The sequence below is a fragment of the Mauremys reevesii genome, linkage group 26 (genome assembly GCF_016161935.1).
Source record: "Mauremys reevesii isolate NIE-2019 linkage group 26, ASM1616193v1, whole genome shotgun sequence".
Classification (NCBI taxonomy): domain Eukaryota; kingdom Metazoa; phylum Chordata; order Testudines; family Geoemydidae; genus Mauremys; species Mauremys reevesii.
In genome coordinates this window covers 1,579,151-1,854,113 of record NC_052648.1, presented here as the reverse complement: position 1 = coordinate 1,854,113, position 274,963 = coordinate 1,579,151, and the positions used below count along the sequence as shown (strand labels likewise).

The following is a 274,963-nucleotide window of genomic DNA, read 5'->3' as shown; positions in this document are numbered from 1 at the left end:
TGGACAAAGCCAGTTACTCCAAAGGCCATTAAACATGTGAAGGAAGCAAAGGTAACCTTGAATAGGCAGGTCAGCTGACAAAGTGTGTGTGATCAAATCAGTTCTCACAACCCCTGCTCGGCTGGAAAGAGAGACAGACAGATGGAAAGGGCCAGATGTCGGTCATGCTCACCCTGTTGCAAACCCTGCACTTGATGGAGGCAGTTGAATTGACACTGACCCAGGTAGTTCCTTGCAAGGCTGTTGTCTCTGACTTGCTGGAAAGGGCCCTCTCCCTTAGAAATCAACGAGAGACAGAGATGCATAGATTTAAAGGGAGGTGGGCAGGTAGGCTTGTTTTTCTAGTCTACCAGTTGTGCTGATGAGTCACTTGTGTTTTCTATTCTACTGCGGCTAACAGGCCCCACCTACTGGTCTGGAATTTCTTTCCAACCTGTGCCTGGATGTGTAGGGGCTGTTTAGGCTTGTGTGGGCGTAGAGGAGCACAGATGCTGCTTTCTGCTGCAGGAGATCACTTACGGGGGGAACAACCCACCATATAATCAGCTGCAGTTGGGGCAGGGAGGGATGCGATTCCATTGCAGGTTGATTTTCAGATTTCTCTTTTCTTCGCAGATGGGGTCACACACGGAGATTTTTGTCTTTTCTGTAATAAACAAAATGGGGGGGGGAATCCAAAGGAAAATGGATTGGTTGCCTGCTGGGGGGAGTGGAACAGGTTAATTTCATGCATCTCCTACTAGTTAGAGCTGGGATCCTCTTCACCTGCTCTTGGAGGCTGTTTCATGAACCTAGAGCCAGCAAAGAGGAATTTGACTTTCACAGCCCCAGTGAGAAACAAGGTGTCAGGCCTGAGCAGGGGATTCGCGCTGGGGCCAGGGGATGATGCAGGGTGAGGGTCAGAATTCACCAGGACTTTAATGCAGCTGCTGGCACAGGGTGAATTTTTCCCTGTACATGAGCCGTCTGGGCTTACATGGGACTGAAGAGGTGCCTAGGCCTCATACAGGGCCTCTGCCCTGGGGTGAATCCCACCGAGAGGGCTGTACAGCTGTTCTCCACTCCAGGCAGCCCAAGCACTTTGCCCAGCAGCGACTCCCCGTCGATAAGAATTGTGCACTAGGAGGGCCCTGGGCACTGGAGCTGGCCTATGGAGGCTCTCACCTCTGCATCCCTGTCTGAGTTGATCTCAGGCCACTGGGAGCCGCTGCCACTCCCGCTAGCTGCCAGGCGGCCTGCGGGATGCCAGCTGGCTGGGCTCAGTCAGTCTCCAGTGGCACAGGGGTCCACAGCACACTTAGCACCAGCACAAAGGCCAAGGTTTCCTGGAGCCCGAGCCCCTTCTCAAAGAGAACTGGCCTGTCCCACACTGGTGGGCACGGAGCCTCTGCGTGGCCCAACAGGGGTCTTGCTTCCCAGGGGAGCCCTGTGACGGGCCATGTGCCTTTAGGCCTCGCACAGGCTTCCCTACCCCTAACCCAGCCCATCACTGGGCCATTCTCCCCCCAGAGCCGCTGCTGAGCCTGCTCTATAACAGGGACCTGGAAGCAAAGGCGCAAGTGACAGCAGCTGCTCAGCCTGGGAGTCCGGCCCCTAGGACTAGGCCATCGCTCAGCGGCGTTGGTGGCTTCCTCCCCCCTCCCGGTGTCGCTTTCCCGGCCCCCCGGGGCTCCCGTGAACTGAGCTCCCTACCGAGAAATGGGCCAGTGTAACCACAGAACATGGGTTGCCTTGGAAACGTGACGGCTGTGCTACCTGTGGGTCGCGCAGTGTCAGGGCCACTCCACACGCCCTTCATGCAGCCAGAGAATTAGGCTGAAGGACTCTTGAAACTAAGAAGAGGCAGCGGCCGGCCGTGGGGGGATGGATCAGTAGCAACCAAGCAAGCTCAGTATAGCCACCCCCTCAGCAGGGGAGGGGCTCAGTCGGGGGTGCTCTCTCCTCTGAGTCAGGACTGGCCCCAATGCCACAGCATGGAGCTGGGGGCATGGTGCTGTGGGGGAGCTAATGGGGGGTCTCCCTTTGCAGTACATGCTGGCCCCAATTCCCCAGCATGGCACTGCGGGGCCATGGAGACCCAAGAGCCCTTGCCAGGCTCCCTCCAGAGTGTCACACTCTGCGTGCGACACTCTCCGTCCCCCTGTCCTGTGGGAACCACGGCCCCACATCCCGGCTTGGAGTCTACTCACCCAAAGCATCTCTGGGCTTTGCTGGGAGATCTGCCCGAGCGAGGGTATCAGGCTGAGGCTCTGGGTGCAGAGATCCTGCCACTTCCCAGGGCTCTGCCTGTCACCACGTGCCCTGGGCACAGCAACGAGCTCCAGGCTGCTGGGACACCAAGTGCGGCGGCCAGCTCCAGGGAGGGTTCCCTGGAGCGACAGGCTCACAGTGAAGGGAGCCGTAGCCACTGCAGGAATTTCCCTTTCGCTCTGTGTGGAGAACGTGTTTGTCCAGTGTGTGCATGGGGGGAGGGTGAGGGGAAGATATGTCTCGGGGGGGGGAGAAGCATGCATGCGTGTAATGTCTGTGTGTGAAACATTTGTGTCAGAGTGTGTGTGTGTACAGCATTGTGACGGGGTGCTGTTAGCAGCCATAAACAGAGTCTTTGCAAGCACCCTCCTGGTTCCTTAGCGCACCGGGGGTGTAGGAGGCACTCGGCAGTTGGGGTTTGGAAGGGTAGCCAGGATCACTTGCGCTGCAGGGAGCCTGCTGAGCTAACAAGGTTATTAGCTGGCTAGCGCTGGGAAGCCAGGCTGAGCCAGGAGCAGGAAGGGGGCAACACCTGCTGCCATGTTGTGCTGCATCTGGAGGATAAACAGCAATAAAGACACGTGGGGCAGGTACCGGCTGGGCTGCGCATGCTGCTGGATTCACCGAGGGCCTCTCAGACGTGGTTTCCAGGAGCTGATGGGGGAGCCCATTCACAGAGCCAGGGAGGCTCGAGAGGTGGCCCGTGGGAGGACAGGCTGGACCTGGGAACCATGGAGGAGCCGATGCAGTGGCTGGGAGAGCAGCGGAAGGTGATGCAGTGGATGCTGGAGGCGTTCCAGCAACCAGAGACAAGCCCTGCTTGGGTGGCAGGTGGCGCAACCGCCAACGTTTCAGGAGTTTGTAAAGGAACAGGCCCAGGGAGAGCAGCCGTTAATACAGAAAGTGACCAGCCCTGCCCTGGGGAATGGGAGTTGTGGGGGCTGGGACTCTGTAAAGTGGGCCTGGGGATGCATTGGGACTGACAGATTGCACCTAGCGGGGCTGGGATCAAGGCTCAGGGGCGCTCTGGTTAGCCCCTAGCTGGTGGGGGATGTTCAAGCTGCTTACGCAGTGTTGAGCCAAGAGCAGGCTGAGAACTACGGCGTGGTAAAGCTGCTGCGCTGGATTGGCTAGGCTTGTCAGCCGAAAGCCACCCAGAGAAATTTAGGGCAGCCAGGTGGACTTATGGGGTAAGAGCCAGCGCATTTGTGCAGCAGTTGACTGATTGGGCCACCGGCCGGCTGAGGTTATTGGACGCGGTCATGGATGCCATGGCATTAGAGCAATTTGTGCAGCGCCTCCCAGATACCACTAAGGTTTGGGTGAGGAGACACCAGCCAGAGGCGACGGAGGCAGCGGTAAAGTTGGCCGAGGAGTGTGTCCAGGCGGATTTCCCAAGGAAAGCGGCTTGTCAGGATAGGGGGGAAAAGGTGAGATTCCCTCAGTAGTGAGACCTGCGGGTGCAAGGCAGGGAGAAAATAAGGTCACTTTGATCAGCCGGCTGCCCGTGCAGGGGAGAGGCCCCATTCTGTGGAGCTGCTGGCCCGTGGAATGCACACTGCCGGAATACAGCAGCTGGACTGGGGTGAGGGGAAGCTCTCCGAAGGAGTAAAAGCAATCCCTGTAAGGGGGTGGGGGCTGAAGACTGGAGGTGGGGGTTAGTGATTCAGTGGCCGGGGGGTGCGTGTTTGTGCAGAGCAGGCTGGTGTGGTTTCGGGAGGGGACACTCTTGGCATAACGTGCAAACACGGGGAGAAAAGACACGTCTCCGGTGGCAGTAGCGCATTGGCGGGATGGGGGGTTTCCAATGGAAAAGCGTCGGGTAGCGGGAACTTTGCCCCATCCTGTGGTCTTAGGGGCTGACTGGACTCCACTCCCTTCAAGTGGGTGAGGGAGGTCCAGCGGACGGAACCTCACTGGAGGGTAGAAAAGAGGAGGACTGGGGTCGAGCATGGTGCCCAGAGCCCAGCCGGGGGAGATGAGTAACCCCGGGACAAGGAAGTGGGGCCGATGAAGGACATGTGGGGCAGAAGAGACGCCGGAGAAGGGGGTGAAGAAGGAAGGGGTTCCTGTACAAGGACAACCCAGAGTCAGTGGCAAACCCCCCATACCCAGTGAGCAGGCCCAGAGGAGACAGAGCTGCCCAAAGGCTGAACACCTAAGGGGGCACAGAATCCACCAGACTGCGAGGAGCAGGCCGGGGAGGATGGCCTAGCAGGCCCTACCAGGGATGGGATAGACACCGGGCAAAAGTCTGTGGGGTGTCCCTGGGGTGGTGGCCTGTGGGTGGAAATGGAGTTGCCCCCACCGAAGGAACACTGCTTCTGGGGGTGGACAGTGGGAAACCCTCCCAGATGGAAAGTCAAATGAAGGGAACTCCAGGGGCGGAGGAGGATTGCTTCCCCCATAAGCCAGGCCAGGGAGAAAACTGAGCCCCAGTGGAAAAGGGGGGCCCTCTGCGAGCTGAGAAGCCTGAAGGGGGACAGTGCTGAGGCGCAAGCAGTAAGAATGGCTGAGCCAGGAGCCGGAACGGGGCTTCACAGACCTGCGGCCACGCTGAGATGCACCGGGAGGATAAACAGCAGTAACGACCAGGGGCGGCTCTAGACATTTCACCGTCCCAAGCATGGCGGCATGCTGCGGGGGGCGCTCTGCCGGTCCCGCGGCTCCAGTGGACCTCCCACAGATGTGCCTGCGGAGGGTCCGCTGGTCCCACGGCTTTGGTGGATCTCCCGCAGGCGTGCCTGCGGAGGGTCCGCTGGTCCCACGGCTTTGGTGGATCTCCCGCAGGCGTGCCTGTGGAGGGTCCGCTGGTCCCACGGCTTTGGTGGATCTCCCGCAGGCGTGCCTGCGGAGGGTCCGCTGGTCCCACGGCTTTGGTGGATCTCCCGCAGGCGTGCCTGCGGAGGGTCTGCTGGTCCCACGGCTTTGGTGGATCTTCCGCAGGCGTGCCTGTGGAGGGTCTGCTGGTCCCGCGGCTCCACCGAAGCCGCGGGACCAGCCGACCCTCCGCAGGCATGCGACCGAAAGCACCCTGCCTGCCGCACCCCCGGCGACCGGCAGAGCGCCCCCTGCAGCATGCTGCCCCAAGCATGCAGTTGGTGTGCTGGGGTCTAGAGCCGCCCCTGGTAACGACACGTGGGGCAGGTACTGGCTGGGCTATGCATGCTGCTGGATTCACTGAGGGCCTCCCAGCCGGGGTTCCCAGGAGCTGACAGGGGCCCCCGTTCCCAGGGGGTGAACATGTGGGGAAGGGAGCCTGTGGGCATGTGGACAAGCGTGTGTGCACACACCATGGGGGGGTGAGGAGTGTGTCTGTAGAACGTGTGTGCCTGGATTCCCTTTCCTCTGGACAGCCCAGCAGACAGGGCAGCCGTTTTCCCCAGACAGCCCACAACAATTATGTATCTTTCCACGGCCTCCTGCCCACCCGCCGACCCACGCACTTGTGCAATCACACACCATCCTCCCAGCCAGGCGCTGTCTTCCACTCCCTCCTTGGACCGGCCTGTGCACCCTGGGAGGTGGCAGTCCCGCAGCCCTCGCCGGCCCCACTGCTTGGGAGGGAAATGCCCTTAGTCTGGAGTAAGTGTAGGGTAAAGTCCCATTGTGGAGGAGCTCTGAGCCCCCTCAGCCCTGCGTCCTGCTGGATGCAGGCAGCTGTTTCCTCTTGTAAGAGAGGATTCCCTAGGGGAGAATCGCTCAGTGGGGGAGTTTTCGTGCTGCATGTGAATTCCGTCCCCCCCAGCAGCCGGGCTCTCCGTCCGGGACACTCGCGGCTGCCTGTCTTAGAGACGGCCGGGAAGGCTCTGACGTGAGACCCAGCCCTTCACACAGATTTCCACCCCAGCATTTGCTGGCTGACTTGGAATGAGTCCGCACTGTCGCCATAACAACCCCCAAATCACACAGACACAGCATGCATTCCACTCCTGAAATCCACTTCACGGCGCCCGCCCAGGCCCCACTGCTTGCGCGGCAAGGGGGGTGGCTTTCATCTTGTCCCAGGAACGGTACCTCTCCTTTCTCGCTAAGTCGGTGACAAATGGTGTTTGTTCCATGCAGATCTTTGGTCCCCCTTTTGTGCCTTTCGAGTGCCTGGCTCCAGGGGCCTCGTCTCCAGGGAAGGGATGAAGCTGTGTCCTCGGCTGACCTGGCAGGAGTCTTGAATGGGAGCATCCTCCCTCTAACCACTGGTGGGAGCTGCACACAGCTGGCCTCAGCTGGTAGCCCCGCCTTGCTAACAGAGAGAGCAAGAGCCTCAGAGAGAAGCAGCATCAGTCCGAAGCCAGGCGGAGAAGGGCTCTTGGAGCTTGGGACAGCGGAGCTGGAGAATCGAGCTGCCCCTGGCACGGGGGTGAGAGGCCACGCTGGGCCAGGCAGCACACTGAGCTCTGACCATTCCTGCTGGCAAAGCACCAGCTGCAGAGTAAAATGAGGCAGCTGCTCCCACGAAGGGCAGGCAGGGGAACACGGTGCATCGAGGACCTGGGCCCATAAACCCCTGCCACCCCGTGCCTGAGTAGGGGTTGCTTCTTGTTGGGTTTGGGGGTGGGGGCAGATCCCTACCAAGAAAATATCTGTTTGTGCTCTGCGGAGACGTCCCCTGTCTGTGGGGCGGGGGGTGGGGTACAGAAGAGTTTAGCTGGTTCACTGCATGCCCCGTGGGTGTGCACCAACATGGAGAGCCGCTGCCCCCTTCCCCACGGTGACCCCAATAAAGCCACAGGCCCTGCTGATTCTTTTACAAACCTTTATTTCCATTTCTCCCCACCCCTCCCAGCCTGCTCAACGCTCCTGTCACAGCTTTTTTTAGATAAAAACAACAAACCAGCTCTCTCCAACAATTCCGGACACACACGGATCCCCGGACGACTCTCCAGTCCCCCCCGCCCCATTTCAACCCAGCTTCCCTTGGAGCCGCAGCTGCGAGGGGCTTCCCGCTCTGGGATCGTTAATGGCTGACTCGAAAGGCAGAGAGGCCCAGCTGGCTCGAACACACCTGCCAGGACAATACTACAAACGTCACCTCACTGAGCTGATCTGCCGAAAAGCTATCATGAAAAATAGTGGGATGGATCCCAGCACGTACACAAAATATCCCCGCCCCCTCCCCAAATTGCCCTCCCCCCTCTCCAAAAAACAGATATGTTGCACACATTAAAGTGATACAGAACGATACAGAACTTAGAAGGGGGGGAAGGATGAAAGAGTCTCTTTGCAATAACAACCTACGGGATCCAGTGAAACCGAGGCAGCGTCAAAGTAAAGGGTCAATAGAGATACAGCTTTCAAACCCGAGGGTAGGGAGTCCTAGGTAATAAGTTAATCTATACAGACAGCGTTAGGCGAATGGACAGATGAGCGGATTTCCCTCCGCTGCAGAAGGGTGTTCTCAGCGCGAGTGCCCATGCAGAGTGCCCGGGGACAGCGGCCCACGCCAGCACGACAAAACCGCAAGGGAATGAGACGTGAAGTCAAGGGATATGGAACGTCCGTGAGACGGGCTCCCCACCCCACGCCTGGCCACAGGAGCACAATCACCAACAGCAAAAGGAGGTGAATTGGGAGGTCTTGTCTGGGCACCCTGGGGTGTGGCTCAGGAATTGCCCTGACGCTCTATGGGAGCTGGTGCTAGAGGGCCGGGGATGGGGCGAGGTGCCAAGCTGGGAAACGGCTTGAGTTGGCTCCAACGCCGGCACAGGGGCCTGCCACCCGGCCCTTCCACAGCAGCGGCATCCCCACTGGGGAACCTGGAGATCTGGCGTGAACGGGCTGCAGGGCGTTCCAAATTGCTCCCCACGGGGGTCCCCCCCCACCGCTATTAGAGCAGCCCCAAAGGGAACTTCCTCGGCATCTGGCCCAGAGCCAGGCTCCTCCTTGCACCGAGCACGGGGTGGCCAGGACCAGACAGAAACCACGTCCGTGGTGTCAGCCTTGGGCCTTGTCTACCTGCCGGATTTACCCTAATTGACAGAGCAGAGCTGCAGCAGCGCAAACCCTTCACACGGGGGCAGCGCGTCGCATCCGGGGTCCGCCCGAGCCTCAGTGCCAATCTCCTCCCCGCAGGGCGCATCCAACGCGCAGCCTCCAGGGAAAGTGAACCGAGAGCTGGAGCCACCCCACGGCCACATCCTCTCCCCGTGGAGCCCCCATCCGCTTCCTGCCCATTTCCACCACTGCAAAACCAGCTGCCCTGAGGCCTGCCAGCTGAGGGCTCTGCCGTGAACCCCGAGGGGTCCCCCACCACATGCAGCTCCCTGTTCCAGACAGGCGCTGCCACACCAACTCCCCACCCCCCACGGCAGGGCGCACTCTGTCCCGGCCCCCCCCCCCCCCCCGTGCTCCCCTCTTTGCTCCCACCAGTCATCTGACTCCAGGCAACCAAGCTCACAGACCGTGTTGTTCTCATCAAAGCTCCCACCTGGAGCACCGGAGACACAAGGCAAGAACCACCCCCCCCACCGACCAGATCCCTCTCAGTACCGCTCCCTGCTGGGGCTGGGATTGTGACCAGGGGGAGGAAAACAATTCCCCCTCCCACGCACAAGGACAATGGGTGGAGGTGGGGCCGGGAGTGGATGCCCCCCTCCCCCCACGGCCCAGGATGGTTATCTTCAAACACAGTGCAGGGAGGGGTTTAAAACAGCAGAAAGTGGGAAGGCAGATCAAAGCAAAGGGGGGGGTGCATTAAAATGTTCACAGGAAATAAGACATGGAGATGACAGGCGGGTGGGGGAGGGGCTCTAGAGCACGGTTTTGTCCAGATCCACCTTGACCGGCAGCGGCCCCGCCTCCTCGTTGTCGTCCGCTGGGCAGATGGTGACAGCGATCACGGGGTGCAGAGAAAAGGGGGTCGAGCCATCCAGGTCCTCCAGGTCCTCCTTATCGCCGTTAATGCTCAGCGGCTGGAAGAGAGCCAGAGCCAGACACCAGGTGACAGGGCGTGGCCGGGGACGAGGGGGCTGTGGCAGCAGAGAGGGGGGGACGTATCACGGCAGGGGGCTGGTTTGCACCCATCGGGGACCCAGCTCAGAGTCTGTTATCACCACGGCTCCCCGAGTTCCTAGGATTCATTTCCCACCTGGCGCCACGATTTAACCCCTCGAAATACACCAGTCTCGGGCACTGCTTGGCTCGCGTCAGGCTGTGACGTGCCAGACCCTGGTGTACTGGGGGCATGTGGGAGGACGGGTTATTTGTTAGTGCTTTCCAGGCTCTCCTCCCCACTCAGTGTCACCACCAGCAGACAGAGCCACGCAGGCCCAGGGTATGAACTGCCCCCAGCCCACGCGGACACCCCCCCGCAGGCTGCGGCTGGGCTCAGCGCACGGTCCCGGCTCAGTGGCATCTGCACCTGAGTTTGCCCTAGGATGCCGGCTGGCTCCGTACCTGGGTCTTGACGTGCTGGTCCGGGGCCGTCACCAGGCTGGCGCAGCTCAGCCACAGCATCACCATGATGGAGAGGAAGAGGCAGGCAGCCAGGATCCAGCGAGGAAGGCCTGAGCGCCTGTAGCACCCCACCACCCCCCGCCAAAGAGAGAGTTCAAGTTTATGGCTGGGCATCAGGGTGGAGGGGGCACAGACAGGACTCAGAGCGGGCCAACAAGGGAAGGATTTCCCCTGGCTACCACCAGCCTGCCTCCTCCAGGGAGCATCCCCTTTGCAGTCTCACCCCTGTCCAAATAACCCCACCCCTCACCCAGATAGCCCCGGCCCTGTCCAAATAACCCCACCCCTCACCCAGATAGTCCCGCCCCTGGACCAAATAACCCCACCCCTCACCCAGATAGCCCCGCCCCTGGACCAACTAACCCCACCCCTCACCCAGATAGCCCCGCCCCTGGACCAAATAACCCGACCCCTCACCCAGATAGCCCCGCCCCTGGACCAAATAACCCCACCCCTCACCCAGATAGCCCCGCCCCTGGACCAAATAACCCCACCCCTCACCCAGATAGCCCCGCCCTGGACCAAATAACCCCACCCTCACCCAGATAGCCCCGCCCTGGACCAAATAACCCCACCCCTCACCCAGATAGCCCCGCCCCTGGACCAAATAACCCCACCCCTTGCTAGTAACATTTTGCAAGAGTGGTTTATTCTGCAATGGAAATCCCTATCCCCACCTCACTATCCCCCCATCCCCTTTCTAGCCCCCTGTCCCCTTTCCTCCCCCTCACATACCCCTCCCCCAGTTTGCCAGGGCTTTTCATTCTGCCTCTCCCTCTGCCCCCCTCACCCCTGCGGGGCCAGGCCTGCACCTACTTGGACATGCAGCCCAGGAAGTCGTGCTCTGGTTGTTGGGTCTCCAGGTGCTGGAGCTTCGTTTTGCTCTTTGGCTCTTTCAGGGGGGGTTTCTCCAGCTTTTCCTGGGGGCCTGGCAGGACGACACCCAGACCCAAGTGACTCCCCTGCCACAGCAGGCTGGGCACAACCACCCACCCAGGCCCCCAGTGAAGCTGGGGCAGCTGCTCGCGTGCCAAGGCCAGGAAGGGGAGGGTAGAAAACGGGGCAAAGAGGACTGCAAGGTCTCGACCTGGCTTACTTGATAGCAGCCTGGAACGAGACCATCCCCCAGGAGGCTGGGCACAGACCACCCAGCCCGCCCCCCGGAACGCCGCGACGGAGCAGTGGCTGGTCAGGAGCCCGTGCGCAGTGAGTTTGGTGCCTTCTCGGTTTGGTTCCCAGCAGCCAGGTGTCCACGGCTCAAACCCACCCCACACGCCTCGTGCTGGCAGCCTCGGCAGAGGCTGGAGAGGGGAGGGGACAGGCACCTGAGCTGCCTGATGCCCCAGCCCCGGTCAGGACGAAGCCTCAGGACTGTGTGTGGAAGCTTGGTCCCAGCTCAGTGGAGGAGGGGCATGGGGCGGGATGGGCGATCTGCCCCTCGGGGAGAAGCCCGGCAGAGGCACACACCAGGCCTGCACTAGGATTCAGCCCAGCGTGTGTGCATGTACCGGGGGGCTAATCAGAGGCCACAGGCTCTAGAGAAACCGGCACAGAGCTGGAAGCACCTTTCCAGCAGCTCCCAGCCCCCTCGCCCCACCTGGCCCAAGCACTGCCCCTGGCTCACCTGTGTGGGGCTTCAGGGTGTTAGGACTGGACGCAGGCCAGGACTTCTCCATCAGATCCAACTTGGGCGCTGGCGCCTCGGGCACCGGGTACTCGATCTCTGGCTGGGACTGAGGGGCCCGTGTTCAAAAAGAAACAAAAAGGACCAAAACGCAGTTAGTGACTGAGCCCCAAAACCTCCTGTGGGGGCAGGACTGGCCCATGGGGGGGAAGCACGCGGGATAGTGAGGGCCAGATCCCTCCTGCTGCATTAACTGCCAGAGGCAGCCTCTCAGAGGCAGCACCTGGCCCAATCTCAGTGCCCATCCTCGGCCGCACCAGATACAAACAATAGAGTTATTATTGTAGGGACGCAGGACTTGCCACAAAGGCTCGGACACTGGTTTGTCAGTCGGCCTGTCTGTCTGTCGTCCGTTGTACTTCTCGGGCGCCTGTCACCTCGGCAGCGTCTGAGTGCTGGATGGTACAATCTAGTCTAGCACCAGACCCTGACTCCATCGGTAGCCCAGTATCCTACCTCCCTGCTGTACCAGACCACTGGCCCATCTAATGCAGTGTCCCATTCCTGGTTCTGACCAATACCTGATGCTTTGCAGGAAGGCAAATATACCTGGTCACGGTGAAATGCTCGGCACGGGTGGGATAAGAGGGAACCTGCAGCATTAGCTTCTGCCCTGAAGCATGGGGTTCCATGCCCTGCTCCCACAGCCACGCAGGGCCGCTGATGACCTCAGCAGCGTGATCCTGCCCTACCTGGAACACCACCACTTTGCCATCATCGGCCTGCAGGTAGAAGGTCCAGGTGGAGGAGATGAAGCTCTGGGCAGAGCTGACGATGTCGTTGCAAAAGCTGGAGACCAAGTCAAACATGGAGAAGGACACGGGCTGCAGCTCCAGACTCTGTAAATCAGCAAAGAGAAGAGCACCAGCTCGCTGTGCTAGGAACCTCCGCGTCATCCTGCCTCATCCCAGCCCCGGCTCTCTAGCGCACAGGAGAGGCAGTTCAGGGCTCAAGGCTCTGCTCAAGGGCTCTAAAGCAGGTCTATTGACCAGATAATGCTGAATGACCCACCGCAGTGCTCTTGGCCTTCATGAGCTATGAACCCTCCTGAGAGTGACAGGATGGCCTAGTGGTTAGAGCACTAGCCTAGCCCTTGGGAGACCTGGCCTCAATTCCCAGCTCTGCCACAGAGTCTCTCTGTGACCTAGGGCAAGTCCCTTAGCCGCTCTGTGCCTCAGTTTCCCCACCTGTGCAATGGGGATTACAAGGATTAATCCATTGACGACATGGAGACTCTCAGATATTGCAGTGAGGGGGACAGAAGACAGCTAACCTCCGTATTGCCCAGAGCAGTGGCTGGCATGAAATGTGTTGGTAGGACTCAGCCTAGGGCCCTTGCACAAGCACCCGTCAGCCTCAGCACAAAGGCCCCAAGCTGAGCGGGCCACGGAGCTCAGAGTCGATACACCCTGGCAGGAGGCACTGGGGATAAACAGGGGGCTGCGTGGCTGCCAGCCCAGCTCCTTCAACCAGCACTAAATCCCCATGACAATGTTTTAAAGAGGAGCTGAGATGCTGAGGGTGTTTCTCTCCTGGCAGCTGAGCCATGCCCCGATTCTGGGCTCTTTGCAAGGTTTGTTATGTTTTAAAGCATCCCTGCTGGAATCTGCTTGGCTGCTCCTTGCCATGGATGTAGAACATTTTCCAAGGCTGGGAATGCCAGAGCTCCTCATACGGTCAGATGAGCAAACAGGAAAGAAATAGGTCAGGTTCTGTAGCTGATTATTGTGCTAAATCTGCTTTGCTTGCTTGCCCAGGAATCCAAAGGAAACAGGCTTTGGGTGGAAGGAATGGAATCAGGGAATGTTTGGAACGCTATCGCCAGGGAGCAATCTTGTTTGGGACCTGGCCTTTCACAGAGTTTCATCCACCCAGTCTTTCAGGGGAAGCAGGGACAGATGCTTGTCCCCTTTACAGGGACAGCTGCCACTCCGATACAGCCAAGGAACTGAGGCGTCTTTCTCACAAAGAGAAACACCGACCTCTGCCACTGATTCTGTGTTCAACCTTGGGCATGTCACTGGACCGTTCCACGCCTAAGTTTCCCCATATTTAATGCTTGTTACCAGCCTCCCAGGGGTTCATTAATTAATTAGTAGAAAGCACTTTGAGCTCCTGGGCTGAGAAGCTATAGAGGCAGCACCGTATTCCCATGCCTGATCCTTGCTCCTTACTGCAGAAAGCCATCCTGCAAACATGAAAGCCTCTACCCAGGGCCAAAGGCTAACACAGTTATTTGGGCAAAAGCTGAATCAGTTAAATGAAGGAGGAAAAGAGGCAGAGAAAGGGAGTCAAATCCCAGGGAGCCTGGAATAATCACAGGTAGGAACCTTCCATCTTGGGAAATCAACAGCATCCCCCAGCTTAGCCCAAATCAACGGCGGGCCTAGCGCAATGCAATGAACCTGCCGCTTATGATTTGATTTAAACACCACAACAGCCGTGCACTGGGTGGTTCTGCTTCCAACACAGCCCAGACCAATCCACTCCCTGGGCAATGTTATCAGAAGGTTCCCTGGAAGCACTGACGCCATTCACCTGTCTCCTGCATCCCAGGTACCTGGTGACCATCAAACGCCCCCAAGGTGGGCCATTCTCAGAGGAGGAATGACAAGGACAGGAAATAAGCAAAGACCCCTTTGCTAATGGGGAACTTTACTGCTGCATGAGGGGCTGCAAAGACCTGATTGCAGGAATTCAAAATGCCCGGCTGCAGAGCGCAGAGCCAGGACAGCGTTCGTCCAAAGGGCTGCAGCTATTGGTGCAATGACACTGCGATGTGGGGGGACGGCACACAGCTGCTGCCATCTAGTGGCAAGGTGGACGTGGGGCAATTGAATAAAGGGGGACAGCTGACCAGATGTCTGTGCTTCAGACAGGCGGCCTACGAGGAGTTATCACAGCCGCCTCCATCTTCAGCCAGCTGATCTGCTGAGTGTGCGTTGGGGGGTGAAGAGAGAGACGTCGGGAAGGGGAAATGGCAACCGGGCTCTACAGTTTTCCTGTTTCAATACAGTTTGCAAAGCATGCTGGGACCTTTGGGGGGCTGGGAAGCATATAGCAGTCCTTCCCAACGGGCAGGGTGCACCCCAGTAGAGGGCTTGATGGAGTAGCTGGGGGCATGGACAGACCTCTCTCCTCTTCTCAGCTTTCATTTTACAAAGGAAGTCAGCCTCTAGCTGCTACGGCTGGAACGAAAACCTTCCAAAGGTGACGTGAGCGTACAGGGTGGAGTGACGCCTGCCTGAGTCTGCAGAGAGCCTGAAACAATAGCTCCAAGATGGTCACTGCCCCGTCCATTTCAACCGGTGCTAGCTCAGATCCAACCTCCCTGCTCATCGCAACATGTGAGAAAGGAGAGGACGGGTCAGACTGCACAGATCTGCACCAGTATTTCCCAAAATGCGAGCGGGAGGATGACTGGCAGGGAGCTGGCATGGTGGAAGATGAATCCATTCCAGTGAAAGAGCCTTTAATCCCACATGGCGGGACTGCAGGGAGAGAGCGACTGACCTCGTCTTCCTGACGGGCAGGCTGAGACACGTTAGACATGGCTCCACCTAGGCGTCAACGCTGCACCCTGCCCACTAGCTCTCACTGCCTCTGCTGTCCACACAGGGGCAGGTCAGCTGGGATCGGAACACGCAGCGCTCCCTCCTCCGGGGGTTTCTGAGACAGAAGTTGTCTCCCAGTCCCTTTAAAATCATCTCTGCCCCTGGCCCCGTCACCGGAACAAGCCCCAGGGTATCACCCCCCTGGCGTGCGGCTGGGCTCTGTGTAGAGAGGCAGCAGCTGTACTGGACACCAGACCCACCCGCAAGCTTTAAACCCCAGGTTTGGCCAGGAGCGACACTCCCTCCCTGCTGCCAGGCACAGCCAGTCACTCCTCCGAGCCTGCCTGCCGTGGCCCTGGCAGCTGTCAGCACAGATACGTCTGCCGCAGCGACTCCAGGCTGCCCTGCCCACGCAGCTCTCGCGCCCACGTGTCTGCATGCCCTGGCCCCCAGACCAGGCCCATCAATAGCCCCTGTGAGACGGCTGCAGAGCAGGATCCACTGCCCCAGCCACTGGAGGGCGAGTACGGATCCTCCTGCACCCAGGCCCGGAGCACGGCTCCCAGGGGAGCAGCCACATGTCTGCTTGGAGCAGCATGGGGGCCCCGTGTCCCGGGGAGCAGGTACTGACCACACGCCACACCCTGCAATCTGCAATCCCAGACCAGGCCACCTCCTCCTGCCAATCCCAGTGCTGCCAAAGGAGACAAAAGCTCCCCACAATGCATCTGGGCAGAGATGCAGGGTGCTGTACATGGGGCCAAGGAGCGGATTTGCTCCCAGCCCCCGCTGCTCCAGGCAGTCTCCTCACGCTCTGCTGCAGGAGGGTCTGATCATTGCAGCTTTGCCGTGCAACCGTGAAACCGAACGTCCAGGGGCCCAGTCTCAGGCGGCCTCTCCCAGCCCCACAGGGCATGCGGAGGCTGGGGTATCCCAGGGCCAAATCCGCCCCAGTGCTCTCAGTGCAACACCTCATGCTGGGGCTGAATGAAATCCAACCCCTCCCCGCTGAAAAGAATAAAAGCGGCGTCTGGGTAGCAACGCCCCCTCACCACATGCCCCGGGGCTCTGCCAGGCTCACGCCTCACACACTCCCCAGGGGTGCGAGAGTCGCGGTGGGGGCTTGCAATCAGTCTGGGGCGGGGGCTCTGGCCCTAGACTGGCCGCACGGTGCCAGACCATCAGTACTGAGGGGCTCTGAGGCAGAGGCGGGAGGAGAGCACATTGTATGGAGTGTCTGCGTGGCTGGACCAGGGACTGTATGTGCGCCACCGAAGGGGGGGTTACCACAGCCCCTCCAGGAAGGGAAAACAGCCGGGGGTGATGAAGGCAAATCACTCAGCTTACAGGCTTCTGGTCCAGCCTGGCTTCTCCAGAGCCGAGCAGACAGAGAGAGGAGATCTGGCCTGGACAGCCTGAGCTGGGACTGACCCAGGGCTTCATTCTGGTTCCTGATCTCCAGACCGATATGAACTTGTAACCAGTTGTGGGTTTGAAGGACAGACCAGTACCAGGGCCCCGGGCCGGAGTCGGAGTGACCCCTCGGTAGAAGGCAGGTAGAGCCTTTTATTGGGTTTAGAGGCTTTCTCTGTAACGCTTTTACCCTCCAGGATAAATGCGCTTGCTGACAGGAGCTGGGGGGTAACTGGTAACGTGCTGGTCTCAGCCCTCGGAGAGGGAGCAAAGCACCAGCGCTGGCTGTTTAGGCTGCCTGGCCCGCTGGGGATATCGCCGCGGGGAGCTGGGCAGTGACAGGGGAGTGAGACACGAGGCTCCACCCAGGAGAGATGGCGGCTGAGAGCTGAATGACGCTCCCTGACACAGCCGTGAGGGAGCACGTAGAGGGAAATACACCTGCCGTTCCCCTGAATCTCTCACTCCTGCACTCTAATCACTAGACACATACCAATCCCCTCCAAGAGGCAGGAATGGAACCCCGGAGTCCTGCCTCCCAGCCCCCACTGCTCCACTCGCTGGACACTTCCAGAGCCAGGAGTCCTGCCTCCCAGCCCCCACTGCTCCGCTCGCTGGACACTTCCAGAGCCAGGAGTCCTGCCTCCCAGCCCCCACTGCTCCGCTCGCTGGACACTTCCAGAGCCAGGAGTCCTGTCTCCCAGCCCCCACTGCTCCGCTCGCTGGACACTTCCAGAGCCAGGAGTCCTGCCTCCCAGCCCCCACTGCTCCGCTCGCTGGACACTTCCAGAGCCAGGAGTCCTGTCTCCCAGTGTCTTGCTTGGCTCACTCGCTAGCAATCCCCTCCAAAGACGGGCAGAGAACCCAGGTGTCCTGCCTCCCTGTTCTCTGCTCTAACTGCCGGATGGCACTGCCTGACTGGCTCTGAGGACACGGCAGCCCAGATGCCTGCTTCCTCTGGAACAGATGCACCGTGACTCACTCACATGGGGATGTTCCCAGCCCCTGCCTTCCCCGCCTTCTGCCCACAAGCACTTTGGAGAAGGAGCCAATGCACAAGCCTCGGCCTCCTGGGACGGACAGACCACGGAGCTCTAATCCGATTAGAGCCGGTTTCCAGAAACTGTGCCCTTGTGCTGCTTCCCGCTCCCAGCTCTGGAAATGGCGAATCTGGTTCCCCCCCCCGAGGGCACTGGCACCAACGCTGCACCGTGGACAGGTGCCAGGAGGGGCCGGAGCCCTGCATCGCCTGCCCAAAAAGTGCAGAGCTCCCCTGGGGGACTGTGCTCGACCACCACCAGAAAGGGGGGGAACAAGCTCAAATGCTCCCACAAGTGCAGCCGGATCCACCCGCTGCGTTTCCGGGGGGGGGCCGGCTGTGGCCCTTTGAACACAGCTGGGTTGGGTCCCTTTTCCCGTTGCACCTTTAGCCAGCACGAACCATGCCGAGGGAAGAAGGGGAAAGGAAGAGAGGAGAACGTGCTGCCGGACAAGGGGGTTCCACGCGTTCCTGCCAGGCCGAATCAATGCAAGGTCCATGCGCCCTTCCTCTGCTCCACTCACCTCCGGGATGCAGAGTCTAGACAGAGGGGGCAGGGCAAACTCGCCCTCTATCCTTCAATCAGACAGTGAATTCCTCTGCATCCGCAGATCCCGCCAGCCCTGCACTCGTCTCCCCAGCTGCCCAGCGGATCGTCTTCCTCCAGGACACCCTGTCGGCTCCATACGTCCACGGCACCCTGAGCCGACAGGTGCTGGTGGCAGAGTCTCTGGGCTTTGCCCCCGAGAGATAACAAGGGCATGAGGAGGAAGGGAATGGCCCTGTACCCAACTCGCCCTCCCCTGTTCCTCGCCGTGAACTGCTGCCTGCGCCATCCCACGGGGATCCCCCAGAGCTGGGCTGAGGACAGCAACTGCCCAGCCAGATTTCCTCATGCCACAGCCATTGAATGGGACCTTTGGTTACTGCCCCTCAATCCCTCTGACCCTGGAACGGGCAGGGCTCTGTCTGCGGGAGGGGGCCTCCATTCCAGGTGCAATCAAGCCAGGTTTTCCTCCCAGCTGTCCCAGGCAAGAGGCCGAGCTCACCCAATCTGCGGGCCAGATGGTCAGCTCAGCACTGCAGAGAGATGAGCACTAGCTGGCTTCCATCCCCCGCCTGGAATGGACCCTGGCTCTAATCCTGCTCCCAGGAGCCTTGGGCCATGGTGGGAGCTCCCTGTGTGGGAGAATGAAACTCCTTCAGCTCCTTGGCTTCCCTGCCAGCGCGGCAGAGCCGGAGACGGGAGGGGCCTTCTGCTGGTGCTCATCTCCCACTATGATCCACAGGTGCTGGAACTAGAGGTGCTGGGGGGCCTGCTGCCCCCCCAGCTTGAAGTGGCTCCCATCATACCCAGGGGTTACAGTTCGGTTCAATGGCTCCCAGCCCCGGCACTGTACACACTGTTCCAGCCCCCCTGCTATGATCTGTTCTTTTCAGGCCCATCACCCAGGCAGCAGAGCCCCTTGGCACTAGGGAAAGAGGAGGCTGAAACCTTGTCTTTCCGGCTCTGCGTCTCGGGCAGCTGCTTCCTGCATCCAGTCGTGCAGCCGAACTGCTCCTCGGCGCTGCCATAGGCTTCGATACAAGCTGCAAGACAGGAGGGGAAGGGAACGGTCAGGACCCGGGCACCCTGCAGCCGTCGGACACGAGCGAATTCAGAGCTCAGGACAACAAGGGGCTGGCAGCCCGGCCTGGAGCCAGGCAGAGCGCAGCAGGGGTGTTCATCCAGCCCACGCTGCTCTGCCCTGCCTGGGCACCCACAGCCCCCTGCAATGCCAGCCCAGGCTCCCACGGGCAGCTGTCAGCGTTCCTCAGCCCTGACTGCTATTCCAGGGCTGGACTTCTGCACAGAGAGAGGCAGGTCACAGTCCAAGTCCTGTGATGTTGACAAACACCCCCCGGACTAGGATGAGACCCCCCCACAGCTCTGAGTCAAACACCCAGCTCCAGGGTGTGTCCCCCAGCCCATCGGAGTCACTCAGAGAGCGCCCCGCCCAGAGCCCCCCCAGGGCTGAGCTGGGCACACACGGGGCTGCCTGACAGGCTCCATGCCCTAGTTCAGTTCTGCCCAAAGACTAATCAATCATGGCAATCAGCACAACGTTCCCAGACAGGTCTCAGCTTCCAGCAGGAAACACCCGGATTTCCCATAAGCAGAGCGTTAGCCCATGTTCCAAGCAGCTCTCCTGAGATCCCAGCGGCATGGCATGGGGGGGTCGTCTCCCCTACGATACCTGAGACACTGAGGCCTTGTCTCCTCTGCAGGGACACTAAAGCCCCCAGAGCACTTTTCACAAGAGTAGGGGGGTTGCCCAAATAGCCTCGGCTGAAAAGTCCTGGTGCTGAATACTGGCTGCTCCGCCCTGCCCCAGAGGGGGCTGCAGTTCAGTGAGGCTGCAAGTGTTCTGGGATCCCTTGTGATGAGAGGCACCAGGGGGTCAGCACAGCGTCCCTGGGCCAGGGAGGAAGCCCGGTTTGCTCACATGGCACCGGGAACTTGCTGGGCAGCGTTCGGCCTGGCGGGGGGATTCAGTCGCTGCTGCCTGGCGGTGAGGCTAGAGCTGCAGGGGGGTTGGCTTCAGCAGAGGATCCTTCCCTGTCTTCTCCTACCCCTTTGAGAGGTTGAACTCACGGTCGGAACATTATTAATCCCCTTGGTATTTGCTGTGGCCACGGCCCTAATGGATTCATGTGGGGCCTTGCATCCACGTGACCCTCCATCTTCCAGGATTTGCACCAGAGAGCGAGCGGAGTTGGCCCAGATTTGCACCAGGGAGCGAGCAGAGCCAGCCCGGATTTACCCCAGGGAGCGAGCGGAGCCGGCCAGGATTTGCACCAGGGAGCGAGCAGAGTTGGCCCGGATTTGCACCAGGGAGTGAGCGGAGCTGGCCAGGATTTGCACCAGGGAGGGAGCGGAGCTGGCCAGGATTTACCCCAGGGAGTGAGCGGAGCTGGCCAGGATTTGCACCAGGGAGCGAGCGGAGCTGGCCAGGATTTACCCCAGGGAGCGAGCGGAGCTGGCCAGGATTTGCACCAGGGAGCGAGCGGAGCTGGCCAGGATTTGCACCAGGGAGCGAGCGGAGCTGGCCAGGATTTGCATCAGGGAGTGAGCAGAGCCAGCCCGGATTTGCCCCAGGGAGCGAGTGGAGCTGGCCAGGATTTGCCCCAGGGAGCTAGTGGAGCTGGCCAGGATTTGCCCCAGGGAGCGAGTGGAGCTGGCCAGGATTTGCCCCAGGCTGCTAGTGGAGCTGGCCAGGATTTGCCCCAGGCTGCTAGTGGAGCTGGCCAGGATTTGCCCCAGGGAGCTAGTGGAGCTGGCCAGGATTTGCCCCAGGGAGCTAGTGGAGCTGGCCAGGATTTGCCCCAGGGAGCTAGTGGAGCTGGCCAGGATTTGCACCAGGGAGCGAGCAGAGCCGGCCCAGATTTGCACCAGGGAGTGAGCAGAGCCAGCCTGGATTTGCACTGCCGGTGCATCACAGCCATGGAACTTTGTCTGGACAGCATGGGAGCGCAGAAGGAGCAGAAGCAACCTCTGTCCTGACAGGAATAAGTGGAGAAGCCACTTCTGGACAATGTAACTGAGGGGGCCGTGGGAGAAGAGGAGAGGGAAAGTTAATTGGCTGCGCTGTTCTTTACCTGATTCACATTCGGCTCTGGTTGTGTTCAGCTCGGCGCTTGCATCCACAAAGTGACAGATGGAGAACAGCCGGCATCCTCGGTAACAGGCGTTGAGCACAGCATCCTGGAGAGAGGAAGAGGAGAGCTAGGAGCCGGTACAACGCACAGCGCAGTGGCTGCACCCCAGCGCCCTGCAAATACCCGAATGCCCCTGGGGACCCAGCTGTGCTCTGGGACTGGGGCAGCAGGGAAGGGGCAGGGCGGGAGGGCGCCATCCACTGCATGGGACCAGGACACCAGCTCCAGATCCTTCCTCCCTGTCAATAGAACACGAGCCCCAAGACCTAGCACTACGTCTAGGCGCTGGCACCGTCCCCCAGGAGGGGTGGTGGAACCCCAGTGCGCTGGGCATTTACAGCAAGGCTGGACATGGCCATGCAGAATATACGGTGGGAAAGGAACGGGGATAGGGCTCCCAGGGGAACGGGCTAGATCAGTGGTTTACAACCTGTGGACCATGGACCCCTGGGGGTCCGCAGACTATGTCTAAGATTTCCAAAGGGGTCCGCACCTCCATTCGAATTTCTGTAGGGATCCGCAAATGACAAAAGGTTGAAAACCCCCTGGACTAGAGGAGACCGAGCTGGCCTTCTGCATCTCTAACTGGTCCTTCATGGCACTGGGCAGCCTGCAGCGCCGCATGTTTCTCTGAAAAACTCAGCGTGATGTTGGAAACCTCTGGCTGCCCGAGAACTATGGGCCTGGCGAGCCAACAGGATGTGCGTTTCTCACAGACAGACTCCGTGGGCCCATGCACGTGGGGGAGTCTGCGTGTAGCTGTGCACGCACATGTTCGCTGAGGGGGCACAGTTCTGAAGGCACCTTCACCCCCATCCCAGAATCCTGACTGGCCTGAGAGAAACGGCTCCTACCATGGGGCCGGGCCCCAGCGAGAGCTGCTCCGGCCTCAGCAAACACAGCAACTTCAGCAAAAGAACCGAGGTGCCATTTGCTGCACTCTTCTCCTGGGTGCTGTGCCCAGCAACCTGCACCCGTATCGTCACTGACCAGCAGTGGGGGAGTTCAGGGCAGGACACACGGCCCCCTCCCCCCTGCCTAGCTGTCTTTGCCAGGGCCCGATTCTGCCAGGCAATCACGCAGAGCAGCCCTGTGAAGCGAGCCCAACGCTGAGCCCTCTCACCTGGGCTCACCTCTGCCCCACACGACCACTGAGGAGGCTGCTTGGAAACCAGCTACGTGACGCTTCCACCTGCAGCAGCCGTCCAGCTGAGTCTCTGTGGCAGCACAGCTCAGGCCCTGCACTTGGCACGGGTGTGAAGTACTGATCCCTCCCCAGTATTAGTATCACCAATATTGTGTGTACTGGGATCATGCCTGGCTGGGATCAAGGCCCATTATGCTTGGTGCCGGACACATGCGTAACAAAAGGATAGTCCCTGTCCCACGGTAAAGTAGCTACACCACTACCTAGCTCTTTGCATGAGTAGATTTGAAATCATTACCCCCATTTTACAGATGGGGAAACTGAGGCACAGAGCAAGGAAGTGACTTGCCCAAGGTCATCTAACAGGCCAGTGGCAGAGCCAGGAATAGAACCCAGATCTCCTGAGTCTCAGGCCAGTGTTCTAGCCAAGAGACAGCAAACAGACCCAACAAAGACCAGGCAGGAGCCCCCAGGCAGGAGATATTCCCATCAGGCTGACAAGCACCTGACCCAGTCACCGCCAAGCACTCTGCAGGGAGGGTGAAAGAGGTGAGTTTTAAGGCAAACTTGGCAGGAAGTCAGAGTGGCCCTGGACCAGCGATTGTAAGCAGGGCTGCGGTTCCTCTTCTCTCCCTGCGTGGCGATCACACTGCATGAGACTAAATGCCAGAAAACCTAGAACTAACACAAGGGCAAGAAAGGAAAATGCCTAGGAATAACTGAGCACTGGCTGGCAAATGGAGCCCACAGAACTGCACCGTTAGTTTTCTGAGACCACGAGTGATTTATTCTAAAAGGGGGCAAGGAAATCTCCCATCTCTACCAGCCTGTCTTTTGGCTCGACATGTTCAGCAACCTCCCAGCCCGGGAGTGTATTTCTCTCCGTGTGTATTTTTCTATGGTCGCGTTTGAAGACAGACAGACAGACAAAGACACACTATTTAGCTAAGTCTACAGCTTCATAACCTCTGCTTTGCACAGAACACCAGGGCTGAATCCCAAACGTCTCCGTGCCAGGCAATGGGAGCGCAGCCCTGCATTTCTCACGCTCAAATGCCGGGCGGAGAACAGAGACGCCGTTGGATGCCCTTCGGCATGAGCCTTTAGAAGGATCCAGTTTACACTTCCTCTTCGAGGCGCCATGTATCAGGCAACTGGCCTGCACACTGAGGGACGCCCTAGGGCATGGAAGCGGGGCAGGATCATCCTTGCTAAGAAAGGGAGACGCACCTAACACCACACTGTCCAGGGTCACTAAAACAAACAACCTTTATCGCCACAACCAAACAGCCACTTGCAAGGGGATGCACCAGAGGAGCCCAGGTTGCCCAGTTTACACTTTAAGATGGTAGCTCTTCCCCTGAAATCACTGCTTTATGCACATCCTGGCTCAGAGGAGTTATTCCAGCAGGAAGGAGATGCTGGCATCCAGAGGACTGCAGCAGCATCCAGTCCCCTCCATTCTCTGCTACATCACGGGCAGCCAAAGCCTTGTGCAAAAGCAACCCCGGGAATTCTACAGCCCAGCCCAAAGCTGCCCTGATTTTTTTAAACATGGAGGTGTAGTGGACAGAGGCGATAGATCCCAGCATGCCGTGTTCCAGCAAAGGCACTCAGCTCTCCATAGAACGTTGCATGTTGGGACCTGTAGTCTCCACAAGCCGCAGCGAGGTGGCTGCAACCAGCTGAACACCATACAAGCCAGGTTCTGCCCTCACACGCTTGGGCTAGGTGCTAAGGCCAGCTGTTGGCTTTTCCTTTTTGCAGCCTGTGTCATGTACTTCAAGCGGGTTTCACCTTTTAAGCATGTCTTTGCGAGAGATAAAGTTACAGACCCCCCCAAATCTTTTCAATTCGCACCCAGCTCCTGTGGCTGAACCCACAGGGACTCCACACTTTCACCTCCAAAGCTAACCAGAAAGCAGCCCAAATGGTTTGGAAATCAGCCTTCCCATTCCAGAATAACACAAGTTCTCACATGCACAAAAACCTACTCAGAACAGCCCCAGTCCCGCCCGCTCCGCCTTCCTGTTCGTTTGAGAAAATCCTTCCCCCGAAGCATTATTTATTGCAAACGAACAATCCAGAAAACAAAAGCTAAAATGGACACGACCAGGACATGGAAAACTCTTGGGCTTGGCGTTTTTAAAGTATTTTTATTGTTGCTGCACAAACAAAAGTCGGTCCCATTTCTGGCTGAAAGGGGACGACACCAAGTGCAGATAATCCTGTTCCAAAGGATCCGTTACCAAGTCTGGGAGGACAAAGACCGGATTCTTCTTTTCTGATGAATGACCAGAGTGGATACCATGAATGGGGGTGGGGAGTATTTCAATTACTTTTTAACTAAACTATTATTATTGGTGTATTATGGATGGCAAGTGTCTGATGACACCATGCATTTCCCCCCCTCCCTTGAGCTGATTTTAACAGCAGAAAATGTGACTGGTTTTAAAACAATCCCCTGCTGTGTTTGGATATGTCACATGGATCTTCGATGGCCTTTTCTACCTGCCCATGTACAGCCTCAGTACGTTTATTACAGCAAGGCTAGGCAGACTCTGATCCAGGCCTTAGTTTGAAGTTATTAGTCTAGAAGCCAGAACTGGGGTTTTTTCAATGATTATTGTTTGTATGGTTCTTGTCACTGCAGCTCTTACGAAAGATACTCAAGCGATTTCCTGAGAGCACTATTGGCTCCAGCACTAACACAGCTTCATCCAATGCCGTGTGTGAGGAGTTTGACAGTTCTCAGTCTCCCACACGTCCCTCCCCGCTTGCGGAGGATGCATGCTGGAAGGAGAAGGTGCCCCAGGGATTCAGTGCTTTTCTCTCACTCCTGGGTTTTCTGGGGAATGGCTGTGGCGGGGAGGGGACTACACAGGCATCTCTCAGCTGAGGGGGGAGCCGTGGGAAAGAAAGCAGGTGTCCGGCTGCATAACACAACCAGATCCAGTCACTGGCTCCTGCTCTTTAACTGGACACCTGGTGCCTTGCAGAATAAAATGGATGAACAGCAATTTTATCAACACGGTCCGTCATCGCCCGCCCCTGGGCAGCAGCCTCCGCCCGGGCACCTTCCACTCCTCAGAGAGCATCTCCCTGATGAATGCCCTTATTTTTAGTAAGAAGCTCACACACACCGGCTCAGGTTTTTTAAAGGACCCCCCGCCCCCCCAGCACCAGGCGAGGTCAGGAATCCCTGGGCAAGGCTTTCCAAGGGGAGCCTGGCACGTCCCTAGGCCCCGAAGCCCCGCATAAGCAGAAAGAGGCAGAGGGGGGGGGGGGGAGCGTGCACATGACAAACCTTCTCCCTGCTGCAAAAAAATAACGAGACCCATCAGCCCCCTTCCTCCTTGCAAAACAAATCAATGCCCCCCCCCGCCCCGAAAGCGTCCTGGGCACGATGCAGAGACACTGGAAGATGGACGCCTCCCCCGCCCCTCCCCCGGTGTTTTGCTCACAGGTTCCTCTCCCCCCCCCGATAAATCTGTCCCCCCCCAGGCGGGCAGAGACCGAGCAGAGCAGCCCCGGCTCGGGTCCGCCGCACTCACCCGGGCTGCGCCTGGGGGCTGGCCGCAGCGCTGCTGGCAGGCGCTGATGTCCCCCAGCGGCGCGGGGAAGGGAGCCCCGGGGCCCGCGGCGGATGCCAGCGCCAGGCAGAGGGCGAGCAGCGGCCCCGCCATCCCGGGCCTTCGCATGGCTCCCCCCGGCCGCTCGCAGTGCGGGGCTGCAGCCCGGGGAGCGGGAGCGCGGTGCCAATCTCCCCGTGACGCGCTTTGCACAGAGCGAGGGAGCCTGGGAGAGAGACGGGGGGAGGCGGGATGGAGCCGAGCCACATGCCTGCCTGCTGCAGGGGCTGCCGGCTGGCCAAGCAGCGAGCCGGAGCTCAGCGGGGCTGTAACAAGGCCACAGGGACCCCAGGGGACGGGGGGGGGGCAGTACAAATTACCAGGGCCCGGCGGGCCGGCTTCGTGGGCTAGGGTGACCAGACGGCAAGTGTGAAAAATCGGGACCGGGCGTGGAGGGTAATAGGAGCCTATATAAGAAAAAACCCTAAATATCCGGACTGCCCCTATAAAATCGGGACATCTGGTCACCCTATGGTGGGCCCTGTTTAGCCGGTCGGCCCTTGCTGGGGGGCCCGAACCCGCTATCGGTGGCCCCGCCCTTCCTGCACTGGGGCTGGCCAGGCTGGGATCACGAATTCTCACCTCAGCTCACTTGCTGCGGGGAGAGGACTGGAGCAGGGTGGGCCGGAGGCGGGAAGGAGGCAATGGAAAGTGGAGGGGGCAGGTTAGCGTGGGGTCTGCCGAGCAGTGGGATACGGTGGCTAAACCAAGAGAAGGGCGGAGAACTGGCTGTCCCCTGCCAGTGCCTTTCTGTAAGCCAAGTGCATCATCTAGGTACTAGGCAATCGGCACATCCGAAACATGGACAGACGGAGTCTCCCAAAGGAAGTGGTGGAAGCCCCGTGACTTGAGTCATTCAGAACAGGACAAGGGAAAGCCATGGAGAGTAGATCCTCTGGACAAATCCTGCCTGGGGCCCAGGCCAGGGGCTCCATGGTACCAAAGAGCTCTGTCACGCGGCCTCCAGGGGAGTGTTGTATTTCCCGGCTTGGCGTGCAGAGGCAGAGAAGATGTCAGGGCCACCTGCCCATCTCGTGTCTTGGAGTCTCCTAGTTAGCGGAGATGCTCTGTTATGGGGCAGTCCTCTTGCAAGAGGGCCCGGGCGGGGCTCTGGAGGGTCACCAGCTGATGCATGATAGGAGGGTTTGGGTGAAGGCACTTTCCTGGGCTCTTGGGTGGAGAGGAAATCCCAGCATGCTCCCAGGTACGGGCCCGACACTCTCATATTAGCAGAGTACGACATCCTCTGCGCTGACTGGTCACGCCAGCCAAACCAAGGGTGCACGGTGGCCTTCAAGGGATGCACCTTTGCAGCTGGGCGGCACCGGTCGCGCAGCAGGGGAAGCAGGGAGTGAGGGAGCTCGGCATCTCGTATCCAGGCCTCTCAGATGCAGCTCTCTGCTGCAAAGGGCACCTGAACGGCTGGCCAGCTGCTGCCTTCCTCTGCTAAACGGTTCTGATCTTCCCGCTCCAGCCAGGGCCCAAGCATGTTAGGAGGGAGCACAAAGTACTGAGCATTGGTGCATGAGTCAGGCGTTTAGTGCGTTCCTTTGGATTAGATGATTATTGATTCCGGTGATTAACTCTTAAGGCCCCAGGCATTTCCTAGCATGCTAGTGAGATAGATGAGACGGAGAACAGCAGTGCACACCCCTGCACGTGCCTAGTGAACTAACAAGGGCATCAGTGAAATGACAGGTGGAGGAGCACCCTGGATTCACAGCAGCTGGGTGAGCAGTACCCAAGGGAGATGCTGGGAGCAACCAAGAATAAAGCAATAATCATGGCCTATTCCATTCCACTAGGGCCCTAAGTCATCCCACTCTGCCTCCCCCCCCCCCGCAAATGCAATTGCCAACAATAGTCTCTCTCACTTCCTGTCCTAAAACTGTTGTGTGGTGTTGTTGTGAGCTGTTCAACAGGTGCCATGTTCTACCCCAGAGCTGGCTGCATTTCAGTGGCAGGTGAAATTATCACAGCCAGGGTTGCGTTAATTAATGAAGGGATGAGACCCTTGGGTGGGCAAGCCCCAGGGAAGTGCAACAGGCCTGGTTCCATTTCCCAGGCTGAGCCAAATTTCTGGTGAACCAGCTGGGGGGGAGGGGGATGGGGAGGACGGGAGCTAGTGGGGACTAGTTTAGTACCAGTGAGTTGATTTACAGTCATTGCCTTCCCAGCGGCAGCTTCCTCTCTCCCTCAGACAGAGCAACAGCCTAGTCCGGACAGACAGACAGACAGACCATGCACTGTTCCGTTATAGTGAATGGCTTTTACTCAGCTTCACCTCAAAAGTAACGGAGCCGCCATTAAAGGGACGGAAAGCAGCTATTGACTCTTGGGAGCAGAGTGTGAATCAGGCGACACCGCAGTGACCCTGTTGTTGGAACCTGCTGAATCACAAGGGCTCGATCCTGCAAGATGCTGGCTGGGATTGATGGGAGCTGAGGGCAGGTCTGGGGAGGAAAGGAACCTGGCAGCAGCCGCTGGTGCAGGATGCCAGGCATGTGGCCTGAGTGCTACCACTGCTGAGAGGCCAGCCTGGTAGGGACCAGCTGTGTCAGGTGAGAGGAGAGGCTCAGAGGCATAGACAGAACGAGCCACATGGAGCTGGGCTGGGATGAGTCACCTCCAGGCTGGTGGCAGGCTGGGCTGGAGTTGGTCTGTACCCAGCTGGCGGTACCTGCGCCACCCATACCCCAGGGTTTGTGTGGATTGGTGCCGAGTCGAAGCCCCTGGCACTGCTCGCTCCATGCAGGCCCTAGGAGCACAGGTGGGTCGCCCAGCCTCTGCAGCCCATCCAGCGCTTTGCCTCGTGTTGGGGGGCCGTGGAGGGGGCCGGTCAGTGCCCATTGTGGGTGATTTGTGCGACATGGGCACTGGTCTCCGGCCGCCAAGGAGACAGGGATGGGACGGGTTGCACTGGCGGAGGGCCTGGCCCGTGATGTGTCCCTCCCTCTCTAGACATTCTCGGGCTCTGTGGGCCCCGGAGGGGGGCGGTGGCTCCTGACCCAGACTCAGTGACCTGACATGGGAGCCTGTTGGGCTTCTCTGACTGGCCCAGCCAGCCTGAAAGTGCATCTCCCTTCTGCACGCGGGCCCTGGCGGACTCACTCCCTGATGAAAGCTGTCTATGCAGGCTCCAGAGCCATGCAGGGCAGGTCCACACCCTGCAGCACCCAGCCCGGTGGCCGGAGGCCTCTGCAGACAGACTGGATGACCAAAGCGCACGAGGACTGGCGCAGAGACGAGCCAGGCCCAGGCAGCTTCAGAGAGCCGGCCACATTCCCAGCATTAAAGCGGAGGCCGGGCGACCGGCTGCTTCTTATCCGTGGTGTGAGAAGCAGCAGCTAATTGAGCAAGTGTGTGTTGGATCGGGGAGAGCCCCATGGGGCCGTGCATTCCCGGGCAATTATACTCTATGCGTCGGGCAGGGCCGCAGGCCAACGTGCTTTCACCGCCCAAGAAGAGCAGCTAATCACGGGGAGCGTCTGAGGCCTGGCACGAGATGGAATCTGCAAAGGGGAAAGACACCAGATGCAGGCGTTTCCTGGGCATTAGCGGCGTGGCTGTGACATCACTGGCGGCCAGTCCGAAAGCACCGCTGGTGTCTGCCATGCCTCAAGCCTGAGATATTTCCCTAGTGACTTTAGCAGCCTGGAGAGTGGACCTGCCTCAGGGATTATGCTGCCCCAGGAACACCAGTGCAGCTGCACCCCATTAATTGAGCATGGGGGGCCCTTTAACCGATCATTCTCCTCCTGTATGTGAGAATTTCAGTTCATCCTCAGCTCGTGGTTCCAGCAGCAGGACTCCTGGGTTCCATTCTCATCTCTGCCACCGTCTCACTGCATGACCTTGTGCCCCACTCCTACTCTAATGGTCAGAGCCAGGGACTCCTGGGTTCCACAACAAGCGCTAATCCGAACTCCCTTTGTGACTTTGGGCCTAGACCTGGGCGCTGATTCTGGGCTCCTTTCTTACCTCTCCCACTACCTCCTGGCTCCCGACACTCGGAGAAGCCGTAAAGGGCTCGGCAGGTCTGAGGCTGGGCCCAGCTTTTGAGATCTTGTCAGGTTTCCAGAAATCCTTCTTGCTGCCCTCTGGAATGGTCACCACCTACAACCCAGCGCCCAGGCCCTGCTGGAACGCGGGCTGCAGGTCGTGCCCTTCCCGGCTCGCTGCATAGAGGGCAAGGCTGGTGAAGTGGGAGCGCCGGGTTTCCGTCTAGCTGCCATGGCCCCTAATGATCCTGAGGGTGGAGCTGGCCATCGGGAGGGCGGCAGTTCGGGTCTGAGGTGGGCATATTTCATTACATCCCTGTGTACACGGAGCAGCCCCCGAGCCAGGCCAGTTCCTAGGCGAGGGACGTTACCAAACAAAGATACACATTGTTGGGCCTTTCCTGACACACTAGATTTATAACTTTTATTTCACAGGGTTTTTTTTTTAAGGCAGGAGGAAAAATGCCCGCAAGCCCCCCACCTGCGCCTCATTCCCGCCCCCACCTCCCCGTCTTTACCATGTCAATCTCGTGCTGGGAGAGCAATATTTCCTCGGGGGCTGTCACTGCTCCGTTCATTATGGTTATTTATCACAGTCCCCCAAAGCGTGCTTGGAGCTGCTGCCGGGCTTTGATAACCTCACACCCCTAATGGGGAACACATGGGGCAGGATCCTCAGCTGGCGTAGAGCAGCATCGCCAGCAGTGAGTGTAGAGCAGCGCGGAAGCGGGGCAGCCCTCTCCCTGGACCCACCCATGGGGGGTGGGAGTGCTGCTTACCCAAGCCAGGGAGCAGAGGGGGAAGGGAGTCCTGCTCTCCCCATCCTCCCTGTGCTTCTCCGCCTGCTCCCCCAAGTTGGTGGCATGGCCCGGATTTGCACTGGAGGAGGATCCGGGCCATGTGGAGGGAGAAGGCGAAGGGGTGGGTGGCTCACACTGACATGTCCTGCCAGCTTATTCCGCTCAATAAAACGGGGCCGGGGTGAAAAGCTGCTCGTGAGGTTGCCAGTTTGGTTTTAGTTCTTCCCCCACTCCGCCCTCTCCGTCCCCCCCGCTGGATCTGATCCAGGCTCCGAGTCCTGCATCAGTGAGTAATGGTGAAGTAAATTGAATAGATTGGGAGCCGTCACAGTAAATCATGCTGGGAGCGGAGTCACATGCTTGACAGATAGGGTTTCCAGAGCCCTGCGGCCAGCAGAATCCCTCTGCCCCAGCGCTCCCTCCCGGCTGCACAGAAAAAGCCAGAGCTGCTCGCTTGCGCTGATCTCACTGGCAAAGCGTGCAGATTCACAGGAGCCGGCCAAGGCACAGCCCTGCCTTTGTTAAGCACACTCCTCCGCGAGCATGCCAAGCCCCTGGCACTGGGGGTGGGGGAGCGGGACACTGTGCACTTTGCAGCAAGAACGCTGTGTCCCGGGCTTGCTTCGTCCACTTGTTCAGGGCGGTAATTGGGAAGCACCCGCCCACTCCCGTGAGCATGCCCAGAGCTAGCTGCGCTGCACGGATGCTTCTCAGCCACTCCAGTTTAGTTAAGGCCTTGATATCCACGTGCCTGGTGATTGCCCGGGGGTGTCAGCAAACCCGTGGGCCAGGGCCTGCACCGTTCCTGTAGCTTCATTAGAGCTACGATTGCACCAGCTGGGGATCTGCGCCTGTGTCTTGAACTACCGACGCTCAGGACACTGAGCTGCCCAGGGAAGGGGGCTGCAGGAAGCTCTGGCCTGGCGTCAAGGGCCCTGCGCATGGGGAGCCCCGGCTGCGGCACTGTGGGCCCGCAGAGATGCAGTCTGGGGAGCAGCAGGTGCTCGCCTCCTTTGCCGATCAGACTCTAAGGGTCTCGAGTTGAGCACCCAGAAGTGGAGGATGCTTCTGAAAGTTTGGGGCTTAAACCCTAAACGAATCTGGCTTGGGTTTCGCAGGACCCTGCTACTCTGCTCTTCTTGCAAACTCTCCAGTAAGGGTCATGCTCTGCATCTACCTTTAATCCCTCAATTGCAAAGTACAAAGGTGGCATCATTATCCCCACTGAGCAGCTGGGGCCTGCCCCAGGGCACGCAGCAGAGCAATGGCAGTGAGGGGTGCAAAGCCCAGGTGCCAGGCCAGTACCCTGTACCAGGGAATGTTCCTGCCCCAGCACTGTGCCAAGGCTCCTGGGAAGGGATCACTTGCATGGTCTTTTTGGATCTTAAGGGCTCAGGGGCTGGAGAGGCCACAGTACCATTTTCAGCCTCGGGTGGGGGGGGGGGATGGGTGCGGGTGGCGCGACTCCCCGGGTAGGGTGATGCCATCACCATTCAGTTAGGAGCCCCCACTCTGAGACACGGGGTTGTGGTTAAAAGAGAAAAATGCTCAGTTCAGCCTGGTTTGCTGCCCATCCCAAATACATCCATGCAGCTTTCAGCCTGCTCAGGAGAAAGCCAGGCCTGGAATAGCAGGGTGGGCTGCCGGGCGGGACTGAGTCGCTGTCTGGGATGCCCCGCACTAGAGCAGCAGGGGAGCTGGAGGTAAGGCTTACGGGGACTGCACGAACAGTGTGCTGGAGGGAGCCCAAGCAGGGGGTGAGGGACGCTGGCAGAGCTGTGTGGGGCCCAGGACTGGGCTAGCAGGGGGGCTGCAGGTCAGGACTGAAGTGCACTGGCAGAGCTGTGTGTGGGAAAAGCTACACAGCACCTGCCTGCAAGATGCCTGGCTCAAGCCTGCGCTGTCAGCTCCTCCACTTCATAAGCACTAAATTCACTCACATTTCAATGGAAAAAACCTTCCTGTGCAATCCTATTCCAGTTGGCAAATATTTACACCTGATCATCAACCTCCCTCCCACGTGCCCCTCCCTCGCCCTGCCGCTCCCCCCTTTTCAATACAAACACTTACTGCCTTTTGCATTTCTCAGAAATGACCCCTGCTTCCTACTGGCGCCTCAAGCCGATCGCTGAAGAGGCAGGGGCACATGGGCCAGGCCCTTCCAACTGGGTTGGCCGGTTCGTTGCTAGGGCCACACCCTTGGGGCACATGGTTACCTGAATACCTCATCCAGGTGAGCCCCAATGCACAACAGGTAACGACTCGCGGCCCCGGGTCCCAGATCCCAGTGAACACACCTGAGTTAACGAGGGCTTTGGTTTTTTGGTCTGTGGCGAAAATCCACCTTTCCACCAAAACTGCACTTGTCCCATGCGGTGAGACACCTCTCCCCTCCCCTGGCTGGACCCTCCCTGGCCCTTGGAGTGACCCCCAGAGAACCAGCCACTCAGACTCAAGCACCATGCTCAACATTTGTCACATTTTTCCCCCTCCTTAGAGATTAGCAAACCAATCCAGCCGCACTCTCTGGAATTATTTGTGCTGTCTCAATGCAAACACTAGCCAAAAGGCGGGGCTGGCTTTTTTCAAAGAGGGCTATTGCACAAAGGAGAGCAGATTTGTGTCAGTAGTGCGGAAGGGGTTAAATGGGTTGTAAATTACCCATTAATGTGGAAATGTTCCTGAGAAGAATATAAGGAAAAGCCTGACTGCTGGATTCTTTGCATTTCTAGCTCCTTTATTTTTCCCCCAGGTCACTTTAAAAGGATGCAGAAAGTAATATGCAAAGATCTGCTGCGGGCTTGGTTGGGGATTTCTTCTGGGGTTTTTTACACCGTAGCTTTGGAGCCAGATACTCTCGCTATCCAAGGACTTTATGGAGTAAGCCCCTGGCTGGGAAATGAAGTAATTAGATTAACTCAAGAGCTATCTGCGGTGATGATACACAAGGTCCCATGAGGGCAGGACGATGAGGGTCCACTGGCCAATCAAACCGGCCGCACCAAGGAGCACTGAACCTGAGCCAAGTGCGAAGGGGAACCAGTCTCCAGTTCGGCTCCACCGGCCCTGGGTTCAGGCACCTGAGCCACTTTCAGGGGCTGTCGCTGACCCGCTTACAACACGGCCCCCGTTCCACACGTGTGCGATTCATCAGGGTTGCGCCAGCCCAGCTCTGAGCCCCCTCGTCCCAGGGGCTGCACAGGCCCAGAGGGAGAGACAGGCGGAGCCAGCAAGGCAGACACAGGGCAGGAGGGGAGGCTGGTACAGGTGGTTTCCTACCCAGGGGGGACAGTCCTGTCTGCCCTACAGAGTCGATTGTGCCAGGGGGACCCAGCTGGGTCACAGGCTTCTTCCCCACACGGTTCCATGGAGCTGTGAGTTCTGTTTGTGCAGCGCCTCGCCCAGCGGGGGGGAGGGGGTGTCCCCAGGCACTTCCACAGCACACACAAGAAGGGGGTCCCCTCTGGCGCTGGACTTGGGGGGTGGCAGGACCCCGCAGCCTAGGAAGTGGTTTCTAGGGATGGTTGTGGCTGGTCCCCAGTGGGCAGGACACGCTCTGTGCAAAGCGGCTCAGCCAGTCCCCAGTTTAAATCATGCTGCACGTTGCGGCACGTTACCCCGCCACGAAAGGCTACGGCCACTGCTCCGTGTGGCTCCTTTTCTTCACTCAGTGGCGCCTGGTGAGCCACGGGTGACTGTCAGTCCGTGGGCAGGACGGCACGGCCACAGAGCCAGCTCTTTAAAGGTCACTGTCAAAGGGCGAAACGAAGCACATCTGGTTTGTGGTGGAAGCGCTGACTCAGAGCAAGTGGGGAAAGGAGCTCTCTCCGCTCTGCCTTTGTCTCTGGCACTCCCCCTCTGCCTCCGAGGGCCTGATCCTGCCAGGCCTCCTGCGCTCTCAGCTGTCATTAGTTACTGGCAGCCAGCACCTGCTCTCCCAGGACAGTCACGCTCCCCTCTCCCTGTTTTGTGGGGGGAAGGGAGGTGCTGTGTTTTGGGCTTTGTCACCCAGGATAGAATTCCTTCCTGTCCATAAAACCAACCAGGGACGGAGAGGTCCGGCCCTTCCCCTGCTTTACCCAGAGGAATCTGCCTTTCCCGCCCCTTCCACAACAGTCATTGCCGACCTCCAAGGCTTCCCGGTGCAGTGCCCAGTGCAGCCCTGGCCTTGGCTGGGGCCTGCAGCACAAATAAGACTGAATAATCAAAGCTTCCAGGGCACAGTCTGTGGGTCTCTCAGGGCTTGAACAGCCTTGAATGTGCTGCTCTGATGTTCAGTCCCACTCAGTGCACCCTGGTCATTTCCTGGCCATTGCTAGCACCCTCCGTCCCGCCACCAGGAACAGATTGTCCCTCCCTCTTCCCACACCCTGGTGTTCCATTCACAAGCAGATGGGTTTTATAACTAACTATTTCCCCACAGCTGCTCTGACCTCTGGAGCCTATAACAAAGCCCCCAGATTTGCCTTCAGTCTGCAATTTCCTTGCTGGAGCCATTAATTTACCCACTTTGCTTTCCTGCACCTCAGCAGCATCTGCATGGGTGCCCTCGTGCAGGTCGTTTGCTCACGTTTCCAGAGGCATTCCCAGAGCAGGGCGGGATCGACACGGGTAGACAAGTTCATAACATCCCTGTAACCGGGTCAGACTCACCCCTGCGGCGCCTCCTGCTGGCGACTCCGGGGAATTAGCTCGGTTTCCAGACCCATAGCGCCTTCTGCAGGCTGGTGATCCGCCTGTTCTCTGGCCCTGGGTCCCTCCCTGGATCCCGGTGCCCTTTTACATGGGGTGCTGCCCCCCAGCAGTAACCCCTTTCTCTCAGGGTCTCCCCTCCCCAGGGAACCCCCACCCTCTATCCCCACCTTGCCTCAGTATCAGGCTACTGCCAGTCATGGTCTAGCCCCACGCCCTGGGGCAGGCTGCAGTATCAGCCACTCATCACTGGCAAGGAGGGTTTGGACCTGCTGCCTTGGCCTACCCCTGGGCTGCCTCTGCAACCCCCAGTACCTGTTAGCCCTTCGCTAGGCTGCAGCCTGGGGCTTTCTCGGCTAGAGCTCCCCAGCTTCTCTGCCTTTCCCCAGCCCTGCTTCACTCAGGTACCTTATGTCCAGTTCCCTGCAGCCAGGCCCATCTCCCTCTACAGCCAGAGAGAGACTGTTTTTGGCTTCTGGCTTCCCTGGCCTTTTTATAAGGCCCTGGGGCTCAGTTTGAGGCGTGGCCCCAGCTGCAGCCACTTCCCCACTCAGCCCAGCCTAAAGCCCCTTCCCAGGGCTGTCTTAAAGCCCCAAAAGGGCCGGAGTGGGTAACCACCCTGCTACAATCCCCGTGCGGTGGCTTCCGATTCTGTTCCCCAAAAAACATAGCATTGCTCTTTGAGCTAGTTGCTTGTCCTAAGCAACGAATATGCAGCGTGTTCACATGCTTTTCTGGTGCGGGGTCTGTCCATCCGCATGCTGTGCTACACTGCTGCAGTGGCACTACCCTCTGGGTGTCTGTCCCCCAGGCCCCGCACAGCTCCCTGCACTGGATCCTGGGTTGGAGATTTGGTGGGACCTCGTAGATGAGATTAAAAAAACAATCGAGATCCTGAAAACTCATGGTTATTAAAAACCCCACCGCCTTTTTCGCAAGAGAAGAGGAGTTCAACCAAAGGACCTGTCAACTTGGGTAACTGCATTTAGCCTTCTATAAGGTGTGTGAACAACTGGTTGGAAAACTGTACTCAGAGAGTAGTTTCACAGTCAAGCTGGAAGGGCAAATCGAGTGGGGTCCTGCAGGGATCTGTCCTGGGTCTGGTTCTGTTCAGTGTCTCCATACATGATTTGGATATCGGCACAGAGAGCACACTTACAACGTTTGTGGACAATACCGAGCTATTGCAAGTGCTTTGGAGGACAGGATTTGAATGCAAAATGATCTGGACAAACTGGAGAACTGGTCTAAAATAAATAGGATGAAATTCAATACAGACAAATGCAAAGTGCTCCACTTAGGAAGGAATAAGCAACTGCACAGATACAAAATGGACAATGACTGACTAGGAAGGAGCACAGCAGAAAAGGATCTGGGGATCGTAGTGGGTCACAAAGTAAATATGAATCAACAGGGTAACATCATTGCAAAAAAAAGCAAACCTCATTCTGGGACGTATTAGTAGGAGGGTTGTAAGCAAGACACAAGCAGTAATTCTTCCACTCTACTCCATGCTGATACGGCCTCAGCTGGAGTATTGTGTCCAGTTCTGGGCACCGCACTTCAGGAAGGATGCTGACAAATTGGAGAAAGTCCAGAAGAGAGCAACAAAAATCATTAAAGGTCTAGAAAACCTGACCTGTGAGGAAAGGTTGAAAGAACTGGGTTTGTTTAGTCTGGAGGAGAGAGGCTGAGGGTGGGCTGTGATAACAGCCTTCAGTTATAGAAAAGGTTGTTTTAAAGAGGAGGGTGACTAATTGTTCTCCTTTGCCACTGAGGACAGGACAAGAAATAATGGGCTTAAATTGCAATAAGGGAGATTTAGGTCAGGAAAAACTTCCTAGCTGTAAGTTACAAATTACCTGGGGAGGTCGTGGGATCTCCATCACTGGAGGTTTTTAAGAACAGGTTAGACAAACACCTGTCAGGGATGTCAGGGGCTAGATCAGTGAATCTCAACAGCCAGCCCGTGGACTGGCGCCAGCCCCTGAGAGCTCCCTGACACAGTTTGGGAAGGCAGCAAGCCAGTCCCTGGTATCAAAAAGGTTGAGAAACACTGGGCTAGATGATACTTAGCTCTGCCTCAGTGCAGGGGACTAGACTAGACGACCTATCAAGGTCCCTTCCAGTCCTACATTGCTATGATTCCACCTGAACTCTGAAGTGGAGAAATGATGTTTTGCTTCTTCTCCTGCAGCACTGCTGGGTAATATTTTTCTGTGTTGTTTAAACAGATGCCACCTCAGAGGTAGATGCTTTTCAATGCACTTTATTCAGAGGCAATGAAACGTGATGGGATCGTTTGGGATGAAGGGTGTTACTGCATCGTACGTACAGCTGTCAGCACCACCTACAATTAATTTGAGCAGGACTGGCCCGGTGATTGCTCTTTGCCACAGTGTGGGGCTGCAGTAGGCACCAGTGGTGACAGCAGGGAGCCTGTCTCTCCTGGGCGCTCCATTAGCCACCTGCCAGGCCCAGGCCACATGGAAGAGGAGGAGGAGCAGCTTGACTGGAACCCAGAGGGGTGATGAAGAGGGAAGATACAGCTGGGGAACAGGAGCTAGGGAGTGTGGCGCAGGAGGGAGCGGGGTGGATTGACCTGGGAATGTCGTTTAGTTTTACTGGGGCTGTCTGCATGGGGGATGGGAGAGCAGGGGGTGACTTTAGGGGAGGGACAGTACCTGAGCCTGTGACCTGAGCCAGGAGGGGGGTGGGGCGAGTCGACACCTTTGCCCCGGAACCTGGACAAAGGGAGAGGGGGAGAGGGAGGGGGAGAGAGCCGGCTGGAGGGGTTTTTGGTTTCAGTTCTGGGCTGGCTGGGAAGAGGCAGGAACCCAAGTCTGGGGTCTAAGCTCCTTGCCCCCCAGAGGGACCTGGCTGAGGGGTCCTGGTTGTACCTACAAGCCCTGCCTGGGACTGTTCCTGTCGGCTAATAAACCTTCTGTGTTACTGGCTGGCTGAGAGTCCTGGTGAATCGCAGGAAGCCGGGGGTGCAGGGCCCTGACTCCTCCACACTCCGTGACAGGGAGCAGATCCAAAGGGCAGCAGGTGAAGGACGGGAGCTGGGGGTTAAGGGGGTGGGGCAGGGAGAGTTTCTGTGTTGGGGAGGGTAGAAGAGTCTGTGACCAGAACTACGCTCCCCTCCGTACACCCTGGCGTGGAACCCAGGGTTCCCGTCTCTGCATTCCTTCCCCATCAGCTGGTAGCTCTGCAGCCCTCCGGCAAAGTGTGTCTCCATCCCCCTCTACCGCTGGGTCCCCACAGAACATAACAGCCTTCTACTGCCGTCGGTGTGGTAGAGCTAAAGATCACAACTCTGCTGAGGACCCGGGTGTGGCTGTGGGTCCACTGCATGGAACTTTTGTTTTGTCAGTGTTACATTTTATTGATTGTTTGAAATGAGGAAGCGATGTCCCAGCCAGTTACACTACAGAACAAGAAGGTTGCAAAGCGAAGCACTGCCCAGTTAGGAATGCCAGAATGCAGGCTGCTTTAATCCTGGTGTGCAGGCATTGATACCCTCTTTAATGACATGAACACATGCCATTGGGGAGAAGCCTTTACACCACACTGGCTAGGTCGCATTCGGTGTGAATGGAAGGCAGGATTGTTACGTCGGTGTGTTGGGAACCAAGGTGGCTAGGGCGGAGCAAGAAAGGAAATTCTGCTGTGAGAAAATCCAGCCTTGCCAAGAACACCCTGTTTATTTATGTTTGTAGGAAGCCCTCAGCAGCAGCAGAGTCTAGGTCCTGGACAGATCATTAAGAGCCCAATTTCTCTCTGAAAGAAGCATATTCTCTGCCTTGTCCCATCCTTCATTGGATAGGCCCTCTGGCTGGCTGGCTTCACTGTGTGAGCCCTGGCCTGGGCCGGGGGTAGGGACTGGCTTCCTGACCCAGTCCACACACTAATGCACCAGCTTCACATAAGGGGTCTTTACATCAGTATCACTCAAAAAGCCTGTGGTCACTTTTAATTCCCTGTAAACCTGGTTTATATTGATGTAAATGGACCAGGCCCCCTTGCTGCCTTCAGCTCCACAGATATAAGGCCGAGTTACAGGGAAAGGAAACTTGCCTTTTCAGAGACATGGAAATGGTCAGCGGAAAAGTCTGTTTTTCTTGAATTTTGGTTTCACTGAAAAAAACAAACTTCTTTAAATTGCCAAAATCCCCCCAAAATTTGATTTATTTTAATTTTGGGGACACACACACACACACAGACACACAGAAAGACAAATTGGTGGGGAAGAAATCCGATTCCCACCCTGTTGTGAAGAGTTCCCCGCACATAACTGATTTCTCTGCCGATCTTAGTTAAACCAGCGCAACCCTTGTGCGGAGAGAAGCCCTTTGTCCCTTGTCTGTACAGCCCCGAGCACATCAGGCGCTGAGCGCTTCCTGCGGGTCTATGTGGCTGCAGGGCGGACGACACCGGCTCCTGTTATTAATAAGGGAAGGGCAGGAGCACATGAGCAAACGAACTTTCCGGGGTAGGGGGCCAGAAATGGCGGGTTTACTCTCGGCCAGACAAGCCCCGGACTAGGAGGGAGAGCCGCTGCGGTCTGGGGGGGGCCGGGGACAGGGTGAGGCCGGGCCAGGGCTCCCAGGCAGGCACACGTGGGAGAGCCCAGCTCGAGGCGCCCGCCCGGGGGCTGTAATCCCGGTTCCTGGGCTCCGCTGGGAGGGTTGATTACTCACCTCATCTCGCAGGGAATGTGTCTCTTCCCAGCCCGGGGGCGGGCGGGCGGGACACCCGGGCGCGTTATTCCGGGAGGTTGGCCGCGACCAGACTGCAAAGCCCCCAAAGGTTACAACCAGCGCACAGAGAACCGGGGCCGGGTCGGGATTTACGGCCGTGACTCACCGCTGATCTTTGCAGGGCGCTGGGTGAGTAAGAGGAGAGCGATTTCAGGAAATGTCATTGAGATGGGGGGCCGGGGGGGGCTTTCTCCCACACCCCTCTCCTTCGCTCTGCCGCAACCCAGAGACAAGCGGGGGTGGGGGGACAATAGGGGAAATACTAGAGGATCTCTTCTGACTCGGGTTTGTAAATTTCTGTCCCCCCATGGGGGCGGGACCGGGCAGTGTGAGGCGGGGCCAGAGGCGCATTAGGGAGCTTGTCAATTTCAGTTGTTCAGACTTGCTTAGGACTTTCCAAAACTTGTTGGTGTTTCTCTGCGCCCCCCCCCCCCCGGCTCCTCTTTCAGGCATTTCTCAAGATCTCTTGAAATTTAAAATTGAGGTGTGAGAAATACACACCCGGGAAAAAAATTGCGGGGAGCCCCATTCCCCATAGGGAACATCTGCCGGGGGAAAGGAAACATTTCTGCCCCTCGAGGTGGAGAACAACCCCCCCACACACACACACACACACAAAAAGTGTTGAAATATGATCACTTTTTTGTTCCTTTGGCTTTGTCTTCCTCGAGTGGAATCCTTGACATGTAAGTAACGCCTGCATTCCGTTCTCTCCGGGCCTGCTCTCGGGAAGGTGGGCAGCAGATGCACGGATGTTTCGCAAGTCGGTAATAGACCGTATCGGATGGGATAATGTTAGCAAGAAATCGATAACCGGCTGGGAACAAGCGAAGTGAGTGAGTGAGTGAGTGTGTGTGTGTGTGTGTGTGTGTGTGTGTGTGTGTGTGAGAGAGAGAGAGAGGGGGGGGGAGTTATTAGGGAAATAGGAAAATCCAGCAAGATGTGGCACGGAAGGGGAATTTTTAGAAGCCTTGGCAGTTGCAAGGTGGGAGCGCGCGTTTGGTAAAAGGGGATCGCCCGGCCCAGGCAAAGCTGCCTCGATGGGGGCAGAGACAAGACAAAAGGTGGAGGGAAGGATCGTTGTAGATAGAGGGGGAGGGGGCAGAGCCCGCCGGGCCGAGCAAGGTTGTGGCGCAAACGGCCAGTCCATTTCCAAGAGGTGGGGTGGGGCGCGTGGGGCAGATTTTGCTTTCAGGCGCCCGGAGTCGTTGAATTCCCCGCGAAGCGCTTCGGGGTCTGCCCGAGCCCTTTGCCCCGCGCACATGGGACGGCGGGTGCACGGATCTGCCCCCAAAATACCGTGCAAGAGAGAGAGGCACCAACAATGGCAGTGGAAGCCCAGAGAAGCTCCGTGCGCCCCTGGCGCAGCGGCCGAGAGGCGAGCGCAGAAACCGGTGATGCTGGTTTAAAACGCGGCTCCTCTGACCGTCTGCAGCAAACCACGGCGAAATGCGCCCCCCTCCCTGCCTGTACCCGGCCCCCTGGCTGGGGGGGGCGCTTCCACCGGGGGTCCACTAAGGCCCCTGCCCCCTCGTTCGTTAGTCCTCACTTTTCTTCCTTCGCCATCCCATTCACTTCTCTCGGTGGATTTCCGAGGCGCGCGGGTCGGGGGTCCCCGGCCCCTATAATAATCCCCCGCCCAGGTTCTCTCCAGCCCCCCCCCCGGTCCAGCTGTGCTCCCCGGGTCTCACACATCCTGTCTCAGGCACACTGCGAGCCTGGCTGGGCGAGTCCGAGGCGAACGTGCCGGGCTCGGGCCCTTGACATGACAAAGGGCTCCCGGCCCTCAAGCCCCCGCAGCGGGTCCCAGCCTGCGCGCAGAGCGGGGGACTCTTGTCCGCGGCTCGCTCCGCTGAGAGCCTCCGGAACCGCACCTGGAGAGCGGGACCCCTTCGCTCCGCGCCAAGCGCAAGGGGGGGTGCGCTGGCGCAGCGCTGCGCCCGGGAGCCGGGCGGGGTGCGCGCCGCAGGATAACGCCCCGAGGCCGTAACAAAGGGCTTTATTGCTGCAGATCTAAATCCCCCGCGGGGCGCCACGCCGGGCCCGTCTCCCTGCGCGGGGCTGGCTCTGCGCCCCAGCGCAACTCAGCAGCCACGGCCCGCACAGATCCCTCGGTGAGAGCAGCCAGGCCGGCGGGGAGGCGGAGAAACCCCCCTCCCCGGGCTTCGGCTCCCGTCGCCAGCCGCCCAGCCCCCGCTGTGGGTGCCGGTCTGCGGAGCCGCCGGGGCGCAGGCTGAGGCCAGGTGCGGGCGGCTCCCGCAGGAATGAAGCGCCCAGCCCCCTTCGCCATTTGTTCCCCCCCAACCACCGCCAGCGGGTCGCCCCAGCCCCGGCGGTGCCCTGGGGGAGCTGCCAGCCCAGCCCAGCCCCGGGGGTGCCCCCGCCTGGCGCGGGGCCCAGCGATCCGGGAGGCAGCCGGGCCGGGGGACGTGTGCTCAGCCCCTCCCCCCGCACCCCCGCAGGGCTCCGCTCCCAGTTCGGGACCCGCAGGGCGCAGCCCCCATTGAGAACAATGGAGAATCCCCCTCCCCCATTGAGAACAATGGAGTATCCCCCTCCCCCATTGAGAACAATAGAAGGGACCCCTCAGTCCCACTCCGGGTTTTTCCTGCCAGGAGAAGGGTCTGGGGTTTGGGTTGGGGCAAGTTTCTGCCTCCTTCAGTTGAGATGATCATTTCACCAAGAAAACGTGTGTGTATCTGTGGTGTGTGTCTCTCTCTGGGTGTATCTTTGGGGGTGGGCTGGATGTGCTTATCTGTGCGTGTGTGTATCTGTGGTGTGTGTCTCTCTCTGAGTGTATGTGGAAGGGAGTGTATCTGTGTGTGTGGGGCTGGGTGTGCTTATCTGTGCGTGTGTGTATCTGTGGTGTGTCTCTCTCTCTGGGTGTATGTGGGGGGAGTGTATCTGTGTGGGGGGGACTGGGTGTGCTTATATGTGCGTGGGTATAATTGGTGTGTCTCTCTGGGTGTATGTGGGGGGAGTGTATCTGTGTGGGGGGGGGCTGGGTGTGCTTATCTGTGCGTGTGTGTATCTGTGGTGTGTCTCTCTGGGTGTATGTGGGGGGAGTGTATCTGTGTGGGGGGGCTGGATGTGCTTATCTGTGCGTGTGTGTATCTGTGATGTGTGTCTCTGGGTGTATGTGGGGGGAGTGTATCTGTGTGTATGTATTTGTGATGTTTGTGTGCCTGTATCTGGGTGTGAATGGTTGTGTGCAAGTGCATCTGTGTGTGTCTCTGTGTGTATATGTATGTGGTAGGAGTGTATGTGTGTGTGTGTGTGTCTGTATATCTGTGGTATGTGTGTATATCTGTGTGTGTGTGTGTGCCTGTATCTCAGAGCAGGAAGTGTATTTCCTAAGACCCCAGAAGTGCTGTTAACACAAATTAGCCTTTGGTTCCTGGAGTTGTGTTTTTGTTTCCCAAGCAAGGGGTGGGGGGTGGGGATTCCCTTTCTCCTCTAGCAGGAAGTTGGTGCTTCCTTTTTATGATGGGAATTTCTCAAGACGATATTTGCTGCAAACACATGATCTAGTCCTGCCAAGAAAAGCTGCTGCTGTTGTTTAGGAAGCGGCAGCCACCCCTCAGCGTGGCCTGGGCCGGACAGACCATCCCAGTGACACATAACGCTGCAGCAGGACCCCCGAAACCTCAACTGGGACAGTCCTGCTCCCAAGCACCTGTGGTGAAAGCACCTGCCCGGGGTGCTGCTGCTGGATGCTCCTGGGAACACAGAGTGCCCAGGGTATTTTGTGACTTCCCTCACTCTCAGTGGCATCACCCTGGACATGGCCAATACTAACAGTAACAATACAGGCTGTGGCTCCACAGTGCTGAGTTGTGTTTTCCTGACAGGCAGTAAGTAGCTTGCAATGACTTATCTAATAAGAACCATTAGCAGCTGATTATTAAACAGCAATAGCTAGTTATTTGGAACTGAAATAACAGCTAAGCTGGGCTCGTGCCAAGGAAACGAACCCAAACTGAGGAATTCGGAGTTAAAGCACCCAGGTCTCATCCTGCACTCCCACTACATTGAAGTCAGTGGAAGTTTTGCATGGGGAAGGTTCACAGGACCAGTCCCCAGGCACTTCTGGGTTAATACTCTGTGGGTGGCACTTGCTGTGTTAGTGGGTGTCCCACATGCCAGCTGGCCCTGGGATTGCTACAGTCAGCAGGGTCCCAGGTGTGCACAGACACTGATGTCCAAGTCTGGAGGTATTTGATGGGCACCTACGTTGGCAGGGGGTGATTGTTTAGGGGTTTTGTGGCCAGATTAGGGTGATGGTAAGAAACTCAAGCTCAATTTGAGGACAAACCTTGTCTGTTAGGCTGGGGAGCAGTCTTCCCAGGGAAGCATAGGTTGTATGGAATTGCCTTGGAGTCTGTGCTTTCGGGCACCCACCTGGGGTTGGGGAGAACTGGGCTAGATGTGACCTGCCAGCCCTAACCCCCTCCTTGGGTAACTCTTCTGGTTTCACTGGAGTTCAGTGGATCCAGCCCTTTGATCCTGGCTGGAGCACTCCCATGCATCGAAAGGTAACCCTTTTGATGAAAGATGAAAGAGGCTAGGACTCTTCAGCTTGGAAAAGAGGAGACATGATAGAGGTACATAAAATCATGAGTGATGTTGAGAAAGTGGATAAGGAAAAGTAATTTACTTATTCCCATAATACAAGAACTAGGGGTCACCAAATGAACTTAATGGGCAGCAGGTTTAAAACAAATAAAAGGAAGTTCTTCTTCACCCAGCGCACAGTCAACTTGTGGAACTCCTTACCTGAGGAGGTTGTGAAGGCTAGGACTATAACAATGTTTAAAAGGGGACTGGATAAATTCATGGTGGCTAAGTCCATAAATGGCTATTAGCCAGGATGGGTAAGGAATGGTGTCCCTAGCCTCTGTTCGGCAGAGGATGGAGATGGATGGCAGGAGAGAGATCACTTGATCATTACCTGTTAGGTTCACCCCCTCTGGGGCACCTGGCATTGGCCACTGTCGGTAGACAGATACTGGGCTAGATGGACCTTTGGTCTGACCCGGTACGGCCGTTCTTATGTTCTTATGTTCTTAACCCAAAGGAACAGCCAGAGATGCAGCAGGGTCTGTTAAATGCACAGGGCTGGGGGAGAGCAGGGGACGTGTCTATCAGTGGCTTGTCTGGAGCTGTCATTGGGGGGGGGAGGGATTGTGCCCTTTTCCTAAATCTCCAGAGTCTATAGTGGAAAGTCTTTCCCCCCCTTTTCGCTATTGGGTTGGTGGGGGAGAGGCACGGTCCCTCTAGGCTGGGAACATGTTCCCCCGTCACGGCTAGATTCCCCACAAAACATCCCAGCAGAGGGTCAGATTGGAAACAGGCAGGGAATGGTGATGAGAACACAGTAAGCCAGGCACGGGCCTGCATACGGCATTTCTATTGCCCCTGCGGACTTGGCGCGATGCCCAGCCGGGGACTCACACTTTCCTATGGGACTCCTGGGCTGTGAGACATGCGGGGACGCTCCCAAGGTATAGACCATGGTACATGATCACCAAATCCCTCCTATGGGGTGTGTGTTGGAATTACACCCCCAGGGGCTGGTGTACACAGAGAGCGACGTGCCCAGGAAGTCTCTTAAGAGGGGTAGGACTTGAACCGTCCTTTACCCACAAGCCCGTCCTTTCTCCTCGGCAAAGGTATACGGCTTTGCTGTGCTATTTTATGAATTCAGCCTGCATGGGTGGATATGCTTAGGATTGCGCTGAATAATGGAAAACACAGACCCCCCCTAGTTCAGAGGCCAGCGGATAATTTTCAGTCACTTATAACTTTATACGTTTTTTTTCAATCCTGTCCAAGGCACCCACCCTGCCTGAAGGCTAAGCCCATGCCAACTTTGACATGCAGAAATGAGCCCCTTCAAGTGACCAGAACTCAAAAATAAACCAAAGCACTTTTTAAATGACTAGTTTCCCCCCCTGCACACACACACACACACACATTTGACTCTAGTGAGTTTGATAAAACATTTAAAAAGATTCACCTGAGGGATGGAGCATGAGAAATGCAGCCTCAAAACGAGAAAGGAAAAAAAAAGGTTGAGGAAGATTGTGAAGGAACAAAGCCTTTGGCTGAAATGGCTCTTTCGGTTGGGGTTTCTGGGGGCTGTCACATCACTTTGGCACAGCGACACGGGGGTCTGTGCACCACATTTCTCAGGATCTGAGACCGTACAAATTCTCCTTTGTTTTCCCCTTTGGGGATCTTGCAGATAATTATTTTGTTAAATCTTTACAATTCCCAGATAGTGCACACTCTTGCTGTGTGATCTCAGAGGCTTTTCTCAGAGATTTCCCCCTCCCTTTCCCAGGCATTTAAACTTCCAATATAAAAATAAAATGAAATCCAGCCATTCAAAAGAAAAGAGTCAACGCTCCTGACACCTTGGACGTGTGGTTTGACTTTATAGTATTACTTAGCACCTGATCAGCATTTTTTGTTTAATAGGAAAGTAATAAAACTTCTAGCAGGTATTTTAGTTCCGAGTTGCACATTCCACACGTTGACTGTGCTCTCTGGCCCATTCCTCTCCAATATGAAACCTTCACACTTTTCCCTTTTAAAACACATGTTCATTTCTGGGTCTGTCTCGAAAAAACACTGCTTAAAAAATTGGCCCCTCCAGACACTCCCTCTCTCAGGCTTTGCATGGAGGACGGGAAACGTGTCTGTTTTATGATGCTCGTACGTGTTTCCAGTGGTGTTTAGATTAAGATTTACTAGAATTAGGGTCCAGAGCATTGGCTGCTTTTATCCGCAGGGCTGCAGCTTTCTCACCGAGAGCTCCTCAGGGTTTTGACACGCTGGTGGATGGAAATGCTTGGGTGTTTTCAGAGGCCCTTTTGGAGGCCGAGGCGCGTTTTGTCCTACACGTCAGGCTGGATGTTCTGAACTGCAGAGATTCTTTGTGAACTTGGGGGGGCTCTCGGGCCGTACAGCAGCTGGACGGGCCTTTGCTTTTAGCAAAGGGGAACGTAAAGGCAAAGCTTTGTGCAGCACCTGTACTGCACGTTCCCCAGCGGCAGCTCTGCATGCTAGAGACATGAGGGAAAGGTCCCTCTGGCTGTGGTTCCTCATCTCCTTCAGGCGTCTAGTTACGCATAGGCCATTCTACAGTGCTAGCCTAGGCTCATGCTGACTAAGCTGGCCCAAGAGAAAATGCCCCCCCCTTGCTAAGCGATGGCAAGGTATCCCCATGCTAGACAGCCCTGTTCATGAGCAGTGCCGAACACGTGCCAGGCAGAACGAGGCCCTGAGCCTTGCCTGGGGCCTCTCGGCACTAGCACAATATGAGTAAATAGCAATGCAGGGGGGGCCCCGTTTGCCACTGGAATACCAGGGCCCAACTCCGTTGACGTCAGGGACCGCGCTGTGGACTCAGCTCCTTGCCCAGCATCTGTACAAGGCTGGGGCTTAAGGCACAATGTCATCAGCGCTGCAGTCAGAGAGGCTGCAGGCCAGGGGGCTGTTTTGCCTGCCCGCTCTGGGAGCTTTTAGGGTGCCCCCAGGGCCAGGGGCTCGGAGAATTAATCCCAAATAAATGCCCTGTCTAGCTCCCCGAGGTGCAATTCATCCCTGGGCAGGTGGCCAGGGGAGCAGAAAATGAGCCTTTTGGAGAAGCAGTTGCATGGCTGACAAAGCTCTGAAGTGGCATCTGCTCCACAGTGGTTGATTCTAGTATCTCCAGGGCAACCAAAGTGGCACTGGAACATTGAGCGTGTTAGTCTCTATGGGAGGGAGATTGGTGGCGTTTCCTATATTTTGATAGCTAGAAATGTTGTGTAAATCTCCCAGAGCTTGGCAGGGCGGCCCTGTGGCACAGAGGGTGGAATATAAACAACCAAATCCGATAAAGCCTCAGCAAACCCTTTAAATACATGCTTAGCCTTAAGCACATGAGCAATTCCAGTTAGGTTAGTGGTACTGCTAATGGAAGTACGAGCTTAAGAGTTGTGCTGAATCGGTATCTCTCATCGCTGCCCGGAGTGAGATCAATACTGTGACTCTGGCTATACATTCAGGGCTGCACTGTCAAATAGGGGCATCTGAGCTCTGTGTCAAGTGGGTAATGGGGCACAGGGAGGGGACGTGATTGTAACAGCTTGCGCCAGGTGGTGCTTAGGTGTGCGAACCGGAGTGCACAGATGTCACCGGGTGACACTCTGGGTGCACATCGTGCTCCCGAGTGTAGGGGATGGATCTGCAGGTCCAGGCTCCGACTCAGCAAAGCTCTCAGGTGCTGGGCAGTGGAATCTTGGCTCCTGTACAACGAATGGGGCGAGAGGGGCTCCTTAGACTGCGATTCACAAAAGCCAGTACGCTAGGCTCTCCCATGGGAGATGCCAAGGAGAGGGGTCTCCCAGCTCCGGCGGGCACCTGCCTCTGCTCTGATTCACAGCCAGGAACCCGCTTTGGAGTCCAGCACCTCATGCTGGTTGGAGAGGAGGAGGGGTAGCCCTGTGAGAAGGACTCTGTTGCCTGGTGGTTAGAGCATTCACCCAGGATCCAGCCCCCCTGCTCCACTGACTCTCTATTTATCCAGAGTACACCAGCTTCACTGGGAGAGCTTGGAGGGATTTTCCCCAGCTTGGACTCTCCCCTAGGCCCGTGGTTAGAGCCCTCACCTGAGAGGTGGCAGATCCCTTCCCCCCATCAGGGGGAGGGGGGATTTGAACTGGGCAGGGGGCTCCCACATCCCAGGTGAGTACCCCGATCACTGGGATACAGGGTAGGAGGGAAGTCCTCCTCTGAGCAGCACCTCGGACAAGGTAGATGGCCACACACAGGCCTGTCTTTCCCTGGTTTGGGAATCGGGTTGGGCGCAGGGATGCAGCCATGTGCACATTCACGGGCAGAAACATGGGTGTCTAAGGAGCTTTTACTGCCAACAGTTAGACAACGAGGAAATTTAGGCAGCTCCAGGGTCTCAGCAGGAGTCCTGTACGTCACTGTGGGCCGAAACTGGACGCAGGTGCCTACAAGAGGGAGATATGCTCCAAACTCAGGCCTTAGGCACGGCGCCTTGCTGAACTGGAGCTCCCCAGAACAGTGCGTAACTGGCCAGCTCTGGGTCCCTGACGGGTGCTTCCCTCTCTGGGGCGGGGAGGGCTGGCTGTGAATGTGTGTTTTTGAAAAAGTGTTTCCACAGTTGCTTTTGAAATCCCCTTTGCCACAAGCCCCACCCACCCGCCAGCCATGGGCGGCCGCGCCCTACCAAAACCCAGCCCCGTAGGCTGCAGCAAACCACAAACAATCCCTGCCCAGGCAGCGGTGAGCGAGAGACACCTTCTCCACTGACACAAGCAGCTTATCCTTGGAGAGAAATCCACACTCGAGTTACATCTCACCGTCCAAGCGGGAAAAAGCTGCCAAACCTGCCTATATAAATCCCAGACATCTCCTAGGTTTTCATCGTAGGAAGAGTGAGGGAGGATTTTTACCCAGCAGGCAGAGCAGAGTCTATTTGGGGGGAGAGTTAGAGGTCGAGCCCTGTAAGAGTTTGTTCCTTGATTTTCCTTTTTTTTTTTTTTGCTGCAGATCCTGCAGTCATATCCCCCCAAGATCCAACTCTGGTGATTGGCTCTTCGCTCATCGCCGCTTGCTCAGTGAACTCTGACTTACACCTGAAAGCAGAGGACCTGTACTGGACTCTGAATGGCAGACGTCTCCCCCCAGAGTCCTACAAGGTCCTCAATGGCACCACCCTCAGCGTGGCTCTAGCCAACCTGAACGGGTCCAGGCAGCAGTCAGGAGATAACCTGGTGTGTCACAGCAGAGACGGCAGCATCCTGGCTGGCTCCTGTCTTTATGTGGGATGTATGTTTGCAATGTTCTGCTTAGAGAGATGTTTCGCCCCAAACACCCCAGGCACAGCCAGAAAAACAAACCAGCCCAAATTCATCCCTGGTACAAGTCTGCTGAGTTGGAAGCTTACACAGGGATGAATCTGGCTGCACAGGGATATTTACCTTGTTCGTTGACAGACCTTCACTTTAGATTGCACCTTTCATCCTAAGGGTCCCAAAGCACTTTAAGGACTGTACGGATACAGCAGTTGCTGCCCATCCACTGACATGCAGCTGTTTCTGGGGTGGAACCTCCTGGGCAGCACTGCTCAATAGCATTTAGGAGGGGAAAATGAAGAATAAAATCTCTAATCAAAACTGCCCCGGGGTATTTAGAGAGGAGAGAACCACTCGAGTTGGAATTTGGCCAGACACTAGGCTTAACACTCCAGCTCTAGTCAAAAAAGTTCCCCTAGTTTCTACCAATGGCAAGATGTTCAGAGGGATTTTGCTTTTCCTCCAGATGAGAAGCCGCGTGTTGTCATGTGTCCACCTCTTTCATTAGGGGCTGAGCATTTCATTAGAACAAACGGAGTAATTTAAAACAGTGTTGCTGGTTACCAAGAACAGAGTCAGAGAAGCCCCTGCAGTATTAACAGTAATTTGTACACTAATCCTTTGCACCTTTAATGTCCTTGTAATAATTTGCACTACCTGCTCATTTCCCAGCATTCATTAATGGAACTCTAATCCTGGGAGTTATCAGAGCTGGCTTTAGCCTCTGCCTGTGAGAACACAACAGCAGAAAGACTCTGTTATTTGGCAACCACTGGTAAAATTACTGTTGTCCAAATCAATGATCATAAGATTTTATCTTAGGCTATTTTAAGGACATTTCTAGGAGTTTCTCAGAATACAGAGGCTTAACTGGGAACAGAAAACCCTTTTTGTTTGTTTGTTCCCAAAAGCGAACTGCTTCAGATCCAAGCTCAGCAACAGAATAAATGGGCAGATGTTTAAAAAAAAAAAAACCCAACAAAAGCACTTACACTTAAAACGAAGAGCTGGAAATCATTTGCTCCTTCATGCACCTGCCAAGACCTGAGTTCAGGAGCCTGTCTTCCTCGTAGAACAGTGGATGGTTTTCTTGGCACCCGGCTCAGGGTATTTTCCTGTGTTCCCTGGGGTGTTCTGGATGTTGATGATATCATCCACAGTTGCATGGGAATCACAGAATCCCGATCTTGGATCCTGGCAGGTGAATGACAAATGAGCTGATTTTAGCTGAGCATCTAAATGCATTTAGTCAGGGATCTTAAAACAGTTTGTTAAACAAATCTACTGAACAAAGTTCTCAGGCTCAGCCCTTGTAAGTCTCTATGCTGCTTTGAGCAGGGGAAGCTTTGGCGGTTTCTTTGCAGAACTGGTTTCATGTCAAGGGTTCTTTTCCCTTTTAGTGCCACCAGAAAAACCAGTCAACATAACCTGCTGGTCCAAAAACATGAAAGACCTCACCTGTAAATGGGCCCCCGGCACGGAAGGCGAGACCTACCTGCACACCAACTACACCCTCAAATACAAACTCAGGTATGGGCAAGCTGTGGGGGAAGGGAGATGAACTCCTGTTATTCTTTGCGATGCAAGTGCTGAGGCAAAGGACCTACCAAGAGGGGAACCAGGATGCAGCTCCTCCAAGTTCCAACCTGCCCACCTCGGAGGTGGGAGACAGACTGCAAGCTCTTGCCATCCAACCAGCGCCACTGGCCAGCACGTGCAATGAGTTTGGTGGGGCTCAGTCTGATTCCTAACAGGCTTCTCCTTGCTGGCAGCCTGAGAGAGGCCAAGGAGTGTCTGGGCAGGGAGACCCACGCAGGGTGCAGCCCAGGTGGAAGCATGCCCTGCCACTGCTTCTTCTACACATGCTCTCAGGGAGGTTAAGGGGAGTGCGTGGCTAATGCATAGTAGTATGTGCCAGGAGTCTATTCCCAGCTGTGGGAGGGAAGCAGGGGGCTGGGAGCCAGAACTCCTGGGTTCCCAGCTCAGCCACTGACTCTGTTCCTGTCCTTGGGCAATTTCTCCATGCTCTGGTTTTCCCATCTATACAGTGGAGCTAATGGCACTGACCTACTTCCTGGGGGATTGTGGGGATTTATTTATTAGCATGTGGGAAATGCTTTGAGATCCTTGGGTTTAAGGCCTCATAGAAGCACAAAGAGTCTTTGCTCTGGATAAACGGCACACGCTGGCATTTTGGGCTGGGAATCTAACACCTTGCAAAGAGACGTTGCCAGTATTAGACAGCAGATGAATGAACCACAGTTCCTGTTAGGAGCAGTTAACTCCTGTGTTAACATGGAGGGTGCAGGGGCGGCTCCAGGCACCAGCACTCCAAGCACGTGCCTGGGGCGGCGAGCTGTGGGGGGTGGCCTGCCGGTCACCATGAGGGCAGCAGTCGGCAGCATGCCTGCGGGAGGTCTGCCGGGCCTGCGGTTTTGGCGGCGGATACCCCGAAGGTGCGGGACCATGGGACCTCCTGCAGGCATGCTGCCGAATCCGCCTTACCAGCAGCCCTCCCGCAGGCGCGCCGCTGAAAGCCGCCTGACCGCCGTGCTTGGGACGGCAAAATACATAGAGCTGCCCCTGGGAGGGCGTAGAGTTGGCAGTGCTGTCCATGCCTATCGCTCAACGGATTGATACCAGAAGAGCTCAGTAACATCAAAAGCTGCTAGTGAGGAAACCAGACATCCCTGCACACGCACTAGAGCCAACGTGCATGTGCAGAGTTCCGGGAGCAGTTTCAGCTGTCTATGGAAGGTTGGACGGAAACCAAAGGCCAAATTTTCTGCTGGTGCAAACTGACTGAGTTCCCTTGACTCCAGAGCCAATTCACCAGCAGAGAGCTCGACCTGACGGGAGGGCTGGTGCCTCTTGTTTGCAGGTGGTACGGCCGGGATAACACGTGCCAGGAGTATCGCACTGCAGGGCAGTACTCCTGCCACATCCCCAAAGACCTGGCCCTCTTCACGCCCTACGAGATCTGGGTGGAGGCCTCCAACCGGCTTGGCGTGGCTGTCTCCGAAGTCGTCATGCTCGACATTCTGGACGTGGGTGAGACATTAGCTTGTGCCGCCCCCTCCCTGCATGGGGCCACTGCTCGTGTGCTTCCCGCCTCTCTTTCCTTCCCTTCCCTTCCCGGCTGTTTTTAAAGGGTTTTTCTTTTTTAAGAGTATATTTTTATTTTTGAGAGGGGGATCTAAATCCTTCAGAAACAGCCCATGATCTCCGCCCCCTCCCCAGCCCAGGAGGGGTTTAAGCCACTCCACTGGGTGCTCCAGGGTGGAATCCCAGCACAAGGGGCTTCCATTGGAACCTCCCATTGCTGCCCGCTCCCCGTGGGGCTGGACGCCCCATTGTAGGGCGCAGTTGTGCACAGGGGACGAGAGGGGAGCCGAAGGATTTCAGTCAAAGTCTGGTGGGGAGGCCTAGGGCGGCCCGTCCCTAATTACCAGCGTGCCTCTGCTCCCAGCTAACCTCCTTCCTCTGGCTGCGCTGGAAGGCGAGACGGGTGGAGCACAGCGGCTCTGGTAATCTGAGCCCTGGCTGCTTGGAGCAGCGCGGACGGGAGTTGGGGGGCTTCTCACGCGCTAAAGAGCTGCTGACACCTCATGGAGAATGTTACAGCCTTTGTGGCGAGACCTGATCCTTCCTTGAGCCCCCCAGTCTCTGCATTCCCTTCCCCTCCTCCCGCACTGCCTGCAAACCGGATAGTCCCTGCCCTGCTCCTTCCCCACCTGGAGCCACAGCCCTCCCAACTGTGACATCACAGTCATCTCCGCAGCAACCGGCTGTGATGTCACACACAGGGGATCATGACTTCAGCTGGGGGGGGGCATAGCAGAGCTCCAAGTGGGACCAGGATCCTGGGTTCATGGCATCCTTCCTGGTAATAGAGAAGGACGGAGAAGGGCAGCAGGAAATGGACGATATGTGAGCAGAATTGCTTCTAATCTAATTAGGATGTTTCTCCACGTTTTCCTGGAGGCATCTGTTGCTCCTTAACCCTTTCTGCCCCACGCGGCACATGGCCAGGAAAGGGGCTCCACCCCCATCCTGGGGCCTGCTGCCAGGCCCAGGCAAGGGGGGCAGGGCTGCCACGCCCTGAGACCAGATGTCCAACCTGCGTCGCGGAGAACGTAAAACATCCCTGGGTCATGGCCGGAGGAAGAAATGCCCATTTCCTCTGGTATCGTGCACATTGGAGGCAGTGTAACCCCAGCACAATGTGCTGATCCATGGGGCCCACCAGGAGGCAGATGTCACATCCCCCTCGCGGACCAGGAATGGGCAGTTGCTAAGGCTCAGTATGGGGAGAGGGTGTCCCACAATGCACCCCACACACACACACATTGCACGCACCGGCAACAGCAGCAAGGCGAGCGAATGCCCCAGGCAATGCCCATCGATTGCCCCAGCAGCCAGTGGAGCAAGAGGCTGAAAGAAGGGTTTCATTCAGAGCCCCCCCCACCCCCAAGTCCCAGCTCTCCTCCCTTCCGTCTGTGCACCGGGCTGCTCTAGCACAGCAAAACACTGCTGGTGCTTGGTCCTGCACCCCCCAGCCCCAGGAGGGTCAGAGAGGCTCCCCAGTGGCTTGGGTGCTCATCACATAGACTTTAAGGTCAGAAGGGACCATTATGATCCTCTAGTCTGACCTCCTGCACAAAGCAGGCCACAGAATCTTACCCATCCACTTCTATAACAAACCCCTAACCTATGTCCAAGTTACTGAAGTCTTCAAATTGTGGTTTGAAGACCTCAAGCTGCAGAGAATCCTCCAGCAAGTGACTCATGCCCCATAGGAGGCACCCCACCCCCTGAGCTTCCCCCCCAGGCTGGAGCATTAGCAGCTCACTTCCGTGGCCGGAGGAGCACCAGTGGGCCCCACAGCCACATGAGGCTCCTGCTCCCACGTGCTCTGTAAGCGAGTGGACTCACCCCTGCAGCGCCTCCTGCTGGTCATCCATGGGAATTAGCTCTTCCAGCATCCTGGAGTGCCCCCTGCAGGCTGGTGATCCACCTTACCGCTGACCCCCATGTCCCTCCCAGGACCCCTGTGCCCCTTTCTCTGGGTTGCCCCTCACACCAGCAGTACCCCCACACTCTGGGCCTCCCCACCCAGGGGAACCCCCACCCACTAACCCCACCTTGCCTCAATGTAAGGCTACTGCCAGTCCCCATCTGGCCCCCCTGCCTGGGGCAGACTGCAGTACACGCCACTCATCACAGGCAAGGGTGGGTTGGACCTGCTGCCTCTCTCTATAGCTGGGCTGCCCCCCTGCAGCCCCAGTACTGGTCTTAGGCCCCCAGCCTGGGGCTTTCCTAGGCCAGAGCTCCCCAGCTCCTCTGGCCTTCGCCCCGCCCCGCCCCACTCCACTGACCCTGCTCAGCTCCCTAGCAGCTAAGCTCTTCTCTCTACAAGCAGCGAGAGACTCCTCAGCTTCTGGCTGCCCTGGCCACTTCATAAGGCCCAGTTAGTCTGGCTGGGGCATGGCCCCAGCTGCAGCCACTTCTCCCAATCAGCCAGGGCTTTGCTCCCTTCCCCAGCCCCTGCCCTCTCCGGGGCTGTTTCAAGCCCCGCAGGGCAGGAGCGGGTAACCACCCCGCTACATGCTCCCTGCCCTCGTCCGTTCACGTCTCCGGGCGGAGTTCCTCTGGGCGGCGTCCGCTGGCTCCCTTGACGCCTTCGAGGAGCAGTGGGCGCTGTCCGGGGTTCTCTGCTCGGTGTCCCCGTCAGGCTCCCTTCTTATGACCCTTTGACCACACTCCTGTCCCTGTTCTTTTATTAGTTGTCCCCCGCAATTAGTGGGTTTCTGAGGCCCTGTGGAACCTCCCCTTAGGCTGGGGGGGGATCCGTTAGCATGGGGCAGGCTTCGCCCGCCCCGTTTCCCGGAAACCCAATAGATACATGCTCCCTGCACTGCACGCTAGTGGCCACGAGAACGGGAGAGCTGCCTGCATGCTAGATGCTTCTGCACTTTATGTCTTACTCTGCCAGGGCATGAAAGTAACGAGACAGGAGCAGATTCCTGCCTGAAAGCCTCCCCTGGAGGAGCAACCCAATCCCTCCCCAGGCCTTGTGACTGGGCACAGCTGCTGTCTGGCCAGGCCCTATTGCTAGTGACTCCCCGTTTCCATGATCTATCTCTCTGGGGCACCGTGGGCCCCCCGAAAGCAGCACTCGGGGTTGGGATGTTCATCTAGGTCCTGCCAGCCGCCCTCTCCCCGGCCCTTAACGCTTCTCTCCCCCGGCAGTCACCACCGACCCGCCAGCGGACGTCACCGTGAGCCGAGTTGGGGACCTGGAGGACCAGCTGAGCGTTCGCTGGAGCTCCCCGCCTGCGCTGAAGGATTTCCTGTTTCAAGCCAAGTATCAGATCCAGTACCGGGTGGAGGACAGTTCAGAGTGGAAGGTGAGCGCGAGGGAGCAAACACGTGCATGGCTGGGACCCAGGAGACTGGAGCCGTGCACAGCTGCTTAGAGAGGGCCTGGCCTGCTCCTGGTGCTCAAAGCCCTGCCTCGGCCTGGCCTGGCCCTCGCTCCGCATGGGAGCCACGTGGCTCTCTGAGCATCCTTCCTCCCCGGGGAACAAGCTCCGAGTGGATCTCTGGGCATCAAGGGAAGGCGTATTCCAGGGCGCAGCTGCCAGCTCTGCTACAGGCTGGAACCCACCTTCCTCCTCTCCCGGCAGGTGGTGGACGACGTAGGGAACCAGACATCCTGCCGGCTGGCAGGGCTGCGGCCCGGCACCGTGTACTTCGTCCAAGTTCGGTGTAACCCCTTCGGGATCTACGGCTCCAAAAAGGCCGGGATCTGGAGCGATTGGAGCAACCCCACGGCGGCCTCAACCCCTCGCAGCGGTGAGCAGCACGGCCCTGCAGCAATAACCATGGCAGGGGTCGGGGAGCAGGGAAAGGGCCCCTCTGAGTCCTCCACACTAGCACGGCCCGCAGATCGCAGGGGAGGAGGCTGGGGCAATGCCCAGCCCTGGGGCATCTGCCAGGGACCCAGCTCCCAGCTGATCTGCATGGGTCACTGGAGAACAGGACCCAGGCTCCTCCAGCGGGAGAGGCTGCAGCAAGGGGCCTCGGGCTGGCAGGAGGCGCATGGGCTCCCAGCTGGCGGGAGGGAGCCAGGTGAATGCCCTCGGCCATGGGGTACCTCGGGATTGCGGTGCTGCGGGCACTGGACACGGCACTTCCCTGCGGGATGGCAGGAACCAGCCATGCCCTGTCCAAGAGGTGCTGCCTGGCCTGGGCTGAGGCAGAGCCGCTCCCCCCCAGATGGTGCCTGTGGGCTCTGACAGCTGGGGCAGCTGCTATGGAAAGGCCCAGCCCCGGCTCCATTGCAGCCAGCATGGCAACTCCACCTTCTCCAGCTGAGGCTGTCGCTCATCACAGCCCCCCCAGCTCGTTTGCCTTGGAGGGGTCCCCTCCAGGCTCCCCAGCAGGCCGAGCGCCTCTGCAACACCCCACACGTCCCTCAGCCCGGGGTGGGGAGCAAGAGACCAGGGCCGGAAATCCAGCCCAGCGCCGACTCCCCCAGGAGATGCAACTTTCCTTGGCGTGCCGGGGGTCTTGGCACCCCGCCAGCTGCTGGAGTTCAGGGTCACCCCTCCCCGCCCCTTGGCTCTGGCAGTAATTAGATTAGCATTCAGTCCTGCTGGGGCAGCTATTCCTCCCGCGCCATATGCAAATTGGCTGCTGTTCGCATTGTCTTTTGGGGCAGTGGGGTTGGGAAGGGAGGGGGCAGGTGGGGTGGGGGGCGGGGCAGGCTGCAGAGGCCCCAGCGGCCCAGCCTCTGCTTCCCCACTTTCCGGAGAGCGCTGGACGTGCGGAGAGGTTGTCCCCTCCTTGGCCCCGCTCTGTGCCCGGCACTTGGATTTCTTGCAAAGGAGCCAATTCGGAGCTCTGATTTCCCAGCAGGGAGGGCGCGAACCTCGTTTCCACCCCCCCCCCGCTGCGCCAGCACGGCCCGGCCGTTCAGCAGGGCTCGCCTGCCCTTATTTATGATGTGACGTCGCTGTCACGCCTTCCCCGGGCACTTGTAACCCAGGCTCAGTGGGGGAACAGCTCTGCCCCTCCCTAGCCCTCGCTGGGGGACCCGCAGGCTCAGCCTCTGGACTGCACAACAGGGGGAGCCCGGGACCTGCCAGTGCAAGGGCTGGGACCCCCCCAGCTGCCCCCAGCCAGGCAAAGTCGCTGGGGGCTCAGCGCCAGAGGGAGGGGGGTTCTTAGGCAGACAGATTTTAGGTCACATTTGGAGGCATTAAAACTCAGGAGGGTCCTGTCTAGACAGTTTTGCAAATCGCCTTCCCAGGCATCACAGGCCCAGCCCCACGGAGCTGGGGTAGGAGCCTTCCTGCTTCCCCAGGTGAGCTAAGCAGCAGGGAACATGCACCGGGCCCCCTCGCATCAGCTCCAGAACGGCAGGGTTCCCGCCCCGCCCTCCGGTGCTGGCACGGCCACGGCTGCACCCTGGGCCACAGTTCCCATGAAACCCAGAACATGGCCAAAGAGGAGCATGTCCGGGGCCACAGACGTGCCAGGGTTCGTGGCCATCTTCCCCCCAGTATCCTGAGCCCCAGCAGCACCACTCTGACCCCCTCTGCTCTCCCTGGCCCAGATCGGCTCCCGGGCGTGTGCGACCCCAAGAGCGGCGAGCACAACACCACGCTGCGGCGGGAGCTCAAGCAGTTCTTCGGCTGGGTGAAGAAACACGCCTACGGCTGCTCCAACCTCAGCATCAAGCTCTACGACCAGTGGCGCGTCTGGCTGCAGAAATCTCACAAAACACGGAACCAGGTAGGTAAGGACCCTTCTCCGATTCCTTACATCTCTGTGCCGAGAGGGAGGTGGGCAAGGAGTTTGGGCGTCACCTCGCTCTGCGAGGAGGAGCAGAGTCTCCAGATACACAAGGCTGCCTCCATCAGGTGGCTGCTGCTGCTGCTCCACCGTCAGATCCCTCTTCCCCACTGGGAGCCGCTCTCTATGGCCCTGAAGGGGCATCTCACCTGCTGCAGCGCCTGCCCCGGGGCACGGTTTCGCCAGCCCTGGTGATCTGGAGATGGGGGCCCAGGCTGGGGCACCTGGGAGCCGGCACTCGGAGGTCGTCAGGCCTCTGCACGTTCCGGTAGCACAGGGGCTGAAGCGCAGACAGGGCTGCCCTCTGGATTTATACAGGGGAGCCTGCAGGGTCCTTGGCTCCTGGCATGGTGGCACCCTGCTACATGCCCTCATGCACCGGAGGCAGCATGCTTTGCCCTGGCCATGAGGCTCCGAGGGGAAAGCAGCACGCACAGGCTCTGGCTGCCCTGCCCCACTCTGGAGAGGCAAAGCAGCTGCCCAGCAAAGCTGGGGAATCTGGGTCCTGGAGCCGGCTCTGTTCCCCCTGCCCCACCGGCCTCCCAGAGACATTCCCGCCTGGCCCTGAGCCCATGCCCCAGCCCTCGGTGCCCATGCAGCAGCCAGCACGCGAGGTTATAGGAGGAAGCAGACGCACCCGACATGCTTTACAGTTGCTGGAGGGCAAACAGGCTGCCGGGACGCAGACAGGCTGGGACCAGGGGAGGGTTGCTCTGCGGCTGGCCGGGCGGGTGCGGGGGGGCACATTTGGCTTCGCGGTTACTGCCTCTGGAAGCTGGGCTGTGCTTTCGTTCTAGGTGCTGCCCGGCGATAAGCTGTAGCCCCCGCCGCGCTCGGCAGTGGCAGGAGAGCAGAGGGAGCACTGGGCTGGAGCTGCATGGCACCCGCGTGCGGCTGGACCTCACCCAGCCCTCAGGATCGGGGGGAAGGGCACGGACCCGCCCCCCCCAATCATTCTTCTCCAGCAGCGATAGGAAGAAACAGACTTGGACTTCGAACGCCTCCCCCAGGCACTCCCCTCCCAGCACCCAGCCCTGCTCCTCGCCAGGGGCCCCTGGTGCAGCCTCCCTGTCACTGCTGGGTGGGGTTCCCAGCATTGCCGAGACACCCCCGATGGGGAGGGGGGCTATGAGTGCCTACGAAGCACACCCCAAAGTGGGGGGGGGTATCTGGCTGCTGTCAGCTGGGCCTCGGCTGCAGGTTGCTCCTGGGGCAGGATTAAGAGGGGGGATCAGAGGGGCCTAATGGGCCTCGGACCATTCACAGGCAGGGCACTGGCTGACGCCAGTCCTGGTCACTAGCAACCTACATCCGCTGCCATCAGCGGCCCCTGCATGAAATGAGTCTGTAGGGTCTCAGCTCCGTCCCCCCGGGAGCAGCGTCCCAGCCCCCCAACCACGGTAACTGGTGCTAACCAGGCTGAGCATAGAACCAGCTCCCCTCACCCCAAGGGCACTCCCAGGCTGGACGGAGGGGCACCGCTGGTGGGTGGGAAAAAGAGCGGGGCCTTTTACCTGCCAGAAATCCCCCCCCAGGCAAAGTCCAAACAACAGGCAGGATGCTGCACACGCAGGCCCCTGTGCATGGCCCTGCCAGCGCACCGGGGTGCCAGGCAGTGCCACCGACTGCATGGCACCTTTACACTGCCCTCGCTGCACCAAAGGGCCCCAGCCGCCATAAGAATCCATCCTGAGGTGCCTCATGGAAACAACGGCCACCTCCCCCGCTGGGTCCCCTGGGGGCCTGAAGCCCAGCCCAGTCCTGCCCCACCCCGAGGTGTCAGGGAAACTGTCTGTCTTTGTTTTCTGGCTGCACATTAAACACCAGAGCGCAGAGGCCTCTGCATTTGAAGCCAGGCCTGTGGTTCTCCGAGCATTGGGCTCCAAACAGACATCACCCCCCATCACCCCCAGTGCCTACATGGACTCGCTCATTGCACACTCAGCGTCGCCGGCGTTAGCCAACCCCTACCTCGGTCTGCACGGGGAGGTGCGCCCCTTGGTTTTATTTAATAAAGGAAAGAAAACCAGGAAGAAAAAAAGATCTGGCCTGAGTGGGTGTGAGCAAGGGGCCAGCGGCCACTGGCACGTGGGGCTGGGGGTGTAAAAGCGGGCGTGTCTGTCTCCCATGGTGCACCACTTTCACGTAAGGTGTGACTTCAACCCAATGTAGTGTGGAAGCCAGTAAATAAGTTTTTCTTCGACAGTAGTTAGAGCAGTGCCACAGGCCACCTGGCTGCTCTTAGTTGGCGCCAGCTATGGGATAATTTGGTGATGCAGAAGTTGATCAGGAACTGGTTTGAGTTAAACCCCAATAAAGCACTCAGACCAAATCAGCCTCCACCCCAGGTCTGCCCCCCAGTTAACTACATCAGTGCAGTGTGTGCAGCCCAGGCCTGAGTGGGATGCGCAGCCGCACGCAGCACGGCTCGGCCAGCTACACATCCCTCAGCCCCGGGCCCGGGCCCTGCCGGACGTGACTGATCATGCTGCAGCCTGGCTGGCGCTCCTGATCCAGCTCCTTTCCCAGGGGAGGTGCGACAAGGAGCTGCAGCGAATGCCCAGCACTGGCGCAGGCCTGAGGTGCCCTGGCGGAGCTGCATGAAGGAAGCTGTGTGTGCTTGGGGGGCAGCAGCAGAGCTCAGGGCAGCTTAGCGGGAGGCTGGAGGTCAGGCCTGAGGTGTAGTGGGGACACCAGCTCCGCTGCACCCCTTCTCCTGGCGTGGGGCGGCCCTGCACACACCCAGCCTCACGTCCCTCCTGGCTCTCCCAGCAACGAGGATTTAAACCAAGCTCTCCCGTCTGGGGTCCAACTGACCGAGGCTTTTCACATGGCTGCCAGGGTCTCTGCAGACACAACCCCTCCCTCCTGGCTGAGATGCCACCGCCCTCCTCCCAGGGCTGCTCCCTGAGCCCTGCCTCTCCAGGCTGGCCACAAAGAAAGCGAAAAGCCTTCCCTGCCACAGCCCCGCCATCCCCCGAGGCCTCCCCGCTGGGCGCAGGCTGCCGGCCTGGAGCCCAGGTCACACCCGCACTGGGCTGCCCCACACCCGGGGTCTCAGGGCTCCAGGAGGTGCCTTCCTCTGCTCCACCCAAAGGGCACATCTTCCCCGGGGCCTGGCTGGATCGCATGACTCACCGGTCACACGACCGGCTGTGACTCATCTCCCCTATGACAAGGGGCCTCGGCAGAGCGGGGGGAGCCCAGGGCTGGAGTGCAGGTCAGGACAGTGTGTGGAGGAACTGGCCCTGCCCCTGGCCCACCTTGTCTTTGGCTCTGGCCCAGCATCTGATCAGCTGGCTGGGGCATGGGGCAGGTGCCCCTCGCCTGTTCCCAGGCACGCCAGGCGGCAGGGCTGTGAGGGGCCCAGCACAGTGCTCATGGGGAGACAAACCAAGTTCCCAGAGCAGCCAGTGGCCAGAGTGCCCCAGGGGCTTGGGTACGAAAGGGGACGCTCTCACCATTCAGCCTGGCCCTCCAGGGCACGGTGATGGGCAGCCCCTGGCACCACCAGCCTGGGCTGGCAGCAGCATCTGTGGGATCTCACTGAGCGAAGGAGACAGCGACAGGACTCTGAGCTCCCGCCTGCCTTTTATTGAGCCACAAACAAGCGCAGCCGCCTCAGTCAGCGAGGACAAGACCCCGCCACAGACCGTCACCGGCCTTCATAACGCCAGAGTTCTCTGCTTCATTCTTAAAACAAACTGACTGGAAAGAGGTTGCAGCCCGTGGTTAAAACACTTTGCTGCACTGGGGGGGCCTTTCCCAAGCACCCAGAGGATTTAGGAGCACAGCAACCCCCCACAGCCACCTTGGCACTTGGAAGATCCCTCCCCAACTCTGCAGGTTTGGCTGTCTGTACTCAAAGGGCCCCTGGCTCTGCGGGAGGAGGCATTCAGCCCTGCCGGCCAGACAGCGCCATGTCTAGGCTGCACGCTGACCCTGCCCGACGGGCTCGAGGGCACCCCCCCGGGCACCAAACTGGACGCTAGGGGAAAGCTTGTCAAGGGGGCTCAGCCCCCAAAGCTCCTGATGCTCTCAGTGGGGGGGTTCTCCATTGCACTCAGCACAGGAGGGGGTTCCCCATTGTTCCCACTGGGAGCTGCTGGCTATGGAGCCCTTTCGCAAACCTGCCCGTGCTGGGACAGCCCAGCGTCGAGCTGTTCCTCCCTTGCAAAGGCCGCTGCCCACCTGGCAGAGAGGGCCCCGGACATGTCTCTTGCAGGAGTGCCAGGGCCGGGGTTTGCTGGGGAAAGGATCCCGCCATGGAGCGAGACCCCGACGTGAGCAAGAGCCCCGCAGTGCAGCCCAGCGCTCCGCCCAGCTGGGCCCCTCCAGCGCTTCCCGCCTCCTCCGGCCATTCCCACGGGGAGACCCATCACTCGGCTTCTTCCGAATCGTACTTGAGGTCCTGGAGAATTTCGCTGATTGCCTCAATGGTTTTAATTAGCCTAGGAGAGCGGATGGAAACTATAAATAAAGGCCATATGGAGCGTATTATCTGGGCCGCCTCGCGTTCCCGGCGCTGTTTATGAAACACTCGGCCGGGGAGAGGCTGATCGGCACCAAAGCCATGCGGCAGCGCTAAACAATCCGGAGGGCCTACAAACAAGAGAGCTTTTGAAGGCACCATCTGGGTCTCCTTCAGCCCTGGTTAAGGGGAGGGGGCTGAGGGGTTGGGGAAGGCGCTTTCATCCCCCCCGGCCTCCTTCCTCCAGCCCCAGCCTTGAAGAAAGGCGATGATAAAGGAGCTGCCAGGGCCTGGCGCAGCACATGCCAAGTCCAGCCCGCTCCACCGCCCCCTTGGCGGATCCCATCCCGGAGCTCACACTCCCCCCACTTCTCCCGGCCGGTCACGTCCGTCGCCCCCCAGCCTGGAGGGTCCGAGACGCAAAACGCTACACAAATAAACAGCCGGCGCAACTCCCCCACTGCTCCTTCCCCAAAGGCTGCTGGGTGCCCAGCCCTCACCCCCCGTCGTGCCACACGCTCAGCTGGAGCCGTGCCTGCCTGGCTTCATGGGGGGCTCCCGCTGGCCCCTATGCCGGGGGGCGATGCCCCCTCCCTACCATAGGGCTCAAAGGTGTGCGGCATTCAGAGTGCCGTGGGCGGCAATGGGGTGGTGCTGCTGCGCCCAGCTCCCCGGGGCACCTACTTGTATTTCAGCTCTTGCACCTCCTGCTGGTGGGCCGGCACGCCGGGCTGGTCCTGTGCGTTCTGCCTGGCGAGCTGCAGCTGGGCCGTCTGCAAGGGGGAGGGCAGGCGGAGTCGAGGGAGGAGACACCAACCCCACCCACAGAGAGTACCTGGCACCTCGGGGCCCAACCCCTGCCCCAGGCTGCCGCACACGATAACACCAGAGTGACCCCACCTCACCTCACCCCAGCCCCCACCCCTCGATTCCTTGTACCGAAGGCCCCCCGAGCACAGGGGAGGGATGGGAGCAGAGGCTCACGCCAAATGCTCCGCTGCCCAATTGAGCAGAGGCTGCGGCTGGGGCCATGTGACCCCGTGGCTGGGCCTCGGGGCTATGAGCAGCAACGCCACTGACCTACCGCGTAGCCGTGGGGAGACGACTGCCTCCCTCACTTCATCTGTTCAGCCTGGCAGCTCCCTGGGGCAGGGTCTGGGGCTGTGCAGTGCCCCTGATCTCGGCTGGGGCCTCACACACACTAGCCCAGCAGCCGGGAGTGCAAGCTCCTGCCCTTTCGCGGCTGGGGGGTGCTGTATGAGACGAGTTTGCTAGGGCTCAACCCAGCCCCTAGGAAGCAGCGTCCACAGTACAACCCCACCCCACAGCTGGCACCAGCAGGCCCGCTTGCCTGATGGGGCTCTGAAGACTGGATGGTTCATGGGGGAGGAGGGGCCCTACAGGGTGGGGGCGGGGATCCCACACTGGCACTGCACCTGCTCTGTGAGTAAATCAAGACCCCAGCCCAAGGGGAGAAGACAGGGGCCTCTCACCAGCTCTAGCTTTTCCTTCTCCTTCTGCTGGACCCTGGACAGGTGCTGGGCGAGCTCCAGCCGCCCGTGCTCCACCTGGAGCTGCTCCTTGAGCTGCAGGATCTCCCGGGAGATGCCGCTGAAGGCCAGCGTGATCTCATGGACCAGCTGCCGGTAGCGGAGGAAGTCGTAGTGCGGCCCGCTGCTCAGATACGCCCGGTGGCCCCTGCGAGCCGGACAAAGCAACCGGTCACCTGACATGAATGAGCCCCCCCGAGAGCACCCCGGACTGGGCCTTAGGAGACCTGGGTTCAAATCCCAGCTCTGCCACTGACTCTGTGTGGGCCACTGGGCCTCAGCCCTTCAACGGGGTAATGATGCTCCCTGGGGCAGGGACAGTCTCTCCCTGGCTCTCTGTGCAGCACCTGGCATAATGGAGGCCTGCCTGTGGGTTTTACAGTAATAACTTCCAGGCGCAGCAAATTGCAGGCAGGGACTCGTAGCCCCAAAGCCTTTGCTCTCAGCTCGGTGCCGCAGAGAGGCGCACGGCCCCCCTCCCTACCCTCTGCATGACCCCTGCAGTCAGCGGCTCAGGTATTTTCCTCTTCAGCCTTTCCGCGATATTATTGAATTAGCAGCTAGTACCTCCGCTGGCTGCCAGTGCTCAGGAAGGGCTCATTACTGAGGATTATTACCAGGCCCAACAGCTTAACCTCCGCTGGCCTGGCTCGGGGCTGGTTTGTTTGTTAGTTAAAATCCAGGGCCTGGATCCGGACGAGTAAATCATCTCCCAGCCGCCGCTGAAATGGGCTACAGGTGTCTGGTGTGCTGGGTCCCCCTGGCCAGCCGGTGTTCAGCCCCAGCGCGGGGGCCGGGCCCAGGCATCAGGCAGCAGGCGGCAGCTGCTGCTTCCTGCCATCCTTTGCCAGCCAGGCGGGGAGGCCCGAACATTAGAGACTGGGCACCACGCACCGGAGCAAGGGAGGAATGGCCCCGGGGCCAGCACGCGCCTCAGCCGGAGCCGTGGGGTTTCAGGGCAATGGGGCAGGGGACGGCCCAGTTTTCCCCTCCTGTTTCATTCCCCACCAGGAATCCCTCCAATGCCCCTGGGACACAGGTGGGAGGGGAAGGCGGCTGTAGCGGGAAGCATCAGAAACTCAGTCTGGGGCGCCCCGCAGGCAGAGGGGCCAGCATAGGGCCTCCAGGTGGAGTGACGCCCCCCCACACGTGTGCCTGGGAATAACGGGAGCGGCCAGGGTGGGCCAGCAGCAGGAGGCATCTGCCTGAAAGTCTCTGTTTGGCAGGAGTTAGGCTCCCTTGTTTTGGGGCTGGAAGGAGACGTCACTGCAGGGTGCTGCCTCCCACCCCGAGCCGGCCTGGGGCTGTGTTGTCTGCCAGGGCAGAGTCTGCACCCAAGCCCCACCCAGCCCCGGCACATCGGTGTCTCCAATGGGGCTGAGCCTGCCCTTACACGCCAGGGTGCGGATCCCCCTAAGAGCGACCCGGGCAGAGGACAGGATGGGATCCGGCACGCGAGGGAGCCAGGGCCGGAGCCCACAGCCGCCAGGGATTCCCTGGCCTTGGGGTCACTTACTCCTCAAAGAGCCGATAGGCTTCCACCCGCTCCCCCTGCAGGGTGTAAAAGCGGCGCAGCAGCAGCTTCACGGCGTCGTCCGTCTGCCAGCAGGAGAGAGAAAGGGATAGCGTGAGACTCAGGGCGTCTGCCGGCCCTGGGGCGACGGGCTCCCGGATGGCTCTGAACCAGCGAGACAGGCCCTGCTGCATCCCCCCGAACTAGCCCCTCCACCCCTCCACCAGCCCCAGGAGGGTGCTGCATGGTGATGGGGCACCTCCTCCTCCCCCCCTGCAGGGCTCCCCACCCAGGGACCGCGACACTAACCCTAGCCACAATGTCACAGCTGCCTGCCACTGCCGACCTGGGGCCACATGGGAACCAGTGCCCTGGAGGGAAAAGGCTCCGTGCCCCATTCCCGGCCCCCCGAGCCAGTCAGTCTCCCATCCTGGGACGGATCAGAGCCACGCCCCATAAAGGGAAAGGCCCCGTGTCCCATTTCCCTGCCTGAGCCAGCCAGTTCCCTGCCCTGGAGCTGGATGTCCTATTCCACAACCCCCAAGCCAGCCAGTCCCCCGGAATGAGCCCAGATTGGAGCTGGTGACAGGCTCTCCACCCTGTGGAGTTAGGGGTTCCTAACCCTGTGACCATCCAGTCGCTCCAAAACAGGGATAAGCTGGAACCCATGGCTGTTGCGAGGTATGTCTCAATATCCCATTCCCTAACCCAGCAAGTCCCCATCATGGGGCCCACTGCATCTCCCCACCGAGGGATGGGCTGGAGCCAGGGCCATGGAGATGAAAGCACCCCAGGGCTCCCCCAGTACCAGGGACCATCCTGTCCCCTCTAACCTGGGGCTGGATTCGAACCAGTGACCAACACGTGGCTGTGGCCACCCCCCTGCATGCACTCCCACTTCCCCACCACTCCAGCCCTCCAGTCTGGGTTCTCAGATGCCAGGCCTGAGGCAGAGGGGCAGGGGGTGCAGGGGGCTGCAGCTGCTCCTCAGAGGGAGGCCGGGGTGGGGAGCCCGGTGAGAAGTGCACGGCCTCAGAGTCGGCTGTTCTGGGGCCAGAGTCCTGGCTGCCGCAGCTGCGGGATCCGGTTTCTCTTGCTCTCCAGAAGAAGGTTCCACGGGCTCCCAGAAGCCTCTTTCCATGGGCCTGTTCCGAGCTGCGGCACAGCCGCAGGGCCTGAGTGCGTGCGTGGAGCCTCCCCAGAGCTCTCACCGTGCTGGGGTCTAGCGCACGGCAAGGCCTCCAGCCCCCGACACAACAGCTGCGTTTTCTAACTTGGCAGCTCCAGAGGCTCTTTCCTGTTGGCAAAGCCCCCGGCCGGCCTCTCCGGTTCCAAGCCCCATCGCCTTTGAGCGACTCCTTGGCCCCCAGCACCAAGCCAGGAGGCTCTGCTCCAGCCTCACCCAGGACTCCCATGAGCACCGCCCAGCCACCTGTGAGCACCCAGGGCTGGGCAGCCCCTCGCCGGGCGATGGAGGTTTCACACCATCTCACCCAGCATCGCGGGAGCCCCCCCCCACCGTCTGCAGCCAGCGCCGCGACCTCCCAAGCGGGTTGTGTGCTTGACAAGTCTCCAAAGCACAATTCCAGCACTTTCTGAGCCAGGGCTTAGCATAGCGCCTTCCGCTCCCTGACGCCTCTGCTTCCAAATGGGGCGAGGGCTGGGGGAGGCAGAGAGTGAGCGGGAGGAAGCGCTGTCTTAGCAACACGCTGGCCGGCTGGCGTTTTTAGTTGCGGTATCCCACCCAATTAAAAGGGACAGTAAATTCCTACCTAACGATCCTCCATGCACTGCTACTGCCCACAAGGAGCTCAAACCACACCCAGTGTGCCATTGCCCAAGCTCTACGGGGCATTAGAGGGCACACACCCGAGAGGGTGGCAGCAGGCACTGGCCGTGGCATCCTCCTGGGATCACCAGACTGGAGCAGTGCAGCGGCCTATCTAGGTCGGATTCCTCTCCCCACCAGGGCCAGCCCAGCAGCATCAGAGGAAGGAAGAGCAGGCAGAGACAGGATGACCTGATCCCTCCTGACCCCGCTGGTCATAGGTTGGCTTGTGCCCTGTAGCATAAGGGTTTGTTTTCTAATCGTTACTGTTCTAGCGCTAGCTATTCATGTTCTCGACTCACATGGAGATTACTCCTGGGGGAATTCTCCGTTACTGTGCATGTGCAGAATTCATGGCCTCCACAGATTTCTTTGCTTCCCCACAGAAAAATGACTTCTGACAGGGAAGCAAAGGTAAGGTGCAAGAGCAGTCACGCATCCCCCCGAGCAGCGTAGGCAGGCTGCTTTGGGTGCTCAGAGTAACCAGTAGAGACGTAAATCACCGTTGGGGCAAAGGGGTTGGGCAGTCATGCGTGTGAGAGAGACACACTCTGTCCCTCTCAGTGCTCACTCCCTACTGCGGCACGCTCGGGGAGGAGGGGCAGGGCTTTGGGATGTTTCTGACGAGGTAAGTGTGGGGCAGGCGTTGCGCCTCAGGCAGAGCAGCATGTAGCAGCCTGCCTGTTTAGTGAATTGTTCCCATTATTAGTGAATTCCCCCAGGAGTATAAAACAGGTGTAAAAATGTTAAGGCTCCTTTACATGGCCAGAGTGATTGTAAAGGTCACAGTATGACCTTAGAAATGATTATGGCGCTTTAGTGATTAGAACTAGGCTAAATTTTTGGACTGAAAAAATGTCCTATCAAAATGGGCTCCATGAACTGTTTGCTACTGGACTTTCCTGGAGACGGTCAGTAGCCAGTATAGACTGTGAGCTTGCGTCCCCAGCCCCTGCCTGTGATGTAACACTGAGCACATGGCTGCATATATTTTCTGACTAATAACTAGAAGTAAAGGGTCAATATTAGCTACGTTACTATTAGACAGAGGGGGGTTGGGGATTTCCTCCAGTGCCCCCCACTCCCATTCTCCATCCATTGTACTATAGTTTAAGCTCATGCTCCAATACGTCTGTTAGTCTATAAGGTGCCACAGGACTCTTTACTGCTTTTACAGAGCCAGACTAACACGGCTCCCCCTCTGACAGTTTAAATAAATTATCTGTTTATAATTGCATAATTTTAATAAATAAAATATGCAGAATTTTAAAATATTGTGTGCAAAATTTTAATGTTTCGGCACAGAACTCCCCCAGGAGTAGGAGAGGAGCACAGATCTAGTTATCCACATTCAGGCCTAAGCCCTTTTCTCACTCCTGCTAAACTCTTGGTCTCAGTGCGATGTTGTGGCAGGGAGTCCCACAGGGACCCTGCACATGTGAGGAAAGGATTTCCGGTTTTATCCCTCGCAGGAACACCGGCAGCCTTTTTGGTGCTCCAGGCGGTGGAAGGTCCTGCCCCCGAAATGGCGCTGACGACCGCGGCGGCCGAGCATCCGGCCACCGCGATCGCTGCCCCCCAAATGTTACAGCCCTAGGTGACCGCCTAGGTCGCCTAATGGGTTGCGCCGGCCCTGGTCCCTCGTCTCAATTTTATTTCAAGGAGGGCTGCTGGGGGAAACTGAGCTTCCACCCGGGATTTTGCAGCTTTGAGTCGCAGTCACAAAGCGCCAACTCGCATCACAAAGATGCCAGCTCTGCACTTGCCCTTCTGAGACCGTGAATTATGAGGGAAAAACATGTTTGTTTGCTCATTTTTTAAGAATCTTATTTTTGTATTTACTCCCTTTGAAACATTATCCCTGGGCTATTCGTGGTGTAAATGAACCAGTGGAAGGGGAAAGGGTTAAGACAGGTCAGCTCAGTAAAGAGCCATTGTCACAACAGACCCAACTGATGGCAAATGGTGGCAGAAGAATGAAGACAGGCCAAGTGGGCCAGACGCATCCTGCAGCTTTTGACTCTCAACACAGGGCCATTTCTACTCGTAGGTCCCCTTAACTGGGCTGGCATTCCTGAGCCTTCTGCTGGGGGCACAACTGGGGGGCGGAGGGGGGAGCCTCAGCTGAAGTTAGGAACCTAGGAAGGGAGAGAAAGGCCTCAGTACAGACCAAGGGTCCTCGCCCCCGAAGAGCGGGAAGGGGCCCAGCCCGGGGCAGGCTGAGGAGCTGGTGTAGACATGGGTGGCAAGTTTGTAGAAATTTTAGTGGTGCCCAGAACCTGCCCCTCAACTCCGCCCCCCCCAACTCCGCCCCCACCTGCCTAAGGCTCTGGGAGGGGGCTTTGGGGGGGAGGTCTGGGGTGCAGATCCTGGGCTGGGGATTAGGGTGCAGGAGGGGTGCAGGCTTTGGGACGGAGTTTGGGTGCAGGCTCTGGGCTGGGGGCATAGGAAGGGGTGAGGGGTGCAGGCTCTGGGAGGGAGATTGAGGATAGGAGGGAGTGCAGGGGTGAGGGCTGTGGGGCTGAGGATGAGGGGTTCATAATGCGAGGGGGCTCCGGGCTGGGCTGGGGATGAGGGTGCAGGAGGATGAGGGCTCTGGCTGGGGCTGAGGGGTTCATGCTATGTGGGGGGGCTCATTTGCGGTGCTCGGGCTCCAGGAATATTCAGGGCCAGGGGCCCTGCTCCAGCAATATTTGGAGCTGGGTGTCTCCCCCGGCCCTACCTGGAGCAGGTCCCAGCCCCCGCCTGCCACCCCCCCGGGGAATGCGGCTCGGCCCAGCGCCCCCCGGGAAAACGGGCCCGGCCTGGCCAGGCTCTGCCCGCCCCCCGCCCGGGGAAAGCGGATCGGGCCCCCCGGGAAAACGGACCCGGCCTGGCCCTGCCCGCCCCCCCCGGGGAAAGCGGAGCGGGCCCCCCGGGACAACGGGCCCGGCCGGGCCCGGCTCTGCCCGCCCCCCCGGGGACAGCGGATCAGGCCCCGGGGAATGCGGCGCGGCCCCCCCGGGGAAAACGGGCCCGGCCTGGCCAGGCTTTGCCCACCCCTCCCGCGGGGAAAGCGGCCCGGCCCGGCCCGGCAGCCCCCCCCGGAAAGCCGCGCTCACCATTGCAGGAGGCTCAGCCAGGCCCCAGGCTCCCCCCGGCGGGCGCTCCCCGGACCCCACGCGGGCGCTGCAGCCGCGGAGACGGGCTGGCGGGAGGCGGGGTGGGGCCTGCAGGCTCATGGCCGGGGCCGGGCCGGGCCGGGCCGGGCGGGGGAAGCGGCCCTGAGCTGCCGCAGTAACGCCCAGCACAGGTGCAGCCCGGTAACTGCCCCCAGCGAGCAGGGCCCAGGGGTCCCCCAGCACCGGACTCGCTGGGGCCCAGGGCGCGGAAGCCGAAGCCTGAGCAATGTAGCTCCACCCGGGTGGCAGGTTTGTATCATTGCTGGGGGTGCCCAGAGGTAGCACCCGGGGCGGGGGCAGCGCGCAGACACCCCCCTCCCCGGGGCCGTAGGGAGCGAGGCTGGGCAGGCAGCCGCCTGAGCCCCGCTGCTGCCGGGGGTGGCTGGGTGCCCCCAGGCCCTTTTAAATCGCCCGGGGGCAGCAGGTGGGACCAGGAGACGCTCCATGGGGGGTGCGCAGGCAGGGGCGGCTCTAGACATTTCGCCGCCCCAAGCACGGCAGCATGCCGCGGGGGGCACTCTGCCAGTCGCCGGGCCTGCGGCTCCGGTGGACCTCCCGCAGACGGGCCTGTGGAGGGTCCACCAGAGTCGTGGGACCGGCAGAGCACCTCCCACGGCACCCCTGGCTTCACTGGGGCCTCTGGGGCCATTGCCCTACTTGCTGTCCCCCCCATGCCAACCCAGGGCTTTCCTATGGGGTTGTTGACACACAGGTGGGCCATGGAGTTTTTATAGCAGGGGAAGGAGGAACAGAAAGAAAAAGGTTGAAAACCTCTGAGCTAGATCAATATTTATATTGCTGTCCCACCTGGACATGCAGAGCAGGAACAGAACAAGGCTGTCCCCATGCCCAGAACTTACACTCACAGTTAATTAGCTCTCACTGGGAGCATGGGGGTCAGGATCATCCCCATGTTACAGGGGGGACTCAGCCAAGAGATGCCAATGGCAGACCCAGGACTAGGTGTCCCATTTCCTAACCCCATCTTGTTCCTGAGCCCACACTGCCATTCCCAGTCACCGGAGCGAGAGGGCAGCCTCCTGCAGTAGAGCCTTGATGCAGATTTTGCTAGGCTAAAGCTCATGCAAGCTGATGTTGGAGGCCAGTATGAAAGGTCCCAGAGCAGAGGTAAAATATTTCCTCACTTAGAACAAGGTGTCTACACCTGCTCTTTTGAGTTCTGGAACTGGAGACTCACTCAGCTCCATGACCCCCATCTTCTGAGCTAGGAACCAGAATACCATTTCCCTCAGAGCTGTACTGTGCACTAGCCAGGTTCAAATCCTGACCTAGGTGACAGGTGACCATGAAGTGGGGGGCTCTCATGGTGTTTCTTCTCATCTACAAGATCACAGGCCAGGGTGAGGTATGTTGGCAGAGCTAAACCAGGAACCTTCCACCTGCATTTTATTCCAGAAAACACCCTTCAAATAAATTTGTTAGTCTCTAAGGTGCCACAAGTATTTCTACCCTTCATCTGTGTTTTGAGTAAAAGCCCCATGTCAGAACACAATGGGCTAGTAACCCCCCCCTTCCTTACAAGGGCAGCTGATTTAGGGTGAAGCTCAAATCAAACTCCAGGCACCAGACAGGCACTAGCAGGAGCTTGTGCTGAATTGGAGCAAACAATTCCCCAAATAGATTGTCCAGGCTTTCAGCTCACTAGGATGGCACCAAGCACTGATCTGTCACTTTGCCATGTAGTTTGCCTTTTCAGTGTGGCACCAGGATCTGTCCATTGCAAGGGGCAGTCGCTCAGAACACAAGGGAAGAGGCTAACTCTCCTGCCCCCTCTTACCTGACGGTGAGTTATTTTGGTAGGAGAAAAGGCATTTCTCCTCTTCCCAACTGACATGGTCCTTTGTGGGTGAAGCAGAGGAACAAGCGGTCTTCCCAGTGCAGCCCCTATAGTACTGTAGCTGCTGCCAGGCTTTTATGCCAACCCCTGGGGTCTGGAATCTCCCAGGGTTCACCCTCCCCCAGCCACCAGAACAGGTTTTGGTGCAATCCTGATTGCCACTTTAGGATGGTGTAAACTAGCCAAAGAAATCTTCAACCTATTCCTAGAGACTATTCCCTTTAAAACAAGAAAATAGGTATCACCTTGAATCTGAGGTGTGCTTTTAGCAAACGATATAGTCCATGGACTTAACTACTGAATTGTTTCTACTGTACAGGAATATTGGCAGAGAAGTATCTGAATCAAGCCCTGCATTTCATGTTGAAAAGATATGCAGTGAGAACACATTTTACAGGATATGCAGAGAAGATCATGTGCATTGTTCTGGACAGCACTAAAGTATGTGAAAGCAACTGTGCAGGTGAGAGGGCAGAGGATAAATGACAGACGCATGGCTGAGCACTGGAAGTAGATTTATTCAACACACCCCTGCCTCACACAGGACCAAGCTACATTGCAGCAGACTGACTACCCAACTTGAATTCAACAGCGCACAGCCACACGGGCCGAAGACAGGTGCTCCCTCTACTTGACCTTCTTCTTGGGACGCAGATTGTTGGTGTGGCCACACTTTTTCTTACGGCAGTTAACAGCACGAGGGTGCAGGCGGGCGTAGCACCTGAAACAGGCAGAACAGCAGCAGTCAACTCTTCTGGGGGTTGGGAACTCCCAAGAGGCTCTGCCTCGCATGGCAAGATCCCAGTCAACCCCCCTGTAAACACTACTAGCATATGTACTAGAGGCAGCAAGCACAGGGGAAGAATATGCAGCTGACGAGAATGAGGAAAGTTTCACTGATATAGGAAGGACAAATGTAAATTTGTTCTAGCCTCCTGGGTTTATGATGCAAAGGGATTTTAATGAACAGCTACCAGTGCAGAAGAGAATGCGACACCCACCAATCTGATGGAATAATGGCATCTCCTCTTTCCCACGCAGAATGGGCAAGGTGACCCATCACAGGCCCTTCCCAGCCCCAGTGACTGAAGAGGACCTATCCAGAACAGTATCAGAGCTAGTCTACACTTACCAGCCAGGTTGACGCGGTGAGTTCGACTTCTCGGAGTTCGAACTATCGTGTCTAATCTGGACGCAATAGTTCGAACTCCGGAAGCGCCGGGGTCGACTTCGGTACTCCACCACTGCAAAAGGCGGTGGCGGAGTCGACCTTGGAGCCGCGGACTTCGATTCCGCGGCGTCTGGACGGGTGAGTAGTTCGAACTAGGGTACTTCGAATTCAGCTATGCTATTCACGTAGCTGAACTTGCGTACCCTAGTTCGACCCCCGCCCTTAGTGTAGACCTGCCCTCAGAGGGGTAGCCATGTTAGTCTGGATCTGTAAAAGCAGCAAAGAATCCTGTGGCACCTTATAGACTAACAGACGTTTTGGAGCATGGGTATTCACCCACAAAAGCTCATGCTCCAAAACGTCTGTTAGTCTATAAGGTGCCACAGGATTCTTTGCTGCTTATCCAGAACAGGGGCCTCTCTAGGAGGTTAGGACATTGATACAGCATTAGCTGGAGGTAAAAGGTGTTAAAGCTGCCAGGATACTGCTGTAGTTGCCCAGTGCAGTTAGCTACTCAGCCCAGCTCCTCCTCAGGCTCTTTAGGCCAAGACAGAGCAGTCTAGTCTATGACAGATTCCATTACCAATTGCCTCCTAGCCCACTGATCAGCTGACGATACCCACTACACATCAGAGCACAAATAAGGATGCTGCTCAAAGCTGTTCACTCTGAGGGCAGTGGCTACACTCCCTCCAGAGGCTGTAACGCTGAGTCTATTGCATAAGACGACACATACTTGCGGCAGATCATTTTGTCGCAGTTGTACTTCTGTGCGAGCTGGCGAAGGGAAGGCTCAATGATGCCTCCACGCAAACGCAGCACCAAGTGCAGAGTGGATTCTGAAAGTAGAAATACCGAGTTAGCAGCATTTCAGAGCTGGCACAGAGACTGTCTGCAGAGGGATGAGCACGATGGGACTCTAGGTTCCAAGTGCTACTGCCACAGAAAGAAGTGACTACTTCAGTTCTGGTGGTTTTAGCCTCAACCCCAGATTAACTCAATTCCCACTGCAGAACCAGACTGTCATGGCTCTCCCAACCCTTCCTCCTGGCGGTATCCGAAAGGCAAATGGGACAAGCTCTCCAGTTCTTTAGACACCTGGGCCCCCCTTATTGTTCTTATGACACCGTACAGGTGTCGCAGCCTAAACCCCACAAACCCAGGTCATCTATGGATAGTGGTGAACACCACAAAGCCAGTTTTTTCAAAGCCATTTCTAAGAGTCCATACGCTAAAGACACAGAAAACAGCAACAGCATCTTACATGAAGCCTCAAATTCTTAGATTTTAAAGCCAGAAGGGCCCATTGTGATCTAGAAGAACTTTGTATACACCACAGGCCAGACAGTTTCACCAGGTAGTTCCTGCATCAAGACCACAACTTCCAGTTGAGATGAGGCACATTGTAAAGCGACTTACGAATCGTGGTTTAAAGACTTGCACATGGTGTAGAATCCACATCACTAAATGATTTGCTCCAATGGTTAATTACACTCTACTAAAAAATGTGCACCTCATTTCTAGTCTGAATTTATCTAGCCTCATTGGATCTTGTTATGCCTTTGTCTAGAGCCCACTGCTATCAAATTTAGTCCCCATGTAGGTACTTCTATCACCCTGAGATAATCTAACCTTTGTAAATTAAATAGACTGAGCTTGTTTAGTCTTATTTTAAAGGCAGGCTTTCCAAGACAATGCCTGTTCTTGTAGCTCTTTTCTGAAGAGTTTCCAGTCCGTGTTCACACCAGAGCTGGACACAGTATCCCAATAACCATCTTACTACCACTCCTCACTACACTTTAGTCATTATTCCCCTACTTACACAGTCAAGGAAGACATTTGCTCTTAGCTCCCTCATTGTATCAAAGTCATTCTATAAGTTATCCACCGTGACCCTGAAATCCTTTTCTGAGATGTGAATTCACTTCAATATTCCCCAGTGCTTGTAGAAGACACCATGTGATAGCTTCTGCAGGCAGAAAGAGCTGAGTTTCCTCTAGTGGTTCTTTAAGCTACTGTTTAGCAACCATGCTTGAGCCCAAGTCTTTTACAGTGGTAATATGCTGTCAAAAAATACCTTTTTGGATGTTGTAGTCTGAGAGGGTACGCCCATCCTCCAGCTGCTTCCCAGCAAAGATCAGACGCTGCTGGTCAGGAGGGATACCTACAAGACATCCATGCATGGAATACTGAATTGCTTTTGTCATCACATTGAGATTATTTGAAGAGCAAACCATGACCCATGGGGCACTATACCACAGGGAGGCAGATCTGCTGTAGCACAACAGCATAGCATAAGGTCGTCTTGATTAGCACTACTGGGGTGGTGACACTTGTGTCAACTCCACAACATTTTTATGCAAAGCCTTCTCACCAGAAAAATAAAATAAATAAAAAAATGCAGATTCAGGTCAATCAAAACAATTCACAAAGTCTGCCACTTCCTAAATGAAGAGGTAAAACATTTCAGTTTTGTTTTGAATTTCCTCAAAAGTTAAACAAAATGTTTTGGTTGACACAAAAAACTTTTCACCAAAAGTTTCAAAACATGTTTTGGGTCAAACTAAACTTTTTTTTTTTAATTTGCTGCAGAACCAAATAGAGAGGAGATGGGTGATGCAACTTCTGTTGATCCAATAAAAGATTCTGCCTCATCCATCTTGCTGCTCTAACATCCTGGGACCATCATGGCTAGAGCTCCACTCTGAACCACATGGGCACTTAGTTGCACAGCCCTATGTGCAGCAATGCTGTGCGGGTGTTTAACTGCTGCCATGTCTTAGCAGTTGCATTTTAGGGGTAGGTAAACAGCATTCATGATCCACCCACCATCCACTTCTCAGGAGTGCAGAGCCCAAGAGCTCAGACAGAAGGTATGGCAGGGACCATTCTTTATAAAGCTGTAAAAAAGGCCACAGGCCACAATTTTGTCACAGAAACTGAGGACACCACCACTCACTGACATGTGGCCCAGCTGTCCCCTCACCTGTGACCAGGTGCACAGCAGGGGAGCAGAGGTGGACAAAGGACAGGATCAAGACAGACTAGACCCAGCACAGCCAGCCCCCCCCCCACCGTCTCTGAGCAGGGGCCAGCCCCCCATATTAGACAAAGGGGGTGTGTCCAGACCCCACTGGAGGGTAAAGCTGCCAAGGAGAGATTAGGGCCCCCAAGGGCGGTGCAGGGGACAGGCACTGACGGCCGCAGCTTTACCAACTGTGGCCCCCGCCTTTGAGCCGAGCGGGGCCCCGCGTCCTTCCGCCCCTTACCCTCCTTGTCCTGGATCTTGGCCTTGACATTCTCAATGGTGTCGCTGGGCTCCACCTCCAAGGTGATGGTTTTGCCCGTCAGGGTTTTCACGAAGATCTGCATCTTGGCGCGCGCGTGTCCCCTGCAAGAGCCGACAGCCGCTCAGCGCCAGCCGCAGCCCGCGTGGCGAGCCGGGCCACGGCCCCGCCGGGCTAAGCGGCCACCCTGCGGGGGAGGGGGGTCTGCCGCGGCCTGGCAGAGTCCCGGCCGCAGCCCTTCTCCCTCCCCCGGGCCGCCCCCCCCACCGCCGCCGGTCCCCCGAGCCCGCCCCCCCACTGCCCGGGCCGCAGCCCTCCCCCACGCTGCCCCGGCCCCCCGAGCCTCCCCGGCCCCGCCGGGCTGAGCGGCTCCCCTGCGGGGCAGGTGGGGGTCTGCCCCGGCCTGGCAGTGCCCCGGCGACAGCCCGCCCCCCCCACTGTGCTCCCCAGGCCGCCCCCCCGAGCCTGCCCCCTCCCATTCTGCCGGCCCCACCCGCCCGGGCCCACTCCCACCGGGCCCAGCCCCGGCGCCCGAGGGGCTAAGCGGCCACCCTGCGGGGGGTGAGTCTGGCCTGGCCTGGCCTCCTCCCCCCCACTATCCCCCCCGGGCCGCCGCCGCCGGGCCCACGCCGCTCACCCAGCCGTCCGGCCGCCTCGCTGGAGAGAAGAGAAAGAGCCCCCCGGAACCGGAAACAGCCCAGCGCACGCGGGCGTTACGTCAGACGTCCCGCGCACGCAGTATTATAGTAGATGCCCCCGCCCACCTCGTGCCTTGCGTCATAACCAGCGCCCCGCCCCCGGTCAAGCGCCGCGCCAATCAGCTCCCGGGCAGGAGAGTCCCTCCGGGGGCGGAGTCAGCGCGGGGCTGTGGGCGGGGTCCGGGTCGTAGGCGGGGGGAGGGGTCAGGCAGGTGTAGGTGCAACCCACACCCGGCTACTGCCCCCTGGGGCACCGAGGGGCTGCCTGAGGAGACAGCTGAGCCCCTGCAAGACTGGAACAGGGCAAACCTAGTGGCATTACAGGCCAGTCAGCTTAACTGCTGTACCGGGAAAGAGAATGGAGCAAATAATTAAGCAATCAGTCTGCAAACACCTAGCAGATCATAAGGGGATAAGTAACAGCCTGGATTTGTCAAGAACAAAGCGTGTCAAACCAACCTGAGAGCTTTTTTTCACAAGGTAACAAGCCTTGTGGATGGGGGGGAAGCGGTAGATGTGCTACATCTTGACTTTAGTAAGGCTTTTGATACTGTCTCGCACGACCGGCTCATAAACAAACTAGGAAAATACCACCTCGATGGAGCTACTATAAGGTGGGTGCCAAACTGATTGGAAAATGTTCCCAGAGAGTAATTATCAGTGGATCACAATCAGGCTGGAAGGGCATAACGAGTGGGGTCCCGCTGGGATCAGTTCTGGGTCCAGTTCTGTTCAATATCTTCAGCAGTGATTTAGATGACATAGAGAGTACACTTACAGAGTTTGCGGACGATACCAAGCTGGGAGGGGGTTGCAAGTGCTTTGGAGGATCAGATCATTTTGAATTATAATCCTGACCAACTGGAAAAATGGTCTGAAGTAAATAGGATGAAATTCAATAAGGACAAAATACAAAAGGAAGCTATATATACACACAGGGAACATGAAACAATGGGTGTTTCATGTTCCGTGTGTGTGTGTGTGTGTGTATATATCTTCCTTCTGTATTTCCACTACATGCATCCGATGACGTGAGCTGTAGCCCACGAAAGCTTATGCTACAATAAATTTGTTAGTCTCTAAGGTGCCACAAGTACTCCTGTTCTTTTCACAAGCTAAATATGAGTCAACAGTGTAACACTGTTGCAAAAAAAGCAAACATAATTCTGGAATATATTAGCAGGAATGTTGTAAGCAAGACAGGAGAAATAATTATTTTGCTCTACTTCACACTGATTAGGCCTCAACTGGAGTATTGTGTCCAGTTCTGGGTGCCACACTTCAGGAAGGATGTGGACAAATTGGAGAGTCCAGAGAAGAGCAACAAAAATGATTAAAGGTCTAGAAAACATGACCTATGAGGAAAGATTGAAAAAACTGCATTTGTTTAGTCTGGAGAAGGGAAGCCTGAGAGGGGACATGATAACAGTTTTCAAGTATGTAAAAGATTGTTACAAGGAGGAGGGAGGTAAATTGTTCTTATTAACCTCTGAGGGCAGGAGAAGCAGCAATGGCTTAAATTGCAGCAAGGAAGGTTTAGGTTGGACATTAGGAAAAACTTCCTGTCAGGGTGGGTGGTGAAGCACTGGAATAAATTGTCCAGGGAGGTTGTGGAATGTCCATCATTGGGGATTTATAAGAGCAGGTTAGACAAACACCTGTCAGAGATGGTCTAGGTAATACTTAATCCTAGCATGAGGGCAGGGGACTGGACTAGACGACCTCTTGAGGTCCCTTCCACTTCTAGGATTCCGTGTGATACCCACATGCTACACACGCACATGGACAGTTCAAAACGCTTTATCAGCATCAGGTACTGTAGAGCTGCTTCCAAAATGTAAGATACTCTCAGAGGTAGATAAAATACCTGCAGGACTCTGCTTTGTGTTTGTGGCTTAAAACCAGCTGTACGTGACACACCGACCTAGGAAACAGCTTCAGTGTTTGGGGATTAAATCTCCCCACCCAACGCACCAAGCATTTGTCCAGGGCAGAATTCACAGCATGTTGGGGTGTCGTCCCACATCCATTTGTCACTGTTGCTTATTCCTGAGGGGGTGGCAGCAGGTCTGCACAGCTTCTTTCTCCCAGCATTAAACAACTTTCCTTTCTCATTTAAGGGAAAGCCTTTGATCACTTCTGCTAACTTCTGGAAGTAACTTTCTCAGTATACATTGTTCACACACCGTGGGCAGGCCCCAGCTCTGCAGGAATGAATGCTTTCTCAATGTATGTAGCACCAACATTAATTCACTTTAAAAACAAAGAAGCTTTAGTTTAAAGTGCTACCCCAATTCCTCTGGTGACGTGACAGTTTCCACCAACATGGCCACTTTTCTGTATCTGGATATAAAATCCAGGGCTGAGGTTGTGAGCCTTGTGCAGGATCCTCATTTGCCTAAAGCAATATATACCGCTATGCTACAGCTAATTTAGTGGTGCTATTGGCCACTGCTATTAAAATATTTTGAATTGGGAGCAAAGGCAGATTCATAAAGCACTGACCTGCTTTCCTCGGTTGCTCTCAAAATCTGGCCTTTGCTTTGTCCAGTAAAGCTCACCTATTTTGCTCCTATTTTTATTTAATTCACACTCTTAATCATGGTGTGGTGATTGCATCCCTATAATTAGGCCCACTCCTATGTCCCTTATGTGATAGCTGTAGTGGCTGTAACTCTTTTAGCCTATCAGAGAAACCAAACTTCACCTCTAATGACCGGAGGTTACAGCGTTCATGCACAAATTCCACCTAATAAAGAAGGAACATGAAGTGGTTTGGATGGATGTTTTATTAATGGAGTCTCTAGTGGTTATTTTCGTCTAGCATTTGTAAACATGTAATACAAAAATATTTTCTTTTCACTATAATATTTCTGGAGATACGCTGATCACAACCACTGAGGATTAGAGGGCAACTTTCCCCTCCCTCCTAGGTTTACAGCAGGGTTAGTTATTTCCACCCTGGCTCTCAGCAATACAGTAACACAGACATTGGCAAAGTCAGGTGAAAACAGACAAGAAGCAGACATTTCGGTACAGCGTCTTTCTTTATCACTGTTTGAAAAATGAAAGGTTTTACCCAAAGAAACTATCTGATAATTTAACATATGATGAACACTATAGAGAGCAAGGTACAGCCATAGCAGTTGTCAAACTGTTCCATTCAAAGATCTCCATTAAGCAATGTAAGTGCAGTTATGAAAGATTCCCTCATGAAAATCAGAGCTGCAGCACAGGACAGCTGAGCACTTAAGGAAAGAGGACTTCAGGTTCTTGCCACTGTGTGGGAAAAGAGGTTCTGTAGGTGCTAGAGAAATCATTAGCATATCTTAATTAGCTACATGGCCCTGTAGAGCAGGCAGGCCTCTCAGAAGGCAGAGAGACCCCAAAAAGCAAGCTGCTGTTGCTTTGCAAGTACACGCTCCTGCGAGCCACAGCTGAGAGATATCTGTACCATGCCGGTAAGGAGGCTATAGTCTGGGTTTGCATGCACTGTAAATTACAGAGCCTCAAGATTTCTGGGTAAAACAAAGTAAGTAAACAAAAGCAGTTCGAGTGCTCTTCTGAGACGATCTCTGTCCAGAAACTAATGATCAAAGCTGAACTTTGGGTTTACTGCTCTCCCCTGAACACACAAACAAGAACAGATGAGAATCATTTCAATCCAAACATTTTGCATGTTTGCCATATCCAGACTTGACGTTTGCATTAAGATGGCAGTTTTAATACCATGTGATGGGCCCCTCTCCACTCAGCCTTCACTTTCCCTCTCCTCACAAAAAAGTAAATGGCCAAAGAAACACAGAAATATAAATAGAGGACAGGAAGTTCTCTGGTTGCGCTCCATAGTCCATGCAGCTGATTCAGCTGATGCCTTAGTTTTTAGTATGTGTTAGTCCAGCTCATTGGCCATTTCATCATCTGTTAGACTCTGTCCATTAACAGCTGGAGAATCATACCGGCCTTGTGATAAATCCTCAAAATCCTGACTCATGGTTGGAGAAATAATGTCAGGGCTTGTGTCACAAGACTCTGTGCTCTGCTCAGAGGTAGCAATGGTGGTCGCCGTGCTTTTTGGAAGAGGGTCAAAATCATCATCGTCTTCTAGAATTGGAGATTCATGAATATCTGAAAGGAGAGAGACAATCGTTACCTCGGCCATTTATTCTATCTGCATAAAGACGACAGGACTCCAGGTATCTTTGCCACATAAGCTGCTCCAACTACCCAGAGTAAAGAAGACACGGTACAGGTATCAGCAAGAGGAAACAGGTGAGTGCAGAAGGAATCCTCAGACACCACTGAAATGGATTCAGGAAGGACTCGAGAGTGCTAGAACTTACAATTTCTATTTCAAAAAACTCTGGCTGCTCATTATTGTAGTAACAAAAAGCCTGCCAGCTCTTTTGCTGTGATGTGCACTCAACTTGGCAGCCATTTGGAGCTTTGTACCCTACACACAGCCACCTTTCACTGGGTAACACAGAGGTGTTTACTAGAGACTGAAGCTGCCAGCCCCTGGCCCAAACACACCTTTCTCTTTAGCTTCGGATGCCCTGGACTCTAGAGTAACCAGAAGTACTGATTTATCAGAGTGGAAGGAAGCCAATATAAAGGCTGTAAGTCAGATTGAATAACAAGGAGACACTCACTGCTGAAAGCTTCTGGGTACTGTTTGGCCAGCTTCCCTTTCAGGGTCCTGTAAGGGGGCAGGAGGGAGAAGAAAAAGAGAGCTGAGTTTTAACAAAGTACATAAATATATCTACCAACCCTTTGCCGCCCTCCGTTCCAACGAAAGAGCTGCCAAGTATTCAGCAGAACAAGCTTTGTTGCAGGAACCCTTTAAGCGGATTAAGATAAAATGCCCTTGCACTGCATGTTCATGCTGTCGCAGGAACAGAAGTCCCAGGCCCTCCTGAGCTCTGGACCCTGCTGAACAAAGGCTAGATGTGAGGAGAGAAGTGTCACAGTCCTGACCACATCTCCTCTTGCCAGATGTTCCCCAAGGGGACATTTCCCTTCAAGCACTTTATTAAACCCCATAGCAAGCAGGGAGCCTGAGGTCCCTTCCCACCCTGGAAATGGGGTACTGCTGCGTTGAGATGTATCATGCGCCCCAACCAAGGAGCAGCAGCTCCAGGACCCCTGATGGCTCCAGCAGCCTCCCAGTCTCTTCATGGACTGTCTGCTTGCTGCACCTCCCCACCATATGACAGGGGCACCTTGCTGCTGCTCTCCATGCACTGAGAAGTAAGGGGGCCAAAACACCCCCCCCGCCCCAGAGCTTTTAAATAAAGTAATTCACTATAAATCAACAAATACTCTACTGCTTTGCAGACTTGACAGTCTCATGACTTTACCTCCACCTTAGCAAAGACCAGGCTGTCCCCAGAATTGAAATCAGAAGTTTTTAAATAATATTTAATCCTTCTCTACTGCCTTTTACCCAAGAATATCACACCCCCATAAGGCCTCTGTGAGGTGGGTCTGCATTATCCCCATTTTGCAGAGGCATGGAGAGATGAAGTAGCTTGATCAGTCACACAGTCAGTGGCAGAGCTAGGACTGGAAGCCAGGAGCCCTGACACCCAATGTACTATGGAAGGCACCACATCCCTCCTCCTCCCACGTGTTTGTTTTGCAGAGTAAAAGCAACCTATCCCTTTTATTCACTCCCCTTCTGAACGTGCTTGTTAGTCACCATTCTGTTGTTTTGTGACCCTCCTGGGGTGCTGTACAGAGATCACTGTCTCAGTAACCTTGTCTGGGACAGGGAAAGCAGGGCAGGACACCCTTGGAATCCTCTCAGGGCCCTTCCTCTATCATCCAACAGGAGGCACTGTAGAGAGACGCAGCATCCCAGATCCTGAATCCAGAACCCACCTGATTCTTCGGAATATACTATCTAGATCTTTCTTCATTTCCACCAGCGTCCTAGTGTGATGCAGGAACCTCTCATTCATCTGCTGCATGCGTACATTGGACAGATTATTAAAGTTGAGCAGCATCTCGTTGGTTTTCTCAAATCTATCGAGCCTAGAATGAGGAAGAAACATGGGAAAGTTGTCCATGAGTTTCCAAAAAAATAAAGCACACCAGGTAAGATTCTTCACAATTTTCTCAAAACATGCACAAACCCCACAAAAGTCAGAAAAAAAATTATATCCTTCTTTTCTCCACCTTGAAAAGCTTTCAAAGTGATTAAAGCCCCAATCCTGCCCGGAAAACTCTGCATGCAAAATTCCACCCTGGGCAAAACCCTAGTGAAATCAATCAGAGTCTAATTGACTATTTCTCCTGAGAGGAAAGTTGTCAGGAAATTTGGGGGTGGAAGGAAGAATTCAAAATAAGTGAATTGAGGAGTCTGAAGAAGCAGCAAGAGGGAGAACAGACGTGAAGATCAGCTAAGATGTGCCGGATGGACTTTTCTTAATATTTACAATTTGTTTTAAAAAGGAAATGAATTCAGCACTAAGGATGGTGCTGACTTGATAGCACTGCAGACTAAAGGCCTCTGTTTATTCCCAGAATTGACAAAGCACCAGCAATTGAGGAAGCTTCCATTACCACAAAGTGGCTCACCCATGCCCTGGAAAGATCAGCTCTTTCTGTTTTGACCTCTCAGCTAGCGCAGCCTACAAGTGGCAAATGTAACCCTCTCTTCTGCAGCCCAGATACATGCCCACTAGGAATTGAACGAAGACCTTGCAACTCATTTTGACAGGCACTGAACAGAACAGCTGTCAGTTAGTCACTGGCAACCTAGGACAGATTTGAAGTAGTGACCAGGGGTTTTGTATCCCATCCTAACCCCACTAAATCATTCAGTTTCTATGAATTACTAACTGTGATGAAGTGGGGGGTTTTCTTGGGGTTTTCTGTGTTTTCCAGTGGTTTGCATGCACAGGGGGTGGGACTCAGTGTCCCCGGGTGTTACTGGTTTAACGAGGTGAGAGGAGAGGGAGTTTGTTGTTACAGAGGACCGGAGAGGGACTGGGAGAGGGACTGGGAGCGATCGGTGACCTAGTGACCCGGAGGCCCAGCTCAGGAGACACAGCCGGTTCTGGCCAGTGGGAGGACAATGGGCTGTGAAGAGAGGACCCTGGTGGCCTGGCCAGCCGGTTCCAGCCAGAGGAGGGGAGACCCAGGCCTTCCTGTTTACAACCCTGTTTACCCGGAGAGAAGACAATTGACAGAGGCGGGGCTTGGGGCCGGTGATATCGGAGGCCCAGCTGGGAAGGAGGGGGGCTTAGGGCTGGAGAGGGGGAGCAGGCAGAGCCCACCTGGATGCAGGGGGACTGAGATATGCTGGGCTGAGGGAGGCCAGGCTTGAGATCCTGCGAGTTTCCTGTGCTGTGTTCAACTCTCAATAAACCCTCCCGTTTTATGCTGGCTGAGAGTCGCTCTGGTCTAGAGAGCAGGGGGCATCAACCCCTTCGGGGGTGGAGGCCCGGGGGGTCCAGAGCATATGGACTCCCTGAGGGGGCCCACGGGGAGAGACAGACGTGCTAAGGCTCAGAGAGGTGCGGCTCCAGGAGGTGGAGGGTCCTGACCCCGAGAGAGAGTGGACCCCTGAGAAGGGCTGTCGCACTGAAAGGGGCACCCCCCACAGACTGCACGGGGCCACGAGTGGGCACGATCTGTGAGTCCGTGACACTAACAATAAGAAGGACATTTGTATATTTATTGGACAGAACAGCAGGGTTTTTCGGCAGATAAGATTCCACGTGACTCACATATTCTTCTGAGCCAAAATGATGGCGTTCACGTCTTCAGAGTTCACCATACTTAGCACCCTGCTGCAAAACACACCGGAGGCTGTGGGCTCCATTTTACTGTACACTGCAGCCTGCAGGAAGGGATAGAGATACAGAGGGGAAGTTCATAGGGCTGCTCATAAAAATACAAAGCAGCTTCCTCCACCGGCCCCAGCAACAATTAACAGCAGCAGACACCCTCAAACTGTTTTTCACAACAGTCAGATCCGTGAGGCAGGAAGAGAGCAGAATCCCTACCGGACCAGCTAAGCCTTCGCTGCTACCCAGAACATAACCAGAACGGCAGCAATGAGACCAAAGCTGCTCGCTGCCCCTGCAGCCCTTCACCCTCCCCCTGAGAGCAAGAGCTAATCCCAGCCAAAGCCACACACCTAGCCAGCTCCTGGGATAAAGTGCTGCCCCGCCTCCCCCAAGGAGGGAATCTGGATCCTTGAGCGATGTGTCCGCCTAGAAAGGGCTCATGCCTGGCTAGAGACCCTCCAGCCCCGTGGATGGGGACTATCCCAGCTCCAAACCCCCTCGAGGCCTTTCCCTATGGGCCTCAGCTGTCCCCACTGAATGCAGACCCCACCGGACGGTGACACCCTATAGCCCTTCTCCCTACGGGCCCCGCCCCATAACCTCCCCTAGGGAACCCCCCACCCCTCTCCCTATAGGACCCCCTGGTTCCCCATTGGACGGGGACCCTCAGAGCCCCTCCCCTGCTGGAGAGGGACAGCTCATGACCCCCCCAAGCCCCGCCCCATGGCAGCCGTGGCCCCCCATTGGCCGGGAGCCCCCTGACTCCCCAGCCGGAGGCCGCGCACCTGGACGGGCCGCTCTCCCCCGCCCAGCCTGGGGCCGCCGCCTTCACATCACGGACGCGGCGCCCCGGCCAGGGGGCTCCGTGGGGCGGCGGGACAGGAGCCGGGGCAAGCGCGAGCCAGCAGCGGCGGCTCGTGGGGTCCGCGGGCTAGAGGCTCACTTCCGGGATGGAGGTCACGCGTACGACGTGACCCTCGCGTCAGGACGTACATGTGCGTGAGGTCCAGCAAGGAATCCCCTCCCCCCCCGGGGGGAGCCCGCCACCACTGCCCCTCCCCTTCCCCCTCCCCCTCAGTGTCTCTGTGGGGGAGCCCCCCACAGCTCCCCTCCCCCAGTGGGTCTATGAGCGGAGCCCCCCACTTACAACATCCCCCATCAGTGTCCCAAGGGGAGTCTCCCTCAGCTCCCCTCCCCCTCAGTGGCTCTATGGGGAGTCCCCTCAGCTCCCCTCCCCCCAGTGTCTCTATGGGGGAGTCCCCCACAGCTCCCCTCCCCCCAGTGTCCCAAGGGGAGTCCCCTACAGCTCCCCTCCCCCAGTGGGTCTATGAGCGGAGCCCCCCCTTACAACATCCCCCCTCGGTGTCCCAAGGGGAGCCCCCCTCAGCTCCCCTCCCCCTCAGTGGCTCTATGGGGGAGCCGCCCATAGCTCCCCTCCCCCCAGTGTCCCAAGGGGAGTCCCCCACAGCCCCCCTCAGTGGCTCTATGGGGGAGCCCCCCACAACTTCCCCCCAGTGTCTCTATGAGTGGAGGCCCCCCTTACAACACCCCCTCGCAGTATCTCAATGGGAGCCCCCTCAGCTCCGCTCCCCCTCAGTGCCTGTATGAGGGGAAGGGCTCCCCCAGCTGCCCTCTGGGTCTCTCAACGGGGAGGCTACAACAACAGTGATATGGTTGTGGGCTTTGATGTGGAGAAGCCAGCTGGGCAGGGATCATGGGCACTGTGGGGACTCTGGCAGAGCATGGAAACTGGCCGTGATGTTGTAGGGACCCTGGACTAGTGGGTAACAGTTCAAGTTCATGTGACCCCCCTCAGCTATATGGATAACATAAGTGCCCTCCCATCCCTAGAGATAAATTTCCTCAGGGATGAGGCTGTAGAAGATTAATGTTACCAGAAGGGCTCTGGGGTAACTACATAGGCAGAGAAATATTTACGAGGTTCTCTGGAAGCTGTACATTCTTGTATATCACCAGAAAACTAAATCAAAGACAGATTGGCTGAGCAGAGTACAGGTTGAGCCCAGTGGACTGGAATAAAATCAAAGCAACCTTTTCCTACTTCATATAAGGTCTGGTCAGTGCACAGGCTGGTCCAACTTCAAGCTTCTTTGCCAGCACAAATCACCAAGAGAAAAGTTCCCAAGTCTCTGTGAGTCATTTCTCAGAAAAAGTACAAGAGCTGGCAGGGCTTTTTCAGGAAAATTATTGCTTCACTTTTTTCTCATTTTGCAGTAAGCCTCAAAGTTACTTATAAATCAGACAAGGCAGACATGTTGCCAGCACAGATAGGCAGACCAGCTGTAATGCTGCTTCCTTTTGCACTTGTCTTCCAGAATTTCTAAAAACAGGGCCTCATTTAGTACTCTTTCCCCTTAATAAACTAAATCAAGGATCTGTCATTAACAGAAATTTCATCCATCTTACTCACACCAAGAGAGAGAGAGTGTGTGCGCGTGCGCGCGCAACATCACAGATTAAGAAGGAAAGGAAATTTCATCCTCTTTTGCTACTGGCCTAGCAATCAAAAACAAATTCAGTTTTAAAAAGTGATGCATCTCTAGGTAGTTTTGCAAGGCCATATGAATGGATTTCTGAATATGTTCAACATTTCTCCTCAGATTTTGATGTGGATAGTGTCATTTTAAAAGCTTGCATGACTCAGACAGAAAATAAAGAAGAGAAGGGAGGATGAATTCCTGCCCCTGTCCAGTAAGGTCTCTTTTACATAAAAATACCCATATGAACCAGTGGTGTGTATAAATGCATATATATGAACCAGTGGTCAAGTGACCTGGAAAAAAACTCACAAGGTGGTGATCTGGTGACCTTGGACATACGTCACAAATGGTTGCTTTTTTGCCCTAGGAAAAAATCACGTTTCCTTTCTTACAGAAAAATTAAAATACTGCAAGTTCCTGGTTGAAATGTAACCTAGAGGTAAATCAGTAACCTTGCACTGAATATTGCTCCTTTGTGTGTGCAGGAAAGTGATATGAATAATGGAGAAGAATTAATCTGCTCATCCTGGCAGGGGCACTGACCTTCTTTTGTTTAAATCTCAAATTTCTGTGTTGATTTTCTGTTTGTTAAATGAGTATTAAAGCAGAGTAGTCTAGGGCCACAATTCAAGAAAGCCCTGAAGCATGTGCTCAAGTGCTGTCCCAAATAGGGATGGTTTCCTGAATTGGGGCTTAGTTCTTCATCTCTTCCTTTAGGCTCTCATATTGCGGTGCCAATTTCAGAATGCTGCCTGCTGACAGATGTTACTGGATCATACTTTACACATTCTAGGGAAAGTTCTTTGGATATCTCCAGTAGGTACCTAGCATTGTACCTAGCCCCAGATTTCTATTAATTTAAAAATACTTTCTCTGGTGTCAGAGGGTATGATGAGGATTTGTGCCTTATGTTGTGATAAAAATGTGTAAGATCCAGTAGTTATTTAATTTTGAGATATAACCCATATGAAGGGCTGAGGGAAAGAGGGTGGTATTGTAACACCATTTGTAAATGATGGTCAGGGGAGATTACTAGTAATACTCAAACAAGCAAAAGGACAGTTGGAAACAATACTTTGAGAGTCTCTTAAATAGACAAACCCCTTTTAGGGCAGAGGTGCCACCATATGATCTTAATGTGGTGCCTGAACCTGACCTAACAGAGGAGGAGGTGAGAAGCGTAGTCCAGGAAATGAAGGCAGAGGGACCTGGTCCCAATACATAAGAAGGGAAGCATCCATGAACGTGTTAACTTATTGAGTTATTAGCACAAGAGAAGAAGTTTGGAAGTTTACTCCAGGTGAAGGCAGAATGTGCCCTTTCCCCCCCAGAGTTCAGCCACACATACATAGTGTCATTAATAAAGAAGTGCAGCCTGCAGTGCTCTGCCTTGATCACACCTCTCAACCTGCCAGCCCCCCCCCCCCCACTGGGATGCAGGGTGTGACAAAGACACTGAATGGGGGTGCAGTGGCTGCATTTCAGAGGTAGCTAACTTTCAACCAAAAAAGTAACAGGGACACCAGCTCTGTGCGGCCACAAGGACTCCTGGGATTAAAATGAGGGTGTTTGTCTCAATCTAAGTTGCAAAGGGGAGGCAGAGTCTAGGCTGCCAGCATCAAGTGGCACATGCACTGATGGGCTGTGCCATCCCAGTGAGGTGGGTGGCTGCAGAGCATGCTCGGAGCTGTCATCTCCCCAGGGCTGGAGTGCTGCAGTGCATGCTGGGAGCTGGCATGTCCCAAGGGCTGGGGTGCAGCGGTGCATGCTGGGAGCTGGCATGTCCCAAGGGCTGGGGTGCAGCGGTGCATGCTGGGAGCTGTCATCTCCCCAGGGCTGGGGTGCAGCGGTGCATGCTGGGAGCTGGCATCTCCCCAGGGCTGGGGTGCAGCGGTGCATGCTGGGAGCTGGCATGTCCCAAGGGCTGGGGTGCAGCGGTGCATGCTGGGAGCTGGCATGTCCCAGGGCTGGGGTGCAGCGGTGCATGCTGGGACCTGCTGGCTGCCCCTTCTGCATGGGAGTGGGGGCTGCTACGACCAGCTCCCACCTGTGCCGGGCCAGGGACCCAGGCCAGAGCCCCTGCACGTCCCAGCAGCCACAGCCCGGGCTGAGCCCACCTGCGCGCAGCCCCCAGGCCGCGGCCCCTTTAAGAAGGCGCCGGGCAAAGGCCGATCCAGGCGGGACGGGCGCTGCAGTCAGCCAGTAGCGACAGGCTTCCCCGCCCAGGGGAGCCAATGAGAGCCCGGGGCGGGGCTGGAGCAGCCCCGCGGAGCCAATGAGAGCAGGGGGCGGGGCTGGAGCAGCTGATCCCGGGGGCCAGGTGGGTGCTGGTGCTCGCGGGGGCGGCCGGGCGCGGGGGCTGCCCAGTGTCCGTGAGTTCGCGGCGGGACCGGGCTTGGGACCCCCCCCCGGCTCCGCGCGCGGGCCCCGGCTCCCAGCCAAGGTCCGGGGGAGCGGGGCCCCCCCGGCTGGGCTCTGCGGGGGGTCCCGGAGCACCCGCCGCTCCGCGTCCCTGCCCCGGCTGGGCGCCACGTGCCGGGGCTGCTCTCTCCCGGGCTAGCCCGTGGCTAGGGATGGCCCTGGCTCGACTTGCGGTGGGTAGCGGGGCGCCTGTGAAAGGCCGGGGAATCGTGGCTCCAGGAGCGGTGGGGTGGGGGAGCCCACCCCGGAGGGACCCACCCAGGAGCGGTGGGGTGAGGGGGGAGCCCCGGAGGGACCCACCCAGGAGCGGTGGGGGGGGAGAGCCCCGGAGGGAGCCACCCAGGAGCGGTGGGGGAGGGACCCACCCAGGAGCGGTGGGGTGGGGGGGGAGCCCAGGAGGGACCCACCCAGGAGCGGTGGGGTGCGCAGAACGACTGTGTGGAAGGGGGGATAGTTCCAAAGGGGCAGTTCCCCCATGGCGCACGGGGACCCGCAGTGGCTCGGCAGAGAAGGGGGAGCATCAGTTCCTGCTCCCTGGAGTTTTGGGGAGGCTGAAGGGTCCCCTTCCCATATCGCCCTCACCTTCTTAGTGGCGAGCTCCTGTTAAGGCTGGTGCTTGGGTCCTGACATCTCTTTCTGTGGGTGGCTCCTGCTGGGAAGTGGAGCCTGAAAAGGGCAACTGCTGGAGGGGACGATACCTGTACTTCTGCCTGGTCTTGTTAGCTGGGCCAAGGCTCCTACGGGTGTTGCCCCCTTGGGCTGGGCCCTGCACAGAGGCTTTGTGTTGTTCTCTAATTGAAACGCCTACTAGGGCAAATGTGATTTCCTCCCCCTGCCCCATGTTGCGGTGATGGGACGCACTGTCCCATAAATCGAGGCAGTTCTCAGCATCGTGGGCCTCACAGAATTAAGCTGCCTTCTGGTGCTTTTTTGTAGACTGGTACGGCTGGGAGAGGCAGTGGCTAAGGCACGGATGAATTCATTACAACCGTACGCAGCTCTGTCGGACCCCTGAGTCTCCCTGGCCAGTGACTGGTTAAGGGACGCTCCTGGGCTTGTCCCAGTCATGCCTGTCCTTTCAGGGCCCAGGGTTCTGGGAGCACACTCCTCGGAGTGACAAGTGTGAACAGGAATGTCGCTGTTACATTTCGAGGGAGTGTAACTTTACCTCCCATGTTGCATCGGGATCGCAAAGAGCCTGGTCATTAGCAAGGGCCTGAGAACCAGGAGGGGATGCTAACCGGGTGAGATTTGTTTGTTTTTTTATGGGCCTGATCTTCATTATTCTACTGAGGTAGCTCCCAGAGGCCCCCTGGTGCTGAGTGCTGCACTGACTTGCAGTGTGAGACGGGCCTTTGATTTACACTCTTCAACCCTTCAGGCCAGGGACTAAGGATGGGAGACAGTCAGGATCGTTATCCCCCCTACTCACCTGGTCCTCATCGCTATGGATCTGAGCATCTTTCCCGGTTCCAGAGCGAGGAAAGGGAAACGAGCCGTGGCAGTGGTGAAGAGAGAACTTTTATTAAAAACTCCCCAGTCTTTGCCTTTCGATAACTGCGGGGGGTGGGTGTGACACTGAGGAGTAACTTCCTGAACATAAGAAAGGCCGTACTGGGTCAGACCAAAGGTCCATCTAGCCCAGTATCTGTCTACCGACAGTGGCCAATGCCAGGTGCCCCTGAGGGAGTGAACCTAACAGGCAATGATCAAATGATCTCTCTCCTGCCATCCATCTCCATCCTCTGCCGAACAGAGGCTAGGGACACCATTCTTACCCATCCTGGCTAATAGCCATTTATGGACTTAGCCACCACGAATTTATCCAGTTCCCTTTTAAACATTGTTATAGTCCTAGCCTTCACAACCTCCTCAGGTAAGGAGTTCCACAAGTTGACTGTGCGCTGCGTGAAGAAGAACTTACTTTTATTTGTTTTAAACCTGCTGCCTATTAATTTCATTTGGTGAGCCCTAGTTCTTGTATTATGGGAATAAGTAAATAACTTTTCCTTATCCACTTTCTCAACATCACTCATGATTTTATATACCTCTATCATATCCCACCTTAGTCTTCTCTTTTCCAAGCTGAAGAATCCTAGCCTCTTTAATCTTTCCTCATATGGGACCCTCTCTAAACCCCTAATCATTTTAGTTGCCCTTTTCTGAACCTTTTCTAGTGCTAGAATATCTTTTTTGAGGTGAGGAGACCACATCTGTACACAGTATTCGAGATGTGGGCGTACCACGGATTTATATAAGGGCAATAATATATTCTCAGTCTTATTCTCTATCCCCTTTTTAATGATTCCTAACATCCTGATTGCTTTTTTGACTGCCTCTGCACACTGCGTGGACATCTTCAGAGAACTATCCACGATGACTCCAAGATCTTTTTCCTGACTCGTTGTAGCTAAATTAGCCCCCTTCATATTGTATGTATAGTTGGGGTTATTTTTTCCAATGTGCATTACTTTACATTTATCCACATTAAATTTCATTTGCCATTTTGTTGCCCAATCACTTAGTTTTGTGAGATCTTTTTGAAGTTCTTCACAATCTGCTTTGGTCTTAACACAGCTCTTTTCTGGCCTGTGCCTTTGCTGTAGAGCGGCGGTTTTCAAACAACTTGCATTGCTGACCCCTTTCACGCAGTGAGCCTCTGAGTATCACCCCCTCTTATAAGTTAAAAACGGGGGTGGGGGGAATTTAAAGGGGGCTCGGGGCTGTCAGCCCCATAGAACTGATAGTTCGTGACCCCCATGCAATTACCTTGGGACCCCCTGAGGGGTCACACCCCCAGTTTGAGAACCCCTGCCGTAGTGGATAGGAATGGCTAGAGCCAGGCATTGCTGTGTGGTGCATGATGGTGCTTCAGCCAGGAGGCTGGAAGGGCCCAGACGGGGAGAAGGATGCTCTCTGGCAAGCCTAGAGCCCCGAGCTGGTGGGCGGGCAGTTCTGAGCTGCATCCCCTATCACGTGTATTGCATTAGGGCCTCGGAGTTCAGTTCCTGGCTGGGACCCCCCAGGTGCTAGGCACGGCTCTGTAGGCTTGTCTGGGTGTTCGGCCTGCAGACTCTGCTCGCGGTCCCTCTATGGCTGCTGAACTGTTTGCCTCAGTAGCTCCAGTTCCAAGTGTAGGTCATGGGTTGTCTTTTGTCTCGGGCTGATGTCCAAGACCAGCGTTCGTTTCGCTTCTGTAATTAGCTGGCAGGAAGGCCGACACCTACTCCAGAGGAGGATGCCGAGGCACCTGATCTCCATCAGCTGTCACCAGACCAGTCTCTCCTGTCCGTCCCAAACCTGTTCTCTTACATGCTCATCTCCTGCTCCGCCCAGGTTGATGGGCACTCTGCTCTCATCTGTCCTCTGTGGAGCTGGGTTCGCACTGTGTCTGACGGCAGCCAGGGTGTTCCTGTTCCGTCTGCGAGCTGGCTGCCCCGGCGCAGGGGGGTGCCTGGCCCTTCTCCTGCCCTGGCTGGGAGCTGACCTGTTAGCGGCAGGTGCCTTTCCTCAGTGCGCTGCTTTGCTTGTAATAAACAGCTCCCAGTGAATGGTGTTTGCCTGCAGACCGAGCTCTTGCTGTGAACAAGCCTCCCTTGGTGCTGGGAGCACTCTCTGCCGTATCCAGAGCAGCGGGGGGCTCTGCGGTGGAGACACAAGGTTCCTGTTGTTTCTCTTTGAGGCCTTGGCTTGTCCTCCACCCTCTGAGTGTGAGGCCAGGCTGGGAAGCTGGGTTGACCTAATCTGTCTGCCTTTGGACTCTTGGCGGCATCGCTCGCTCGCCTCTTCCCGGGGATTTTTTTGTAATACTTGTCTCTAAAGCAGCCCAGTGTATGGGTCGCTTTGGTATCGGGTTCAGACATCTCCAAATGGGCTGGGTGGGGATTTCAGACTCTGCAAGAGACTCCTCAAGCTGGATTGATGGATTGATTTGATTTTATTTTAAGATACCTTGGAAAAGAGGAGTGAAACCTCTCTCCGAATGGCTGGCCTTCTGGAACCATCCCCTTGACTGAAGACCAAGAGCCTACCTGAGGGTGCAGCCCAGCCTGGAGGTACCAACCGCCCTTGTTCCTCCAGCACCAGGGTGATCTCCACTGCCGGGTGTTTGGCAGCCAGGCTTTTCTGAAACCCTGGTGAGAGGCTCACCTGCCACCCGCCCTGCTGTGGAATCTGGATCTGGGAAATATTTTCTGTCTGCCAGTTAGGCTCTTTGCTGCCTGTGAGCTTTATGGCTCCTCATTCCTCCCCATGCTGCGCCACGTTAGGCTCCAGCTCCCAGTGAAGCCCAGCTCCCAGGTCTTGCTATAAATGGAAACAAGTTAGGGAAACGTGTGGTTGCAGCAATCCTGGGATCAGCTTCAGATTAACTCTTCCATGCTGGGCTTCTGGCTCTGGGAATTTCAGGTGCTTTGGTTCTGTACCATTTGCAAACCCTCTGGTGGTAGCTTGGGGTCCCGGACCCTGGCTGTGGCTGAGTGATGATCGCTGTTTATCAGAGTGTGAGTGCTGACTTCCCCGTGGGCTGCTGGGCTGCGGAGAGGCGGGAGCTGGGTTCTGAGGCCCCATTTCAAGGTAGCTCTTGAATCTCAAACTACGGTTCTTCTTAATCTCCCTCTGGGGAAAAAACCCCAAACAAAACATCCTCTTCTGTCTTTACGTCCTAGTTAGTTTGATCCTCGCCTCACCTCTCTGCCATGGCTTCTGGAGGGGAGGGTCCGGCTGATGGCTTCCCTGACTGGGCTGACACCAGCATCGATCTCAGCTCACCAGGCCTCGCCAGGGCCAGTGTCTCCATGCTGGACAATGGGGAGGACTTCGAAGTCCTCGATGAGGATGACGACGATGACGACTTGAGTGAACTCCCCCCTTTGGAGGACATAGGGACAGGACGGACCCCACCAGCCAGAGATGACACCCAGGCGCCTGGGTCAGAGCAAGCCCCAGAGGAGGCCTCCAACATGCCCCAGGCAGCTGAGGAGTGGCTTGATGTCTTGGGTAAGATCCTGTGTAGGAAGATGCCATGCTGTTTCCCGTTGCCGTAAGCCCTTCCCCTTCTCCCTGCCTCCCAGTGAGGGCAAGCAGGCTGAAGTCAGGGCTCCCACGTGCCCCCGGCGGCAGCGCTGGAGCTGGCAGGAGATGCCGTAGTGGTGTGGGAAAGGGGGCCTGAAGGTGTGGCAGATGTCTCGCTATGGAGCCTTTGGCCTCTGGGCCACCTGTCTGTACCAGGTCAGGTGTCGGCAGTCATTGCGGTTTGATTACAGTGCCTGCTGTGAGTCAGGTGTGCGTTCACTCAGGAGAGGTCTCGGCCCAGCCTCCAGCAGTATGCAGGTTGTTGGCTTGGATCACCGCAGCATTCAGAGCGGGCTAGTGCTTCCCAAGAAGAAAAAGATCTGGGGACTGTGGTGGCTAATCCGCTGAACGAGAGCAGCCAGTGAGACGCTGTGGCAAAAGGGCTAATGCCATCCTGGGAAGCACAAACCGGGGGATGGCGAGTGGGTGCAGAGAGGTTATGGCACCTCTGCACTTGGCACCAGTGCGACCGCGGCTGGAATCCTGCGTCCAGCGGTGGTGCCCACAGCTCAGGAAGGATGTTCATACTTAGAGAGAAAAGCCACGAGGCTGATGAAAGGATTTGATGATGTGCCCCTCCGGGAGGGACTTGGGAGCTCAGTCTGTTTGGTGTGACAAAGAGGTTAAGGAACGACTTGGTCCGTCTAAGGCCCTACCTGGGAAACAGAGATCTGATGATGGGCTCTTCAGCGTAGTAGACCAGGGGATGTTGTAACACAACCAAAGGGCTGGAAGTTGAAGCCAGACCAGTTCAGACCGGAAATAAGCTGTAAATTTTCAACAGTGAGAGTCGTTACCTCGTTTACCAAGGGGTGAGGTGGGTTCTCGATCGCTGGTAATTTTAAAGTCAAGATTGGATGAGTTTCCAAAAGTTTCATAGATCCTAAGGTCAGAAAGGCTCATTGTGTGACCCCCTGCAGAGCACAGGCCAGAGACCTGCTCCCCCAATAATCCCTAGAGCAGATTGGTTAGAGAAACATCCAGTCTTGATTTAAAAATGGCCAGTGATGGAGACTCCCCCTTGACCCTCGGTAAATTGTCCCGATGGTTAAATACAAAGAGCTGCTCTAGAATGAACCGGGGCAGGTTTCTGGTCTGTGTTACCTGGGAGGTCAGACTAGCTGATCACAACGGTCCTTTCTGGCCTTGGAACCTAGAAAATGCTGAGCAAGACGCAGCCCCCGCCCCCGGGAGGTAAGTGGCAGCTCTTCGGGGGATCCCCCAGCTAACGTCTCAGCAGAGAGGCATGGAGCATGAACCCTCCCTCTTGTCTCTAGCCCAGACCCTCCCTGGCAGGATAGTAACAGGTTGGTGGTAGTTGCTGGGGGTGAGTTTGCTTTGTCCCGCTCTCCCTCCTCGGTGCCTGTATCCAGGAGCCTTCGTCCCCCAAGGCTGTGAATCCAGTGGCTCTTCAGGGCCGCCACGTTCTTGTCAACATGAGCCGTGGGAGCAGTGGCTGCGTGGCCAGCTCTGAGCCCGGCATCCGCTCCCTAGTGGGAATGTGCCAACTTGGCTGCCTCCCTTCCTACTTTAAAGCCAAGTGGACATGGGCGGCATGAGCCAAGACAGCCTTTCTCTCTCCCGCTGGCTGTGACGTGCTTCTGGCTCCTGTCTGTCTGCCCAGGGAGTGGCTTACTCAAGAAGAAGACCCTGGTGCCAGGTCAAGGTGTGGAGAGCCGGCCGCGCAAAGGCCAGGATGTCACTGTCCGACTCAAGGCGATGCTGGAGGATGGCAGCGTGGTGGAGGACAATCCCAGCCTCTCCTTCACCCTGGGAGACTGCGACGTTATGCAGGTAGGTGCGAGGTGGCTGAGGCCTGTGTGCTCCGGAGCTGGAGGTGTTTGGGGCAGGAGAGGAGAAGAATCTCTGCACGGCACTGACCTGCCTGGTGGAGCCCAGCCTGCATGCAAAGCCTGGTTCATTGACCTGGGAATGTTCAGGTGGGAGGTCAGACTCCTGCTTCCTCTGGGCCCGGTATCCTGCCTGCCCCGAGTGACTGCAGACACCTGGTGCTCCAGGGAGAGCTCTTGTTCCTTTGTCATCTCCATAATGCACCTGGCTCACGGAGGAATGCTGTACGTGGGGCAGTGCAGGGGAGGAGGGGCCCAGGAAATGTCGTCTTTATCCCCAAAGGGGATGTCTGTGTCCTGAGGCAGAGGCTGTTTATCTTGCGCCAAGCTGCCGTGTTGCTCTGTGGCTTTGGCAGCTGGCTTTATTCCCTAAGAAGGTGGGGAGAGAGGAGGTGGGGGCGGGAGCACGTCCCCCTGGCGACCCACAGGAGCCGTGTGAGTGCTTCCTTCGCCCGCCTTGGCAGCGGGGCTCCCTGCCTTCCTTGAAGGCACCTGGTTGCGTTGGCCGATTGACCCGGCGCTCTGCGCAGAGACCCAATTCTGGGACCCACAGACTGATGCCCTCTTGCCCTGCCCCGCTCTGTCCCTGCATTGTGCCGTGCTCACTCTGGTTTGCGTGGCGCCTGGCCAGCCGGCCTGCACGCTGAGCTGCTCTGTGCTGGTTTAATGGCCTGTCCAGCAGTACAGCCCCTTTGCCCACACTACAGCAGCCCTCTGGGGAGGAGCCTGGCTGTGGGATTTGAATCCATGACCACCCACTCCCGTGCAGAGAGGGCCCTCCGCTGACCTCCCTCTGAACTCTGGGTCCCTGCAGGCCCTAGACCTGTGTGCACAGCTGATGGAAATGGGAGAAACTGCCTTGATCATGTCGGATGCCAAGTACTGCTACGGCCCGCAGGGCAGGTGAGTGGGGTCTTGGGACTTGTGGAGAGGTAACCACAGCAGGACCAAAGGGGGTGGGGGGATCCTTGAAGAGGGGGCTTAGCCGGTGTGGCCCCTGGCCTGCAGCAGCGAGGCCAAAGGCTGGAGTCTCTGCCGTGGGGAGAGTGAGAGGAGGTGTTGGTCTCAGGGCCAGCGCAACCCATTAGGTGACCTAGGCGGTCGCCTAGGGTGCTAACATTTGGGAGGCGGTGACTGGATCTTCAGCCGCCCCGGTCGTCAGTGGTATTTCAGGGGCGGGACCTTCCGCTGCCTAGGGCGCCAAAAAAGCTGGCGGCGCTCCTGGTTGGTCTCATTACAGTTCCTCAGCGACGTGTCCCCAGCGCAGTTCACCCCCCAGCCGCTGTCCCAGTAGATAAGCCCAGGTGTCAGTCGGGGTGGGGTGGGATTTCTCCAGGGCAGGAATGAGGCATAGCTGGTAACAGGGTCTGTTCTGCTGGCCTCCGTGGTCTGGCTGCCTCCGCACATGTCAGTCTTCGGGGTGCCCCTTTCCCCAGTGCATGGCTCCTCGGCAGCCCGGGGGTGTTCGGGGGCAGCTCTGATGCAGAGCCATAGCGTTGCTGGCCCCAGAGCCACAGCAGCCTGGGCTGGGCCCATTCTTCCTCCTGCGAGAGGTGCCATCGCGTCTCCTCCATCATGTGAGCAGGAGCCCCGACATCCCGCCCCACGCAGCCCTCACCCTGGAAGTTCAGCTGCTGGCCGTGCAGGACGCTCCCGACCTGGAGCTCCTCCATGGGAGAGAGAAAATCCAGCTGGCCAATCGCAAGCGGGAGCGCGGGAACTTCTACTACCAGCAGGCGGACTACGTGCTGGCCATCAACTCCTATGACATCGCCTTGAAGACCATCGACTCCAGCTCCAAAGGTACCTGCCCTGCCCTGGGGTCAGCCAGTCCTGCCTGAGCAGCAGGGCTCTGGGAAGCGGAGTTACTGCACATCTGAGGTGTCTCCACCACCACTCTGCCCGACCCTCAGCCCTCCTCGTCCTCGTGTGTGACGCTGGCCCCTCGTCGAACAGCGTCTCCTCGCCTGAGCCGGGGAGTCCCATGCCCAGGAGCTGGGTCTGCTGGCAGCCTGGGTCTCTCGGGAGCTGTTGCCCTCTGAGATGCCTCCTTGCCTGGGGCCCTTCTGCAGTGCCAGGGGAGATTTTTTGGAAAGCAGCATTCGGTGCCTTTACAGCCTGCTTCCTTCATTGCCCACCTGCTCCTCACCCAGCGTCCCCTGCGGGCAGCCATAGCAGCACGGTTCTGAGATCCGGGTCTCCATGGGCACCCTCTGTTGGTCTGTCCATGGCTGTGAGACCCTTGGGGTAGAGGCTGGCTCCTCTCTGCCCTGCCCGGAGCCCAGCAGCGGCCTATTGGGGCTCCCCCAGGGATAACCCTCCTGGGCTGTTGGTGGCCCAGGTGAGGTCTAGACACCTCCATGGCTTGTGGGATAGGGAGGCGGGTTCCCTGCAATGCAGAACGAAGGGAGCTGGAGCAGGGTTGGAAAGCAGCTGTACTGCAGGTGTAACTCAGCTCTGGGATCTCCGCAGTCGACTTCAGCCCAGAGGAGGAGGCCGAGCTGCTGGAGGTGAAGGTGAAATGCCTCAACAACCTGGCAGCTTCTCAGCTCAAGCTGGACCATTATGAGGCTGCCCTGAGATCCTGCACCCAAGTCCTGGAGCACCAGCCGGAGAACATCAAGGCCCTCTTCCGCAAGGGGAAGGTAAGGGTGGGGTCTGTGCTGCGCGAGGCCCCCTCCCTTTGGCAGCGGGAGCGTCGGATGGAGACCTTGGCCTCTTGCGGCCTGGGTGGGAGCATGTCCACTGTGGGTGGCCAGGGCCTCTCTGCTCAGCTTTGTGGCTTGTCTTCCAGGTGCTGGCACAGCAGGGCGAGTACAGCGAGGCCATACCCCTCCTCAAAGCAGCTTTGAAGCTGGAGCCATCAAACAAGGTAGGGTGCTGTGCCCGCTGCTGGCTGGGCTGCTGCTGCATTGGGGTTGGGTAGCGGGTTCCTCTGCCTGCTGGGAGGGAAGCGAGCAACCAGCTGAGGATTTACCCTGCTGGAGCCGCCAGGCTCCTGGTTGTGTGGCATCGCCTCGCTGAGACTGGGTTCTTGTTGCCAGCCATCCCGGCATGGGGAGGCCGACTGGAGCAGGTCAGTGCTGCTCTGCTGGCCCGTGCGAGGCAGGCAGTGTCCCCTGGGGGCTCAGATTGCAATGGTGGCATGTGTTCACACTGCGTAGTGTAGGGACTGAACCTGCTCTGGCTACGGATCGGATGGGAAAACGGATCTACTGGGTCTCTGCTTTTTCCCCTTCCTCCTTTGCCCCAGAATCAAGTCCCACGGCAGGCAGGGCCCCCTCCAGCCCAGCCTTTGTTAAAAATGCCCCCTCCATTGATGGCTCCAGCCCAGCAACTTCCAGTGTCTTGGGCCATCATTGCAGGAGGTGGGGCGGGAACCAAGCCCTGGCTCCTTGCTAGGCACTGCAGGGCCTAACCGACTGCCCTGGGAGCAGCCCCATAGAGCTAGACTCCAGTTCAGCACGTGGGCCGGGACAAGCTCTGGGTAGGGAATTTCCTGCTGCAGGAGTGGAAGCCCTGAGGCAGCCTGGAAATACCCCGGATGGCAGTGAGGCTCGTGGACCAGGGCAGAATACACACACTCCATGCGGCAGGGCAGAGAGCGGAGTAGGACTTTGCTCTGGGGATGAGCTCTCCCTGTCTGTCAGTGAGTGCCCCTGACTATGAAAAGGCATCTCAGTGGGCACTTCACTGCAGAGGTGTTAGACTTTATATCCCTGTGGCACCTAAAGGCCACAGATAAGATGGGCGCATTGTGCTAGGGGCTGTACAAACCTAGTGAATGACGGTCCCTGCCCCAAAGAGCCTACAGCGTGAAAGGGGGCATCTCTGCTAGGGAGAGAGGTGGTGTTCATGACGGGTTGGATCACAGAAACCCTCTTGGGAGCTGCCACCTGATGTGCCCAGACTACTACTACCCCTGCCTTCCCTGCCAGCTCGGGGCCCCAGCACCCTGTCCTGCTGAGCCAGACACTCCCGTCTGCTCCAGCACAGACCCAGGGTCTGAATTACTTGCCCCAAAGCTGCAGGTTTACCTGAAAGCAGCTCACAGAAGTGTTCCTGTCTTTAACACTCAGATGCCCAACTAGACTCCAAATAAATCTGTTTTACTCTGTATAGAGCTTATGCAGGGTAAACTCATAAATTGTTCACCCACTATAACACTGATAGAGCGAGATGCACAGCTGTTTGCTCCCCCAGGTATTAATACACACTCTGAGTTAATTAATAAGTAAAAAGTGATTTTATTAAATACAGAAAGTAGGATTTAAGTGGTTCCAAGTAGTAACAGACAGAACAAAGTAAGTCACCAAGCAAAATAAAATAAAATCAAATTGAATACAGATAAGATCCTCACCAGTTCCAGAATGCTCCCTTTTACAGACTAATCTCCTTTTAGCCTGGGTCCAGCAATCACTCACACCCCTTGCACACTGTCCTTTGTTCCAGTTTCTTTCAAGTATCCTGGGGGGTGGAGAGGCTCTCTCTTTAGCCAGCTGAAAACAAAATGGAGGGGTCTCCCAGGGGTTTAAATAGACTTTCTCTTGTGGGTGGAGACCCCCTCCTCACACCTATGCAAAGTCCAGTTCCAAGATGGAGTTTAGGAGTCACCATGCAGGACTCACAGTTTTTACAGGTAGCAGCCATTGTTCACCTGCTACCTTGAACCTCCTCAAGTAGACTTCTTATGTGGATTGGAGCATTCCAAGATCCATTGTCCTTTAAGTGTTTCTTGATTAGATACTTAATTTCAACATTCCTTTCTCAAGGAACTGACCAAATGCTCTGCCAAGGTTATTTAGAAATCAAGCCAGTACACAGCCAACATTCATAACTTTGAATAATGATACATGCATACAAATAGGATTAATACATTGAGTAGATCATAACCTTTGAGATGTGTTACATGGGATATGTAGCATAAAACACATTCTAAGCAGATTTCCATAAAGCCTTATGGGAGGTACCGTCACAGTGTTAACTCCTCCTCCTCATCCAGGCAAGTCCCAAAAGGATTTGGCCTCCTTGCAGGTCAGGTGCCACCCAGTTTGATTTCTAGCTAGGCCCTTCAGCTGGGCTGGCTGGCTGTTCAGCCTGTGTCACTGTGACCTTACCGCGCCCTGTGATTGCCGGCCATGTCGCAGAATTCCTTCTTCCTCCCTAATCTGTCCATACCACAAATGGCGTCAAGGCCCAGCGGGGCCAATGGAGACGAACGGGCGAGCCTAGGGTTTAACTTGTGTGAAAGCAGCAAACTGCCTTGTCTCTGTCGGGTGTTACTGGGTTTGCAGTAGCTTCAGGGGAGAACGCGCCTTTTCCTCGTTGGGACGAGGCCAAAGACAAGCTGGCCCAGTCGGGGGCTGGGATAGCCAGTATGATGGCATGCAAGCAATGTTGTCAGCCACCATCCCAGCTTTCCCCGAAGTGTCTCGTGCACATCAGGAATGTCAGCAGGGGCTGCTTGTCCAGCAGAGACCTGGCCAGTCCTTTGGGCTGTCGGATTTCCCAGGAGCGAAGGCTGCAGGGGTCTGGAGGGCAGCGATGTTAATTAGCTCACAATATGCTGCATAGGATTTGTTTTTCATGAGCTGCAGAATGTAGCTTCACCTGCTCTGTGGTTTAGAGGAGTCTGAACGTGACCCACACCGGGTCAGACCCATGGTCCGTCTAGCCCAGTGTCCTGTCTTCCCACAGTGGCCAATGCCAGGTGCCCCAGAGGGGAGGGAATGAACAGAACAGGGTGATTATCGAGTGACCCATCCCCTGTCGTCCAGTCCCAGCCTCCGGCAGGCAGAACTTTAGGGACACCCAGAGCATGGGGCTGCATAGCCAGTGAGGTACCTGTCCTCCAGCAACTCTGCTAATTCTTTTTTGAATCTGGTTATACTTTTGCCCTTCACAACATCCCTGGCAATGAGTTTCCCAGGGTGACTGTGCGTTGTGTGAAGAAATACTTCCTACTGTTTGTTTTAAATCTACTGCCTACTAATTTCATTGGGTGACCTCTAGTTCTTGTGTTATGTGAAGAGTAAATAACACTTCCCTAGTCATTTGCTCCACACCAAGTCATGATTTTATAACCATTTATCATCTCTCTTCCCCCTCAACCTCCTAGTTGTCTCTTTTCTTACTGAACAGATCCAGCCTTTTTCATCTCTTCTCACACGGAAGCCGTTCTATCCCCCTAATCTTTTTCTTGCCCTTCTCTGTACTTTTTCCAGTTCTAATACATATTTTTTGAGATGGGGCAATCAGAACTGCATTCAACTCTATTCAAGGTGTGGACATACATTGGATCTATATAGTGCGGTTATATTTTCTTCTGCCTTATCTATCCCTTTCCTAACTGTTTATAACACAGTTAGCTTTTTTGACTGCTGCTGCACATTGAGCGGGTGTTTTTAGAGAACTATCCACGATGACTCCCAAGATCTTTCTTGAGTGGTTACAGCTAATTTAGACCCCATCATTCTGTATGTATAGTTGGGATTATGTTCTCCAATGTGCATTACTTTGCATTTATCAACACTGAATTTCATCAGCCATCTTGTTGCCCAGTCACCCAGTTTTGTGAGATCCCTTTGTAGCTCTTCACAGTCAGCTTTGAACTTAACTGTCTTGAGTAATTTTGTATCATCTGCAAACTTTGCCACCTCCCTGTTTACCTCTTTTCCGGGCTCATTTATCAATATGTTGAACAGCCCTGGTCCCAGTACAGATCCTTGGGGGACTCTGCTATTTACCTCTCTCCATTCTGAAAACTCTGACCATTTATTCCTACCCTTTGTTTCCTGACTTCAAACCAGTTACCAGTCCATGAGAGGACCTTCCCTCTTATCCCATGACAGCTTACTTTGCTTAAGGGCCTTTGGTGAGGGACCTTGTCAAAGGCTTTTGGAAAGTCCAAATAGTCTGTATCCACTGGATCACCCTTATCCACATGCGTATGGTGACCCCGTTAAAGAATTCTGATGGATTGGTGAGGCATGATTTCCCTTTACAAAAGCCGTGTTGACTCTCCCCCAACAAATCATGTTCATCTGTGTCTGATCATTCAGTTCCCCCGGGCTGTCAGTCAGACGCCTTTCATCGGGTGCAAGCCAAGCACACAACAATATTGAGCATTTCTCTTCCCACCCTCTATGCGGAGGTGCCAGATTCTCACTCTTCAAATAGAGTAGGTGAAAAGGAAGCGCTGGCTAATTCCTTCCCCCCACGGGGGCAGGTTCTGCTCTGGAGATGTCTTGCTGCACAGCAAGGGACTGCACCCAAGAATTCCTCATGGGCTCGCAACTCTCATGAAACCCGCCTAACAGGACCAACCTGGCAGACAGCCTGTGGGGTTCGGACAAGCAGCAATCACTGGGCTAACTTGTTGCATTTCACTCTCAAAAACATCTTAAACACACCGTCTGGAATCCAACCTTCTCTCGGGCGCCACTGATTTTTATTACTTTGGAAATGGTCAGATTAAATTTGGCCCGAAAGGCTGGTTTTGGAAAGGCTCCTCTTTCCAGAGCCTAAATCTCTTTCCATGAAAGGCAGAAACTGGAAATTCTGCATAGCTTGTCAAGGAAGAGCCCTTCCCCTGCAGCGCTCGGCTGGCGTACAGGAACCAAAGCGAGACGGCCCTGACTCCTCATTGCTCCAAATGAGAGAAGTCATGGGGAGACCCCATCAGTGGGGAACAGCAAACTTGGATCCTTTAAATTAGCTGAGTCTTAGAAACACCCAGGATAAATAACAGGAGTCCAGGTCCTTTTCACCATGCCCGTGTGCCTTTACAAAGCCACTTCGTGGGATTGCCTGCTGTGTAGAGACAAGTATCCAGCTTCCCACAGCAGAGGGCGCCGTCCCACTACACAAGTGGCAAAGGCCGGAAGCCAAATACCTGACACTCTCCAGGCCCTGGGTGCCGAAGCCGCGGGACCAGCAGACCCTCCGTGCTTGGGGCGGCAAAATGTCTAGAGCCGCCCCTGCTTAGATGTGTTAACTCCAAGCCTGGGCTGCTTTCCCCTCCTCCCAAGCCAGGTCTCTGTGACTCTCGGGGCTGGGAGCACAGAAAATAGTGGGACCTGGGAGCAGCCTGGCTAGGCTGCCATGCCCAGCGCCTGCCAGGAGCTCAGGCCCGAGCCTGACGGCAGTGTCCTGCCATAACAGCTGTGGCACTGGCTGCAGCTCCACCCTGGAAGAGGCTGGAAGCCGCAGGGCCTGCTTTGCCTGGGACCCTCCTGTTGTCCTGCCCCTGCTGGTGCTCTCCCCTCTGCTGGGGATTCCATGGCCTGACCAGCAGCCCCAGCCAGGCAGGGCAAGCAGCCCTTTCCTGGCATGCTGAGGAGCCATCCCCAGGGGTTGTGATGGGCCTGTTGCCGCTGATGGAGCCAGGCTGAGCCACGTGCTCGTGGAGGGATCTGGTTTGGTGGCGGGAGCAGGGGGGGAGCAAGAATTGTAGCAGGACTTTGCCCCAGGGTGGGGCTCCGGCAGACCAGCCGCAGAGGTGTGGCTTCGTTACCCACCACTAGGGTGCATCTCGCCCTCTAGCAGCGGGTCTCAAACTTTTTTACTGGCGACTCTTTTCACATCACAAGCCTCTGAGTGTGACCCCCCACCCCAATAAGTTAAACACACTGCTTAATATATTTAACACCATTATAAGTGGTGGAGGCAAAGTGGGTGGGGTGGAGGTTGACAGCTCATGGACCACCCATGACCTTACGACCCCCTGAGGGGTCCTGAGCCCCAGTTTGGGAACCCCTGCTCTAGAGGACTGGAGCAAATACAAGGCCCTGTCGCCCACACGTCAGGCTCTGAGGTGGGAAACTGAGGCACAGAAGTGACGTGTCTGGCTGTACAGCAAGGACCCGTACTCAGGAGTCCTTGTTCTCAGCTGCCTGCTCTCCCGGGCAGAGGCCTGGCCTGCCTGAACTGAGCTGCCTGGGTGTGCCGCCCCTGCTCAGAGTGGGAGCTAGGTGGCAGTGGGGAGGGGCGGCATGGGCACAGATGGCTTCTGCTGCCCAGGGGGGTGGCGCAGCCTTGGTGTCTGAGCTCCTCTGTGCAGCCCTCGGATGCCCAGTTCGGCAGAGCCCGGCTCCGAGGGGCTGCTGGCTCAGAGTCCTCGCAGGGCTGTCGTGTTGCTCTTTCCTCCCTGCCCCCGTGTGCAGAGCGCCCTGGGAGCTGGCGGGAGAGGGGGAGTGGGGCTGGCATCTCATGTGGGGCTGGCTGTCTCGCTCCCAGACTATCCACGCGGAGCTCTCCAAGTTGGTGAAGAAACACGCGGAGCAGAAGAACGTGGAGACCGCGATGTACAGGAAGATGCTGGGGAACGCCGGCACCAGCAGCACCCCTGCACTGTGCAAAGACAAGGCGCCCCGGGTGAGTGGTGGAGGATGCAGGGGTGGGAAGGAGCCTGGGAAAGCAACAATGTGCTGGGGCCTCTGAGATCTCTCCCGGCTCCCAGAGTGGTTCCGTGCTCGCTGTGTTCTGGCTGCCACTGCCTGTGCCCCCACGTGCTGGCAGAGCAGGCTGCAGTGTGCGTGAGCCCTGCTGGGGCTCTCCTAGTCAGCACAGAGCCAGCACATGCCAGGGAAACTACTGATGTGTGCCAGGCTCTGAGCTGAGTCTGGAGCTGCCAGCTGGAGGGGTCTGTGGTGGAGAGGGCAGAGGTGCCTGCTTGCTGTGGCTGGTCACGAGGGGGCAGGCTGCAGGTGGGGCAGAGGCATGGCTCCCAGTTCGGCAGCCCAGAGAGCTGCAGCACCATCGGTCCACCTGATGGCACCACCCCTGGCCAGATAAAGGGAGTCCCTTCCCCTGCTCTGCTGCGCACAGGCTGCCAGTCAGGGCCTGCTGTGCCCAAATGCTCCTGGGGCAGGGAACCTCCCTGCACCCCAACTTAGGATTGAGGTTCCCAACCCCCCCCATGTAACAGGCACAGGGCTGATCCCTCCTGCTCTTTGCATGCTGCTTTCGGGGCCCAGAGCCAGCGGGGTTCTAACGAATTCCCTGTCAGGGGCGGCCTGCCCCTGGAGCACCCCTGGCCGGGTCCGGCTGGGTCCGGCTGCCTCTCTTCTAACATTCGTGGCTCTTTCCTTCCCCTCCAGTCCATTCCCTGGAAGTGGCTCTTCGGCGCAACAGCTGTAGCGCTCGGTGGCGTGGCCTTGTCCGTCGTCATAGCCGCAAGGAACTAGCTGTGTCTGCGGAGAGGCCCGAGGAGCTGTGCCACGCCCCAGTCTGCCCACCAGCTGCCCCAGCACCTCTGGACCTGCCCCGGTGAGGACTGTCTGATTTTCTCCCCCCAGAGCGGAGCTGGGGCTCTGTGCATCGCTCCCCTCCCCCTACCCACTGATTGTAAATCACAGAATCGACCTCCTCTGCCTGAGGGGCCTGGCAAGCGGCAAGTGCGGCGACACCTTTGCAGCAGGACGGGGCGTGGGTGGAGGGGTGGCAGGCCAGGTGGAGACGCCCAGGGCGGGTGAGCCCTCTGCGTGTGGGATGAAGAGCCCAGCATCTCTGCACCTTGACTGCTGGTCTGTCGTTGTCCTACCCCGCAGAACCTGCGACCTGGTGCCAGCAGAGCAGTAACTTCTGGTGCCATCTGCCACCTTCTGATGGTCGGGCAAGGAGGGGCTCCCCCAAAGAACCACTCTGTTAAGGGATGCAGCTGTTTCTGGGGAAGGGTAGAGCAGGCAGGGCTTGTGTGGCCGTGACTCTGGTTCTGCAGAGCCGGGGTCCATGGTGGGGGATGCTGTCCATGTGGCTGTGGGGGCGGGCATGCACTCGGCACCCCATCCCCCTAGTTACAGGGAGCTGGGAGCTGTGCCCATGGGTGAGGGCTGGTTTTCCTGTTGTAAAGGGTTATAGTGCTGTTGCAGCCACTATGCTCTGCGACAGGCTCCCCGGAGTGTTGGAAGGTGGCGCCTGGGGCAGTGGGGCCGGGCGGGAGCATACAGCCCCTCCAGCAGAGCTCTTGCTGGTACATCAGAGACGGGGGGGCTCTCTTGGAGCATGCCCTGCCCCCCAGCCTTCATGCGCACCCTGCTGCCCTCTTCACCACAGGGTGGTGTCCAGTGTGCCATGGCCAAGAACTGTCCTAGGAGCGTGAGATGCCCCCTGGAAGCAAAACGCCATGTGGCAGAAATGGTGCAGGGACAATGTCTGTGTGTCCATTTCATCCTGCTGGTGCCCAGGGCTTTGATCTCTCTGCGGGTCCTCTGGGGAGGGTATTTCCCCTCTGCCTGTAGCTCTGTCCAGCCTGGCTCTGGACTTCCCAGCTGCTCTGTCTCCCTCCCCACTGGGCAGCAGGGCCTGTGTCTTCTGTGTGTCCACACTGTCCTACCCGCTGCGCTTCTACGGAGTCAAAGTACTATTCCCCCCCTCCCCAATCAACTGTGAAACCCCCCCAATAAAAGGACAAGTCACAATTGTGTCTCCTCCAGAGCTGGGCCTCTTCCTTGCTGTGGGTTTCTGTCCTCCTGGGGCAGGGGCAAGACCTGGCTGTAAGGGCCTGGCCCTCGCACCAGGGGCTGTGAATGGGGCAGAGGCTGCAGCTGTGGCCACAAGCAGGGGGGACGGGGGGAGGTGATTATTTACCCTGCCCATCCGTGCCCCCTTGGTTCAGGTCTAGGTCTGGTTCCTCCCAGAGGAGGGACCTGTTGGATTCTCTGTTGGCCCAGCAGGGAGGGATGGGGTGGTGCGGGGAGACCCTCCCCTGGCCAGGAGCCACAGCTGGTCCTTGGAAACACTTGCTGTGAAAGCATCCAACTTGCAGCGTGTGGTCCAGGCTGTCCCCTTGGGGGTGTGTCTCCCCCACCTGCCTCTCAGCCCATCCTCCCTGGCCCTCAGTGCCCCCCCCCTCGGTGTGTCTTCATAGACTTTAAGGTCAGAAGGGACCATTATGGTCATCTAGTCTGACCTCCTGCACAAAGCAGGCTACAGAATCTCACCCACCCACTCCTGTAACAAACCAATGTCTGAGCCATTGAAGTCCTCAAATCGTGGTTTAAAGACTTCAAGGTGCAGAGAATCTTCCAGCAAGTGACGTGTGCCCCGTGCTGCAGGGGAAGGCGAATCCCCCCAGGGCTTCTGCCAATCTTCCCTGTTGGAAAATTCCTTCCCCACCTCAAATATGGCGATCGGTTAAACCCTGAGCATGTGGGCAAGACTCACCCGCCAGCACCCAGGAAAGAATTCTCTGTAGTAACTCAGATCCCACCTCATCTAACATCCCATCACAGGCCATTGGGGAAAACTCTTGTCTTTAATTGGGGCTCAGGAAATACCCAGCCCCTCTTCTGTAAGGGGAGCTGCCTGTGGGGCTTTGCTGGCTGGAGATCTGCCTTGGGCCAGGCAGTGGGAGGGGGATTCTGAGCGGTGGTGGGGCAGGGCGGTTGTGCTGGCTTCCCTGGACAGCGGGCTGGGGGGCTGAGCCCTGCCGATGAGCAGCACCGTAAGCACCCCTGGCCCAGGAGCTGGCCCCTCGGGGGCAGAGGGGAGCGGTTGGTGCTGCCAGCACTGTTGCTCAGGTTGCAATGGGGAGCTGAAGCTTTGTTTGTTCTCACTGCTGCTGAATGCGTGGGACAGGCCGGGACAGCGGTGCTCAGACTTGGGGAGAAAAAGCATTTGGCAGAGAACCAGCCCCTGTGCGGGGGTGGGAGCGAACAGATGGGGGAACAGGCCTGTCTTGCTGGCACCTTCTCCAGCACCCAGGATCTTTCAGTCAGACGGCAGGGCCAGGCAGCCCTTCCCAGGAGCCGCCTTCGGGGTCCCAGCACCTCAGGGCAGGGGGAGAATGGCCAGTTGCACCAGCGGAGCTGCGGGCTGGACTGCAGGCATGCACCGCTGGGAGCAGGACGTGTCCAGCACCTCACAGCCTGGTGGGAAAAGCCTCCTGCAGCTGGGGCAACCACCCTGGGCCCTGCACAGGTGGATCCAGCCCCCACCCCCCACATACCCCTTCCAGAGGGCAGGGATGGGGGGTTCTGATTTGCTGTCACACTCTTGCACCTGCCCCTGTATTTACCCCTCACACACATGGCTCTCAGCTGCTGTGCAAGGAAACCAAGTCCACTTGCAGGCCAGGTTGCCGGGCACTGGAGCCACGATTCACCCCAGCCTCTGTCCGCCCATGGGCACCTGTGCCCTGCGGTCTGCAGAGCGGAGCTTTGTCTCTGGCCAGGTGGCTCTGCAGCCTGGCACTGTCTCCTCTTGGGCCCCTCTCCCATCAGGTGGGACCAGGGGGAGTGCCACATGGGCCATGCCCATTGGGAAAGCCCTTTGGGGGAGCTGCTGAGTGAGTCCCCAGCACCCCGAAAGCCTCTCCACATCTGGCAGCCCCACGCGCAGGCCAGCCCCATGTCGGTGTCTGCTACAAGGCAGGCAGAGCGCACTGCAGTGGGACCAGGGCAGGGGAGTCAGTGTTGGGCTCTTCCTTTGCCTGCTGAGCTGCTGGGCCGTTACCTGCATCCCATGACCAAACTTTTCTCTGGACCCATTAGAACGAGCCCCTTCCTTGGTGTTTTTCATGAAAGCAGCTGGGACTCTCCTCTAGAACCCCAGGTGCTAGCACGAGATGTGCCATGATGCCAGGGAGTTGGCACCATGGAGCTTGGTCGGACCCTGGGCCTTTCTCCACTGCCGATGGGAGACCATCCGCCACAGAAACGGCGGCGTTCTGTGCGCCATGTTGGGCCCAAACCTGCTGACGGGGCCAGAAAACCACTGGCTCCCTGTGGCTGCAATACTGCGGATGCCAGCGCTCTCTGCCGTAGGTCAGAGCACCGGGTGCCTAGTGGCTGCTGCTTCACTTTAATAAACAAGGTGCCAGCTGGTGGGCGGAGAAGACAAGCCCAGCCTTTCCCTTCCCAGCCAGCGCTGGGCAGTGGGAAGCTGGGGGTAACTGGAAAAGAATGTTCTCAAGAAAACAGCCTCAATCTCCCCTGTTCCGCCAAGGTTTGTGACCTGCCCCTATAGCCATGGGCTGCGAGAGAATGCCACAATCGTGGGAAGCGCATCCCAGGCCCCTGGAGCGACTCCTAAAGAGCCAAGTTCATCTGTGAGTGGCTGAACCTGGGTTCTAAAAACCAGCCCAGCAGCCTGGAGCACCTCACATCCTCGGTTCAGGTTAGCTGGGATCTGAGATGGCTGCTCGGTTCCCACCTGTTGGCTATGAACGCACCTGGGGAAGGAGAAGGGTGAGCACTGGCTGTGCTCAGGGCCGGCTCCAGACCCCAGTGCGCCAAGCGCGGGCTTGGGGCGGCACGCCGCCTGGGGTGCTCTGCCTGTCGCCGGGAGGGCGGCAGGCGGCTCCGGTGGACCTCCCGCAGGCGTGCCTGCAGATGCTCCACCGGAGCCGCGGGACCAGAGGACCCTCCGCAGGCACGTCTGCAGGAGGTCCACCGGAGCTGCGGGACCGGCGACCGCCAGCGTGCCCCCCCCCGGCGCGCCGCCCTGCTTGGGGCGGCGAAATTCCTAGAGCCGCCCCTGGCTGTGCTAAGCTGCTGCACCGCAGTTGTTCCACGACTGAGCCCACGTGTGTCTGGGGCAGTGGCTAGGGCATCTCCACACTAATGTGACACTGCGGAAGAGCCATGGCAACAGCTGGAAGAAGGGGGCAGAAACCCCTCACCATATGCTTGGCTGCTGGCTCTTGGAGATGCTGTGATTACGGTTTTGGTGCCCTCCAAAGGTCTGTCTACGCTGCAGTTCACCCCCCGTGACTGGCCTGTGCTGGCTGAGTTGGGCTCACGGGGTTCAGGCGAAGGGGCAGTTTAATTGTGGTGCAGACATTTTGAGCTCGGGGACCCTCCCGCCTTGCAGGGGCCTAAAGCCTGGGCCCCAGCCCAAGCCCGGATGTCTGCACCGCTATTAAACAGCCCCTTAGCCCAAGCCCCACGAGCCCAAGTGAGCTGGCACAGGCCAGCTGTGGGTTTTTAATTGCAGTGTGGACAGACCCATGACGCCCTGCTCAGGATACTGTGGCTGATTCCTGGGGCTGGAGCTATTTTTAGTTGCTCAGGAGACTGAAACTCTATCCTGGTTCCTAGTGAAGGCGCAGAACCTATCTTGCTGGTGGCAGCCCGAGCAGGCCCACGGATGTGGCTTGGCTGGGCTGCCGTTGCTGTTGTTTAGTAACCTCCCAGGAGCTCTGGAAGGTGCAAGCGCATGCACAGGTAATTCTAATCCCCTTGCTCAGGGACAGCCGGGCTGTCCCTGAGGCTGCTGCCCAGTGGTGCCTGTGCTGAATTTCGCAGGCTAGCTGCATTTCAAATAGCACAGTGGTAAACTAAACCAAAAGGCAGCATGTCCTTTGGGGAGAGGAGCCTCCTTTCTGCCCGATGACCCACAGCGTAGCATGAGCTCAGGAGGCCAGACCCAGCTCGGGGAGCCAGTGGGCTGTGTCCTAGAGGCTGCTTATTCCTTCCAGGGCAGCAGGTGCAGCCTGGTTCACTGGCTGCCCCGTCTGCATTTTGAGGAACTTCTTTTCTAACAACAGAAGTACCAGTAGGGTGACCAGACAGCAAGTGTGAAAAATTGGGACAGGAGGTGGGGGGTAATAGGAGCCTGTATAAGAAAAACACCCCACAATCGGGACTGTCCCTGTAAAATCAGGACATCTGGTCACCCTAAGTACCAGAGATGGCACCACAAGCTTTCTTGTCAAGTGCTGGGGGGCTGGGGAACCCCAACATCCTCCAGCCTCATCCCAGCCTCAGAGCTGTTCCCTGCAGTAGCCCTGAGACTAGCCGGCAATGGAGGCTGAGCAGGGTAGGGTGGAGCAATGACGTGCAGCTGCCAGAATCTACGAACATTCCCCCAGTTTCACTTCACTGCCTAGGCAGAGGAGGAACAAACCTCCCGCAAGCAGAGGAAGGAAGCGACGCCAGCACAGGAGCAAGAGGGACCCGCCACGGGTACTGTACCAGCTGTTCCACTGTACACTGTGCTCGCCACAACCCCCAACGCTTAGTCACAGGTGCCTGGGACTTTGACACGTAGAGGGCTGCTAGCAGCATGTCCTTCAGTGACGCGCTTGGTGGCTGCCTGGCTCCACGACAGAGCTGAGCCTGCTAACAAAGCCGGGGGGGGCAGCTAGGGCTAGTGGTCAGCACACACTGCCACCTCTTTGCAGTGCTAGGTCTGAAGAAGTTTTTCCATGCTGACCCCAGCCCACCCTTTCTCTGGTGGCAGCAATCCCATGCATTCGTTTAGCAGACTATACAAAGCGGGGCCCTAATCCTCTGGGCATTTGGGTGAGCCTATGTTCCTAAAGCCCGAAACCCTCTCCTGGAGCCTATGCTGTAGTAGACTCTGCACAGGCCTGGGGGCACAGGAGGAGATGGTTGGATTAAAGCAGGGTAGGCAACCTATGGCATGTGTGCCGAAGGCAGCACGCGAGCTGATCGTTAGTGGCACTCACAGTGCCCGGGTCCTGGCCACCGGTCCGAGGGAGCTCTGCATTTTAAATTACTTTTAAATGAAGCTTAAACATTTTATAAACCTTGTTTACTTTACATACAACAATAGTTTAGTTATATATTATAGACTTATAGAAAGAGACCTTCTAAAAAGGTTAAAATGTATTACTGGCACGTGAAACCTTAATGTAGAGTGAATAAATGAAGACTCGGCACAGCACTTCTGAAAGGTTGCCGACCCCTGGACTAAAGGGATGGGCTGGTGCTGGCATTATGACACTGGCTGGGCCCATGCCAGAGACTGCACCAGCCGTCACTTTCCTAGCTATCAAACGAGGAAAACCGCCTTCCTTTCGCCAGCCCTGTGTAGACAAGGCCTGCTGCACAGAGTGTCCCACGGGCTGAGCTACTGGTGGGAGTGGACAGTGATCTACTGACAGCTATGCAACTTCCTGTGTGGACACTTGTATGGGCTTGATGTGCATCAGGCAAAAGCTAAATCACTGCAACCAATGTGGGCTACACGGCTGAGGGGTGAGTAATTTACCAGTACAACCCCTCACACAGACACCATGAACTGGTAAAAAAGTTCCTTGCAGGGGTACAGTGTATTCCCCTTCCCACACTGTAGTACCGTGTTGGGAGTGACTCTGGTATAAACCTGCTCACTCTGGAGTGGTGGCAGCTGTTGCTTTAACCCCACTGGTGACGCTGTAATTAGAAGGGTACAAACCAGAGAGTACATCTAACCCCCCACTCCCAGCCGGGGTCAATGTCCTGGGCTAGCAGGGCTACAAACTGCAGAGTTGGTGGTTTTGGGGTCAAGCTGGGACCCTGAGGCCCTTCCCCTTGCTGGGTGCCAGGACCCACACTCCAGCCTGAGCCCCAACTCTGACACCCTCCCCCTCGCAGGGTGCAGCCCTGCATCCCCGACCCCACCGCCAGAGCGTGCAAAGTGCCCCGCCACGCGGGAACAAAGGCTCCCCACACCGGGGAATCTCCGTGCCTCCCCGTTGCCCCGGGGGCCTCTCCTCCACCGCTCTCAGCCTCAGGGTGGCTTCAGGACCACACTACCCACAATGTACAGCGGCCTTTATTTGATTACCCCCCGCCTCTCACGGCCGTACACCAATCGGAAGCCATCCTTCCCCAGCCTGGCCAATCAGAGCGCGCTTGCCCGCCCACTTGGCCCCTCTTAGCCCAGCAACAGGCTCGCCGGCGGGGCGGGGCTCAGCGAATCGCCTGGTGAATAATACATGAGGGGGCGTGTCATAGGGCGGGAGGCCCCGCCCTCCCTGGCGCGGAGGGGGAGACGGTCCCAAGATGGCGGCGCTGCAGGCGGAGCGCGGGTACGGGTTGTCCTGCGGGCGGCTCGGCCGGGGCACCCGCGTCTCCGTCTTCCACGTCAAGCTGACGGACAGCGCGGTGCGGGCCTTCGAGGGCTACCAGGGCAGCAAGGTACCGCGGGGCCGGCCGGGGCTCCTGGGTGTGGGGGCGGCTGGGGGGGCTCCTGGGTGTGGGGGGGCGCAGCTGGGTGTGGGGGGACGGCCGGGGGGGGGGCGCAGCTGGGTGTGGGGGGTGCTGGCCGGGGGGCTCCTGGATATAAGGGGGTGGCTGGGGGGGCTCCTGGATATGGGGGAGCGGGTGGGGGGGCGTAGCTGGGGATTGGGAGGGCCGGCCATGGGGGGCAGGCTCCTGCGCATGGGGGACGGTGGAGTGATGTAGCGCTTCCCTGGGGTCTCGGGGATCTGACCCCATTCTCCCCACAGGCAGGGAAGGCAGTTGGGGGACAGGTGAGGGCCCTTCCATCGTGAGGGTAGCGTGTGGGTCCCCCACCCAAGTCCCAGAGATTGGGGAGCAGCTTCCCTGGTCCTGCGCTGCTGTTGATGAGGTTCCTGCTCTAAGGGGAGCTGGATGGGGGGGATCCAGGAGGTGCCCATTCCCCCCGGGGTATGTCTTCTGTGGGGATGTGCCCCCCAGCCTATGGGGCGTCTGCCCCAGCTTCCCTGGCCAGAGGCCTGGATCCCCCTTGTATGCTGTAAGGAGCGGCAGGGGGCACTGGGCTTGGTGTCAGGCCTGGCATAGGGCTTAGCTAGGGTCAAGTAGAGAGAGAATGTTATTGAGGCATCTTGCACACCCCTTTGGTGGTGGTTTTGGGGGGGAGGGGCCTGATGGGTCAGGTTCTCCCCCATGGAGTAGAAATCCAGGGTGGTGGGACTTGGGTCACCTCCATCCAGAAAGGGTTCAAATCCTCGGCCCGCTGCCAAGAGCCAATGATGGGTTTTATACTGTGAACTTTCAGACCCCATCCTCCCTTGCTTGGGCTGGGGGCTGTACCCCTCAGTTTGAAACTTCACCTGTGTAATCTGAAAATACCCAGAATTTACACACACACATGGCAGTGAGGCAGAGATCTATGTTGTAATGAGGGGTTCAGCACCACAACAATTCAGGGGGAGTTAATCCTTGTGTATCATGGGGTGATAAAGAAGGAGTGAATCAGATTCTCTTCAATTGGAAAGAGCCCAGCTTCCACTCTGTAGGAGCATTCAAGAGAGAGACTTCCCAGGAAGGAAGAGGCTACAGCTTTCACTCACTGTTGAATATTTAACACTGTTGGGTAAAATGGGGAATTTCCTTCTCCTGTCCCCGTCATTGCTGCTGCTGGTCTCGCTAAAAGCTCTGATTTATCGGCTTCTCCTTCCAGGCAGGCAGATGCCTTGCGCTGACCATAGACAAGGGTTCCCCATGCTCTAGAGCAGACTGTTGATTGCTATAGGTGAGAAGGAAGCTAGCTTTTCTCTTTCTCTTCGTCGTGGTTGAGGCTGTATTTTGATATCTTTAAAATTTTCAGGAAGGCTGTTGTTGAGATGTTTCCTCCAATTGCATCCAGCTAGCTTATTAGCTACTGCGTAAATAAATAAAAATGGAAACACTGGACATCTTTTACTAAGATGTCTCTAGAATTAATTAAAAAGATACCTCTTTTCTTTGCTCTTGTACAGTGCACATTTTTCTGTCTTCACCTTGCAGGTAGGTGGTAAAAGCTGGGACTCTAACCTGTTTGTTAGAAACATCCTGCTTGCCAGCGTCTGAAGAATAAACCATATGTTGTCACAACACTATTTTTAATTTAGGGTGTTGGTTACATCACATAAGCGAGTTGGGCAATCTCTGCATGAGGGTTAAAGGTAATTACAGGCCCAGGGTTTATCAATTTAACATTGGTAACAGCAATTTATATTTTAATGAGTGTTTATCAGCTTTGTGAAAGGTCAGCAGCAATGAGTGAAGGAAACATTAGGCCTCTAATAGTGCACTAGCTTTTCTCCAAAATGAGTCTGTCAAGGAAATTTTTTTGGGGAGGGGGGGAGATAAGGATTTTAGGCAGCTGTGTTAAATATTTTGGGAAACTTGTTTGAGTGCTTGTCACACATGAATAGGGTTGCTTATTTTCTAAATGAAGTGTGGTTTCTATCTTTGTTTGGTAGCCAAGGGCTACTAATGGACTTTGCTTTCTGCTCCCCTTCTGACAGACAGACAGTTGGGCTTGTCTGCTACTAATGGTTAAATGGGTAGGAAAGGATAAGAGTTCACTAGTTTGTGTAATGAATAACGTGACAATTCGTGGGCTATTAAACACATACACTGTTTCTGCGTTTGTTCTATAAACAGTTTCTCTAGCTTGTTGAACTTGTCTTCTTCCTCTGAAATGTGCTGTGCCAAGAAGCTGTCTTATTGCTCTTTCAGTATATGTGAAGGCTAGGCTTTAATTTCATTTGGGCTTGTAGAAGGTAAATGGAAGGATCTTGCAAAGGGTTTGTCCTGGTCTTTTTGAGTTTAAATTTGGTGCAACTTACTGCAGTATTGGTCTAGCCCTTATCCAAGAAAATGTAAAAATCCAATCCTGTTTGTTACCTGAAGTCAAATCTCTTTGGAGTCTGACCTGTCCATATCCCTGTATTGTTAGTGTGATTCCTGTGGCCAGTCTCTGGAATTCTGCCAAAACAGTCAAGGTAAAAAAGTTATCTCCAGTTACTTGCTGAGTTTGCTCTTTGACTTTGTAATGCATGTGTTGAGTGGATAGTCCATAAGTGAGCACCCAAAAGGAGGATTTGCCATCAGCTTTTGATTTTTCCCTTCCCCTCCATGTTCTTGCATGCTTGATAATAGCTTGCACACAGACAAAGCTAACTTCTGTTCCTTGACTTGGCTTCTAGTTAGAAGCCCCTGAGCAGCTTATTGGACTTCTCCCTCCTAGCTGGGTCTTTGATGATGCATGGTTAGTCATTTTTGGCTCAAGTAGCTTTGATGTACCATTCTTGTAGACTTGGGAGTACTTGAAATATTATTTCTAGATGGAGGGCATAAAACTCCTTTTGGAGAAGCCACATTACATTTTTAATTGTCCATGACTCAAGTGTGTAAAGTTAGGGTCATATACTCCCCTTGCTCCATAATGGATCTCCCGATGAGGTGAGCATAAAGATCACGTATATGCTGTGACCCTTGTGTAGTAACAAAACTTGTAGCAATGCTACATTCAGCGTCATTGGGGAGGAGAGGAGAATGCACTTCTAGGACCACTATTATTTCTGCCCTTTGTCTGACCCTTTGCCCATGTAATTACCCTCATGATTGTGGACTTTTGGAAACTAGATGCACAGTTGCACAGCTTACATTTTAATGTCTGATTCTGTGTCATCATTCTGTTTAAGAACTAATAGGCACAGAGATAAAATGGGGCAATATTTCACATCTTAGCCTGAAACAGCTCTGTCTGCAATCCAAGGAAGATGGCTGTACATCAGATTTGCTTTACTCCATCTCCTCTATTGGCATATGCATATGTTCTGCTTGGCAGTCACCTTGTGCGTCAGGCAGGACACAATTGCCAGCTTTCTCCTGCCTCCTGTTCCTTCTGGTCAGTCAACAGTTCCCATGACTCTCCTGAGAAGGTGAGTTCAAGACACTGTTGGTGCACTTCCTGTTTTTCTGTTTGTTTAGCCTGAGTCCTGAACATTGTACAGTACTAGGCCCACTTCCTAATTCAGCACCAAAGATATGTTCTTAATCCACTCACCACCCTTTTCCCATGTACACAACATAAGTTGTACCCATCCTCTCAGCATGTTGTACAACTGAAAACCATAGTACAGGATACTCCTGATTAGCTGTGTAGCATGGGGGACTGGAATCTTATTCAGGTAAATCCAGAGGACAGGAGCCATTCAGCTGTGGAGTAGCCTGGAATGATGACTCCTCCTCTGAACCCTAGCGCAGGGTCTCTGCTGTGCCCCACTCACTCACTTCGGTCACAGCAGGACTGCAGAGGGCTCCCTGTGTTGTCACAGGACTGGTAACACCCCATCCCTGCAGGAGCAAGGTGTGGGACTGAGCGAAGACCTCCAGCCAGGACTCTGCTCTTCCCCACCAGGACTACAGCCTTCCCTGAACCTTGTGCTTACAGGGATCAGGTGTCACTGGCCCTGCTGCAGTGCAGGGAGCTCTCTGCAACTCTGCTGTCACAACCCCATGTCAGTGGGACCACAGAGGGCTCCCTGCACTGCTGCAGGAGCCTTGGTCATCCTCCTCACACTTCTAACTGGGGGTCTCTGCTCTATTATCTGAACCTCCGCATTATCCAACCCTTCATTTTCCCACAGTGTGAGATACTTGGGAGACAAGGAAGAGATTCAGATAATAGGTTTCAGAGTGGTAGCAGTGTTAGTCTGTATCAGCAAAAACAAGGAGGAGAACTTTGTTAGTCTCTAAGGTGCCACAAGTACTCCTTGTAGTTTTTATTCCGATAATAGTTATTTTCAGATAAGAGTTTTGACTAAATGGGCATATACTGTACTAAAATGTGCATACATGACATGTCAGGCTTAAATGTCATGTCGTAACTGGCAAGGTTCTACATCCTGTGATGGGGTGAGTGAGGGTATGTGGATAGCATTAAAGCTGATGATGGAGCCTTTAATTGTGAATCTCCTGAGTCTCTAGCCCAGGGGTCGGCAACCTTTCAGAAGTGCTGTGCCGAGTCTTCATTTATTCACTCTAATTTAAGGTTTCGCGTGCCAGTCATACATTTTAATGTTTTTAGAAGGTCTCTTTCTATAATATATAACTAAACTATTGCTCTATGTAAAGTAAATAAGGTTTTTAAAATGTTTAAGAAGCTTCATTTAAAATTAAATTAAAATGCAGAGCCCTCCAGACTGGTGGCCAGGACCCGGGCAGTGTGAGTGCCACTGAAAATCGGCACACGTGCGATAGGTTGCCTACCCCTGCTCTAGCCTGTAGTTCTTTAAAACTGCAGCTTCATGGTTTAAAGGGCAATATGCTGTGAATGTTTAGAATTAATATATCTGCTTTCTGCATTACGTCTACCAGCCTTTCTCCTTTATTTGTGAAGATTGTAGTGATTATGAAATTCAGGAGCCAGTGTGGTTGCTGTGAGTATGGCAGGTGGAGATGATGCAAGCTTCTGTCCCTGTTCCTCAGTCCTAGCCTGCACGCATTCCTCCCCCCCACACTTTTCCATAGCACCTCTCTTGAGCTGAGGCACCCGGTTGAGCCAGACTGGTGAATTTTGGGATGTGGACTACCACAGGGTATTGCCCCTCTGCAGCACGCTCTAGTCTTTGGCTTCAATCCTGGCACCTTGGTCTGTTGACAAATCTGAATCTTCCAGATTTTGGAGGGAGGTACTGCTCCTGTGCCAGTCGGTCTCTTGGTTTTATTTTCAGTCAAATGCCCATTAATTTCTCAGTGGTAAAGTGATGGCTACCGAAGCAGCTGCTGAGTGCAGGAATAGATCAGTGGTTTGAGCATTGGCCTGCTAAACCCAGGGTTGTGAGTTCAATCCTTGAGGGGGCCATTTAGGGAACTGAGGTAAAAATCTGTCTGGGGATTGGTCCTGCTTTGAGCAGGGGGTTGGACTAGATGGCCTCCTTAGGTCCCTTCCAACCCTGATATTCTATGATTCTATGAAATCTGATTCATTTGCACATCAAGTTGTTTTACATGTATGGCCACACAGATTTTTCTTTTTGTTGTCTTGTGGGAAATAAAAAATGAGGCCTTTAATTTTCAGCACGGACTGTTCAAAGGGATGCACATGTCTCACTGCTTGTTGAGAGCACATAGCTTTTTAATCAAAACCCATTAAATTATCTTAAAGCTTTTTGCATAATTATTCCTTCTCTGTAACCTGTCTCTTCTCCTGCCTCATTAGTTCACAGATGCCTTCAGTCCATCAAAACTGAAGCATTTATGACATCATTAACATGGGATTGTGACGTTGCTAAGCGAATCAGTCAGGAGGAGGATGGTTAGAAAGGAAACTCATCTGTTTGCACATACACCCTTTGATGATCAGCAGTGATGGGGCAGGATATAGCAAACATTACTGGTCTGTTAAAACTTCCATTAAAGTTTTTTTTTTTTTTTAATCTTGACCTGAATGTGCTGTCTTCCTTTTCAAGAAAGGGTACAGACAGAGATTTAATCTTGTGTTTGAGGTATGTTTTGGCTGTTTCCTTTCAGTTATTTAGAGTAGCTTTTCTCCCAACCATATATCATTTAGATCTGCTCAAATTATAGATTTATCTCTCTACTTTTCAAATTGCCTGGGAAGGAATTGTCTGTAATTTACATCTAAAGTGACGTACAGTTGCTATGGGATTCAGTGGCAGATTATAAACCTATTATGTGCTTTTTTGTACTGCTGGTAGCTGACTAAAAACTAGGACTACTTGGTGATATGCTAGTGAAAAGTAGAGAGAACGGTATTTTGTCAGACTATCACTGAAAATGGTAGCAAGAATTTGAAAAGTGCTGCAGCAAGTTTTTGCCTTAAAGAAGGTACACTATCAACTTGAAAATCACAATTCTGTCTTGAAATATTTTATCCATATATTGTAACAAGCAACTCCTAGAGCAACTAACACTGAAAGATTAGTGTCCAGTTCTTCATCTGTAGATAGGTCTTAAATCCTGGAAGGTGCTGAGCATTGTGGCACAAATCCAGCAGCTGGATTAAGGCCACTGTGTTCAGCATCTTGCAAGAAACTCATGCTTATTTCCATTGTATCATCAACTAGCTTCTGTATTGAAAATCTCTTCTAAACATCAGCAGGGGAACAGAAAAAACATTTAAAATTCCTTACAAAATACTTTTAAACTTCACACTATTATTTGAGGTATATCTTATCAAACTCTGGTCTTCCAAAATTAAATTTAAGAAAACCCTGTTTGATAACATCCTTTTAAGATGAGCCCTGTGCACTGTTAAAAAGTCTGTATCTCTAAGTGGCTTGTATGCTTACATTATAAACTAATGGTTGACCTTAGAGCCCTCTCTATTAATAGGTGACCCTCAAACACATGTATCTCCATCTCTTGGAAATGTTTTCTTCTTCTTCTTCTTCTTATTTTTTTAGTTTATTGTAATGTTCCCTGGCAGAGAGACTACTGCTGTTAGGTCACAGTCACTCACTTACATAGTACAGGCTTTTGTCCTGCTAGCAGAGCAATTCTTTGTTAACAACTGGGGGAGGATAAGAGTCTTTTTAAAAAACAAACAAACAAAAAAGCCCCCAAAAAACAAAACCTAAAATTTGCGAACTCAGTGTAGACAAATGAAGGCTGGTCAGTTGTGTGTTTATTTCCTGGATAATTTGCAGAGGCCCCACTGTGTGCTGCGGGCAGGGCAAGTTTGCAAAGCATCTCTAAATCTCTGCGCATGTTATAAAGCGAGAAGGGAGAGAGACCGTACATGCATCACTTTAATACCAGTTTATGCCAAATAATCCCTGGAAGAGGAATGCATTTTGGCTGACTTAGCGGTTTGCTAAGTGAGATGGACGGAGTTGCTTTGCAAGAGTAAGTAAAGTTTGGAGCTACAGCAGCTACTTTAAGGTCTCTAGAGTAGTCAGTGCAGTTGTAAGGATGCCGGGGGTTGGTTTTTTGGTGTGAGGGAAGAGGGGTTCTCCTTACTCTAGCAGCAGCAGTAATTTCAAGAGCGTGAACAACTTTGTGCTTACCCCTGAAATGTTAAGGATAATGACACTTTTGTGAACATCATCATCCTAAAAGGAACCAGATTGACAGCCCCCAGACTAGCATCCTCTTCTTACCCACAGAGCAGGCACAGAATAGACAGTAGTAAAGCCAGCTTTCTCCCCGGCCAGCATGCCTAAACCCTTACCTGGAGGCATCATCCAGAGAAGGGAGCTTAGATTTTGTAGGAGAAATAACTTTCTGTGGTAGCATTAATGTTGCTTAGAGTAACCCATGCATTAAGGCAGCCTTTGCACATTGTAGTAACTTAGTGTTGTGTGTTGACTGATCTTTAAGAATTTTGGTATAATAAACAGGATAGCACCATTTTTTGCAGCTGTTGTCCTAACCTGATAGTTTGTTTTGAGTTCCAGTACTGCAGTGAAAAGGGAAACGTTAAAAATCCAATGCATTTTGCATTGCTCTAATGGATAGACAGGGTTTAGGAAAAAACACTGCTGTGTACACTTGGTCTCTCCTTTCTTTGTTTTGGACGGATGCCTTTTTAACTTAAAGAAACCAGATTTGTTTAACTTTGAAAAGTGGTCACTGCATATGAATATGACTTTATTTGGCAACCCACCTCCACCCATTTTGAGGCTTCTCTGATTTAGCTACAGTCTGGTGGCTTCTGTTAACCTCTCTCCTCCCCCCTCCTCCCACAATCTATTCAGCAAAACCACTTTTTTTGGCCTTTGTTATCTAGGAGAGGGTTTCATTGCAGTTTGGACTGTAGCAGCAAAGATCAAGGACTTGATGCGAAGGTTTTATTAGAAGGCCAGCCAGTTTTGTTCTGCTCCTGAGGGCTGTTCCTTGCCTGACAGGTGGTGATCCAGCCCATCAGCAGCCATGTATGGCCTCTTTTTATGTGCCCAGCCTGCAAACATTCCTGGGCCCTTTGACGCGGAGAAAAGATAAACAATTTCTGATGCATTTGCCTCTTGGACCAACGGGAGCAGAGAAAAGGGGTGGCCCATGTGACTTGAGAGATGTGGTCTGAGCACAGGACTGTGAATCAAGGATTCTGGAGTTCTGCTTCTACTGGAACCTTTAGTCCAGATTACGCTATTTATTTAAAGGTAGAGACTGAGTTCCCCTTTTTAGATCTATGCAGCGCCATGTGACAGATGAGCGGGTACTACAGAACACTCTAAAACATTTCAGTCATTTCCTATGTGTGTTTACTGGTGAAGTCTGATTATTACCACATCCCTTTTCAAGTTATTCTTTGGAGAGCTGGTTAAGAGCTTTCAAGCCCCAAATTCTAGTTCAGTAATTTTTGTCACTTGGATGACCTGCCCCTCCTGTGATTGGAGAGAGAAGTCATTTCCTGATACTTACAGCACTTCTGCTCATATTAATAAGATCTTGATAGTAAGAAGAGTTTAGTACGGACTAATTAATAGTGTGTAGCAAGAATAAGAATGTTGCACACAGTCTTAGCAAAGGATACTAGTAGGGATGGAAGAAATACTGGCTTAATCCACATTGTGTTATGCCCAAAGGATCTACATCTCCCAGTACCCTAAATGGAAGAAGCTTTAATCTTCATTTTTATATTCCTGATAGCTGAGGGCCTGCATTATGTGATGGGCTTCAATCAGAAGCTTGCGTGCCAGTTGTGATTATTAGAATCATATTCCACATTTCAGTGTCTAGACTCTGTTTGTATGATTTTTGTTGTTGTACCTTTCCAGCTCCTTGGCACAGATTTAGGTAATTGGCATATCTCCAATTATTACCTATCTCCTAGAACTGGAAAGGACCTTGAAAGGTCATTGAGTCCATCCCCCTGCCTTCACTAGCAGGACCAATTTTTGCCCCAGATCCCTAAGTGGCCCCCTAAAGGATTGAACTCACAACCCTGGGTTTAGCAGGCCAATGCTCAAACCACTGAGCTATCCCTCATTGTTGTTAGCTCATTGTCATTGTGAAAAAATCAAATAGTCTCTCTGTTGATCTTTCCATCCCCCCCTCACCCAAAAAAAAAAGGCGGTGGAACAAGGGAATTGACAAAACTTCACTTGTATAACCTGTTAGCCACTGAAATTGGCTTTGCTGAGGAAACTCTCACTTGGGCAAGTTGTGTCAAGTAAACCTACTCTGAAAGCACTTTGAAATCTGCATTGGCCTGGAAGTCATACCACTTGGTCACGAGATGACAGGTGTGAGGAAAGATCACAAATTCTTGATTGGTTCAGTGGGGCAAATATCTTTCAGTGAACGAGATGGATATGAATTTTATTGTAAGTGTTTAAAAAAAAAATACCCAAGGGAAATTAGAGACTCAAATTTAATCTTCCTAAAACTAAAAATAACACTGAGTCTGACTTAAACCCACAAGCAAGAAAATTCCTAGTTGAGATTGGAGTAAAGCAGCTTTTTAATTTGAGTCAGAACTGCTCTAGTCCATTTTCAGCCAGGAACTTTCTTGCATTTGTATGTTTGTAAGGTCTTTAATATTCCAGCAAACACATTCTCAGTGGACTTCATCTTCTTTCCATTGCCTTCAATGGGAGCAAGATTTGGCCCCATCCCTTGAATCTTTAAAAGAGGTGGACTGCTGTTCTAAGTTGAGTGATTTGTACCTAAATCATACTTGCCTTACTGTGCATAGACCTACTGAATATAAAGGATCATGATAGAATATCAGGGTTGGAAGGGACCTCAGGAGGTCATCTAGTCCAACCCCCTGCTCAAAGCAGGACCAATCCCCAACTAAATCATCCCAGCCAGGGCTTTGTCAAGCCTGACCTTAAAAACCTCTAAGGAAGGAGGTTCCACCATCTCCCTAGGTAACCCATTCCAGTGCTTCACCACCCTCCTAGTGAAAAAGTTTTTCCTAATATCCAACCTAAACCTCCCCCACTGCAACTTGAGACCATTACTCCTTGTTCTGTCATCTGGTACCACTGAGAACAGTCTAGATCCATCCTCTTTCGAACCCCCTTTCAGGTAGTTGAAAGCAGCTATCAAATCCTCCCTCATTCTTCTCTTGTACAAACTAAACAATCCCAGTTCCCTCAGCCTCTCCTCATAAGTCTCGTGCTTCAGCCCGCTAATCATTTTTGTTGCCCTCCACTGGACTCTTTCCAATTTTTCCACATCCTTCTTGTAGTGTGGGGCCCAAAACTGAACACAGTACTCCAGATGAGGCCTCACCAATGTCGAAGAGAGGGGAATGATCACGTCCCTCGAACTGCTGGCAATGCCCCTACGTATACAGCCCAAAATGCCATTGGCCTTCTTGCCAACAAGGGCACACTGTTGACTCATATCCAGCTTCTTGTCCACTGTAACCCCTAGGTCCTTTCCTGCAGAACTGCTGCCTAGCCATTCGGTCCCTAGTCTGTAAGAGTGAATGGGATTCTTCAGTCCTAAGTGCAGGACTCTGCACTTGTCCTTGTTGAACCTCATCAGGTTTCTTTTGGCCCAATCCTGTAATTTGTCTAGGGCCCTCTGTATCCTATCCCTACCTCCAGCGTATCTACCACTCCTCCCAGTTTAGTGTGATCTTCAAACTTGCTGAGAGTGCAGTCCATGCCATCCTCCAGATCATTAATGAAGATATTGAACAAAACCGGCCCCAGGACCGACCCTTGGGGCACTCCGCTTGAAACCGGCTGCCAACTAGACATGGAGCCGTTGATCACTACCCGTTGAGCCCAATGATCTAGCCAGCTTTCTATCCACTTTATAGTCCATTCATCCAGCCCATACTTATTTAACTTGCTGGCAAGAATACTGTGGGAGACCATATCAAAAGCTTTGCTAAAGTCAAGGAATAGCACATCCACTGCTTTCCCCTCATCCACAGACCCAGTTATCTCCTCATAGAAGGCAATTAGGTTAGTCAGGCATGACTTGCCGTTGGTGAATCCATGCTGACTGTTCCTGATCACTTTCCTCTCCTCTAAGTGCTTCAGAATTGATTCCTTGAGGACCTGCTCCATGATTTTTCCAGGAACTGAGGTGAGGCTGACTGGCCTGTAGTTCCCCGGATCCTCCTCCTTCCCTTTTTTAAAGATGGGCCCTACATTAGCCTTTTTCCAGTAAGATCTTTTTTATCATTAACTCTGACTGGCAAATGGAGCACTGTCTTGATCTGGATTGGAAAAAAATTAGTCCCATGTGTGATGCTGTGGTTACCTTGCTTGATGAAAGCTGCATTCATTGAAGAACCCATCTACAGGGAAAGAATGAACCTGGAAAAATATCAACAAATATGGTCAAAGTTCAGAAACATCCTTAGTCTGATGAAATAACTATACTAGGTCTTCTTGTATAGAATGTAAATTAGATCTCCCTACTGGAACTAATACAGACTAGATGGACTCGATTTTGAAAACACAATAACCCATGATACCCCCAGGAAGTAATTAAAAGTTGCAAATTTAAACTGGTAAAAGGAAATGGTATTGTTCATAACGCATTTTATGGCAGTGAGTTTCACAATATCGGGATTCACAAAGGGTTATGCATATGTCTGGGTAATAAAGTTCAGTTACATGATAGGATAAGAATATAAGGATATAAACTTGTGATTCAAGACATAAGATAGACCAGGGGTGGGCAACCTTTCAGAATTGCTGTGCCAAGTCTTCATTTATTCATTCTAATTTAAGATTTCTCATGCCAGAAATACATTTTAATGTTTTTAGAAAGTCTCTTTCTATAAGTCTATAATATATAACTAAACTATTGTTGTATGTAAAGTAAACAAGGTTTTTAAAATGTTTAAGAAGCTCAATTTAAAATTAAACTAAAATGCAGAGCCCCCCGGACTGGTGGCCAGGACCTGGGCAGTGTGAGTGCCACTGAAAATTAGCTCGCGTGCTGCCTTTGGCACATGTGCCATACGTTGCCTACCCCTGAGATAGACATAAGTTGACAGGAATTAGAAAGAAACTTCCTCCAGCACACCTGTCCAATTTTTTTGATGATTAAAATTTGGTAGACCTAACTGGTTTTAAATGTGTAATCAAAGAATTCACTCAGTTTAATAAAATCATTAGAAATGACATGTCATAAGCACTGTAAAGATGCTTACTCTATAAGATGGTAACATCCTTTTAAATAGAGAACTCCAATAATGATATTACTGTATAACGTTTATTTAAACAAAAGCTCACTGCTGTAATGATTATTTTATTGTCTCTGATACTTAACCTGGCTAGGATTTTTAAAGCTGTTAAAACTTCCCAAATAAATACATAAGTGAAGGTGGGGAGGGGAAAAAAGAAAGAAAAGCTTCCTTTTTAGTCAGGTTATTCCATAATCTTTTTCATGATGAGGTTTCTTGAACCTTCCTTATAAGCATCTAGTACCGGCCAGTGTTAACCAGGGATGCTGGACCAAATGGACCATTCATCTGATCTTACAGTACTGTTTCCATATTCCTAATATGTTTTAAGAAGAGATCCGAAAAACAGATCAGTTGAACTTTCAGGGGGCTTTAATGGGGTACTTATCAATCTTGGTAAATTCCAAATCTTGACTTATACTTTTTTATCCTTTAAAACAGAAATCTTATTAATCTAGTCTCCCACCTCCTCCATACCAAAAAACCCCTGATAAGTGTTTCAGTATTTTCTTTTAAAGGGACATTGCTCTCAATCTCCTCCTAACTTTCTTGAGCTAGTCCTTGCCCTCTGCCTTCCCTACTCTGCTCCTGCACTGGGAGTTACATTATGTGTGATGACTTGTTAGCATCATGTCCCCATCCCATGGGCAGCTGTTTGGTAAGAAGGGGAATCCCTGCCTGTCTGTGGGAATGCGAGCTTTCTCTGTTAGATCTCCAGTGTATGGTATAAGTGGTCTCTGTTCTGCTTTCTGTCACTCATTCAGGATTTGGGAGTAGGGGGTGCTTCCTGTATTGCCACAGCAGTTGCCTGCAGCTGCAGTAATGGAGCCCTGTGGGCTGCCTTTTGAGACGCCATAGCAGAAGTTGGGGCTTGTTTCTAATTTGAGGTTAAAACTTTCTGGGTGGTCCTTATTGTCTCAGAAAACAACAAAACCCTTAAATTTTAGTTTGACTCCATAAGAAGCAGTTACTAATCCTGACTTTTACTTTATTGCAAAATGAGAATGAGAGCAACATCCTAAATGGGAGTGGGTGGGAAATCAGTGCAGGCAAGTGACCCTACAATAACAAACCAGTATGCGCAGCTCAGAATTAAGAAGCAGGTCTGCAATAACAAACCTGGTGTGCTGGAACAAAAATAAGTTTACTAAGGAAGTTGGCTTTGGTTTTCAAGTTTCCAAAGGATTATTGTCAACAAAGGGGTAGTAGTGAGGATAGTTATATAACATTGATGAAAATAAATGGGATATCCTTTTAAATCTGCTTGAAATCTGAATTTCAATTTGTGTAACAGTGGCGATTAGGAACTTGCTGCAACTATTTTACTAGGGGCATGATTTATAGATCATAATGGTCCCTTCTGACCTTAAAGTCTGAGTCTATAAGAATAAAACAAGAACTTTTGTTGAAGCTACCCACACACCACTGATGCCATTTTTAAGTAGTGCAGGACTGATTTCTGCATCAAGATCAACTAAAATGTTTATTTTGTAATTCCTAAAGCTAAAAAGGCTTACTCCCACTTACCAGGAAGAAGTGGGTTTTTTTACCCACGAAAGCTTATGCCCAAATAAATCGGTTAGTCTTTAAGGTGCCACCAGACTCCTTTTTGTATTTACCAGGAAGAGTTACCGCTGGTATTTTGCGGTGTATAGACTGGCTGTTAGGGTTTATTTGTACGACTTCTAAGTGATACTCTGCAATGTAGAGAAACCCACAGTGGTAGTACTTACCTTTCTAAAGATGAAACTGCATCTTTCACATATGCAGTTATGGAGCCAATGCATCTAGCTCAGTACTGAGAAGCTTTTTTAAAATTGAATCATAAAATAAAGCTTGGATGAACTGACAGCAAAGAAACATCCTGTGTCTGAGCTCAGATAGCCCAGCCATTTGCTTTCTTAAAACAATCCACTAGCATTCCAATTACCATTCTTCTGAGGCTAAAAATTCTGATCACATAACTGGGTAAAGATTCAATAGCCATACTATCTTTTTTGCATGCGTGTTACTAGACTAACTCTGCTCAGTGAAAGAGATTCTCTGTCTGCTAGGCTGTAAAAGGCTCTTGAGGACATTTAAGCTTGTGCCCCTGTGAGGTTTGATGCAGGGATGTGGTTTTGCTCTGTTTAGTCAGCAGAGGTAGTATATTTTTACTGTTCTTATCTTAAGACTTTTGATATTCATTTTTGGAATCCCTTGTAACCATTAACTTCCACAGAGTGCCTGTTGGGAAGCAGAGAAACATCTTTTGTTAAGGGCAGATTTCTTCAATTTAGAAGTGTTTCTTCTATTGTTTGTCAGTTTATTTTTGGAATGAATTTTGTTACCAATCAGCCTGGCAGTGTAAATAAAAATGTAGCTAGAACAGTGCTACTTTTGTGTGTTCTCATCCAGAAGGTCTATTGAGGGGAAGGGAGAGCCTCACTTTACTCAACAGAGGCCTCTTCAGCCAATTAAGTGTTAGTAGGCAGGAAGGAGTCCAGCAGTACGGAGGGATGGTGGTTGCATCTTCTCAGCAGCATGCAGTAATTGTAGTGGGGAGGGAAAGATGGTTAGGCAGATGAATTAATTGTGAAGTTAACTTGTCTGCTTTGCATAATGCCGTCAACTTAGTTGGAAACAACTCAGTATCATTCCAGTGGAAGTGTTGAGTGTTTGCAATGACTCCATTTCTCATTAATCTGCAAGGGAGAACTAGTGGTTTCCCTGAATTTCTGTGACTCAGAGGAGCCCTGATTGAGTGTAACTGTGCTCTTCAGTTCATAGATTCATAGACTCTAGGACTGGAAGGGACCTCGAGAGGTCATCGAGTCCAGTCCCCTGCCCTCATGGCAGGACCAAATACTGTCTAGACCATCCCTGATAGACATTTATCTAACCTACTCTTAAATATCTCCAGAGATGGAGATTCCACAACCTCCCTAGGCAGTTTATTCCAGTGTTTAACCACCCTGACAGTTAGGAAGTTTTTCCTAATGTCCAACCTAAACTTCCCTTGCTGCAGTTTAAGCCCGTTGCTGCTTGTTCTATCCTTAGAAGCTAAAGTGAACAAGTTTTCTCCCTCCTCCTTCATGTTGTGTTTGTTGTTTACTAAGGGCTTGTCTACACTTACATTTTATAGTGTTCTAATTTGCTGGCTCGGGGGTGAAAAATCACTCCCCTGAGTGCAGCAAGTCTGAGCGCTTTAAAGTGCTAGTGTAGACAGGCTCTGAGCGCTGGGAGCTAATCCCCTCGTGGAGGTGGATTACTGCGTGACTGCGGCAGCACTTTGAAGTTTCCAGTGTAGACTCAAAGCGCCTTGGCCTAGCGGGCGATGCTGCATGAAAGCATGGTGGAAGCTAAATTTGGACTCTTGGCTTCCTTTTTTATGGTTGGGATGGATTGTGAGGGGGTGGGATTTCTTCAGGATTCCCTTGATTCTTGTTCCCCCTCTGAAGGTCATGTACCTTGCATTGCAGCAGCCTACTTTCATCTCCATGTTGCTTCAACTGTACAGCCTAATTATTTAAAAAGATAAATGTAGAAATAAAATCTAGATGCCCAGAGCAGTAAAACCAAGAAAACCAGTTCTGGCTGTTTGTCCCAGGTTCAGCAATGCATGTGGTGAGGTATGTGCCATGGTTGGGACAGCGGGCATGTTAAGTCAATCTGAAGTCTCGATTCCATGGCTGTCGTCTCTCCTGCAACAAAAGTAGCGTAAGGATCACAGTGACGCTTCTGCCAACTAGCGAAGATCCTTCTGTGGGCAAGTAGCCATATGAAAGAGCCTTGTATTTTGTTTAGCATATTCTAAAACAAATGAGATGTTTTCTTTACCAAACTTGGAGGCTTGGAATTACCATATTTTCATTAAAAGAATACAGAGAAAAAACCCTCTTTAAAATTCAGCCTTGATATGGTGTTCCATAATATCCATTAACGGACAGTTAATGGAATTACAGTCACTAATGTTTACTTTGTGTAATGAGTATGATGTTGAGAATGGAGTACAGAACTGCTGTTATTGCTACCCTTCTATTAGATTATCACTTGTTGTATATAGCTTGGTCTACTGGCTAAACTTCCTTTTACAAAAACTGCCAGAACTTAAATGTAGTAAAAAGCGACAAAGTCCTATGGCACCTTATAGAGTAACAGAAGTATTGGAGCATAAGCTTTCATGGGTGACGAAGTGGGTATTCACCCACGAAAGCTTATGCTCCAATACTTCTGTTACTCTATAAGGTGCCACAGGACTCTTAGTCTGGATCTGTAAAAAGCAACAAACGCAGCTACTCCTCCTGATACTTAAATGTAGTAGTTTCTAGAGCCTGGAAGAGAAGTTTCAGTTGCTAGTAGTTCGGTAACTTTGTTTTTAGTACAAAGGTCATTTTAAAGCCAGACAAATTTCAGGTCGGTGACCTACAACTTCATGGGGGTTACAAATGGCCACTAGCTGCTTGTAGTTGGAGGGACTTAATAGATTACATTTCTGAGTGAGAGTACAACGAGTCGGATTGATGTTTGTAGTGTAATAGGTGAGGAAGAACTCAGAGCTGCAATTTTGAGAAACTCTTGCGCTTTAAATGCTTTATTTCCCACGGAATTTAGTCTGTATTTTGAATGTTTTAAGTGTTTTCTATTGAATAGGGCCTGAAAGTCCATTCTTGTTGGTTTCTGTGTGGCAAACTTACTGTAAACTGACTATATTGGCATATCTATGCTGTGAACCCTCTGTTTTCTCCGATGTTTTTTCAACTTCTCAGCTTTTCTTTCTAGCTTTCCAAGGGATAAGAGTGTTCTCTTGTCTATTACAAGGAGAGTGGATCTCCATTGCAAGTGGATTTTTTCCAGAGTAGTCTCAAGATTTTTTTTCCATTCTTCCATTGTTGTGGGGTTCTACCAGCCTTAGTTGGTTGGTTCCCCTTTATTAGTTTACAGTTGGAAATGTGTTTGTTTTTTCTATGCAAAGCGCTAGTAGGGTAGTGCAACTGTTCAGCCTTTTAGAACTAGTTGATTAAAGGGACATCGGTAATGTAAATTTACAGAGGTGAGGTTGACTACCTATTGTTACACTAATGGAAAAATATTTTTCCCCATTTTTTGCTTTGTTTACTTTGTACATTTGTTAGGAGTTTGTGTATCGTCAATTCTTTACCTTGTATAGCCAACCCTTTGTGAGCGTTTCACTTAAAAACAGAAATAGTTTAAAAATTAGGAAAATAACTGTAAACACACACAGATTGGGAAGGGAGCAAAAGGGCAGAAATATTACTTGGAGTTATTTTTAACTACTTTTTTTAAATGACTAGTCTTCGACTTGACGGGGCCTCTTCAACACCTTTTTTTTTTTTTTTAAACGCTATTGGTGAAAAGGTGCTTGAGGGCTCAGTGAAACCCTCTAGGTAGTGTTAAGAGGAAAGGACAATGATGCTCATCCATTTTGGCAGTAATTGGGAGGCTAGCAACAAATGCTTAGTTATGGCAAAATAATCAGCTGTTTGATGTGACAGTGATAACCAGAAATAACCGTTTAGAACGGCCAAGAACTCCAGAATGACAGAGGATTTTAGATTTTTTTTTCCATTTCCAGTATTACTCTAAAGATACTGATTAAATTCCAGCTTTCCTTTGAGGATCTGAGTACTTGGCAGATATTAATAAATTAAGATTTATAGCACCCCATGTATCACATAGGTTGTTAGCCATCTTTTACAGAAAGAAACAGGAGCACAGTGGTGAAGTGGCTTCACAAGGTCGTGCAAGCCTGTGGCAGGAGGAGAAATGGAACCGTGATCCTGACTCCAAATCCTGTGCTCTGGCCACTTGATAAAACTTCTTCAGCATAAGCACTTTATTATTTTGAAGATGTTTTATGATGGAATAACTTGGTTATTGTACTAATTTATATATATTCTCTCACTTTTTCTTGGAATGGGCGAGAAGGAAGTTCTGGAAGAAATAGACTTCCATGGGACAATTTTGCTACATGTGGGAAAGCAGCTCTTTCTTTTCACAGTCCAGGATTTTGTACAGTACAAAGACTGAAGCCAAAATAAACAGGGAGCTTAAATAAACAGTCTGTAGTATTAAGCAGTCCCTATATTTGATACAGTTCAGCATGGAAAAGATTTCTTTGTTCTACTTTACTGTTTAAATGGAGAGAAGCGGTGGCCACTTTTTTTTACACTGTCGAAGTTCATTAGTTTTGGCCAAAGCATTTCAAACAAAAGCCAATAGGGAAAGGATGGAAGGTTGACTGGGTCAGTCGCTATTCTTGTTGTTCACTTTGTATGAGGAAATTTTGCCATAAAACTCTCAGTAGCTCTTGATTTGGGGACATGTGGTATAGAAGACAAAGGGCTTATTTTTCTTTCGGCAGATGCACATGACTTGTATTAAATGTAGTTGCACTTTAGTACTGTATTTCTATTGCACTATATACAGGAGTCACTTCTGTCCCCTCTGGAGTGGAACATGGCAGCTGTTTAACCATGCATTACAACACTACACAAGTTTGGAACAGGAGCTCAGGAAGAACAACGTAACAAGTTGAAGAGGAAAGGGATTTTTAAGCAGGCTGTAACTGGCCAGAGCCATAGGTTAATATCCCTAGTGAAAAATGCTATGGAATCTCCATTGTCCACAAATGGCCAGGAGTTCTGATTTACTTCTCTTCTGAAAGTAATGTGACTTCATTTTAAAAAATAGACCAGCAGGAATAATTAGTCTAAAATTTTTATTTTGGAAAGGTTGGTGAAGAGTATTGTGAAAGATGCCTTGCTTTTCAGTCATGTGTGGGAAATCCCTCACCACCTCCAAACTACCTAGGAACCTAGCTCACTAATGAACTATGTCGTTTTCAGAGTACTTCAGACAGTTCTTAACTCTTCTCTTTTCTTCCTGGTCACAACTTGTTTGTTTCCCTCGCGAGAGGTGATCACATCTCAAGCATCTAGTACAGGGGGTCGGGACCCCTCAAGCGGTTGCAAGGTTATTACATGGGGGGTCGCAAGCTGTCAGCTTCACCCCAAACCCCACTTTGCCTCCAGCATTTATAATGGTGTTAAAATATATTAAAGTGTGTTAAATTTATAAGGGGGGTCGCACTCAGAGGCTTGCAGTGTGAAAGGTGTCACCAGTACAAAAGTTTGAGAACTACTGACTAGTAAGTAGTTCAGGAAAGCTCTTCTCTCTCGGAGGGAGTACAGAAGCCTGATCTCAAGCTGCCTCAGGGAAATGGCTTTTAAAATATTAATCTAACAAAGTCTAACTGTATAGTTAACTGATGTTACTGAGGTTTGGATCTTAAACTGCTTAAAATCTTTAGGGAGGGGAAATAGCAGCTCTATTCACCTTTTAACAGGGTTGGGAATTTTGGAATATTCAGTTTCCTACTACCATATTTTTCATTCCTTTCCCAATTTAACAAGATCTGATCGTGCCAATAAAATACTTTTTTCAGAAAAACCAGTGTTGCTTCAAAGAGATTATCTAGGGAGTTTTGAGTATGAATGTCTTCATGTGAATTTTGGCAGAACTGAGATCGCTGTAAACCAGGGGTAGGCAACCTATGGCACATGTGCCGAAGGCAGCACACGAGCTGATTTTCAGTGGCACTCTCACTGCTCGGTTCCTGGCCACTGGTCCAGGGGGCTCTGCATTTTAATTTAATTTTAAATGAAGCTTCTTAAACATTTTAAAAACCTTATTTACTTAACTAAACTACTGTTGTATGTAATGTTATAGACTTATAGAAAGACACCTTCTAAAACGTTAATGTATTACCAGCACGCGAAACCTTAAATCAGAGTGAATAAATGAAGACTCAGCACACCATTTCTGAAAGGTTGCCGACCCCTGCTGTAAACTAACTTTCAATACAGAGGTGACCTCCTGAACTTTTATATACAGTAGGCTGCATCATTTGAGCTTCTTAAGATAATGTTAGTAATTATAAACTTAACACCATTGCACAATTATAACAGTTTTTCCAAATTGCTATGTACACTTTACTGGTGTGAAAGTTTTTCTGCCTTGTTGGTTAAGAACTCTACCCTTGGTTTTAGAAGCAAAAATCACAAAAGGAAAGATGTTGTTTTGTTGGTACACGCTTTGAAAATGCAGTCATTTCACCTTTTGTCCCTATCCTATCTTCGAGCAGCAGAGCAATCTTGAAATCTGCTCGTGATTCTGCCAACAGAACTACGCTAGAAGGTACATGGTTGTGCTTTGCGATATAGAGGTGCTGGCGTTTAGAGGTCACCTAAATTCCGACTCAGTCTTTCTAAAACATTTCCTCCTTCATAAGCAAATCACTAAATGTCTGCTGTTTTTGTAAGAAATGGGTTTTGGGAACTGTTGCATTAATGCAGAATGGATTTTTCCTAGAGTTGTATTATATCATCCTTTACAAGCAAAAAAGTGTAGAATTTTTTTTTTCTGTTTTCTACTTCTATTTCTTGACTCTGAATTTGCCAGCCCAGCATAATACTCTCAAGTGCTCTGGGAAATATTGTCAACTTGTTTTATACTCTCCTGATATTGGCTTTTATTGCTGCTAGTCTGAGAGTTATAAGAACTAACTTGTCAATAGAACAGGAGTACTTGTGGCACCTTAGAGACTAACAAATTTATTTGAGCATAAGCTTTTGTGGGCTACAGCCCACTTCATCGGATGCATGCAGTGGAAAATACAGTTGTCAATATAATCTGTCCATTCCTAATACACAAACGGAAAGAGAGAAGAATAACCCTTAAATAGCCATGTTTAACAGAAGTTTCCAAAGCTCATGATATTACATTGTGGATGGGAGTAGTTTCACATGCTGTCACGAAGAATAACTTACAAAATGCTAGCAGACTGCTGGACTGTTCTGAATGATCATAGTGTATTTTAAGAATTGTTGAGTATGGCTTGATCCTGTGAGGTGCAAGGCCATTCAACTCCATTGGATGTGGTAAGAGTTGTGAGCACTTGGGGTTTGGCCTATTATTTTCTGGCAAATAATACATTAAGGAGCCTAACTTTGCTTCCGTAGTCCTTGGGAGTTTTGTCAGTGAGTTTAGAGGGAGACTGTGCTTAAGTATCTTTTCCCCAGCTAGTCACCTCCAGGCTTCTTCAGCTTTTTGTGGCACTGTGAATTTTAGCCAGGCAGGTTGAGAGTTCTTGATTGTCATTCCTCTAGGTGGGTTTATTCAGGATGGCCACCTCAAAAAACCAAACAAAAATGGAGTTCCACAAACCTTATTGGAAAGGTTTTAATTAGTAAATATTATCAGGAGCTCTCCAGTGGTGAGATTTATTTCTCATCCATGGTAAAGATGACAGTAATACTCAGAATGTGAGTGAACAAAACAATCAAATATAAATTAAACTGTAGCAATAGGGCCTCACTGCATTAAATAAAAAGCAATTACATCATGATAAAGTAGTAGTTGTCCAAAGTTAAAACGTGTTCCAGAATTGTTACCTTTTTCTACAAGCTATTGAATCCTTTCAACTCAGGTATTTCCTGCCTTCAGGTGAGTAGAAATTAAGTCTAGTCACTGTTTAACCCCAAATCCCAGTGGAGATGAAGATAATACTTAGACATGTTATAAGGCCAATGGCTCTAATTTTTGAACTCTTACTCTCAGAAACAAAGTTCTTATGTTATCAGAACGTAACTTGTAAGCATATTGGTGGGCTTCTTCTGCGATGCATGCAGCTTATCCTGCAAATTGTCATTCCTGTCTAATAAGATTACATTTAAAATGGCACAGTAAAGTTTTCCATTATGAATCTAATTTCAAATTCCAGTGGGCTGAAATCCTGACACTTTCTGGGGAAAAAAGAAAAATCTCTCAAACTTCTGCATATTTTTTTAGTGGGTTGGGAGGTTCTGGTGTTACCACATTATATGTGACCAATTAGCTATTTTCTTATTGATGTTTAGGATGGTAATTTGAATTAATAGCAGGCAAATGGCTATTTTATTAAGCTGTCATATATTGTGAAGATACAGAATGCTAAACAGGTGTGAAATATTGTGGCCAAAGTTTCCAAACTTGAGGACCTAACCACATACCCTGATTTTTCATAGGCACGGAGGATCAGTAGCTGTCATTGACTTCATTGGAAATGGTGGGTGCTTGGTGTCTGGGTTACAAGACTAATTACACCTGGTGGTCTCTTGGAGTGCATCCCCCATAGATTTCAGGCCTCTGGACCAGGGCTTCTTAACCCTTTTCTTTCTGAGCCCCTCTCCTCCCTGCTATAAAAACTCCATAGCTAGTCCACCTGTGCCACAACTGTTTTTCTGCGCATAAAAGCCAGGGCTGGTGTTAGGGGGTAGCAAGCAGGGCAGTTGCCTGGGGCCCTATACCACAGAGGACTCCGCAAAGCTAAGTTGCTCAGGCTTTGGCTTCAGCCTCGGGTGACAGGGCCCCAGGCTTCAGCGCTGCTTTGCAGGGCTTTGGCTTTCTTCCTGGGCTGCAGTGACCCTGTGGCCATGCTTGTCTCCCCCACCCCCCCTAAAACTTGCTCACGGACCCCCAGGAGGCCCCAGGCCTCTGGCTGAGAACTACTGCTTTATACATCACCTGGCTCGGGGTGGAATCTTGTGATTCTCCCATTCTCAAGCCACCCTTTAACTGCAGTCTCCTGGTGTTAACCATGATCACTGCAGTAGGCACTGAAGATCTGCTCCTTCCAGGAGTAATGACAGTGGCATCCAGTGACCCCACTGTCTTCTTACAGCATTTATTTCGAACAAAAACATTTGACAGACAGACTGTAAACAATAAACCAGTCTCTCTACATGCCTGCTTTTTCCTAAGGCTTGCCATTCTTTGGATGTGGGGGAAGAGACAGCTCTGAGACTCCCACACGCTTCTCTGTCAACCTGTCCTCCTGACAATTGACCTCTCCTCTCCTGAAAAAGACTTTTTAACTGTTAAGTGTTTGTGATCATTGGGTTTCTAGCTTGGCAAAAGGCGGCTTGCATCTTCACGGGAGTCATGATGTAGGATCTTCAGAGCTAACAGTTTCCCATATTGTCTTGTAATTGCTCTCAAGTTTCTGCTTGGAGGTTGCTTATCTGGATCCATTGTGTTGCTTCGCTGTTTGTTTTTCTTACAGCTCCCTAATAAGCTAGATCAATACATTTTGTCCAGAAAGTATTGTTGTATATTGGGTTATAATTTCTCCTCACTGACCAGGTCACACATAGCGTACATAAAATTCTTACATCTCCATATTAGATTACATAGCAATTCCACATCCATCACACTTGGCACTTGTGAAAATGCGGCTGTTTAGTAAGTGCCTAATCTCATGCATTATTTTAGTTTACTTGCATAATATTTAGCATGTGCTAAAGTCAAATCCCATTTATTTTGAAAAATGTTTGTGTAAGGAATTGAACTTCTTGCAATTCTCCTTCTGAAAGACACCCCTGAATTGTACTTACTATGTGCACCTTTTTTTGTTGGAAGACTGTATCCTGTTTTTTCTTAATGTCTTAGCTTTTTTGGTTGCAAGCAATGTCTACTCTAAGTCCCTGGATTTTAACTGTGGTGTACAGTGCGTTGATTTCATTACCAAAGGTGCCTTTCACAATATTTGTCGTCTGGTGCTAAAAAGGGTTTCAGAATATCACATCTCATGTCTCAGAGGCATCTGTTCTCTTGGGTGTTAAAGGCTTATTTTTGTACATACAGTGTAAGTAAAAACACAGTATGGCTCTGCAGTGAGGTGAAAATTCTCTCAAGAACAAGAGCCATTAGTGAAGTGAAGTTACACCAGCCCCGAAGTTGAAATTAAAACAGTTTTCACTGTGCTTAAAGGGAAGGTTTATGTAACTTAAAACCGTTCTGTAAACAAATCATAGTAATATTGCATTCAGCAGTGTTAGAGCTCTTTTTGAAACCCTCTTATCAAACAGGAATACTAAGGAGCTTAGAAGACTGCATTGTTAATTTGCCTCCATTGGACCTCCTCCATATCAGACGGGGGTGGGGGTGGGGGGGTTGGAAGTAATTGGCCACTTACCACAGAAAACTTGAGGCTACTTCACAGCTAATTCTTCCCTTCAGCCATTTTGTTCAATCCACTTACTCTCAAGAGTGGTAGAAACTGTTCAACGTATCATACAAGTTGTGGCAATAGAATCAACCTCAAAGAAAAATTTCAGGAAGCTTACTCCATATCTTGGTTTCAGAATGTTCTGATGGCATCTGGACAATTTTAGACCTAAAGAGCTCTTTTTAAAAAAAAATAAAATTCAAGCTGAAACCGTTCTAAAGTCCTCCCTTTCTCTAGTTCCCAACAAGATTATCTCTTCAGTTGACTGTAGGGATGCATTCATTTCTCCTACTGTTGAGATCATGACCAATACATACTCTTCTCCCCTTGGCTTTTACAAGCCTCGCAAGTTGCAGCTTCTCCAAAAAATAAAATGAATTATTTAGGCATTTAAGCCCCAATTCCTTATTGTGCTGAGATCCACAGTTCCATTAGAGTGGTTACTTTAGCCTGCTTTCAGCGTGGTGGCAGAAACAGTTCACCATCACTGGCAGCAGGGGAATGCCCCACCTGCTTAAGTTCCCTGTACCAGGAGTGGCGAGTTGTATGGGGCCGTGGTGCTCGTGCTCCACCAATATGAGAGCACGGGGGCCCAGCTCCACCAAAGTTTGGGGCCGGGTCTCTCCCCTGACCCCACCTGCTGCCCCGCACGCCTCCCCCGAAGCATCACCCCGGCACCACCTGCTGCTCCTGGGCAATTTAAAATAGCCCATGACCCTTGCCACCACCACTGGCGGCGCAAAGGGGCTAAGGTGGCTTCCTGCCCACTCGCTCCACTTCCGGAAGTGTCTGGCATGTCCCTGCGGTCCTTGGGGTGTGTGTATGTGCGCGCATCTCTGTATGCTGCCCCCACCCCAAGTGCCGACTCTGCCAACTGTGGCCAATGGGAGCTGCGGGGCTGGTGCCTGCGGGCAGCGGTGCCAGACACCCTTCTGGCCCCCCTGCCTAGGAGCTGCTGCCAGAGGGGGATGCGGGTGGCTTTTGGGAGCCACCCGAGGTATGTGCTGCATCACTCTCCCGCACCCCTGCCCCAACTCGCACCCTAACTTCCTCCCAACCACCTGTCCCCTGCACTGCCTTCCACCTCCCTATCCCAGCCCAGAGCCTGCACCCTGCACCCAAATGCCCTCCCAGAGCCCATCCCCTCCTACACCCCAACACCCTGCCACAGCCCAGACCCCGCACCCAAACTCCCAGAGCCCCACCCCTCTCCCCTCCCACACCCAAACTCCCTCCCAGAGCCTTAGGCAGGTGTGTGTGTGTCTGAGGGGGTACTTGGACCCATTCTGGGCACCACCAAAATGATACAAACCTGCTGCCTCTTCCCTGTAGTTTTAGTTGTCTCCCTAGCAGCCAGCTGCAGGGCTTTTTCTGAAGAAAAGTTTTATTTCAAATTTCTGATAACAATTGGGGCTCAGTGTCTCTAATTCCCAGTGGTGTTCCAGGACTGCGTTTTCCTTTTGGGGAGATTGCCCTCTCCGCTTTGTTACTCCTCTTGAGGCATTTGAAGCAGCTGCTGTCCCTACAAGCTTCAAGGCAAGAGGTAGGCCAAGAGCCAGAGGTTGTCTCTGGGTTCATCCCCTTATCAAGTGTTTCATTGGAGCTGTGCTGACACCAAGCAGGCAGGGTTGGAAAAACTGCCTCAAGGGGTAAGCAGCTTCATGAGAGGAGTGATAATGGAAGGGCAGCATGCCAGATGGAGGATTGTGCCTAAGTCCCTAGAGCCCTCATTAGCAGCCACGCTTTGGACTGCAGAGCTCAGATGCCTCCTTCCCTACACATGATCTTGGAACCTCATTCTGCTCCTTACAGAACTATCCAGATGGAATCTCTCTGTGCTGTCACAGTAGACTTCCTGATAGTGATCTCCAGACAGACAAGTTTTGAAATTAGGAGCTTTCTCAAATGAGACCTCTAGCGTTGTGCTTTTAATTAAGACAAGCAGATCTCCCAGCTATCACAGCATTCATTCCCAACGTAAATTCAAGAAATATTCTTCCTTCTGATAAACATCAAAGTCCACATCTTACGAGCACTGACAGTCTACGGGGAGAGAAGTACATTTCTCCTGTACTGGGATCTGCTAGGTGTCCGTCAGTACATAAATTTACCAAGAATCTGTCAATCATCTAGTCTTCAGACAAAGCCATAATTTTGGTAGAAGTCTTCTCCATGCCTTAGTACCCAGATAAAGGTGGAGGATATATAAAATACCTCATTTAGATGCCTGTATTTAAGGATAAACCTGCTTCCCACCCTGGAGGCACAGGGTGTGAAGATCCCATTTTTATTGATCTGTGGACCATAGAATGATGAAGAATAGGAACACACCCAGTAATAAGGTTCTTGCCCAGGAGATACTGATCATCCCAAATAGACATGAGAACTGATGTCCAGACACTTGGGTTTGTTTCAGTAGTGGGAATTTCACATGGTCTGCATTAGGAAAAATTGTATTCTTTCCTCAAAGTATATTGAATACAATCTATAATTTAGGAAAATAGAATGGAATTATCTTGGCTATGGAATCTGTCTCAACTGGAGGGGAGTTTCAGTGGCAGGGTGGGCCCCTGCTGCTGCTGAGTGAGAGGTCTGGTTGTACCCCAAGTTGCAAGCAGGCTGAAGTACCCATTGTACCGGATCTATGATGCATATTTAAGTGACTGTATATTTAAGTACATGTTTATATTTCATCTGCTGAAGCATGACATGGATCTGTCATGCATCCCACGCATACAAACTGCTTAACTTGAGCTGTATATACCAGATATAACTAGAAGGACCAGACTCTTGTCCTTTCTACAAGTTTTGGGATTATCCAGTTATACTTCAAACTAGATTTAAACGTGATTAGGGGGGAAAGTCTTGAAATACATATGTGAATCATACTACGTAACTTATATGGCAAACTCGAATGCATTTTTTTAATACCGGCAGTGGACAAGTTCACTTTTAGTAAGGGAACTGTAATGCTGGGCCTGTTTAAACATTCCATACTTAAATACACCATGTTCCTTTTTATCCGTGGTGCTGCACATTGCTGTATGCTTGGCTCATTTTAATACCCATTGTTTACATTAGCTCTGTGTGTGCATTATCTGAAGCTCGGTGTTAGGTTTGACTCTTTCATTCTGAAATCTCTTCATGCCAGTGCATTCCCAATACTGACTTTGCTCTGCTTGTTGGAGCGCATTCCATTTCCCTAGATTCTTGATTGTGACACAGCTCCCCTCCTTCCATACATCAGGTCTGACAAGCCTCTTGTTGAAAGACACAACTCCCTTCGTTGCCTGTTCATGTTTCCATTTTCTGTATAGCTTCTGAAATTTCTTGCAAGAGTCTTGAGGCACTTTGACTCACCGAGTAATGTGACTGCAGTGGTACTGTTCACGTGCTTAGTTAGGCACCTGCTTAAGTGTCTTACTGGATTGGAGTCATAATGAGTAGATCCACTGTAGTTTCTAGAACAAAAAACCCCAAATACAGAATACATTTACATTTTTATAGTAAATGCCTGGGGGAAAAGTATTGGCAGTTGCTATGAGATACTCTGTTTATGGATAACTCTGCTACCCATTTGAAACTCCATTTAAGAGGATAAAATTGCTTGTGCAGTAAACCTTGGCTACTAATTTTTTTTGGAGCATCATTTAAAGTGATATTCTGAGAGTACTTCATAACAATTTGGGAAACTCTTTAATAGCTCATCAGATTTTTGTGAGAAACTGAGTTGCTGTTGTTCAAAGTAAACTACTTTTCCAGAATAGAAAATGAGAAGAAACAGTAGTGGGATTTAGTGAAATAACTTCCTGCATTTAGATTCCTCCTAACCAATAGCTTCAATTCCTACCACATGCTGTTAATGTTGAATATATTTCTAATTAGCAGTATTTAAAATCCACTTCAAACTTCATATATACATTTTCATAAACTAAGTGTACAAAATGGAAGCTCTGAATTCCAGTTGTATAAAATGTCAAAAGGATGAAGATTAAAGCTAACACTGGCATGTCTACTTTGACCATAGTAACCTCACTTATGATGACATCCACAGATAATTCATAACTTTTTATTGATATTGCAATTGAAGTTTGATCTTAACACTTGGACCTGTGGCTGAAGAGGGTTTTTATTTATTTATTTTTTGATTTATAAACTGTTTTTACAAAGTCTTATGAAGGGTTAAATTTTCAAAGCTGTCCTCTGTACGTTCCTTTTTCATCTGGACTCTTTAGTCCTGTTACTAGATCTATATCTGGATATTGTTAGTAAGACTAATCCTAAGTAAGCTCTATCTGTGATGGGTTAAAGCTTAAAAGTATTGTTCCAGTTAGGTTCTTCCAGCAAGATTCAGAGCAATGAAACAAATTCTGGAAACTGCTGCCCAGAAGTTAAGGAATCTGATTTAGTGACCTACTTTTTCTTGTACACGTAGCATAGCTTAAGATGCTTAGTGATCATGTAGCTGTTTCATCGAGATTGTTCTAATTGATGCTTTTTAACCTTTTCATTTTTCTGTGGTGTAACAGTATATTGATCCTTTAATTACTATCAGACTTTCTGAGGGGAAAATAGTGATTTTTAGTTTGTCTTCACTAGTGATTTTTCATGGTTAGACTTGGCAGAAGCACATGTTCTATGGGTAGCAAGCCCAGTTCTTGCGTGCGGTTTGAGGATCTTAGTGAAGCAAAAGTCTTATCTGTTCAGTGGCTGAAGATCTCTTGTTCTGTTACATGTTAATTATTGCCACGTCAGACAGTAAATGTAATTGTTGTCTTATAGATCGGAGGTGTCTTAAACTGAGCTCCGCTCAAGCTAATTTGAAGTTCTAATTGGTGTTGTCTCTTAACCAATTTCTAACAGAATTCTAACGAAATTGTAACATCACAAGAGTGAAGAGACTGAAAGCTCAACAGCAGAAAGGAGGCATGTTTAAATCTTTGTTACTGTTTTTTCTTAACATCTAAATTCTGCTGCCTAATGAACCCTTGGGTGAAAAGACATCTTGACAATTCAGCATTCCATCCCCTCAAGTAAGGTGTGAGAGCTCCCACTGTGCTTATGTGTGAGATTTCCTCTCCCCCCCCCCGCAGGTCTCCAATGGAACCCTGGGAAAGCCAGACTTCATATTCTTGATATTTCTAAGATTTAAAAAAACAAACCCTTCCAGGCTGCCTTTATACATAAGGGTTGAGGAAGGAGGAGTGGGGGGGGGGGGGGAGGACAGGTTTAAAAAAAAAGTTCTTTGGCAAGTCCTAAGGTCAATTCCAAAACAGTCCATTTACAGAATTAGGATTCCTCTCTCCTTCTGAAATCCTGCCTCCAGAGTTATAGTAGTACAGCAGTCCTGAGTGTGTCTTGCAGGAAGTTCCTACATCACTCAAACTACTGTGTAATGGGGAAGTCAAGTGACAACGGGTTTCCTGTAATGCAGTTCACAGTGAAGGGATTCAGTTAAGTTGAACGGAGAATCTAAACTCAAATGAATTATCCATCTAAGGATCATATAAAGAAATGCAGTTCTGGCTTTCCAATACAGTCTATTTTTTTTTAACCTGTATTAGAAGAGATTGTATCTGGGCATGTGTGAGAGAATAGATTTGAGCTGAGCTAGCTCTAGAGTTCTTTGTGAAGTGATATCCTGATGACAGGGGAGTCAGTTGCTTGGGCGTTTGCATACTATTGTTAGTTTAGGGACGGGGGGTGTGTGTCTTTGCGCTCACAGTACAAAACCTTTTCATTATGCTACATCTTGAACTTGATCCACAGGAGTTGTAAATCTTCCCCCTAAACTGACTGTTGTGTAACCATCTCATGTGACTCAAGTGGGCTGGTATTGTTGGTGGCCTTTTTGAAAATCACAGGGCTGCAAAAGCAAAAAAGCTGGCACCTGGTTTGTTTGTTTGTTCCCCCCCCTTCTCCCCCCCCCCAAAAAAAAGACCTGTTAGTGCTGCAATTCTTCAGGTCAGAGACCTAGTTCTGGAAGTTTAGAATCTTTAAGTGCCTTTAACTCAGTATTGGCACTCTGACCAAAACTTCTGTTTGAACTTTTTAATAGGAACAGAAATGAAGTAGCGCATCTAATTTAAGGTACTACACTGCTGAGGAGATGGAATCCTCACTATACCAATATAGTTTGAGTATGGGGTTGAGGGGCAGGGAAAACAGTATAGGACTGGTTTCTAAACTATTAATTTATGGTGGATTAACACTTTACAATCCAAGTGAACTTTTTGTTCTTGTGTCTTTTTATTCTGTGTTCGTAAAGCACCTAGCAAAATGGGGTCTTGGTCCTGTCAAGGGCTTGTAGGTGCTACTACCCCTGGCTTGCAAAAAGGTAGCATTTTAATAATATAAGTAATAGACGGGTGGTAAATTTCACTTTTAAAAGCATAGATGAGTTGACCATATTCCAGACAATATGCCCTTCTGGATGGATGGTGCCTCTATGCAGTCAGACTTTGGAATGTCTTGAGATAGACCTCTTTCATCTCTATTTAGCCTGTGCCCTTTTCAGAACGATAGATGCTATCTTGATTAATTGACTAGTGAACTTGAATTTTCTTCACCCACCATTTGACGTTCCTGGAGTACGTTCCTTACAGATATTACCAGTGGGATTTGTATGCTGTGCTACTAGAACTCTTAATGAACTTTGGGACTCTGAGATGTGGATCTCTTATGATTCCTTGGCAACTAACCTTTGGATGTTTTTGCTTTGGTTTTTGCTGCATGTAATTTCACTCTGCAGAAAGACTGGGGTGAGGTGTTTGAAACAAAACAATAAATAGTAGATAATCAAAACTACTCTCTTCAGGACTTCAGTGGGGCACAGGGGTCTGCTTGTGCTGAGTAAATCATAGGATTGGAGCATAAGTCATGAGATTTACACAAATAGAATTACTGGCCTTGTGTTTGGGCCTTAGAGTACATTTGGTCACTTGGGTCATGTTTTCCACTCTCTCTCTCTAAGGGTAAGGGCTAGTTCGTTCCTTAGCTATGGCTGGGAAGGGTGGGAACTTTTGCCTTAGGAAGCACCTAATGGAAAAGGCCACAAGGCAGCAATCGGACCCAGACTTGGGCACCCCCTGTACATTTGCCTAACTTAGCAAAGACAATGCCTCCTGCTAGGAGGTCCAAATCAGGAGCGGAGTCTACTCTTGGCCAGGTCTTGTTGGGAGAGCAGGGAGCATTCTCATAAGCATGAGGCTAAGTCTTCCTCCAAATCCACTTGGAGCAGGTCAACCAAGCACTATCTCAGCTCAAGAGAATTTAGGACGTCCTAAGTCTGAGGCACAATACGAAAGCCCACAGTCTAGTATTCCATTGGCACCGGATCACAATTGTTTGGTGCCCGTGCCTGTGGTACTTCCCAAGCACAAACCTGGGATCTGCTGGTATCTGAAGATTGATTGATTGAGAACACCGATCATCCGCGGTTCTATCTTTGCTTTCAGCAGCTGTGGCACAGATTGTCTGTATTGCAGCTCCTGCGGCCCAGACAGACAGGACTCTTCTCATGCTGGGAAGAACAGAGACCTACGTTCCTCCTGAGGACATCTTCGCTCTCCCAGTCCTGGAGTCTCCCACTCCTTTGGGTCCCTCCCTTTTGAGAGAGGTGGTTGTTCCACCAGGGAGCCATCCTTTGGAAGGAGTTTATCTCCCCTTCCATCTTCGGGCTGTGATTTTCCTCCAGTGGCACCCTCGGTAGCAGCATTGTAACTGGAGGTTCTTTGAGATGTGTAGTCTAATCAATCTGTATTCCACTGTCTGCCCTCCTTCCCCTCTGCTTCGGATCTGCTCTGATTCATAGTGGAGAAAGAACTGGAGAGGCAGTCAGTCTGATATACTGTTTATCTCCTTGGTCAGAGGCCTGAGGTGAACCAGGGCACAAGTGTGGACCAATGGATACTGCTTTCAAAATTCTCCAGCTCTGGGCACATAGAGCACGTGTACCCACAGTGGCATACAGATAGGGACCACACATCTCAAAGAACCTCCAGTTGCTATAAGATAAGTACATTTCCCTTTTTGATGACAGTTCACATCCCAGAGCTCTTTTGTACTGAGACTGCTACTTTGAATGACATTTGAAAGGCTTTCTATGCAAACACAATGCCTAGAAACATCTAAAAAAACGAGTGCTTATGTTCTGCAGAAACTGAATTTGGCTGCAGATTAGCAGTTTGAAACCTCTAGTCTAGAGCTTTTGTATTTTGAAAACTTACTACTGTACATCACTGATAACTGAGGTGTGGAGCAGGAGCAGTGAGAGCAGCAGTTAACAGATTGGAAATGGAGAGACAGGCTGTGTCTCCTAGGGAACAAGTGAGTGATGGGGTGTAAAGTGGAAGGTTCACTGTTTAAATAAGTGAAATTTGGAGATTATCAGAGTGGCAGGGTTGTCACTGACTTTGGAGGTTGTGAAATAGAACATGCATCAGATTTGAAGTTGGAGCTGTGGGTTATTCATAATTCTCAATAGCTTGATCAAGTCTTCAACTCTTAAATTCTGTACACCTTCTCAGAGTACAGCCCTGCTTCATTTTGGTCTAATGTTGGCTGATAACTTGTGTTAACTGTGGGGAACCGGGAGAGAGGTGATGCCTGTGAGCCGCAGTGGGAAGGATCATATTTCCTGAGTGGAATGGATGAATTAAGAGAAATGTATCTTATTTCTCATTCTAGGTAAATGCTTAGTAGGGCTTCTTGGCCATCTTTCAAAAATAAAATTACATTTGAGACAGTCTGCTCCCTAGCTCAGATCCTATATGGTGTGAGAAATCTGTGCTTACGTCTAAGTCTTTAGTAGATGATTTAGACCCTAAACGTATAAGATCTCCAATTAGAGAGACAAAATGGGTGAGATATTATCTTGTATTGGATCCAACCTCACCCACCTCGTCTCTAGTATCCTGGGACTGACATGGCTCCAACTACACTGCGTACAAGCTCTCCAGTGTCTGACTTCTTGGCCCTCACTCTTAAGAAAAGGTGTCCTACTATAGAAAGGACCATAGCCATGATTTAGTACAGCTTTGGTCTAATGGTGGTGATTTTGGAGAGAGCACAAAATGGCTACCTCACTGTTACTGTCATACAGGATGTGGCTTGGAGACACCTGTCTTATGAATCAAGGTCTACTGCTGTGAGAAGTAGCTAATAGTCTTTTTGGAAAGGGTGAAACCTTGATAACCTTTCAATCCATTTATCATGGCCTGTAGTTCCTATTTTGAGGCATCTGAAACAATAGTGAAACAGAGCAAATAACACTATGTAGTGTATTATGTCCACTGTTTGGCATTGCCATAGACTGGGTAATGAAGAAGGGTGTTAGCCATGTGAGTAGATAGCAAATGCCTAGAAGATTTAGACTTTGCCAGTGATGCCGCACTACAGAGCGTCACTGCCTTAAAGCTTTCAAGACCGATAACGTGGCAAAAACAGTAGGCCAAGCATGGCTCAGAATTAATTGCACCAAAACAAACATCCTCAAAATGTAGACGTCAAGCGTCGTCATCACAGTAGAAGGCAAAAACAAAAGGAAAGTAGAACAGTTCCTGGGCCGCATCATACTAGCCAATGGAGACCTTAAGAAGGAAGCAACATTTAGATAGGAAAGGCATCCACAGCAGTTAATAAACTCAACATATGGAAATCAGAGATACTAGGAAAAAACTGAAAATCAGATATGTCAGAACAAAACCGAGCATTTTCAATTCAAACATAATCTCAGTGCTAACATATGGCTACGAGAGCTGGAGATCTACCAAAGCGTTGGACCAAAACTAGACTCCTTCAAAAATAAGTGCCTATGAAAGATCCTGGTCATTGGATGGAAAGACTTCATCACCAATGAAGAGATCAAAGATATTGCCAACTTCTGGCTGTAGGAAGGGAAGAACAGTGGACAGGGCCGGCTCTCGGTTTTTTTGCAACCCCAAGCAAAAAAAATTTTGGCTGCCCCCCACCCCAGCCCTGGCCTCTCACCCCCCCCTCAACCTCCTGCCGCCCCAGCCCTGGGCTCTCTCTCCTTCCCCCTCCCCCCCACTGCCCCAGCCCTGGGCTCTCTTCTTTCCGCACCCTCCCGCCCCAGTGCTGGGCTCCCCCCCACCAGTGCTGACTCCGCCCACTCCCCCCCCACCTCCAGCCGGTCCGGCGCTGGCAGGGTCAGGGTAAGCAGCAGGGCTCCTGGGCCGTGCCTCAGCCCAGAGTCCCTCCAGCCAGGGCTCTCGCCTCCAGGACCGGCCGGGACCCAGGACGGCAGAGCTGGGGGACCACCCCAGAAGGGGGCTGAGGAGCCGGGGCAGGGTAGCCCCAGAGGGAGCAGAGCCCCGGAGAGCGAGACGTGGGCCCCGCACGGCAGCACCCCACCCTCTATGGCCCTGCTGCTGCTGTTTCTGGCCGCCCTGCCACAGTCCCTGGGCGGCTCGGGCCGCTTCACACAGCCCCGGCTGCAGCGCTGGGGGTGGCCGCCCTGTGGCACCTGCAGGCGACTCCATGTGCCCCGTGGGGCGGCCCCCAGCCCAAGTGTCCCCCACTAGGAGCCTGCCCGGCCCAGCCACAAGCTGCGGTGCCGCTCCCCTGCGGCATGAGCCACAGTGGCCCCAGGGCGCCCCCTGCGCACAATGCGCTGCTGCTGCCAGGGCCGGCTCTAGGCTTTTGCCACCAGAAGGAAAAAAAAATGTCCAGAATGCCGCCTTGAAAATGTGCTGCGCCAAGCATGTGCTTGGTTTGCTGGTGCCTAGAGCCAGCCCTGACAGTAGATAAACTTTTGAGGGTAGGGAAAAGTACAGTGTAAAATGAAGCTAAAGCTCATCACCTAATTCATGAGACTCCTTCCCCTGGAATCTTTCATAAATCATCTTTTACTTCTGCAGTGGTGTGAAAGTGAATGTTGCTTGTTGGATAGGTACATTTTATAAAATAAGTTCTGTGATGACAGATTTGTCATGGTTTGCATACAGTATGTCTGGACTTCATGGGATTGCTTTTTATTCCAGTTAAGTAATTTTCCAGATTTAATTGCTGATGATTTTAAATCTATAATTAGATATAAAAGTGCAATGCTCTTATGCAATGCAGCGTTCTTTAAAATGCCTTCAAATTCAGTGTCCCCTAAATTAGTCATATGGATTTATGGACATACACTGTACAGTACATGCTGACACGAGGAACAAGAGCTGGCCAGTCTGTCTATGAACAGTGTGCTGTGGTATGCAGTGTCGTGGTACTTAAAGAATTTAGTGAACCCTGTATGAAGTGCATGAAAGACGTTTATCGTTTCACTATGAAGTTACATTATGTCTGCAGAGTATTCAGTACAATGCAGAAAGTGAGTGCTTTCCAGACTTCAAGACCACTGGTTTTCTTCAGCGATAGTGGATACCTGACTTGGTTACATTGTTGGAAGTTATGTTAATGACTTAAATCATAATGGATGTGTGGTGAAACACCCAGTGGGTTTCATCTTGCTCTAAGCTTGTTGTTTGTCTGTCTCTAGACTTTTTCTAGATCAGCGGTTTTCTTTGCTAAGCCACAATAATTTGATGTCAGTTGGAAAGATCCCTTATGGAATTCAATAGGGAAACTCTGCTTAATGGCTTCAGAGTCTATTAACTCTTTCACAGAGAGGCACACCCTCTTACGTATGCATATTTCTGGGGCAATTAATCATTGAAGTCTGTGAAATGTCGGGATGTCCCAGATACATGGGAGTAGCACAGAAAGCGTTTCCCTATTGTGTGCACCCAATCACATCAAAAAAGTTAAAGCAATTCAGAGAGAAATCCTAATGGAATTCATTCCTTTGAAATGGCCATCGTCAAGGTATATGTAACTACTTGCTTTTCATCACTTGGAAGGCTGATACTGAAATCAGTCTCCCTACATGTTGTATTTCCTTTCTTGGCTCGTTGATGTTAGAAAACATCTTATTGCAATAGATTTTTTTATAACTTGCTGGCTTGATGCAAGAATAGGACTGTTTGGCCTAAAGTCCCACCACGATGATACACTCAATTTTATAAATAAAGTTTTTTTTCAAACTTGTCACCCCCCCCCAAAAAAGTGTTCATTAATTAAACATGCTTGCTACCCTATCAGTAGAGCATGATTGCTGGGCTATAGCAAGTATATATTGCGTTAAAATGCACTGAAATGTTTTGGGGTTTAGGAAATGAAAAGAACCTACACAGATTACACAAGCTTTCCAAACCAATTCGTAGTTATGTACATTAATATTTTTTTTCAATCTTAGTATCTTTTAAGTAATGACTTCAAACTGATTATTCTTTAGCCTCCAGTGCCATCAAAGGTTAAGGTATCAGGGAATGCAAATGGTATATTTGGTTTTTTTGGATTACAGTGTATCCATAATTTAAATAAAATTTAATGATTGAATTCAATTGATGTCTGTTATAAGGAACTTTTTATAGGGTCGTGACTGAACAAACAATAGTGCAACTTCCTGAAATGAAAGCAAATTAGTGTCACAGGAAAAACCTTTTTTTAATGGGCAGTCAGAAAACATCACAACTTCATTGTAAGATATTGTTAACAGGAACCTGATAGCTAAGTACCTTGAAGAGTTAGGTGGAATGATAATTTACCTAAAATTCTAGATTTGAGTGCTGTAACAGATTTTTCCCTTGATCCTCTACTAAGAATGTAGGCTTACAAACTACTTAAGCATTGCAAATATACAACCAATGTATTTGTATGTGCCTCAGATATAATGCTTTAAGGTGTAAGTTAATGATTACAAGGATCAGGAAGGAATTCAGTATGTGGCATTTCAAAGGTGCCAGGAGCATTATAGGGGTTTTGCCTTCCTCTGAAGCATGTATGAAAGACTGTTTGTAAGTGCAAAGTATTACTGTTGGGTACTGGACACTACTGATGGCATAATAGACTAATGTCTAATTCAGTATGGCATTTCTTATTATTCTAGGGACGCATCCCTATTAAATTTTCAACTTAAAAGATGAGTAGCAATACTTTGTGGTTAGTTCACTATGCCTTTTCCTTCAAAAGATATATACTGTAGTGTCCTTGTGAATGCAAACTGAATTATTTGAATATTTTTGGTAGTGCATGTTATAACTGAGACTGTTTTTTCCTTGTTTTGTAGGACTCTGTTGCATTGAGACCAACAATCCAATTTCAAGGAAACCAAGGGGTAAGTTTTTTGTGTATGGGTCTGGCTGGAAGGCTGTCCCAGGGGTGTGAATACCAACTGCTTTGAAGTTAACCTATCTGAGATCTGTCCTGGGTTCAAAAATGAATTAGATAAGTTAATGGAGAATAGGTCCACCAATGACTATTAGCCAAGATGGTCCAGGATGCAACTCCCATGTTTCGGGTGTCCTTAAGCCTCCAACTGCCTGAAGCTGGGACTGGACAACGGGATGGATCACTTGAAATTTCCTTGTTCTATTCATTCCCTCTGAAGCATCTGGCACTGGTTGCTGCCAGAAGACAGGATACTGGGCAAGATGGATACTGGTCTGACCCAGTATGGCTGTTCTTATGCACGTATCAAAGTCTACCTTACTGGGTGATATGATTTTTTTAAAAGCATTGAGTTGTGCGCACACAGTCTTGTCCAAGTAAGAGCATTGCGTGTTTCTACACAAACTGCCTTTCCTTACAGTTTCTCACCATTGTTTATCACTGTTGATAGCCATGGTGGGGCACATTAAAAAAGCCTTGCTGCCAAGAAGAATGAGGAAATCAAAAATACAAGTGATACGGCTGTTTGTGATAAGTGTAGCAATTCATGGAAGCCTTGCCTATGCCCTGGGGAAACACCTCACCCAACCTGGCAGTTCTGATGCTACATTTTGAAGTGTGAATCAGAATAATGCTGGTAGACTGAATTATTAGTGCACTGTTTGGCTTCACATAAAGTCAATCCCAAGCAACTGTGGTGCTCAACACATGAGCTGAGCTCAAAGTTCTTCTGTTCAGGAGTCTTGGTTCCTTTATCATTTCTTCCTTTTGCTGAATTCATCAGATGTTTATGGAAGCATGAAACTGTCTGATTTAGTTACTGACAAGGGAGGGGCTAAATTTCCATTATCTCAACTAAAAGTAACTCAACACTTTGATACATTTTAAAGCTGTCACTTAAGATCTTTAAATACAAAAGGTGTTATTTTTAATGTTGGGACTCAACTAGAAAAAAGAAATTCCTCATCAATTCTGCTGCTCAGTTCTTGACGCACTCTTTGTATCGAAGCATTGCATTAGTCTTAGAATTGAGTCATCTTAATGCTCATGTGTTGACATGCTCAGGCAAAGGAGAGCTAAGAATGGAGTAGCTGCCTTAATACTAGATACCCTTCTTGATTTTTTTTTGTTTAAATGATTTCCTTTAAAGGACTATTCTACTCTGAATGGCACTGTACGTTCCCTCACTGGGTATGCCTCTGTTGCAGTTAGACGCCAGCTGATTTGGGCTAAGGGGCTATTTAATTGTTGTGCAGACATTTGGGTTTGGGCTGCAGTCCAAGCTCTAGGACCCTCCCACCTCGCAGGATCCTAAAGCCTGGGCTCCAGCCCAAGCCCCAATGTCTGCACCGCATTGAAACAGCCCTTAGCCCGAGTCCTGGGAGTCCATTGCCATGTAGATATTCCCACTACGTCTTAACTCCAGATCAAGTTTGGTCCACTTCCACTTTTATTCCTAATCACTGGTAGCACTGACTTACCCTGGAGTATGAAACAAGTTGTGTTCTTTCTACAAACCAGGTTCTGCTTTCATTTACATTGTGTGATCCCATTGTCTTGTTTGTGTATTTACACAGCTGTAACTGTACACTGAATATGGGCCCTGTCTTAAAACTTGGTTTTGAAAATTTTGACCTGAGTACCTGAACTTGAGCTCCTAAATTCATATTTAGTAACCTAAATAAAAAATGGCCTTGGAGTGCTGAATTATCTGCAGCTTTCAATGTGATTTATAAGTTGAAGTAAATTGTGTCATTCTGAGTTTACATCAGTGTGAGAGAATTTGGCCCTAAATAAAGATAGGGAACACATGGAGCCCAAGTTGTGGGCAAAAGCTGTTTGGAACAATTTCTTCTCTAAATAGAATTAGTTACAGAAACAACAATGGCTACAGAATCAACAGTGCCTATTTAATCAGTGATTACCAAGATGGTTCTAAATACTCTGGTTTAAACATTTATTTTTGTAACCAAGTTATAAGAACTTCTATCAAAGTAGGTAGTTTAGGTTGAAATGCAGTCCCAGCATTTAATTGAACCAAAGTTTATATATAGCTGGCAAAATGTGCAGTTTTTTCCCCCAGGTGCACATGTAACAGCTCAGTAGCATTGTGCTGAAACTATTTGGAAAAGAAAACAAATATGAGTATAATATGTAGCCCAAAGGAGAGTGTTGTGGTTGGCACAGAGTGGGACTGTAAATTTGATGTCAGATTTTTAAATTGCATATGTAAAGGCAATTTCTTATCCTTTTGTTTAAAGGGCCCAGTTTATGCCCTCAGATATAATTTGCTTGTTAAAGCTGCTTTCCCTTGTTAAGATGAGAACTTTGCAAATGTATGTTTGGCTCCTTCCCAACCCTGTTTAACCTTAACTTTCATGAGCCCCAAAAGTATACAAATCTCTTCCTGGATTTTGTAATAGAGTTTGTACCTATGTCCAAGGCATTTTAGTTTTAAATAATTTAACACTGAAGGGTTGGCCAGCAGATTATGGAAGCCTTCCCTGCTGCTGCCAGCTCATCCCAATGGGATGCTGATCTCTAACCCGAGGGAGTCTTTGGGATGGTGGATTGTGATGGAAGTCTCTGGCTGACATCTTGTATTAGTCTTAAACCTCATGTTGTTGTGATGACATGATTTAATTCCGCAATGTGGCGGAATATACAGCAAGGCCAGTCTCTCCTGACCACTCAATGAACTGATAGTCTGTTAGTCTATAAGGTGCCACAGGATTCTTTGCTGCTTTTACCGATAGGGATTGTTTGTGTAGTGGAAATGACAGGTCTTTTCATAAAAATTCAAATCAATTCAGTGTATATAAATGTGAAATACACGTTGGAGAGAATAATTAGAACTCTCACACCTTCTAGGTGTATTTAACTGGATGCACACAGGAAAAGTGGGGCATTATTGTGGTCAGCTCAATAAAGACCTTTGTTCAACAAGCAACAGAAGTCAAAGCAAACAAAATGTTAACATGTATAGGGAATAGGTGTAAGAACAACTCACAAAATGCTATAATGCATCCTAAAAATAGTCTGGCCTCATATGGAATGTTCAGTCCTGGTCACTCAATCTGAAAACAAGATGTAGCTGATTTAGAGGGGGTAGGGAAATGGTCAACAGGAATGAATTGGTGGCATGGAAAATTGCCGTCCTATGCAAATTGAAAAACTAGGAACTACTTCCTCTAGAGGAGGTAGGAGAACACATTTTAAAAATACACAAAATAAATGGTATAGAGACGGAAATGAGGAGCGCTGTTCTCTGATTTAAGTTGGTGTGGATCCTGTTGTAAGTGTGCATGTGCCACGTGCATGTGCAATTGGATTTTTTAAGGAACTGTCCAGGTCATGCATGCACCCTATGTCCCTTCATGCTCCTGTATTGGGGCATAAAGGGTGGGGAGGCCAAGACCTTCCCTCCATTCCCTTTTACTACTTGTGGCAGCGAGATGGAACCTAGTGAGTGTCCCACTTGCTGGTTCTTAGCTTTGGCTACATTTCTTTAAACATTTCATAACAATGTCCAGAACTCTTCTGAGTATCTGACCTGCCACTGCTGTCAACAGTATCAGTCCATCTGGAGTGAATGTTCAACCGGGCACTGATGCAGGCCTTCTCAACATGGTGGATTTGAAACCTGTGGGCTTCAAGCACTACCTATCCTGTGATGGGCTAATTCCACTGAAAGATGAACACAGCAGGTGCCTCTTCCGCTTAGGAGAGTCCCATGTACCGAGCAGTTGTGCTTGCCAGTCACATGCAGTGGTATCTACACGGACATGTACTTGAAGAAAGAATGGTCACTTACCCTACAATGACTGTGGTTCTTCTAGATGTTGTTGTCAGTGTGGATCCCACAGCTCGCCCTCTATCCCTACTTTTCAAAGTCCTCAACAACATTGGCTTTGAATTGCAGGGGAAGTGAGGGAAGATTGTGGCTGCCCCCGTTGTGCCTTTATATAAGCACTTGCAGTGGAATCCATACCGATTATCACATCTTGAAGAACCAGAGGTACTGTAAGGTACCTCTCTCTAATACAAGACCAAAGGGACCGTCAATGAAATTAAGTGTCAAATTCAAAACCAATAAATACTTCCACACAACATAACTAACCTGTGAGGCTCATTTCCACAGGTTATCACAGTCCAAGAGCTTATCAGGATTCAAAAAAGGATTATTGGTAACAAGAATATCTAGAGTTCTTATGGCAAATTTAAAAAAAAAATGGATATAAACCCTCATGTTTCAGAGCATCAGCCAAGCTTTAATTATTGGGGGTCAGCAGGAAACTTTCCCTGGGGCGGGCTATCTCGTAGCTGTCTGAAAAGTTTCTTACAGCTTCTTCTGAAGTATGTGGGTCTGGCCTTTGTTGATGGAATACTCTACCATGTGGCCACTGATCTGTTCCCGAATGGCAATTACTACATTCCTAGTAGAGGTGGAACAGATTATACTCAAATTTGGGGATATCTGGGGCAGTTTCCATGAAAGGTCTTAGCTTATAAGCAGGGATCTTGTGTCTCGGTTTCACTGTCTTGGAAAATGAAGTAGAGCAAAATTACAGAGTCTATTTCTTAGAAGCAAAGTTTTACCTTCTGACTCGCCATCACACAGGATTGCAGCTGAAATGAGAATTGAATTCAAATGCTGTGCTGAGCTCCTTGTCTCTTTTGTGATTCTGCGGCCATGGAATTTGTTGTAGAATCCACCCCTCACCAAAGAAGTGAGCAGCAGAATCTATGCTATCATTTTGTAAATATTACACTTCTAGCCCTTATGTGGTTGCGAAGAAAATCTTCCAAATGTGAGAGTTAAATAGGTGTTAACAAACTCTAGTAATTCCTTCCCTGCGCAGGTGCTTGCATTTCAGTGCCTTGTAGTTTCGCAATCCCACTAGCTCTTTAGCCCACCAACAAAACAGGGAAAGCAAGGTATAATAGCTTTGGTAAGGTTTCAAACAAAAATAACCCCAAGCCCCTTTTTGGTTTTGGGTGCTGGAGGCATGCAGGGAAGGCGCCACTTTCAGGCTTTCTTTATAGATGGTGGAATTTTTTTGAAAAATTGCATGTGCAGCAGACATTCAGCATGGAAAATTCATGCCCCAAAAGTTAGATTGGCAGTTGTAAGCAATTGAAAACAAGGCTTTATAATGGGATGTGTTGGGCAGCCTTAATTCAGCGGTGCCGTCAGCCCTGCCTGCAATGAAGAAGCCAACAAGGTGCACAAACTTCCCCCTTGACAGGTCACCTTTTAAGGATCTAAATATGATTTTACTGTAAAACTTTATAATAATAAGAGTTAGAAGTTGTTTCCCTTTTTAGCTGTTTACATTATCTTCCTCTTCCAAGGATGCAGTTTAACCGTGGGAAAATTCATCTGAACAACTTCAAAGTACAGCCCCTGCCCTCCCTATCGCCTCCCTTTATTTAGTGAAGTTGATATTGCAGAGTTACCAACATCACTGGGTGGGGGGTGGGGGGGCAGCATTCTTAAAGCTAGTGCACTTTTGGCCTAATTGAAATAAAACATACTTTAAAAACAATATTGATAATAAGAACAGATTAAGAAAAAAAATAGTGTACTTTATTGAGGTTTTTTGGCCATGAATTTAAAGCTTCACAGAATAGTTTTTAATGGAAACAGCTGTCAGTCATCTGTAATTGTAGTCTATGTTGAATGAAAAGGGAATTAAGAAGTGTGATTACCTCTAACATGGCCATTTAATGAGTGAAACCCTGAGACCTGCACAGTTTGAGCTGCATTGTGGGTGGAAAGAGGCTGTTGGCAGCTCAGAGCTGACCTCTGATTGCCTTGTTGTCAACTGTGTAATTAATTGCACTGCCAAGTAAAGGCCAAAGGTAGAGCTTTGAGGGGAAGGAGAACCAGCTCGCTTGGGGCAGATAGAAGGAGCTTTGTCTTTTTTCATTGTCTTTGCTGGGTAGGACAAGAAGCTGGCAGTTATGTAACCATCTGCTTTTAAATTTAGTATTTGTATATGTGAGGATAGAGCCTCACTTTAAGGAATTAGCAGTTTAGCTTTAAACAATTTCTAGTAAATTATCTAATTCAAGCAGAACAAATAAGAGCTAAATCAGTAATTAACAAGTCATCACATCCAAATGATCACATGAATACTTTTTTTTTAATCTATTTTTGGAACAAACTTACCCCCCCCATTCTTCTTTTATCTCTTCTCTTCCCCCCCCATACCCCATTTACTGTCTTTGTATGTTACCTCAGAATGCATGTTGCTATGGTAATGATTTTGATATCATAACTTTTAAGGGTCACAAGTTCTGTATCTGGGACATACTTCAAAGAGAATATAATTTAAAGACGCAGTTTGCAGCAGCACATGTTTTTAAAGGCTGAGGCGCTTTCCCCCCCGTATGCCTCCATCCTGCAGAGAAGAAAATCATGCATATTATTTAGAAATGTTTTGGTGGGGATGGGAGGGAGCAGGGGGAATGAGAGGATGAGAAACATTTTAAGACAAATGCGTCTTCCCTTACATTGGCATTAATTCTCTAGAAATGCTCTCCATGCCATTTGAGTCTTCATTACCCATTTTAAAATAAGCCATATGTCCACCTTCTTTCATTAGCATGTAATGTTTGCAGTAAGTACCTCAGACCACTGTCTCCCAGCTGTCCATTCATCCCCTGGAAATACCTTTCATCTTGATCATTATTCCATAATTAAAGTGATATTAAGGTTGGGAGGCACAAAAAGGTCAGGTTAAGAGCGAGGCATGGCAGTGGTTCTACATTGTCTAAGGAATGCAGAGCTGAAAGGAAGGCTGTCAGAGTTGTTGGCTTGAAATGTGACTGACAGCTCTTTCAATTACCGGTATTAGTTTGCGATCAGGAGGAAAGATCTTCCAAATATGACCACTGTCCCAGGTAGATTACATTTGGGTCCTGAAAGCTTTGACAAGTCATCTTAATCACATGTTGGAAATTATCCTTGCTCTTGTGAGATGTGTATCTTCAAATTAACATGGTTTTGTTAACTATGTTCTCGGTGTGTTACCATGTAATGTTTTTTTATAACGTTTGGCCTTTTCAGAATGTCTTCAATAATAAAAATAGTTCATCATTGCTGTAGTGTTACTCAGCCTTAAAGCAGGTGCTGGATCCATCGCTGAAGTAAGCTGCCTTGTTATGGTCCTCATTAAGCTCCTTGAAAGAGGCACATGAGTTTGTTACATTTGTATAAATATTTTTCATCATCAACACGCTTTACTTTATTAATATTTCATAAAATATTCACTTTTCACTCTTTCCATGAGACAGATCTAAATTAGAGTTCAAAATCTTCAATATCATAGCGTTATGAAGGGTGGCAGTTCTTGCAGTGCAAATCATTGTGCAATGTACAAGAGTTGCTGAATATAGTTTCTATTTCAGTAAAAGGATGTACTGTGGGGGGGGGGGGTTGGTGCTGGGTCAGATTTGCAGGTGGTGAGTGGAAAGAGAGCAAGGAGAGAAACAGTTAAACGAGTTCAAATTAATTTTAAAATCTGAAGTTTCCTTTTGATACTTTTGTGCAACTTTATCTTAATATTTTCACTAGGTATTTTTAAAAACCCAAAATGTGTGAATAACAACTTACTTGGAAACATGCCATTTTTTCCACTTTTTGGCATGGACTTGCATTGGCAGTAACGTTCTAAGTGAAACTTACATTCATCTGTGTAGCCTTTTTGTTTCCAATGATTTCTTGTAATAGAGAACAAAAGTCACATCTGTAAATGGGCTATTTTTAAATACCAGTGGTTACATGGTAGAGTGATTACTGAACACCAGCATCAGGGCTCTTTTGAAGACTTATTATGTGGATTAGGTAGCTGGAGGACCTGCTGCTTCAGCTAAAAATAATTCCTAGATAACTGTCAATTTGCATTAAACCTACTTTTCAGTACTGAAACAAGCAAATTTTAACGTAAATGTTAATTGCGGATCTTGGTCACCTCGGTCTCAATTGTGTCCCTGGAGGACGCTGGCTTTGTAACTATTACAGAAATTCTACAGAAGTGCTAGGTTTGGGACTTTACGAGCAATCATTGTCTAGTTATAGCCGAGTGTCAAATTTGTAGTAGCTCGTTAATTTCTGATCTGGTTTCTTCTTAGTTAATATTGGACAAAACACTTGAAAATGTGCTGTAAGGAACAGTTCCCCATTGGTAGGGAGAGAGGAAAGGCCCACTAGATCATCTTGTCTATGTTCGATGCATGCTGGTGTATCTAGAAGTATAAAAGGGAACATTAACTGTTTAAAAAAAATTAAGAGGACACGTAACATTTTAAATCTTCAAACATCCTCATATCCCACCTGTCAGAGGCCAGAATTATACTCATTTTACAGATGAGGAAACTGACAGGTTGAAATCCCTGTTCACCCATTATGTGTTTGACAGCTGAGAAGTTCCCAGGACTCAGTCCACTACGCTTTACTTTGGGGAAAGAGTTGGTGTTATATCTTGGTAGAGCACTGGTAGCTGGAATTCTACCCAATCAAGTCCAGTGAATTTACATTAAGGTAGTGAATTCCCAGATTGGATAACTTGGTCATGTTTCACATTTGCAAACTGTGACATTTGATGTTTACCTGCTCTTTTGGAAATGAGGAAAATCACTTCTAGGAACTAGGAGCAGGCAAGCTTTGTCAATGTAGAAATTATACTTGCGTAGGGGAGGAGCACTACGGGCGCTCATTTTGCCAAGCGCTGCTCTCTGAAGCATTTCTTGCCAGAACAATAGTAAGACATAATAAGCATTGTGTTCCTAGGCTGTTAGAGCACTCTGCTGTTACAGTACTTGGAGGCCAAAACTATGCCACTCTGAGCACCCAGACAGCCTTATAGATCCTACTAAATGGAGTTTATATTATTCAGGAAATGGCTACCAGTTGGCCCATGACTGCGCTGGACATTGTAGACATGGATGTGAAATATATGCATGTATGGTGATACAAGATACAACCAGTAATTCACTTGGGGCTTGCCTGCAAGGTGAATTAATACACAGAAAGCCAGGGTGTAAATGCACATTGCACCAGCTTGCCATGGACTAACGCACCATATGAACACTGTTCCAGCAAGTCCTCCAGTGTCCACATGGCAAGTTAGTAGTGTGGCAAATTGGTGTGCTGTCAGTTCACACTCTGGCTAGCTTTTGTACTAACTCTCTGTGTAGACAAGCCCTTATAGGCAGTCAAACTTTAAATAGTATATGGTACAACTGAAAATAGATTACAACGGGCATTCACTCTGTACCCTCCGCTGGCAGCTGTCTTAATTATCATTTATATTGTGGAAGGCCCTATTCCATGCTGAGCCCAGAACATACATGGAAAAGAGACAAGCAGCTCTTTCAGTTGAAAAACTAGCGTGGTAGGACTCAGGGAATTCGTTATCCATGAGAAAATGGTACAAGTTAGGCTGATGCCAGTGTCATCTGTAGGGTTCTCTGCAGAGCACACTTTGTTTGATTCATAGCAGGGTCACGCTCCAGTGTGAGCCTGAAATCCTGATTAGGAAATTATAATCTATCGAGATAATAATCCTGATTTCTAGTGGCTTGTGTTGCAGTTTAGTGCCAGATCACTAATTTTTAAGAAGCCAGCCCACACTGGTTTGAATTAAACACTGACAACAGCAACCATGATTTGAGAATGAGGGTGGACCAACTTCCTAGAGCAGTGTTTGTCAGTGTCTTCTGGGGAGACTTCCTCCTCCCCTTGTGATTGATTGGCAGATAGCTGTCAGTGCCCACCCATGCCTTCATACAGATTCAGCTTTTTGGTTTTCGGGGGGATTTTTTTTTGCCCATTTCTTCTTTGTTCATTTTCTGCCTGTGTCCTATTTTTCTTTCATCAAGCCTGTGTGTGTGGCAACTTCTATTCTACTTTGTGGCTCCTACCTCCCTATCTTCCACTTTGAGCACTACATGCTACTTGGCGTGAGAAGGGCACCCCTTGGGAGATCTTTAGGATTCTTGCAGCTGTACTAAGTGTTGTAAAAACTGGCTATGCTGGCTCTTGCAACTTTACTGTGAGTATCACAATACCTGGTATCTTATTAAATCACTAGCTCCTGGAATCAAGTGATTATGTGAGAATCTCAGCTTTCATTTAGGTAAAAAAAAAAAATGCTTCTAGTCCTTATGGTTCCATAGCAACTTGAAAATATAATCCTGACGCACTCTAAGCTCCAAAACTAGAAAGCAAATAAAAAGAATCCCAAATTTTTGTCATGATTTTTTTTTTTAAAGCCAATCTTCATTTTTTGGCGGTGTGGGGGTCTGACTCCTGATCTTTGAATGCCTGGAGTTGGCAGAGCCCAAAACTAGAGAAGAAAAGCTTGGGCTGGTGAATCTTGAGCCTGCAGCCAGATACGTTTGAGCTCGGGGTAGATAAGTGGATTTCAAGGAACTGCCTGTTGCTTTACATGCAGGAGCACGTTTGAGCCTTATCTACACTAGCACACTGATTGATTGAAAAAAATCCCTAAAAGTTCCCACCTGTGGTGTAGTACCAGTGCAGCTCCTGCAGTGGTAGCGACATCGATGGTACTGGTTTAGACAGAGCACAGGGGTTCACCAGCATTCTTACCACCTTATCTAGACCTGCTCTGAGAAGTCTCCATGACATGGTGTTAAAAACAGCTTTGTCCACAGCAGGGCTCCCCCTGCTGCTAACACAGGTGGAACAGCACAAGTGCTGATAACTGTAGGAAATTTGGTGGGGAGAAGACCTCCTCTCACTACTAAGAGCTCTGAAACCACAGCCAATTTTTCCAGCTTATCTTTCTGGAATCTGGCAGAAATATTTCAAATGGATTTGTCTAGCCTTTGATCTAGATTTAACTGGTGCATTACTTTTTGATGAGCTGCTAAGCCTTCCTACCTCCAAAAAATATCTATCATTAAAGTCTAGTCTATGCTAGGAGGTTTTTGCTGGTTTAACAATACCAGTTTAACTAAACTGGCAAAACCCTCCTAGTGTAGCTATAGTTACACTGATATAAGTGTCTACAGCAGTGTAACCTACTGCTGGCTCCGTGACCGACGTAAGCTTATGCTGCCATAAGCACTTCTGTACCCATATAACTGCACTTATACTAGGGTTTTTACCAGCATAGCTGTGTTGGCAAAAAATCACACCCCGACTGACGTAGCTATGCAGGCAAGTCTAGAATCTACAGCCCTAGGGTGAACCTGCTGGCAGGATAAAATCCACAGGAAGTGTATACCTCTTCAGAAACCTTCCCCAGTTTGTTTGGATTCCCTCTTGCTGTGGTAAACCAGAATTTAAAAAACCACTACTGCCTTAGATTGAATTTGCTGGTAAAAATTCATAATTCTCTTCTCCCTCATTCTATCACTATTTCTAAATCTCTCACACATCTTACCCTTCTGTGACCAAGGCCAGACTGCCATTTTCTGGTACTGTATAATTGGAGAAAATAAATAAAACTAGAAAATGACTTGGGGTTGGGATGGAGAAGGGAAGACAGAGGCAACTGTTAATGTTCATTAACTATATGAAACTGCCCTACTGCTGCTCCTTTTGCCTGACATCATTACTGTGTTCTGAGCCGTAATTCACAAATGTTACCTGCTGAAAGTGACTAAAGAGAAATAAGCACGAAGTGACCCTCTGAATGTCTTGTGTTTGTGGTAGAGCAGACTTGCCAATGATCCACCTTCTTTTTTTCTTTCCAAACAGCACATCACTATTCCCAGGCCTGATTGCCAAACGGAAGTGCGAACTTTTATGTTTTATCTTTCAAATATTGGCAGGGACAGCCCCCAGGGGAGTTTTGACTGCATACAGCAGTATGTATCCAGGTAAGTGGTACATCAAAAAAAGGGGGGGAAATCCTGTTGCTCATAATGAGGGGTTTTTACTTACGTTATGAATAGAAGTGAAATGTAAATGTGCCTTTAAAGTAAGTTTTTGGTTTTTTCGAGGAGGCTTTCCCTTTGTGGGACCTAGTGTGTGTGCCGAGGGGTCATGCACAGAAAAATGACTACCTGTCCCAGCCACTTCCTGGAGTTTTTGCAGATGCGTTCAAAGACTACCCCGGTCCTCTTCACATTCCACATTCTTTTGTTATTTTACAGGCTGCTTCTGTGTCTGTTAAACTTTTTTCCTTAAAATTTCAGCTCTAGCAATGGTGGAGGTGCTAACGTAGACTGGCCACTAATATTTTAACCCGCACACTGACTAGCCCCACTTAGAGCAGCAGGTCTAGAAAACTTGGTGACTAAAATGCTGGTGGCCACTAGTGGCCTGTGCATGTGAAGTATCCTGCTTCACTATCATCAGTGGAGCTAAATAGTAGCAGGGCAGGGAGATTTTTAGGCAAGGCCAGTGATTCCTTTTTGTGTCTGACGTCAGTCAGTAGTTTTGGAGAGTGTGATATCCTAAAATAATCATTATAGCCCAATCTGCACTAGAAAAGAGACGGTGTTAGTAATCCTTTCTCTACATTGAATACAAACCCCAAACCTTACAGTTACCACAGTTTTGCTCCAGGGGTAGATAGTGCTAATTTATGTTTAAAGTGTTCCTCTAAAGCTTTCAAGTGGGATTTCAAAAGTGCCCAAGTCAATGGAAAAAACCCATTGACCTCCTTGGTGGCAGAGCTAGTGAAGTACTGAGTGCTTCTGAAAATCCCAGCCTCCGCGGCCAAGTGTGCATTGCTACTTCCATTTTAAAAACTTCTGACCAAATTCAGCCTCACTTGGGGCAGACACAAGCTAGTTGCACTGTATAAAATCTCTTACTAGAGTTCATTAACAGCATGTGCTTCCTTCCCCCCCACCCCCACCCCTTCCCCTGCCCTGTAGTGTGGATCAGGGAGAGCTTGGCCTTTAGTGAGAATTGGGCTGGGGAGGATGCCCTGTGAAGGAGAGAGCCTTTGCATTACAGTGCACAGAGCCTTTGAAAAACATGGTTGGGAACGAAGTGACGGGTAGTGAGAGCCTTGGAAATTCTCTTAGGTTAGTGCTTTGCAGGAGGGCTTAAGTATCTGGGCTACAATCCTTTTCCATGCCTGTAACTTCCTACCTTTCTCTTGTCCTTAGAAAGCGACAGCGACTTTACTGACACTTTTCCATTGATAGGGGACGAACATAGAATCATAGAATATCAGGGTTGGAAGGGACCTCAGGAGGTATCTAGTCCAACCCCCTGCTCAAAGCAGGACCAATCTCCAACTAAATCATCCCAGCCAGGGCTTTGTCAAGTCCGACCTTAAAAACCTCTAAGGGAAGGTTTAGTGAAAAAGATTTTCCTAATATCCAGCCTAAACCTCCCCCACTGCAACTTGAGACCATTGCTCCTTGTTCTGTTATCTGCCACCACTGAGAACAGTCTATATCCATCCTCTTTGGAACCCCCTTTCAGGTAGTTGAAAGCAGCTATCAAATCCCCCCTCATTCTTCTCTTCTGCAGACTAAACAATCCCAGTTCCCTCAGCCTCTCCTCATAAGTCATGTGCTCCAGCCCCCTAATCATTTTTGTTGCCCTCCGCTGGACTCTTTTTTTCCAATTTTTCCACATCCTTCTTGTTGTGTGGGGCCCAAAACTAGAGACAATACTCCAGATGAGGTCTCGCCAATGCCAAATAGCGGGGAATGATCACGTCCCTCGATCTGCGGGCAGTGCCCCTACTCATGCAGCCCAAAATGCCTTTAGCCTTCTTGGCAACAAGGGCACACTGTCGACTCATATCCAGCTTCTTGTCCACTGTAACCCCTAGGTCCTTTTCTGCAAAACTGCTGCCTAGCCATTCGGTCCCTAGTCTGTAAGAGTGAATGGGATTCTTCCGTCCTAAGTGCAGAACTCTGCACTTGTCCTTGTTGAACCTCATCAGGTTTCTTTTGGCCCAATCCTCTAATTTGTCTAGTCGCTCTGTATCCTATCCCTACCTCCAGCGTATCTACCATTCCTCCCAGTTTAGTGTCATCTGCAAACTTGCTGAGGGTGCAGTCCACGCCATCCTCCAGATCATTAATGAAGATATTGAACACAGGAAAAGGTTCCTAATTCTCCAGTGGCTTGGAAAGCTCAGGCATCTACTAGTCCTGATGTGCTTGCACCAGAGACCATTGCATTGAATTTTCCATTCTTACTATTCTGGCAGGGTTCAGCTCTGTTAGAAACAGCTTGCTGCTCAGTGACTGCTGGAGAGTAGCAAGTTTTTTCTCTTGAACCCATTTTGCAGAAATCCACAGTGGAGGAAGGATAGTCTAGTGGTTAAGGCATAAGACTTAAAGCTGGGAGATCTGAATTCTATTCCTGGCTCTCCCACAGATTTCCTGTGTGACTTTGCACAGGTCACTTTAACCACTGAGCCTCAGCTTCACCACATGGCAAATGAAGATGTCGTCCTACAGGAATATTAGGCTTTATTCATATTTGTTAAAGAGTCTGAGCTGTTTAGATGAAGCATAGCCATGTGAGTGTAATTATTTCTGTAATAACTTGCTGGCAGGAATCTGAAATAAACTGATTAGCTCGCTAGCAGGTGTGGTGTGTGTTTTTTTTTTTTTTTTTTTTTTTACTGCATATACAGAAAAACGTTGGTATGGTTTGTTATATAAGGAACTGACATTTACCAAAAGGCCGTGATGTGCACAGCTGCTTTCAGGTAACTTCAGGTCTCTCCATGGCTCGCTCACTAGGCCAGCAGGGAAATGTATGTTAATCCTAGGAATATCTGATTATATCATTTATTTTTTTACAGCAATGGTAATATCCATCTGGATTGTCTTGGAAGCATACAGGATAAAATCACTGTGTGTGCTACTGATGACTCCTACCAGAAGGCAAGGCAGAGCATGGCACAAGCTGAGGAGGAAACTCGCAGCCGAAGTGCAATAGTTATTAAACCTGGCGGGAGATATGTAGGTAAGAAGCAACTTGATTGTTGGCGCTGTACCTGGTTCCCACTTAGGAGGCATCTGTTAGTGTTAGTCTGGGCTATTCATGGCTTGACTGTAAGTGGTTTGTTGGCCAAACCTGACATCTTCACAACTCTTTCTTTTAAACAGTATCTGGTAGTGTCTGCTGAGGGTCTGGTAACTTCTCGAGAGTAAAGATGCTGAGCATAGCAGAGCTAGGGGTCAGAGATTCAGTGACCATTCTGTTCCTAGATGGCAGCTGAGGATTGGTCTTACATAGTTTGCTTTTTGAGAGTCTTCCTTTATTTCTGTTATCAGGGTCCCAAATCGTTGTATTGCGTCACAAAAAGTGTTTCTGTACTGGCTGACTGACCAGATACACAACCCATGACCCACCCATCCTGTTCTACATACCTGGAGTGCATCTGCACTGAAGGGAAAGCCATTAAGTATCATCTGGGGACTGAACTTGTATTCATCAACAGAGGGATTAAGGTAGTGGTGTTAATTGCAGCCATGGAAGAAACTGTTCTACCTTACAAGCTGAAAGATAGAATCTCTACTGGGAAGGAAGAGAGACAGGACAAATATCAGTGGGTTCCAAACTCGAGTGGGGAGGTACTTTCCCTGGGCTGAGATCCCTATCCACTGCCAAAAACATGAACAATTAGTGCAACCCAGAAGGCCCAGGCTCAGTTTTTATGAGTCAGTTGGTTTTTCTTCTCCCAGCTCATGTGATCTGACGACTTGTTTCCTCACAGAGGATGTCTGTGAACAGAATGGTGAGTTGCAGAATTTAGAATAGACCTTCACTTGTAGTTTTTATCAGCCAAGTGCTCAAAGCTGAGAAGATAGATAGTAATCAGGAAGGAAATTCATTGATTTCCTGTACTCTAGAAAATAATTTTGTTTAACTCTTCATATTCAAAAAACCATTAGAGTAAAGGGATAAAGTTGTCAGGTTCATGAGCAAACAGCTTCCCAGAAAGAAAGGATAATAAAACTTAAAGTTCTAGTAAGAATTTTAAACTTTCCCTTTATAAAATGAAGACCCGGCCATGCAAGGGTCAGGGTGGAGTTGGGGTTTACTGTGTAAGCTGAGACTTTGATGTCAAAATGTCTGGGGGTGGGGAGGAGGAGGAGACTGGGAGCACAGTAGTTAGGTTTATTCAAGAAAAGGGAAGAAAGAGAGGTCCGGGGTCCTGCTGTCCAGCCTAGGGTTAAAGATGCATACTCAGAATAGCCTCATCTTTAAGATGCACATTGTGCTGACTTACAGGATCCTCAAGCATGTATGTGACTTGTTGACTTTATATGATCTAAGAGAGGAGGGAAAGCTGGTTTTTTGTTTTTGTTTTTTTAAATGAATGTTTATATGAGATGAATATATAGTGATTTCGGGCAGCTCAACCTGATTGCTATGAAGAAGTTAAAGAATTTCTCTAAGAGTGAAAATTAGAGCAGTCTGGATAAGCCTGACCCTTGAACACTTGTTGAGGATAAAAAGGGTTTGGTTTAACATCAAGTATATTTTCTGTGTATCTCTCCACCTCTTGGTTCCATCTGTAAATGGAAATGCCACAAAAAGCATATTTCTGGTGTTTGATTCCTGGCAAAAAAACCAAGCAAGCTCTAGAAACCTGACGAGTCTGTTCTTGTGACATTTCTTATCCTATTTCTAGAAATTAGATCCTGTTAGACCTCTCAACTTCTGGATGCTTAACAACGTGTGGACTTTTGTGTGTTCTCTCTTTTTATCTTCACTCAGCCTCCCAGTGGAACAGCCTTTATTGACTTGCATCAATGTGTGTAATCAGAACCCAGGAAATGATGACTTAAAAAAATTATGCAACCTACATTTCAGTAGAATAAACAAACATTGCACACAATCAGCAGCATCTTCAGATGACTCAGTTGAAAACATTGTTTCCTAAGCAGAGAAAACTGCCATGCTGAAATAAGATCACCAAAAATTGTCAGAATAAATAGCTGGATTTCATTTATGCCAGATCAGATCACTCTGTTTGAACTAAAATGGCTGTTAATTTTTTTAATGGCTTCTATAAAACTGTGCACGATATGAAGCCTCTGGCTTTGGCATCTAGTTTTCTTTTCTATAGACTATATTCTCTGTCGTGGGGGCACATTTAGGATTAATAATAGAATCTGGCTTTCCATTAAGAAAGTTCTTGTTTTCCATATGGAAACAACCCAGGTTTTTTTTAGAAGGAGGGGTGACTGATCTTCCAGCAAATGATGCAGTTTGTCTCTGAGTCACATCAAAATGGTTTCTCGTTAAAAAAAAATTCAGGCTTTGTGGTAGCTGGAAAAACTTAGGCCCAGAGGGTATAATCAAAAGGAAATAGATAAAAACAAAACTCCCAAAATGGAATTGAGGAAGTTTTCCTGGGGGATTTGAACTGAATGTTAACTATTTTACAGTTCTCAAGTGTACACAAATGCTCATTAAGAGGCTGAAAGTTATTACTTAAATAGAAACATCATATGAAATAGTGGGTATGATACGTGCGGTCTAGTTGTCTAAGTGTTAGACCCCATTCATGTCCTTGTATTTGCTCTCAGGGAAGGGCTTGTGGAACCAGACCCATAAAGTTCCTATTGTTCTAAAAACAGACGTTTGCTGGAGAAGAGTTTTTAGCTGAGATCAGCAGTAGGGGAGCCTCCCGTTCACCACTTCTGCTCTTATCCCTCTGTATTGCAGCGCTGCTCTACATTGCAATTGTGGGACTTTCCTTTTCACAGGAAAAATCTGGCTGGACTAAGTAGGGGATGTAGAACATTGTGAAGAAGGAAGGACTGGTGAGCAGAGAATTGAAGTTCGTCAAGTTTGTAGCCAGTAATAGCCATGTTCCCCATGTGTGATGATGCAGCTTTGGACTTCCAGTTACTTTTTACGCTTGGATTAAATCTTCTTAGGTTTCACAGAATGTTTTTCCCGTACTTTCATTGGCACAGGAGTGTGTGTATTTGAGTGTTCCATTGTTGTCTGTCAGGGCTTCATGTTGGAGTTTATTATGTACATATGCACATTGGCAAAACACTGGACTTTGCAAGGTGACTCCTGCAGTTCATTACGTTTTCATCTCATTTTAGGTAAAAAGGTTCAGTTTCGTAAGCCTGCACCAGGAGCTTCCGATGCTGTTCCCTCTAGGAAACGTCCAACACCAGTCAACCTCGCTAGTGCAATAAAGAGAGGCAATAGTGCAATTTCTCAGAGACCCTTCAAAGATAGGGTTGTGCACTTATTGGCACTAAAGCCTTATAAGAAACCTGAACTTATTCTCAGATTGCAAAAGGATGGACTTTCTCAGCAGGACAAGGATTTGCTGGACAGCCTCCTGCAACAGGTTAGTGTCCTACCTAGATCTTTGCCTAAATCATTAAGACACATGTGGTGTCATAATGTTGGCAGACTTTGTCTTAGTCCATATTTAAGCTGCAGCTTTAATGTGATCCATAGATTAATTTTCCTTAATGGCTGTGCTCAGTAAGAATCGACTAAGGGATAGGTTGCGGTGTTACATTGGCTTTTCTAGAGAGACATTAGCAGCTCCTCAACATTTTCACTTTCAGGGGTTTATAACCAATTTGTATAAATTATCTACCAAATTAGGACAGCTTTAAGAGCAGACATTTTGGTCACTTCCACACTTTCAAATTGCACTGCAGTATATTGGATAGTTAGTGCCAAACTGTGACCTCTCCTTGTTTTTATGGCTTTGTGGCAAACATTTAACACTTGAGTATGAATTGATATGAACTATGGTAGATAGGGTTCAGAGGTGTTCATAATACATGCAAAACAAGAACATATCAGTAAATTGGCATTTGCAATATTTTCCATCCAAAAGAGAAAATGTATTCCCTGCTCACTTTGTGTCCCTCAGCTTCTCTCAAATCATGCCTTTACTGCTAAAGAAATGTATTAGTGTTTAACTCTGAAGATCATGCAGCTTCTTGCTAGACATGTTCTCATGTATGCCAGACATTAATGCTTGTCTTCCAGTTGTACCAATTCAGTAATACCAGCCTGAATACTCCGACTTTATTTGTGCTAGCTGAATGTGCCATTCATAATACTTTACTGCTTTTATAGTATTTACATTTTCAGAGCACGTTATCAACATTAATTGAACCCCACAACATCCCTGTCCTTTAGGTATTGGAATTGTTAACCTTCATCTGTATCTGGTGAGATTGAGACAGAGAGGTGAAGTCGCTTGTCCAAGGGTATATAGCAAGTTCTTAGCCAAATTAGGATTATAACTCTGGAATTACTGGTTCTCGGTCTGGATTTTAATCCGCTAGAACTACTGCCTCAGTGTTCAGTACCATTCTGAGTTCTTTAACCTCTTGAATGTCTTAATGTTGTGTAACTTCAATGAACAGTGTCTGCTGTAATATAGTCACAAACCTCTAGGAGGTTGCTACTATGTCTAGTAGTCACAACACTGCTAACATGATTAGGATAACTCTGGCTTGGCTGGAAACTTATCACTTGTAAATTTATTACCTCTCAGCAGCAGTGGTGCTCTCATCCTCAAGCAAACACAGATGAGCTACAGAACACAGGCTGTGTTAACTTCTTGCCCAAATGTGTCGGGTGTCAGTTCGTTATGCTGTTTTATCTACACAGGACTGTGCTAGTATTGAGTGTACAGTCTAATTTCTCAAAAGATACTACTGGGGGAATGGAGCATGCAGGTCCCAGGAGCTGCAGTGTTCCCAGGACTTGCTGATGTGGAAAGCAATTTAAAAAAAATCCTGAGAACTTTTTCTGAGTAGATTATAAAACCTTCTGACCAGGGCCTCTCTGTACAGTACCTGGCACGCTGTTGGTGCAACAGGGAAAAATGATCTGGGTATTGACAGAAGATATTTTTGGGGATTTTCTGAGGCAGAAACTGGCTTTTTGTTTCCCTTTTCATATTGGACATTACTGCGTGATTTAAATGTAACGTACATTGTAATTCATCTTTTGCTTGGCTCAGGATTTTGGAACATTGATAACTGAAGGGAAAAACGAAATATGTGTCATGTAAACTGACAATTGTATGTTTATCTCTCATCTGCAAAATGTGCAATATTCAGTCCTTGACTAGAACTTTTTAGATGAGATTGTCACATAGTGTTTCTTGTTAGATGTCCTCTTTCCTGCTCCTTCACTTTGTTTTTTATGGGGGTAATTTATCGTTTTGTGAGGATAATCTAACAGCACATTTCATACAATGTGCTGTCAAGATGATTGACAATCCATAAAGGCAACCTAAAATGTAACTGCTTCTACTGAGCTCTGTAAACCCTAGAAAACCTATTTAATCTCAAACTGATAAATAGTATCTCCACTGACAAACTAAGAGAACACGTCCAAATGTAAAGTGCAGCCTGTTTTAGGACAGGGAGCTAAGAATCCATGGAATAGGAAACTTCCGTCCTGTCCTTGCCTATTTGGAAACATGACATTGCACAAGTGCTTAACATATGTGCCTCCGTTTCCCTTTCTGTAAAAGTGAGCCTAGTACTGCATCCCATACGTGAGCTGTGACCCTTGACTGTTGCTTTGGAAAGTGCTTTGCAGTCCTCTGGCAGGCTGTAGAGAGATGTAGAGTATTTACAAAGGCATGATCCCTGCATGTGTAAGAGTTACTAATACATTTGTATGAACCTTGTATTTTTCAGATGAGAAGGTAATTGCAGCTGAGAGTTTAAATTTCAGTCTGACTGGTGAAAGATGAATGACAGGGGGGAAACCTAAGTTGTTTCCATGCTGACATGTTTCTGTTGGCTCCAACAGAGTTCCTCATTAGGCCTCGAATGGTCTCTGTGTATAGGAAATCTCTCAGTGGTAGGTTCTGTCAAAATGCAAAAAGCTTCCCAAGGTCATGTGCTGTATTAGTTACAGAATATGATTATTGGGTGAGGTGATTATTTTGTTGAGCTCTGGAGTACAAGTTATTAATGGTAGGTTTTGCTTTCTCTCCTCATAGTAGCTGTCAACATGATCACTTCTTCTCCCATAAAACTAAGCAGGTCACTTTAACTAGAACTATATCCCGTAAAACCACATTGTGAGGACCCTGAAGTATCAAGGGAAGCATTCTTTCTCCTGCCCTTCCAGACTATTACATCTTTTCTATTTTTAATTACTCCTCTCTACAGTGGGAAACTTTGTCTTCAGGCAGCTGTGAACAAAGCTGTCACCATAACAGTTTGTATATCAGTTGATGTGCGGCTTCATCTTAGGTGTTGGACAGCCTCGATAAATTGTCTGCCTGTTCCCAGCAGGGTTTATTTCCAGATGTTTCCCTTAGCTCACGTTGGAGCAGCCCCAGATTATTTTGTGTCCATATTGAATGGCCATTTGTAGTCTCCATAATTTTTTGTACTTGCATCTCAGTATAATTTGATATGTATTTAATAAATGAACATTTGCTGGGGCTCCTAGGTGCTAATAATATTGTGCTGCCACTGTACACAAAAAAGAAGACAGTTGGATAAATTTGGAAGCAAATATTAATCCTGGTGCTTATTGACACTTACGACTCTAACTGGTTCAGTAAATCTGCTGCAGCTTTGCATCCAGATTTTTTGGATTTTTTTTGTAAAAATGTGTGAAAGTGAAACCCTAATGGTTTTTCACAAATTACTTTTCTATTTCAGGTGGCAAATCTGAGTGCCAAGGACAGCACTTACACATTGAAAGATTGTATGTACAAAGATGTACAGAAAGATTGGCCTGGCTACTCGGAAGGAGATCAGCAGTTACTGAAGAGGATACTTGTTCGGTAATTGTTCCACACTTTGTGATGTCATCTGCTAGCTGGATCTCTTACTAATCTACTAATTTGGGCCTATAAATAGTGAGCCAGATCGGCTGGTGTAAATCAGGGTAGCTCAGTGAAGTCAATAGAACTACATCAAGCAGATCTGGTTCATAGTGTCAAGTATTTGATTCTAACATGCAACCTATTTAATCTGCTACTAAATGTGGCTGGTGAATGTGCTCAAGAGCATCAAAACTGTATGCAGTCTCTAGTAAACTTAGGAATTTCCCAAGTTACATGTCACTGTATTCTTAACCAATGAAAATGAAAGCCACAGGGAAAATATCGGAGGAAAGGAAAGGTCATTCCTTAGATGGGAAGTTAATGATTGTTTAGAACTCTGGAACAGAATTTAGTTAGCGAGGGCGTGTAGTTCTCCATCAAATTTGGCTCTTCGTTTAATGTCCCCTCCCCTTACATGTCACTTTGTTGCCTTGCTGTCCTCTGTGCACAGACTTCTGTTAGTCCCTTCCCCTGAGGACAGGTTATCCAACGATGTGATTTCCCCCTTCTGCCCTGACATGCTGCTCAGCTACTGCCTTCCCTGCTCTTCTGAATGTTCCCCTCCCATTAATGGCTGTGTCTTTTTATGGCAGCTTCTATTTTAATCCTCTTGAGCCGTATCTGTGTGTACAAGTTTTGGTCGTGTTTAACATACATTGTTCCATCTAGAACAATTTAACACACTTTTGTGTCCAAACACAAGTCTCTTAATTGTGTGCCTGCTGTGCTACAGTTTGTGCCAGGTAACCCAGGGTCACCCCAGGGTTAACTGTGACTCAGGATCAATCACGTTAAACCTCATGTGGATGGAGATTAAAGCAAACAAGACAGTGTAGCTCTGCATATGGCAGCCATCCCCCCTCTGCCCATTTATCTAGCCTTCACTGCCTAGGTGTCCACCTGGACGGAAGCCTCTTACCTTGTGCATTTCCCTATTTACTAGCAGCCCCTCATAGAGGCAGCTAGGATGGCTTCTCTGTTTTCAGCTGTTTTTTCAGGCCTTTGAGTCGTGCCTCATTAAAGCCTGTGGGATTGGAACCTCTGTTTGGCAGGCAGAAAGAGTGAAAACATGTTTATTGCGGGGGGAGGGCAGTAAGCAGACTGTTAGGGTATGTCCAGACTACCCGCCGAATCGGCGGGTAGCGATCGATTTTGTGGGGATCGATATATCGCGTCTCATCTAGACGCGATATATCGATCCCCGAACGCGCTCCCGTCGACTCCGGAACTCCACTGGAGCAAGCGGCGGTAGCAGAGTCGACGGGGGAGCCACAGACGTCGATCCCAAGTGGTGAGGACGGGAGGTAAGTCGGGATGAGATACTTCAGCTACGGTATTCCCGTATTCCCGTAGCTGAAGTTGCGTATCTTACCTCGACACTGCTCCCCCGTGTGGACCAGGCCTTAGAATCTGTCCACTTCATCAGGTACTTGTCCCTAGGATTGAAAGTCTCCCTCAGTCTGGGAGTTCCCAGAAGAGACTCTCATCTGTCCTTTGCAGCTATACCCCTTAAATTACAATGAGCCCTACAGACCTTTTAGGAGATTCCACTCTGTTCTACAGGTTTGTAGTCCCACTTCTGGTTTCTGCATGTTTTTCTCAGCCTGTGCTGTTTGTTGTGCAGGTAGAGACTTGATCTGGACTTGTTTTGAGACTTATTTCCGTTGTGATTTTGGTTAATATAAAATATAGCTTTTTGTTTGAACAGTTTCCATGATTTGAAAGCACAGTTGGCTTGAAGATGAGACTTTTTAAACCAACAAAGTCTGTAACACTAAATGTTCTTTGGCATACTTAGGAAAACTCAAACTGGTGTGTTGTAACCAATTTAAACATCCTTCATGCTGAATTATAGTTAAATGGAAAATTACAACTATCCACACGGTCTGTATGGCTTTTTATAAAAAAAAAAAGTTGATTCTTCCCAGTAGAGAAGTGTTTACTGCTTTGCTCGAATTGTGGCATTCAGTTATGCAGCGATCTAAAAATAGACCCTGGAAAGGATGTATTCAACTGTACAAACAAAGACCCGCTCAGCTAGTGCAGGTAATGAGACTACAAAATGGAAAAAACATGTCGCGTTGAAGCTGGTAGAAAAACACTCTCGGAGAGCACAGACACCAGATGCAGGGTTTTACATAGTTTTGCCATGGTAGCCTCAATTGCTGCTTAGTTCTGTCCAGTTGTTAAATATCCTTTGACACCACTCTAGCTCTTTGTTTTTATGCTCACGAAACACTTGGGATGGGTTAGGAATTGCTTTAATAACCCAGCTTTAGACATTTTAAATGGTTTCTAACAAAATTAATGTTGGGTTGATTTGCTTTTTCCAGTGTTGCTTCCTTTTTCCAGCCTTCCTGCTGTGCTGTAGCGCAGTCTTCAGAGACCATGTCTCTGCTCTGGGCCCTAGAGCAGCATAGCAATGGCACGACAGCTATGCTGCACTAAGCACTAATGTAGATGCAGATGATAGCAATTAAAGGGGCCTGTCTGTCACTATAGGAATTCCACTTCCCCAAGCAATGGTAGCTAGGTCTATTGGAAGCATTCTTCTGCCAACCTAACTGTGTCTACACCAGGTTAGGTTGGCATAGCTACGGTGCTTAGGTGCAAATTCTTCACACCCCTGGCCCTGAGCAGGTAACTATGTCAGCCTAAATTTTAACTGTAGGCCAGGCCTGAGTGTTAGCAACTTATACTGTGCATTGGATTCAGTGGCTTTATCCCTTTTTGAATACCTTTCATTTCAGTAAAGAAAGGCATTCTGGAATTGCTTTTAACTAGTTGAGGAGGTGAAGTCGTCGTACTTGAGGCTAGTCAATGAGAAACTGACTTTAAAATGTTAGTTAGTTGTAATCTATATGCATTGCCGCTAGTCCCCTTCATTAGGTGTACAAATTACCGTCCACTCAAGCATGTTTCTTGATGACCGTTACCATTGAGGCATGGTTGTTTGGTTTATATTGTCACTTCATTGAGTTTAAATCTCTTAATTAAGAGGATGTGGCTTTAAACATGGAAATTAACTGCTGAAGTATTGCTGGTGTGTAATCAAAGCTTCAGGTTAGGGAAATAAACAAGTTCCTCTGAAATTTTGCAGATATCTCTGTAGTAGTCTTCCAGATTTGCAAAATAAATAACTAAATTTTAAAAAATAACATTCGTCAATTTAAAACTATAGATTGAATCATTTTATGGGAGAACTTAGATCTTGGTACTTAACATGGGCATGTGGGTTATAGAACTGCTACAGTAAAACTTTCTTTGTTCTAAATCCTCTTCAGAGTTAACTTCTTTACAGATGCAACCTGATTCAGTAGAAGACATTTATTTCCTGAGTGATTTAAGACATGGGTTCTCTGGCTCATGCTGGAAAAGTCCCAGGGCAAAGTTAATGTTCTCTGAAACTTACTCTGGGAGCTATGGAACTGCACAGAAAAATGACTGATACTTAAAAGGAGGTGGATGGATTTAGCAATCAAAATGAACTGTAGTGTCTTGTTTTGATGCAAGAGGTTGCCATTTTATTTGAGACAGTACTGCAAGTGCAGCACTTGGATCAATTGACTGGGAGGTGCAAGTTTAAAGGGTATTCATTATGGAGCCTTAAATGTGCCTGGTGCATAACAGACCAATGAGGTTCTTGTCAGAGATGCCACTCTTCTCCCCCTTACCACCCCAATGGTTCACTTTTAAGGGATAATTGTCCCACCCTCTCTGGACTAAAATGTTCTCCTAATGGGGAGATTTTCTCCATTTAACACTTGAACTTACTTTCAAAGCAGGGACCCAGTATGAATGTCTCTGCTTTGATTAATTTTTTGTAAGACGACCTTAACCCTACAAGACTGAAAAACGTTTGAAAAGTCAGTGAGAATCTAAATGAATTCTGATTACTAAAGGGCATCCATCAGTCGTCAAGCACTGGCTAGAACACACTGTGGCCATCCAGTACAGTCACTTGACTTTTTCGTTTTAATATAAATGTTTTATCTAACATGCCTCTGGAATAATTTTGTTAGAGTAGAATGAATTTCTACAGTAGCAATTTTTAGGTCTAGACATCAGGGAAAACAAGCCGAAGGGTAAGTGTGTAGAAAATAAGCTACCTCCCCATCAGGGAATGCTGACTCCAGTCTCTCAGGCAGGGATACTCATTGCTCTATTGACTCAACCCTTAGAGGCACTGCATGGGCCTGTTCTCTTGTGATGAATAAGCCGATGGTGGGGAAGAGGGAGATTCCTTCAATATTTTGGTGCCCTCAGTATTTTACTGGGCAGTTTTGTACGTCTTGAACTTGGTTTCCTTTCCAAGAGATTTGACTCGTCTGGGAATCTGCCTTTGCTTTCCAAGGGCAGAGTAGCTGCCGTCCCTGAGGTAAAGAGGGCTTTCTCCCACACCAGCTATTGCTGCTTGCAGAATTTGTCGGAGTTGCAATGCTAAAGTCCCCACTGGCCCTTAGAGCTTGCATCTGCTTTTGCCACTAGACCTCCAGGCCGGTTGCATGGGATTATCGAACATGAGCGTTACTATGGGTGCAGATTTATTGAATAACTTTGAGATGATCCTCTCATGCTAGAGGAGGGTCTTCAATGCCACCTGATGCTTTTTTGTCCCTCGGGTACAGGGTCTAAACCACCATACGTTCTGTTTTTCAGGAAGCTCTCTCAGCCCCAGAATGTTAGCAGTTTTGTGGGAGACGCTCCTTCTTTGAGTCCCCCAAAAGACAATGTGAACTCCTCTTCCCCTCCTCAGGTAGGTGGGTGAACTGCCGGGGCTAGGGTGTGGGGTAGGTTGGTGTCTGGTGGCCTGGAGCCATCACAGTCTAAACCCAACAACTGGCTCAGTGTTGGGCTTTGGGGAGGTGGTTCAACCTCTGCTTGCCCATCTGTAAAGCTGGACATAGTTACTGCACAAGGGTGGTGGAGATTAACCGACTATAAAGCTTTGCACGAAGGTAGAGCATTATTGTGAGAAGCACATTAATCCATTTCCCCTCCCAAGGTGCTGTGCTGTCTGTGTGGTTCAGCAGCCAGCAGTCTGTAAGATTCTTAACCTCGCCTCTTAAATGCTTTGGAATGCGTCTTGAAATCCTGTGGCACTTCTGCTTCTCTGGGACTTAAACACTTTTTGAAAATTTTGAAAATTACCAATAATTTAGAGCCAGCCAGTAACGACCAGCTCCCAAGCACAACTAAGGGGTTGTCTACATGCAAGGTACTATGCGGCAAGTCACGGTGTGAATCTATAGTGCACCATCTTGCTGCTCAGTAACGTCCCACGTCGAGATTGCTGCAGCACACTCTGGGGCTTTCACTGTGCCTGCTGTGTACATCATTCTCAAATTGAACTTTTTCTGAAATGAGTGTTTATCTAGTATGTTTCATCCAAGAAAATCAAGGTGTTGCTGTTAACAATACAGGCCTTAGTTTAAGGTGAGTAAAAATTGGCCATTCTTTATTTGGTTTGTTTTCATCTGTCAGGATCTGCAGACACCAGAATGTGTGGGTCACACTTATTGGGGTAGCTTGTAGTCTTTATCTGCACAGCCCTGCACCTTGTAGCAAAGAGGCGGTAAAAGTATTGAAAAGCCACCAGGAGGCACTGAGGAAGTGATGTGGTTGCCCCATAAATCCTTGGCAGAGTGCATATTTCCTCTCCACATCCCTCTTGATTGTAACTAGTCTGGAAAGCAGGACTTCCTGTCACCAAGCATTCTTGGGCCTTCTCGAGTTGGCAAATGCAAGGAATTAACTGGAAGAAGAAAGCTAATTGGATGATTTCCATCAAAGGAGCTGAGATTCCAAATGCGCTTTGAGGGAACAAAAATTCCACTTGCAAACACAACAATCCTGTCTGAGATAGTAAGGACAATCATTAAATATCCAAAAGAAACACAATCAAAACTATCCTCAGTATTCCAGTGGGTGCTAAATAATCCTGCTTCAGATTCTGTGCAGCCTTTTGCAGCAAGGCAAATGTACACTGTGGTACTGAAGGCTATCCAAGGTAATTTGGCTGCCTCTGAAACTGGATTTGGGCTGGCAGCCATAGCTGCTGGCTCCAAGCTAAGCTTTTTGTACATTGACTGAAAAAAGGTTCTTTCACAATGTAACTCCTCCTAAGCTAACCTGTAACCCCCAACAACCACCTGATTTAAGATACAGATGTGGTTAGTTACCCTCATCCATCAGCAGTGGATTTATCACTGACAAGCATTTTCTCAAAGCGTTATCTTCAGAACTCCATCCCAATAGGTCTGAAAGGGCAAGTGGAAAATTCCTGCCTTCTCTCTACTTCCAGCCTGCCAGGAGTTTTCCATATGTCAGTAGTTGTTAAGATTTAAGTGCTTAAGTTTCAGCATTTCTCTAGCATCTTTTGTACTGTGAACACACAGCTCTTTACAAACATTCAGCCTTGGGCCCACTTCACCTTCCTTGAATCCCTTTGAGGTGCGAAAGGATATTATCCCTGTTTTATAGGGGAAGAGACTGAGGCACAAAGTTCAAGTGACTAACCAAAGGCCACAGAGTAAGTCAGTATCAGTCTGGAGTAGTATCCAGAAATCCTGACTCATGGAGCTCTAACCACTGAATATGCTTCCTCCTTTGCCATTATCCTACGTAGGTGTTTTGCAAATGCAGCATCTTTGGCAAATACTTATTGGAAATGCTCTCCAGACAGTGGTTTGAGTATTGGCCTGCTAAACCCAGGGTTGTGAGTTCAATCCTTGAGGAGGCCACTTAGGGATCGGGGGCAAAAAATTGGTCCTGCTAGTGAAGGCAGGGGGCTGGACTTGATGACCTTTCGAGGTCCCTTCCAGTTCTAGGAGATTGATATCTCCAATTATTACCTTTATTTTTTTATTACCTATTAGCCCTCTGTTTTGTTAATGTTCTTCCATTACCCCTTGCATGGTGGTAGCTTTGCTCCAACCGAGTGAAATTTGAAACAAAAAAGTTGGAAAGAGACTGACGGGTTGGTTTGGGCTTCTACAGGAGAGGCAGAGAGCAGAATAGTACCAGTAATTACTTTTTAGTACCTGACCCCTTACAGCTTTCTCTATCCACTTGCTCATACAGCCTCTCTGAGCAAGGGCCTTTTAGTCCTGTGTAGCACTCCCACTCCTCTTTGTGTGGCTGTGCAGTTATTGTTAGGGTCTCTAAGAGAATTAGCTGCTTGGGTAGCAGAATCAGGTTTCTCCTTGTATTGGATTGAAGGCTGGCAGTTTATACTGTAAGTCAGAAGCTTATGTCCTATCTGGGGTCTCCGGTGAGACAGCTTGATGGATTTGCATTGGATTAATAGATTCTAAGGCTAGAAGGGTCCATTGTGATCATCTTGTCTGACCTCCTGTATAACACAGGCCAGAGACCTGCCCAAAAATAATTCCAAGAGCAGATCTTTTAGAAAAACATCCCGTCTTGATTTAAACATTGCCAGTGATGAAGCATCCCCCACGAGCCTGGGTAAATTGTTCCAGTGGCTAATTACTCTCACTGTTAAAAAATATGCACCTTATTTCCAGTCTGAATTTGTGTCGCTTCAGCTTCCAGCCAGTGGAGGATGTTAGACCTGTCTTCGCTAGAGTGAGGAGCCCAATATTAAATGTTTGTTCTGCATGCAGGGACTTACAGACTGTAATCAAGTCATCCCTCAACTTTTGTGTTAAGTTAAATAGAATGAGCTCCTTGTCTATCCAGATCATTAATAAAAATGTTAAATAACATCAAGCCAAGAACTGATCCCTGTGGTAACCCACTAAGACACAGCTGCTAGATGATTCCCGGTTTACAATCCCATTTTGAGACCCATCTGTTAGCCATCTTTCAATCCACTTACTGTGTGCTACATTAATTTTACATTGTTGTGGTTATTAATCAGAATGTTATGCATTTGCAAGTCAAACACCTTACAGAAGTCTCATCAGCACTATCACCTTTATTCCCTAAACTTGTAATTTCATCAGAAAAAGATATCAGGTTACACAGGATCTACACACACACACCCGAACGAGAATGTTTATTGAATGCCTTTCTGCATTGGGCTGCTGGCCAAAGTACTTTTTTTTTTTTTTAATTTCTGTTCTAGTGTCTTTTTTGTTTGCTTATTGATACAGCAGTGCCACCTACTGGTGAAGCAGAGTATTTAAAGCAAATGACTGATTTGAAATCACTGTCTTGTTAGTCTTTAAAAGAATGTTTTTCTTTGTCCTCAGAAACGATCCCAGCCTCTGGAATTCATTGATCCACTAGCCAACAAAAAGCCTAGGATATCTCACTTGGCCCATAGAACTCAGCCCACTTTCAATGGGAAACTGAACTCCTCGAACGGGAAAGATGCACCGGCTCCTGCGGTGCAGTCGGCTGTGGCCGATTCTGTCAGCTCCGGCTCTCACTTACCAGTTCTGGAGCTTCCAAGGCCTCATGACCCCCTTTCCGATGTCAGCAGTGACCTAAGTCACAATGGCAGAGACTGTGAGATCCCAGAGGCAACTGACAGATTGACTAATCCTTTGTCAACAGACTGTCCCCAAACGAGCAAACACAACTGTAGCTCACTGTATGTGAAAACAAAGAAAAAATCCAAAAAGCACAAAGAAAAAGAGAGGAAAGAGAAAAGTGAAGAAAAATGCAAAGAGGAGAAGCAGGACTGTGAACTAATCAAGAAAGTTGGCTTAAAAATTAATACCTCCAAGGGTGTCACAGGTACGTGAATTTTGTAACTCTCTCTGCCTGCCTGTATGAACAAATGGCTGCATGAAAAATATTGGTATAGATTGTATGATGGTTTTTGAACAGAAACAAAGGGTCCTGCCTATAGATTTGCTAGTGAAACACTCTCACTATCTCTAGATCACATATGGGCTTTCTGTGCAGAGTATATCAAACTTTTCCTGTTTAACTTTTTATTTTATACGGTTTTGGAATCTACTTCTGATTGTGTCAAGTTTCTCCTAATGAAATTAAGCCTTGTATTAGTACATGGATAGTCATTCTGGTCTGAATACCAGTTTGCAACTGAGTACTTATAGCTGCCACTCTATTTCCCAATGGATTTGCATTTTCATATTGTTGATTGTGTTGATTTTAACTCCATAATGGAAAAACTAGTCACATCAAAGTCTTTCAATGTTGGATACAACAAAAGCTGTAGATAAACTTAACATATGATACCTGTTGTTCTTAGGACTCACAATAATGAACCTTATACTGACCATCTTGTTATTTACCTGATCTAATTTTCTCAAGGATCGACAAAGCTACCAACATCTCAAGTGTTAAAAAAGGAAGAATGGAAAAAACAACCCTAATACAGTGTTTCAAAGATTACTTACTGCGTAGATTCACAGAAATTACATGGGAAAACATCTGTTGGCTAATCTAGTACATTCACCTGCTAGTGCAGTCATGTTTCCTGTTTGCTACTTTGTCAAGTCTAATTTATAATGTCTCAAGTGATACTGCTTCTGCTGCAGCCTTTGGAAATAGTAGTTCAAGGCTCTCAGATCTGTCATTAAATTATACATTACATCCAGCCTTTTTCCTTAATTTTACCCCATGACTTCTAATTAAACTCCATTTTTAACCACACTAAATCCTCTCCACCTTTGATGCATGAGAATGCATATAAATTCCTTTCTTTTGAGTAGAGTTTCTTTTACAGGAGATGCATTCTGTTAAAGCCCAATTTTGATAAAGGTACACACTTGTTTTAGAGAACAAACTTCCAGTTCAATATAGGTGAACTCAATAGAGAAGATATTAAATCTTGTGATTTTCCCCATACCAGCCAAAGCAGTTCATGTACATAGGATCTGATTGCTGACAAGTGATTTTAAGTGCTCTCGTGTAGGCTGTTTTGACCATTATAAATGGGGAAGGTTTTGGTACTTCAGGATGCTTTCCATTAATACATCAAACCTCATTTTACTATTTTGATCCTATTTACTGTGTGCCTCACTTTTCTGTGAATTTCTTCTCCTCCTGTTGCTTTTGTCTGTGTGACTGTCGTCTTGATTTTTGGCATAAGTCATGCAGAAAATACATGCTATTTTCCTGACACTTCTTGTTCAGTAGCAAAATATTACAATTCTTTTTTTAAATGAGCTACTTACACTTTAGAAATCCCAAACCAGAAAGTCAGGTAGAAAAGTGGTAAAACAGCAGTTTTGCAGTTCTGACTTGTTGCTGTATTAATGGGAACTGGGCTCGTTGTTTCTTCTTGACTTGTCCCACATACGTCACATCTATACATTGATAAAGTAACTTATTTTCCACAATTCCTAGCAGTGCTCCAAGTGATGGGAGATTATAAGTAACTATAAACAAAATGTAGTAGGTGATGCATAGATTCAGCATTGTAACTGGTTGGGTAAATCTAGCTAGGTTCACCTCCACGCCTCCCAGATGCCTTGTATAGAAGTTGAGTTTGTCCTTGCAGACTGTTTTAGTTGGAGATGAAGACCACATCGGGGTCTCCTGAGTTAGACAGTAGGTGGCACTCAAGGGCAAAATGAACCTCTGATTTATTTTTCTCTCCTCTCTGCTTTACTTCTTACCCTTGTCCCAAATAGTCCTTCACTTCACTAACCCATGCTCAGGTAGGTAAGTAATTTGGTGGGGAGGACACTCTCTCCGCTCACCATCAGAAATCAAGATTGCTTTACTCCTGCTGATAGTTCTTCTGCCCCCTTCCTGTTCCTGGTGTGGTTTTCTTCGCCTTAGGGAGGTCTTGGTACAACCTCCAACAGGAATGTATCTTAAAAGGGAGCATTGGGCAGCTCATCCTAGGACTGGATTTATTACTTCAGAAGTAGCTTTGGGGTAACTACTCCAGAGGAATTTTAGAGGGGATGAAAACACCAAAGTAGTTGTAGCTGGTGCTATAAATGTGGGTCTTGGGAATATGTTACCATTCCTATGTAACTCATTTCTGTATTACAAGATCAATATATAGTCAGATTCTACTTGCTTTGCTGACTCATTTGCTTTGAAGCACATTGTACTTCTCCAGAATAGGATGAGTACACCCTCACTTCTATGGCTTTGAAGCCACCCCCATTTGTCTCTGCACCTTGCTTCTTTCTCTCAGACTGCAGCTGACTTCCTAGTAGGGCCTATCAGAGCATTGCACACGTCTAACCTTTCAAGTTAATTTCCCACTGCCTATGGGGTATCCTCCCCTGAGGTGGTCATAAGAACATAGCCATACCGTGTGCCAGTGGCCAGATGCTTCAGAGGGAATGAACAGCAGAGGGCAGTTTTTGAGTGACCAGTAACCAGTTACTGATCCGTGAGAGGATAACTTATCCATGACTGCTTGATTTGCTTAAGAGCCTTTGCTGAGGAACCTTGTCAAAGGCATTCTGAAAGTCCAAATACATTTTCAACTGGATTACCCTTGTCCACATGCTTGTTGATTCCCTCAGAGAATTCTAATAGATTGGTGAGGCATGATTTCCCTTTACAAAAGCTGTGTTGACTCTTCCACAACAAACTGTGTTTATCTATATGTCTGATCGTTCTGTTCTTTACTGTAGTTTCAACCAATTTGCCTGCTACTGAAATTAAGCATATTGGCGGCCTGTAATTGCTAGGACCACCTCTGGAGCCTTCTTTACAAATAGTGTTATATTAGCTACCCTCCACTTACTTAGTACAGAGACTGATTTAAGTGGTAGTTAGTAGTTCTGCAATTTCACGTTTGAGTTCCTTCACAACTCTTGGGTGAATATTATCTGGTCCTGGTGATTTATTACTGTTTAATTTTTTAATCCAAAACCACCTCCTAATGACACCTCAATCTGGGACAGTTCCTCAGATTTGTCACCTGAAAGGAATAGTTAGTTGTTATGTGTTCAGCTCAGATTGAAGTCAGGTCTACCTTGGACCTAAATCTTATGCCTGCCAAGATCTGGTGTCATTCTCTTACCCCAAGAAAACCTTATAGGATTTTTAGGTGATGTCTACATTGGCAATTGAACTACAAAACTTTTGTCTTTCAGAGGTGTTATCTCTCCTCACCTGAAAGACAAGTTTTTGCTGTGACGAGTGCCAGTATGAACAGTGCGTTGTCGGCAGGAACACTCTCCTGCCGACAATGCAAACGCTGCTTGTGGGGGGTGGAAGTTTTTTTGTTAGCTAGAGAGCTGACAAACAGTGGCTACACTGCATGCCTTTTAGTGGCATGGCTATAGCAACACAACCATGTTGCTAAAAACTGTTTAGTGTAGACATAGTCTTAGTCCTTTGCCAATTCACTTCCACTTGTCCCCAACTCCCAGTTTTCCTAGCTTTCTGGAATAGAGAGTGCTTTCTGTTGTGCTCTGAGTGGATGGCCTAGTCTATAGACACACATGAATAACAGCAGGTGTTTGCTTTATGAAGCAATAAATCTCTAAATGCAGTATTGAACATATCCCTTCATCCCATTCTGACATGCAGAACTTCCTCCAGGAATCTATAGTGTGAATAGCAGTAAAGCATGTAGTATAGAATAGAAGGGGAAATAATTATACTCTGCTCAACTTTCTGATCTGCCCATCTGGACTGCATTCATTTGTTTTGCAGTTCACCAGTGCTGGGATTAGTACATTCTCCTTGCTGGGAGGCATGCAGCAATATTTATAAACCCATTACATTAAGAGATGTGTTTTGCTACTCAACGCATTTGCAGATAGATGAATATTAGCTAAATCTTGCAGTTCCAGCCATCTCATAATGTTGATACACTCTACCTTTGGTCAGTTTAAACTAGAACAACAAATATTTTTATATCAAGGAAAATGCATTTTGTAAATGGGGTATGAAGTTGGACTTTAGCTTTGTAAGATGTAGGGCTGATGCAAATGTGGGTTTTTATTTTTTGCAGGTTTAAATGGAACATGCAATAATTCTAGTGTACCAACATCAACTTCGGAAATGCCAGATTATTTATTGTAAGTATCTTCATTGTATCATTACCTTGGGGTCCAATTCCAAACTATACATCAAAACCAGCTAGTGACTAAGACAGACTAACTCTGTTATTTTCTGATTTCTATGTTAGAACTCGGTAAAAATTATTTTAAAAAAACCAAACACAAACCCAGGAATTGAATCCAAATTCACAAATGTATGGCCTTAAACACCAACTAGGTGTTACAGCAGGTAGTGCTGCCAGCCCTCTTCTAGCTTCATTGGGTCCATTTTGAGGTACCCAGGGATCATGCAGCCTTGCACTTCATGAGGAGGTGGAGAGGAGGGCATCCTTTATTCTGCTTGCAATGCAAAAATGGCCAGTCACAGCTTGATGTGTTAGAGGGTATGACTGTTTCCCGTGCTCTAATCAAAGTGATGGTTTTATTGGTGTATAGGGGACTTCACAACTGAGTTATTTGAGCTGATGTTGGCACTGCTGTTGAAGGAATTGAGGACTCTTTGAGTGCAGCATGCATGTAGGATGTTACTTCTGATAGGCCGCCATGTCTTTCTAGAGTGAGGAATCCTTGGGGGTTATAGCCAGAGAGAGAAAACACCTGAGCTGCCAGCCACATACTCAACCTTGTCTTTGGGTCTGATTTGAATGTTTGATTTTTGAGTCGTTGAGTAGTCTGACCATCACCTCATGTAGCTGATACAGATGAGTGCCATACTATAGATATTTGCAACTTGCAAATATCTAATCTCCAGCAAGCATCTGACTTCCTCTTCCAACCAGGATGTTGACCAGCTCAGTGACTGACAGCTATTAGCTGGTGGAAATGACCATCAGTTTGGTGGTTTCTTGACCCATACTGGTGGCTTCTTTTGGCTGAGGTCACTGTGGCTTAAGTGTCCAGAAATCAAACCAGTCAGGATGTGATGAGATGGCTAGGGCGCATCACTGGAGCCTCCTCTTCGTTTGTGCAATAAGTTTGTGTCAATTCAGAAAGACAAGGTCGGTGAGGTGGTAATGCTGATTGGACCAGCTTTTGCTGATGAGAGAGACGAGCTTTCCAGCCACACAGAGCTCTTCCTCAGGTCTGGGAAAGGAACTTCCAGCATCACAGCTAATACCAGGTTGAACAGATAGTTGAGCATAAATTCTTAGCAGATATTCTAAGGGACTATTCAAGGTGAAGTGGCTCGTTAACATCCCTGTATCGTAGGACAAAAACGGGTGGGGGGTTAATAGTTACAGGTCATTGTAATAAGTCGTAAATCCAATGTCTTTATTAAGACCATGATTTTAAGGCTGTCTACACTGCAAACCTCACAGCAGCACAGCTATGTTACTATAAGCTCTCCTGTGTAGTCACTCTGTGCTGACGGGACAGAGCTCTCCCGTTGACGACATTCAACCACCCCAACAAATGGCGGTAGCTGTGTCGGTGGGAGAGCCTCTCCTGCTGACGTAGCACTGTCCACCCCGGTTGGTGAAACTTATGTCAGTCAGGTGTATTTTTTTTTCACACCCCAGCTGATAAGTTTTACTAACAAGTGCTAGTGTAGACACAGCCTTAGTATCCAGCAAAATTATGAAGTTAAGTTCCCAGGCTCATCTTTCTGAAAATGTTGAGGGTGAGGATTGATAGCTCAGGTATGGAGTGATCGCTTTGTGTCATCTCTCCTATGCAGTCTGGTTGTCAGTAGCCCAGTAAAACCACAACTTTGCAGCACAGAACAGTCATATCCTCTAATAAACGAATATGTAGCTGTGACACTCGGAGCACCTTTCCCAGCCCCGAGGAGGAACTCTGTGTAGCTGGAACACTTATCTCTCACCGACAGAAGTTGGTCCAATAAACAATATTACTTCACCCACCTTGTGTCTCTCTCATTCTGGGACCAACGTGGCTACCACAACACTACATACAACATACATGTCAATTCAGTCACTCTAGTGATGCATCTTAATAAATTAGGCTTCCTTTAATACAGAGTCCTTCACTCTGTTCTCGTTCAGTCACTCAAGACCTGTGTTAGCCTGGCAGATCTCCCGCCCCCACTGTCACTGCTGCAAAGAGTAAGGTGAGATATTGGTGGTGTCACCTATGGTAAACTTGTTAAAGCAGATGTGAGGTCAAACATGGAGATGAAAAGGGAAGAGTGGTCCCTTATATCGACTAGATAGAAGGTGCCCTGCTGAAAGTCAGGTTAATTGTGTTTGATTAAATTGAGTGGCTTTTAAATGACCTACGAGATGTCCCTTTGGATATGCATGGGCGCTGTGTGTGTTCGGTTCGTGCAAGGTATTTTCAGAAGGTGAAGAGGGGATATGTCCCCTTTTTGAATATGGGAAGTGCTGTGTCTTCTGTGTTCGTGCAGTCCCCAGACCAGTGGGGGCCCAGTGCTGACTGAGGCATCCAGGTGCTGTTGCAATGCAAATAACACGGTTTGTCCTGGAAGGCAGGCACCTGCCAGACCACCCTCTTTGAACTGCAGTAACATTGCTGCTTGAAAAGAGACATTTGTTGTAAAGTGCTGTTTAAACTCTGTTCCCTTCAGAAAATATGCCTCCATTTCCTCTTTGGAGCAGCGTCAGAGTTATAAGAATGACTTCAATGCAGAGTACAATGAGTACAGAGACTTGCACGCCCGGATAGAGAGAATAACTCGACGGTTCACCCAGTTAGATTCCCAGCTGAAGCAGCTTTCGCAGGGCTCTGAAGAATATAAGGTATGAGCAGGAATATCTGTTTGAAAACTTAACCCTGCCACTCACAGAGCTGTGGTTTGCTTGTAGTTCACATGGCCGCCTTGTTGGGGTATCTTGGGCGGACTTGCGTTAGGCACTGTGTGATTGTATTAAATGTACTGTACACAGCCCAGACCTGATGGATGCAGAGCGTTCATGCAGCTGACAGCTTTTCAGGCTGTTTGTACAACCGCCCTGTGTTCTTTCAGTTGAAACACATATTGTGGTACTTGTTAACAACGAGCAGCCTCACTGAGACAATTGGTGTCCCCAGCCAAATCCTGCTGGCAGCGAATACTAGATCCTCCTCGCCAGAAAAATGATATTTCACCCATATGGGACCTTATTAAAGATGGAAAGCGAGTTAATATGGGGTCATCTGTTTCTCCTGACGCTTTGATCTTAATAGTAGAGTATTATTCAACCTGTCAGACTGATTTTAAGAGCTTTAACTATTCTTTAGCTTGAGAAAATAAATTTCACTGAGGATAATAAACTGTTCTTTACAGAGCACTTCTTGTACTGCTCCAGTGTCCTTCCCCTCCTCTGAAATTCCCTTTGTTTTGCTGTTGCTTTTCTTGGGACAGCAAAACAATTCAGCACTTGTCAGTGGAGGAAAGTTAAGCTACTTGCAGAGTAGACTAGGTAGCTCTCCTCAGGAAGGGCATTCTTGGGGCCTGATCCTTCCAGCACTTGCTATTGGTGTAACCACTGCCATGGTGAGTCATTGAAGCCAATGAAACCACTCTCAGTAAAACACACAGTAACTGTTGAAGGGGTCAGACCCTTGTTTTGGATCAGCTAATTGTTGGGCAGCTGTACGTATTTCAGGCTCTGTCCCTGCCACATCTCCTCCACTAAATCGTAGCTGCTTTTTTTCCTTTTGATATTGAACATCCAACTCTTTTATGTGAATGCAAATATACATTATTTTATTTTTATTTAGTGGAAATTCTGAACTGGCCACTTTTCAATTTGGAAAGGGCCAAGATGACCTAAAACACATCAAAATAATTATGCAAGAAACGGGGGGGGGGGAATATACAGTAATTCTTTTCATGTGATAGTTTGATAAACAGCAACCTCTGGGAAAGAGGTGAGGGTCTCACTTTACTCAACTTTGAATAGGCAAAGTGCCACTCACTAAAGTAGGTTCCAGTTGTATTGTTTTTATGGAAACAAAACTTGATGATGTCCTTTCTTTTTCAGACTATCCACGATCAAATTTTACAGGAATATCGTAAAATTAAAAAGGTGAGTGAAAACTCTCAGCCACAAACTAAAATAATCCCTTTCTCCACTTTGCAGGGGCAAGGTTTATCTTGTGATTTGTCTGGCTGCTATTTGTCAGGAAGGAAAGGGCTCCCTCTGCTGGTTAGATGGGGCGCAATGGCTGAGGCAAGGCCCTTCAGCGAGATGTTAGTCCAGGGGTAGGCAACTGATGGCACATGTGCCGAAGGCGGCACGCGAGCTGATTTTCAGCGGCACTCACACTGCCCAGGTCCTGGCCACTGGTCTGGGGGGCTCTGCATTTTAATTTAATTTTAAATGAAGTTTCTTAAACATTTTAAAAACCTTGTTTACTTTCCATACAACAATAGTTTAGTTATATATTATAGACTTATAGAAAGAGACCTTCTAAAAACATTAAAATGTATTACTGGCACGGGAAGCCTTAAAATCTGAGTGAATAAATGAAGACTCGGCACAGCACTTCTGAAAGGTTGCCGACCTCTGTGTTAGTCAGCACTTTGTCTGTGTTGAATGAAATGCTGGCAAAAGAATGAACGAGTTACGTTTCTGCGTTAGTGCCTGAGTCACCTCTGAGGCTTTGAGTGTACAGCCTGAGTGACAGTTATTGGGGTCCCCCTTGTTTTGTGGTGTCACTGACATTTCTCAATGCATGAGGATATTACACAGATGGACTGGCTATTAAAATCCTCCACTGAGGATACTGGCTTGCTGGTTTTATTCCTTGTGTAGCACCTGCAGTGTGTTATGTGCCTCAGACAGGTAACATGACATGGTCCCTGCCCTGAGGGCTTGGAGTCTAGAGCGGTGAGGTAGAAATGCAGGGGGGCAGCGAGCCAGGTGGTGAGCAGTGACGTGGGCGCACCTTGAACCACTGTGGTTTTTCTTTTATCAGTTTTTTAGTTTGTGAAAGGGATTCTGAGCCCTCCCTTTGCTGAGGAGTTGGTGGGCTTTGTGAAGTGAGTTTCTGGGGCACTCTCCTCTGTGCTCCACTTCCCTTTTAGAAGGATCCCGTGGTTCAGCTCCGAGGCGGAGAGGGAGGGCAGAGCTGTGTGGGCTGCAGATAAAGCTGTTGTGCCATTGCTTGATAGCCTATCTACACAGGTGACCTCTGTGTCCCCTTTGCGGCCTTGGGGAAGAGGCCCTCACATCCCCTTTGTTAGCTAATACATAGGTTAGGGGCATTGCACGCCACGTTGTACCCAGCATGGGGGCAGATATGGTAACTGCATGTTTGTGCTCTTCCCACAATGCTGTTCACTTCTGCTCACTTGTGTCAAGGTGTATATCCCACAATACCCTGCACAGCACAATTCAGCACTTGGCATAGGCAGATCTGGAATGTGTCAGAAACCAGACCACGTGATGTCCTGCCCTCAGCTTGGGAGGTGTCTTCCCAGCCCCTAGCACTTGGACTGTGGTGTCCGGTGAAGGTGCAGAACAAGTTAACGAACAGCTGGGTTGGATCTTAAGTGACACACACAGTGCTTTTAACTTGTACACAGCCCTACTGAAAAATATGATGAATATGAATGCATACTTCCGGCAATACCCTCCGTGTGGGGTGAACTGCAGGCTGCAAAAACAGGTTCATGGAGGTGCTGCTTTGCCTTTAGACAATAAATTGGCTGCACTTGGTTATTTGGTCTCTTGCAGTTTGATATTAAAATTTTTCAAGTGTAGTCAAAATCTGGCTATCCTCCTAATGCAGGGGCTGGGGGCCCCACTTACAGGACAGACACTGAGGCCTATAGCCTTGCACTGTTAGGAGGGGCATCATCTTAATCGAAATGAAGTCTGGTTGCATTTATAAGGTTCTGTTGATAGTTTTATAAGGGTTTAATGTTATAAGTACATTACATTTTTGACGGTGTGTTGTAGATGGTAATATAACAACCGGTTATAACCTGTAACAATTAACCATTTATTGCAATGTCTATTAATCAAACTTTTTATAAGTAATATAAAGTGACTCAAAAGTAATGGGCACCTCTTTCCCCTTCAGTGCCCCAGTGGTGGGGGAGTTCACTCCAGAGCTCCTCTCCTGAGAAATGTACAAATTGCTGGCCGGTGCCTTCCCAGATCTGCAACAACGCAACCTGCTAGGATACGCGTTGCAGTACCTGCCCTTGCCTAACCCTAACCTCATCAAGGAAGGGAGGCTTATCGCTGTCTCCCACTTAGACGGGATCTTTTGCTTTTTTTCTGGAGTTACCCTGCTCAGAACAGCTTTCCAATTTTAGATTGAGGGTGGGTTGAGGAATAGAACTGGTCCACGCAATCCAGGACCAGCACTGTTTGCTGTAACCTCGTGTAACACGTCGGACTCACCCCTGCGGTGCCTCCTGCTGGCGACTCCGGGGAATTAGCTCAGTTTCCAGCCCCATAGCGCCCTCTGCAGGCCAGTGATCTGCCTGTTCTCTGGCCCCGGGTCCCTCCCTGGACCCCGGTGCCCTTTTACATTGGGTGCTGCCCCCCCAGCAGTAACCCCTTTCTCTCAGGGTCTCCCCTCCTCTGGGAACCCCCCCGTCTATCCCCACCTTGCCTCAGTGTATGGCCACTGCCAGTCATTGTCTAGCCCCACGCCCTGGGGCAGGCTGCAGTATCAGCCACTCATCACTGGCAAGGAGGGTTTGGACCTGCTGCCTTGGCCTACCCCTGGGCTGCCTCTGCAACCCCCAGTACCTGTTAGCCCACTGCTAGGCCGCAGCCTGGGGCTTTCCAGGCTGGAGCTCCCCAGCTCCTCTGCCTTTCCCCAGCCCTGCTCCACTCAAGTACCCAGTCTCTAGCTCCCTACAGCCAGGCCCATCTCCCTCTTCAGGCAGAGGAAGACTGTCTGCCTGGGCTCCTGGCTCATAGCCTCTTCGAGGGGCCAGCTGGGCCTGATTGGGGTGTGGCCCAGCTGCAGCCACTTCCCAATCAGCCCAGCTTAAAAGCTGCTTTCTCAAGCCTTGGCCCCTTCCCAGGGCTGTTTTTAACCCCTTCAGGGCCGGAGCAGGGGTCCACCCTGCTACACCTGGCAACAACAAATCCAAGTGCCTTTTTGAGGGAGGAGGAAAGATCTTCCTGATGAAGAAACTTAATTGGATGCTAAAACTATTAGGCTTATCAGTGAGTCAGAGATGGTGACTGTCCATCCAGCGAAGGAACCAAACTTCAGTGCCTACTGTTAACTAGCATCAATATGCTTTGCATTTTGGGGCTGTCTGACCCACTCTCTGTGATGTGTGTTATGATAGAACTGGAGAACTATTAACTTTGGTAATTGTATCTTCCTTTTCCTTGCAGACAAACCCTAATTACAGCCAAGAAAAGAATCGCTGCGAATACCTGCACAACAAACTGGCTCATATAAAAAAACTGATAGCAGAGTATGACCAACAGCAGTTTTAGTCTTGGCACTAATATCTGGACTGGGTAGTGCAAAAAAAAATTCACTTGGATGTTAGTTTCCTTTATACAACAAAAAATAAATTCCTTTCAGAGCCAAGCACGAAGTCCTCGTGGTTGGAAGAACTTGGAGATGATTATGATGCGGAGTCTGTCACGCCAGCATCTGAGCCAAGTAGTGGAACCAGCGCCTGGCATAGTCCTCTCAAGTTTTACCATCTCTGAATGTTGGAAAGTAAAACAAAGGAAACTCTGCTTATTTGAAGCCAGCTATTGACACTTAAGGGAAACTTTCCTGAAGTGAATAAAACTCCCAAAGGTAAAGAATCAAAGGTTTTCATGGATAAAGTTTGGAATGAAGTTTAGTTCTTGCTGGCCCAGCTCTCGCTGTGCTGCATATTCTGTTCTGCAGATGGTGAGGAACTGGAATGCTGCTAAGTTACCTCCTTCTCTGGCACCTGCAATGTTCATATGCAAGCTGTCTGCGCTACATGGCACCATGTTAAATGCTCAATTTCCCAGAGCTCTCGTTGGTCATTCCTGTTTGTCATCTTCTCCAGTTTGTGCTCTCCCTTGAGATGGCTGTGTCAGCAGGAGGGAAACTGCCCAGGAATCTGCACCGAATGCTTTGTCCGATGCAGACTTTTGGATTCTTCATATATGAAATCTCTTCTCCAGCTTGTGCATTTGGAAACAATCGGCGTAAACTTTGCCATGGCTTCTCCAGTGTGCACAATTCAGTCAGCCTGCGTTATACTTCATATACCAATGCCAGGAAGACTGAGACCTGTCTGTCTTTGACTTTTATAGTTTTATACCGAGACAGCCAATTTTATTAATTGCTAATGAGACTGTGGTCTATTTTTCTATATATATATATATATATATATATATAAAAGAAGCATCTTTTCTAAAACTGTGCCTCCCTTTTCCTTTTAGGCCAAGTGTCTCAGAACCTTCCCTGTCTTATAACTGCAGTATTACTAATGCTCATTGGATAATTACCCAGAGAAGTTATTTTGTTGTTTGTAATGACCCTTAGAATGGGATAAAAAAGGATTTGGTGGGGTGGGGGAGGGCGATGCTTGCTTGTTCTGTGTTCTGCACATTTCCAAAGAAGCAGCAGCAGAGACTCAAAGGCTCAGAACAGGAACCAGAAGAGAGAAGGTTGAGAGAAGTAAGGTAGCATGTCCAGTGCGGGTCACTTACACTGTTGTGCTTTGTCCAACCCTTTCCTCTGGATTTTTGGACTTGAAGGGAATACTTTAGAACATGGCCGAGGCGTGAGGAACTCAGCAAAAAGCACAAAGGTGCCCTTTAGTGCTGTGGTTTTTACCTTTAATCCTGCCAGCCTGTGTGATTTTACTCGCTCCTGCTTCCACTTTATCTTCCAACCAGCAGAGGTTTTCTTTCGTCCCCAGTTGTGGCTCCTTGCATCAGAAGAATGTGATCCTCTTTGAGAGAGTAAAATGGCAGAGTCAGGTCATCAGGAATGGGGGCGGGGGGGGAAAGACTAGTTCTTCTCTGACTAGGTTCTGTTTTGTGTTTTGCGGCCCAAGAAAATGTGGGTCCATCTGAAATAATTCCATTCCAGCTGGACTCTATTGCTGCTAGTTTAATAGGCTTGTGCTCCAAAACCTCTCACCATTTGTCATCTTAAAAGGCCCTTGTTCAAAGTGTAGATAGTTTTAAAGTGTCAGAGTTTCTCTTTCCTGCCTAGTCCTCCAACACCAGTGGGATTGCTGATGCTGACATAGTTTGCTCCCCCAGGGATCTGGCTTAGTGCTAATGGGAGCCATTTGCATATACCGCTATGCCGGTTCTGGTACGGGGGTTCTGCAGCCATGATCCATGACTAGCCAGTGGCCAGTTACAATTTGCAGACTAGCAGGAGGGCCTCATGTTTTCAGAACCAAGCAGTAAAGGGTTCGTAAGGAGTTGGGAAGATAAGGAGGCTCTCACAGAGGTCTGCAGAATGACTTGGTGGAAGAACCCAGTGTTTTGTGGGAGTGAAGTCCTAGAAACAGCTGAAGTTTTAAGGAAAATGTTGGTGTCTTTGCTTCCCCTACCCACAGAGCAGACTAACATTCCGTGGGGTAGGAGAGCAGGGGAAGGTTTTCTTGTCTTGTGGACATAAGTAGCTGTCTTCAGAACATCTCATGCCCCACTGGGGCTTCCAGTGGATAGGGAAAGCTGAAAAATATGGATGATTTGAAAGTGAAAAGCTTTTGTCAAATGAGTTTTTTCTCTTGATGTTACACGCACGAGTTCCCCCTCACCCCCAACAGCAAGTGGTGGTTTCATGGGACTATCACAAACAAAGGACGTCCATTTTTCCTTGTCTGAGCTCAAAGCCTGCTAAAAACACGGGCGATCTGAAACAGCTTTGGTCCGACAGACTTTCTGTAGCTGCGAGTCGCATCAAGATCTGTTTTATTAGCGCATCAGTGATCGGTTTTGTTCCAACTGTGGTTAATGTGGGGGGTTACGTTGCCCTGCTGTTGGGCTCCCTCTTCACCTTCTTTGTACTGTTGTCAGCAGAGATCTCTGGGCACGTTGTGAGGATTCACAATGCAAGGCCCAAACAGCAACTGAGTGTGGCTGTAGGCAGCTTCGCTAGCCGGCAGTTGTGGGAATCCAGCATTTTCTGGTGGCAGCACTAAATCTGTGTAAAGGCTCTGCCAGAAGGCAGCATCGTGATTTCGGGATGCAAACAGCAACATTCTGCCAGACGATGCAACCAGTTGGGCTTGAAAGAGTTTTTTCCTTGGTGGCTTTCAGATTGGTGGTCTAATCTGAAGCACAAACAACATTTATCAGCCATCATGTTCTTTTAGCAAAAGAAACACAAAGTATGCTTCCTCTTGAAAACGCAAGGAACCACAACTCCAAATGGCAGAAAAGGGCATCAGTTATGAACCAAGATAAATTCTTCCATAGAAACACATCTCGTTCTGATCCTTAATATTTTGAAAGGGTTTTTTGGAATTTTTTTTTTTGAGGGAAGTAGAGATGGATCTCAGTCTTTATACATCTGCTATAAAATATTTTTGCAAACAGAGTTGTATACAAAGATGTATTATGTACATTTACATGTATATTCTGGAACTTCTAGAATCGGAATATAAAGCTGAAAAAATATTTAATGACTATCCAAACTGTGAGACCCAATTAGCTTAACTTTCTGCTTCACTTTTCTTTTGGTCTGTGTTATGTAGTCAAATCTGCCTTTCTCTCCCCCCCCCCCTTTCTTTTTAGAGAGTATGAAGCTAGGCAAATCTTGTGCTTTTTGGGTTAATAGAAACCAGTTCTAGATGATTAAATATGATCTAACTTATTGATACCGTGTTTTACTTTGTAATATTGTACTGTGGATAAAACTATATTGAGCCATGGAGTTGGAGTTTACAAAGAGCTTTTCACTTTGCCAAAATGTTACAGTTTAAAGGCAGCGTACTCTTCAGCTTTCCTAATCTTTTCTTAAAGAGCTAGTGTCTTTTTGTACACTAAAAAGCTGAATGCTGATTTTGCAACATATAATAAATTCACTGTATTGGAAAACAAGCACAACAAGGTTGTATATTTCTTTTCAGAGTTTATTTCTGAGGGTAAATGGCTGGCATGCGGTTTAACCCCCCAATAAAGAATGAACCAGAATTTTTGAAATGTGCTAAAATTCTGTATTACAAATTGTAAGGAGTTATCGCTGCAGTAGGGAGAGAACCAATGGCACCAGGGTATGGTCTGACACATCAGGTTGTGATAGGGGTACATCCCAGGGCCAGCGTTCAGCCTGTCACCCGCAAAGGACTTGGTAACTTTCACCCAGGAAACATCATTGCAGATGCAGACCAATGTAGCTTTCAGTGAGGTTTTTCTCTCTGTTCCTGTGTGACTGAGGTCAGGGTGCTCAGAAAACTCCCTCAAGATTTGAATTCAGGATCAGCTGCCTTATGTCCTTGGAGCTCTAGGATGGGGTTGCTCTAATTGGCTCTGATTTATCCCCTCTGTCCCCCGGTGGTTCTTAATCCAAAGCCCCGTCTGTCTGCAGTGCCTAGGTACTTACCTGTGCTCCATCACTGGAGCGATGCCTCTCAACCCCTTCTGAGTAAAGTGTGGGCAAGGTGCTCTCTGAAGTGGACTAATCCTAATCTCAGAATGTTCTCGCTGGGGGATTAATAGTTATTTTTGTTAGCCCTGCCCTACTTGCCTGCGTCTGTTCGGGGGATGGAAGGGCTGTGAAAATAGAGACCTGTGACCCAGTGGAAAATTTCACAAACGGCCGAGCCCCACTGCAAGAGGGACCAGGATGTCCCTGTTCCAGTGCTGCTCATGCAGCTGCTTGACAGACAGGAATTAACATGCTTTCTACTTGGCCGACCTCAGTGTGTACAGCACATCTGGTTCCAAACTGGCTTAGTGAGGTGTATGACAATGTTCAGCCACCAGGGGGCAGTACAGGGGTTCTCAAACCTTTGTACTGGTGACCCCCTTCACACAGCAGCCCTCAGAGTGCGACCCCCCCACCCCAATTAAAAACACTTCTTTTCTATTTGGCACCATTATAAAGGCTGGAGGCAAAGCAGGGTTTGGAGTGGAGGCTGACAGCTTGCGACCCCCAGTTTGGGAACCGGTGGGGCAGTGTTCTTCATGGCCTCTGACTGGCCTGGGTTGCTTAGGACACATTCTTGTCAGTCTAAACTTTACTGTGTGTTTAATTTCCCACTGACTCAGGGAAAATCCTCTTTGGCAGCAGCAACCCCATGCACCTTCCCATCCTCAAGCCCCGTGGTGTGGAGAGCTTGAACTGGGGAGATGCTGTGGATGGTAGAGGATCAGGGAGTCCCATTGTGGCTGCAGCCTTTGAGGGGAAGGTGGAAGGGGATACTTTGATCCATGGCCGATTCCCTTGGTTTGAGGCCGGCTTGTGAGAGAACACCTGGAAGAACAGCAGAATTCGAACTGAAAACACACCAGGTCCTGGTGCCAATAGGCGTCCCCTCTCAGGTGTGATTAGGAGCAGCCTGTACCACATGCAGTGCTGGGGGAGGGAGAATTGGCCTGTCACATGGGAATCCATCTCCTGTTCCACGAACCAGTGAGCAGAGCACCTGACCCAGGCTGCCCTTGTGAAAGCCTCCGCAATCCAGGAACGTTTGCTCAGCTGATGGGCAGGAGGTGGTGCACCCTCAGTTGGTACCGATTCACAGCATGGGTGGAGCACGCTGTGCTGCTGGACACCCCGCTCCACCCAGAGCGCTTGGTGCCCCTGCTTGCTTTGGGGCATTTTCACAAGACTTGGTTGGGGATTAGCTCTGTCTAAATTCCCACCCGCCCTCTCCCCGGGTGCTGCTCGTTCCCCTGCCATGGGCATGTGCCACAGTCAGTGACGTGATCCCTGTAGATGGGGTGGCAGAGCCCTCAGAAGGAGCTGAGAAAAGTAAGAATTTAAAACTTGGCTAGTGGAAATTTCCAGCAGGCTCCCCAGTGCCCCACCCAGGCTGCTTAAGCTGAAATCCTCATTTCCATCTTATTGTCTAGAAACCTGACTCTGGCAGGCTGAAAGTTTAATGTGCAAATGAGACCTGTACTCTGCATATTTAAACATGGCAAATGCCTTAAAGGGGCCATTACCAAGTTCTCGTGGGAAACTCTAGCCTGTGGCATTACTTCAAAAGGTGGATTTTTGTCCCCTTAAGACTTCTGCTCTTTGCCTCAGTATCTGGCTTCCTGCTTACTGATATGGCATTGTTCCTGCGGGAACCTCCCAGGGCCACCAGTTCAGCATGACTTGCAATACCTGCTGGGGAGAGTCGGGGTGAAGGCAAGGCAGCAGGGAGTGTCACAGCTCAGGATAAAATGCCTTGGCGGATGTGAAGGGGCTCGGGACTCGGCTGTTGCAGAGCTGGCTGAGGTTGGGCTGGAACAATGGACCCAACAAAGCAATCCAGGAGTGCCAGTTTCTAACTTGAGACACCAAAAGTGCCTGTCCATTTATTTCAGATACTTTAAAAGAGAGAGTAAATGAGGGACACTAGGAATCCTCCAGCACAGAGCGCAGGCTGGGTGAGGAAATCCTGCCTAACACAGGAATGAAATGAGACCATCTCGTGACTGGTCAGTATCCAAACCCATTCCTAACCCAGCCTCTGTTCTTCCCTTCATAGCTGCTGTCTGTTCTGTGACCACGTGCTGTAGTGGAGGGAGAGAGGGACGCAAGTGTCCAGAGGTGGCAGGTGGCTTTTTTCTAAGGCCCAAAGGGACCATCCACAGGACTCCTGGGTCCAGTTACCGTGTCAACAACGCAAGAAGGATGTTGATAACCTGTGAGGGGGTCAGAGAAGAGCCATGAGAATGATTCAAGGGTTGGAAAACCTGCCTTAGAATGACAGACCCGAGGAACTCAATCTATTTCGCTTGACACAGAGAAGGTTATGGACTGACTTGATCAAGGTCAGAATGACTTAGCTGGGGAACAAACATTGGATAATGGGGGCCCTTCGGTCCAGGAGGCAAAGGTCTAACAAGAGCCAATGGGCTGCAAGCTAAAGCAATTCAGACTTGAAATAAGGTGCAGATTTGCGAAGGAGGGTAACTAACCTCTGGAACAATTTGCTGAGGGTAGTGGGGAGTTTTCCAGCCCTGGCAACAAATCAGGACTGGATGCTTTCCTCAAAGATCTGCCCTAGAGCAAACAAATTACTTCAGACCAGGCCTGTGTTCTGCCTGAGGTCAGACTAGATGATCTGTGGTCCCTTCTGGCTTTATTAATCATCTAGTCTGACAACACGGGCCCCAGAATGTCACCCAGTGCTTCCGTATCTGTCTCCATGCGGGACTAGTGCAGTTTTATTTAGGCTAGTATCTTGTCTGTCTAAATAGCAAATCCTTCAGAGGAAGGTGCAGGAAACCATGTAATGCAATAACCTGCCTATAACAAAGGCTTCTCCATAACCTCCTTACAATGGCTGGTGATGTAGGAGCATGAGGGTTTATATCCCGTACACATGCAGCTACAGTAGAGACCATGGGTGGTTGTGATCCGCATGTGCACAGGTCAGTTCTTCTTTGGAATCCTGCTAAGCTCTTGATCTCCTGTGCAGGGAGTTCCATAGTTTAATTACATGCTCTGTTAAAAATATTGTTTTCATTTTTTAATTTCTTTCAATCTCATTGAATTTCCTTTCATCTTTTTATCAGAGGAGATACAGGAGTGTCAAATCTCCCTTCTCTGGTCTAGTTCTTACTTGTGCATTTGTCATGTTCTCTTCACTGTCTGCATCCTGTTTTCCAATCTTTCACGTGGAAGTCTCCCGAAGCCAGTGTGTGGAACAGCTGATCCAGAAGTCCTGTTCTGTCTCCTCCCCTTGTTCCCAGGACCTGTGCAGGGGGCTGCCTGAGCCTCTAACAAGCACTGAACTGGGGGAAGAAAAACAATACCTAGCAACACTGATTCAGACAGCTTACCCTTTGGACAGAGGCTACCTCTCGGTTGCCAAAATGGAATGTGTGTGTAAATAGCACTAAATTGCTTCTTTCCTGTCACTTCTAGGCAATTCCAAGTCCATAAACTGCTGTCAGATTGTGTTCCAAGCGGGATCAGAAGTGAACCAATTAGCAGACTGCTTGGAGTGTTAGCAGGGCTGCACGAGAGAAAACTGCCAGTGGAAATTTACCGGCTGCTTCCTCTCTGCCACGCCCAGCATTGCCACAGAAGCTTCCGTCTTATCTGAACCTAATTGTCTGGAAACTTGACTCTCCTGTCCATTAGCTGAAAGTTTCATGTGTGATCACTAATTGGCTCTGAGCCTGCAGGCTCCCAAAACCCAGCTCTCTATGGGGGTGGCCAGAAGCAGGGATGGGCTAACAGGTGCCAGTTTGACATGCTGAGCAATGGGCCCTGGCTCGTTTCTTCTGTGACGTTGGGCCGAGTGTTCTGGGACAGGACTCGCCTCTGGCCAACTTCTCCGAGGGAGTTCTGTGCTGCACAGCAAAGCTGGTCACTCAGGGTAAGCGGGGGTTATCGAGCACAAGCTGCTGCTTCCCTCGCTCTGAAGTTAGCGTGATGTTGCTAACTGAGCGGCAAACAGTGCCAAGGTTCAGCTGTGGGATCTAAAAAAGGTGGTTCTCTCAGGGTAGCCTTAAGGGGGAAGAATTAAAAACTTACCATTGGAAAAGCTCCGGGCAGCAGGTGCCCGTTGTAGGCAGAGTGCCAGGGCTATGGAAGTGCGACTGTCTGCGTACCAGGGTACCCAGAGCTCCTTGCAACAGCCTCCTGCCCTGTAGCGTTTGTATGATGTCACTGAGTTGCTGCGTAAGGCAAATGCTGCTCTGTCCTACCTCAGCCGGGGGTGGGAGGATAAACACAGTTGATGGAGAAGTGCTCGCGCAGGGTGTGGGAGCCCCAGGAGCCCCTTCCCTACGGCTCCAGGCCACACTCACTCGTGAATGCACAGGGGTGCTTTGGTGGATGCCTCTGTCAGGGCTTTTCTAGCTGCATGGTCAAGTGACCAGAAGAGCTTCCAGCCTGGAGTAATTACCTAGGAATAAAATCACTTTGATTCTGGACTAGCATCTACAGGGGGAGCTAGATGAGAATAGTTTATTCCCCCATCTATTCGAGTCCATTTCCCTGGGCAGAGCTGCCCTCTAGCCAGCCAGGCTCCCCTCCCCCCCCCCCACCCCGAGGGGCAAGGGCTCTTAAGGCGAGATGGGCCAGTAGGACTTTCCCCAGATCCATTTTAATAAACACTCAGGGCTGCCCTTGAGTCTGGTCTCTGTGGATTTTCCTGGGAATTCTCCCTTCTGCCCACTGCAGGCCCTGGTTCTGGTATCTGCAATACCCGCAGCCTTGGGTCAGGGGCCTGCTGCTGAGGGTGGCAGTAGCATTAGGAGGAGACCCAGAGCTTGTGTGCAGCCAGGCAGGATGTGAATCTACAGGGCCCCAGTGGGACATGCACAAATGTCCCATAATGGCCCACCCTGAGCAAAACCCAGCTGCTCCTGTATCTGTTCACTTAGAATCGCTTCCAGCCTCCCTGGGTTCTGCCTGCCGGCCCTCGGGTGCTTCCCTTCGCGTGGTGCAGGGCTCTTGTCTCCGTAAGCAGCTTCTGTCGATATGCCAAGATGACACCAAGGGTCCCCATCTCAGTCTGGTTCTGCCCGGGTTACAGCCCTGCAAAGCGCCAGGACGTTCACAGGGCAGCAGCGGTGCTGGGGTTAGGCCCTGGAGCCCTGTTAATGGGACCAGGCGCCTTCGCTCGGAAGAGCGGCTCCATGGGGCGGAACAGCCTGGGGCCGAGTGATCAGGGCTCCTTGCAGAAGCCTGGGGCAGGTCTCACTTTTCACGGGGGGGGCTTTTCATGGTGGTTTCTAAGTGCTGGTGCTGGCGAGGTCACGTTGGTCTCCGGGGCTGACGCTTTGCCAGAAAGCAGCGTGTGCTGGTGCCGCTGTTCAGAAGAGGGCTGGGGAAGCGGGCGATGCTGCTGGCCTTGCCGTGATGCTGGAAAAGCAGAAGCCAGGGAGCCCCTGCTCATGTGCTGCTCTGACAGGGAGGGTGGGAGCCGGCGCGACGGAACAGGAACAATAGGGGAAGTGATGGGCGGGGGTAAAAAGGAGAAGCAGTGGAAAAGTACCAGCTCCCGGCCCCCTGGCCAGAACTTCCAGAGCCAAGATCCTGGTACAAAGCCGTGTTTTTGTTTCAATCCTTTGCTGAGGCTTTGGAATTCCAGCGCTCGGGCCGTTCTGTCCTTCATCTGCCCACCAGCGCCAGCATTGTTCAGCGGGGCCCAGCGCACACAGCCTTCCTCGGAGGGGATGCAGCTTTTGCAGACCTCTTTCCCTCCCTTCACTGCCACCGCGCAGGATGCCTCCCAGGGCCACAAAGCCGCCCAGCGAGCAGCAGGCCTCTCCCCGGAGCGCTGGCCTGGGAAGCTTTCCTCTGCAAGCTGCAGGGGATGCTAGAGACGCAAACGAGGGGGGCGGGGTAGCAAAGGGCAGAAGAACAGGAGCTGTTGAGGTGGAAGGTTTGCACTGGGCTCATGATAAATCTCTGTCCGTGCTTCCTACACCCCGGCCTCCCCCCGACGGTGGGACTTGTGGCCAATGCTCATAGCCCAGGGCTGCACAAGGGGTGACTGTCACTCTGCCAGCATCCCAACCTCTCCCTCAGAACGAGCTCGGAGGGCTGCAGAGGCTGCTGGGTGGGAGGGTTTTGCTGAGTGCAACATGGCCACCAGCCGTGTGTTCTCACTGCACAAGCCAAGCCGCTGTGAGTCAGTGTTTGCAAAGCACTTTGGGACACCAAAGTCAGGATGAAAGGTGCTTGGGGGAGGACAAACGGCCAACTTCTGCTCCCCCGCCGGTGAGGCCTGTTCCTATCCTTCTTCCGGTCCCCCTGCTTGTTCTCTTGTGCATGGTGCTCACTAGCAGCTGAGCTCCTGTGCTCTGATCTCTCTACGTTTGTTAACCACTGGCTGCTGCCAGGTGCCCACCCTCACCCCATCAGCCCCCCATGACGAGGCTCCTGCAAGCGCTGGACACTGGGCCAGCTGTGAGCTTCTAGCTAGGCTGCTAGGGCAGCCCCTCCCTCCATTCCCAGCTCTCACAACTGATTAAGGAAGTTTCTTTCTGATGAGCCAGGCTGGTCTGAGCACATCTGGCAGGGAGAGTGAGGGACGCCCCCCAGGGCGTGGAGTATCAATGATAATGAATGCTGTTGCCTGTTGGCCTCTCCTAACATAGCAGCCAGGTGCGGTGCAAGGAAGGACACACGCTTCACCCCCTGCCTTGCTGAGCTCCAGCGAGGGCTTGTCGATGGCCAGGAGGAGCTGGTGAGGTCAGGAAGGGCCCAGCACCCCCTGGACCAGAACAGATCTCAGAGGGGGAACTGGCAGAGAATCATGGGGGAATGGGAGGAAGGCAACAGCCCCCCTGCCTGCTCTCCAGGTCCAGCTGCCCATGGCCTCAGGCACCACTGCTGTGAGATGTAGCTCACACACCACAGGTCTATTGCTGTGTGGACAGTCCAGCAGCAGGATCTGGTGTGGGGGGAAGTCCAGCAGTACTGCTGCCTCTGTTCCCAGCTCCAGGAAGAGACGGGAATCTATAGACTGTTGTAGTGACCCTGTGTCAGGACGCCTGGGTTCTGTTCATTTCAGATGTGCAGTGTGATTGCAAATGCCTTAGGCTTCCTCTGCTTCAGCCTGGCCAGGGTGTGTGTGTGTGTGGGGGGGGTGCGCGGCAGAGCCTCTGAGCAGTTAACAGGGGCTGGGCTGGAGAAGGGCAAAGCATCCTGAGCCTGGGAGGCTGGTGCTGTATTTCTCTTGCTCCTTTGCGACCTGAGGGGCCGGGCAGAGTCTGGGGCCCTGCTGCTGTTCCAGGGGAGGGTAGAAAGGGGGACAGGTATTTATTTGAGGCTGCTGGGGGCACAGGGCCCTGGCTCCAGCGGGGCTGGGATGAAGGCTGGCTTAGTGGCTCCCTTCGTGGGCAGGCACTTGCTGCCTGGACTGAAGCCAGGGACCAGGCCCTACTCTGGGGCTGGGAGGTGGCCAGGGATCCCCCTTGCAAGGGGCTTCCCCGTCCCCCCAGCGCTGGCAGGGGCTAGTCTGGATCTGCTGTTGGACGCCCCTGGGGTGACCACACGTCCCAATATCAGGGGCTTTGTCAGATCCGCAACTCGACCCTCTCCTGAAAAAGACAAGTGTTAGGCTGTTCCCCACTTGCTGTCTGATCCCCCTCCCTGCCCTGTGCCTAGCTGAGCCCCCCCCACTGCCTGGCACTGGCTGGGAGGGGTGATGGCCCGGTCCAGTGCCACCCACCAGGGGAAGAGCAGCAGGACAGTGGGTCCCAGGGGGTGCTGGGCACTGATGCTGCCTGGGGGCGTGTGCATGTGTGGACAAGGTGGGCCGGTGCCTGCAGCAGCTGGGCCCGGGGTGCAGTGCCCACCTCCAGGGACAAACCCAGGGCATTATGGGAGAAGCCTGAGCCCATCACGCTGCCCAGCTGGCAGCATGGCCTCGGTTTGCCTGGATGTGTTTCAGCACATGCCACAATGGTTAATTCCTGGGGCCTCCAGGACCATCCTGGAGGGTTGGCACCTCGACAACTGCCTCAGAAAAGGGGCAATCCTGGGAGAACCTGGAGCGGTGCTAGTGCTGCATTGGGGGGGGCAGAGGGTGCTGGGGCCGTGCAGTCGTGGGGGGGGGGGGGGGCGATGGGGCTGCCAGGCCGGGCCGGCACTACAACGTGTGGGGCGCAACCGCCCCCCGTACTCTCCGGGCGGTGCTCTGAGTCTGTGGTGGCACTTCGGCGGCGGGTCCTTCGCTTGCTCGGGGTCGCCAGCAGCACCTTGGTGGCGGCTCCTTCAGTGCTGCCAAAGACCTGGAGCGAGTGGAGGTGAGTGAAAATGAAAAAGGCGCCTCTAGCCAGGGGAGGGATCTCACTGGGCGCGGGGCCCGATTCAGGGGAATTGGTGGAATAGGCCTGCTGGGCGTGGGGGGTTGCCTTGCCCAGGTGGATCCAGGGGAACATGGGGGGGGCAGAGGGTGCTGGGGCCGCGTAGTCCCTGGGGGGCACCGGCTACATGCACTCCCTGGGGGCTATGGGGCTGCCAGGTGGATCCAGGGGAACATGGGGGGGGGGCAGAGGGTGCTGGGGCCGCGCAGTCCCTGGGGGGCACCGGCTACATGCACTCCCTGGGGGCTATGGGGCTGCCAGGTGGATCCAGGGGAACATGGGGGGGGGGCAGAGGGTGCGGGGGCCGCGTAGTCCCTGGGGGGCACCGGCTACATGCACTCCCTGGGGGCTATGGGGCTGCCGGGCGGATCCAGGGGAACATGGGGGGGGGGCAGAGGTACCGCTCTGTGCAGTCCTGGGGGGCGGGGCACGTGTCCGGCCCAGGCGAGCGGGGGAATCCGCAGCTGATGGAAATTTACGGCGGGGCGGAGCCCCGGGGGGGGCGGGCCCTGGGAGCCGATTAAGCCGCCGCAGGCCCCGGGGGTCCGCAGCAGAGCCGAGCCGAGCCGAGCCAGGTGAGCCGGGACTGCGGGCGGGCGGGTCCTGGTGCCCGCGGGCGGGAGCGCTCGGGACGCGGGGCGCCCCCAGCGCCCCGCCCGGGGCGGCTCCGGCCCCCAGGGCGGGTCCGGGGTGGGGCGCCCCTCGCCAGGCCCTGGCGCTCCCGGGGAGCCGGGACCCCCCGGCCCAAGCGTGCGCTGGGGTGCCCCGCCCCGCGGGTCGGGGGGCACCGGGGAGCTGGGGTCTGCTCGGGCCGGGCCCCTGTTCTCTGTGGGGTGGAGCCTCCCCTCCGGCCCCGCCCCCGTGCCGGGGCCCCGCCCAGCTGCTGCCCCATGGCGGGGCTCGCTGTGGGGGCAGGGAGAGCCCCACAGCCCAGCCCTCTCCGAGCGCACCGATTAGCCTCGCGGCCCGACCGTGCTCCCCGTGATTCACATGGGGGAAACTGAGGCACGGGGCGGGACCGCCGCGGTCCGGGGGCGAGTCTGCGAGCTCTGGCCAGCGGAGATCGCGGGGCGTCGTGCCCAGGCCGGGCCCTGTCAGAGCAGCTGGGGGAGGGCCCCCCCCCAAGCCAGGCCCCCACCTCCTGTGCTGGTCATGGCACTAACTGCCCTGCGGGGAGGGGGCGGTGGGCGGAGAAGGGGGTCTGGGCTGGGGGGGTGCGGAGATGGGCCGCAGCCAGGCTGCCCTGGGCTTGCTCCTGTCCCTGGGTTATTTTGGGTTGTGTTGCTCTGCTGGGGGCCCGGGCCGGGCGCTGGTGGGGCTGCCCCTGCCCCGTTCCCCCTCGCTCCACCGGGCACCAGCAAAGCACCCTGGTGCCTCCCTGCCCTCCGGAGCCCAAAGCCCCTGTTGGAATAAGCCAAAGTTCTAGCCCTGTTTTGCTGCTGTCTGGCATGTTCCCGCGCTGAATAGTCCTGGCCTGGCCCGACCCACATCCCGCAGCCTCCCAGAAACCCAGCCACTTCTGTGCTCCTCTTTGTGGAGCGTCTGGGTCGCCGGCGGGCTCCTCCTGCCTGCACACAGGAAGCTAGGATGCCTGGGTTCTATCTTGGGGGGACAAGCCTCTTCACTGCTATGTGCCTCGGTTTCCCTGCCTGTAAAATGGGGATTATGCCCCTCCTTAGCACAGGCCTCTGGGAGAGGAAGAGCCAGTCTGGGGCGGGGCGGGGACACACTGGCCTAGCAGACAGCTGGGAGTATCCTGGCCGCAGGGGCAGTGGGTGGTGAATGATTTGCACCCTCTGTCCTGCCAGGGCCTGGGCGTGAAGCCTGACGGGTCTGTAATAATCTGCTTCCTCCACATCGCAGCTCCAGGAACCATGGCAGAGACGTTCGTCGTTGAGAGCCCTGATGTGACCTACAGCAAGGACTACATTGAGGCCAAGTACACGTACAGCACCGTGCACGTGAGCAGGGAGGACGGTGTCACCAAGGTACCTGCTGTTGGCGAGTCCAGCATAGGACCGTGGCCCCGTGCCCACTGGAGGGGGAACCGCATGTGTTTGGCTCTGTGCACCTTCCCCACGGGTAGGAGTGGCCCAGAGCCCTGCCTGGCCTGGCTGGCAGCTCACACAGCCTGAGTCCATGAGGCAGGTTCCTCCGCTGGGCCAGGGAGCGATGGAGCCAAGGGGGCACTTGGGGACATGTCCTGCCTGTAGCCCTGCTGCACCAAGTGCCTGAGCAGTGTCTGCCTGCAGGCTGCTTCCCTCTCTGCTTCCGCAGCCTGGGGGCGTCTGCGCCGTGGGGCCGGGGTTCTAAGTTTTAACATTTAACGGTGCTGTGTTGGGCCTGATCGCATTGCCGCTGGTTTCCCTGGGCTCTGAGGAGCTGGTGGGAGCAGCCTCCCCATTGCAGAGGGGACCAGCCTTGGGGTGGGCCGGGCAAGCTGTCCTGGTGCATCGGTCGGGTGCTGCTGCCCCGTCCCCGTGCAAAGTCCTGCTGTGCTGGGTTCCCTCGTTCCCCTGCAGCGCCGGCGGACGAGCGTGCCCCACGTGCGTCTTGTCCTGTCCCCCGCCTCCTCCTCGCCTTGTGCTCTGTCCGAAGGCTGCACCCTGGTTCTCACTGCCTGTCTCTGGGGCTCCCAGGTGAAGCCGCAGTCGACCAAGTTCACCTTCCGCACAGAGAGGCAGGTCCCCCGCCTGGGGGTGATGCTGGTAGGATGGGGCGGCAACAATGGCACCACAGTGACAGCGGCCGTGCTGGCCAACAGGCTGGGCCTCTCCTGGATGACCAAGACCGGACGGAAGGTGAGCGAGTCTCGTCCCCCAGCGTCTGGTGGCGCTTTCCAGGGCGCAGGTGGTCTCTAGCCAGCCCCCCAGGCTGCAGGGCCTGCGACCGGCTGGCTCCTCTCAAAGGCCCAGATGCGGCCCCAGCCGGTTGCCCGTGAGATGGAGCCTGGGCCCAGGCGAGTGGGTGGAGGAGCCAAAGCCCTGCCCTGCCCTGCTGGGGTGTACCTGGTTGTGAGGCCTCAGCGCTCCAGGCTGGCCTGTGGGGGGCAGGGCTGTGCTGTGCTGGGGGCCGTGTCTGTTGTGGCCCCGGCCTGGGAAGCGCTCGTGGGGCCTGTGGCGACGGGAATGTGGCGCTCAGACCCTGCGCAGGGGGCTCTCCCCAAGCCACGTGGCGTGGTCAGCTGGGAGCCGAGCTGCATGGGCTGTGCCGGGGGCTCAGTGTCCCCTTGGTGCTCTCCCTCTTCCCAGTATGCCAACTACTACGGCTCCTTGCTGCAAGCGTCCACCGTCTGCCTGGGAACCGGCCCCACGGGCGACGTCTACGTGCCCTTCCGGGACCTGCTGCCCATGGTGCACCCTAATGACATCATCTTTGATGGTGAGTGTGAATGCCCTGGGGGGTGGGATGGTCCAGGGGGAAGGGGGCTGTGTGGATGGGGGGGTGGCCCAAGTGAGCGGGGGCCCAGAGCTCTGACTGGCGTCTCCTCCCGCGTCTCAGGCTGGGATGTCTCCTCCCTGAACTTGGCTGAGGCCATGAAACGGGCCAAGGTCCTCGACTGGCAGCTGCAGGAGCAGCTCTGGCCCCACATGGTGAAGATGAAGCCCCGCCCCTCCATTTACATCCCAGGATTCGTTGCAGCCAATCAGGACGACCGAGCCGACCATGTCCTCCGTGGGACGAAGGCTGAGCAGGTGTGTGTGTGTGTGTGTGTGTGTGTGTGTGTGTCACACGTTCCCATTGCTGCAGGGGTGAACCCTGTGGCTGGGCTGGGGGAGCAGCAGGCTCCCTGGGGCTCCTGGGCTGCCTCTGACCCTGCAGCCTGGGCTGGGGGAGCTGGGCCAGGATTTCGGAGCAGCCTCTGCCTGCGAGATCTGGGACAAGCCCTGGGCTGCGTGCCAGCAGTGGGGAGACTGGGCCCTGAGCTCTGCAGGGGGGTGCTGGGGGCACAGTTCTGGCACCGTCCCTGCTGCCCACCGGAGCTGACCCACACTGGGCAGGACGGGATCTCTCAAATTGCAGGGGCCAGGGGGGCCCGGCAGCTTCCCTGCTGGTGCCCTGTCCTGGGCTCGTGCTGCTGGGTGCTGACAAGCCCCTTGTGCAGGTGGCACAGATCCGCAGGGACATCCAGGAGTTCAAGGCCACCAGCGGGGTGGACAAGGTCGTGGTCCTGTGGATGGCCAACACCGAGCGCTTCTGCGACGTGCTGCCGGGCGTTAACGACACGGCCGCCAACCTGCTGCAGGCCATCGAGGTGAGGGCCCGTGGGGGGCGTGTGCCCCCCGCCTGCCGGGGGATGGGCACGCTGCATCAGCTGCGCTAGTGGCCGCTGCTCTCGTCTCTGGTGCTCTGGATGCAGCCAGCCTGGGGAGCTGGTTCTGGCTCCTGCCAGGGGCAGGGGCACTGGCTTTGTCCTTCAGTGGGGCCGCAGCTCAGTCCTGGAGCTGGGGGGGGTGGGACTGGAGGAGCTAGGTTTGGGGCCAGCGGCCCCATTGCATGGGGGGGCTGGGTTGAATGGTGGCGATGTGGAGGCAGAGCGGACAGTGGTGCCCTGTGATATATTTTCTCTGAGGGCCTGGTGCTCCCACTGACTGTCTGGGACATGGGGGGCGGGGGCTGCCCATGTGCTGGGGGGGGTGTCCCAGGGGCTCCGTCCCCTCGGGCTCTGCACTGAGCTCTCCCCATCTACTCAGCGAGGCCTCGAGGTGTCTCCCTCCACGCTCTTCGCTGTGGCCAGCATCCTGGAGGGCTGCGCCTACATCAACGGCTCCCCCCAGAACACCTTCGTGCCAGGTGCCATGGAGCTCGCCCTGCAGCGCCACGTCTTCATCTGCGGAGACGACTTGAAGTCCGGCCAGACCAAGCTCAAGTCGGTGCTGGTGGATTTCCTGGTCAGCGCCGGCCTCAAGGTGAGCGGGTGCTGGGGGCGCCCGCCTGGTGACGCCACTGGGCTGGGTCAGGGGGCTGCCGGGGAGCTCTGGGTGGGTTCCCCTCCTGGAGCCCAAGGGAGAGGGAATCTGGCCTCAGCAGAGCCCTTGGGTGGGGTGGGAGGGATTGTAACCCCTCCTGCAGCCGGGTGCAGGCCAGCTCCCCGGGGGGGCAGAGGCCTTGCACCGCAAGAGTGGAGGGACTGCAGGTTGGGATTAAGGCATGGGGGGGAGCAGAGGGGGCTGTGGGTAGGGAGTGAGGCACATCTGAACGGTGACACCTGCGTAACCCCCAAGGGCTCTGGGGGCTGAGCAGGGCTGGAGCATCCCGGGAGTGGGGCCAGAGGTGTTTCGGCTCGGCCCTTCCCCTTGGAATCCAGACAAACCTGTCCCATGGCATGGGAGGAGTGGGGGGGCGCAGAGCAGAGCCCTCTCCCCTGCCCTGGCTGGGCCTCCCCGGCAGCTGGGTTTGGAGCTGCGGCTGTGATCTGTGGGGCTGCTGTGACCCATCTCCTCCCTCGCTCTCTGCCCCAGACCGTGTCCATCGTCAGCTACAACCACCTGGGCAACAACGATGGGAAGAACCTGTCGGCCCCGCAGCAGTTCCGCTCCAAGGAGGCCTCCAAGAGCAACGTGGTGGATGACATGGTGCAGTCGAACCCCCTGCTCTACGGACCCCAGGAGAAGCCCGATCACTGTGTGAGTCCCGGGGGAGGGAGCCCCCCGGAGTTTGGGGATGGGGGGGGGGAACTGCCCGGTGGTGGCTCTGGGGCCCGGTGCTGAGGTGGCTCTCGGTTGCAGGTGGTGATTAAGTACGTGCCCTACGTGGGGGACAGCAAGCGGGCGCTGGACGAGTACACCTCCGAGATCATGATGGGCGGCACCAACACCATCGTCATACACAACACCTGTGAGGTAGGGCCAGGAATTCCTGTCCCCGGGCACGGGTCACCCCCCGCCCCCCAGCCTTGGGCAGCTGCGCCCGGCCCAGCCTGGACAAGCTCAGGCCGGGTCCATGCTTCTCCCCTCCCTGCCCTGATGACACCACAGGGAGAAGCAGCGGCTGGGGGGAGCATTGGCCCATCTGGCCCTTGGGGACGGGGAGCTGGGCCCTGGCCCCCCTACTGACTCTGCCCCACCCCCAGGACTCCCTGCTGGCCAGCCCCATTATCCTGGACCTGGCCATCCTGACCGAGCTCTGCCAACGCATCAGCTTCTGCACCGAGAGTGACCCCGACTTCCAGGGCTTCCACAGCGTCCTGTCCATCCTGGGTTTCCTGTGCAAGGCGCCCCTGGTGCCCGAGGGCTCCCCGGTCGTCAACGCCCTCTTCCGGCAGAGGAGCTGCATCGAGAACATCCTGAGGTACCCCCGGCTCTGCCCTCCCACCCCCTGCCCCTGGGGTGCCAGCTCTACCCCCGTCCCCACCTGCAGCTCCCCACTCCCTTCGCCAACCCCAGGGCCCTCGGCTGAGCCTGGCAGGGATGGGGAAAGTTGCAGTAGCCCCCGTGGGACCTGGTACTGAGATCCCCTCAGGGACCTGGTGGTGCCCAGTCTGTGGGCTGTCCAGCTGGCTGAGAAGGCCTCTGCCCCCCTCCCCCCTGACATGCTGCTCTCTCTGGTCCTGCCCCCAGGGCCTGTGTGGGGCTGCCCCCCCAGAACCACATGCTGCTGGAGCACAAGATGCAGCGGCCGTGTCCGAGTCTGAAGCGAGCGCGTCTGGCCGAGTGCCCCATCTCCCTCAAGAGGACAGCTGCCCAGGTGAACGGCTACCTGTGCCCAGCCAGTAACGGGCATGGCACCTCGCAAGCCCAGCTGCACATGGACAACTAGGGCCCTGCCCCATGGCCACAATGACCCCCAGCTCCCAGGGGAGTATGGGCTGAGCCATGGGGGGCAGAACTGCACTGCTGGAGAGGGGGCCAGGGTCAGCCTGAAGGGGGACAGGAGCAGTGCTCCCGTGGCCGAGCGGGGGGCTGTATTTTGTAGGGGGATTCTTAGTTTGAATTAATTTGGGGGCACAGGAGCCCCCTCCCCCAACCACCCAGGCTCTACTGACAGTAAATAGAAGCTGTGAATGGTTTTTTGTTTTGTTTTTGGAATAAAGTGGGAGCATGTAAGTCACTGTTTCTGCTGCTCTCTCTGCATCCCCCCCCTGCACTGCCTGGTGCCCTGCAGACCTCCCTGGGAAGGGTGTGGCCAGAGCCAGCCGTGTTCCTGGGAAAGGGGTCCCCTGGGGTGTGCCCCACAAGCCCTACCCTGGAATCTGTGCCCTGGGGCTTGACCCAGCTCCAGCTGGAGCTGGGTCTTTGCCTTGGTTTCCCCAGCTGTCCCATGTCTCTGCCTCTAGCACCCTTCCTGGTGTGGGGGCCCAGGCTCAGTGAGTGCGGGGCAGTGGGATTCATGGCTCCGGCAGGAGGGGGCTCGGCGAGGCACCAGGCTGAACGTACAGTGGTGCTTGTTGCACTGGTACATCATTCCCGGGGGGGGGGGGGCTGTGGAAAAGGTCTCCAGGGAAGGGGGAGACAAGAGTCAGAGCTATGAAAAAAATCAAATTACATTTATTGATGCAGGTTTTTTTGGGTGGTTTTTTTTGTTTTTTTTTAGTTTTTTGGGTTTTTTTTTTCGTTTTTTGTTTTTGATAAGCAACTTTCAGTCTAAAGCCTTCAGAGTAGAAAGAACAGACGAAATCCCTACACAGACGCACTAACCTAGCAGGGGAGGCGCTGCCCCCGGCGGCAATACGCCAGCTGGCTGCATCCCCTCCCAGCCGGCGGCGGGCACAGCACACGAGTGAGGCGGGCGGAGGCTCACCCTGAACAGCAACAGAAACCCAGTTAAGGCCCCCTTGCCCGGGCAGGGGCGGCTCTGGGCTGAGAGCCGGAGGGAGCACGGCGGGGCTGCTGCTGAGGTCCTTCATGTTTATAAAAGGGGGGAGTGGGGGGGAATCCTTCATATGAAAGTTAAACGTGGTCCCGACAGCGGGTAGGGGCGGGCACCCGCGGCAAAGGGGGCTGCTGGGGGGGGGCTATGTACACTTGCCTCCCTTTGCTGCAGGGCAGGGGCTGAGCCCAGTCTGTCCATCGGGGACGGGGTGGGGGGGAATCACAGTGGCTGAGCAAACAGACTGGGCTAGTGTGGGGGTTCCCTATTTCCTAGCGGCTCTGCGGGGCGTTTCCAGCTGTGGAACAGTGGGTGGGCGCAGAGGGCTGGGGGCAGCAGGTCTCCTGGGTGAGCTGAGAGCAAGCACCTGGGGGTGCAATTTCCTCTGCCATGGGGGTGCTCACAGGAGGGGAGGGGTGGGTTACGGGGCACCAGGAGGGGGCTGAGGCATCTTTGCTTAGCTGGCAGCCATGGGAGGGGAGGGCTCTGCCAGGCCTCCCCAGTGCCACCAGAAGCAGGGGCAGGGCCTGAGGAGCGGTGGGGCTTCAGGCATGGCTATCAGGGCAGCATGGGCAGAAAGGGAGGGGTACAGGGTGCGGGGCACCCCTCACCTTGGCAAATATCTCAGGAGAAGCTGAGGGAAGTGGCATAACTACACTGGGTGGGGATTAGCCCAGAGCTCCTGCTGCTGGCTGGAGGGGTAGATTGCTGGGTGGGGCAGGGGGCTGCAGGCATCCCCCTCCCCCCAGCTGCTTAGACCTGCAGGGTCTGCCCCATGGGTCCACAGCAGGCTCTGGTGTGGCCAGGGCCCTGGAAGGAGTGAGGGGGGGGATCCCTGGAAGCTGAAGAGCAGGGGCGGGGTGAGTGGGTGTGTGTGGTTTGGGGGGGAAGCCCATGATAAATTAAACCCTGCACAGCAAAACAAACCCTTAAATAAATACCCCCCTCCCCCCACCCTGCTGTGTGGGGCTGGGCAGAGCTGGGGGCAGGGCTGCCAGCCGTGGTCTATAGCCCCTGCCGGGGTGGGGGCAGCAGGGCAGTGTCGCAGCAAACCCAGCCCCTGGCCCCCCCTGGTGGGAGCTCAGCCCCAGCCTCCTTCTGCCCCACCTCTGCTGCGCGGCTGGGAAGGAGGCTGCCTGGGGCTGGACCCCTCCCCCCACTCCCAGCAGTGTGCTGGCTCCCAGCCCCCCAGGGTGCTGCCGGATGCAGCCACAGCTCTGTCCTGCCCCCTTCTCTCCCCCTGCCCCCCCAATACAGTCAGCAGGTTCCACCCCCCCACGTGCCTAGGAACAGCATCTTGCCTGGCACAAGCAGCCCCCCCCCACCGTGTACCCCACAGCACCAGTCCAACAGGGCCCAGGGTCTGGCGGTTTGCTCCTCTGCCTGGCGCAGGGGGGAGGGGGAGCTGTGTGCCAATAGAGCACGGGGGCGGGGGGGGGGAGCTGTGCCCCAGGTGGAGGGGGACAGGGGGGTGCTGGCAGGAGGGCAGGCGGCCAGTTCCTGCGGGTGTTTTAAATAGTTTAGAACCGCGGGGGCGTCTGGCTCTCTGCGCCGGGACGTCCGAGCCGATCACACGCTCATTGTCATGCTGGGCGAGTACTAGAGAGACGGGAGACACCAGAGCGTTAGCAGGCGGGGGAGGCCGCGCTGGGGGCAGGGCAGGGCAGGGGAGCCGGGCAGCGCACACCTCGGGGAGGCTCCTCCAGCGCAGGGCCCCCACCATCGGTCCAACCGTGCCAGGCTTGTTCTTCCAGGGGGCGGCCGATGCCTTGCAGCTGCCCCGCCCGCCCCGGGAGCCCCGCCCGCCCCGCCCTCTCCGCCTGCCCGGCGGGCCCGCCCCGGCCCTTACACTGTCACTTTGGAAGGGGTTTAAGAAGGTGCCGCCCATCTCGCCGTCATCCCGTGGGGTCCCGGGCGGGTTACTCAGCCCGGCCAAGTTACTCGGTGAGCTCTGCAGGGGCACAGGAAAGCCCGGGTTAGTGGGGGGGCCTGCTGCCCCCTGGCCCCAGGGGTGAAAGGCCGACAGCTCCCAGCAGCGCTGGGTGGGGCCCGTGTGCAGTCACCCCCCTGCGCCCAGGGAGATACACAGACCCCCACTCTGGGAGGGGTTCAGCCCAGGGGAACCCCCCATAGGGAGCGGGTGGAAGTGGGGCACTGTGCTCTCACCTTTGGCAGCCCGTCCATGTCGCCAGAGCCTGGAAGGACAAGCAGCTCCTGTTAGCCATGCCCAATACCAGGTAACGGTGCCCCCCACACCCGCTGCCCCACCTCCCAGGGAGCCCAGGCCATGGGGCAGTGTCAGCCCTACTCAGCGGAAGGGTTCCTGCCCTCACCCCCCCAACATAGGTAAGGCCTTTGTGACCGCTCTGCCTCAGTTTCCCCCTGCACCAGCGGAAGTGATGCTCATGTGGTGGGGGAGGCGCTGACACGAGCAGCCTCCTGGGGGCGCTGCTGGCCCATAGGCCACCGGCGGCTGCAGGGCTAGGGGCTGAGCGCATGGGCCAGAACCACAGAGCTCGCAGCCTGGCACACCAGGGAGAGCGCCAAGGGAGAGGAAGGGCCCCACCCACACTCAGTCAGGGCACAGCCACGCCCAGGATCCAGGCTGGGGGGGGAGGGGGGCTCAGGCGTCCTGCTGTCCCTCCGCTCGTGCGGGCAGCGCAGGCCCCAGCGGGCGAGAGGCCGTGCTACCCACCTAAGGATCCGTTCATGTGATGGGGCTCCATGGCGTTCATGCCTCCCATGGGCCCATCGGGGCCAGGCCCCATGGGGAACTGCAAGGGAAAGGGAGCGCGTTAGTGCTGGAGCCCGGGGGGGCCAGGGCTCCGTGCACGAGCTGATGGGAGTGGAGGGGAAATGGGCGCAGGGCCTCAGGGACGTGCCCAGCATTGCTCTGGCCCCCGGTACCCGCTGGGGCTGCCCGGAGCGCTCACAGCGCTGCACCGAACCCCCCGGCACCGCAGGGTGGCCACCCAGCCATGCCAAAGGCCACCACCCGCCCAGCAGAGCCCTCCTTGTCCCCGCACAACACCCCGCACACCCAAGGGCAGCAGGGACGGAGAGGGGGGGGCCTCGGCGGAGCCGTGGGAAGGGGGAGCCCGGGGCTGAGCTGGCGGGGGGGTCCGTGGGGCGGGGGGGGGAGGCACCGGTGGAGCCGTGGGAAGGGGGAGCCCGGGGCTGAGCTGGCGGGGGTCCGTGGGGCGGGAGGCACCGGTGGAGCCGTGGGAAGGGGGAGCCTGGGGCTGGGCTGGCGGGGTCCGTGGGGCGGGAGCCGGGGCTGGGCTGGCGGGGTCCGTGGGGCGGGGGCACCGGCGGAGCTGTAGGACGGGGGAGCCCAGGGTGGGGGCTGAGGGGCACTGGCAGAGCATCCCTGGCTGGGGGTTGCTCTCTGCGCCTGTGGCTGGGTCCCCGTCACCACTTCTGGGCTGTGGGGTGGGGCACGGCCTGGGCGGGGCGGGGGGGGGGGGACTCACGTTCGGCCGGGCCCCGGCGGGCCCCAGGGGGTTCATCATGGTGTACATGTTCTCACTGGAGTTGGTGGAGTCTGTGGGGTGCAGAGCGGAGTCAGTGCTGCAGCCCCACGGCGCACGAGGGGGGGGCACTGCGCAGCCACCACGCGCTCACCGGGGCTCACTGGCCCTGCCGCCCCGCCCCCCCCCCCCCCAGCGAGAGGCACAGACGTGTCGCTGCTTTTCCCTTCCCGGCTGGGCAATGCCCCCCCCCAGCCCCCCCCCCTCCCCGCACCATGCGGATACGTCACCTCCTGGGCTGGGCAGGATGGGGGTTCCGGGGGGGCCGCCGCCGCCGGGAGGCCCCTGTGGGAGAAGAGCAAAAGGCACAGGAGCCGTTAGAGCCTTGGCCCCGGCACAGAGCCAGCCCGGGCCCCGGGGACAATCCCCCCCCCCCAGGGCCCGGGGACAATCTGCCCCAAGGGGCAGGGGCTGCGTGCTGGGGGGCAGGGGGTGCTCAGCACGGTGCTGCGGGGCAGAGCACCCCCCTGCCCCCCCCCCCGATTGCGGCTGCGGCACTCACCACGTAGCTCCCGGGTGACGAGGAGGAGTACGCGATCTGTGGGGGGATGAGAGGGGACGAGTCAGCACCGAGCGCACGGGGAGTGGCTCTGGCCATGCGCCCCCCCGGGCATCATGCCCAAGCCCGTGACCCCCCCCCGTGCGTCGTGCCCAGCCCCATGCCCCCATGCATTGTGCCCCCCATGCCCCCATGCATTGTGCCCGGCGCGCCCCATCCTCCTGTGCGTCGTGCCTGGCCACGCGCACCCCCCCCGCATTGTGCCCAGCCCCATGCCCCGCTGTGTGTCATGCCCAACTCCGTGCCCCCCGTGCATTGTGCCCGTCTGCACCCCCCCCGTGCATTGTGCCTGGCCCCATGCGTCCTGCCTGGCCCGTGCCCCGTACATCGTGCCCGCTGTGCGTCGTGCCCGCCGTGCCCGCTGTGCGTCGTGCCCGGCCCGTGCCCCCGTGCATTGTGCCCAGCCGCGCACCCCGTGCATTGTGCCTGGCCCCATGCGTCCTGCCTGGCCCCGTGCCCCCGTACATCATGCCCGCTGTGCGTCGTGCCCGCCCCGTGCCCCCTGTACATCGTGCCCCGCTGTGCGTCGTGCCCGGCCCCGTGCCCCCGTGCATTGTGCCCAGCCGCGCACCCCGTGCATTGTGCCTGGCCCCATGCGTCCTGCCTGGCCCCGTGCCCCACCCCGTACATCGTGCCCCGCTGTGCGTCCTGCCTGGCCCGTGCCCCCCGTGCATCGTGCCCGCTGTGCGTCGTGCCCGGCCCCGTGCCCCCCGTGCATTATGCCCCCCGTGAGTTGTGCCTGGCCTCCACCGTGCATTGCCCCATGCCCCGCCCCACCCCGGGACTCACGGAGTTGGTGTTGGGGTTTGGCCACGGCGCTCGCCCTCCTGGGCCCCTGAAACACAAACAGGCGTGAGGCTGGCACTTCCCCAGGGTCCCTGCACCCCGCCCCCGCTGCACGCACCCTGTCCTGCGAGGGGGGGGGGGGCGCCCCTGCACTGGGATCCAAGGTCGCTGGGGGTGGGGCAGGGTGGCACGGGCAGCTGGGACACTTGGATGGTTTGTGGGGGCGCCCAGTTTCCCCACCAGCCATGGACTCCCCCAGACTGGCCCAGACAGCCATCCCCCCGAAACCTGTCCCCAGATCTGTGTGTCTGTCCGGGGTATCTGATGGTGCTGGGACAGCCTGGACTCCTGCCAATTGCTCAGGCTCTGCTGGGTGGGATGGGGTGGGGGGCAGTGCTGGGCCAGGGGGCACTGCCAGGAGCGAGGCTGCAGGCCCCAGACCACGGCCAGGAGCAGACGGGCGGCATCCTGCTGGGCTGAGAGCTCTGCCCAGTGCCGGGGAGCCCCATCTGTAGCATCGGGTGCGGGGCCAGGCCCCCAGTGGCCCCCGGCCCATCCTGCAGGCGCTGGGCTGGCTCTGTGCCCCTCCTTGGGGGTCCTGGGGGGCAGGGAGGTGTGGCTGGGGCACGGGGGGGGAGAGGGGCCTTACATGTTCATGGGGGGCATGCCAGGGCCGCCCAGCGAGTTGGGCGGGGGCCGCATCCCGCTGCCGTAGTTCTGCAAGAGAGGAGCAGGAGCGAGCTGAGCGTGTGGCGGGGGAGACGGGCCCAACCGCTGAGGGGCTGCATTAGCCCAGTCATACAGAACCCAGGCGTCCTGGCTCCAGCCCCTCCCCCGACACCCACTCCCCTCCCAGAGCCAGAGTGAGAACCCAGGAGTCCTGGCTCCAGCCCCTCCCCCCACACCCACTCCCCTCCCAGAGCCAGAGAGAGAACCCAGGCGTCCTGGCTCCAGCCTCTCCCCCCACACACACTCCCCTCCCAGAGCCAGAGAGAGAACCCAGGCGTCCTTGCTCCAGCCTCTCCCCCCCACACACACTCCCCTCCCAGAGCCAGAGTGAGAACCCAGGCGTCCTGGCTCCAGCCCCTCCATCCACACCCACTCCCCTCCCAGAGCCAGAGTGAGAACCCAGGAGTCCTGGCTCCAGCCCCTCACCCCACACCCACTCCCCTCCCAGAGCCAGAGTGAGAACCCAGGCGTCCTGGCTCCAGCCCCTCCATCCACACCCACTCCCCTCCCAGAGCCAGAGTGAGAACCCAGGCGTCCTGGCTCCCAGACCTGTGCCCATGCTGCCCCATCTCCTCCCCTCCCCTCCCCTCTGGGATGTTGCTGTGGGTCCACCAGCAGTTCCCAGCGCTCCTGGATCACAGCGCTGCACAGCAGGGCTGGGCCAGGACCCCAGATAAAAGGCACCCGGGAGACACCCACCTGAGGGGCCATCCCCGCCATGCCTCGCGGGGGGTTCATCCGCTGCATCGGGCCCCCCATATTCGGATGCCCTGTGCAAAGGGAGAGGGGAAGGTGAACAAGGCAGCAGGGCACAAATGCCCCTGAACCCCAACTTCTGGGGCATGGCTCCCTGAACCCCCCAACTCCCCACTCCCAGAGCTCTGCTCCTCTGACCTCCCTCAACCCCCCACTTCCGGGGCATGGCTCCCTGAACCCCCCAACCCCCACTCCCAGAGCTCTGCTCCTCTGACCTCCCTCAACCCCCCACTTCCGGGGCATGGCTCCCTGAACCCCCCAACCCCCACTCCCAGAGCTCTGCTCCTCTCACCTCCTCACCCCCCACTTCCGGGGCATGGCTCCCTGAACCCCCCACCCCCCACTCCCAGAGCTCTGCTCCTCTCACCTCCCTCCACCCCCCACTTCTGGGGCATGGCTCCCTGAACCCCCCAACCCCCACTCCCAGAGCTCTGCTCCTCACACCACCCTCAACCCCCCCCGTCCGGGGCCTGGCTCCCGGAACCCCACCCCCACTCCCAGAGCTCTGCTCCTCTCACCTCCCTCAACCCCCCACTTCCGGGGCATGGCTCCCTGAACCCCCAACCCCACTCCCAGAGCTCTGCTCCTCTCACCTCCTCAACCCCCACTTCCGGGCATGGCTCCTGAACCCCCAACCCCACTCCCAGAGCTCTGCTCCTCTCACCTCCCTCAACCCCCCACTTCTGGGGCATGGCTCCCTGAACCCCCCAACCCCCACTCCCAGAGCTCTGCTCCTCTCACCTCCCTCAACCCCCCACTTCCGGGGCATGGCTCCCTGAACCCCCCAACTCCCCACTCCCAGAGCTCTGCTCCCCCGACCTCCCTCAACCCCACTTCTGCCCCCCCATGGGGCTCTGCTCCCCCCATGGAGTCCCCAGCACTGAGAGGGGACGCCCAATGAGGGGTCATAATCCCAAGGTGCCCTCCCAGCGCAAGGCCTCATCCTTCCCCACAGAGACTGGGGGGGCTGCTCCTGGGCTAGGCTGTGAGGGGCTTCCGCTCCCCTCCTGGGGGCTCCTGTCTCTTCGCAGAGAAGGGTCCCCCCTTGGGGGAGGGGCTGCTCCCAGCCAGGGCCCTGGTCTCCTCCCTGGTGGCTGACCCACTCACGTCCCGCTGGTGCCCCAGAGCTGGGGGCCCACAGGGCCTGAGATGGCTGGGGAGAGGGGGGCGCAGACCGGAGACCCCGTGGCGGGGAGGGGCCCCGCGGGCAGCACGACTCACCCTGCGATCTCGTGCTGGGGTCCATGCTGTTCGGCAGCAGCGGCTGGGAACCCGGGACCCCCACGGGCGGCTGCAGGAACAGAAGGGCCATGAGCCTGGAGCTGCAGCCATCAGAAGGGAAAGGCATGGACCGGGCCCCCCGGGGAAGGAGCACCCCCACCTCCCAGGGAAATGGCACAGACCGAACCCCGCTCTACCCCGGGGGAGGAGCACAGAGCGACCCCCTCTCACTCCACCCCAGGGAAGGAGCACAGAGCGACCCCCTCTCACGCCACCCCAGGGAAGGAGCACAGACCGACCCCCCCCCTCCACCCTGGGGAAGGAGCACAGACTGACCCCCCCCTCACTCCACCCCGGGGGAGGAGCACAGACCGACCCCCCCCCGCACTCCACCCCGGGGGAGGAGCACAGACCGACCCCCCCCTCACTCCACCCCGGGGGAGGAGCACAGACCGACCCCCCCCTCACTCCACCCTGGGGAAGGAGCACAGACCGACCCCCCCCTCCACCCCGGGGGAGGAGCACAGACCGACCCCCCCTCACTCCACCCGGGAAAGGGCACAGACTGACCCCCTCTCACTCCACCCCGGTGGAGGAGCACAGACTGACCCCCCCTCACTCCACCCTGGGTAAGGAGCACAGACCGATCCCCCCCTCACTCCCCCCCGGGGGGGGAGCACAGACCGACCCCCCCCCTCCACCCCGGGGGAGGAGCACAGACCGACCCCCCTCACTCCACCCTGGGGAAGGAGCACAGACCGACCCCCACTCCACCCGGGGGAGGAGCACAGACCGACCCCCTCCACCCCGGGAGGAGCACAGACCGACCCCCCCCTCACTCCACCCTGGGGAAGGAGCACAGACCGACCCCCCCTCACTCCACCCTGGGGGAGGAGCACAGACCGACCCCCCCTCACTCCACCCGGGGGAAGGAGCACAGACTGACCCCCTCACTCCACCCTGGGGGGGGAGCACAGACTGACACCCCCTCACTCCACCCCGGGGGAGGAGCACAGACTGACCCCCCCCAACTCCACCCTGGGGGAGGAGCACAGACCGAACCCCCCGCACTCCACCCTGGGGGTGGAGCACAGACTGACCCCCTCCACCCCTGGGAGGAGCACAGACTGACCCCAACTCCACCCTGGGGGAGGAGCACAGACCGACCCCCCCTCACTCCACCCTGGGGGAGGAGCACAGATCGACCCCCCCCTCCACCCCGGGGGAGGAGCACAGACCGACCCCCCCCCTCCACCCCGGGGGAGGAGCACTGACAGACCCCCCCTCACTCCACCCCGGGGGAGGAGCACAGACCGACCCCCCCCCTCCACCCCGGGGGAGGAGCACTGACAGACCCCAGCTCTCAGGGCCCCGGGGCGTCTCACCTGGTTCGGCATGCGGAGCGAGGGCCGGGGGCCGCCGGGGTAGCGAGGGGACATGAAAGGCTGCAAGACACAGAGCAGGGGGGCAGGTGAGAGCACATCTCCAGAGCCCAGCCAGGGCAGGGCACGAGAACGGAGCCCCCAGGGCTAGTGCTGGGCTTGCTGGGGCAGGGAGGCCTGAGCTGCTCAGGGGGGTCTAACCACAAGCAGTGATGTGTGGCCCGGCTAGCGGCTGCAAGGCAGGAACCCAGGTGTCCAGGCCCAGCCAGACCAGATGCACCCAGCATTCCCCATCCCGCAGCCCTGGGTAAGCGAGAGGCTTGGTGCCCGCAGGGGACGGGGCAGGGCACATGGGACGTGGGGCTCACTGCCCGGCCTGGGCCAGGCTGAGCCTGTGCTCGGGAATGGGTGGAGGGGCCTGAAAATCGGAGTCTGCGCTGGGCTGTGTGGCTGCGTGGAGCGGGGTGCAGACGGGGGGCTGGGGTACACCTGGGGTCTCCAAGGGTCTGTGGCAATGTCCGCCCATCCTCCAGGCCGCAGGGGCCCACAGAGCCTCAGCTGAGTGACCCCACGCAGAGGGGGTGAGTATGCAGGAAGCGGGGGGCAGCGTGGCTTGTGGGGGGGATGCGCACACTGGGTTCTCAAGGCTTCCTCCCCTCCTCCCTAGGCCCAGCCTGCTGGGGGGCGGTGGGCCGGCTCGCCCCAGACGGCCTTACCTGGCTGTGGGGCCCCAGCATGGGGGCGGCGGGGTTGTGGGGTGGAGGCTGTGCGTGCGGTGATGGCTGAGAGCCCGGAGGTCCCTTCAAGAGAAACAAACCACAGAGCGTCACAGGAAGGAGAGGCTGGGCCGAGCCCCCGTCACCCCTCGCCTGCTCCTAGGCCCTGCTGGTGGGTCCCTCCCCTTGGGGCCTGCCAACCAGAGACACCCCCCCAATGTACCTGAGCTCCCCGCTCACCTCTGCCTGCCTGCTGCCCTGAGCCAGGACACGGGGCCATTGCCCTCCCATGCTGAGCCCCAGCCATCGCCCCGGGTGGGGGGACATGCCGGGGGAGGTGGAGTCTGGAACATGTGGGGTGCCTGGCATGGGGGGGGCAGCCCAGGACCCGGGCACTGGGAGTGGGTGTCTCCAGCTGCCATCGGAGACGCTGGTGCCCCAGCGCTGCGGAGCGGGGCAGAGGTGAGGGGAAGCCCCGGGCACCAGTCAGCCTGATGGCCTCATGCCGGTCCCCACGTCTACCTGCAGGTGGCAGCAATGCCCGTTTCACCAGCGAGTGTGCGTCACCCCCCCCCCGACACCCCTCCACAAACGGGGGGCTCTGCATGCCGGGCGTGGCTGGGCAGGGGCAGCTGCAGAGCAATGGGGGGGCACTCGTTCCCAGGAGTGAGGGGCAGGAGAAAAGCTCCAGCTGGCAGAGCTGAATGTTGGTAGCGCCAGGCGACTCCTGGGGCCGTGGGCACCCGTCTGCGTTCCCAGGAGACTGTCCCTGAAGGGGAAGGTGCAGTTACCCCAGGGCTCCTAGCATGCTGCCCGCCTGACTCCCACCCCATGGGGAGGGGAGGTGCTGTGGGCTGCCCCCAGATCCTGCCCGGCACAGACTCAAAGCGGAGCCAGTGCCCAGCCGGAGCAGGCCAGGGGTTCATGCCTGGGCAGCGTGGCACAGGCTGCACAGTGGCTCCGTGCAGGGCAGGGGGAGTGTCATTGAGATAAGGCTTCGGGCTCCAGCCACAAAAGCCCCTCGCCCTCCCGGACGTCACTGCTACCCTGGCCCTTAGAGCCTCTCCCGCCTCCGCCCGCCTCCCCGAAGTCCCCAGCATGTCGCCGACAGCCAGCGCATCGGTGCTGGGTGCCCGCAGCCACGGATCTGCAGAGGGGCCCATGTCCCCCCCGGGCGCTGTGACCCGACTCTGAGCACAGGGCAGGCGCATGAGGAATCGGGCTCCCGTCTCCTCCTCGGGGTGGCGGTGCCGGGACAGGCATGAGGACGCGGCGGAGCCTGCGAGCCCATCCCCGCACGGCAGCGCCGCTGGCCCGTATTTAACACTCAGCCTCCCAGGGCTCCCGGCCTAATGGGGAACATATGGCGTCGGCAGCGCTGCAATATTGAGCCGGCTCCCGCCGGGCGGGCTCAGCCAATCCGTGGGCGCCGTGCGGGGCTAAATGATGCAATTAATAAAATCATTTTCTATCCAGCTAAGGAGATAACGACTTGGCACAGCAGTGCCTCCTGTTCAGCACCGGCAGTGCCCCGGCAGGCTGGCAGGGGACAGCCAAGGAGGCACGTGGCTGGCTCGACACTAGGGGGCAGCGTCTCCCCACACATCCCTTCCCATCCACCCCCCCCCCATGGCTCTCGGCTGCCAGAGCTGCACAGCGAAGCCGGTTGGGCCCAGAGGGTCTGAGCCCAGAGCAGAGCAGCTGCCAACGCCGACGCCCGCAGCAATGCCCACACCCCGACCCCCGGCTGCACCTGCACCACTCCGTGCAACCCCCCTCGTGCACACCCCAGGTACCCTCCCCATGCACACACACACCCTCCCCATGCACACGCACTCCTGCACACTTCCCAGGTGCACACACCGACCCTGAGCACCCCCCACTGTGCACATACACTCCTGCATGCACGCCCCCTGCGCACATGCATTTCTGCACACACACCCCAGGCACCCTCCCCCTGCACACACTGACCCTGTGCAACCACCCTCGTGCACACACACTCCTGCACACACACCCTCCCCGTGCCCACACTAAGCCTGTGCGCCCCCCCTGTGCACATGCACTCCTGCACACACACACCCCAGGCACCCTCCCTGTGCATACACCGACCGTGTGCAACCACACTCATGCACACGCACTCCTGCACACACCCTCCCCGTGCACACACTGACCCTGTGCGCCCCCGTGCACACGCACTCCTGCACACACACCCTCCCCATGCACACGCACTCCTGCACACACCCCAGGCACCCTCACCATGCACACACTGACCCTGTGCACCTCCCAGCTGCGCCTTCCTCTGTGCCCACGGCATCAGCTCCCCTCCCCGGCTCCACCTCCTCTGCCCACCATGTCTCTAGCAGCTCCACCAGCCTGGCCAGAACCCGCCTGGCCTCCATCTCAGGGGGCGGGTGAGTCTGAAGCCGACCGTGTGTCCTGACAGTGCCCAGAGCATGTGCCAGCCCCACATGCAGCACCTTGGGCTGGGCCCCCTGGAAGCTGCAGCTGGGCACACAGCTCTGATTGCCAGGTGCACAGGCCACGTCCACTGCACCGCAGGGGCCACCCATTCCTACGCACGGGGGGCGCTGGCCACAGAGCAGCAGGACCCTTGTCCCTCAGCACTAGTTCACACCCCTCTGGGTGGCCAGGCAGCTCCAGACTGGAGGCCCAGCAGCCAGGCTTAGGACCCCTCCGCAGCGCGGTGGCTGCTCCTGAACCGCAGCAGGGAAGAGGGAGGGGGGCTGCTGCTTTTGACTCTCCCATCACCCCCTCAACTCCCTGCAAGGCAGCAGGGCCCCCGTGGGAACAGGCAGCCCTCGGGAGCAGCAGGCTCTGACTGGAGGTGCCCGGCAGAGAGACAGTGGTGCCAGCTATGCCCCAGCACTGCAGTGACCCAGCAGAGTCCGCAGCAGCAGGGCCAGGGCAGAGCTGGCAAGGAGCCCCACGGGGTCCCCCTTGGCAGGGCAGAGCTGTGGAGGGCCGGCTGGGTCTCAGAGGGCAGCGCGCTGGCTCCCTGGGGTGACTGGGGCTGCAGGACTGCCCACCCCTGGGCGTTCGCCTGCTCCCCACGGCGCACCACGAGGCCGCAATGCCCAACAGCGCCACGCAATCAGCCAGCCGCGCAGTGGGGCAGGGTACCTGAAAGAAACCGGGTGGCATGGGTCCTCCTGGCATGCCATCGTTCGGGGGCATGTTCCCCATCACGGGGCTGGGGGCCGCCGCGGCGCTCTGTGGAGAAAGGGCAAAGGTCATCCCAAGGGGTCACATGCTGTCCAAGGCTGGGGAGGGGAGTCTGGGACGGTGGGAGTCAGCCTGCCCGCCCCCCCCGGGATCATGCAGTGCCCTGCGCTGCCCAGCCCCGCTCCTAGCCCAGAAAGGGGGGCAGCCGCCAGGTAACTGCAGTGAGGGGTCAGAAGCCCAGCAGGGAGAGGCCTCTCCAGGTGGGACAGAGTATTGGGGGCCCCTCCAATCCCCCAGGCATGCTCCTCCCTCAGCGCCCCACGTGTGCTCCCCACTCCCCATGGCTGTGCTGAGCCCCTCCCCCACTCCCTGGCGCTGGTTTGGGCTGGTGCTCATAGGGGAGCGGTTTAATTTGGGGCTTGGGGGGAGCCTCCTCACACATGCTCCCTCTGTTACCCCCCGGAGGCTGTGCTGCTGAACATGCGCTGTGCCCCCCCAGCTCTCCCCCCCTCACTGCCCAGACAGACCCCCACAGCTGGCTGGCCAGGGACAGAACACCTCCCCCAGGGCCCAGGTGGCAACCTGGCCTTGTGAGTACGGCCCAGTCCAGGGAGCCAGGACTCCTGGGTTCTATTCCTGCCACTGCCCCTTGGTGAGTCACTGCCCCTCCTGGCACCTCCCCTGTCCATGAGTGTGAGCTCTGGGCCGATGCCCACAGACGCTGCTGAGAGACGTGTGCTCTGCCCTGGCGGACCCTGAGGCCAATCTTAGCCCTGTGAGGGATCCTGCCCCTGCCATGGGTCCATCCCTCACCCCAGTGGGGTTCCGCTCCCAGCAGGGAGGGAATTCACCCTGCTGGGGGCAAGGGGCTATCAGGAGGCAGATGTGCTGAGCCATCAGCAGGGTGGCCACAGGCCTGGCCCCTCAGCAGGATGGCTTGGTTTTGAACAGCTGGGCTGTCAACCAGGCAAAGGAATGACCAGTGTGCCAGGGAAGGGCTGGGAGCTGTCAGTGTGTGGGCTGGGCATGGGGGTGGCACAGTGCCAGGGTGGCCAGGACCCCGGAGCCAATGCCTCTCTCCTAGGGCGCAGGAGCTCTCGGCACCTGACAGTGCTGCCTGTCTTGGCCAGAGACGCTAACTCCTGCGTGGATACAGCCGGTGCCAGCCATGCCCAAGGGCAGCACCCCCTCCTGGGGACAACGGGGAGCTCAGCTTCCTTGGGGCAACAACACTCAGGCCAGCCCCTGTGGCCTCACAAGCAGGGAGGAGCCGGGTGTTTGGCCTCTGCCCCTGCCCCCAGCAGCTCGGAGGCGGTGGGCACCCTGCTGGGGTCTCAGTGGAGCTGCCAGGAACAGAGGGCTGGGAATGTGTCCCTGCCCATAGCCCAGCCAGCCTAGACGCCTGCCACACCCAGCCGAGGTGCCAGACCCTCGGGGGACACCCCTCCTCCCCAGCCTGCTGCCCCCAGGCACTCGCGAGGCTCAGGGCCGCCACCAGCAAACAAACGCAATTAGGCTCAGCCCGGCGCCCGCTCGTTACCGCAGCTGCTGATTACCCCTCGGCTCCGGTCACCACGGTCCCCGTGTGTTAATTACGGCCCGTGCCCCAGGTCAGCTCCCCTGACTGCCCTCATTACAGGTGGCACCAGGGGCGCTGGCCCCGGCACGTCCGACAGTCAAGGCAGCTGGGGCCACGCTCATGGCCAACGTGCAGCTAATTGGATGAAATTAATGGCACTAATTAGCGAGGCATCAGGACAGGGGAACAAACCATCACTCAAGGCTGGGTGGAGCTGGCCCAGGGGGTCCCCACCCAGCACAGCCCACAGCAGGGGGCTATCCCAGCTCCCTGCCAATGCCCCTCAGTCCTGACCCGCAGCCGCTCTGCTCTGCCAACTCAGCTCACTCCCCAGCAGGAGGGCGGGTGCAATCTCCTTAACTGCCTGGGGGCTGTGGGAACAGGTGGGGGGCTCCCAGCAGCCGCTTTCTGCTCCAAGATCCCCCCCACCTGCCCCCACCATGCACCAGGAGCAGATGCCCTTAGTAGAGACAAAGGGAGCTCCAGACTAAGCACCCCCCTCCCAGGCCACACCTGGCCAGCAACCTCCCTAGTCTGCAATGGGGCAGCGCAGCCCATGGACACTATGGGGCCCAGCAGGCCGTGCCCGGCCAGAGAGCGAGCGTCTCCTTGCTCCCAGGCCGTTCAGCAGGACACATCTCAGTACGAGTGAGACAGAAATACATGGAGAATCCAGCCAAAGCTGCCCCCACCCCCAAGTGCAGCCCCCCTCGACAGAGCCCCCACCCCTGCCCGGGGAGTCAGAGCCAGGCCACCTGTGGGGCGGGACGCTGCAGGCTTGGGCTGGGCTGTGGGCAGGCCCACGTGGGTGTGCTGTGTGCAGGGGGGCACACCGGGCCCCGCCGCCCGCGTCCGTCCGAGGGGAGCTATTAAAGCGAAGGAATGCGCTGGCTTTCCGGCTCGGCCCCTCGCTGCTCTGCCACAAATGGTTTCAATTTGAAAGGGAGGCGGCTGCTTTCTGCACCTCCATGGCCATGCTGGGGAAGGGGCCTGCGTAGGGGCTGGGGGGCCCAGAGGCCCTGCTCCATGGGGCTGGCTGAGACACTGCCAAATCCAGGGCCCCGTGCAATCTCCCCTCCTCCTGATCCTGTCGTCTCCTGCCCCCTGCGCTGGGACCAGCCCCCTCCATCAGCCCGGGGATCTCCCTTCAGTAAGGCCCCCTCCCCATCCCATCTCTTGCCTGGACAGGGCCTGCCCCTGACCCCTAGCTGGCCCTACCACGGCCTGGCAGACCCCCCCTTCGCTCCTGGGGACACAGCCCAGGCGGGGAGGGATGGGTCAGACGGAGTGGGTGACACCTGGGCACAGTGCACAGAGGCAGCGTCTCTGCCCACACGGACGGTGGGAAGGAGCTGAGCAGCCTGACTCTCCTGCCTGGCACCTGGGGGCCAGCATCCCCCTGCACAGCGGCTGTGAACATCCTGGAATCTCAACAGCAGCATCTGTGCCCACTTGGCCCCGGGGCAGACGGTGGGGCCAGGGCCCCTGGTAACTGGTCCTCTGGACAGGACAGACAGACGGAGCAGCAGTGAGGGACGCACACAGGCTGCCCTGCTCTGGAACAAAGCGTGTCCAGCTGTGGTGAAAGGAGCCGGGGCTGGCCCAGTAGCGAGCAGGACGGGCACACTTGTTACCAGCGCCAGAAACAGCCAGGCCACAGAGCCCAGATGCCCTGTCCCCTCCCAGGACCCCGTTAGAGCCAGGTTGGGCACACTGGCCGGCCCTGCTCTGAGGGATCAGTCTAGCCATCCCCAGAGCACACCTGCTCTCTCCCCCACAGCCCTTTGAGCATGACTCACCCAAGGCCAGGGTCCCCCCCAGCTGCCAAGCCCTGGGGGAGGCTGCAGCTGTGGCTCATAGATTCATAAACTCTAGGACTGGCAGGGACCTCGAGAGGTCATCGAGTCCAGTCCCCTGCCCTCATGGCAGGACCAAATACTGTCTAGACCATCCCTGATAGACATTGATCTAACCTACTCTTAAATATCTCCAGGGATGGAGATTCCACAACCTCCCTAGGCAGTTTATTCCAGTGTTTAACCACCCTGACAGTTAGGAACTTTTTCCTAATGTCCAACCTAAACCTCCCTTCTAGATGAGACACAATATATTGATCCCCGCAAAATCGATCGCTACCCGCCGATTCGGCGGGTAGTCTGGACGTACCCTCAGTCTTCTCTTTTCCAAACTAACGGCGTCTGGCCCTCACCCTTGCATCAGGCTGGCTCCCCTCCCTCCCGATCCACGGCCCTTTCACAGCTCAGAGCGTGGCTGCACAGAGCGGTGATCCCCTGCGGGGCACCCTGGGGGGGCTGGCGCAGGGTGTTAGCATCTGCCTGTCTCGCTGCTGAGCCTGGCAGGCCCCTGCGCCCCACATGCATTACACCCCCCACAGCAGACCCATCACGTACTGGTTCGGGAATGACCAGCCCTGGAGACACCCAGCTGTGGGGAATTTCAGCTACCTCCTGCCGCCCGCTGCAGACAGAGGGCTGGGCAACCGGGGAGAGAACACGGGACATCTGGTCCCACAGGCCAGCTGGGCTCCAGGGCTCAGCAAGCGACCAGACCAGCCGCATGGCAAGCCAAGGGTTAATACTCGCCCCCCCTCCACCTTCCCCCCAGGTGATTAACAGAGTCAGGGGCCTCACCACCCTCCAGGAAAGATGATTTGGTTCTAAGCAAGACTGGCTGGGGGTGATGAGGGAGATTCAGTGGGACCCGGGGCCTTTCTCCTCTAGGGGTGCCAGCCCCATGGCAGGGGACTGGCTGGCTTGGGGGGGGGGGAATGGGGCCCGGGGCCTTTCCCCTCTAGGAGTGCCAGCCCCGTGGCAGGGGACTGGCTGGCTGGGGGGGGGGGAAATGGGGCCTCTCCCCTCTAGCCATTGCCAATTTGGATCCAGAACAGATCAATAGCCCCCCAAACCCATTCCCTTCTGAACGCGGATGGACTCACCGGAGCTGGTATCCTCTGATGCCTTGCGGTAGGGCCCTTCCAGACTAGGGGGTGGCTCCACACTGCTGCCCCTGGTACCCGCTATGGGGAAGACGCGTCCCCAGGGCTGTCAACGCAAGCCCAGGCCTCGCAGTGCCAGGCCACCCGCCCCCGTGCTGGCTGTATTTATCGTGGGAAGCCCTTGCTGAGCATATGGGGGGAGGGGGCCCGTTAGCTGCCCCCCTGCTCCCCCAGGCTGCACCCTCTCGCTGGGCACAGACAGTGATCGCAGCCCCGTGCCCACCGGCTGCTTGACACACAGTCCCTGTCTCTTTCCACAGGCGCCACGTGCCAATGCCTGCCCGAGGGGCCCGACCCTCCACGCCCAGCACATTCAACCCTGGGTGCCCCACAGGGACCCACCCTGAGTGCTGTATATGGGAACAGGACACACCACCCCATGGAGCACGGGCCTCCTGTTGCTGGCTCATGCCCCATACCCAAACCCCCATGCCCTGGCTTGCCCAGCCCCCTGCCAGAACACGCTGGCCAGAGGCATCGTGACATCACAGGCGGGTGTCACTCCCAGGGATGTCACAACGGCCCAGCTGGAGGACTCTGCCCGGCCTCGGAGAGTATCTGGGTATTTCTACCCATCTGCTCGTGGGCATCGCCCTGCCATCCGCAGCAGCAGAGCCGCCCGTTCAGGGAGGCGCTCCGGGATCGGGCTGGCTAGCGCTGGGCAGCTCTGTGTGTGCACCCTCCAGCCCCTCGCATGGCGTGTGCTCCGCTACCCCCACCTGACAGAGCCCAGCGGCTCCACTCAGGAGCCCGTGACTCATTTACATGAAATATGACTAATCCCTTCCGTGACAGATGTCACCAATTGAGCAAGCGGGCGCTGCACACAGCCGGGCTTGCCTGGAAACACTCCCTCCATCACGCTTCAATGGAGAGGCGACGCCGGCCGCCTGCCCGCCCGGGCACGGCCCCACAGCTCAGCAGCCCCGGGGCTGGCCAGCTGCAGGCTCTGCAGCGCAGGGCTCCTGGCGGGGGAGGGGTGGGGGCACCATGCCCACGTGGTCCTGTCGGGCAGCCCCCTCCCCGCTGGGTCTGCAGGGATCCAGGCTGTGCTGCGCCTGCCGGCGAGCGCTGGCATGGACGGCAGAGATAAGGAGGCTGTGTGGGCGGGTGGGTTTCTCATTCACTAACTCCCTGCCAAGTGACGACATGCGACACAATCACAACTGGGACAGGAATAGACTGGCAGCTGCACCCCGCCCCCATGCAGAGCCAGCGCCCGGCTCCTTCACTCCTTGCCGGCTGAACCCCCACCCCTGCCGTGTGTCACGACAGGGCTGGCGCAGGCTGGGGGGCAGAGCACCAAGACTCAGGGCAAACCAAACACGGGGTTTCTCTTTCCATGCTGTTTGCAGTGGGGGGGGGGGAAGCTGGTGGCAGTTTCTGGGCGCCGCTGTGATGGCCGGGTGGTGCCAGGCGCTTTCTCAGATGCATCTGCTGCCAACCTGCAGCCCGGAGAGCCGAGGCCCCTGCCTTCACGGTGCTCCAGCCCCGGAGCCAGGCCCTGTGGGACTCCCAGCCAGCCAGCCCCCCACACAGAGCCCCACGCCATCCACTCCCACCAGACGCTGTGGGGCATGACAGGATTCTAGGAGGCAGCAGCAGCCCCAGCGGGGACATGTTACCCAGGGCACAGCACTGGGCAATCTGCATCCCTGAGTCAGCATCACGGGTCATGCCCACCCTCTCCCCCATGAAGTCACACAGGTCATAGGCAGCAGGAAGCCCCCACCCTGCCAGGCCCCGGGGCCCAGATGCCCTGTCCCTGTGGGCCAGGGGCTCTGCTCCAGGGGGAGCGAGCGAGGGAGCGCTAGGGCCCTGCAGCTGGCCGGGCAGACAAGGCTATGGCCCCCCGCCTCATTTATCAGCTGCAGGATCAGAGCAGGCTGGGCCCAGCTGAACTCACTTTACAGCCATGCACAAATCATTTGCAAGACAATGGAGAGTCTGTGCAGGCAGCCAAAACCAACAGCGCCGGAGGCGAGGCAGCCGAGCGGCACCCCATGAAACTGGCCTCCCCAACGCCAGCCGCGCAAATCCCCCCCCCTCGCCATTCCACCCGCACTCGTTAACCCCCTCACCGCCTAGCCACCTGCACCCGCCTCGCACAGCCCTTTGTCTGGGGCTGGCCACAGCCCGGCCCCGCTTCGCCCCAACAGGCACCCCCCACCCCCCCCCCGCCACAGGGCTGGCTCCCGGCCCCTCCCAGGCCTGGCAGGCTGCCAAAAAACCCCATGACGCACACCCCAATTCCAGGCCTCCCCAAGGGCCCCCCATCACCAGCCAGCTCCCGTCTCCCCTCGGGGTTCCCCGCATCGCTGCAGCTGCTCTCCTCACCGCAGCTCGGGGCACGCAGGCATGTTATCGCAGGGGCACTGGTAAGCGCAGGGCTGGTAGGGTCAGGGTGTTGGGCTGGGCAGCGGGCACCCTGGCACAGCAGGGTTGCTAGCCTATGTCTCCTTGAGAGCACTGGGGCGACTCAAGAGAGCCAGCGCTAGGAGGGAGCTGGCACCCCTGCCCCCAGCTTGGGCAGAGCTCTGGTGCCCCAGGGACCATGCCACTGCAGGCCAGGCCCAGAGCCCCAGAGATGCCAGGGCAGTGCCGGGAGCAGGGGAGGAGCCGTCATAGGGAGGGGGAGGCTAGCTGTGGCCAGCAGAACGGCCGGGAGAGCTGCTGGCGCTGGGGCTTGCTCCCAGCTGTGGTCTTGAGTCCGTCCCCCAGACGGTACAGACTGGGACCTGGCGTTCCAATCCTGCCAGCATCCCCCTGGCCACCAACAGCTGCCCACGGCCCTGCAGCAGGGTGAGGGGTGCCAGCTGGACAGACCCCAGCTGGCATCTGTCAGGGCCCAAGGTGGGCAGGACACAAGGGCACGCCCTGGGCAGCGGGAAAGCCCACGTGGGGGCAGGGGACGAGGCCCATCAGGGCGGTGAGTCCTGAGGATGCCTGGCGTCAGCCCGGAGAGGGTTAAAGCTGGAGGTGTCAGTGCAGCGGAGCAGCGTCTGCAGCAGGGTCGCTAGGAGCTGCCGGTAGAACTCATGGGGTCCAGGAGATTCAGGGCCTGGGGCGCTCAGGGCGGGAACAAGGAAGGAGTTGGAGGAGCAACGCAGGCGCCCAGCGTCCTGGCTGCTTGGCAGGGCCCAGGGGTGTGTGTGACAGAGCAGGGCAAGCGCCCCAACAGAGGAGGCACCCGAGGGAACCTGGCACCACAGGTTGGAAGCCCCCTTGAGCCCTCCATGCCGGCGCCAGGCCCCACGTGCCCCCTGAGCAGGGTGTGGTGAGTTGGGACATGGCTGGTTCTGGTCAGCCCAGAAGAAGGGGTCAGGCCAGCCCCCCCAATCTGAGCTCCTGGGGACATCACCCAGCCCAGCTCCATGGGGCAGTGGGCATGGGCTCTGGGGCCATCCCACACCGGCTGGCCGGGCGCTGCCGCAGAGGCAGTGATGAGAAAGGAGGGTGAGGGGCTGCCTGGGGCTGGGGGAGTGGGGCTGGGGACCCCCCCCCAGCACTGTCAATCACAGCCCCGCTCCAGGCCTGGAGATGCAAAGCAGGTGTTGCTATGGCAACAGGTTGGGGAGTCTGCATCAAGGTCACGAAAAACAGGGAGAGAAACGAGAGGGGAGGGGGCGTGCGGGGGAGGGGAAGGAGGGGGTGCTGGGAGAGGCAAGAGAAGGGCAGGATGGGAGGTGGTGTGGGGGAGGGGAGAGAATCCATGGCAGGGGGGGCACACCAAAGTTGTGGGGGGAGAAGCTGCCAGGGCCTCGAGCCACGCCCAGTGTGGGGCCACAGGAGTGCGAGAGACAGCAGCTGGGGGCTCCCAAGGACCCATCACCCGCCCTCTGCACCGACTGTCCCAGCAACACCTCCTCCTGCCCCCTACACCTGCCCTGCCCCCAGCCTGCCTCCAACCCCCCACCGGCTCTTTCACTTGGCACGCGCTGGTGCCAGGCTCTGCCATGGGATAGCCAGGGGCTGGGGGTACCACACCCAGAGGGGTGTGCAGGGTAGCAGGGCCTGGATCCCAGGGGCGTTCCCAGGAAGAGCTGTGGCCAGGGAGCACAGGCACCAGCCCATTGCAGCCAGCGGCGCCAGGAGGCTGCCATGACGGGCACTACAGGGGGACACAGGCATTAACAGAGAATAAAGAGTGGGGGGAGGGACTGCCTGGAGCCTGCAGGCAGCCCGTGAGCTCCCCAGGGGTGCAGGATCCCCCCCACCCTCTGCCCTGCTCTGACACCACCCACTGTGGCAGGGAGAGGGGCAGAGACTTGCTGTCTCCATCTCCCCCTGGGAAGAAGCACAAATACCTTAAGTAGCTACTGAGGCCCGTAACCATGTACAGGGAGGGAGCGGCACAGCCACGTGGGGCAGGGGAGCATGTTTGTGTGTATACATGCGTGTGCCCTTAGCATGAGAATCCTCCCCCACCTCCCTGATGCCCACCCCCAAGGGGGCTGCGTTGTTCAGGGATCACGAAAGCAGAGGGGCCGGGGGTATGAGCATGCAGCACCCCCATGTCCTCCCCAGTCTCCAGGGGACAGGCTGCCAGCACAGCGCTCTCCACTCCTGACCCAGCTGTGTCTGTCAGGGTCCTGGAGTGCCCCTCCCTGGAGGGGCTCAGCCCCTGCCGATGCCCTGTGTCCTCGCCCCCAGGGTACTGCCCCCTGCCTCCACACTGCCCAGCAGGCCACGGCACCCCACCCAGCACTGGACCCTCCCCGGCTCTGAGCGAAGGTGTCAGTGCCCGGCCAGCCAAGGTGGGGTGGCAGGGGAGTGCGGCGAGCACTACGGGCGGTCGTCACGCACGCCGCAAATGCCAGCCCAGCGGGGAGGGGGGCAGATAACACAGCGCCTCCCTCACTGCCCCTCAGACAATCCCTCCCCAGCCAGGGCCCTGTCCCCACACGCACACTCAGACACCCCCCCCACTCTGGCGCCTGCGGTCCAGACACTCAAGTCCAGCAGAGCGGCTGCTGCCCGCTCCCCGTGGTGGGGCTGCCCGGCTTTGCCCCAGCTGTCACGGGGCAGTTTCTCCGCTGTCTGCACAGCACCAGCAGGGGGCAGCGCGCTGCAGAGAACCATCCGCCATTAGGGTTGGATGGGCAGCCCCAGGGTTTGGCTGGTGGCCAAGATGGGCAGTTGGTCCCCGGGCCCCCCCAGCTCAGACAGCAGGGTGCTGCCCAGGGTGTGCAAGTCCTAAGCCGCACGCACGTGGTCCTGCCCATGGTACGTGGGGGGCTGTCAGCACACCCTCCCCGTGGCACGACACCAAATCTCACTGCTCCCAGCACCAGGCCTGGGTGTCGCGGACCCCCCCCCCCCCCCCGCAGACAGGGCTGAAGAGAGTGGGCACAGCAGGCCCAGCCCGGAGGGCCTTCCCCTCGCATTCCCAGGCAGGGCACCTCCACCGAGGCTTGGTGGGAGCTTGGGAAGCAAGTTCTGGGGGCCCTGTTCCCCCAGCCCAACAAGTGGGGGGCTCTCAGCCCTGCTGCTCCAACACCAGATGGGCTAGAACCAGGGAAGGTGCCAAGGGAGCCTTTCCAGAGTCAGACCCGGATCCCGCAGCCAGGTGAGCTCAGCCGCTCTGCTGCTGGCCAGAGAGCCACTCCCATGATCTCTGGGGCCTCCCCCGGTGCCCACGTGGGCTCTGGCCAGGCAGCCTGGTACCGGCAGGGGGCCGGTCGCTGTGTGCTCCACATACCATCAATTCTCTCCGCTGCCCAAGGAGCTGAAAGAGCCAGCCATGCCACTCCGCTGGCTATCGAGCAGAGGCCAGGCGGTGGGGGTGCGACACCAGCAGCAGGTGAGCTGCGCTGGGGCCAGTCCTGACTCACCCTCCCACTGGGGCAGGGGGTTGGCACTGGGGCAGCGACCTGTGGGGCTGTGCCCCTGCCCCCCATGGATGCACCCCTCTGCTGTGGCTCCCAGCCCCCCAATGGCCTCCCCACTCCCAAAGCACTTTCGCTTTACATATGCAAGGCAGCGCTGCCATGGCAACGGGGCCTGCCTGTGCCGTCTGACCCGAGCAGCGTCGCTGCGCCAGATTCTCATTAACTCCAGCGTGGCAATCAGTTCTGCACAGAGCACACAGCCGGGGGGTGGGGGGGGTGTTTGCTAACAGCAGGACCTAGCTGCACCACAGAGCTGGCCCTGAGCCCCCCCTGCTCGCTGGGGCTGGAGGGTGGGGGCAGAGAGCACATTAGGGGCCCTTCAGTACCCCCCCCACTGCACCTTCACCTGATAAAACACTCAGCACTTGGCAAAGCCGCAGCCAGACGGGAAGGGCAGGGACCCCGGGGGGCTGAACCTAGACACCGTCCTAGAGAGAGGGCAGCCTTGCGGCCGGAGAAAGACAGAGCCAGCCCTGCCCAACACCCCGCAGAGAGTCAGGGGCTGAGCTGGGAACAGACCCAGGGAGGGAGGGGCATGACTCCCCATCCCTGTCAGTAACCACTAGGACCTACTGCCAGTGAGCGGCAGCTGCAACAGCCTGGCTGCAGGGCACCAACTTCAGGGCAGGGGGCTGCAGCCCCACACAGCCCCCAGCATCTAGGCCTGACCTCTCCTTCCCCTCACCAGCTACTGACCGAGCAGGGCGTGGGCCATTCTGGCGGAGGGGGGCATGGGGGTTGGAGATCCGGGGGAGGGGCGGCCTGGGGGTGGCTTTGCCCAGAAGACGGTTTCTCTGGAACCTGTCTGTGTCTTCCCAGAGCTGGTTACGTCCAGGAGTGGCACCCAGGCTGGGGCACTCCAGGGGCATGTGCTGGGCAGAGCAGCAGAGCCCCCAAGCCCTATGGGGCGACGTTCCAGGGAAGCCAGGCAGAGCCAGCCTCCTCCAGCTCTGGGTAGTGCCAGGTGCAGGGGGCTTAGAGCACAGAGGTGATGGGGATTGGGGGTGTCCTGTCGCTCCTGGGCAAGATGCTGCCTGGGTGCCAGGAGCTCCATGGGGCTATGGGGTGGGAGGGGCTGGCATGGACAATGGAACTAGCCCAGCCTGGCTCCCGCCTCCACGAGGAGACAAAGGGGCCAGTGCTGAGGGGGCAGAGCCAGGAGGGGGAGCCGCAGCACTGGGGGGGGGGGGAATCAGCATTTTCTAGCCAACCTAGACAGGGAGGGAAGTGGAGGACGGGACAGCGGGAGCCTGCATCCCCTCCCCCTGCAGAGTTTGCCCAGGCAGGGTGGGAGGCAGGAGGCCCCTTGGTTCAGTCAGTCCCTAAGTGGAGCCCAACTCATCTCCTCCCCCCACACGTAGGCTGGTTAGAAAAGGCTGATTCCACCAACACATATGCACACACCCACCCCACCACACACACCACACCCACACACCCCGAGCAGAGGGCTAGGATCACACTGGCCTCCCCGGGGGTCTCCTTCCACTCAGGACTTTCCCCAAAAGAGGCTGGGGGGGGGCAGGGCCCAACAGCAGAGTATTCCTAAGCTGCCAGGGCCCCCCCTGGCACCAGAGGCCCTGAGTAAAGCCAGTCCCTGGGCAGGATCCAGTGCAGGGCCTGTGCTGGCACACCCCACAGCTGCCCCCATCAGCACCCCTTGCCCAGAGCTGGCCTGAAGCAGGACCCGGCCCTGAGGCTGCACCATGGAGCTGGGAGGGCTCCTGCCCCAGAGCGCATGGGACCCCGGCCTGGAGGGCATGTGCCCACAGTGCTGGGGCTGCATGGCACAGGATTACGCACATGGCAATTAGTGTCCTTCTCAGCAGCCTGACGGCAGCGTCAGTAAATAGACCCGAGTAATTAAAGAGCCAGCAAAACAAACAGATGGCTCCATGCCGGAGGGCAGCTGGGAGGGGGGCACCATGCTGGAGCACTGGGCAGAAGAGGGGCACTGCCCAGGGGGCCAGGCCAAGAGGGAGCACCATGCTGGGGGCAGAGCTGGGAAGGGGAGGACCATGCCCGGGAGGGGGTGAAGGGGTGACATCGCGCTAAGGGGGCCATGCCAGGAGCACTGTGCCATGTCAAGGGGGCTCCTTCACAGCAGGTACCCGGGTGCCCCCTGGGCTCATCTCCACCAGCAGTCTCACTGCCCTCCATCCAGCACCAGCCTCCTTCCCCTCTGGCCGCAGCCACCAGGCTCCCAGCATGGGGGCCCGAGGGTGCCATGGGGTGTTCTACCCCTGCCCATCCCAGCACCACATCTCCCTGCTGCAGCCCGGGGCTGGACTCAGAGCCAGTTGGAGCCCCCCAGCACCAGTGCCCCACAGCCCCTGCCCACTTCACCAGCTGGCTCCCTGGTGCCCCACACAGTCCAGTTCCTCAGTGATGGGCCAGAGCTGCCCTCCCACTCTGCACAGTGGGTATCCTCCGCAGGGCCACTGCTGTCTTGCTGGGCCCATAACCCTGGGCAATGCAGGGCCAGGAGCCCCCCCCGGGCAGCCCATCCAGTGTAGAGGGTGAGCTGTCCCATCCCACCAGGACCCTGCCCTGCCAGAGGGGCTGCCCGGCCCATCCATGGCCGAGGCACAGCGTGGCACATGCCCACAGCGATCGATCTGCTGACTCCGCCACCAAACAGTTCAGCGCTTGGCAGCAGAGCAGCAATGCCAGTGCCAGGACAAACAGCTGGGGGGCCTGCCCCACACTGGTCAAACACAGGCAGCCGGGGGCAGCAGCTGCACTGTTGACTCTGTGGCCACTGATTAACTCCCCAGGAGCCCTGTGCAGATAAGTGCCCGAGCTGCTGCAGAGCCCTGGCCCCCGGCACTGCCTGAGCACCCTGGGGCAGGAGACCAGCCCGCAGAGCGCTCCTTCCCCCAGGCTCTGCAGTGACTCCTAGGGGCAGGCGGCAGCATCTGAGCGATGGGAGCTGGGTCCCTGCCGGGCTGGCAATGGAGGGGAAGCCAGGGTGGTCTCTGGCTGGTGGGATGGGGCCTGTGCTGGGCCCGGCTTGGAGCAGGGCCTTTCTCTGTGGCTGCCCGAGACGTGGGGTCCTCCAGGGCAGGGGGGTATAGACCAGCCTCCAGCCCCAGTCCAGCTGTGTGCAGGGAATGGGGCCCACAGGGGCTAATCTGGTGCCACTCCAGCCCTGAGCCTGGCGCAGCCAAGAAGCGACAACCCATTTGCTGGCTGCCCCTGGCTCCTGCTCCCAGGGCTAATTCTCTCCAGATGTCCGAGCCGCTCGGCCTCCCACAGCCAAGCTAAGCGAGCCCGGTGCTCCCTTTCCCCAGGCAAGCTCTAGAGCCATCCAGCGCCCCACTCCCGGGGCATCCACCCGAGTCCCCCGAGCACACCCCACACCTGCCCCACAGCCAGGCTGGGCTACAGGGCGATCTGAGTGGCTGCCCCACTGCTGCTCACCCTGCCAAGCCAGGGCAGGGTTGGCATCAAATGCAGGGGGGCTTCCCTCTGGGTCAGATCCCTGCACAGTGCCAGGGAGCGGAGCTGCTGGAGGCACAGTGGGGCCTGAAGCTGAGGCCCTGCCCCCCTTGCTCGTTAGAGGCACCAGAGCACTTCCTGCCAGTGCAGGGGGAGGGGCTCTGCATGCATTGGGCACTGGAAGGTGCGCAGTGGCAGAGGAAGGTGAAGAAGGGGCCATGGCTGCCCCAGGTCTCTGGGAAGAGGAGAAAAGGCGGCGACATCTCGCCCTTCCCTAGCACCGAGCCGCCCCCCCCCCCAGCACTGCTCTAGGGCACCAGGGTCAGCACTGCCGGGGAGAGCACCCCCCTGCTCACCAGCCCAGCAATTTCCACACAGGTCTGCCATCCATGGCCTGCCCAGGCCAGGCCTTGCTTAACACGAGGGGACACACACCAGCCCGGGGGCACTGGCTCCTGAGCCCCAGGGGCCCGGCTTGCAGCCTTTCCGGTTACAAATTAAACCTTGAAAATGGGATTTAAGTGACCCCTGAAGCCTTGGCTGGCAGAGAGGGGGGCACCGGGGAGCAACCAGGGGCCTGGGATCATGCTGGGGCACAGGCACGTGTCTCTGTCACAGTGGGTGTGCGCACCTGTGTGAGGTGTGTATCTGCGTGACCGTGTGTGTGTGTGTATGTGTTCACAGGGGCTGTGTGCACATGCTCGGCCCCACCTCTGTGCACGCTCATGTGTATGGGGTGCATCTCTCTCTCTGGGAGCACGACGTGTATGTGTGAGCACAGTGGGCCAGGCCTGGCCCTGGAGATTTCTGGGGGAAGCAGCACCTGTGGCTGAGCTCAGAGCAGGAGGCAGTCGGCAGACACCCCGTGGGGCTGCAGGCCTCTGCTGGGAACAAGCTGCTGCCCCTTTAAGCACCCCCCCACCAGCTGAGGGCTGGCGCGGCCCGCGCTCTCCGGAGCGTGCTGGCTGATTCTCACGGGGCCCGGCCCGGCGCTCTGCTCCCCTCCCAGAAAATTATTCATGTGCACAGAGCGCCAGCAGGAGCTGCGCTGCTCCCTGCAGCACGGGCCTGAAATATTAATACCCTGCACGCCGCAGCCGGGCAGCCAAGGGCAGCTGGGGCGAGAGCGCGGCCAGCGCTGTGAACCTCCGCCGCCCTGCCCACACCCTGCGGAGCTGCAGGGGCGCCCGGGGAAGGGGGAGCTGCCATCTGCTCGCTCTGCACAGCCCGAGGCAGCAGGCACGTGCTCGGCCAGGCACGCCACCGCGGGCACTGGGGCTTCTGCACAAAGAGGAGGGAAGCAGGAGGCCCTGGACCACCCCCCCGAGGCCTAGGACTGGTTAGGAAGGGGCTGGGCTGGGGGGGGCTGCTCCCAGGCCCTGCCGAAGGGAGACTCTCACTGTGCCCCGGGCATCCCAGCTAGTCACAAAGGCCCTCAGCCAGCCCAAAGGGGAGACCATCAGCTCCCCCGTCACTCTGCCCCCACCCCCCTCCCAGCCCAGTCTCTGCCCTTCCAGCACCCTGCCCGCTCAGGAATGAAGGGCACTGCTCTGGCCTTATGCACCGCTGCCAGCCAGGTGCCAAGCACCATGCATGGGGCCTGCCTTACTGCAGGCTGAGAGCAGGACTGGGGCACCAGCACAGCAGTGTAGGGGGAGCCCCAGCTGGGATAGCAGGGGGCTGCGGTCACATCAGCAGAGCTAGAGGGGGGAGTCTGGGCTGGAAGAGCAGGGGGCTGCGGGTCGGGGTTGAAGCGCAGCATGAGCACAGTGGGGAGCGGGGGGGGCGCGGGGGGGGAGAAGGCAGGGAGCCCGGGATGGGTTAGCAGGGGGCTGTGGGTGGGGGTTGAGGGGCAGTGTCAGTAGGGCTGGAGGCGGGGAGAGTCCAGGCTGGTAGAGCAGGGGGCTGCAGGTCAGGCTAGAGGAACACCGGCAGGGCTGAGGGGAGCAGGGGCTGGGATAACAGGGGGCTGCGGGTCGGGGTTGAGAGGCAGAGTCCAGGCTGTGTGCATGGAGTGGGACTGGATCATGCACAGACCCACGAGCTGCAGCCGGGTGCCGTGCAGACAAGCGAGCTCACCCCCTTTCCAGCGTTTCATCCCACAAGTACCCACGGAGATTGGCAGGAGGCCCCCGCTCCCTGGCCGGCCCCATGCAGCCCCCTCCTCCTCCCTTTAGGGTCTGCACCTAAACACGCCCAGCTGTGCCCCCTGCTCTCTGTTACTGACACCTCGTGGGCTCTGGGCTGCAGCTGGTAATGGGCGGCCTGGGCCTGGCTCCAGCTGCACCAGGCTCCCCCTCCCTGGTGTAACCCGAGCCGCCTGGAGGGGAGCAGAGCTCTGCCAGCCCGCTGGGTCCTAGCGAACCCTGGTGCCTGCCCCTCGCCCCAGGAGGGTGGTGAGCATCGAGTGGGGTGCACCCCCCGCCCCGCCCCACCCTGACCTCCCACAGGGAGTGCAGGGAGCCAGGACACCTGGGTCCCATCCAGTCTGGACATCGACACCTTCTGGCCAATGTGGCCCAGCCCCCAAATCCCAGCTAGGGGCTGGGGCTGGAGATGTCCCAGTGGGAGGAGGGCTGGGCCTCCCTCTCCCAGCTCCAGACCTGCTGCTCTCCCCTGCAGACAGAGCATGGCCAGGGGCCATGGGGGCGCGTGCAGGGGCCAGTCCCCGCCCCACACAGCCTGGCACCCAGCCAGCTCCCCCCTGATTTCGTGAGGCAAACCCTGCTAACCAATCTCCCCTTCTCCGTACAACTGCACCACAACCTTAACCCTTCCCTGCCCAGACGCCAGCCTGCTGCCCTGCCCCACCCAACAAGACTTCACCAGTGGATCCTGAGGCTGCCCTGCTCTGCCGGGCCCACACTGCACGAGCCCGTCCGTCCGTGGCCTCTCTGCTGCAGCTGCTGGCACCTGCTCTGGGGGCTGCATGGAGCCGAGGATTCCCCAGCCCCTGGCGTGCTCGGCCACGGCTGGCAAGGGGGGTGGGGAATGGGAGCTGGGACCTTACCCCTCCAGGGGGCACCGGCTCGGATCCAGGCCCAGGGTGCGGCTTTCCCCTCGTGGGCACTGGGTCCAATCTCACCCCACCCTTCAGTGATGCCACCTGAGGAACAGTCAATGGCTTGTGTGACCCGAGTCTGCGGGTTCTCAGTTGGGTCCCTGACGGATGGGTGCCCGTGCTATGCAGCCGCCCTCACAACTGGCTCCTTGGGGGTCAGCCCTGCAGTGGGGAGAAGGCCTGGTCTGGCCATGTGGCTAGCGGCCTCCCCGGCAAAGGGAGGGGGGCTGAGAAGTGAGTCTCCCGGCAACAGCCTGTTAACATTTCTCACCCGGGCATGTGGTTAAATCACTGCCCCATCCTGCACCAGAGCTGGCCGCAGCACATGGGGGCTGGTGCCAGGAACATGGCTCCAGCCCTGGCTGTGCAGAAGTTGTCACACATACACACAAGCCACGAGCGCAGTGAAAACACACGAGCCACCTGTCCAAACGTTCCCATCACACGCCCTGTCTCTGGGGCTGGCAAACAGGGTGTTTAGCAGGGAGACAATACAGCTGAAAACACAAACTGAATGACAGGAGAAAGGAAGCTGTCGGCACAAAGACACAGCCTAGTTAACAGTAAACCTGTCCCCGCTTCCAGCCCCATGCCCAGCTCCTGCAGAGAATTCCCCGCTCAGATCCAGACCAAGTGCTTCACGCCCTCCAGTTATGCCAGGAGCGCCGGGCATGGGGCAGGGGGTTCTGCGGGGGCTCCCTGCCCCAGGCTGCTCCTGCAGATGCACAGAGATGGGCAGCGCAGAGCCCTGTCAGACCAGCTCAGTGCAGCAGGCTGGGTGCTTGCAGGAAGTTTCTGCCCTGGGAGCAGCCACTCTCCAGCCCAGGACGCTTGCCCGAGGGCTCCCTCGCTCTCCTCCTGCCCATGAGAGGTGCCCCTTGCAAGCTCCAGCCCTTAGCCTTGACCTCCTCCTCGGCACCACCCAGCCAGCAGGTGCTGAACCACTTACACCCTGCTGCACGACCGGGCAAGTGTGCTCGCACACACGCGTGCAAGGAGAGCACGCATGCCTGCCATTTGGGGGCGGGACCTAGGCGGTGGGTCATGGCAGCTCACTCCCCAGATGGACATGGCGCCTGCCCATGGCCCGGAGTCTATGGTCACCCACAGGGGGCCAGAGATCACAGTGGATGTGAGGAACTACCCAGCAGGGCACCGTGGTGACCGTAGCAGAGCCCCCACTGGGTGACACCTGGGCACCCCCACCCCACCAGGTCACAGCCCTCCCCCTATCTCAGACAGGGAATAAGGTAATTATCAACTGGAACAAATTTCCATCCCTAGGCTGTTTCCCTGACAGCTCCGCTCTAGGAATGGTGGGGGCAGGTCTCTGCCCGTGTTACACAGGGGGTCAGACTAGATGGTCACAACAGTCCTTCTGGCCTGGAAATACAGGGTCTGGCCTGGGAGCTCCGGGGCACACGCCACATCCCCCCCACCCCTCCGTCAGTGCAGTGCTGGGTGTGAGCGCGGCGCCAACCAGACACGAGGCCGTGTGGAGCTGGGCATGGGAGGGTCTCATCACACAGGGAAGGCAGAGGGCACATGAGCTGCCAGGAGCCACTGCAGGCCAGGGAGGCCCCACAGGGTGATGGGGCGGCTGCAGCAGTCAGGCCTGGCTGGAAGCTCCCTGCCCCAAGGACTGCCTGATGCCAGCTGGGCTGGGGATGTGGACAGGGCTCCCTGTTACCCAGCCCGCCGGGCCCTTCTCCAGGCGGGAGGAATTGGAGCAGGGGTCAGTCTGCAGCCCAGATGTTCGGCACCTTGCTCCAGAGCCCTGCCGGGCGGGATCTTGCCCAGGCCCCACACAGCGTCCAGCTGGGGTCAGGTCAGAGAACACAAGGCCTAGAGCTAAGGGCCCAGCAACGACACCTGAGCACCGAGTGTGGCCGGGAGGGGAGGGGGCTCCTCACGAGCACCTGCCCAGCCAGCAGACACGGCCGTGCGAGGGCACACTGCCCCCTCCCCCGACCCTGTCACGGCACACTGCCCCACCCCCAGGCTACACAACACCCCACAGCACGAGGAGTAACAGCCGCCGCCCCACAACTCTTCTGGCACAGCTGGGTCCCCCGGGGCTTCTCAGTAAGGCCGCCCCACCCTAGCCCAGCCAAGAGCTCTGTGGGGCTGGCCTGCCCCAAGCCCTCTGCACAGGAGCCTCCGCACAGCCCCGGCCCTGCCCTGCACCGGCTGCCGGTGGGGACGCGGTTACTCACATAGTCATGAAAGGCCTTGGCTTCGCTGGAGTGCTCACACGTCTCCCGGCGGTCCGGCGCCGCGCAGTACAGGTCCCAGAACACGCTGTGGGGAGAGAGCGCATCAGTCAGGCCCTGTCCACTGCCCAGCCAGCAACCCTCAGCAACACCTCCCCCCCCAGCTCTGCCCGTGCCCCTCGATCCCAGCCCGCAGCCTCGTTCCCCAACCCTGGGCTCCCCCAGCTCTGCCGGTGCCCCTTGATCCGAGCCTGCAGCCCCCAGCTCTGCCGGTGCCCCTCGATCCCGGCCCGCAGCCTCGTTCCCCAACCCTGGGCTCCCCCAGCTCTGCCGGTGCCCCTTGATCCGAGCCTGCAGCCCCCAGCTCTGCCGGTGCCCCTCGATCCCGGCCTGCAGCCCCGATCCCCAACCCTGGGCTCCCGCAGCTCTGCCGGTGCCCCTCGATCCCGGTCCGCAGGCTCGTTCCCCAACCCTGGGCTCCCCCAGCTCTGCCGGTGCCCCTCGATCCTGGCCCGCAGCCCCCAGCTCTGCCAGGGCCCCTCGATCCCGGCCTGCAGCCCCCAGCTCTGCCGGTGCCCCTTGTGCTGAGCTGCAGGGTAGACAATAAGGCCTAAGGCCGTGTCTGAGCTGGGGGAGGGGCCCTGGTGCCAGCCAGCTCACCGTGCCAGCTCACGAGGGGTTAACTAGTGCCACAAAGTCACTGCTGAAGCCCCTCAGCCAAGACCCACCAAAACTCACTCCACCACCAGCCTCATGCCACGGATCTGAACCCCTGGAGGCCCATTCTGCGCTGGTGCCAGCCACGGCCGTGGGGTCAGGTCGGACCCACGGGGTCAGGGCAGTGCATGGCCGCTCACTCGCAGCGGAGAATAACCTTGCCCTTGGGGGAGCGAGGGCCCATCTGCACCTGGCCCAACGTGCTGGGAACAGCCCAGTCCAGATGCAGTGGCTGCTCCAGGCCCAGGGGCTGGCCCGGCTCCCGCTCAGCCCACAGGCTCCACCGCAGAGTGTTTTCCCCGGTTACGGTTGCTAAGAACATCAGCTGGAGCTGAAGTTGAAATTCCAAGAACTTTCCATCATGCTGAGGCATCCTGGGGAGAGGGAGGCCAGGGCCTGGCCAGAGCCGCCCTGCTGCTGGCGCCCACCCTGCCCCAAACAGGCTCGTTCCCACACTGGGCTGACAAACTGTGACGCAGGAGGGAGCGGGGTGGATTGACCTGGGAATGTCGTTTAGTTTTACTGGGGCTGTCTGCATGGGGGATGGGAGAGCAGGGGGTGACTTTAGGGGAGGGACGGTACCTGAGCCTGTGACCTGAGCCAGGAGGGGGGTGGGGCGAGTGGACACCTTTGCCCGGGAACCTGGACAAAGGGAGAGGGGGAGAGGGAGGGGGAGAGCCGGCTGGAGGGGTTTTTGGTTTCAGTTCTGGGCTGGCTGGGAAGAGGCAGGAACCCAAGTCTGGGGTCTAAGCTCCTTGCCCCCCAGAGGGACCTGGCTGAGGGGTCCTGGTTGTACCTACAAGCCCTGCCTGGGACTGTGTCCTGTCGTCTAATAAACCTTCTGTTTTCCTGGCTGGCTGAGAGTCCCGGTGAATCGCAGGAAGTGGGAGGGTGCAGGGCCCTGACTCCCCCCACACTCCGTGACACAAGCACATAGGAGGGGGCTACGGGGTGGATGTGACGCGTGTGTCCATGTTTCTGGGCAGCCCAGGGCTTGGGAAGAGGCTCAGCTATCTCTGAGTCCCCAAGGGAGCCTGCAGCCCCCTCGCCTGTGGCTGCTCATGCTCTGCAGGCAGCACGGTGTGGCCGCTGGCCGTGGCATAACGCACCAGCGAGGCCTTCCAGGGAGCTACTCCAGCAGCCCAAGGGTTATTCCCAATTGCCCCCCTCCCCCCACAGCCCCCATGCCTGCTATAAGCCATTGCCTAATAGTGTATTGGAAACAGGTAAATACACAGATATCAGGCCAACAGGCAAACACCCCCCCTGGTTCCCAGCTGCCAGGGCCCCGGGAGAAGGTGGGGCAGGGGCACTCACGGGCGCACTCTGCTGCTAGGCCCTGTAGCTAGATCGGCAGGTTGGGTCTGGTCTCTGCGAGCTCAGGGCAGAGCTTATCCTGCTCACTCTACAGCCGGGGAGGCAATGCCCAGAGAGGTTGCCCAAGGTCACGCTGGAAGTCGGGGGCCGAGCCAGGACTGAACCTGGCTACCACAACTCACAGACTGACCCCTTCCCCGGTGGGCCAGGCTGTCAGCCGTGGTACTTCCTGCCAATGTGCCTAAGCTCGGGGAGCCCCAGTTACACGCCGGCTGCAGCTGGCCATTTGGAGACCCGCTCCTCCGCCCCGCTGCTGGCTGGGGGCTGCACCCCACGTTAGCTGGCAGCGATTCTCCCCCCTCGGCCCTGGTTTTATTTACGGCCCACACAGCCTGGTGCCATGCAGGGGCTGCACCGGGTCTCTCGAAGCCACTGGGCCAACAGCAGCGGACTCGCCCTGCCCTGAATATTTCTAGCACTGCCCCTTTAAAAACCAATAGCTGTCAACCACTCCTGGCATTTCCAACCAATAGGATGATGGTATGCAAATATACTATGGGGAGCCAGGTGGTGAGTGGCTGAGTGCTCTGATGTCACCATCTCCTCTCACACACCCCCGGACCTGCCCTGAACTTCAGCTCACTCCAGGGGTGCCCCAGGGCCAGGCTGGGCTCAGGGGAGATGGGCAGGGCGGCTCCAGACCCCAGCGCGCCAAGCACGTGCTTGGGGCGGCCGGGCGGCAGGCGGCTCCGGCGGACCTCCCGCAGTCATGCCAGCGGATGCTCCACCGGAGCCGCGGGACCAGCGCACCCTCCGCAGGCACGTCTGCCAGAGGTCCCCCGGAGCCGCGGGACCGGCGACCGCCAGAGCGCGCCACCCTGCTTGGGGCGGCAGGATTCCTAGAGCCGCCCCTGGAGATGGGGCAGCGGGGCCGGGCCCCGAGGGCGCTGAACCTATAATGGAGCCCTTGCCTGGCCAGCGTCAGCGCCCCCTGCAGGAGGCCGGGCACCGGCGACGCTGCTCCATCCAGCCATAAACCCCCGACCTCAGGGGCGCAACCCCCACAGCCCTCATCCGCCATGGCCTCATCCGCCTTCTGCCCCCCACCACAACCCCAGCTGCTAGGGGATCCCCCTGCTGCTTCTGGGACACCCTGCCCTGGGTATCACGGCTCCCCAACAGCCCCAAACCCCTTCCTCCTCCCCGGCAGGAGCAGGGGCTCTGGCCCAGTGCAGGGACTGCCCCACATGCACATGCTACAGCTGGGGCGTCCAGAGTTCAGCAGGCTCTGACACACCCCCAGGATGGAGGCACAGCACTGTGGATGGACAGACACCCTGAGCACAAAGGCAACAGTGGGTCAGGCAGCCTCACTGCACCCCAGCTTTCTCCTGAGCTCTGGGGCCCTTTCACCAGCCTGTCCATGGGGTGGGAGCGGTTCTGCTGCATTCACCCGCAGGGGCCCCCAGGAACAGGAGCAGAGATTACAACACCTTGCATACACGCAGGGGGACACTCAGATTCCCAGGGGCCGGCTGGCAGGCGAGTCTCCCCCCAGGCATCTCCTGTGGGTACCCAACACTTGCACCCCATTCCAGGAGCTGGGCCCTATTCTCCTGTGGCTCTGGGGGCAAAGGACATGGAGCTAGGAACAGACCCCAGCCCCCTGCACTCCAGCCAGTGCCCTAGGCTGCCTGGCTCTTCACCTTCTCTTTGTGACATCACGGCTGGTTGCCAAGGGGACTATTGTGATGTCACAAGCAGAGGATGTGGGGGGGCAGGCTCTGAAGCAAGAGACAGCTGGCTGGGCTGCACAGAGAAGACCCTGAATAACCCATCCAGCTGGGGCACGAGGGGGAGGCAGGAGCCCCTCCTCGCCCCCCCCAACCTGCATCCTCCCATAAGCACCCCCAGCCAGACATACCCTGGGGCAGCACTCCCCACAGCCCCAGGAGTCCATGCCAGGCTGCAGCAGGCATCCCAGCCCCATGCAGCCGGGCTGTCCCAGCACAGAGCTGTGGGGCTGGGGAGCTCTCTGCAGCTCAGAGCCAGCCCCTCCCTCGGGGGCCAGGCACAGTTTACGCCCCCGGCAGCTGGGCTGCACCAGAAGGTGGAGCCAGGCACAGGGCATCTGGCGGCTACTTTGTCATGGTGCAGACAGGCAGGACAGGGCGCGGACAGCTCAGCGGGTGGGGATGGGAGCTCTGTGCCCCCCAGCCTGGGCCATCAGAACAGCCCAGAGTCAGACCGGGCTCCAAACCCAGCCCAGTGAGGCTCCTGGGGGAGGAAAGAGATGAACCCCGAACACGAGCTCTCCCGGGAGTCCTAAGTCTACCCCCCTTTAACAGAGGAGCTGTGCAGGACAAGATAAAATCCTGCCTGGTTTGTCCATCAGGCCCTGGTCTCCTTCGTGCTCCTGTCTGAGCTGCGTGACCTTGGGAGGATCCCGCTGGTCCCAGAACATAGGGGTGCCACGGAAAAATAGGTCAGGCCCAGATCTAATGGGACGAAGCCCCGTGGCTGCCTAGGAACGGTGCTTTCTGCCTTTTTGGGGCCAGCCAAATTGTCTCCATATGTGTGAGACGGGCTTGGTGGGGCCCAGCGCCAGGGGAGCTGGGGTGTTTCCGGGAAGCAGGATGGGGGGAGACCGAAAATAAATTCCAGTTGCTCCTGCAGGCTGATGGGAAAAGCAGAACAGCAGCTTTATGGGGTTCGAGGTGATGAGTGTCAGCAGCAGAGGGAATAGCCAGCAGGGACAGGAACTGGGGGGAGGGGGGAAAACCAGCCCGTCCCCCTCCCCACTCCTCTAACAACCCCCCGTACCCTGCTCCGCTGAGAAGGAGAGGGCAGGAGGCCATCTCCCCCCACGCAGAGCCCAGCTGATCAGGGGAACTGCATACCCACCCCATGGCTGTAGCCCAGGGAACAGTGTCCCCCCCGCCCCCCCCCCCCGAGCTGGGAAGGGCACTTACCACCACCAGGAGTGCAGGAACCCCGGGGGCTCCCCCAGCGTGATGTTCTTCTCCCATCGGATCTGCAAGAGAGGGGGCAGGTCACCCGAGCCGTGTCCGGACGGGGGGCCCCAGCTGGAAATGCAGCAGCATCAGCAGGCACAGACCCCTGCAGCGTTCCAGCCTTGGCCCCCGCAGTGTTCCTGTCTGCTGGCCCCCCAGCTCCAGCCTGCGGGCATGGTGCGCAGGAAGCTACCTGCAATGGGCAACTCAGTGCAGGGGTTATCGTAGGGTCAGGGAGGAGAGGGGTCGGGGCTCCGGGCATGCCTCCAGCTCCCTGATGTGCTGTCCCTGCAAGCATCCCCCTAGGGCCCGTGCGCTGGGCCAGCCTCAGCCAGGAGAGCAGTGGGGGCTGTGGGGCAGGATCAAGGGGCACCGGTTCAGCAATGTGCTGTGCGGAGCCTCCATTTGCTCCATCAGGCCCTCACCTTCACCCCAGAGCCGAGAAGCCCCTCAGCCGGCTCCTTGCCCCCAAGACCTTACATGGAGGAATCACCCCAACATCCTGGCCCTCGAGCCCTTCCCTCCCCCCACTCCAGCGCACGGGGCAGTAGGGCTGCCCCAATGCCCTGCAGTGGCACAGAACCAGGTGTGGCAGCACCCAGGTGATGCAGCCTCCGCTGGACCCATCCCCACCGCACTCGGGCCTCCCTCTCCCTGCCCCAGCTGCAGACCCTGTGTCCCAGCCCCCCTTGGCTGGGAGCCATGCACCTGGGGCCCTCACCAGCCTGGGGCTGCCCCCTACAAAGGGCCAATCGAAAGCTCTGGCAGCCCATGGCTCCAAGCAGAGCCAAAACGGCCCTGGCCAGTACATGGGACTGGCACGTGAGCAGGGTTGAGATGGAAGCTCTAGCAGCCAGTGGGAGAGCAGCTGGGCATGTGCCCAGGCCACCCTGGTCTTACCTCCGAGAGGAAGGTCTGTGCAGATTTCTGGGCTCCCACGTGCAGCAGGTACTCGTACACGTACAACGCCAGCCTGTGCGAGACGAGAGATGCCTGAGTCCCAGGAATGCCCCCCCCCAGCCACCACTGCCCCCCCAGCCCGCAAGAGGCCCGTGGAGCCGAGCCAGCCAGAGCGTTTGATCCCAGGAGGAATCCAGCTAGTTCTGTCCTGATGCCCCACAGAGCTGAGCCCCGGGGGGCCGGCACCCCTCCCTCCACAGACCAGGCCAGCCTCAGTCAGCCCCACTGTGCTATCTCCGCCCCCCAGGCACAGCTCTGCCCGTGCAGGACAGGGGCTGCGGGGAGCAGGCCCTGGCAGTATGTGGCCAATGCTTCCAGACACCCCCTGGAGACCCTGAACACCAGATTCCCCATGGGGAGAGGTTTCCTTCTCCCCTTGCCATGAACAGGGATGCAGACAAAGGCCCCTCCCCAGGCCCAGATCTAGCATTAGCAAGCGCCTCCCATTGGGGGAGGCGGTGGGTCAGGCAGCTGCCTCTGGGGTGGAACACGACAGCCGTGCCACACAGCGGGCTGGGGCAGGAAACCCTCGTGCCCCACAGAACCAAGCACAGTGTCAGTCTGGCAAATGCCCATCACTGCCGGGCCCTGCTAAAGCCAAGGGGAACCGCACGCCCTCCAGGCCCACAGGGCAGAGTCTGACATGCTAGGACCTGTGTCTAGAGCAGACAGCCCAGCTCAGCTGGCATCATGCCAGGCTCCATGGAGCAGGGAGGGTTGGGAAAAGGACTCAGACTAGACCAGTGCCAGCCCATGTGCCCCAGGGGTGCCTGACTCCTGCCCCACAGAGCATGGGGGGAGGCTGCAGCTGGGGTTACCACTTTTGAAATGCAAAAAGTCAGGCGCACGCTCCCCCCACAAGGCAAGCCCACTGCACCCCCAACCAACTCCGCAAACCCCTCCCCCTACTCTCGTGTGACTCAAACCCTCTCACGCCCGCGTGGGGAGCTGGCACATTGGTGGGCAGGCGGCTGCTGTATTTGCAACAGTTTTGATCTGTTATCTCAAGCTGCAGCATCTTTGGCTGGACACAGAAACTGTCACCATTTGCTACCCCAGTGGTGATGATGCAAATCTTTAGACCCATATTAAAAAACAAAAACCAAACAAACCCACCACCAACCCAGCAGATTAAATTAATTATTTTTCTGGCAACTGGCAAATCCAGAAAAAACCCAGCCAGGGGGTAACCCCAGCTGCAGCAGGAGGGGCAGTGCCCCAGGGATCCACCTGGGGGTCAGGGCATTCATTCTGCAACCAGCATGGCACCCCCAGTGCCATGCGGTGCCCTGGAAGGGACACAGGGAGCGCCCGTGGGCACCAGGCTTTCCCTGCAGGGAGAGGGGTTTTCACTGCCCCTGGGCACACCCTGTCTGCCACAGGCCCTGACCGGCCCAGTGCCTGCATCCAGGAACAGATCAGCCCGCACGGGGGCTCTGGCTGGGGGAGGGGATGGGTCCAGCGGGACACTGCACAGTCCACAGCGAGCCACGCCGCCCCCCCCCCCCGTGCTCCCCACGACCCCTGGGGCACAAGGCACGGCCACCACAGGGGAAATGCATTTCCTGCCAGGGCTGTCCCAGGGAGAGTGGGGCAGCTCCGCCCAGCCCCCTACACCTTGGGCGCTGCCCTGCCCCCCATCATAGGGCCCGCCCAGCCCTGCCACTGGCTCCTGCTTCCCCATCATTTGCCAGCACCGCAAAGCATCAATTATTCAGAACATCCTGAGCAGGTTGAAAAGCCGCGACAATGCAAGAAAATCCGAAGCGTCAACACCGCCTGCCCCCCAGACAAAGGCACCGCATGGCTGGGCTGAGACGCGCCCCAGCAGGGAGCCCAGCAGGCCTTGCGGAGCGGGAGGTACATGCACCGTGCTCCCCCCCACGCACCTCACCCACATCCCCTCTCGTCTGGCTCCCTGGGGGCTGTTCCCTCCCTTCCCCCTGCCCCAGTGCTGCCCCCATTCTCACCGCTGGCCCCTGCTCCTCACCATACCGGCGCGCCCCAGCAGTGGAGGGAAGGGGGCATGTGGCCCCAGCAGGCCAGACCAGCCAGTTCACACAGGCTCACAAGGGCAGGGTGTTAAAGTGTCACCTGGGAGCAGGGGCTGATCCCTCCCCCGCAGCCCTGCCGGGTTTACACAGGGAGCCGGGCAGGGCCCAGCTGCTGAGCTGGTTCAGAGGGGCCAGCGCGCTGGGCTTGCCGGAATCCAGGGTACCCCCGCTCGCTCCCCCAGGCAGCCAGACCCTCCGGCCCCAGGGAGGAGCCGCGGGGCTGGGAAGGACATTAGGGGGATGATGAGAGGCGCAGATGGAGCTTTCCTAGAGCACCAAGAATTAAATCCCTGGACTGAGAGCGCCTCCCCCGCCCACAGCTGCAGAGCCACCCCCCTTCCCCCCCCCAGGCAGCCAGGGCGGCTCCCACACAAACCAGGAGCCATAAAGGAGCAGAGCGTCCCATGCAGGGCTTGCTCCCCGGGGGCCGCAGGCAGTGAAACCTCATCTGCCCTGGCAACAGCTCCACAAACCCTGGTGTCCGAGTCCCGCCCAGTGGGGTGTTCCCAGCCAGCCCAGCCACGGAGCGATGCAGAGAAAGAGCAGGAGGGGGGATTAGCAGAGAAAAGCGGGGGGCAGAGGGATGAGCTGGGGGGGGGGAACTCAGCCACTTCCCCACCCATGCAACATCGTCCCTCCACTCCCCGGGATCCCCATGAGATGCAGCCAGCTCTGGGGCCGCAGCCAGTGCGCAGGACAACAGGCTCACGGGGCACTGCTTTGCTCCTAGGCATATTCAGCCCCCACGGGCAGCAGGCAGGGCACCAGTTCTAAGGGCAGCTGGCTATGGGGTGATGAGACCGGGGGGCTCAGACCCCTCAGCCCAGCCTGCACCACCAGCACTCGATGGGGGGCTGGCATCTAGACACACAGGGGGAGGGGCCTCCTGCTGGCCTCACAGGCCCCTTGGGAGGGCACAGGGGGTACAGAACCTGCCCCCCCCATGCCAGGAATGGACCTCCACCCAACACATAGCCAGGAGCCTTTCCCTGTGCCAGGGCTGGAGCCAGGCAGTTCAGCCCCACAGCTCTCAGAACGGGACGCGGCCATCCCCCCCCACACACTTCTGGTGGCTGGCACAGGCAGGGAGGTGCCCTCACCACGGGAGGAGCTGGGTCCAACCAGGGCCCCGCTGGGCACACAGACATGCCATGGGGAAGAGCGCAGCGCTGGACAAACCCAGAGAACCACTCCGGCTCTGCACGAGTAGCCAGCTCCCCCACCAGGCGTGATCGGGGCAGGAGCCCGAGGGGCCCGGCCGGCCTGCTCTGGCACATGGAGCACGAGCAGCAGGGCCGGCTGGAGAGCAGCAGCCCAGAGTAGGTGGAAATGGGAGCGTCCCCAGAGCAGAGAATTACCCCAGGTCACTCACGCTGCAGAGCGAGTGCCCACTTGGTGTGGGACACAGCCATGGCCCGGGCAGCGCTGGCACACCTGCCCACTCAGCTAGCTGGGGATGCACCAGACACCGGGCACAGCCTCCTGGGATCGGCCAGGTGCCCAGCCCAGCCCCCCGGCCCCAGTCATGGCTGGCAGCCGGCCAGGCTCAGGATATGACCTGTGGGTCTCCAGAGGGGAAGAGCCCAGCCCAGGTCAGGCCCTGCCCAAAAATCCCCCTGTCCATCCATCCTGGCTCCACAGCAGGGCCCAGCCGACGCTCCCAGCCAGGCACTGCTCAGCCTCTCACCAGAGGGAGCTTTCTGCACACTGACCCCCTAGGCTCCCGCAGTCCTGCCAGGGCCCCCGCCCGGCATGCCAGGCAGCGGTGATTATAGGTACCACCAGCAGCCCCAGCCCAGCCGGGTTACCCCAGGCAGAGGGCCGTGCCTGGAGATCTCCACTCTTTCTGCCGGCTCCATCGGCTCCTGCCCAGCACCCTGGGGGTTAACACCACCGCGCGCTTCTACCAGGGCTGGGACTTAATGCCACGGGGGGCAGAGGATTAGAACAAGCCAGACAACGCAGGAACGCCAGGCTCGAGGCAACCTCTGTGCAAGGGTAAAGACAGCCAGGATGGCAGAGGAGCTGGGGCACCTGCTTGCTCCAGCTGCATCCCTGGAGGGGTGGGGGGGCTGGAAATGGGACCATCCCACCAATGCAGGGGGACAGCCCCCGACTGCTGGCAGTGGCAGGCCCTGACGGGAGCCGTGCAGGTGGCAAGGGCTGTGCTGGCCTCGAAGCCAGCTGGGAGGCTGGGGATGTCCTGCTTGGCTCCCTGGGAGGAGCAGCTTCCCCCCCCCCCCCCCCGACGCTCAGGCCTGGCTCCCGCCCCAGCCAGGGGCTCCTGGGACCGAGCCCTGTGGGGAACAGCAGAGGCAGCGCTGACTGGGGCCAGGCTGGGGGCAGAGCTGGGTCTCTGGAGTTGGGGGAGCCGCGGGCTGAACGGCAGAGACCCCTGGGACCCTGGTCTGGGGCACTGTGGCTCACAGAGCCCGGGAGCAAGCCTGACACCTGAGGCCCAAGCAGAGGGGACCCAGTGCAGCCTGAGCGTCTCTGCAAAGCTTTCCTCCTGGAGCCCCCAAGGGACACGTGCATCCTTCCCGCCAGCCAGCCCCCGGACACAGAGCCTCTGACAGCAGCCAGCCAGTCGCAAACCTCCCCAGAAGGGACAGGGCTCAGACACTCCACGGAGCCCACTGGGGACGCGGCTACAGCTCTGGACATGGAAGGAGCCCAGATACTATGGTGATGGGCGCCAGGATAGACGTCTGGTGGCGGGGAGGCACGATCTGCAGCAGCCCAATTCGAAGCGTTTTCTCTAGACTCAGGGCAGGCCGGTCCTTTTTCTCCGTGTTTGTGCCGCACATAGTACTCTGGGCAAGGCCCTGCAGATAACACCACTCCGCACTTCGAGACATTGAAAGGGAAAAGTCTCTAGCCCCTGCTTCCCAGGGCCAGATCCTCAGCTGGTGCAAGCCAACATCGTCCCACTGCAGTGGGCAGAGCGACGCCAGCAGACAATTCGGCCCTCGTGTCGTCTTCTCCCCTCCCGAAGCAGCAGCCGGGAAAGGACAAACCCCTGCAGACCCCGGGGCTGGCTCCATTCCCCACCTCTGCCGGTCTGACATCAGCAGCTCCACAGCTGCAGTTACCTCAGCCCCCCCGGGCACGGGGACAGGCGCACTGCCCCCCCCAGCGACGGGCAGGCCCTACTGCTCTGGGCTCTCTCATGGCAGCCTCTTGCTGCAGAGGAGAGAATCAATGCAAACCACATCTCCAACCAGGCCTGCAGCTGGCAGCACCCTCCGACCCAGACCCTGCGCCCGGCACCAGGGACGCACTAACAGGACAGGAGGCACCCGACTGGCCTCCCATCGAAAGTGAACAGGCACCTTGGCGGGCTGCCAGGGCAGAGTCCCAGGGCCGAAGGAGCCATGGGCACCGAGCTCCCCGCTCTCTCCCACTTCACTCCGCGAAAGGCCAAACTCTCTAGGAGACACATGGGAGAAGTTACTGGAGAAAGTGCTGCTGCCACTGCCCCCCTCCCCCATCTTCTGAGCAGGCGCCCCCTCCCAGGAAGGCAGCCCCCCCACTCTCCCACCCCACTCATCCTCTGCATAGAGGGAAGGCTGCAGGAGGGGGCTGGCTGGCACATGAGGGGATGCAGACTAAAACGACCCGGGCTGGTGAGGGCAGGAGGGTCCCAGACAGTCTATATGGGGCAGATTTCCAGAGTGATGCTCTGGGGTATCCAAGAGATCTTGGATGGTGGCACAACCCCCACCCACCCCCCAGCTTCCCCCCCAGCATGGCTCTTCCCTGCTCCTGCTACTCCAGAGAGCAGCGCCTCCCCCAGGCAAGGCTGGGGCTTGGCCCTGTATCTCCTGGCAGGGTTCGGCTCGCTGGCAGGTGTTCGTGCCAACACTCCAATGCAAAGTTTTCCTTAAAGCAAAACTAACGACCCCAAAGCCAACAGCCCAGGGCTCCCTGCAGCAACCCACCAACACAGGGAAGCCCAAAGGCCCGAGCTGACCCACAGAACCCGCATGGCAAAGCCAGTCGTCCCCACTCCCCCGCGTGCAGCGAATCCCCGCGGGCTGCCATGCGCCCTCCGGGGCCTCCCTTCGAGCTCAGCCTCCCAAGGGTCCATGTCTAGCTGGTGCCTGCCAGCCTCTCTGCCCCTGCTCCAGGACGTCCACCTGAGAGCTCCCAGGTTCAATTCCCCCCGGCCCCATCTCCAGCCCCAGGCCAGGGCTCCCTGCAGTCCCACTCAGCCAGGCCTGCCCGCTGCAAGTCCTACTCCCTGCTCTGGATCCTCCCTCCAGCACCAACCCCTATCCCCTGGGCTCCTCCCTGCGCCTCCCACTCTGGCCTGCTGCAAGGGGGCTTCATCCCCACCGGGCTCCATTCACCAGGGAGCCCTGCCCCGGATCCACCGTTTCAGGCTTGGCTTCCCGCAGCCAGGCGCGATCACCTCCGTTCCCAGGAGCTGCTGCACAAGCTCCTGCAACTCCCCAGAGGTTCCCCGGCTCCGGCCTGGCCTCACTGACCGTATTCTTCACTCCGCAGTCTCCCCAACAGCTCCCTGGTCCCCCTCACCTCTGCCACGCCTGCTTGGCCCTGGCCTCCCGGGATCAGGTGCCCCCTTTAGAGCTCAGCTGGGAGACAGATGCTCAGTCACAGGTGCACTGGCCTGGTCCTCCTTAAAGGGCCAGTCCCCCTATGACAGCTACAACAACAAAGAAGTGCATGCAGGCTCAGCCCTTACTGGCAACCCTACAACAACAAACTTATGTGCACACGTGTTGGAGGAAAACCAATGCCAGTGAGTCCGAGCTGAGATCCCAGCTTCTCAGTCATCCCCAACCGAGCCCAGAAAACAACAGGAACAATCGCTGGTGAGTGTCACCACAGGGCCTGGCTGGGACTGGGACTGGCCCCCTACGGGCAGCACTCCCCACGGACTAACCCTAACCCCACCCGCTCCTGCCTCCTTCCAGCCTCCTCCCCCCAGATCTTCACTCTCCTCCTGCCACACCAGGGAAAGCAGAAGGGTGATAGATGACACCCAAAGCCCCTGGCATCTCCCCCAGGTTCAGTCCAAACCTCTGACATCTCTCTCCTCATCCTCCTCCTCTGCAGCAGCAGCTCCCAGCTCTGCCCAAGCCAGGTGCCCACGGGGCCAGGCTGACCTAACCTAGTAGCACCAGCTGTCCTCACCAGGCAGGCAGGAAGCACTGGCAGCGCCAGCGCAGACACAGCAGGGGCACTGCACTGCACTGGGGGATGGGGGAGAGCGGGCCCAGATGCCCCTGTCCGGGAGCCTGGAAGCAGCTGGCATGAGCCACACAAACCCAGCCAGCTCTGAACTCCAGCCCAGAGATGAGAAGACCAGGGCTCCCAGCCAGCAAATTGGGGGGGGGTGCAGGCCCTCCCCCCTGAGAGAAAGACCATGGCCCCAATCCTGCAGTGAGTCAACTTGCTCGAGTAGCTGCACTGACTCCAATGCAGTCACCCCGTGTGGAGCCCAGCCAGCCGGGTGCACTGACTGCCCCACCCCCTCCCGCCCGCCCGAGTTACTAAACCCGGCCGGGGTCTGGAACCGCAGGCCCTGCGGCTCCTGGGCAGGTCACTGACTCTTCTAGCCATTCCCTCCCCCCAGCCAGTTGGGCCCCCGCATCTCACAACCCCCAGCACCGCTGAGCCAGCCTGCAATCCCCCCACCCCCCAGAACGGTCACGTCATGGGACAGACCCTCTCCCCTGGGCTCCAGATCCACGCCAGGGACATTTCAATGGGGCCCGGCTGGGGCTGGTCCCCCTGGCCCGGCATCGCCTGGGGAAAGGGAGCAGAACAGGGTCTTGCACTGACCCGCCAGGGAGAGGTGGTGACAAACGGACACGCGCAGGGCAGGCGGACGGACGGACAGACGCGCACAGGCAAAGAGCCCCCCGCTGACTGCTGTGTTTGTAGGAGGCGCGTCCCCGGCTCTCAAGGAGCCGCTTTTATGAATGAGCGAGTGACAGCGCAGCAGCCGCTAAGATGCTGCTCACCTGGATCCCGAGTCAGCGCGGCTGCCTCAACGGGACCAACTGGCGCCAAAGGCAGGTCGAGCGTCTGGCTCACGCGAGTGACTCAGCCCGGGCCCAGTCTGGCACCCCAGGGCCCACACAGCCGCCCCGGCTCACCCTGGCAGCTCCCCTGCCTGCTCTGCTCTCTGTGCCCCCAGGAGAGGTGAGGCTCTGAGCCAGGACAGCCCCAGAATCAAAGGGAGGGGAACTGTCCGAACTCCGTTCTAATGCCAGCACCTGCCCTGGCACCGCGGGGGGGGGGGGGCAGCTCGGCCCTGGGGTTCCCTCGTCCAGCCTTTTCCCTGCTCCTAAAGCAGCCCCAGCGTTTCCTAAAGCAAACGCTCCAGCCGCGTGTCCCCCCGTCCCAGCACCCGCAGCCTTCCTGGCCCCATCACAGCAGCAGCCAATGGGCCTCCGGCCTCTGGATCAGACACACACAGAGCCACTGGCGGAGACAGGCCTCATCCTACGGGAACCCCTGTGCTCCCGACTGTCGCCCACCAACCCCGGAAAGCGGCAGGGGCAGGGGCAGGCACCGAGCGGCCGTCTGGTCCCAAGGCTGCATTGTCTTCCTTCCGTAGCTGAAACAATACCCCAAGTCCCCCCGAAAGGGCCAGGCTTGTGGGGGGAGGGGGCTACCAATCCCCTCCAGGGTCTCTGGCTGGTTCCTTTCGCTCTCTGGTCCAAGTGCCAGTCTCGGTAGGAAGAGGTTCAGCCTCCGCTCCCTGCGGGATCCCACGTCTGCCTGACAGCGAACACACCGGCGCCGGCTGTGCACTGAGCCCAAGGGCCCGTTCCAGCCAGCGCACGAGGGCCGTGATGGGCCGGCCTCGGCAGGGACGCAAAGCCCCCACCGGGGGCTGCCCCGGGCAGAGGCGGGGGGGGGGGCAGGGCTCTCCACAGAGTAACTGCCCCCCCAGGGGAAAAATCTGTTTGCACATGGTGAGGCATTGCACGAACCTAGCCCCTCCCCCAGACCCAACACCCGCTAAGCTGGCACCTCTTACCCCCGTCACACTCAGCACCCCCCACTGCCCTGCACCCCCGCTGGACATGTGCCCAGCCACAGGAGGGGGCACAGGGCAACCGGCTGCCTCACGCGGCCAGGCGGGCTGAGAAGGGCAGAGCAGCGGGTTCCTCCGGGTCAGGACCCTTTGCCCAGATCCCAGCAGGGCTGGGACTGGCTCCTGCGGGACCCCGACAGGATCAGCACCTGCTACCAGCAGCAGCACAGGGGGCCCCGCCTGGCCCTCAGCCCCGGCCGGCAGCGAATTGCGGGACCGTCTCCTGACACCCCCCGCCCCGCTCCCGGAGACCCCGGGCACAGCCCGGCCGGGGCCAGGCGCTCCTCGCGGGGGGGCCCGGGGAGCCGAGCCGCGGAAGTCACCCAAGGGGCGGCCGTTCGCAGCCCCGCGCCTGGCTCCGGGCCGGGCGCCGCGTCCCCGGGCCAGCGGAGCCGCTCTCCGGCCCCGTTCAGAGCCGCCCAGCGCGCATCGGGCACCCTCAGCCCCCGAGACGAGTCGCCGCAGGAACCGCCCGGCTCCGGCCCCCGGCTCTGCTCCCCCGCCGGGCGGCCCCCGCGCAGCCCCGGCGCCTCCCCAAGAGCGCAAAGTTGGCGGCGCGAAGTTGAGACGCTCCGAGCCGGCTGCAGCCCCCGAGTTTCCCCGTCCGCGGCGGTGCAAAGCCCTCGCCCCCCACCCGCTGCCCCGGGCCCGGCCCCGCCGGGGGCCACACGCCGCCCCCAGCCCGGGCGGAGCGGAGCGGAGCGGGGGCTGCCGGCTGCGCCCCCATGTGCGGGCGCCCCACTCCGGCCCGACCCGCCCCGCCCGGCAAACTTCCCGCGTGGAGCCCCCCGGGGAGGGGGGAACGGGACCCACGCGGCCCCCCGCTGCCGGCCCACGCCGGGTCCGGCGGACTCACTTCTCCCGGGCCTGGCTGTCCGAGGGCACGGCGGAGCCCTTCCCCTTGGCGTACATGCTGCGGCCGGGTTCGCCTGTGCACGCCCGTCAGCGAGCGCGGCCGGCGCAGCGCCCCATCGCCACGGCCACCCCGCCGGCCCCGGCCCGGAGCAGCGGCCGCAAACCCGGCAGCGGCGCTCGGGCGGGGGAGCTTGAAACCGCCGCGCAGGCACCGGGCAGGGAGGGCTCGCTCGCCCTCGCGCGCTCTCTCTCTTTTCTGTTGGCTGTTCCAGGAACGGCGCCACCTCCCCCGCCCCGGCTCAGCTCTTAAAAGGGCAACGCCGGGGCTGGAGCGGGAGGTTCTGCACTCGCGCACACTCCCGCCGCCTGGTGCACACCCCACCGTGACACCCACAGGCCTGGCGCCCCCCTCGATCACCCCCATTCACCCGCACCACGCTGACATGTGCTTCCTTCAGACTCTACCCAGGGCTAACATGGGCAGCCAAGCATAGTGTCACCAGCACCCAGTGCCCACCACAGCACCCCCCTGCCAGCACCCTGCACCCAGCACCCCCTGCCAGCACCCTGCACCCAGCGTCCCCCTGCCTGCACCCTGCACCCAGCGCCCCCCTGCCAGCACCCAGCACCCTGCACCCAGCACCCCCTGCCAGCACCCAGCAACCTGCACCCAGCACCCCCTGCCTGCACCCAGCACCCCCTGCCAGCACCCTGCACCCAGCACCCCCCTGCCAGCACCCCGAACCCTGCACCCAGCACCCCCTGCCTGCACCCAGCACCCCCTGCCAGCACCCTGCACCCAGCGCCCCCCTGCCAGCACCCAGAAACCTGCACCCAGCGTCCCCCTGCCTGCACCCAGCACCCCCTGCCAGCACCCTGCACCCAGCACCCCCTGCCAGCACCCAGCAACCTGCACCCAGCACCCCCTGCCAGCACCCAGCACCCCTGCCAGCACCCAGCAACCTGCACCCAGCACCCCTGCCTGCACCCAGCACCCCCTGCCAGCACCCTGCACCCAGCGCCCCTGCCAGCACCCAGAAACCTGCACCCAGCACCCCCTGCCTGCACCCAGCACCCCCTGCCAGCACCCTGCACCCAGCACCCCTGCCAGCACCCAGCAACCTGCACCCAGCACCCCTGCCAGCACCCAGCAACCTGCACCCAGCACCCCCGTGCCAGCACCCAGCAACCTGCACCCAGCACCCCCTGCCTGCACCCTGCACCCCTGCCTGCACCCTGCACCCCCCTGCCAGCACCCAGCACCCTGCACCCAGCACCCCCTGCCTGCACCCAGCACCCCCTGCCAGCACCCTGCACCCAGCACCCCCTGCCAGCACCCAGCAACCTGCACCCAGCACCCCCTGCCTGCACCCAGCACCCCCTGCCAGTGCCCAGCAACCTGCACCCAGCACCCCCTGCCTGCACCCAGCACCCCCTGCCAGTGCCCAGCAACCTGCACCCAGCACACCCCTGCCAGCACCTCACCCAGCACGCCCAGTGCTCCCACTGCCAGCCCTGGACACTGCGTTCTGCCAAACCCCTTCTTGCTGTTTGTCCCTCATACTGGGAAACCATTTCAGGACCAGCTAGGCTGGGAAGGATCAGAGGGGTCGTCGTGTTAGTCTGGATCTGTAATAAGCGACAGAGTCCTGTGGCACCTTATAGACTAACAGACGTATTGGAGCATGAGCTTTCGTGGGTGAATACCCTCTTGGAAGGAAGTTCCTTCATTGTTTCCACTTTCCCTGGAGATGCCCCATGGGTATTTTCACCCAGCAGCTCCTGTGTGCACAGGTTGCTGGGTCTAGCGGCTCTGGCTTCGAAGGAAGAAGAAACTGCTAGTCTGGTTCTGCTTCCTATGTGACTGGCACATCTGGGTGCTAACGCAGGGGAGTGCACAGGTCCAGGGCTGCCCTGGACAGGACAGGAGGCCCGGCCGAGAGGAACGCTGCCCCTCCTCGGGGTGCAGGGAGCCCGGCTGGGAGAGATTTTGGACTCTCCGAATATCGTGGAAACCGCTTGCTGGGAACAGATGTGCCAAGGGGCTGTGTTTCAAAGTCCCCTGCACGCAGGGTTAGTCACCACTGAACCCCGCAGGCTGTGTCCAGGCCAGTCGTCCCTGTCCAGCAGCCAGACTGCACCTCCAGCAGCCGCGCTGCTTGGCCTCTGGCTGGGGCCCAGGCAGCCAAGTGGGTGAAAAGGCAAATCCTGCAGCAGCCGCCTCCTGCAGCCCCAGCGCCGTCCGCCTGCAGCCCCTCTCGGGAGGCCGAGTTGCATTCACAGGCTGGGAATCAGAAGAGAGGCCACACTCCGGGGCCTCACAGCTGACACTGGGAGTTTTGGCACATGGCACCTCATGCCCCGAGTAGGTTGCCAGCAGCCCGGAGCTAAGGGCCCAGCCAAGGCTGCGGCCGGCTCATCAGCCTCCCTGTGGCCCAGGCCCCACTAGAGGAGGATGGAGGGGAGGAGACGCTGAGCGGGGCCCGGGGCGCATTGTGTGGAAAGTCAGAGCACTTCTCCGTGGGCAGAGCGGGATCCCCATCTCCCCTGGGGACGGGGCAGAACAGGATCCCCAGGGAGATGGGGGAGGGGCAATTCTATCTGGGCTCTTGTGCTGCCCCGTCGCCCCAGCGTCTCGGCACTGGGATACAACGTCTCTGTTGCTGTGCCAGGGGCTGCCCATTCAGGGGGCTCGTGAGCTCGGTGCCTGGGTGCCAGCAGGCTGTCAGCAGGGGAGGCGACGGTTCCCGTTCCCCCGCGAGTGGCTCCAGCCCCAAGCCAACCACTCCCACCCCACGCTGTGCAGCAGATGCCCACTCATTCCCCACCCCCACCCCGGGCTCTCTCTTGGTGAATTGCACACGGGAACCTGGTGCTGGCCTGGCTGCCCCGAAGATGGAGGGGGCACAGGCCTCGCCCCTACCTGGCTGAGGTTCCAGCTCCCTGCCCTTCCAACCCTGATTCTGCTGAATTGATCACTGGGGCCCGGGCAATGAGCACTTTGTAATCAGATGCCACAAGTTCAACACCCCCCCCCCCCCCGAGCCCTTCGAGCCCGTGGCTGCTTGGAAAACTGCCCGGTGCAGCCCTCATGCTGCAAGCAGCCCCCCAGCAAGAGAGGAGCGTCCTGCAGCCCTGAAATCCCACGGGGGAGCTGACTGGCTCAGCCACAAGCCAAGCCCCTAAAGACAGAGGTGCTGGGGTGACGCTGCCCAGGGCTTTGTGAGAATGAGCAGAGGAGGTTTAAAGGAGCGCGGGGAAGCCATGGCGCGGAGTGGCCCTGTCACGGCTGCTGCAGGGCCAGGAGGGGGCGCTCATGCACTGGGGTTCTTCTGCACAAGCCCCAGAATGAGGCTGGAGTCTCTTGGTTTTTCCCTGGTGCTGGATTTTTGGAGCAGGGTTGGGCAGAAACCTGGGCCTGACCCACTCCCCCAGAACGAGGGGGAGGGGGGACTAGAGCCGTGTGACCCAAACCTCCCTCTGCAGTGGGGCTGCCTGGAGCTCAGCAGCTTGGGGAGTCGGCAGCGGCGCTGGGCTGGGCTTGGCCCCATCTCGGCTCAGCTTAGAGCCCTGCACGTTCCCCCAAATCACGACGTTGCCGTGAAACGATCCAGCGTTGACAAACCTCCGCGGTGCAAGGGAACCGCATGCTGGGCAGCTCTGGTGAACGCCCAGGAGTGTCTGGGGCCCGGGCCTGTGATCTGACCACTAGCCCCTGCCCGTCTCTAAACCCTGGGTCAGGCAAGCTGTGCTGGCGCTGCCTGCCCATCCCTGGGCACCCGGCCCTGCTCTGTTCCATTGGGAAATCCAGAGCCGCTCTGCTGAAGTCAGTGAGCTGCTGCTGGCCGGCAGGAGAGCAGAGCCGGGGAACCCCCCCCAGTTCCGTGGCTGGGGGGGTCCATGGAACTGAGTGGTGGGGAGGAAGCCACAGCCATTCGAGAGGCCTGACTGGGCTTGGAGCTGTCTCCTGCGCTCTGCAGACAGCTTTGGCCCTGGAGCTGAGACAGGCTGGTGCAGAAGGGCTGAGGAAGCACTGGAGAGGGATGGTGACCCCAGGGCTGAAGATGCCCAGGGTGGCGCTGTCCCTGGGGGAGGGGCTGCCCCCCACCCCAAAGCTAAGGGCCCAGTTTGGCTCTCAGTAACTCCGTGGAGTTCCACAGTTATACCGGGGCGAGATTTCCCCGAGAGCCCAGCGACTCTCCTTTCAGTCAGCTGGGCGGGGTCCCCCCTGCCGGCCCGGTGTGTTTGGACATGGGAAGAACCAAGGAAAGAAAGGGTGATTTCCTTTTCTCCTCCCCATTCATAAACCGCAATGAAAGATGCATACGGGGGGATGATTGTTCACTGCAGTAACACAGGATTAATATCCTGCCGAACTAGCCATTCTGGGCCAGCTTTGCCAGCGAACGGCAACAATGCTTCACGCAGAACCCACGTTTGCAATCCCTGCGGGAGGGGCCCCGGGGAACGAAGGGCCCGATTCATGCAGAGGGCAGGTCAGCACGGCTGGGTTCAGCTCTCTGCATGGGCCCCTGAGCCTTCTCCTTTCAGTCCCCCACGAGACTCCGTGGGCAGCTCCGCCCCTGCTGAGGTGCCTTGTGAGCCTGTTCAAATCGAACTCAGAAGCACGTTTGATTTAGAAACTCTTCTGCCTTCCCAGAACCGGGCTGCTGGGTCTGGCACATTCCTCTTCCCCGTGTTCTGTGCAACCAGGGCCTCGGGGCTCCGAAGAGCTTTCCAGCTGCCCCCTTGTTCCAATGCTCTCGGTGACATCGCCGCGCCAGTGATGATGTCACCGGGTGAGGTCATCGGAGAGGAATGAGCAGTGGGAGCGGGTGACTCATGGAGAAGCAGAGATCCTGTTCCCACGAACTGATAAAGAACAGGGGAGCAGGACGTCAGAACCTGCTGCTGCGGCTGTTACGCACACAGAGAAGAGAAGTGTTGTTGTCTGACAGAGCCCTGCAGCATTCTACTGGCCTTGGCAGCGTGTGTGTGTGTGTGTGTGTGTGTGTGTGTGTGTGTGCGCATGTGTGTGTGTTTGTGTGTGCACATGTGTGTGTGTGCGCGCATGTGTGTGTTTGTGTGTGCACGTGTGTGTGCGCATGTGTGTGTTTGTGTGTGCACATGTGTGTGTGTTTGTGTGTGTGTGCGCGCATGTGTGTGTGTGTGTTTGTGTGTTTGTGTGTGCGCATGTGTGTGTGTGTGTGTGTGCGCATGTGTGTGTGTGTGTGTGTGCGCATGTGTGTGTGTGTGTGTGCGTGCATGTGTGTGTGTGTGTGTGTGTGTGTGCGCATGTGTGTGTGTGTTTGTGTGTGTGTGTGTTTGTGTGTGTGTTTGTGTGTGTGTGTTTGTGTGTGCATGTACCTCTCGCTGTTTGTATCCATCATTATTTGTTTGCACATGCCGGTAAAAGACCTTCTGTTTCCCATTATTCCCATCCCCCGGGGAGGGCGGCCAAGCAGACTTTGTGCCTGGGCTGATGAGCACTGATGGCTCATCAGCCAGGCTGCCCTAGGCAGGGGATTTTCCAGGCCCCGCTCTGTCCCCCCAAGCTTCAAGCACCAGCCACTCTTCAATGGGCCTTCAGCACAGAAAGAAGCACCAGAGCTTTTTGGAAACTTACCCGGCACTTTTCAGCACCTTTAAAGTCCGATTTTTAGTCATTTCAGCTATTTCCTCATCCTGGTGCTCAGGGCAACCAAGCCCCTAGCCAGTGTGCAGAACCCGTCCCCATGCACAGGAGCAACCTGCAACATGCAACTGAGCCTGCTCCTGCAGCCTGTGTGTGCAAGCCACACGCCAGGACCCACAGCCCCCCCCCCCCCCCCACACACACACACTGATCAGCACAACCGGCCCAGCAGGCACCAGCGACCTTCTGTCAGCCCAGTGCATCAGCAGCCCCCCAGCAACCTGTGGGTGCAACCCCGTAGCCACACACAACCTGCAATAATAAACATGGCATGTACAAACCCTACGAAAACACAGCCCCTTCGCTGATACACCAGCAAGAAAAATACCCCCCCTAAGAAGAGATTTCCTGGCCAAGTTGCCATGTAGAAAGCTCAGAGAATTGGTTTAAAGACCGAGTAACCTCCCCCCCCCCCCCGTGCACACTCCTGCTTTCTTCTCTGCACCAGGGTGATGGGGAAAGGGGGAGAGCCATGGCCCATCTTCCCATCCAGCATCTTCAGCCTGGGGACAGCACTGGTGCTGTGTGACAGTGAACTGTGCAGCAGTCGTGATCCTGGCCAGGCTGCAGTGCCCCACCCAGGGGAGTCGGATTCATAGGTGCTCTGGCCAGAAGGGACCGCTGTGGCCACCTGGTCTGAGCTGTCTTCTGTTGTGTCCTCTGGTAACAGAGGTGCCACCCTCCTGGCAGCTCTGCCTCAGTTTCCCCACATTGTCAGCCCATCTGATGCATCTGAAGAAGTGGGTTTTTTACCCACGAAAGCTTATGCCCAAATAAATCTGTTAGTCTTTAAGCTGCCACCGGACTCCTGGTTGTCATTGTCGGCCCAGTGAGCTCAGCCCTTGCCCAGGTGACGGGCCAATGACAACAGAAGGATAAAGTGAGGGAATCCTTGGCCCAGCCTGGCTGCGCCTCTAGCTCCTTTTCCAGCAGGCCGGAGCCCACTGCCCCGGCGTGACTCAGTGCCTGGGCTGCAGTCAAACCAAAGCCCCAGGCCTAGCCCCCACTCTGGGCTGGCCCAAGTCCCTAGACAGCTCCTGGCCCCACTAAGAGCAGCCTGTCTGCCCCCCGCCCCCAGCCAGCCGCACCGCCTGGGCTTCCCTCTGTCTATGGCCACCACCCCCCGAGCACAGGCGCAGTGAGGAGTGGGGGGTGAGCCCCTGGCCGCTCCATAACCCCGTCCTGGTCAGCGCAGGGTTTGGACAGCCCGTCGCAGCCCTGCCCGCAGGAGTGTGACCTGCCCTGTGGGGCACGGCCCCCTCCGGGAGCCCCCTGCATTTGGGCTGCTCGGCTGCGCTGAGGGCACATGGGTGAGGGCACTTGGCAGCTGGCGCAGGAGGCTCCTGTTCTCAGGCCTTGACCTTGCAGAGCGTAGGGAGCAGGGGGCAGTGTGGGCAGGGAAGGGCGGGACCCCCAGCGGGGGGCTGGAGGAGGCGGGCGCTGGGGCTGGCAGCCAGCTGAGGTCAGTGTGAAGGCCAGGGGCTGTGATGGGGCTGGAGCTGTGGGGACGTTGCGTGGGAGGGGCTGGGGGGGCAGGAGAGCTCTGGCTGGGCACCGGGAGGTTGCTGCCTATTGCTCAGCATCAGCTGGTGACTCAGCACCTGTCTGCTGTCAGGCTGACGGGTCCCCGAACGCCTCCTCAGTGACCGCCACTCTCCCCAGGCCACTAGCGGGGAGGGGGCTGGCAAGGGCATGGTGCCCCCCCATTCTGTGCATCATGTTGGCTGCTCTGTGCCCAGCCCCCAAGCTCCACCTGCCCTCTGCAGGGTACAGCACAGTATGCTGCCCCCCACTGCACAGAGCATGCTGGCACTGACGGGGTTAATCGCCCCCCCCAACACCTGTCAACGTGTTTGCACGGCCCCACCAGGCGGGCGAGGGGCCCAAAATCTCCCACCGAGCCATGTCTACAGCCAGGGGCGGCTCTACGAATTCCGCTGCCCCAAGCAGGGCTGTGCGCTGCCGGGCGCCGGTCCCACACCTTCGCGGGACCTCCCGCAGACGTGCCGCTGGTCCCGCGCCTACGGTGGAGCGTCCGCAGTCATGCCTGCGGGAGGTCCGCCGGCCCCGCCTGCCGCCCTCCCATTGAAATGCCGCCCCACGCGCGTGCTTGGCGCGCTGGGGTCTGGAGCCGGCCCTGTCTACAGCAGGATGGAGAGAGCAGTGCCTAGGCCTCCCCCGCCATGCCTGCTGATGCCCCCACCAACGCCCATCGCCCACCTGTGACGCACCCGCCAATGCCCCTTGCCTGCCCCACCGTGCCCAGTGACGCCCCTCGCCCACTGCCTTCGAGGGCAGAATAACAGGCAGGCGGCTGGATTCTCGAGGAGCCAGAGCGCCACCTTGTGTCGGTTCTGGAAGCTACTGGTCTGTACACCTGCCCCCCGGGGGCTGTTCCCACCCTCACTCTCACTGAGCATTTAGCGCTCCCGGGTTCCCAGACCACCTGCCCTGCGGGCTCCCGGGAGCTGGGCCTGCAGCTGGGCTCCCCGGCCAGCTCCCTGCATGTGAACCAGAGGAGGGAGGAGAGTGGGGAGGCTTCCTGGCCGCCTTCCCCCAGGAACGCGCCCCTCTGGGTGGTGCTGGGAGTGTTTTAGCTGGGGTGTCTTCATCCCTTTTCATTGCAGCTTAAGCAGTGGCTGAACGGTGCATGACCTCGCTCTCGCCTCGCGCACATGCTCCATGCACCCCCAGGTGTGCAGCTCAGTTACTGGCCTGGCGCCAGGCGCTGATGAGCTGCAGGCAGATATTCCTCCGCAATATGATTTATGCTTCTAAATCTGTATTTGAGACGGTATCTGTCACCCAGTGCTGCAGCTGCGCCAAGGCACATGCCCGCACACGTCTGCACACGCGAGGGCCCAGCGCTGGCGGGTCTGGCTGGACCCATCGAACCCACGGAGCTGGCCCAGGGTCAGTTACACCAACTGTCATTGGGGCAATCGGACACATGCCTGGGCATTATGGGATGTCTCATGCCTGCCTTTCTCCCCTCCCCTGCCCTCTGCAGCCCAGAGGGGGATCCCTGCTGGAGGTGAATGGGGACGTGTCAGGGATGGGAGCTGCCCCTGGTCAGTGGGAGACAGAGGGTCTGTGCCCCTCGTGCCCTCCATGCTCAGCCAAGAGTCCCAGGCCATGGCTGTCAGTCCCCGGATGTGCCACCTCTGCAAAGTGCCACAGTCTGGCTCCAGGGACTGTGTCCTTTGGGGACCCAACCCACCGGACGAGGCTCCCAGCCCAGGGCTGCTCCACACGGCTCCAGCCGGCTCAGCCAGGCCCCATTGCCCAGGAGCCCTCAGGTGCTGGCTGGGGTCTTGGCTGCCAGGCTATGTCCGGCACAGACGTGGCGAGTCTGACGGCCTGGCTGGGGTGGGTGGTCCCTGCAGCTGATGGACGTGATCATCCCCTCTCTCCCCCTTGCCAGGGGACCAGCATGGTGCCCTGAGCTGACAGGCCCAGCCATGGAGTGTGCAGCACCCGCTCAGAGCCGGGAAGGGGCCTCTCTCGTGTTCCTGAAGTGTCCGTCACCGTGGTGTCCAAGTGCTGATACGAGCCACGCCGGTGGGGTGTGGCTGATGCAGGACAGGCCTCGAGGAGCAAGACGGGCCTGGGGGGAGAACCGGGGCATTGGGCAGGGACGGGGGCCAGGAGTGTGCTGTCTGGCAGACTGCACAGGGCCTGGCCCTGGCTGGCAGAGCTGGACACTACGCTGGCTGGGGAGAGACGTCGCTCCACATCAAGGCAAGGTTGAGAAATGAACCATCAGAATCTGAACAAACAGAAGCCAGGCCCAGGGGCTGCCTCAGCACCAGGCCCAGCAATGCCCGGCCTGGCACTGGCCGCCCGGGACTCTTGTCAGGGCAGCTGCTGCAGTGCCACAGTCATCCCTGTAGAACAGCGTGTGGCTGTCACTGCCCAGCCCCCGCTGCATGGGGGGGGTTACCCCATCACCCCAGATCCCAGCTCTGTCTGCAGGGGGCCCGCAGAGCTGGGGGGGGGGCGTTCTGGCGACTGGGTCCATCCTGGGGGGGGTGGGAGCAGCACATTCTGTGGCACCACACTGGGGAGCAACCTGAAAGCCCAGGCGACTTTGGGGGATCCTGGGTCCCTCACAGAATCTCAGAGAAGGGGTGGGGGCTCTGTGCAGCTGCCCGAGCTCTGGAAGAAGAGCCACTGGCACAGACAAATGCAGGGCAGGGGTCCTGCTCCATCCTGCTCCTGGGGCAGGATCAGCTGGGGGTTCCTCCCCCAAAGGGAATGTGTGGAGACATGCTCTGGCAATCAGATCAGAGGACCGGGAGGGTGGGGGAGGTCAGGACTCCTGGGTTCCATTCCCAGCTGTGCCGCTAGCTTATTCTGTGAGCTCTGGAGGTCATGCCAGCGCCACATGCCTCAGTTTCCCTCCCCCAGGGGCGCTGCAAGGCCAAATCCATCTGTGCCAGCAGAGCAGGGGAGCGGGATTGGCCCCAGAGGCACATCCCAGCATGGGCAGGTGGCCAGGAGCCATGTACCAGCACGGTGCTGGAGGACCTGCCCCACTGTCCCCACCAGCCCAGCGTCGCTGGCTGTGCCTGCCCCATCCCGCTCCGCCTGGGCTTTGTTTGGGTTCTCATTTTTCTGTTGCACTTAGGCAATTAGCGGTAATTACAGCCTGCGTGTAGCAATGCTCCTGCGCGCAGCCCCCTGCCTTGCTCAGCTGCCGCTTGGCTGCCTACGCAGACTCTGCCACACACGCCGGTTTCTCCCCTCCAGAGCACGTGGAACGAGTGGGGGAGGAGAGTGAACGGGGTGGGAATCACGGTGCTGGCTCCCCCCGGAGAGGGGGGTGAGTGCAGCAGCATCCAGGGGCTGCTCCTAATGCAGAAGTGTGCGGATGGGCCAGTCGGCACATCGGGGCGGGAGCAAACGAGGGCCAAAGGGAGCAGGGGGCTGGAAGGAAATGGCTAGAGGGTCCCTAGCTCAATGGCCCCAGGTGGTGTCTGTGGGGGA

The 274,963-nt window shown here is 54.7% G+C and overlaps 9 protein-coding genes and 2 long non-coding RNA genes across 26 annotated transcripts; 4 read left to right on the top strand and 7 right to left on the bottom strand.

The window, feature by feature from the left end:
- Nucleotides 1–8,592: 8,592 nt before the first annotated feature.
- Nucleotides 8,593–26,020, bottom strand: TMEM59L (transmembrane protein 59 like). Of its 2 annotated transcripts, none has more exons than XM_039515962.1 (8): nt 25,793–26,020; nt 21,032–21,137; nt 18,888–18,982; nt 12,079–12,225; nt 11,327–11,435; nt 10,519–10,630; nt 9,643–9,784; nt 8,593–9,158 (listed from the first exon to the last, which is right to left on the bottom strand). In XM_039515962.1, the coding sequence occupies exons 1-8, from the start codon at nt 25,937–25,939 to the stop codon at nt 8,997–8,999; spliced, it is 1,020 nt and encodes a 339-aa protein (XP_039371896.1). In that variant the 5' UTR covers nt 25,940–26,020; the 3' UTR covers nt 8,593–8,996. The 2 variants fall into 2 exon arrangements, with proteins under 2 accessions (XP_039371896.1, XP_039371897.1); XM_039515963.1 differs by having other exon boundaries at nt 9,643–9,760.
- Nucleotides 26,021–40,568: 14,548 nt separating this feature from the next.
- On the top strand, nt 40,569–60,717 carry CRLF1 (cytokine receptor like factor 1). 2 transcript variants are annotated; one of them, XM_039515595.1, is made up of 8 exons: nt 40,569–40,812; nt 49,700–49,978; nt 51,405–51,534; nt 52,886–53,055; nt 56,257–56,414; nt 56,694–56,862; nt 58,628–58,806; nt 59,664–60,717. In XM_039515595.1, exons 1-8 carry the CDS (start codon nt 40,758–40,760, stop codon nt 59,685–59,687), a joined length of 1,164 nt encoding a protein of 387 aa, XP_039371529.1. In that variant the 5' UTR covers nt 40,569–40,757; the 3' UTR covers nt 59,688–60,717. The 2 variants fall into 2 exon arrangements, with proteins under 2 accessions (XP_039371529.1, XP_039371530.1); XM_039515596.1 differs by having other exon boundaries at nt 58,628–58,810.
- On the bottom strand, nt 46,543–53,777 carry LOC120391666. Of its 3 annotated transcripts, none has more exons than XR_005591432.1 (3): nt 53,454–53,777; nt 50,997–51,198; nt 46,543–48,423 (listed from the first exon to the last, which is right to left on the bottom strand). It is a non-coding gene; the product is annotated as an uncharacterized LOC120391666 (long non-coding RNA). The 3 variants fall into 3 exon arrangements; XR_005591433.1 differs by lacking the exon at nt 46,543–48,423 and adding an exon at nt 48,947–49,785; XR_005591434.1 differs by lacking the exon at nt 46,543–48,423 and adding an exon at nt 48,947–49,137.
- Nucleotides 60,718–62,026: 1,309 nt separating the features above from the next.
- On the bottom strand, nt 62,027–71,750 carry REX1BD (required for excision 1-B domain containing). Its single transcript, XM_039515598.1, has 5 exons — nt 71,330–71,750; nt 66,404–66,486; nt 64,831–65,035; nt 64,022–64,110; nt 62,027–63,317 (listed from the first exon to the last, which is right to left on the bottom strand). Exons 1-5 carry the CDS (start codon nt 71,447–71,449, stop codon nt 63,245–63,247), a joined length of 570 nt encoding a protein of 189 aa, XP_039371532.1. The 5' UTR covers nt 71,450–71,750; the 3' UTR covers nt 62,027–63,244.
- A 1,995-nt stretch (nt 71,751–73,745) lies between these two features.
- Nucleotides 73,746–78,491, bottom strand: UBA52 (ubiquitin A-52 residue ribosomal protein fusion product 1). Its single transcript, XM_039515597.1, has 5 exons — nt 78,343–78,491; nt 77,688–77,809; nt 76,496–76,582; nt 75,155–75,257; nt 73,746–73,968 (listed from the first exon to the last, which is right to left on the bottom strand). Exons 2-5 carry the CDS (start codon nt 77,788–77,790, stop codon nt 73,875–73,877), a joined length of 387 nt encoding a protein of 128 aa, XP_039371531.1. The 5' UTR covers nt 77,791–77,809; nt 78,343–78,491; the 3' UTR covers nt 73,746–73,874.
- Nucleotides 78,492–81,174: 2,683 nt separating this feature from the next.
- On the bottom strand, nt 81,175–91,803 carry KXD1 (KxDL motif containing 1). 3 transcript variants are annotated; one of them, XM_039515781.1, is made up of 5 exons: nt 91,707–91,803; nt 86,140–86,252; nt 84,287–84,439; nt 83,056–83,102; nt 81,175–82,531 (listed from the first exon to the last, which is right to left on the bottom strand). In XM_039515781.1, exons 2-5 carry the CDS (start codon nt 86,232–86,234, stop codon nt 82,296–82,298), a joined length of 531 nt encoding a protein of 176 aa, XP_039371715.1. In that variant the 5' UTR covers nt 86,235–86,252; nt 91,707–91,803; the 3' UTR covers nt 81,175–82,295. The 3 variants fall into 3 exon arrangements, with proteins under 3 accessions (XP_039371715.1, XP_039371713.1, XP_039371714.1); XM_039515779.1 differs by lacking the exon at nt 91,707–91,803 and adding an exon at nt 86,988–87,169; XM_039515780.1 differs by lacking the exon at nt 91,707–91,803 and adding an exon at nt 86,553–86,756.
- On the top strand, nt 90,884–109,483 carry FKBP8 (FKBP prolyl isomerase 8). 4 transcript variants are annotated; one of them, XM_039515776.1, is made up of 10 exons: nt 90,884–91,023; nt 95,072–95,179; nt 95,792–96,122; nt 97,822–97,991; nt 98,862–98,950; nt 99,633–99,850; nt 100,520–100,692; nt 100,842–100,919; nt 107,285–107,422; nt 108,148–109,483. In XM_039515776.1, the coding sequence occupies exons 3-10, from the start codon at nt 95,822–95,824 to the stop codon at nt 108,232–108,234; spliced, it is 1,254 nt and encodes a 417-aa protein (XP_039371710.1). In that variant the 5' UTR covers nt 90,884–91,023; nt 95,072–95,179; nt 95,792–95,821; the 3' UTR covers nt 108,235–109,483. The 4 variants fall into 4 exon arrangements, with proteins under 4 accessions (XP_039371710.1, XP_039371709.1, XP_039371712.1 ...); XM_039515775.1 differs by lacking the exon at nt 90,884–91,023 and adding an exon at nt 91,144–91,297; XM_039515778.1 differs by lacking the exon at nt 90,884–91,023 and adding an exon at nt 91,144–91,297 and having other exon boundaries at nt 95,072–95,211.
- A 6,193-nt stretch (nt 109,484–115,676) lies between these two features.
- On the top strand, nt 115,677–199,532 carry ELL (elongation factor for RNA polymerase II). Its single transcript, XM_039515831.1, has 12 exons — nt 115,677–115,917; nt 153,790–153,837; nt 165,628–165,749; nt 168,656–168,819; nt 171,927–172,180; nt 175,494–175,618; nt 180,320–180,416; nt 183,880–184,369; nt 188,535–188,601; nt 191,132–191,303; nt 192,531–192,575; nt 195,861–199,532. The coding sequence occupies exons 1-12, from the start codon at nt 115,783–115,785 to the stop codon at nt 195,963–195,965; spliced, it is 1,824 nt and encodes a 607-aa protein (XP_039371765.1). The 5' UTR covers nt 115,677–115,782; the 3' UTR covers nt 195,966–199,532.
- LOC120391764 lies at nt 116,883–142,451 on the bottom strand. 3 transcript variants are annotated; one of them, XR_005591472.1, is made up of 6 exons: nt 141,970–142,451; nt 140,625–140,835; nt 127,675–127,730; nt 118,378–118,458; nt 117,442–117,551; nt 116,883–117,367 (listed from the first exon to the last, which is right to left on the bottom strand). It is a non-coding gene; the product is annotated as an uncharacterized LOC120391764 (long non-coding RNA). The 3 variants fall into 3 exon arrangements; XR_005591473.1 differs by having other exon boundaries at nt 140,625–140,748; XR_005591474.1 differs by lacking the exons at nt 116,883–117,367; nt 117,442–117,551; nt 118,378–118,458; nt 127,675–127,730 and adding an exon at nt 137,352–137,801.
- A 9,387-nt stretch (nt 199,533–208,919) lies between the features above and the next one.
- ISYNA1 (inositol-3-phosphate synthase 1) lies at nt 208,920–215,718 on the top strand. Its single transcript, XM_039515852.1, has 11 exons — nt 208,920–208,993; nt 210,282–210,406; nt 211,058–211,219; nt 211,670–211,799; nt 211,920–212,113; nt 212,524–212,673; nt 213,113–213,328; nt 213,881–214,045; nt 214,148–214,261; nt 214,492–214,709; nt 214,979–215,718. The coding sequence occupies exons 2-11, from the start codon at nt 210,293–210,295 to the stop codon at nt 215,175–215,177; spliced, it is 1,662 nt and encodes a 553-aa protein (XP_039371786.1). The 5' UTR covers nt 208,920–208,993; nt 210,282–210,292; the 3' UTR covers nt 215,178–215,718.
- Nucleotides 215,719–216,780: 1,062 nt separating this feature from the next.
- SSBP4 (single stranded DNA binding protein 4) lies at nt 216,781–264,487 on the bottom strand. 5 transcript variants are annotated; one of them, XM_039515854.1, is made up of 18 exons: nt 264,281–264,486; nt 254,236–254,308; nt 253,294–253,355; nt 248,291–248,375; nt 229,048–229,137; nt 225,907–225,990; nt 225,194–225,253; nt 223,809–223,878; nt 222,531–222,601; nt 221,752–221,819; nt 221,106–221,151; nt 220,260–220,295; nt 219,988–220,042; nt 219,731–219,771; nt 218,923–218,974; nt 218,394–218,422; nt 218,077–218,178; nt 216,781–217,826 (listed from the first exon to the last, which is right to left on the bottom strand). In XM_039515854.1, exons 1-18 carry the CDS (start codon nt 264,334–264,336, stop codon nt 217,797–217,799), a joined length of 1,110 nt encoding a protein of 369 aa, XP_039371788.1. In that variant the 5' UTR covers nt 264,337–264,486; the 3' UTR covers nt 216,781–217,796. The 5 variants fall into 5 exon arrangements, with proteins under 5 accessions (XP_039371788.1, XP_039371787.1, XP_039371791.1 ...); XM_039515853.1 differs by having other exon boundaries at nt 218,923–219,001; nt 219,701–219,771; nt 264,281–264,336; XM_039515857.1 differs by lacking the exon at nt 218,077–218,178 and having other exon boundaries at nt 264,281–264,487.
- Between the last annotated feature and the right edge of the window lie 10,476 nt (nt 264,488–274,963).

Bases quoted from the DNA above. Each gene is read 5' to 3' on its own strand.
- TMEM59L (XM_039515962.1), bottom strand. From the start codon at position 25,939: ATGCGAAGGCCCGGGATGGCGGGGCCGCTGCTCGCCCTCTGCCTGGCG. The intron at 12,226-18,887 runs GTTTCAGCCTCC...GCTGATTTACAG, and splicing joins CGCAGAGCCGGAAAGACAAG to AGTCTGGAGCTGCAGCCCGT. The intron at 10,631-11,326 runs GTGAGCCAGGGG...TCGTCCTGCCAG, and splicing joins CACCCTGAAGCCCCACACAG to GCCCCCAGGAAAAGCTGGAG.
- CRLF1 (XM_039515595.1), top strand. From the start codon at position 40,758: ATGATCACTTTTTTGTTCCTTTGGCTTTGTCTTCCTCGAGTGGAATCC. The intron at 49,979-51,404 runs GTATGTTTGCAA...TTTCCCTTTTAG, and splicing joins CTCCTGTCTTTATGTGGGAT to TGCCACCAGAAAAACCAGTC. The intron at 56,415-56,693 runs GTGAGCGCGAGG...CTCTCCCGGCAG, and splicing joins AGGACAGTTCAGAGTGGAAG to GTGGTGGACGACGTAGGGAA.
- REX1BD (XM_039515598.1), bottom strand. From the start codon at position 71,449: ATGAGCCTGCAGGCCCCACCCCGCCTCCCGCCAGCCCGTCTCCGCGGC. The intron at 66,487-71,329 runs GTGAGCGCGGCT...TCCTGCTGGCAG, and splicing joins TGGCTGAGCCTCCTGCAATG to ACGGACGACGCCGTGAAGCT. The intron at 64,111-64,830 runs GTGAGAGGCCCC...TCCCCCTTGCAG, and splicing joins AGAAGGAAAAGCTAGAGCTG to ACGGCCCAGCTGCAGCTCGC.
- UBA52 (XM_039515597.1), bottom strand. From the start codon at position 77,790: ATGCAGATCTTCGTGAAAACCCTGACGGGCAAAACCATCACCTTGGAG. The intron at 75,258-76,495 runs GTATTTTTTGAC...TTCTACTTTCAG, and splicing joins AGACTACAACATCCAAAAAG to AATCCACTCTGCACTTGGTG. The intron at 73,969-75,154 runs GTATGTGTCGTC...TGCCTGTTTCAG, and splicing joins GACAAAATGATCTGCCGCAA to GTGCTACGCCCGCCTGCACC.
- KXD1 (XM_039515781.1), bottom strand. From the start codon at position 86,234: ATGGAGCCCACAGCCTCCGGTGTGTTTTGCAGCAGGGTGCTAAGTATG. The intron at 84,440-86,139 runs GTGAGTCACGTG...TCCTCATTCTAG, and splicing joins ATTTTGGCTCAGAAGAATAT to GCTCGATAGATTTGAGAAAA. The intron at 83,103-84,286 runs GTGGGTTCTGGA...GCCCCCTTACAG, and splicing joins AGTATATTCCGAAGAATCAG to GACCCTGAAAGGGAAGCTGG.
- FKBP8 (XM_039515776.1), top strand. From the start codon at position 95,822: ATGGCTTCTGGAGGGGAGGGTCCGGCTGATGGCTTCCCTGACTGGGCT. The intron at 100,920-107,284 runs GTAGGGTGCTGT...TCTCGCTCCCAG, and splicing joins AGCTGGAGCCATCAAACAAG to ACTATCCACGCGGAGCTCTC. The intron at 107,423-108,147 runs GTGAGTGGTGGA...CTTCCCCTCCAG, and splicing joins GCAAAGACAAGGCGCCCCGG to TCCATTCCCTGGAAGTGGCT.
- ELL (XM_039515831.1), top strand. From the start codon at position 115,783: ATGGCGGCGCTGCAGGCGGAGCGCGGGTACGGGTTGTCCTGCGGGCGG. The intron at 165,750-168,655 runs GTAAGTGGTACA...ATTTTTTTACAG, and splicing joins ATACAGCAGTATGTATCCAG to CAATGGTAATATCCATCTGG. The intron at 192,576-195,860 runs GTGAGTGAAAAC...TTTTCCTTGCAG, and splicing joins AATATCGTAAAATTAAAAAG to ACAAACCCTAATTACAGCCA.
- ISYNA1 (XM_039515852.1), top strand. From the start codon at position 210,293: ATGGCAGAGACGTTCGTCGTTGAGAGCCCTGATGTGACCTACAGCAAG. The intron at 211,220-211,669 runs GTGAGCGAGTCT...CCCTCTTCCCAG, and splicing joins TGACCAAGACCGGACGGAAG to TATGCCAACTACTACGGCTC. The intron at 212,114-212,523 runs GTGTGTGTGTGT...CCCCTTGTGCAG, and splicing joins GTGGGACGAAGGCTGAGCAG to GTGGCACAGATCCGCAGGGA.
- SSBP4 (XM_039515853.1), bottom strand. From the start codon at position 264,336: ATGTACGCCAAGGGGAAGGGCTCCGCCGTGCCCTCGGACAGCCAGGCC. The intron at 218,423-218,922 runs GTGGGTAGCACG...TTGTCCTTCCAG, and splicing joins TCACATGAACGGATCCTTAG to GCTCTGGCGACATGGACGGG. The intron at 218,179-218,393 runs GTGAGAGCACAG...GTGCCCCTGCAG, and splicing joins ACATGGACGGGCTGCCAAAG to AGCTCACCGAGTAACTTGGC.